General features: G+C 42.6%; 5 protein-coding genes, 1 long non-coding RNA gene and 1 pseudogene across 14 annotated transcripts; 3 read left to right on the top strand and 4 right to left on the bottom strand.

The window, feature by feature from the left end:
* Positions 1–15,903: 15,903 nt before the first annotated feature.
* On the bottom strand, positions 15,904–22,804 carry LOC115146519 (platelet-activating factor receptor-like). The gene is made up of 2 exons (XM_029688612.2): positions 22,503–22,804; positions 15,904–20,622 (listed from the first exon to the last, which is right to left on the bottom strand). The coding sequence occupies exon 2, from the start codon at positions 20,578–20,580 to the stop codon at positions 19,468–19,470; it is 1,113 nt and encodes a 370-aa protein (XP_029544472.1). The 5' UTR covers positions 20,581–20,622; positions 22,503–22,804; the 3' UTR covers positions 15,904–19,467.
* A 12,422-nt stretch (positions 22,805–35,226) lies between these two features.
* On the bottom strand, positions 35,227–71,874 carry LOC135561918 (uncharacterized). Its single transcript, XR_010459797.1, has 2 exons — positions 71,697–71,874; positions 35,227–35,893 (listed from the first exon to the last, which is right to left on the bottom strand). It is a non-coding gene; the product is annotated as an uncharacterized LOC135561918 (long non-coding RNA).
* A 12,048-nt stretch (positions 71,875–83,922) lies between these two features.
* Positions 83,923–155,163, top strand: LOC115146518 (leucine zipper protein 1-like). Its single transcript, XM_065004329.1, has 4 exons — positions 83,923–83,943; positions 135,574–138,788; positions 145,461–145,735; positions 151,098–155,163. Exons 2-3 carry the CDS (start codon positions 135,807–135,809, stop codon positions 145,692–145,694), a joined length of 3,216 nt encoding a protein of 1,071 aa, XP_064860401.1. The 5' UTR covers positions 83,923–83,943; positions 135,574–135,806; the 3' UTR covers positions 145,695–145,735; positions 151,098–155,163.
* Positions 155,164–159,733: 4,570 nt separating this feature from the next.
* On the bottom strand, positions 159,734–185,265 carry LOC115146423 (lysine-specific histone demethylase 1A-like). Of its 8 annotated transcripts, none has more exons than XM_029688478.2 (21): positions 185,110–185,188; positions 184,209–184,260; positions 183,346–183,645; positions 182,936–183,110; positions 182,687–182,820; positions 182,206–182,377; positions 179,398–179,504; positions 179,034–179,115; positions 178,112–178,206; positions 177,091–177,108; positions 176,567–176,709; positions 175,571–175,661; positions 175,300–175,434; positions 173,611–173,684; positions 171,087–171,198; positions 170,413–170,545; positions 170,149–170,336; positions 165,526–165,640; positions 163,497–163,624; positions 163,081–163,227; positions 159,734–160,840 (listed from the first exon to the last, which is right to left on the bottom strand). In XM_029688478.2, exons 2-21 carry the CDS (start codon positions 184,251–184,253, stop codon positions 160,655–160,657), a joined length of 2,580 nt encoding a protein of 859 aa, XP_029544338.1. In that variant the 5' UTR covers positions 184,254–184,260; positions 185,110–185,188; the 3' UTR covers positions 159,734–160,654. The 8 variants fall into 8 exon arrangements, with proteins under 8 accessions (XP_029544338.1, XP_029544339.1, XP_029544341.1 ...); XM_029688479.2 differs by having other exon boundaries at positions 182,936–183,107; XM_029688481.2 differs by having other exon boundaries at positions 182,942–183,107.
* Positions 185,266–185,572: 307 nt separating this feature from the next.
* Positions 185,573–197,059, top strand: LOC135561917 (cell cycle control protein 50A-like; annotated as a pseudogene).
* LOC115146422 (cell cycle control protein 50B-like) lies at positions 185,663–203,247 on the top strand. Of its 2 annotated transcripts, none has more exons than XM_029688477.2 (8): positions 185,663–185,745; positions 199,738–199,930; positions 200,308–200,415; positions 200,524–200,631; positions 200,728–200,818; positions 200,942–201,079; positions 201,508–201,714; positions 202,366–203,247. In XM_029688477.2, the coding sequence occupies exons 2-8, from the start codon at positions 199,742–199,744 to the stop codon at positions 202,542–202,544; spliced, it is 1,020 nt and encodes a 339-aa protein (XP_029544337.1). In that variant the 5' UTR covers positions 185,663–185,745; positions 199,738–199,741; the 3' UTR covers positions 202,545–203,247. The 2 variants fall into 2 exon arrangements, with proteins under 2 accessions (XP_029544337.1, XP_029544336.1); XM_029688476.2 differs by lacking the exon at positions 185,663–185,745 and adding an exon at positions 186,218–186,377.
* Positions 203,248–251,204: 47,957 nt separating this feature from the next.
* LOC115146683 (5-hydroxytryptamine receptor 1D-like) lies at positions 251,205–254,347 on the bottom strand. The gene has a single exon (XM_029688746.2). The coding sequence runs from the start codon at positions 253,382–253,384 to the stop codon at positions 252,224–252,226; it is 1,161 nt and encodes a 386-aa protein (XP_029544606.1). The 5' UTR covers positions 253,385–254,347; the 3' UTR covers positions 251,205–252,223.
* Positions 254,348–257,646: the final 3,299 nt, after the last annotated feature.

Below are 257,646 nucleotides of genomic sequence, written 5' to 3'. Positions count from 1 at the left end.
GTTCACCAACCCAAACCAACCCCATAGAGCCTCAGGACAGCACTCAGAAAATCTGGCTCAACCAAATCATCACAAAACAAAAATACAAATATATCACCTATTGGAAAGACACCACAAAAAATCTAATTAAACCTCAATGCTATTTGTTTCTTAACAGACAGTACATGGTGGCAGACTATCTGACCACTGTGACTGATAGATAACTGAGGAAAACACTGACTAGGTACAGACTCAGTGAGCACAGTCTGGCTATAGAGACCGGTCGTCACAGACAAACCTGGCTGCCCAGAGAGGACAAGTTGTGCTCACTCTGCTCCAGGGGAGAGGTAGAGACAGAGCTGCATTTCCTATTACACTGTGACAAATACTCAGACCTAAGAGAATATTTCTTTCCCAAAATTACAATTCAATACAAAGAATTTGAAACTATAAAAGATGAAGAAAAATCTAATATTTATTGTGTGAAAAGCCAAAATGTGCAGTTTTGGCAGCCAAATATGTGTCCTCCTGCCACAACCTGAGGGACAGCCAGTGAAAAGTGCAAAGTAATGTCGATAATATTTCCCATCTTGTTTTGTTTTGTCTTTCATACAACGTCATGTGTCTTCTCAGTCATGTTGACACTGGTCTACTACCATTGGTTTAATGTATTGTCGTTCTCATTAATATTGTTGTTGTAGTTGTTGTTAATGGTGATCCCATGTCCTACTAGTATTACTATTATTATTATTATTGTTGCTGTTGGTCCCACCATTTATTTATATATAAATATATATTTTTATTTTATGTTTATTTTTCGATATGTATACTTTGACAATGTAAGTAATAATGAACTTGCCATGTCAATAAAGTCAATTGAATTGAAATGAATTGAATTGAGAGAGATACAGAGGAGGAGAAAGGAAGAGAGCGAGCGAGAAAGTACAAAACACACCTAAACGAATCCAAATCCAAAAGGGATGGAGTTAAGAATGCTACTGGAGGGAAGAGCAGCCGTTGTACAAGGGTCCTGACCAATAGTGTTATTTTGTGGGGGGGGGGGGGGGGTTTGTTGCGCTGATCGTAACTTTTTTTGTACATAATATATACGCCATCGTTTTCTATGACCGAAAATATATTCTGGACATCAGAACAGCTACAATGCCTTCAGAAAGTCTCTGAGAGCTTTACACACCTGGATTGTACAATATTTTCCCATTATTATTTTCTAAATTCCTCCAGCTCTGTCAAATCAGTTGTTCATCATTACTAGACAACCATTTTCAAGTCTTGCCATAGATTTTCAAGTAGATTTAAGTCAAAACTGTAACTAGGCCACTCAGGAACATTCACTGTCTTCTTGGTAAGCAATTCCACTGTAGATTTGGCTTATATTTTAGGTTATTGTCCTGATAAAGGTGAATTAATCTTACAGTGTCTGCTGGAAAGCAGACTGAACCAGGTTTTACTCTAGATTTTTGCCTGTGCTTAGCTCCATTCCGATAATTTTTTATCCTGACAAACTCAGAGTCCTTAATGTTTACAACATACCCATAACATGATGCAGCCACCACTATGCTTGAAAATATGGAGTGGTACTCTGTGTTGTATTGGATTTTCCCCAAACATAACACTTCGTATTGAAGACAAAAAGTTATTTGCTTACCACATTTTTTGCAGTATTACTTCAGTGCCCTGTTGCAAACAGAATGCATGTTTTTGAATATTTTTATTCTGTACAGGCTTCCTTCTTTTCACTCTGTCAATTAGGTTAGTATTGTGGAGTAACTACAATATTGTTGATCCATCCTTAGGTTTCTCATATCACAGCCATTAAACTCTGTAACTGTTTTAAAGTCACCATTGGCCTTCCTCTCCGACAACTGAGTTAGGAAGGAGGTCTGTATATTTGTAGTGACTGGGTGTATTGATACACCATCCAAAGTGCAATTAATAAGGGATATGTAAGGGATATGTCTGCTTTTTTTACCCATCTACCAATAGGTGACCTTCTTTGTGAGACATTGGAAAATCTCCCTGGTCTTTGTGGTTAAATCTGTGTTTGGAATTCACTGCTCGACCTTAGAGATAATTGTATGTCTGGGGCACAGAGATGAGGTACTCATTCAAAAATCATGTTAAACACTGCTATTGCACACAGAGTCAATGCAACTTCTTAATAAGCACATTTTTACTCCTGAACTTTATTTAGGCAGGCCATAACAAAGGGTTCAATACTTATTGACTCAAGCTTAGCTTTTAATTTTGTATGAATTTGTAAACATTTAGAATTGAAGAAATTAATACACCCCTGATCACCCACACACACAGTTAACTTTCGTAGCAGACACATACAAAGAACATCATCACTTCACTCCTTGCATAATTCTTTCTCGCTTCTACACACTCTCCTCCTCTCACCTTTTCCCCTTCACTTGTGAAATTCAGTGCACAACACAACAGCTGTCTGTGACCAGGAGGAAAACAATCCAAGTTAAACATTCATACCATAACCGTTAACTGCTACCATTAACATTCATGCCATAACCGTTAACTGCTACCATTAACATTCATACCATAACCGTTAACTGCTACCATTAACATTCATACCATAACCGTTAACTGCTACCATTAACATTCATACCATAACCGTTAACTGCTACCATTAACATTCATACCATGACCGTTAACTGCCTCCATTAACATTCATACCATAACCGTTAACCGCTACCATTAACATTCATACCATAACCGTTAACTGCTACCATTAACATTCATGCCATAACCGTTAACTGCTACCATTAACATTCATACCATAACCGTTAACTGCCACCATTAACATTCATACCATAACCGTTAACTGCTACCATTAACATTCATGCCATAACCGCTAACCGCTACACACAGCCTACATCATTGTCAATGTCACCATATTATCTAACTTCATAGTCAACATAGCTACTAGAACTAACGTGTTAGTAAACCCGCTACAATCACACAGTACAGTGAACAGCATCAGTTTAGCAGTTACACCGGCAAGCCCTGGTGGGAATACATTAATAAAACTGAAAGCTTACCTTGACTTGGAAGAGTTCCAGTGTTGAATAGCTTTCGCCAGCTAGCTAACATAAATAGCATTCCTCCCTGTTTGAGCTGGGTGTTTGAGTAGGCTAGCTAAGTGAAACTGAAAGTGAACAAAATACAACGCAATAAAGCTAACACTCTCACTCTCTGCTGCTTCTCCTTCATTTTTGAATTAATTAATTTGTTCAAAAACTGTCCAACAATGGTCTTTCTCTCTCTTTGAGTCAACTAGTCAACACATGTTATGCTCTGCAGTGTTAGCTAGCTGTAGCTTATGCTTTCAGTACTAAATTCATTCCCTGATCCTTTGATTAGGTGGACAACAAGTCAGTTCATTCTGCAAGATAGGTTGGAGGACACTCTCCGGAAGTCGTCAGATTTACTGTGTAAGTCTATGTAAGGGGTTGAGAACCATGAGCCTCCTAGGTATTGTATTGAAGTCAATGTACACAGGGTAGGATGGTCAATAGCTGTCCTCTGCTTACGTCATGGTGCTACCCCAGAGTGCTGTTGAGGCTACTGTAGACCTTCATTGCAAAACAGTGTTTTAATCAGTTATTTGGTGATGTGAATCTACAGTATTTAGTATAGTTTTATCTAAAAAAGGATAACTTTTAAAATATTTTATTATTTACATTTGTATGAAATTCACTGAGTAGGATGGTGTTCCCCTTCCTCCTCTGAGGAGCCTCCACTGGTGTAGATGAAGGGGGGGGGGCAAGTTAACCCCTAGAGTCGATTGACAAACCGGTGCATCAATCTAACGGACATAATAAAACAATCCCCAACAACATCTGTCAGTTTAAGCTAGACGTGTTTTTTTGCATCAGATGCATCTCAATCTTCTGTGTCCGCCGATGTCGCACTTCTGCGTCTGCGGTGAAAGGTGACAGAGCTAGAGAGGTGTTATGTACCTGTAGGTAGGGATAAAAGTGACTAGGCAGGTGTTTGTCTGCGGTGAAAGGTGACAGAGCTAGAGAGGTGTTATGTACCTGTAGGTAGGGATAAAAGTGACTAGGCAGGTGTTTGTCTGCGGTGAAAGGTGACAGAGCTAGAGAGGTGTTATGTACCTGTAGGTAGGGATAAAAGTGACTAGGCAGGTGTTTGTCTGCGGTGAAAGGTGACAGAGCTAGAGAGGTGTTATGTACCTGTAGGTAGGGATAAAAGTGACTAGGCAGGTGTTTGTCTGCGGTGAAAGGTGACAGAGCTAGAGAGGTGTTATGTACCTGTAGGTAGGGATAAAAGTGACTAGGCAGGTGTTTGTCTGTGGTGAAAGGTGACAGAGCTAGAGAGGTGTTATGTACCTGTAGGTAGGGATAAAAGTGACTAGGCAGGTGTTTGTCTGCGGTGAAAGGTGACAGAGCTAGAGAGGTGTTATGTACCTGTAGGTAGGGATAAAAGTGACTAGAGAGGTGTTTGTCAGACCATGAGGCATCCCGAAAATCATTCTTCTCACAACAACGTCTGTGGCGTCTGAACGGTTTGACCTACAAACTATTATGGGAAGGGGAGACTCACAAACACAATAGTGTTGTCCGTTTTAGTCTACGATACTCACAAGCGTCACAGGACTCATCTGAAGGTAATCGGTGCTGGTTTAAACACATTTGAGTTTTGTGCCAAACCAAAAAAAGAGGATAAATATGTGTAAAAAACAAATGACTTCCTGATTTCTCCTAGATAATGGAAAAACACTTCAAGACCTTGTTTCTTATGATACATTTTTGACTCTCTTTTGCCATTTATGAATGCGTTATTCAATGCGTTTCTTTGGGCGTTTCTTAGTAATGGCCAAATGCAATCATTTTTTTAATACCTTAAAGGGTTCCTACATTTTTTTATCAAATAGATAAATAATCCATACTATGACCATCTTAAAACAAAATCCCGATGTCAACGTAGAACCCCCCCCTCCCAATAGCTTAGACTTTAAAGAATTAAAGAATTAAGCCTTGAAACAATTGAGACATGGCTTGTTTATGTGTACCATTCAGAGGGTGAATGAGCAAGATGAAAGATTTAAGTGTCTTTGAACGGGGGATATGATAGTAGGTGCCAGGCTCACCGGTTTGTGTGTGTAGGGGGGTTGCAACGCAATATTAAGAAATTGTTCCTAATGTTTGTTATACTCAGTGCAAATATGCACACACACACAAAACACACACACACACACTCATGTTGACGCCACACAAACTCACACACATGCATGCATATTGATGCTACACACACACACACACACACACACACACACAAACAGACACACTGTGACACTCTTCACACACACACACACAAACAGACACACTGTGACACTCTTCACACACACACACAAACAGACACACTGTGACACTCTTCACACACAATGCTACAACTCTGTTTATTATCTATCCTGATTGCCTAGTCACTTTTATCCCTACCTACAGGTACATAATACCTCAATTACCTCAACTACTTGGTATCCCTGCACATTGATTCGATACTGGTCATCTTTCAGAGTCTTTAACCCTCCTGTCGTGTTCGTGTCAAGTTGATTCATTCTGTGATTCCGGTCCAAAATGACCTCCCCATTATAGCTGATTATAAATCCATAATAATACATATATTATCACCTAATGTTGTGTTACATCTTTTTATCAATTTAAGTTATTGTGAACATTACAAGTTTTGAACTTCTATTTGCTATTTATGGCCTGTAGGCCTTGTTGACCTGAGCTCATACAACTCGTTTTTAAGTTTAAAAAAAAGCAGAATGTATTGATTATTTAGACTATAACAAATAGTCAGATGAAACATATTGTGCTTTGATCATAAACTACTTTGTGTCAAAGTTAAACAAGGACTCAAAGTTTAACAAGGACTCAAAGTTTAACAAGGACTCAAAGTTTAACAAGGTATCTCTCCTCCTCACCAGTGTCATGATCAAAGATATGATCAACAGCTTCACATACAGTATATTATTTGGTCATTGTGCTGCCACAGAATTAATTGTGAGAAAGGCCTCAAAAAATCTTTATATACCAGAGCTGCAAGAGTGTGTGTGTGTGTGTGTGTGTGTGTGTGTGTGTGTGTGTGTGTGTGTGTGTTCAAACACACATGCATGTGGGGGTCTGGGAGAGGAAGTGTGTCCATCTGATGAATGGGCATGTGCCTGAACTCAGTTTAATACACTAATTGTAGTCTCACCCATTCATTTCTAATGACTGAACACCACAGGTGTACAAAAGTTAAATTAAACACCCGAAATGTAATGAAAACCATCCAAAATATATTTTGTGTGTTCAGATGCTCTGTGTGGAAAAAGTCATGGAACCTTATGACAATCAGATGAAATTAACTGCAATTTTCCGAGAGAGAACTTGAAAATCGGTCAAATTTGACCTGAACACAGCAGGAGGGTTCAAGGGGAAATCAGCGATTCAAAACCAAACAGTTGAACATAGCTCATGAGGCATTTAGAAGTTATATTCTTGAAAAATCAATAATTTAAAAATAACAAAACGGATGTACCAATCATGTATTGGTCCCTATCTTTCCTGGCCTTTTATCCAGGTAATCACCATAATGCATTTTATTTTTGTAATAGCCAAATAACTATTGCACCCGCGGGTATAATGCTCGTAAAAAAAATGTATGCTTGAGAGATAGAACAGCTACTCAACTGTAAACGAATAATATCAAGCTCAAGGTGTACACAGTCATAGGAGCACCTGAGGGTGGTATTAGGAGCACCAGAGGGTGGTATTAGGAGCACTAGAGGGTGGTATTAGGAGCACCAGAGGGTGGTATTAGGAGCACCAGAGGGTGGTATTAGGAGCACCAGAGGGTGGTATTAGGAGCACCAGAGGGAGGTATTAGGAGCACCAGAGGGTGGTATTAGGAGCACCAGAGGGTGGTATTAGGAGCACCAGAGGGTGGTATTAGGAGTGGTATTAGGAGCACCAGAGGGTGGTATTAGGAGCACTAGAGGGTGGTATTAGGAGCACCAGAGGGTGGTATTAGGAGCACCAGAGGGTGGTATTAGGAGCACCAGAGGGTGGTATTAGGAGTGGTATTAGGAGCACCAGAGGGTGGTATTAGGAGCACTAGAGGGTGGTATTAGGAGCACCAGAGGGTGGTATTAGGAGCACCAGGGGGTGGTATTAGGAGCACCAGAGGGTGGTATTAGGAGCACCAGAGGGTGGTATTAGGAGCACCAGAGGGTGGTATTAGGAGTGGTATTAGGAGCACCAGAGGGTGGTATTAGGAGCACTAGAGGGTGGTATTAGGAGCACCAGGGGGTGGTATTAGGAGCACCAGAGGGTGGTATTAGGAGCACTAGAGGGTGGTATTAGGAGCACCAGAGGGTGGTATTAGGAGCACCAGAGGGTGGTATTAGGAGCACCAGAGGGTGGTATTAGGAGCACCACAATACGACACCAGTGATACACAATACGACACCAGAGAGACAGACAATACAATACCAGAGAGACACAATACGACACTAGAGACAGACAATACAATACCAGAGAGACACAATACGACACTAGAGACAGACAATACAATACCAGAGACAGACCGTATGATGCCAGAGAGACACAAAACATACTGAGCCTTTGTTAACCTTTGCAGTCTTTCCCTGGTGAACGTGAATAACTCAGAAGCCCATTCAGTGTCCGTATTGGACAGGTAGGAATCTCAGCCAATAGGAGATGTGTGTGCTCTTTATTCTGCCACTTATGGCTGATGGGGAAACTGTCTAAATAGATGAGGATAGGGCACCACCTAGTGGCCAAATCCATAAGATTCTAGAGCAGGGTGGTTAATTACCTGTGTTGTCTTAAGTTGTCCTTTGTAGAACACATCACTGTGGAGACATAGACATGGCTCTCTCAGAATGACTTGGTGGGCTTGGAAATACCCTACAGTCAATGGTTTAACTGAAAAGACATTCAAAAATGCCTAGTAAGACATCTAAAACAGAAAGATGAAGCCATTGAGAAGTTATCATTGCATGTAAGTCTTGTTCTTTAAGTTCAAGTAAGTAAGTAAGGCTTGTCTGAACCAGAATGGTCCATTTCCTGTTTCTGTAGCATGAGGCAGCTTGATGTACACCCCCTGAAAAGAATGTTAGTCTATCACATGACCTTAGGCCCAATCCAGTACCAAGCAGAGAGGTATCATGTCCCAAATGTAGACTTTGTCATGACAACTGGTAGTTGGACCACCAACCTTCCAAACACAGGGCAGACACTCTCACCACAAGGCCACTGGTCTGGTTTCTTCTTTTAGTTCCTACCCCTAAAGAGACATGCAGACATATTTTTGTGCATTCTTTCATAAATATTTAATCTTGAACATATTACTATGTACACTAAACAGGTCAAGAGGTTCCACTGAATGATGTGATCTGACCTACTCATGTCATGGGAGGGGACAGAGCTACCGGAGCAACGCAGAACACATCACGTTTCCATTTGCAGAGCTCACACAGTGGATGCATTCCCATGGAATTTATTTATCCATTCTTAGCTGCAGCATAAATAGAAGTTGCACTTAGGCCTATTTACAATGAGCTAGTTGAGTTTCCATGTGTTTATGAGGACCCATTCACATCAGCAGCATACCACCCTGCATACCACTGCTGGCTTGCTTCTGAAGTTAAGCAGGGTTGGTCCTGGTCACTTCCTGGATGGGAGACCAGATGCTGCTGGAAGTGGTTTTGGAGGGCCAGTAGGAGGCACTCTTTCCTCTGGTCTAAGAAAAAGTATCCCAATGTCCCAGGGCAGTGATTGGGGACACTGCCCTGTGTAGGTTGCGATCTTTCGGATGGGATGTTAAACAGGTTTCCTGACTCTCTGAGTTTCCTGACTCTCTGTCATAAACGATCGCATGGCAATTATTGCAGGGGTGGTGACACCCTGGTGTCCTTGCTAAATTCCCAATCTGCCCCTCAAACCATCACAGTCACATAATAATCCCCAGTTTACAATTGGCTCATTCATCCCACTCATCTCCCCTATTTAAATTCCACAGGTTGTTGCTGCAAATGAGAATGTATTCCCAGTCAACGTACCTGGTAAAATAATGGATAAAAATGTTTTTTTCACTGTTCCATGCTTGCGATAGGAACTACATATTAACAGGGAACCATCCCCATGACAACAGAACTAGTTACAGCCGGCTACTGGGACCATGGAGAGACAGTCAGAGACCTCTGGGTGAAATGTGTTGGCGGCTGACAGTGTGGTCCCCATAGCAACAGCCAGGACTGTTGTAGGTAGGAAGCAGGCAGCGTAACTTCAGTGGCACAGACAGAACAATTTAAACCTTGGAGGGAAGACAGTCTCACACACAAACACACACGTTTAAAAGTAATATTATTAAAGAATCAATAGCTATAAATATTTAATTTAAAAGTAAAAAAAAATGATCTACCAATTCTGGATTTCCCCTTCAAAAGGAAGCATGACAATGCAGATACAGGGGAGATAAGAATTACCATCTTTCAAATCTCTCACATAGGAAACATCTGCTTTTTTTATTTTCATAAAATCTCCAGTACAAGTGGCCCTGTACCATGTGGTAGGGGAAGAAGCACACCACGAACACCCCCACCACAGCGCAGCGTCTGCAGGACCCTTCACCCCCCGGGGCTTGGATGATTTGGAACCCCGAGTCTGGGTAGGGGACTGAGTGAGCAGGGCGCGGGAGATGAGCAGGTTACAGACTACTACGAGAAAGAAGACCAAGATGAAGCAACCCCCATGCTAGGTGCTCAAGACCAAGGCTTTTTAAAATTGATTATTGTTTAATGACCGGCTATTATTCAGCACCCAATTAGAAGGCTCCAACAGTGATAGAACAATCTGACTATATGTACCATATCAATTGTATCTAACCATCTAGTCTTGTGGCTTGGAACTGAGTTTATATAGCTATCGTGCTGTCATTTATAGAAGCTCCTGTTCCCTATACAACATCTGCTGATTACACTAGAAAAACAGGAAGAAACAGCAGTGATGAAATTGAAGTCGCAAGTCAGTCACAAGACCAAAGTGTAAGATACATTGTGAAATAAAATGTACAGTACATCTGAAATGTGAAAACAAAGAATCAATGGTCCAAAGATTCTTTAAAGCACTGATTATAGCTGGCGAAGTGGCCAGGACAAATCCCTACAGGAAGGAAATCTAGAGGGGAACCATACTCTGGGTGGGGCTGTGTGGTGGTGCATCTGTTCATGTGATGTGTCTGAATGAACATGAGGCTACATAGCAGAGTGCATGTTCTGCACTATGTGTTCATTGTTAGGTGTGGGTGTGATGGAATGAAGCATCCTGAGGATGTGGTTACTAACAACAGTATTAGCATTAGACACAATATCTACAATACCATGTCATCTAGAGATTTAAACCTTCAGCTGCTGCTGTTCGCTATGGAGCCGCTGGCTCACATTCTTGCACTTCACCATAGAAATGTGTGTGATGGCTGTCTCCCAGCATCCTTTGCCCCTCCCCACCTTTTTCAGATTGTCCTTGATGTACATGCGGAACTTCCTGGTGGCGAAGCAGTACACCACAGGGTCCAGGAGGCAGTTGAGCCCCATCAGCATCAAGGTGACCTGGTGGGCGTCGTTAAGCCACTGTCTGGTTCGCTGGCCCCAGTCCATTCTGCCCCAGCCCAGGTGGAAAGTTGTAAGTTCCTTGGTGTACATATCAACCAACAAACTGGTCTACGTACACGTAACAGCGCCACTTCAACCTCAGGAGGCTGAAAAAATGTGTCTCACTAACTTTTACAGGTGCACAAACGAGAGCATCCTGTCGGGCTGTATCACCGCCTGGTATGGCAACTGCACCGCCGACAAACGGAGGGTTCTCCAGAGGGTTGTCAGGTCTGCATAACACATCACTGGGGGCAAACTACTTGCCCTCCAGGACCCCTACAACACCCGATATCACAGGAAGGCAAAAATGATAATGAAGGACAATAACCACCCGAGCCACTACCTGTTCACCCCGCTTCCATCCAGAAGGCGAGGTCTATACAGGTGCATCAGAGCTGGGACAGAGAGATTGAAAAACAGCTTTAATCTCAAGGCCATCAGATTGTTAAACAGCCATCACTAGCACAGAGAGGCGGCTGCCTACCTACAGACTTGATATCATTGGCCACTTTAATAAATGGAACACTAGTCACTTTAATAATTCCACTTTAATAATGTTTACCTATCTCGCGTTACTCATCTCATATGTACAGTTGAAGTCGGAAGTTTACATACACATTAGCCAAATACATTTAAACTCCGTTTTTCACAATTCCAGACATTTAATACTAGTAAAAAATACCCATTATTAGGTCAGTTAGGATCACAACTTTATTTAAAGAATATGAAATATCAGAATAATAGTAGAGAGAATTTTATGTTTTAGCTTTAATTTCTTTCATCACATTCCCAGTGGGTCAGAAGTTTACATACACTCAATTAGTATTTGGTAGCATTGCCTTTAAATTTTTTACTTGGGTCAAACATTTCGGGTAGCCTCCCACAAGCTTACCACAATAAGTTGGGTGAATGTTGGCCAATTCCTCCTGACAGAGCTGGTGTAACTGAGTCAGGTTTGTTGGCCTCCTTGCTCGCAACACACTTTTTCAGTTATGCTCACAAATTGATTGGATTGAGGTCAGGGCTTTGTGATGGCCACTACAATACCTTGACTTTGTTGTCCTTAAGCCATTTTGCAACAACTTTGGAAGTATGCTTGGGGTCATTGTCCATTTGGAAGACCTATTTGCGACCAAGATTTAACTTCCTGACTGAGGTTTTGAGATGTTGCTTCAATATATCCATATCATTTTCCGACCTCATGATGCCACCTACACAAAATCGTCCCCACAACATGATGCTGCCACCCCCGTGCTTCACAGTTGGGATGGTGTTCTTCTGCTTGCAAGCCTCCCCCTTTTTCCTCCAAACATAAAGATGGTCATTATGGTCAAACAGTTCTATTTTTGTTTCATCAGACCAGAGGACATTTCTCCAAAAAGTATGATCTTTGTCCCCATGTGCAGTTGCAAACCGTAGTCTGGCTTTTTTATGGCGGATTCGGAGCAGTGGCTTCTTCCTTGCTGAGCGGCCTTTCAGGTTATGTCGATATAGGACTCATTTTACTGTAGATATAGATACTTTTGTACCTGTTTCCTCCAGCATCTTCACAAGGTCCTTTGCTATTGTTCTGGGATTGATTTGCACTTTTCGCACCAAAGTACGTTCATCTCTAGGAGACAGAACGCGTCTCCTTCCTGAGCGGTATGAAAGCTGCGTGGTCCCATGGTGTTTATACTTGCATACTATTGTTTGTACAGATTAATGTTTTACAAGGCGTTAGAAATTGCTCTGGATTAACCAGATTTATGGGGGTCTACAGTTTTTTTTCTGAGTTCTTGGCTGATTTCTCTTGATTTTCCTATGATGTCATGCAAAGCGGCACTGAGTTTGAAGGTAGGCCCTGAAATACACCCACAGGCCCAATTGACTCAAATTATGTCAACTAGCCTACAGAAGCTTCTAAAGCCATGACATCATTTTTGCGATTTTTACGAGCTGTTTAAAGGCAGTCAACTTAGTGTATATAAACTTATGACCCACTGGAATTGTGATACAGTGAATTATGAGTGAAGTAATTTGTCTTTAAAAAATTGTTGGAAAAATGACTTGTGCCATGCACAAAGCAGATGTCTTAACCGACTTGCAAAAACTATAGTTTGTTCACAAGAAATTTGTGGAGTGGTTGAAAAACAAGTTTTAATGACTCCAACCTAAGTGTATGTAAACTTCCGACTTCCACTGTATATACTGTATACTGTATCCTTTACTATCTATTGCATCTTAGCCGCTCTGTCACTGCTCATCCATATATTTCATACTTATATATTCTCATCCCATTCCTTTACTAGACTGTGTGTATTAGGTTTTGTTGTGGAATTGTTAGACATTACCTGTTAGATACTGCTGCACTGTCGGATCTAGAAGCATAAGCACTTCGCTACACTCACAATAACATCTGCTAACAATGTGTATATGACCAATAACATTTTATTTTATTTTATTTGACAATGTGAGAGGGACCACCCCAGTACATTATCTTTTCTTTTGGTACATTGTCACTATCACACCACCATTACCACACATCATCGTCATCAGCTCAGTTCTCTACTAATGGAACAAATCTCATTATCGTTCAGAATTTCCTCAAACTGAGCTGTTCCCCCATCTTGAGCTGAGAGAAAGTTAAATGTGTTGGACTCATATGAGAAATAAGGTGGATGTTGTGATTGATGAGTAGATTACCAGTCATGGGGAAGTAGACAATATAGACTGTGTGGGAGGGGCTTTGTTGCTGCTGCATTCAGGACAGAGATGTTGCTGTAAGCCTGGCAAAAGTACTGCCCACTCTTCTTTGCTATGCTTAGGGTCAGCTCTCACCCGATGCCCACCTCCTGCCAACCACCCTGCTCATCCAACCTGCTCCAGCTCCAGACAACAGAGGGGGGGTGGGAGGTGGCCTGACAGTACAGGATGACACTCTGCCCCTCCATGTGACTAGGTCCTTGGGTGTGGATGACACCAACACATTGGAGAGTCCCTCTAGGAAGATAGGAGGGGACATGATAAACTACTTTGTGTTACTCAAATAAACACAGATTACAGATCCAGACTAAACTCTTACGAAAAGGGTTCCAAAAGGGATCTTTGTCTGTCCCCATAGGATAACCCTTTTTGGGAACAGGAACAATGGTGGCCATCTTGAAGCATGTGGGTACAGCATACTGGGATAGAGATTGATTGAATATGTCTCTAAACACACCTGTATCCAGCTGGTGTGGCACTGTATTGTCCTCAGAATGTGCAAAGAAGTTGTTTAATTTGTCTGTGAGCAAGATATCAATGTCTGCGACGGGGCTGGTTATGTTTTTGTAATCCGTGATTGACTGCAGACCCTGCCATATACGTATCGTGTTTGAAAAGTTGAATTGCGACTCCACTTGGTCTATAAAGTGACACTTTGCTTGTTTAATTGCCTTACGGAGGGAATAACTACGCTGTTTGTATTCGGTCATGTTTCCAGTCGCCATGCCATGATTAAATGCGGTGGCACATGCTTTCAGTTTTGCAGGAAAGCTGCCATCAATCCATGGTGTCTGGTTCGGGAAGGTTTTAATAGTCACAGTGGGTACAACATCTCCTTATAAACTCGTTCACAGAGTCAGCATATACGTCAATGTTATTGTCTGAGGCTACCCGGAACATATCCCAGTCCACGTGATCGAAGCAATCTTGAAGCGTGTAATCCGATTGGTCAGACCAGCATTGGATAGACCTAGCACGGGCACTTCCTGTTTTAGTTTCTGCCTATAGGAGGGGAGCAACAATATGGAGACATGGTCAGATTTGCCAAAAGGAGGGGAGGGCCTTGTATGCGTTGCGGATGTTAGAGTAGCAGTGGTCGAAAGTGTTACTCGCTTGTGTACTGCAATCGATATGCTCATAGAATTTAGATTGCCTTGTTTTCAGATTAGCTTTGTTAAAATCCCCAGGTACAATAAATGCAGCCACGGGATATATGGTTTCCAGTTTGCATAAAGTCCAGTGAAGGTCCTCGATGGCCGTCTTGGTATCCGCTTGCGGGGGGATATACACGGCTGTGATGATAACCGAGGAGAGTTCTCCTGCGAGATAATACGGTCGGCATTTCATTGTGAGGAATTCTAGGTCAGGTGAACAAAAGGACTTGAGTTCTTGTATGTTGTTACAATTACACCATGAGCCGTTAATCATGAAACATACATCCCTGCCCTTCTTCTTACCAGGGAGATGTTTGTTCCTGTTGGTGTGATGCACTGAAAATCCTGTTGGTTGTACGAACTCCAACGGCATGTCCCCAGCTAGCCATGTCTCCGTGAAACAGAGTATGTTACAATCCCGGATATCTCTTTGGAAAGCAACTCTTGCCCCAATTTTGTCGACTTTGTTAACTTGGGACTGGACACTAGCGAGTAATATCCTCGGAAGCGGTGGGTGGTGTGCGCACATCTGAAGCCCCACTAGAAGACCGCTCCGGCACCCTCTCCTCTGACGGTGTTGTTTTGGGTCGGCCTCTGGAATCAATTCAAATGCCCTGGGAAGTGCAGACAGAGGATCCGCTTTGGGAAAGTTGTATTCCTGGTCGTAGTGCTGGTTGTGCTGGTTAGTTGACGTCTCTCTGATATCCAATAGTTCTTCCCGACTGTATGTAATAACACTTAAGGTTTTCTGGGCTAACAATGTAAGACATAATACATAAAAACAAAATACTGCACAGTTTCCTAAGGACTTGAGCTTAGCTGCCATCTGTATCGGCGCCATCTTATGTCAATATTCTTTAGTTAAATCCTCCTTTGCTCATTCTAAAACACTGTGGGGCAGTTTCCCAGACACAGATTAAACATAGTCCTGGACTTAAAAACTATTTCGACAGATACTCTATTGACCATGCTTTTTCATCCAGGACTATGTTTAATCTGTGTCAGAGAAACTGTCCTTAAGAGGGTTAGATTGTTTCATATTTAAAGAGAAGCTAGTCTTGATCTCTAAAAAGTAAAGAGGTTTGAAAAGTCTTATTTTTCTTGTTTGTCTGCATTCATCCACGCTGTATCACATCCGGCCATGATTGGGAGTCCAATAGGGCAGCACACAATTGGCCCATCGTTGTCCGGGTTTGGCCGGGGTAGGCCGTCATTGTAAATAAGAATTTGTTCTTAACTGACTTGCCTAGTTAAATAAAGGTTCAATTTAAAAACACATACAAAAAAAACGAGCTGATGTGATATTTCTCGGGAATCTTTTAATGGAAGCTTTGAATTAAAGAAATATTGTGAAACAAAAAACAGGCATTTCAACAACAATATACACTACCGTTCAAAAGTTTGGGGCCACATAGAAATGTCCTTGTTTTTGAAAGAAATTGATCAGAAACACAGTGTGGACAATGTTAATGTTGTAAATGACTATTGAGACTGGAAACGGTTGATGTTTAATGGAATATCTACATAGGTGTACAGAGGCCCATTATCAGCAACCGTCACTCCTGTGTTCAAATGCCACATTGTGTTAGCTAATCCAAGTTTATAATTTTCAAAGGATAATTGATCATTAGAATACCCTTTTGCAATTATGTTAGCACAGCTGAAAACTGTTGTCCTGATTAAAGAAGCAATAAAACGGGCCTTTTTTGGACTAGTTGGACACGCCTCACAAGTCCTCAACTGACAGCTTCATTAAATAGTACCCGTAAAACCCCAGTCTCAACGTCAACAATAAAGAGGTGACTCTGGGATGCTGGCCTTGTAGGCCAACATCAACTTGGATTAGCTGACACAACGTGCCGTTGGAACACAGGAGTGATGGCTGCTCATAATATGTAGATATTCCATAAAAAATCTGCCGTTTCCAGCTACAATAGTCATTTACAACATTACCAATGTCTACACTGTATTTCAAATCAACTTGATGTTATTTTAATGGATTAAAAATGAGCTTTTCTTTCAAAAACAACGACATTTCTAAGTGACCCCAAACTTTTGAACTGTAATGTATCTGTCAAATCATATTTACATTGAGAATGATGCAGTACAGCGTGTTAAACAATATGTTTTAAATGCATCAAAAACATAGAGTTACTGCAACATTTATACCAGAGGTCTATTAACTTCATAACCCTCACGTCTCTGTTACTACTTCAGTAGCTGGCGGTTGAGAAGTCATCAAGTTCATCACATGGTTACCAGCCTTTTAAAAAGGGCAGTGAAGTGTATTATTCCCTCATTCTGTGCAATAAGTAGCTGTAACAATAATATCACTAACATTTCAACTATCCACTAGCACTTAACCCTAATCTTAAACATAACCCTTATCCTAACCTTAACCCTTAAAACTTCTTAAGGACGTGGTCCCGAGGTGGGGACCACAATCAGCGGAAATGTTCAAGAGCGCCACCTATAGAGGTTGATAAACCTCAAACTTTCATTAAAATTTACATACAATATACTGAATTAAAGCTACACTCGTTGTGAATCTATCCACCAAGTCAGATTTGTAAAATGCTTTTCGGCGAAAGCATGAGAAGCTATTATCTGATACCATACACCCTCAAAATACTGCAACGTCACCTAACACGACAGATTTTGCGTTAGCCGTCGCAAACCAAAACGCTGAAATAAAATATAAAACATTCATTACCTTTGACGAGCTTCTTTCTTGGCACTCCTAGATGTCCCATAAACATCATTTAGGGTCTTTTTTCGATTAAATCGGTCCATATATAGCCTAGATATCAATCTAAGAATACTGTGTGATAAACGGAAAAAAATAGCGTTTCATAACGTAACGTCATTTTTTAAAATTCAAAAAGTCGACGATAAACTTTCACAAAACACTTCGAAATACTGTTCTAATGCAACTTTAGGTATTAGTACACGTTAATAAGTGATAAAATTCATCAGGAGGCGATGTAATTTCTTTAGCTGTCCGTGTAGAAAAACATGTCTGAAGAGAGGTCGACCAAAACATCCGGTCGGAGACTGGAGGGAATGAGTTCCCTTGAATCGGTTCGACCAAGAATCAAAGCTGAATCAAATGACAAGACTATAGACATCGTGTGGAAGCTGTAGGCACTGTAACCTCGGCCCTATTTAATTCGGTTCACTTTGAACAATTCCTTGAAGTCGCGGATAGATATATTTTTCAATTTTCAGTGATCAGTTTTCCCTGCACTTTTCGATGAAACGCACGTTCTGTAATAGTCACAGCCGTGATTTAAACAGTTTTAGAAATGGCTGAGTGTTTTCTATCCACACATACTAATCATATGCATATACTATATTCCTGGCATGAATAGCAGGGTGCTGAAATGTTGCGCGATTTTTAACAAAAAGCTGCGAAAAGCTGCTTGAATTCTCAACTTCCTTAACAGGTTTTAAGCTAACACTTATTCTAACCATAAGCGTAACCTTAGCAAGCAATTTCTTATCAACAGATAAGTTTATTCATAGTATGTACAGAATCTCTAGATGGGTTATCCAGACTGTCCAAATAAAAGTGTGACCGAAAGTACTTTTTGCCTCACAGTATTTCATTTGCAATCTTACAAAAATTGCAAAACGTATACAATTTCACATCGTACCACATGTGAGAGTAGGCTAAAATAATATGTAGGCTAAAATCAACGCAATCCTGCATAGCTCATTTGGCAATTACAGTTTCATTTCATTACAAACTTTACGGAGAGCCAGCATCCTAAAAAGCTCATTGTTATTAATATGTGTCCATATTAGGTGCTCAAGAACAAGGATTTTTTTTATTCCTTGCTCACGACCAGCTATTGTTCAGCACCCAATTTAGAAGACAACTCAACCAAATGTTAATCAATACTAGACGTTGAACTGACATCTGTGCCAATGCAATTCTTAGTTTCACAATTACAGTTTCAGTTCATTACAAAGCTTAGTTTATCACAACATGCATGAACTTGACGGACAGCCAGCATCCTGAAAACCTCATTTTTATGTGTGAATATATGTCCATATTAGGTGCTCAAGAACAATGATTTTTTTAAATGAATTGCTATTGTTCAGCACCCAAATTTAGAAGGCTCAAACAGTGGTAGGACAATCTGACTATATGCACCATATATATTCTATCTAACCATCTAGTCTAGTGGCTTGGGACTGAGTTTATAGAGCTATTGTTCAGCACCCAATTTAGAAGGCTCCAACAGTGGTAGGACTATTGTTGGTTAAGGGCTTGTAAGTAAGCAATTCACTGTAAGGTCTACCTACACCTGTTGCATTCTGTGCATGTGATATTTAAAATGTAATTTGATATCCATTTTATCTAAGGATCTAGTCTAGTGGCTTGGGACTGAGTTTGTAGAGATATTTTGCAATCTTTTATAGAAGCTCCTGTTCCCTATAAAACGTCTGCTTCTCTTCTCTGATTACACTGGAAGAACAGGAAGAAACGTGATTAAATTGAAGTCACAATAACAAAGTGTGAGATACAATGTACAGTACATCTGAAATGTGAAAACAAAGAATCAATGGTCCAAAGATTCTTTAAAGCACTGATTATAGCTGGCACAGTGGCCAGGACAAATCCCTATAGGAAGGAAATCTAGAGGGGAATCATACTCTGGGTGGGGCTGTGTGGTGGTGCATCTGTTCATGTGATGTGTCTGAATGAACACGAGGCTACATAGCAGAGTGCATGTTCTGCACTATGTGTTCATTGTTAGGTGTGGGTGTGATGGAATGAAGCATCCTGAGGATGTGGTTACTAACAACAGTATTAGCATTAGACACAATATCTACAATACCATGTCATCTAGAGATTTAAACCTTCAGCTGCTGCTGTTCGCTATGGAGCCGCTGGCTCACATTCTTGCACTCCACCATAGAAATGTGTGTGATGGCTGTTTCCGAGCATCCTTTGCCCCTCCCCACCTTTTTCAGATTGTCCTTGATGTACATGCGGAACTTCCTGGTGGCGAAGCAGTACACCACAGGGTCCAGGAGGCAGTTGAGCCCCATCAGCATCAAGGTGACCTGGTGGGCGTCGTTAAGCCACTGCCTGGTCCGCTGGCCCCAGTCCATTCTTCCCCAGCCCTCCTTGATATCCAGTACAGCCAGAGTCCAGGGACCCTGGACCACGTGGTGGGGGAGGAAGCACACCACAAACACCCCCACCACGGCACACAGCATCTGCAAGGCCTGGCCCTTCACCCCCCGGAGCTGGGATGAACTGGAGCCCCGAGTCTGGGTAGGGGACTGGGTGAGCAGGGCACGGGCGATGAGCAGGTTACAGATTACTACGAGGAAGAAGACCAAGATGAAGCACCCCACGATGATGAGGTGGGTGGTGGCCACAGTCCGCTTCTCGTCGTCAGTCTTGTTGTGGTAGCCCTCAAAGCAGCGCGACACGTTGCTGTCGTCCACCTGGATGCCCGTCTCCAAGAGGTACGGCACGGACATGGACAGAGTGAGCGCCCAGATGACCACCGTGATGGCCACCCCGCGGCGCCAATGGTCAGACGAGGCGGCATCCAGCGGGCGTGTGATGGCCCAGTAACGGTTGACGCTGATGGCGGCGAGGAAGAGGATGGAGCAGTAGGTGTTGATGAAGAAGAACGCCCCGGTGACGCGGCACAGGATGTCGCCGTAGCGCCAGTCACCGCGGTGGTGGTAGTAGCCAATCCAGAAGGGGAGGGCGCACACGAAGAGGAGGTCGGCAACAGTCAGGTTGGCCATGTAGATGCGGATCTCATTCATGGCCTTGGCGTTGCGCAGGCGCTGCAGCACGAACAGCACGTAACTGTTGGCTATCAGACCAAGGACGAACACAACACCGTAAAACACTGGGAAGAGGGTGTAACGGAACTCAGAGTCCAGAAAGGTTATTTTACCGACTGTCGATATGTTCACTGTCGTGTCCTCTTCCATCTCCATGGTCGACTCCACTGTTGGTTCTGCTAAAGCAAGCAACTCCCTCTGTGAGAAAAATATTTCATATTAGACTCATATTTCAAGAATCACTCTGTCATGTTCACTTTGGTACAACTGTAGTCAGTAGGAGGACTCTGGACATGTCTATTGTCACTGTCAGGTGAAATGAATAGCTATATCCCTATCCAGTCTGTGCAGTTGTTGATTCACTGAATCCATATTTGAGAGTTTCACAACTTACTGTAAAATCTAAATAAAATACAGTTGTATCTATAGAAACCATAAAACACACATCAACTATGACACATACAGGAAGTGTCTTACAACACTTGTGTCACCAGCCTTTTCTGGTCTGCTATTAAGCAGCAACACGTGCCGCATTCACATGCTTGTCAGACATTTCCGACATGGTAACTGTGCTTTGTTAATGATGATTGCTGGTTGATGACCATATTTCCAGTCACATCTAGACTAATGTCATTAGTATAGCAGACAATAACAAAAGGAGTGCCACTTTATATTAACAACAAATGAGGCTATAAATCTTTATAGAGATTTCATGAAGTCTTGATAAACCCTACTTGGTGGCTTTACATTGCATTTATTAGCAAAGTCATGTAAATGGTGCTACATAAGAGATGATATGATACAACATTCCCGGGGCTACCAATACATCAAATGTATGACTGTAAAACACACATGACTGTAAGTCACTTTGGATAAAAACGTCTGCTTAATGGCATATATTATATTATCTTATATATATATTTCTATATTATTATATGACATGATATCTTGACTGGTGCTTTGCCAAATGTTATATAACTATTTTGTCACCCTAGTGACATTCACTTAGGAATGGGAAGCCACTGAGACCAAGCGGAAAGGGAGATTGAACTGAATTTACCCTGGCCAGTTCCATAGTATGGGATTCACACATTCTGGATTAACTACATCACTAAAAATGGTCCTGGTTACAGTAAATTCCACACTATTTTCAAGAAAAAGGACAATAAAGACGTAATATGTGAAATATTCACACTCATTCATACTTGACATGAAAAAGAAGCCTGTTACAGCCCTAGATTAGAATAGGTTAGAATATAATAGATTTTTCCAGTGGGAACTTCCATTGTGTCATGTCTGATAAGATAAATAGAAAGAATACAGTATAGTAAACTTACAACAGCAACATTAACACATGACCAGTGGTGTAAAGTAACTAAGTAAAAATACTTTGAAGTACTAATTAAGTCATTTTGGGGGGGGGGGGGGGGGGGGTATCTGTACTTTAATTTACTATTTATAGTTTTTACAACTTTTAATCCACTACATTCCCGAAAGAAAATATGTACATTTTACTCACATACATTTTTTTCTGACACCCAAAATACTTGTTCCATTTCGAATGCTCAGGCAGGACAGCATTATGGAAAATTCATGCACATATCAATAATGCATTTTCATCTCTACTGCCTCTGACCTGACTGACTGGACATGCTCCTCTCTTCCTCTATTGTTCCCGCATATCGTTTTTCAATAGGAAAACGCTTTATAGCGTTTCTCTACAAACAATAGTGGGACCTTATTTTTCATAAAACATATCTACCGCTTCTTAGATGTGCTTTCAATGAGAATGACAGATCGGTAACTCTATAACTATGATCTATAAGTATGTGAATGTGTTTGGGTAGCCCAAGAATGTACATATTGCAGCTTTAACTCTCGCTCTAGTAGAGACTCATTACTAATGCAATGAAAGATGTTAGACATGTGTACATTTGTTTAAACTTTGAAACAATAAATATTTATAAACATTTTCACAGGTAGGCTAATAAAGAAATGCAAAACATATTTGACATTTCAAGCAAAAAGTTAATGTGGATCCTAGAATTTGCTAAATTTACTAAAAGATTTGCGCTTACCCGAGCGCGTGGCTCCTTCCTCGTTTCGTTCTGTATATCTTGAAACCAGCGTATGTTAGGCTACATCGTAAACATCTCTATAGCCCAATACATGTGCGCGAATATACATACTACAATAACGTTTCTAGAAACAATATGAACTCCTGAAATGAATCGACCATGAAGAACTGATGCGTGCGTCTGACAACTTGACAGACTCGTTGAGCTACCTGCTATGTGGGGTGATAAGAGACGTATTTAAGCCTAGGCAACAGAACCACAATGTGGCTGTTACCTAGCATTGAACGACTGACTGACATGACATGATACCAACACCTTACTAACATCTGAGTGACGCCTGTGTTAATGAATGCAATAATGTGCCTAGTTTATATATATATATATTAATTCAATCTCAAACATAAATGTTAGAAACGTACAATTTTTCCCATGCAAGCACACATTCCCGAAGTAGCCACTTTGAGCTATGGTGTAGCCTACGGCTTGTGTATTTCCTGTTATCGACAATGGCCTAGAAAAGATGATGTCCAATCTATAGGTAATTGTCTTTCTTTCAACACCTCATGGTATGGTATGTTATCTTATCTCGCTGAATACAGATCTAAATGTTGTTAACAGTTCCCAGTAGTACATCAGACAACCAATAAGAGTTGTGTCCATGGCTTTCAGTTGAAAAGAGGAGTTCATAGGCGCTATTTGGAATCCTTGGGATGTCCATTCAGTCGAACAGAGGATTTCATAGATTTTCCCAAAGGATCTGTGCTATTCGGGATCCTTGGGATGTCCCTACCTCTATCAAGTATAAATGTAAAATGGTTAACTTTCGTGTTAGTTTAGGACGTCCCAAGGAATCCGGAGAGCAGTGACCGTACATAGAGAGAGAGACTGGCATGGTATCTGAGAGCTCGGTGGCGACACAGACATTTGTTTGTTTTTTTTACAAACGGCAGAAGCGATTTTTGAGTGTACTTGCTATCTCTGGGAGTATGTTAATGACGGATTTTCAGCTGTTGAACTATGGTAATGTCGAACTCATTTCTAAATCTCTTTCTTTTAGTCACGATGTGAGGAGCCAGGGCAACCAATCAGCTTCACTGCAGCTGCTCAACCCACCACCCTCACTGTTCTCCCTCCACAAGTAACCACATCCTCTTCTCCACCACACTAAAATTGACTGTACATATACCCCTGTACCCATATCAGTCCAAGTAAAGACATGAGAAAATGGCAAAGGAGATAGTGATGAGAGAGAGCATACAGTATGAAAATAAAGACCACTTGGGATCTAAAATGAGTGTGGGGTGCCTTGTGTCTGTCTCCTTTTTGTCCATTTGAGGATATTGCAGTCACACCTGGTGGAGGTTCTTGGAACACTGCGATTTAAGGCTGAGCAGAGGTTGATGACAACCTTCAAAGGTGGTGGTGCTATGTTGCGTGTTATCTTGAATACCAGGCTCAAATGGTGTAAACTTAACAGGCTAAACTTGTTGAGTACACTCTTTGAGAAAGGGGTTCCAACAGGGTTCTTTGGCTGTCACCAGTGGGGAGAACTTTTTGGTTCCATGTAGAACCCTCTGTGGAATGGAGCCCAAAACGGTTCTACCTGGACACAGAAGGGGTTCTAACCAAAAAGGGTTCTCCTATGGGAACAGTGAAAGAATCCTGTTAGTTTTTAGCCCTGTTTTATCTGAGTGTAGGCCTACTGTATATTGTTCGTTTTTAGATAGCATCGTTTTATCTGAGTGTAGGCCTACTGTATATTGTTAGTTTTTAGATAGCATCGTTTTATCTGAGTGTAGGCCTACTGTATATTGTTCGTTTTTAGATAGCATCGTTTTATCTGAGTGTAGGCCTACTGTATATTGTTCGTTTTTAGATAGCATCGTTTTATCTGAGTGTAGGCCTACTGTATATTGTTAGTTTTTAGATAGCACTGTTTTATCTGAGTGTAGGCCTACTGTATATTGTTAGTTTTTAGATAGCATCGTTTTATCTGAGTGTAGGCCTACTGTATATTGTTGTTTTTTAGCATTTTTAGATAGGCCTACTGTATATTGTTAGTTTTTAGATAGCATCGTTTTATCTGAGTGTAGGCCTACTGTATATTGTTAGTTTTTAGATAGCATCGTTTTATCTGAGTGTAGGCCTACTGTATATTGTTAGTTTTTAGATAGCATCGTTTTATCTGAGTGTAGGCCTACTGTATATTGTTAGTTTTTAGATAGCACCGTTTTATCTGAGTGTAGGCCTACTGTATATTGTTCGTTTTTAGATAGCACTGTTTTATCTGAGTGTAGGCCTACTGTATATTGTTAGCACCGTTTTATCTGAGTGTAGGCCTACTGTATATTGCAGTGATGGTTACGTGGTTTTCTGTAAATAAACATACATTCTTTGGTGGTGGTGAGTTTACAAGCAGGCAAAGTCACCTTCTATGTGTGCTGAGGCATGTGTGACCACTCAACATTGACAGGACCAACAAAAAAGACATGCTTGGAGCTCCCGAGTGGTGCAGCGAGTGGTGCAGCGAGTGGTGCAGCGGTCAAAGTTTCAACTGTTTTAACTGCGGCTATGGAACCCTGACCTGTTCACCAGACGTGCTACCTGTCCCGGACCTGCTGTTTTCAACTCTCTGGAGACAGCAGGAGCAGTAGAGATACTCTGAATGATTGGCTATGAAAAGCCAACTGACATTTACACCTGAAGTGCTGACCTGTTGCACCCTCTACAACCACTGTGGTTATAATTATTTGACCCTACTAGTCATCTATGAACATTTGAACATCTTGGCCATGTTCTGTTATAATCTCCACCCAGCACAGCCAGAAGAGGACTGGCCACACCTCATAGCCTGGTTCCTCTCAAGGTTTCTTCCTAGGTTTTGGCCTTTCTAGGGAGTTTTTCCTAGCCACCGTGCTTCTACACCTGCATTGCTTGCTGTTTGGGGTTTTAGGCTGGGTTTCTGTACAGCACTTTGTGACATCTGCTGATGTAAGAAGAGCTTTATAAATACATTTTATTGATTGATTGATTGATCTCAGAACTAGAGGCTTCCCTACAGACTCTGGTTTGTTTCCAGGCTGTATCACAACCGGCTGTGATTGGGGGACCCATAGGGCAGCGCACAATTGGCCCGGCGTCATCCGGGTTAGGGTTTGGCTGGGGTAGGTCGTCATTTTAAATAAGAATTTGTCCTAAACTGACTTGCCTAGTTAAATAAAGGTTAAATAAAAAACATGCTACATTTATTGAGGCAAGCAGACCAGAGATGTCAATGTGGTACTCAAGCATATGACATGTGTATATGTGACACACACGTATGTATGGTCATATTTTTTATGTTTTATTTAGTTTATTCTGCCTCCCAGGTATTTGCATTTAATGTATGTACAGTTGAAGTCGGAAGTTTACTTACACCTTAGCCAAATACATTTAAACTCAGTTTTTCACAATTCCTGACACTTAATCCTAGTAAAACAAATCACTGTCTTAGGTCAGTTAGGATCACCGCGCTATTTTAAGAATGTGAAATGTCAGAATAATAGTAGAAAGAATGATTTATTTCAGCTTTTATTTAATTCATCACATTCCCAGTGGGTCAGACGTTTACGTACACACAATTAGTATTTGGTAGCACTGCGTTTAAATTGTTTCGGGTAGCCTTCCACAAGCTTCCCACAATAAGTTGGGTGAATTTTGGCACATTCCTCCTGACAGAGCTGGTGTAACTGAGTCAGGTTTGTAGGCCTCCTTGCTCGCACACGCTTTTCAGTTCTGCCCACAAATGTTCTATAGGATTGAGGTCAGGGCTTTGTGATGGCCACTCCAATACTTTGGTGTCCTTAAGCCATTTTGCCACAACTTTGGAAGTTTGCTTGGGGTCATTGTTAATTTGGAACACGCATCTGCGACCAAGCTTTAGCTTTAACTTCCTGATTGATGCCTTGAGATGTTGCTTCAATATATCCAAATATTTTCTTTCCTCCTCATGCCATCTATTTTGTGAAGTGCATCAGTCCCTCCTGCAGCAAAGCACCCCCACAACATGATGCTGCCACCCCTGTGCTTCACGATTGGGATGGTGTTCTTCGGCTTGCAAGCCTCCCCCTTTTTCCTCCAAACATAACAATGGTCATTATGGCCAAACAGTTCTATTTTTGTTTCATCAGAACAGAGGACATTTCTCCAAAAAGTACAAACCCTGTCCCCAAGTGCATTTGCAAACCATATTCTGGCTTTTTTATGGCGTTTTAGAGCGGTGGATTCTTCCTTGCTGAGCGGCCTTTCAGGTTATGTCGATATAGGACTCGTTTTACTGTGGATATAGATACTTTTGTACCTGTTTCTTCCAGCATCTTCACAAGGTCCTTTGCTGTTGTTTTGGGATTGATTTGCACTTTTTGCATCAAAGTACGTTCATCTCTAAGAGACAGAACGCGTCTCCTTCCTGAGCGGTATGACAGCTGCGGGGTCCCAGGGTGTTTATACTTGCATACTATTGTTTGTACAGATGAACGTGGTACCTTCAGGCGTTTGGAAATTGCTCCCAAGGATGAACCAGACTTTTTATGAGATCTTGGCTGATTGCTTTTGATTCTCCCATGATGTCAAGCAAAGAAGCAAAGAAGAGTTTGAAGGTTGGCATTGAAATACATCCACAGGTACACCTCCAATTGACTTAAATGATGTCAATTGGCCTATCAGAAGCTTCTAAAGCCGTAACATAATTTTCCGGAATTTTCCAAGCTGTTTAAAGCAACAGTCAACTTGTAAACTTGTAAACTTCTGACCCACTGGAATAATGATACAGTGAATGTTGCGACTCTAGGGGCAGTATTTTCATTTTTGGAAAAAAAACGTTCCCGTTTTAAACGGGATATTTTGTCAGGACAAGATGCTAGAATATGCATATAATTGACAGCTGTGGATAGAAAACACTCTAACGTTTCCAAAACTGTAAAGATATTGTCTGTTAGTAAAACAGAACTAATGTTGCAGGCAAAAGCCTGAGAAAAATCCAACCCGGAAGTGCCCCATATTTTGAAAGCGCTGCGTTCCAATGAGTCCCTATTGAGCTGGGAATGCCCTATCAACCAGCTTACGCTTTCTACGTATTCCCCAAGGTGTCTACAGCATTGTGACGTAGTTTTACGTATTTATGTTGAAGAATAGCCGTAGGCGGCTACATTGCGTAAGTGGTCACATGATGGCTCCCAGGGTGACTCTCGCGTAAAATACAGAGGTAGCCATTACTCCAATTATGGATTATGGATATTATGGAGCTAATTTGGAATATTTTTCGCCGTTTTCGTGACTGCAATTTCCGGGCGATTTCTCAGCCAAACGTGGAGAACAAACGGAGCTATTTCGCCTACAAAAATAATCTTTTGGGAAAAAAATGAACTTTGGCTATCTACCTGGGAGTCTCGTGAGTGAAAACATCCGAAGTTCATCAAAGGTAAACGATTTAATTTGATTGCTTTTCTGATTTTTGTGACAAGGTTGCCTGCTTCTAGCGAGGCATAATGCTATGCTAGTCTATGATAAACTTACACAAATGCGTGTCTAGCTTTGGCTGTAAAGCATATTTTGAAAATCTGAGATGACAGGGTGATTAACAAAAGGCTAAGCTGTGTTCCAATGTATTTCACTTGTGATTTTCATGAATAGGAAGATTTTCTAGGAAGATTTATGTCCATTGCGTTATGCTAATTAGTGTCAGGCGATGATTACGCTTCCGGACCTGGGATGGGGAGTCACAAGAAGATTTATAAGTGATATAATCTGTCTCTAAACAATTGTTGGAAAAATTACTTGTGTCATGCACAAATTAGATGTCCTAACCGACTTGCCAAAACTATAGTTTGCTAATAAGAAATGTGTGGAGTGGTTGAAAAAATAGTTTTAATGACTCCAACGTAAGTGTATGTAAACCTCCGACTTCAACTGTATATCATTACTGCCGCTAGGGGAGCTGTGTCATCAACGGAGTGTGTTAGTGATATCTTTGACATTCTTCTTCTTCATTCTTGGAGAATGACTATGGTGAGACATTTCTACATCTCCGTTTCTCCAGCTCTCAAGTGCAATACGACTCAAATTATTGAGGTAACATGGTTAATTACGTAGTCCATGAGTTTGATGATGTTTGAAGGCAGTTGAAGGGAGTGAAAAACTGGTTGCTATTTTCCCTATTGTAAGTTAATGGAGGTTGCAAATGGATTACATGAAAGAGAAGTGATTAACATGGCGTCCGAACCTTTTGTACTTTTTTTCAACATTTTATATCCAATTTGTTTTATTTTCTATGAACAAAGGCTCAGTTTACTTTAGGCAATATATGTAAATATGTGATGTCACAATAAAATGTGTTAATGTTAATATTTGTAAGAAAATAGCGTTTAATAGTTCGCTAACTTGATGCTAACCAAATGTAGCTTCACTAAGCGCTAGTTAGCGCTAGCCTAGTTGGTTTTAGTCCATGTCAGCTTACATGTTAGTGGTTAATAATGTAATGGTTGTAGCTTTGTTTCGCATAGGCGTCCAGTAATTTAGAGGGTTTTTTCTAAATTGACGCTGATAGTACAGTGAGTTATAGATCATGTGATTGTGTAGCTGGATGGTGACTCCACTTTTGGATGAATGGACCAAGGGGACTGCCATGGGCAAGTCCCTTGATGGGTACCAGGAATGGTGGAAGGACAATCTGAAGGTAATTATCTTTGCACACGACACATCAGTGTCCAGGCCTCTAGAGTACTCACCCTATCACCTGCTTTATGGAGGGGAGCCGCAGCAGTTTACTGACATAAACAATGCATTTGTATATAACATTATTGCATATACTGTAGTATAAAAAATAGAATTGCATTTATTTCTATTATCAATCAAGGTGAGACTGAACATGGTCAAGGCGCATGAGAAAAAGGAGAGCCACCGGAGAAGAATCAAGGGGACCAAGTGCATCGACTGACATCCGGGCGAATGACTTGACTTGGAAGAAGGACAAAAGGAAGGCGAGACCTGGGAAAGCTTGGTGTTCCTAGCTGGGGTCACCATCCGTTAAGGTGGTGACCCCAGTACCAACACTGGCCGAGGGGTTTCTCCAAATAGTCAATCTCAAGGCTAACCACTGGGTCACGTTAAATAACCGCCACTTCCAGCTGTATGAAAGACTATTGAGAGTAAATATTAGTTCATCATAGGCGAGCTGTAGCTCCGCCCATCGGTGATGTGGAGCAAAGCATGCTGAGCGACACTTAAAGTAACACGTGACGCGTAACACATTTAGACCTTTTTAAGGCCTTTTTAAGGCGTTCATGGTAAGATCATTCATAATAAACTTACACGCAAACTGACACATGACGTGTCAGTGACATGTTATGCGATGTGAACACCACATGAACACTACATCTACATAACCTGTATGTGTCACTTGATGTGAACGCATCAGTAGTTTGCCTTAGAAACAAACTTGTCTCCATTGACAGTCCATGTTAATTTATGGCGGTATTTTATGGCGCTAGGAAGGTGACATGGTGAGAGGTATCAGTAGCTTCACAAGGCTTAATTATGGCATGAATCACCCCCCATAAATCAAGAGGTTTGAACAAGCATCAACTTCAATGGAAAAACCCAAGTATTGTTCACGTGCAGTACGTGCACCCCTGGTGGTATTTAGAATTGAACAACTAAGGATCCTAAGTTACGGTGGATAGGGGTTGTTATCTTTAGAAAATAACAGAAAGGCCTGCACACTATTAGGCTTATACTACTACAGTAATTACCAGCTTTTAATAAGGAATCCTTAATTGGTGAAACTGCCACATCCATTTGGGGTATTGCAACAACAAATAACGTTGTCTTCCCTGTAGCGCACAGCATTGAGATTGCATGCATTGACAACAAGCTCAGTCCAATGATGCTGTGACACACCGCCCCAAACCATGACGGACCCTCCACCTCCAAATCGATCCTGCTCCAGAGTACAGGCCTCGGTGTAACGCTCATTCCTTCGACGATAAACGCAAATCCAACCATCACCCCTGGTGAGACAAAACCGTGATTCGTCAGTGAAGAACACTTTTTACCAGTCCTGTTTGGTCCAGCGGCGGTGGGTTTGTGCCCATAGGCGACGTTGTTGCTGGTGATGTCTGGTGAGGACCTGCCTTACAAGAGGCCTACAAGCCCTCAGTCCAGCCTATTGCGGACAGTCTGAGCACTGATAGAGTGATTGTGCGTTCCTGGTGTAACTCGGGCAGTTGTTGTTGCCATCCTGTACCTGTCCCGCAGGTGTGATGTTCGGATGTAACGATCCTGTGCAGGTGTTGTTACATGTGGTCTGCCACTGGGAGGACGATCAGCTGTCCGTCCTGTCTCCCTGTATCTCTGTCTTAAGTCTCTCACAGTACAGACATTGCAATTTATTGCCCTGGCCACATCTGCAGTCCTCATGCCTCCTTGCAGCATGCCTAAGGCACGTTCACGCAGATGAGCAGGGACCCTGGGAATCTTTCTTTTGGTGTTTAACAGAGTCAGTAGAAAGGCCTCTTTAGTGTCCTAACTTGTCATAACTGTGACCTTAATTGCCTACCGTCTGTAACAGGTGCAAGTTCATTCATCGTTTACGGTTCATTGAACAAGCATGGACTTTTATGAAATATCTTTGAAAGACAGGGTCCTGAAAAAGGGATGTTTATTTTTTTATATAGGGTTTATATAAGGTCACACACACAGTTGTCCTTAAGTGACTCACACAAGTCAACAAAGTCTGTTTTTTTTAACATCCATTGCAAATTAAAGTTCCTCAGTATTTGAAAAATCGTTCCAACACTCCCGGCCTCGATAATCACCAAGCCTCTGTGTGAACGAACAAAATATCATGACCTGATGATCCCCTATATACAGCTGTCTGTCCCAAGCTCACTTGCACAGGAAACTCTGAGGGTCTGGAATAGGCTAGTTGATACCATGTTGCAAGTTCACTAGGGACAGCTTCAGCCAAAACCAGTGATGATTTGATACAATGTTGCACTTCTCTAGCAATAGCTCAAGTGAAGACTGTGAGAGAAACATTTGGTTTTTACCTGCTTTGTTTAATATGGTGTGACTCTAGATAGAGATAACATGAGGAATAGAATAGACATGTTATTGTTTCTAATCATCTTTGCTTCTGAGAAACTTGGTCACGTGGCCAAAGACAAAGAGTCTTTGAGAGTGACTGCAGCTCTTCAGTCCCACCTGTTCTTATTGTATCTTTCAATGGAATAACTTTGTGGAGATATGAAGAGAACCGAGGCTGGCTTGAGAAAAGGGCATAACGGAACTGGCGTTATCACTTGTTTGTGCATTATGATCTCACACACCCGATAGTTTATGATGCCCTGCTCTACCGGGAGGGGTGGTACCAGCCATGACAAAGCATTTTTAGGTCTACTGTATAAGACTGCATTTTCGGTATTGTTGAACTCTCGGTCCTACACTCAAGAGTGTGTGGCCGACCAGCTTCATTATTGCAATTCTTATTAATAAAAATGACTGTTTGAAGAAATGACAATAAGTCTCTCTCACTTGTTAGAATTTCCATGACAAGACATATAGAAAGGGAGGCAGACAGGCGGAGTGGAGAGATGGTTGTGATTGAAACAGTGGCGACCCGTCATTCAGGGCAGTTGGGGCAGAGCCCCACCTGTTTTGAGCCCCATATTTTTTGCACAAAAATATATGTATATATTTATTTTTATTTTTTGGGGGAGGGGCTTGCCTGTTTTGCATGTTTTTTGGGCATTAATACATGTTACATATCAGTTTGTAAACAATGTAAAAAAATATATATGTATCATTGAATTTAAAAAGCAGCATATAAACAGGTAACTCCAAAATGCAGGTGTTTCAGCCTAGCTCAGTGCTTTCTGTGGTGTGGGGCAGGCCAGCAGAAAATAGGAGCATTGCACCGTGATTGTCTCAGCATTGCACCGTGATTGTCTCAGTGTTCTGTCACTCATGGCCCTCTATGTCAGGAGACATCAAGAAAGTGAGCCCTCCTGTGTCCTGCCATAGACTTAGATTAGAAGTCCCCTTCCAAGAAGTCTCAAGGTCATCGGCCACAACAATGACGTCAAATCACGTTATATGTACAGTAGCTTTGATTGGAAATTATGTCAACATCTTACTTACTCATAATCTTAGCTAGCAGTCATTATCATGATTCATGAATCAAGTCTACTGACAAATCCTTTTTAATCCTTATCATATTAAGAGAAATAATGAATAGAAAATACAGATAAAACGTATCGGTGCTCATCGGCCATTGGACATAAACATTACACAACAATTTGGAGATCGCAAATTCAACAATGAGTGGTTTGAAAGGACTCGGTAATAGTGGCTAACTGCAAGCATTGCAACTGGGAAAATACATTTTCAACGGTCATTCAACTTGGAATTGTAAATCCGGTATCTTTCTCTTTGATGACAAAATTTGCCCACGAAGGACTGCCGCGCCACTTTCCTGTTCAAACACATCACAACAACCGAGTCCAAAAATGTCTTATGCTGCTTCATAAATTACGTTTGTGGGCACCATTTGTCAACGTTATAGTGCATTTAATATTTTGTTTTGTGTTGTTTTGTGGCTTTGCTGGCATGCATCAAAACAAAAAATGGGTTTGCCCCACCAAGATTTACATGCTAAAATTGCCACTAGACTGAAAAAAAAACTGAATTTCAACCGGATATTTTCTACTGTTTTTATTTGTCGGGTTTAGGCCTAAGTATTTTTAATCAAGAATCATATCACCTCCACCCTACCTGTCACCTTAGACCCACTCCAATTTGCTTACCGCCCAATAGGTCCACAGACGACGCAATCGCCATCACACTGCTCACTGGCCTATCCCATCTGGACAAGAGGAATACCTATGTAAGAATGCTGTTCATCAACGACAGCTCAGCATTTAACACCATAGTACCCTCCAAACTCATCATTAAGCTTGAGATCCTGGGTCTCGACACCGCCCTGTGCAACTGGGTCCTGGACTTTCTGACGGGCCGCCCCCAGGTGATGAATATAGGAAACAACATCTCCACTCCGCTGATCCTCAACACTGGGGACCCATAAGGGTGAGTTCTCAGCCCTCTCCTGTACTCCCTGTTTACCCACGACTGCGTGGCCGTGCACGCCTCCCACTCAATCATCAGGTTTGCAGACGACAATACAGTGGTAGGCTTGATAACCAACAACGACGAGACAGCCTACAGGGAGTAGATGAGGGCCCTCGGAGTGTGGTGTCAGGAAAATAACCTCTCACTCCATGTCAGCAAAACAAAAGATATGATAGTGGACTTCAGGAAACAGCAAAGGGAGCACCCCCATCCACATCGACGGGACAGAAGTGGAGAAGGTGGAAGGTTTTAAGTCCCTCTGTGTACATATCACCGACAAACTGATATGGTCCACACACACAGACTGTGTCCACACACACAGACAGATTGTTAAACAGCCACCATTAGCACAGAGAGGCGGCTGCCTACCTACAGACTTGATATCATTGGCCACTTTAATAAATGGAACACTAGTCACTTTAATAATGCCACTTTAAGAATGTTTCCATATCTCCATATCTCGCACAAATGAAGCACTTGTATTACCTCTTCAGAACCCTGTCAGTCATTGTATCTAGAGCACTGTAAAGGAATTTCAGAGGGGTTACTTTTATTGAGCCCCATGTCGCAGTTCAGCTGGTGGATAGGCAGAATATAGCTTTAAGCCATTGATATTTGGCTGAATTATTCCCCAGAGAAGCAGAAGAATAATAGCCATTAACTTCTTGGATATAGGAGGCGCTATTTAAATTTTTGGATTAAAAACGTTCCAGTTTTAAACAAGATATTTTGTCACGAAAAGATGATCGACTATGCATATAATTGAAAGCTTTGGAAAGAAAACACTCTGACGTTTCCAAAACTGCAAAGATATTGTCTGTGAGTGCCACAGAACTGATGTTACAGAAAAAACCCAGATAAAAATCCAATCAGGAAGTGCCGCATTTTTTAAAACCGCCTCATGGCAATGACTCCTTATATAGCTGTGAAGGAGCTAGGAGTCAGCTTACATTTTCCACGTTTTCCCCAAGGTGTCTGCAGCATTGTGACGTATTTGTAGGCATATCGTTGGAAGATTGACCATAAGAGACTACATCTACCAGGTGGCCGCTTGGTGTCCTCCGTCGCAATTATTGCGTAATCTCCAGCTGCAGTATTTTTCCGTTTTCTTCTGATGAGAAGGCAACTGCCACCACTGATAGATTATCGAATAGATATGTGAAAAACACCTTGAGGATTGATTCTAAACAACGTTTGTCATGTTTCTGTCGATATTATGGAGCTAATTTGGAAAAAAGTTGTAAGTGACTGTATTTTCCGGTGTTTTTCTTAGCCAAACGTGATGAACAAAAAGGAGCTATTTCGTCAACACAAATAATATTTTTGGAAAAAATGAACATTTGCTTTCTAACTAAGAGTCTCGTCATTGAAAACATCCGAAGTTCTTCAAAGGTAAATTATTTTATTTGAATGCTTTTCTTGTTTTTGTGAAAATGTTGCCTGCTGAATGCTAGGCTTAATGCTATGCTAGGCTATCAATACTCTTACACAAATGCTTGTGTAGCTTTGGTTGAAAAGAATATTTTGAAAACCTGAGATGACAGTGTTGTTAACAAAAGGCTAAGCTTGTGTTTCAATATATTTATTTCATTTCATTTGCGATTTTCATGAATAGGAAATGTTGCGTTATGGTAATGAGCTTGAGGCTATGATTACGCTCCCGGATACGGGATTGCTCGTCGCTAGAGGTTAATGACCAATGGAACAAGAAAGATATTTGTTCTTGTAACATATACGATAGGAGTCAGGAAGCAGGTGCAGAAGGTAAGTTTAACAATGAGAAGTAAGCAGATAAACAAAACAGGAGACGCATACTGAATGTGAACAAAACCAATACTGCCTGAAGACTGAGACTACTGAGGGCTAAATAAATGGGAAGTAATCAAGGTAATGATGAAGTCCAGGTGTGCATAATGATGGGGAGCAGATGTGCGTAGTGATGGTTGCCAGTTGTGCGTAATGTGGGTTGCCAGGAGCGGTGGTTAGTCGACCGGTGACGTTGAGCGCCGGAGAGAGGGAACGGGAGTAGACTTGACAGTACACCCCCCAACACGTGGCTCCAGCAGCAGGACGATGTCGCCAGGAGGACAGCCCTGAGGGCGAGGATCAGGTCAGTCTGGACGGGGTAGATGAAAATCCCGGACAATGTTGGGGACCAGGATGTCGGCCACCGGAACCCAAAAGCACACCTCTGGACAGTACCCCTCCCAGTCCACCAGGTACTGAAGCTGACTCCCATGATGTCAGGAGAGAACCACCGGCATAAGGAGGGAAACATGAAAATAGGGTGAGCTCTGGTAGTTGGTAAGTTACCTCATTAACCCTCTGGAGGACCTTGAAGGGCCCCACAAACTGGGAGCTCAGCTTCCGGCAGGGCAGGCGGAGCAGGAGGTTCCTGGTAGAGAGACATATATTTTTTTATTTCACCTTTATTTCAGATAGGCCATTTGAGAACAAGTTCTCATTCACAACTGCGACCTGTCCAAGATAAAGCAAAGCAGTCCGACAAAAACAACACAGAGTTACACATGGGATAAACAAACGTACAGTCAACAACACAACAGAAAAAAGAAAAATATACAGTGTGTGCAAATATAGTAAGATTAGGGAAGTATGGCAATAAATAGGACATAGTAGCAAAATAATTACAACTAAGAATTAACACTGGAGTGATAGATGTGCAGATGATGATGTGCAAGTAGAGGTACTGGGGTGCAAAAGAGCAAAAAATAAATAGCAATATGGGATGAGGTAGTTGGGTGGGCTATTTACAGATGGGCTGTATACAGGTGCTGTGATCGGTAAGCTGCTCTGACAGCTGATGCTTAAAGTTAGTGAGGGAGATATGTCTCCAGCTTCAGTGATTTTTGCAATTTGTTTCAGTCATTGGCAGCAGAGAACTGGAAGGAAAGGCAGCCCAAGGAAGAGTTGGCTTTGGGGATGACCAGTGAAATATACCTGCTGGAGCGCGTGCTAAGGGTGGGTGTTGTTATCTTGACCAGTGAGCTGAGATAAGGCGGGGCTTTACCTAGCAAAGACTTATAGATGACCTGGAGCCAGTTGGTTTGGCAACGAATATGAAGCGAGGGCCAGCCAACGAGAGCATACAGATTGCAGTGGTGGGTAGAATATGGGGCTTTGGTGACAAAGCGGATGGCACTGTGATAGGCTACATCTAATTTTCTGAGTAAGATGTGATCACCAGGATAGAAAACGGGAACCTCACTGTGGTGGCGGTCTGCCTGATCCTTCTGGTGGTGCGCTGGAACCTCACATGGGTGGTGATCCACACCTCTTCTGTGCTTCGGAACAACTCGTTCACTGCAGGGGCCTCGGTCTGGCTCGGAGTCCACAGAGCCAGGGCCGGCTGATATACCAGGACTCACTGGAAGGGAGTCAGCCCGGTGGAGGAGTGACAAAGTGAGTTCTGGTTTATTCCACCCAGGGAAGAAACCAGGCCCACTCCCCATGCCGGTCCTGGGAGTGACTCCTTGGGAACCTTCCCAGCTCCTGGTTGGTCCTCTTCATCTGCCCATTGGACTGAGGTCGGTACCTGGATTTGAGGCTGACCTTGGCCCCCAGCTTCTCCACAGATTCTTTAAATCCTGCCATTTTATCCCTCTCTCTGGTCTACCTACCGCTCTCCAGGTCGCTGAGACGCTATTCTTGCAGGTCTTACTGCACTATGGCCTTCCCGGAGGACATTGTTTCCTGACCGTGGTCCCCAATTCACGCCGCAGGTCTGGAAAGCCTTTGTGGAGGAACTAGGGGCCAAGGTCAGCCTCAAGGTCAGCACCACAGGTCCCAAAGTGGTGTGGCGAAAAAAAGATTCTCGGGCCCGTAGTTTTTCCTGGTCTTGTAACATAACCGGGTAAAATTCCGGACCTTACACAGTATGACATGATTAATCTGTTGTAAAAAGGTTTAGTATGTGCTATGATGGGACCAGAGCTTTTCTAATCAGGTCACATGGTTAAAAAAAATAACTCCTGGAAAAACTCCTGGCCTTGGAGCAACCTTGTACTTGTTCATATGAAAGAGAAAGCAACAAGATTTTACAATAAAACTCACAGGGCTGAGCTTGCTTTATGCAGGTTTGCATAGTGTACCCACAGTCTATGTTCATTGATAATTCCAGTTAATAATTTTAGATTGAAAAAGTCTAGGTAGTCTTGTCAGCCCAAGTTTGAATATAAACCAAATATAAATATACAATGTTACCCATTTGTTTACCAGAGGGACAGGGCGCATAGTAGACTAGCTAGACTAGCCTGCTGTTGTTACAGTTGATCAGACTGAAAAATAGTCTTGTTTCCAAACAATACAGATCGCTAATGTTTAGATGTATTAGGCTGCTACATTTATGTAAGAGTTGTTGCTTGTGTCTGTCAAGAGTGGTGTTATCATGAGGTTAAATAAATACCAAAGGAAAGTGGAGGGCGCGCCTTGACCGTTGTATCCGCCCCGCATGACATGTGATTTCTTTGAATCTGATTGGTCATGACAGGCAATGAGCCTGCAACAGCACTCTGACGTGAAGGAGTGAGGCAAATCGAAAAACATAACTTTGCCACTTTTTTAAACGTTTTGCGTCAATATATTTTATTAAACTAGATCAAAAGTGCTGTGGCTGATTGAAAAGTGCTGTGTCAAATGCCGCCTCGCCAAACGTTTTAGGGCGGGCCTGATGAGAAGAAGCTGTGGTATGTTCTATAAAACTGTGGAAGAACATCACTCCTTAAAGCTACAGTCTGCAATTAAAAAACAACAAAGTGGCCGCCCTACCACTTATTTTGGTATACCGCTGAGGGATAGGGATAGGGAAAAGTAGGCTAACCCCTTTCAAATTAATGAACAGAGCACCAAAAATGTATCTACCAATCCCAGACTGTAGCTTTAATTGTGACAGTCTTATAATAAGGACATTCACCAGCTGATACAAGCTATATTCATATGGCTTCAGATCAAAACGACCTGATGTGATCCTCAAAGATGGAAATGTTGTCATTAAAGTAGGCCTAGCAACCTTACCCAGTCTGTTTGAGCTTTCCGTCAACGTCATTACATTTTGGTACTCCGGAAGTACATTAATTTCCAATGGAACGCTGCGTTTGCCTTGCAGCATTGTGTTGCATTCACTGCAGCCGAGGTGAGTAAGACATTTAAACGTGTTAACCCTCGCAAGGCTGCAGGCCCAGACGGCATCCCCAGCCGCGCCCTCAGAGCATGCGCAGACCAGCTGGCCGGTGTGTTTATGGACATATTCAATCAATCCCTATACCAGTCTGCTGTTCCCACATGCTTCAAGAGGGCCACCATTGTTCCTGTTCCCAAGAAAGCTAAGGTAACTGAGCTAAACGACTACCGCCCGTAGCACTCACTTCCGTCATCATGAAGTGCTTTGAGAGACTAGTCAAGGACCATATCACCTCCACCCTACCTGACACCCTAGACCCACTCCAATTTGCTTACCGCCCAAATAGGTCCACAGACGATGCAATCTCAACCACACTGCACACTGCCCTAACCCATCTGGACAAGAGGAATACCTATGTGAGAATGCTGTTCATCGACTACAGCTCGGCATTCAACACCATAGTACCCTCCAAGCTCGTCATCAAGCTCGAGACCCTGGGTCTCGACCCCGCCCTGTGCAACTGGGTACTGGACTTCCTGACGGGCCGCCCCCAGGTGGTGAGGGTAGGCAACAACATCTCCACCCCGCTGATCCTCAACACTGGGGCCCCACAAGGGTGCGTTCTGAACCCTCTCCTGTACTCCCTGTTCACCCACGACTGCGTGGCCACGCACGCCTCCAACTCAATCATCAAGTTTGCGGACGACACAACAGTGGTAGGCTTGATTACCAACAACGGCTAGACGGCCTACAGGGAGGAGGTGAGGGCCCTCGGAGTGTGGTGTCAGGAAAATAACCTCACACTCAATGTCAACAAAACTAAGGAGATGATTGTGGACTTCAGGAAACAGCAGAGGGAACACCCCCCTATCCACATCGATGGAACAGTAGTGGAGAGGGTAGCAAGTTTTAAGTTCCTCGGCATACACATCACAGACAAACTGAATTGGTCCACTCATACAGACAGCATCGTGAAGAAGGCGCAGCAGCGCCTCTTCAACCTCAGGAGGCTGAAGAAATTCGGCTTGTCACCAAAAGCACTCACAAACTTCTACAGATGCACAATCGAGAGCATCCTGGCGGGCTGTATCACCGCCTGGTACGGCAACTGCTCCGCCCACAACCGTAAGGCTCTCCAGAGGGTAGTGAGGTCTGCACAACGCATCACCGGGGGCAAACTACCTGCCCTCCAGGACACCTACACCACCCGATGTTACAGGAAGGCCATAAAGATCATCAAGGACAACAACCACCCGAGCCACTGCCTGTTCACCCCGCTATCATCCAGAAGGCGAGGTCAGTACAGGTGCATCAAAGCTGGGACCGAGAGACTGAAAAACAGCTTCTATCTCAAGGCCATCAGACTGTTAAACAGCCACCACTAACATTGAGTGGCTGCTGCCAACACACTGACACTGACACTGACACTGACTCAACTCCAGCCACTTTAATAATGGGAATTAATGGGAAATGATGTAAAATATATCACTAGCCACTTTAAACAATGCTACCTTATTTAATGTTACATACCCTACATTATTCATCTCATATGCATACGTATATACTGTACTCTATATCATCTACTGCATCCTTATGTAATACATGTATCACTAGCCACTTTAACTATGCCACTTTGTTTACATACTCATCTCATATGTATATACTGTACTCGATACCATCTACTGTATCTTGCCTATGCTGCTCTGTACCATCACTCATTCATATATCTTTATGTACATATTCTTTATCCTCTTACACTGTGTATAAGACAGTAGTTTGGAATTGGTAGTTAGATTACTTGTTGGTTATTACTGCATTGTCGGAACTAGAAGCACAAGCATTTCGCTACACTCGCATTAACATCTGCTAACCATGTGTATGTGACAAATAAAAATTTGATTTGATTTGATACTATGTTCTGTGTGGTGTGATTTATCCAACATGTGCATCAAATTGTTTTACGTAGACTTGACAGAAACAGTAGCAAAAGGTGATTGTGGAACTTCTGTTGCACACATATCCACAGAAAATGTTGGGTTACATAATGAAAAAAGTTTTACTGCATTTTTTTTTACACAGCATTGATGTATTGATGCTATCGGTCTGATCGAAGTGTTAGCCAACTCCTCTCTCTGGTTGTTAATTCTATTCATGGTATGATAACAAAAACAGTAGTACAGGATGAGGCTTGTATGCTGCAACCTGGACTCAGGGGTAGGCGTAACTATGAGACCAGGAATGGTATACTGCAACCTGGACTCAGGGGTAGGCGTAACTATGAGACCTGGCTGAAAAAAAAGATGCCTATTGTCGTGTCTTTGGCATCATTAAAACTGAAGACTTATTAATCAAATAACTCTCTGTAATTATTATTACGCGATTAAACTGATTAATCATGTAACTGCAATTAACTAGGAAGTCGGGGCACCAAGGAAAATCTTCAGATTACAAAGTTATAATTTTCCTAATATAACTTTCAGATATTTGAATAACTGATCACTTAGTCTTTGAATGAATGAATTATTATTTACCTCACGTTAGTCTCATTCCAAACGTCGTAGATTGTTGGTTATCTGCACAAACCCAGTCTTCACTATGAGTCATCCATACATCAATTGTCTTAAATCATTTATTTACTAACTAAGTAATTCACAGAAATGCATAAACAAACAGGTGATAGTTACAAGGAAATGATAACGGAGTTTCCCTAGTGGTATAAACCGGTATTGCGGCTTGGTGGACAGAAAGTGAAGTGGGGGTCGACTGAGATGAGACACTACAGAGTTGATAATTATAACAATTGAAATGCTAATCCTTTGCACATGAATGCTCACTCATTCGGGAATAATTGCAATCAATATATATATTTACGCTCAGTGTGTCGTCTGGATCTCTGTTGAAAAGTTTGTTTCTGTTGGAGAGTTTGTCCGCCCTCTCTCTGTCGTGGTTAGAATGGATAGTTCAGAGTGACATTCATTCATGTCGTTATAGAATTGATGTTTCGGTGGTTCTCGGTCTTCGCGTTCAATGATACCGAATTCCTAGCTGCAGACTAGTAATTAATATCAAAGACTTGTTCTATTCTATTGTGATCGATAGTCTAAGAGTTTAACCACGTGGTATGGTTGAAAAATTCAGCCATCTACTCAAACCTTAAGCTCAGTCTCCTCTCAAACCTTGGCCCTCTCGTTATTGAGGTAAGCTGGTCTCAACCTTAGTCCTCTCGTAATTGAGAGAAACATGGTCTGGTGATAGAAAACCCCGGTGGGGGTTTTATTCGGAAGAGCAGAAAAGGGTCTGTCCCAGGACGCCAGACCATAACTATGTTCATGGGCGGTTTAGTTAAACTCCAAAGGGAATTGGAGTTTCTTTCATTGTTAAACAGTCCAAAATCACATTACACAATTTCACAAACAGTATCATCCTCACTCATTCATCTAATACAACAATTAGATGTAAGCCTCATATATGAGGCTATTATATAAACAGCGTTATGGTATTATGGCCGTATTGTCTCCCATGAGTTTCACAAAATTGTACCAAATGGACCAGTAAGTAGCTGGATTCTTCACCAATCTTTTATACCTTCTCCAGAACATAAATGTTGTTGGGTTCTCCAGTTCTGTGAGGTGGAAGAAATTCCTTAATTCTCTCTATTAAACTCACCCTCTTTATATACTGTGGCCATGAGGAGATAATCTCCTCCAGGAATTTACAACCTGAGGTCGCAGCAGCCTGAGTGTAGGAGACAGAGAGAGGGGGATGGTGCTCGCTGTACCCAAAGAGGGCAACGTCATGACACTATGCTACAGGCGGTTATATTGGTCCGATAATACAGGACTAGTAAAGGCCCAGTGCACTACTTTTGTGAAGATAATAATTATTATAATAATTTACTTTTTTTATAATATATTTTTGTATTCATATTTTTCAGGGGGTGCTGCACCCCTACTTCCCACGGCTATGGTTAGGAGGGAGGTAGTGTCCAGACCACCCTCTCATGGACATTAATTAGATTAAGGAACAGTAGCAACAGACCAGGGCCTGGTTTCCCACAAGCATTTCTCTCTCTCTTTTTATTTCTTAAAATGTTACTCTCTAACCAAGGCTTGTTCTCTTTCTCTCTAACCAAGGCATGTTGTCTTTCTCTCTAACCAAGGCATGTTCTCTTTCTCTAACCAAGGCCTGTTCTCTTTCTCTCTAACCAAGGCATGTTGTCTTTCTCTCTAACCAAGGCTTGTTCTCTTTCTCTCTAACCAAGGCCTGTTCTCTTTCTCTCTAACCAAGGCATGTTGTCGTTCTCTCTGACCAAGGCATGTTGTCGTTCTCTCTAACCAAGGCATGTTGTCTTTCTCTCTAACCAAGGCATGTTGTCTTTCTCTCTAACCAAGGCATGTTGTCTTTCTCTCTAACCAAGGCATGTTGTCTTTCTCTCTAACCAAGGCATGTTGTCTTTCTCTCTAACCAAGGCATGTTGTCTTTCTCTCTAACCAAGGCCTGTTGTCTTTCTCTCTAACCAAGGCCTGTTCTCTTTCTCTCTAACCAAGGCATGTTGTCTTTCTCTCTAACCAAGGCATGTTGTCTTTCTCTCTAACCAAGGCCTGTTCTCTTTCTCTCTAACCAAGGCATGTTGTCTTTCTCTCTAACCAAGGCATGTTGTATTTCTCTCTATCCCGTATCTTCTTTATCATTCTATCCCTTTCTTTAATCTTTATTTTCCTCGTTCTCTCATTCCTCCTGTTTATCTCTGTATCTCTACATTTAGATCTCTGTGAATACTCCCATCTTCCTCCTCACATACTGAGAGGGAGATAGATAGGGCCGTTATGGACGAGCTTCCACCACTTCAGAGTCAGTCTATTCTCTCCTCCGTCCCCAGCCGATCTTCTTCTCTTCTCTATTTTCTCTCCTTTCTGCATTTCTGATGTCGGGCATAATAATTCTAAAAATAATAAAACCTTATCATGAAAATTGGGAGATACGAAAATTCATTAGCAGGCAGCTTGCTAATAACAAGAGAGGAGATGATAATTATAATAAAGGACACCTAATCAGTTGAACAACTGAATTGTGTCTTTCAAATTTAACACAACCCCTCTGACTCAGAGAGGTGCAGGGAGCAGCCATAATCAACCATCCACGTCTTTGGCCCCTGGGGAACAGAGAGTTAACTTCCTTGCTCAAGGGCAGAAAGACAGATTTAAACTTTTAAGTTCTCGGATTCGATCCAGCAACCTTTCGGTTACCAATGCGCTAACCACTAGACTACCTGCTGCCTGGTGGAGAGAGGAGAGAGAGGAGGGAGAGAACAGGGAATATTTCCAGAGGCTGGGCATGGCTTGTTGCCATGTGACCTCTGTGTCAAAGGATAAAAAAATGTCATTTTTACAAATGAATTAAAAACGAAAAGCTGAAATGTCTTCAAGTATTCAACACCTTTTCTTATAGATAAGTGGGTGGGGTTAAATCCTTCCTGTTTGGCCCTGTCCGGGGGTATCATCGGATGGGGCCACAGTGTCTCCTGACTCCTCCTGTCTCAGCCTCCAGTATTTATGCTGCAGTAGTTTATGTGTCGAGGGGCTGGGGTCAGTTTGTTATATCTGGAGTACTTCTCCTGTCTTATCCGGTGTCCTGTGTGAATTTAAGTATGCTCTCTCTAATTCTCTCTTTCTTTCTCTCTCGGAGGACCTGAGCCCTAGGACCATGCCTCAGGACTACCTGGCATGATGACATCTTGCTGTCCCCAGTGCACCTGGCCATGCTGCTGCTCCAGTTTCAACTGTTCTACCTGTTCTCCGGGCGTGCTATCTGTCCCAGACCTGCTGTTTTCAACTCTCTAGAGACAGCAGGAGCAGTAGAGATACTCTTAATGATCGGCTATGAAAAGCCAACTGACATTTACTCCTGAGGTGCTGATTTATGAACATTTGAACATATTGGTCATGTTCTGTTATAATCTCCACCCTGCACAGCCAGAAGAGGACTGGCCACCCCTCATAGCCTGGTTCCTCTCTAGTTTTCGGCCTTTCTAGGGAGTTTTTCCTAGCCACCGTGCTTCTACACCTGCATTGCTTGCTGTTTGGGGTTTTAGGCAGGGTTTCTGTACAGCACTTTGAGATATCAGCTGATGTAAGAAGGGCTATATAAATACATTTGATTTGATGAGTAAATATTTGCTAAACAAGTCACCTAATAAGTTGCATGGACTCACTCTGAGTACACTAATAGTGTTTCCCTTATCTCTCTACCCCACACATACAATTGTCTCTAACATCCCTAAGTCGAGTAATGTATTTCAAACACAGATTCAACCACTAAGACCAGGGAGGTTTCCCAATGCATAGGGTGAAAAAAGACCTGAGCATGGTGAAGTTATTAATTCAACTTTGGATGGTGTATCAATTCCCCCCTTCACTACAAAGATACAGGCGTCCTTCCTAACTCAATTGCCCGGAGAGGAAGGGAACTGCTCAGGGATTTCACCATTAGGCCAATGGTGACCTTAAAACAGTTGTAGTTACTCCACAATACTAGCCCAATTGACAGAGTGAAAAGGAAGCCTGTACGGAATAAAACATATTCCAAAACATGCATCCTGTTTGCAACAAGGCACTAAAGTAAATCTGGAAAAAAATTGGGGCCTGAATAAGAAGTGTTATGTTTGGGGCAAATCCAATACAGCCCATTACTGAGTACCACTCCTCCTATTTTCAAGCATAGTGGTGGCTGCATCGTGTTATGGGTATGCTTGCAATCATTAAGGACTTGGGAGTTATTCGGGATAAAAAAATAATGGACTGGAGCTAAGCACAGGCAAAATCCTAGAGGAAAACCTGGTTCAGTCTGCATTCCATTCTGCATAGACACTGATATCACAGTCATCGTTGCATGAAGAAGTGGACCAAAGCACAGCGTGGGAAGTGTTCATGATTTATTAATAGAACTGAACACTGAATAACAACAAAGAGAACAAACCCGAAACAGTTCTGTCTGGTACAGACACAAAAACAGAAAACAACTACCCACAAAACACAGGTGGGAAAAGGCTACCTAAGTATAGTTCTCAATCAGAGACAACGATAGACAGCTGCCTCTGATTGAGAACCACACCCGGCCAAACACACAGAAATAGAAAACATAGAATGCCCACCCCAACTTACGCCCTGACCAAACCAAAAGAGACATAAAAAGGATCTCTAAGGTCAGGGCGTGACAACTGAGAGATGAATTCCACTTTCAGCAGAACAATAACCTGAAACACAAGGGTAAATCTAAACTGGAGTTGCTTATCAAGAAGACAATGAATGCTCCTGAATGGCCGAGTTCCAGTTTTGACTAACATCTACTTGAAAATCTATGGGAAGACCTGAAAATGGATGTCTAGCAATGATCAACAACCAATTTGACAGAATTTGTTTTATTTTTAGAAAGAATAATGAGCAAATGTTGCACAATCCAGTTGTGGAAAGCTTTAATAGACTTACCCAGAAAGACACAGCTGTAATTGCTGCCAAAGGCGCTTCTACAAAGTATTGACTCAGGGGTGTAAATAATGATGTACAGTAAATTAGATATTTCTGTATTTTATTTTCAATAAATTAGCAAAATTTCGAAAAACATGTTTTCACTTGGTATTGTGTGTTAATTTTTTTTATGCATGTTGAATTCAGGCTGTAACAAAACATGTAGAATAAGTCAAGAGGTATGAATACTTTCTGAAGGCAGTGTATGTGTGTAGGGCAGCCCCCGAAGAGACTATTCTTATCAACTGCATGCAAGAATGTCCTCTGTGTTGTCTCAGGAATTCAGCATTCTATGTGTTGATCTTGCCAACCCTCATTGTCACGCCTCTGGGAAACGGAGGTTCTGTTGTTATTACAATATGTAGGTCTGATATCTGATTGGAGCTTAACTTTACAGTAATACTATAGGTCAACAACTCAGATTTTGAATCAAAACCACTCAACTTCGAGTTCCTAAGCAAATTTGCAGAATTTTTGTGTGTGTTATTTCTTCTTGCTTCTATATCCTAAGCATCTTTGCAGTATTTCGTTTTTGTGTGTGTGTTATTTCTGACATTATTAGCCCAGAACGCTTGTGTTATTACATACAGCCAGAAATAACTTTTGGATATCAGAGCAGCGGTAACTCACCAGCATTATAACCAGCAATACGACTTTCCTGAATTCGATCCTTTGTTCGTACCCCCCAGGGCAACTGAACTTATTCCAGAGGCTGCTCCAAAAGGCTGCCGGGCACACCGTCCACCACTTCAGAGTATATTACTGGCTAATGTTCAGTCTCTGGACAATAAAGTATATGAGCTCAGGGAGAAGATCTCCTTCCAGAGAGACATCAGGGACTGGAACATACTCTGTTTCACATAGACATGGCTCTCTCCGAATATACTGTCCCCGTTCATACAAGCAGCTGGGTTTTCAGTACATCGCACAGACAAGAACTCTCCGGAAAGAAGAAAGGCGTTTATATGATTAACCTCTCTAGGGTACGTGGGACGGTAGCGTCCCACCTGTCAACTGCCAGTGAAACTGGAGGGCGCCAAATTCAAAACAACAATCCCAAAATTAAAATTCCTCAAAACATGTATTTTACACCATTTTAAAGATACACTTGTTGTAAATCCAGCCATAGTGTCCGATTTCAAAAAGGCTTTACGACGAAAGCAAACCAAACTATTATTTTAGGTCAGAGCCAAGACACAGAAAAACACAGCCATTTTTCCAGCCAAAGAGAGGAGTCACAAAAAGCAGAAATATAGATAAAATGAATCACTAAACTTTGATGATCTTCATCAGATGACACTCATAGGACTTCATGTTACACAATACATGTATGTTTGGTTCGGTAAAGTTCATATTTAGTCATTGAACATAAGAATTTGTTCTTAATGACTTGCCTAGTAAAATAAAGGTAAAATAAAAAAATGAAATGAAACCAAGATGAAACCTCAAAACAGGAAATGAGCAGAATTTTTGAGGCTCTGTTTTTCCATCGTCTCCTTATATGGCTGTGAATGTGCCATGAACGAGCTTATGCTCTCTGCCGTTCGTCCAAGATGTCTGCAGCATTGTGACGTATTTGTAGGCATATCATTGGAAGATTGGCCATAAGAGACTACATTTGCCAGGGGTCCGCCCGGTGTCCTTTGTCTAAATTGGTGCGTAATTCTCAGCTGCACGCATTTTCCCATGCGATTCAGAGGGGAAAGCACACTTCCAGAACGATATATCATCGAAGAGATATGTAGAAAAACACCTTGAGGATTGATTCTAAACAACGTTTGCCATGTTTCAGTCGATATTATGGAGCTATTTTGGAAAAAGTTAGGCGTTTTTATAACTGAATTTTCGTTTTTTTTTGGTAGCCAAACATGACGCAGAAAACGGACCGATTTCTCCTGCACAAATAATCTTTCAGGAAAAACGGAACATTTGCTATCTAACTGAGAGTCTCCTCATTGAAAACATCCGAAGTTCTTCAAAGGTAAATGATTTTATTTGAATGGTTTTCTAGTTTTTGTGAAAATGTTGCCTGCTGAATGCTAACGCTAAATGCTATGCTAACGCTAAATGCTGCTACACAAATGCTTGTTTTGCTATGGTTGAGAAGCATATTTTTGAAAATCTGAGATGACAGTGTTGTTAACAAAAGGCTAAGCTTGAGAGCTAGCATATTTATTTCATTTCATTTGCAATTTTCATGAATAGTTAACATTGCGTTATGGTAATGGGCTTGAGGCTGTAGTCACGATCCCGGATCCGGGCTGGCTCGACGCAAGAAGTTAACAGGTCCAATACAGCAAATGAAAGATAAACATTTAGTTAATCTCCCCATCATGTCCGATTTCAAAAATGCTTTACAGCGAAAGCTCAACATGATTATGTTAGTTCAGAATCAAGTCACAAAAACACACACAGCCATTTTCCAGCCAAAGAGAGGAGTCACAAAAAGCAGAAATATAGATAAAATTAATCACTAACCTTTGATGATCTTCATCAGATGACACTCATGGGACATCATGTTACACAATACATGTATGTTTTGTTCGATAATGTGCATATTTATATCCAAAAATCTCAGTTTACATTGGCGCATTACGTGCAGTAATGTTTTGATTCCAAAACATCCGGAGATTTTGCAGAAATACTCATAATAAACTGATAAATTGATAAAAGATACAACTGTTATTCACAGAATTAACCTCTTGCTCCTACTGAGACGCTTGCGTCCCATCTAGAGCTCTGGAAATGCAAATGCGCTACGCTAAATGCTAATAGTATTAGTTAAAACTCAAACGTTCATTAAAATACACATGCAGGGTATTGAATTAAAGCTACACTCGTTGTGAATCCAGGCAACAAGTCAGATTTTTAAAATGCTTTTCGGCGAAAGCATGAGAAGCTATTATCTGATAGCATGTAACACCACAAAAGACCCGCAGGGGACGTAAACAAAATAATTAGCATATTCGGCGCTACACAAACCGCACAATAAAATAGAAAACATTCATTACCTTTGACCATTTTCTTTGTTGGCACTCCTAGATGTCCCATAATCACTATTGGGTCTTTTTTTCGATTAAATCGGTCCATATATAGCCTAGATATCGTTATATGTAGACTGTGTGATCAACGAAAAAAAACAGCGTTTCATAACGTAACGTCATTTTTTAAAATTCAAAAAGTCGACGATAAACTTTCACAAAACACTTCGAAATACTTTTGTAATGCAACTTTAGGTATTAGTACACGTTAATAAGCGATAAAATTCATCAGGAGGCGATGTAAAATCATTAGCTGTCGTCTTGAAAAAAAATTCAGGAGAGAGCTCTACCAAATTATCTGGGCGGAGACTGGAGGTAAGTGGTTCCCTTGATTCGGTTCAACCAAGAATCAAAGCTGAATCAAATGACAAGACTCTAGACAACGTGTGGAAGCTGTGGGCGTTGAAACCTCGGTCTTATGTAATTCGGTTCACTGTTAACAATTGCTGGAAGTGGCGCAAGGATATTTATTTCCATTTTCTGTGATCAGGTTTTCCTGCGCTTTCCGATGAAACGCACGTTATGTTATAGCCACAGTCGTGATTTAACCAGTTTTAGAAACGTCTGAGTGTTTTCTATCCACACATACTAAGCATATGCATATACTATATTCCTGGCATGAGTAGCAGGGCACTGAAATGTTGCGCGATTTTTAACAGAATGTTTGAAAAAGTAGAGGGTAGGAGTAACAGGTTAAAGATAGACTTCTCCTTAATGCAACTGCTGAGTCAGATTTCAATAAAACTTTACGGAAAAAGCATAATCTGAGAACGGCGCTCAGAACCCATAAGAGCCAGAGGATTATCCGCCATTTTGGAGTAAACAGAAGTTAGAAATTACACCATAAATATTCACTTACCTTTGATGATCTTCATCAGAAGGCACTCCCAGAAATCCCAGTTCGACAATAAATGACTGATTTGTTCCATAAAGTTCATCATTTATGTCCAAATAGGAACAAATAGGCAAAAACTCGAAAAGTTCCATTACAGTCCTTTAGAAACATGTCAAACGATGTATAGAATCAATCTTTAGGATGTTTTTAACATAAAACATCAATAATGTTCCAACAGGAGAACTCCTTTGTCTGAAGAAAAAGCACGGGAACGTAGGTAACTCTGTCGGGAGCGCGTCATGAGACCAAGGCACTCTGCCAGACCACTGACTCAAAGAGGTCTCATGATCCCCTCCTTTATAGTAGAATCGTCATCCAAGTTTCTAAAGATGGTTGACATCTAGTGGAAGCCGTAGGAAGTGGAACTTAATCTACTAATTGGCAAATGTTGCACAATCAATGTTTGGAAAGCTCTTAGAGACTTACCCAAAAAGACAAAGGTTATTCTACAAAGTATCACCCCAACGGTGGGAATACTTATGTAAATGAGATATTTCTGTATTACATTTTCAATAAATGTGCAAAAAAGATTAAAACGTGTTTTCACTTTGTAATTATGGGGTGTTGTGTGTAAATGTGTGAGGAAAAACATATATTTAATCAATTTTGAATTCAGGCTGTAACACAACAAAATGTGGAATAAGCAAAGGGGTATGAATCATTTCTATAGGGAATTGGGTGCAATTTGGGATGGAGCCTATATGTAACCTCTACCCCAGCCCAAGATAGAGTATACTCTTTCTGAAGGGGAACATGTCATTAGCGCTCAGTATTTCTGTTGTCACAGTAGATAACATGGAACCTAGCTAATAAAGTTCAGGGTGAGATTGAAGTTGGCCAAGCTTTGTGAGGTAAATGAAATGGCAACTCACAGAGGCGTCAAGAGATTAGAGTGAGTTGAGTTGTAGTGAGTTATTACTAAATCATTGAGAACAGACAGTAGAGATGTGGAGAAACAAAGCTGATTGGACAGATATAAACAGAAAGGTTATCTAAACCGTAGACATGCAACAATATTTTTCCAGTTCAACCCGAGGATGAAACTCTGTTAACAGATTTACAGTCAGGAGGAAGCTCAAAGTTCCTGTCCTTTTTGTTTCCCATTTTAAACTTCCCCCATCAGGACTTTAAGACAGAGTAAAGCACAACACCTTAAACATACAGGTCCAGAGTGTCATCGTATCAGTCGTCAACGTAAAAACTACAGCTACTAAACATGCAACTTCTTTTTCTTCTGCTCTGTTTGTTTGTTAAACCAGGTAAGACCTCTCATTATGTTCTACTGTATATTGGTTAATATTAAGTATGTAGTGTATTAGGGCTGAATCCTAACTGGAGATCTGCACCCGTAACTCAATGTTTTTTGCATTTACCATCCATTTACATAATTTACGCAAAAGTCGAAGTGCATGGATCTCAAATTAGGATTTGGACCTTTAATGATTACAGTCATCACAAATGAATCTGCCAACACTACCCATTAAAATATACATTGCGTAACCAGTTGGTGAGTACAGTGTAGTTAAGGCTAAAAGTGTCTATTTCGTATAGCAAGTGTTCCATTTACAAGCAGGGATTTTTAATTGCCTTCTCTAACCATTGTCTCTGTCTCTTTTGACAGCTTTTCTCCAGGAGAGCCAATGGGCCAAATTGATCTTCCAGATTGGAGCACCGGTCATGCCTGCTGGTCAGACCGTCAATATGTCTTGTATGGTATCATTTGTTGTGAACAAATACACCTGGTACCGTCTGAACCAGACTACATGGACAGCTATGAATATTAACAACAACTCTCTGACTCTAATTGTCACCACTAAGGACTCTGGAAAATACAAGTGTTCAGGTTATTACAATGGAACAAGGTACGACAGCAATGCAGTAAACCTGACTGTGGTAGGTACGTGACTGGAAGTTATTTTAAATCATAAAACTCCCGTTAATTTCATAGTTATCACGAAACAAATGGTTAATTGTCATGGCATGTTTGTGGATGCTAGAATAGGGGATTGTGTTTTTCAACTTTTTTCACCCACTAATTATATTCCCGTCCCAGGGGAACAAACACAGCCAACACCAAGGCAACGCCAAATAGCTTCCTGGACTTATGCGAGAAAACCCTACTCATGTAGAGACACAAAGATATGTCAGGGACTGCAGTTAATGCTGCCTGTTGGAAAATCAATAAGACGACAGAAGCATAGCAGGCAGGGAGAGTTAAGTAGTTCAGCCAGGCTGAATTATTTTGACTTGTTTTTCACCGGAGCAGAACCCAGCACAGTTATGTCAGTGTTTATAGTAACAGCCCCCCCCCCCCCCCCCCCCCCGGCTAGAATAATGACCCAGCAGCATTGTAGTCTGTCTGCTTCCACCCTTCAACACCCCCTCCCTCTATTCCATCCTACTACAATCTACTCCCCCTCTCACACTTTATTCTATCCTTCTACAATCTACTCCCCCTCTCCCACTCTATTCTATCCTTCTACAATCTACACCCCCTCTCCCACTCTATTACATCCTTCTACAATCTACACCCCCTCTCCCACTCTATTCTATCCTTCTACAATCTACTCCCTCTCTCCCACTCTATTCTATCCCTACAATCCACACCCCCTTCTCCCACTCTATTCTATCCTTCTACAATCTACACCCCCTCTCCCACTCTATTCTATCCTTCTACAATCTACTCCCCTCTCTCCCACTCTATTCTATCCTTCTACAATCTACACCCCCCTCTCCCACTCTATTCTATCCTTCTACAATCTACACCCCCCTCCCACTCTATTCTATCCTTCTACAATCTACTCCCCTCTCTCCCACTCTATTCTATCCTTCTACAATCCACACCCCCCTCTCCCACTCTATTCTATCCTTCTACAATCTACACCCCCCTCTCCCACTCTATTATATCCTTCTACAATCCTACCTGGAATCAAAAAGGGTTCTACCTGGAACCAAAATGGGTTCTCCTATGGGGACAGGCAAAGAACCCTTTCGAAACCTTTTTCTAAGAATTTAGTCTGGATCTGTAATCTGTGTTTATTTGAGTAACACAAAGTAGTTTATCATGTCCCCTCCTCTCTCTAGAGAGACTCTCCAATGTGTGGGTGTCATCCACACCCAAGGACTTGGTCACATGGAGGGGCAGAGTGTCACCCTGTACTGTCAGGCCACCTCCCACCCCCCCTCTGTCATCTGGAGATGGAGCAGGTTGGACGAGCAGGGTGGGTGGCAGGAGGTGGACATGGGGCGAGAGCTGACCCTGAGCATGGCAAGTGAGAGTGGGCAGTACATTTGCCAGGCTTACAGCAACATCTCTTCCCTGACGCAGCAGCAACAAAGCCTATCCCACACAGTCTATATCGTCTACTTCCCCATGACTGGTAATCTACTCATCAATCACAACATCCACCTTATTTCTCATATGAGTCCAACACATTTAGCTTCCTCTCAGCCCAAGATGGAGAACAGCTCAGTTTGAGGAAATGATGAACGATAATGAGATGTGTTCCATTAGTAGAGAACTGAGCTGATGACGATGATGTGTGGTAATGGTGGTGTGATAGTGACAATGTACCAAAAGAAAAGGTAATGTACTGAGATGGTGCTCTCACATTGCCATGTCATTATTCTGTTTTTATAACTTTGGATTGCATTTATCAACAGTTTTATGTTGTCGAACCCTGCTGTTCAATGTATGTATCAATATTTGATGCACAGTAGTACTTTATAGCATAGGTTTGTAAAGCTTAAGACTTTAGTGTAAGCCTGTGGCACATCAATGTCAATGCCGTTCATTTGACTGTTCCTCCTCTCCCCTTAGGCAGTGTGTATGCAGGAGTGGCAGGGTTGGTGCTGGTTCTCCTTGCCGGGGTCTTACTGACCTTGTTGCTGCTGTGGCTCTGGAGGCAGCGGGCCAAAGAGAAGGCCGGTCAAGAGACCTTGGCCACCAATAGTGCACCGGCCAAAGGTGAGTGACACTGTCAAGTGTACTACACTGTATCAACAGTTCTGCCAAGTCTTCAGCTATACTGCAGTTATAATTATAACATGTTGGCTACTGTAGTTACAGGAAGTCATGTGTAGGACTCTAGTAGGTTTCTGAAAAGCCTACAATGTTCATTCAGACATTGTGAGTGTTGGTTTGATGTACTGTGATGTATTTTCCATGTACTTCCAGGATATACTGGACCTGCAAAAGCACCAAAGTAAGAGCATGATGAACAAATTATATTTGTGTGTTTTACATTTGTCTTCCTGTGTATGAGATTATAATTAGCTGATCACTATGCGGATCACTATGCTGATCCCTATGTTGATCATGTGTCTGCTGTCACCACTAGGGGGAAGAGTCAGGCCCAGGCTGGGAATGAGGGAGAAGTCTACATGAACTGTGGTGAAACCAACCAAGCCTACAGCGACCTGTACCCCACCTACATGACAGGGGATGATGCCTACGCCACCTTGGGATGATTCCTCTTAAATCCTCCTTTGCTCATTGTAAAACACTGTGGGGCAGTTTCCCAGACACAGATTAAACATAGTCCTGGACTTAAAAACTATTTCAAGAGATACTCTATTGACCATGCTTTTTCATCCAGGACTGTGTTAAATCTATGTCAGAGGAACTGGCCTTAAGAGGGTTAGAGTTTGTTAAATATTTAAAGAGAAGCTAGACTTGATCTCTAAAAAGTAAAAAGAGGTTTGAAAAGTCTTATTTTTCTCATTTGTCTGCATTCATAGTGATATTTGTCAGAATGGAAGCTTTGAATAAAAAAACGAGCGTGAAACAAAAAAAGAGGCATTTCAATAACAATGTATCTGTTCGTTCATATTTACATTGAGAATGATGCAGTACAGTGTGTTAAACAATATGTTTTGAATGCATCACACACACAGAGTTACAGCAACACTTATACCAGAGGTCTATTAACTCCATAACCCTCACGTCTCTGTTAATACTTCAGTAGCTGGCGGCGTCATAAAAGGATTGTGAAGATTATTCTTTACAATAACAATAATCCCACTGGGCAAAAACTGGTTGAATCAATGTTGTTTCCACGTAATTTCAACAATTATTATTTTTTTATATATTTTTTTACATTTGTTGATTTCACATTGAATTCACGTTAGTTGACAACTCAACCGAATGTTAATCAATACTAGACGTTGAACTGACATCTGTGCCCAGGGGGATAGCGATGCTTCACATACTTAAAAAAGCTCCCAGTATGTGTCTTTGCTATGTTACAAAATTAAATTGCAAAACAAATACAGTTTCACATCTCACCACACATGAACATTTTGCAATTCCATAAGTGGTGAAGACCATGTAAGCTAAAATCAATGCAATTCTTAGTTTCACAATTACGGTTTCAGTTCATTACAAAGCTTAGTTTATCACAACATGCATGAACTTGACGGACAGCCAGCATCCTGAAAACCTCATTTTTATGTGTGAATATATGTCCATATTAGGTGCTCAAGAACAATGATTTTTTTAAATGAATTGCTATTGTTCAGCACCCAATTTAGAAGGCTCAAACAGTGGTAGGACAATCTGACTATATGCACCATATATATTCTATCTAACCATCTAGTCTAGTGGCTTCGGACTGAGTTTATAGAGCTATTGTTCAGCACCCAAATTAGAAGGCTCCAATAGTGGTAGGACTATTGTTGGTTAAGGGCTTGTAAGTAAGCAATTCACTGTAAGGTCTACCTACACCTGTTGCATTCTGTGCATGTGATATTTAAAATGTAATTTGATATCCATTTTATCTAAGGATCTAGTCTAGTGGCTTGGGACTGAGTTTGTAGAGATATTTTGCAATCTTTTATAGAAGCTCCTGTTCCCTATAAAACGTCTGCTTCTCTTCTCTGATTACACTGGAAGAACAGGAAGAAACGTGATTAAATTGAAGTCACAATAACAAAGTGTGAGATACAATGTACAGTACATCTGAAATGTGAAAACAAAGAATCAATGGTCCCAAAGATTCTTTAAAGCACTGATTATAGCTGGCACAGTGGCCAGGACAAATCCCTACAGGAAAGAAATGTAGAGGGGAACCATACTCTGGGTGGGGCTGTGTGGTGGTGCATCTGTTCATGTGATGTGTCTGAATGAACACGAGGCTACATAGCAGAGTGTATGTTCTGCACTATGTGTTCATTGTTAGGTGTGGGTGTGATGGAATGAAGCACCCTGAGGATGTGGTTACTAACAACAGTATTAGCATTAGACACAATATCTACAATACCATGTCATCTAGAGATTTAAACAGCACTTTCGTACGTTTTGCCAGCAGCTCTTCGCAAGCACAGCACTGTTTATGACTTCAAGCCTATCAGCCTAATGGCTGGTGTAACCGATGTGAAATGGCTAGCTAGTTAGCGGGGTGCGCGCTAATAGCGTTTCAAACGTCACTCGCTCTGAGACTTGGAGTAGTTATTCCCTTTGCTCTGCAAGGGCCGCGGCTTTTGTGGAGCGATGGGTAACGCTGCTTCGAGTGTGGCTGTTGTCGATGTGTTCCTGGTTCGAGCCCAGGTAGGGGCGAGGAGAGGGACAGAAGCTATACTGTTACACTGGCAATAATATAGTGCCTATAAGAACATCCAATAGTCAAAGGTATATGAAATACAAACGGTATAGAGAGAAATAGTCCTATAAATACTCTATTAACTACAACCTAAAACCTCTTACCTTGGAATATTGAAGTCTCATGTTAAAAGGAACCATTATTCACAGTCAGAATTCACTGCTTCAACTTCAATAGCCTACCTCTCCTAGATGGGAGAGAGGTTTCATGTGTGCCTAGTATGCGTGGTCTCAATGAAATACATGGGAAGAAAATCATGTGGCAGTTACAGTGTCTGTAAATAAATATTGATAATGAAAATAAATGGAGGGCGCTCAACTAACGTGAGTCGAAGTGCAATCAAAACATGTAATCATGATTGAAAAGGAAAATGCACAAAGCACACATACGTTAGGTTTCTATGTGACCACATGAGCTTAGGTTACTATGGTGAACACATCCGTTACAGGCTGACCACACTGCTCGCTTCGCTTGCGCGAGCGTTGCAAAATACATTTAGAAATCTATATTATTCAATTATTGCACCCACACTGCTCACGAGCGTCTGCGTTGCCAAGGGCTAGCGTTGTGCTTTCTCCCTGAGAGCTGCGCTCCAAAGCACCTCTCACTCACATGAAGAAGACAGGCTACAAGTGAAGACAGATACATCGGTCAACTGCTCTCGTCCTTATCCAATTCAGAGGTGCATATTGGAAGAACTGTCCACATTTACTTTTCGTCAGCCAACAAGATGAGTAGGCCTAACGAACAGCAGAAGCACTAGCCTATGTCAATCTACTATCCCCATATTACAAAAGTTGATCTATTCTATTCTGTGCGAGAAATAAATATTCCAAAATATAGTCCAGGACAGTTGTGGGATGCGATATATCTCAAATTAATACACTAATTGTTTTACACAATGTGGCTGTAGTTTAGCTTAAAATGTTGATAAACTATACGGCTATTTCTTCACATTATAAGCGCAGCAATGCGCACACTACAGTAGGATAGAAGCATGAATGTTCCATTAGCTGGAAAACACTATTTTCAAAAGTGACCGCAAATGCGATTATGGATGTAATGCTTTAATTATAAAGGTGCGTTTTTATGGTGAAAATGATCTTCCCCAAACGTGAAACTCATGCGCTGCTTATGCATGCCAGTTAGCCTCTATACGCCTTGTAAAGCAGATTAATGTGCTTAATTTTAAGAAGCTATTTGGCCACTTTAGTTGTGATACAAACCTTATCAAAACATATGCCCTATGGGCTAGGCTACATGAGGTGTGCGACTATGGTTCGAAAAAGTCACAAAAAAGGCATTGTTTCTTAAGCTGAGCATCATTGTCACGTTGTCGAAAGGAGCGGACCAAGGCACAGCATGCATATAGTTCCACATACTTTATTTCAAAGTGAAACTTAACTAAAACAACAAAGAAAAAACTAACGTCCAGTTGTTAGGTATTTTATGAATAATGACTAAACAATATCTACATTATAAATAGAACTATAACTAATGAAAATTATAATCTGTTTTATTATATCTGATTAATAATATTAATTCATAAGGGAGGGGTTGTGGAGCATGAGACAGGGGGTAATTAAATAAAATAAATACCATTTCAGACAGGTTGGAGAAGACTGGAATTGTGGGTTTTTAAGTAAGCAGAAAGGGTCGATAACCTATGGTTGAACCAACTCAACTTAGCTCTGGGATGTTTAGATAAGGCAGTGTGTGTTTTCTTAGGTTTTCCATTAGCTGGAACTGTCTGCTGAATGGTGATGGATGAAAACTTCTGAAGTTTTATCTTGATTTAACCTCTTGAACCTATGGGGGCGCTATTTCATTATTGGATTAAAAAACGTGCCCGTTTTAAGCGCAATATTTTGTCACAAAAAGATGCTCAACTATGCATATAATTGACAGCTTTGGAAAGAAAACACTCTGACGTTTCCAAAACTGCAAAGATATTATCTGTGAGTGCCACAGAACTGATGCTACAGGGAAACCAAGATGAAACTTCAAACAGGAAATGAGCAGACTTTTGGGGCTCTGTTTTCCATTGTCTCCTTATATGGCTGTGAATGCGCCAGGAATGAGCCTGCCCTTTCTGTCGTTTCCCCAAGATGTCTGCAGCATTGTGACGTATTTGTAGGCATATCATTGGAAGATTGGCCATAAGAGACTACATTTACCAGGTGTCTAAATTGGTGCGTAATCTTCAGCTGCAGGCATTTTCCCATGGGATTCAGAGGAGAAAGCACACTTCCACGAACGATATATCATCGAAGAGATATGTGAAAAACACCTTGAGGATTGATTCTAAACAACGTTTGCCATGTTTCAGTCGATATTATGGAGTTAATTTGGAAAATAGTTTGGCGTTTTGATGACTGAATTTTGGGGGGTTTTTTGGTAGCCAAACGTGATGTACCAAACGGAGCGATTTCTCCTATACAAATAATATTTTTGGACAAACTGAACATTTGCTATCTAACTGAGAGTTGCCTCATTGAAAACATCCAAAGTTCTTCAAAGGTAAATTATTTTATTTGAATGCTTTTCTTGTTTTTGTGAAAATGTTGCCTGCTGAATGCTAACGCTAAATGCTACGCTAGCTATCAATACTGTTACACAAATGCTTGTTTTGCTATGGTTGAGAAGCATATTTTGAAAATCTGAGATGACAGTGTTGTTAACAAAAGGCTAAGCTTGAGAGCTAGCAGATTTATTTCATTTAATTTGCGATTTTCATGAATAGTTAACGTTGTGTTATGCTAATGAGCTTGCGAATAGATTTACACTCCTGGATACAGGTTTTTTTCGTAGCTAAACGTGATGAACAAAAGGAGCGATTTCTCCTAAACAAATAATCTTTCAGGAAAAACTGAACATTTGCTATCTAACTGAGAGTCTCCTCATTGAAAACATCCGAAGTTCTTCAAAGGTAAATTATTTTATTTGAATGCTTTTCTGTTTTTTGTGAAAATGTTGCCTGCTGAATGCTAACGCTAAATGCTACGCTAGCTATCAATACTGTTACACAAATGCTTGTTTTGCTATGGTTGAGAAGCATATTTTGAAAATCTGAGATGACGGTGTTGTTAACAAAAGGCTAAGCTTGAGAGCTAGCAGATTCATTTCATTTCATTTGCGATTTTCATGAATAGTTAAGGTTGCGTTATGGTAATGGGCTTGAGGCTGTAGTCATTATCCCGGATCCGGGATGGCTCGACGCAAGAAGTTAACTGTGTGTCTGGTGTGAGAGAGCGAAGGGGTGGGAATAAACTTTTCAACTTTTGTTGGGTCCTGGTTGATAGGAGGAAGAACATTTTATGCCCTATGACGTCACATTTTGTATATAAACTGTTGTTCGTGGTTACATGGCAGCGCGCTCCGAGAATAAATACTATTATCTCATTTTGATAAGACTGGTCTCTATCTATTTATGCAAATAGGAATCTTACAAATTCTTATAAAATAGACTGAGCGATTTAATTAATAGGAATTATGAAATTCCAGCGACACCAGTACAGAGCGCACTTAGACACTAACTGAAAATAATATCCCACAACACAGGTGGGAACAATGGGCAAATTAAGTATGATCCCCAATTAGAGACAACGATAATCAGCTGCCTTTAAATGGGAACCATACTCACACCAACATAGAAATTAAAGACTAGAACACCCCCTAGTCACACCCACACCCTGACCTAAAACACCATAGTGTTAGGGGGTTCTATGGTCAGGGCGTGACAGTACCCCCAAGGTGCGGACTCCGACCGCAAAAACCTGAACCTAGATGGGGAGGGTTAGGGTGGGCAACTAGCGTCGGTGGCAGCTCCGGTGCGGGACGTAGCCCCTGCTTAGACCGCGGATCTGGCCCTGAAGCCGGGCTGACGCCGTGCCTGAACTGAACACCGGCACAGAGGAAGGCTTCCGGCCATGGAGCGTGACTGGACGCCGTGCCTGACTGCGCATCGGCGCAGCAAACTCCGGGCCGTTGACCGTCACTGGAGGCTCCGGGCCGTTGACCGTCACTGAAGGCTCCGGACCGTTGACCGTCACTTGAAGGCTCCGGACCGTTGACCGTCGCTGGAGGTTCCGGGCTGTAGACCGTCGCTGGAGGTTCCGGGCTGTGAACCTTCGCTGGAGGTTTCGGGCTGTGAACCTTCGCTGGAGGTTCCGGGCTGTGAACCTTCGCTGGAGGTTCCGGGCTGTGAACCTTCGCTGGAGGTTCCGGGCTGTGAATCTTCGCTGGAGGTTCCGGGCTGTGAACCTTCGCTGGTAGCTCTGGACTGTGAACCGTCAGACCAGTGACACGCTCCTCAGGGTGAGTGCGGGATGTACCGGGCTGGGGAGGTGCACTGGAGGCCTGGTGCGTGGAGCCGGCACTGGTGGCACCGGACTGATGACACGCTCTTCAGGGCGAGTGCGGGGAGCTGGCACAGGGCGTACCGGGCTGGGGAGGCGCACTGGAAGCCTGGTGCATGGGGCAGGCACAGGTTGCACCGGACTGGTGACACGCTCTTCAGGGAGAGTGCCGTTCAGAATACACCTAACTAACATCTCTCTCTGTTCACTCTCCTCCAACAGCTCCATCACCTCCCCGACGGTCTCTGGCTCTGTCCGTGGCTAGACCGACAGCTCCTTGTGCCCCCCACAAAAAAAAATATTGGGGTTTCTGTGGCAGCGGACTGAAGACACGCTCTTCAGCACGCCTATGCTGCAGCATACTCCTCACCATCACCTCTCTCCGGTAGCCCTCATTAAACTCCTCCATCATCTGCCAGACGGTCTCTGGCTCACACCTCTGCTCAGCCGACCGCCCCTTGTGCACCCCCCAAAAACAATCTTGGGGTTTCTGTGGCCGCGAATCCCTGCGTCATCGCTGTTCCCCTATACTCCTTTGCCACATTCGTTGACAGGAGCGGACCAAGGCGCAGCATGCGTATAGTTCCACATACTTTATTTCAAAGTGAAACTTAACAAAAACAACAAAGAATAAACGAACGTCCAGTACAGAGCGCACTTAGACACTAACTGAAAATAATATCCCACAACACAGGTGGGAACAATGGGCAACTTAAGTATGATCCCCAATTAGAGACAACGATAATCAGCTGCCTCTAATTGGGAACCATGCGAATACCAACATAGAAATAGAAACGCTAGAAACCCCCCTAGTCACGCTCTGACCTATACACCATAGAGAACCCAGATGGCTTGGAACGTGAAAATGATTCACAAGTGATAATATATAATTGGCTAATATTGTCACCCCTCAGACTATTCTTGATTTAATCTTGTCTTTACATTTACTAAATAATATATGTGTGACATTTGTTTTGATTTAGAATGGACCATTATCATGCACCTATCTCAAAACAGGGGCAACAGGTAAAAACACATGTTAAATATGCACTTAAATAGTGAATGGAGGACCCTTTTCCTGTGGTTTATTTTCATGCCAGTCAGGTAGGCTCTACTCCTGTTGTAAAGATAAACAATGTGCTTAATATTAGTAAAGTTGAGAAATAAATACAGTAGGCTCCCTCTCCGGCCTCTAGGTCACCAGGCTGCTCGTTATGGCGCACACCAGTCACCATTGTAATGTGCATCTGCGCATAACGACACTCACCTGGACTCCATCACCTCCTTGATTACCTGCTCTTTATACGTCACTCCCTTTGGTTTCTTCCCCAGGCGTCATTGTTTCTGTTTCTGAACTGTATTCACTCCCTGAACTTGCTTTCCGACTATCAGCGTACAACGTTACATAGGCCTAGCCTATAGAGAGCTTGAAGAGGCCATCACTCTGTTTTCTTGTGCAATTGCATAGCCTATAGAAATGTTGCGCAACATGAGATCTTGGGCTCTCATGAAGTGTTGGATTAGATGTTCGATTACATCTGAATTGATGTCAGAGTGATGAGTGGGACAATAGAGTGCTGAGTACCAGGCAGTTAGCAGGTTTGGTAGGCTACTAATGACCATCAGCAGCATCAGAGCTTGGATAAGCCTAATTACTGTGACTAAAGGGTCACATGGAATTTGACTGCCTTCATGACTCGTGACCGCCGGTGTGACGGTAATATGGTCACCTCAACAGCCTTAAGTGGGATGAAGAAATCGTCCCAGACAATACTTCTAATGTGCACCGTGACAGTGAAGCCGACGAACATTAGAGCTGTTTATTACTGTGTCAGTGTGAAAAGTAGATAATTAGCTGACACATCAATAACGTTACATTGACATACTGACTAATACAACTCACATTGCACTGAAAAAACATCAGAATATTACATTTACATTTACATTTAAGTCATTTAGCAGACGCTCTTATCCAGAGCGACTTACAAATTGGTGCATTCACCTTATGACATCCAGTGGAACAGTAGTGCATCTAAATCTTTTAAGGGGGGGGGGGGGTTGAGAGGGATTACTTTATCCTATCCTAGGTATTCCTTAAAGAGGTGGGGTTTCAGGTGTCTCCGGAAGGTGGTGATTGACTCCGCTGTCCTGGCGTCGTGAGGGAGTTTGTTCCACCATTGGGGGGCCAGAGCAGCGAACAGTTTTGACTGGGCTGAGCGGGAACTGTACTTCCTCAGTGGTAGGGAGGCGAGCAGGCCAGAGGTGGATGAACGCAGTGCCCTTGTTTGGGTGTAGGGCCTGATCAGAGCCTGGAGGTACTGAGGTGCCGTTCCCCTCACAGCTCCGTAGGCAAGCACCATGGTCTTGTAGCGGATGCGAGCTTCAACTGGAAGCCAGTGGAGAGAGCGGAGGAGCGGGGTGACGTGAGAGAACTTGGGAAGGTTGAACACCAGACGGGCTGCGGCGTTCTGGATGAGTTGTAGGGGTTTAATGGCACAGGCAGGGAGCCCAGCCAACAGCGAGTTGCAGTAATCCAGACGGGAGATGACGAGTGCCTGGATTAGGACCTGCGCCGCTTCCTGTGTGAGGCAGGGTCGTACTTGCGGATGTTTTAGAGCATGAACCTACAGGAACGGGCCACCGCCTTGATGTTAGTTGAGAACGACAGGGTGTTGTCCAGGATCACGCCAAGGTTCTTAGCGCTCTGGGAGGAGGACACAATGGAGTTGTCAACCGTGATGGCGAGATCATGGAACGGGCAGTCCTTCCCCGGGAGGAAGAGCAGCTCCGTCTTGCCGAGGTTCAGCTTGAGGTGGTGATCCGTCATCCACACTGATATGTCTGCCAGACATGCAGAGATGCGATTCCCCACCTGATCATCAGAAGGGGGAAAGGAGAAGATTAATTGTGTGTCGTCTGCATAGCAATGATAGGAGAGACCATGTGAGGTTATGACAGAGCCAAGTGACTTGGTGTATAGCGAGAATAGGAGAGGGCCTAGAACAGAGCCCTGGGGGACACCAGTGGTGAGAGCACGTGGTGTGGAGACGGTTCTCGCCATGCCACCTGGTAGGAGCGACCTGTCAGGTAGGACGCAATCCAAGCGTGGGCGCGCCGGAGATGCCCAACTCGGAGAGGGTGGAGAGGAGGATCTGATGGTTCACAGTATCGAAGGCAGCCGATAGGTCTAGAAGGATGAGAGCAGAGGAGAGAGAGTTAGCTTTAGCAGTGCGGAGCGCCTCCGTGATACAGAGAAGAGCAGTCTCAGTTGAATGACTAGTCTTGAAACCTGACTGATTTGGATCAAGAAGGTCATTCTGAGAGAGATAGCGGGAGAGCTGGCCAAGGACGGCACGTTCAAGAGTTTTGGAGAGAAAAGAAAGAAGGGATACTGGTCTGTAGTTGTTGACATCGGAGGGATCGAGTGTAGGTTTTTTTCAGAAGGGGGTGCAACTCTCGCTCTCTTGAAGACGGAAGGGACGTAGCCAGCGGTCAGGGATGAGTTGATGAGCGAGGTGAGGTAAGGGAGAAGGTCTCCGGAAATGGTCTGGAGAAGAAGGAGGGGATAGGGTCAAGCGGGCAGGTTGTTGGGCGGCCGGCCGTCACAAGACGCGAGATTTCATCTGGAGAGAGGGGGAGAAAGAGGTCAGAGCACAGGGTAGGGCAGTGTGAGCAGAACCAGCGGTGTCGTTTGACTTAGCAACGAGGATCGGATGTCGTCGACCTTCTTTTCAAAATGGTTGACGAAGTCATCTGCAGAGAGGGAGGAGGGGGGGAGGGGGAGGAGGATTCAGGAGGGAGGAGAAGGTTGCAAAGAGCTTCCTAGGGTTAGAGGCAGATGCTTGGAATTTAGAGTGGTAGAAAGTGGCTTTAGCAGCAGAGAGAGAAGAGGAAAATGTAGAGAGGAGGGAGTGAAAGGATGTCAGGTCCGCAGGGGAGGCGGAAGTTTTCCTCCATTTCCGCTCGGCTGCCCGGAGCCCTGTTCTGTGAGCTCGCAATGAGTCGTTGAGCCACGGAGCGGGAGGGGAGGACCGAGCCGGCCTGGAGGATAGGGGACATAGAGAGTCAAAGGATGCAGAAAGGGAGGAGAGGAGGGTTGAGGAGGCAGAATCAGGAGATAGGTTGGAGAAGGTTTGAGCAGAGGGAAGAGATGATAGGATGGAAGAGGAGAGAGTAGCGGGGGAGAGAGAGCGAAGGTTGGGACGGCGCGATACCATCCGAGTAGGGGCAGTGTGGGAAGTGTTGGATGAGAGCGAGAGGGAGAAGGATACAAGGTAGTGGTCGGAGACTTGGAGGGGAGTTGCAATGAGGTTAGTGGAAGAACAGCATCTAGTAAAGATGAGGTCGAGCGTATTTCCTGCCTTGTGAGTAGGGGGGAAGGTGAGAGGGTGAGGTCAAAAGAGGAGAGGAGTGGAAAGAAGGAGGCAGAGGAATGAGTCAAAGGTAGACGTGGGGAGGTTAAAGTCGCCCAGAACTGTGAGAGGTGAGCCGTCCTCAGGAAAGGAGCTTATCAAGGCATCAAGCTCATTGATGAACTCTCCGAGGGAACCTGGAGGGCGATAAATGATAAGGATGTTAAGCTTGAAAGGGCTGGTAACTGTGACAGCATGGAATTCAAAGGAGGCGATAGACAGATGGGTAAGGGGAGAAAGAGAGAATGACCACTTGGGAGAGATGAGGATCCCGGTGCCACCACCCCGCTGACCAGAAGCTCTCGGGGTGTGCGAGAACACGTGGGCAGACGAAGAGAGAGCAGTAGGAGTAGCAGTGTTGTCTGTGGTGATCCATGTTTCCGTCAGTGCCAAGAAGTCGAGGGACTGGAGGGAGGCATAGGCTGAGATGAACTCTGCCTTGTTGGCCGCAGATCGGCAGTTCCAGAGGCTACCGGAGACCTGGAACTCCACGTCTGTCGTGCGTGCTGGGACCACCAGATTAGGGTGGCCGCGGCCACGCGGTGTGGAGCGTTTGTATGGTCTGTGCAGAGAGGAGAGAACAGGGATAGACAGACACATAGTTGACAGGCTACACAAGAGGCTACGCTAATGCAAAGGAGATTGGAATGACAAGTGGACTACACGTCTCGAGTGTTCAGAAAGTTAAGCTTACGTAGCAAGAATCTTATTGACTAAAATGATTAAAATGATACAGTACTGCTGAAGTAGGCTAGCTGGCAGAGGCTGCGTTGTTGACTATGTAGGCTAGCTGGCAGTGTCTGCTTTGTTGACACTACACTAATCAAGTCGTTCCGTTGAGTGTAATGGTTTCTACTGTGCTACTGTGCTGCTATTCGGGGCTAGCTGGCTAGCTAGCAGTGTTGATTTACGTTACGTTGCGTTAAAAGAACGACAATAGCTGGCTAGCTAACCTAGGAAATCGCTCAAGACTACACAATTATCTTTGATACAAAGACGGCTATGTAGCTAGCTATGTAGCTAGCTACGATCAAACAAATCAAGCCGTTGTACTGTAATGAAATGAAAAATGTGATACTACCTGTGGAGCGAAGCGAAATGCGACCGGATTGTTGAGTGCGGAAGTTCTGTTACGTTAAGGACGACAAATAGCTGGCTAGCTAACCTCGGTAAATTAAGATAATCACTCTAAAACTACACACTCTAAACTACACAATTATCTTGGATACGAAGACAGCGAAGACAACTATGTAGCTAGCTAACACTACACTAATCAAGTCGTTCAGTTGAGTGTAAGTTGTGCTGCTAATCGGTAGACGGTGGACTAGCTAACGGTAGACGTTAGCTAGCTAGCTAGCTGCAGGGCGGTGTAGACTGCGTTAGGACGACGAAATACGATAATTACGCAATTATCTATGATACAAAGACGGCTATGTAGCTAGCTAAGAAGAAAAATTGCTAAGATTAGACAAATCAAACCGTTGTACTATAATGAAATGTAATGAAATGTAATACTACCTGCGGACCGAGTGCAGATGCGACCGCTCGCTCCAACCCGGAAGTTCTCGTATCAATCTTCAATCATTTTGCCGATGGTTTCATTGTTTAATTCAGGTCTAGTTTGATTGAGGAAAAAATAATAGATAATGTAAGCCAACTTTTGGCCAGCTCTCTCTCTAACAGTACGTCAACTAGCAAAAACTTTCATTTCATGAAATGGACATACACAAAATAGTCAAATTTGGTGAAGTGAAATTCTAAAAAATAACTTGATTCAAAGAATTATAAAAAATGGAGAAGTGGCGCATGCATATATATTCACCCCCTTTGCTATGAAGCCCCTAAATAATATCTGGTGCAAATTACCTTCAGAAGTCATATAATTCATTAAATAAATTATACCTGTGTGCAATATAAGTGTCACAACACCTGTTCTGAAAGGCCCAAGAGTCTGCAACACCACTAAGCAAGGGGCACCACCAAGCAAGCAGAAATATGAAGACCAAGGAGCTCACCAAACAGATCAGGGACAACGTTGTGGAGAGGTACAGATCAGGGTTGGGTTAAAAAAATATATCCAAAACTTTGAACATCCCATGGAGCACCATTAAATCGGTTATTTAAAAAATGAAAGAATATGGCAACACAACAAACCTGCCAAGAGAGGGCCACCTACCAAAACTCATGGACCAGGCAAGGAGAACATTAATCAGAGAGGCAACAAAGAGCTGCAAAGCTCCACAGCAGAGATTGGAGTATCTGTCCATAAGACCACTTTAAGCCGTACACTCCACAGAGCTGGACCAGAAAAGTGGCCAGAAAAAAAGCCTTTGCTTAAAGAAAATTACAAGCAAACACGTTTGGTGTTCGCCAAAAGGCATGTGGGAGACTCCCCAAACATATGGAAGAAGGTACTCTGGTCAGATTAGACAAAAACGTATCTTAAACTCTATGTCTGGTGCAAACCCAACACCTCCCATCACCCCGAGAACACCACCCCCACAGTGAAGCATGGTGGTGGCAGCATCATGCTGTGGGGATGTTTTTCATCGTCAGGGACTGGGAAACTGGTCAGAATTGAAGGATGGCGCTAAATACAGGGAAATTCTCGAGGGAAACTTGTTTCAGTCTTCCAGAGATTTGAGACTGGGACGGAGATTCACCTTCCAGCAGGACAATGGCCCTAAGCATACTGCTAAAGCAACACTCAAGTGGTTTAAGGGGAAACATTTAAATGTCTTGGAATGACCTAGTCAAAGCCCAGACCTCAATTCAATTGAGAATCTGTGGTATGAAATATTGCTGTACACCAGCAGAACCTATCCAACTTGAAGGACCTGGACAGTTTTGCCTTGAAGAATGGGCAAAAAAATCCCAGTGGCTAGATGTGCCAAGCTTATAATGACATACTCCAAGAGACTTGCAGCTGTAGTTGCTGCAAAAGGTGGCTCTACAAAGTATTGACTTTGGGAGGGGTGAATAGTTATGCACGCTCAAGAACAGTTTTTTTGTGTTATTTCTTGTTTGTTTCACAATGAAAAATATTTTGCATTTTCAAAGTGGTAGGCATGTTGTGTAAATCAAATGATACAAACCCCCCAAAAATCTATTTTAATTCCAGGTTGTAAGGCAACAAAATAGGAAAAATGCCAAAGGAGGTGAATACTTTCACAAGCCACAGTACTTCTGTCTTTTGGATGGTTGTCCTTTTGCATCACCTAACGTCTGTTGAGCTTCAATTGGCTGACAGATAACCTTACATTCTCCTGCAAAATGTCTTGATAAACTTAAGAATAAATGTTTCTGTGGACGATAGCAAGCTGTCCAGGACTTGAGGCAGCAAACCAGCCCCAAACCATAATGCTCCCTCCACCATAATTTACAGTTGGGTGGTTTTTATGTTGGTGTACTGTGCCTTTTTTTCTCCACACATAGTGTTGTGTGTTCCTTCCAAACAACACAACTTTAGTTGAATCTGTCCACATAATATTTTGCCAGTAGCGCTGGAACATCCAGGTGCTCTTTTGCAAACTTCAGATGTGCAGCAATGTTTTTTTTGGACAGCAGTGGCTTCTTCCATGATGTCTTCTCATGAACACCATTCTTGTTAAGTGTTTTACATATTGTAGACTCGTCAACAGAGATTTTAGCATCTTCCAGAGATTTTTGTAAGTCTTTAGCTGACACTCTATGATTCTTCTTAACCTCATTGAGCATTCTGCGCTGTGCTCTTGCAGTCATCTTTACAGGATGGCCACTCCTAGAGAGAGTAGCAGCAATGCTGAAATTTCTCAATTTATAGACAATTTGTGTTATCGTGGACTGACTTTTAGAGATACTTTTGTAACCCTTTCCAGCTTTATGCAAGGCAACCATTCTTAATTTTAAGTCTTCTGACATCTATTTAGTTTGAGGCATGGTTCACATCAGGCAATTCTTCTGGTGAATAGCAAACTCAAATAACTCAAATTTTGTGTGTGTTTTTTATGGGGCAGGGCAGCTCTAACCAAAATCTCCAACCTGGTCTCATTGATTGGACTCCAGGTTAGATGACTCCTGACTCCAATTAGCTTTTGGGGAAGTCATTAGTCTAGGGGTCCACATACTTTTTCCAACCTACACTGTGAATGTTTAAATTATATATTCAATATAGACAAGACAAATTAACGAATAACAAACAAATTATTGTAAGCACACTGTGTTTGTCTATTGTTGTGACTTAGATGAAGACCAGATCAAATTTTATGTTGAATTTATGCAGAAATCCAGGTAATTCCAAAGGGTTCACATACTGTTTCTTGCCAAAGAGTAGCCAGTGTCTGTTCATTTTACAACTTGGTGAAAGAGCGCAACGCATAAACTCATTCAAACTATCTGCACACTTCCAGTCAGATGCAAATGTGCTTTAATAGAAGCTAAACTGTCGGTCAGATTACCTTCATTAAAGACCCACTCCAGTTTCCATAGAACCTCTTTAATCACCTGATTTCCTCTGACATAGTACAAGTGGGGGGGGGGTCTTTCTCCGCTTTGCCCTGAATTGGTCCTCTATTGTTCCCACGAGGAAGGCGGGATGACAATTACATCAGAGAGCACCATCAGACCAACGCACTGAATTGGTCCTCTATTGTTCCCACAAGGAAGGCGGGATGACAATTATGTCAGAGAGCACCATCAGACCAACGCACTGAATCGGTCCTCTATTGTTCCCACAAGGAAGGCGGGATGACAATTACATCAGAGAGCACCATCAGACCAACGCACTGAATTGGTCCTCTATTGTTCCCACAAGGAAGGCGGGATGCCAATTACATCAGTGTGAACCATCAGACCAACGCACTGAATCGGTCCTCTATTGTTCCCACAAGGAAGGCGGGATGCCAATTACATCAGAGTGCACCATCAGACCAACGCACTGAATTGGTCCTCTATTGTTCCCACAAGGAAGGCGGGATGCCAATTACATCAGAGAGCACCATCAGACCAACGCACTGAATTGGCAAACACTTGCTTTTCACGATTGTGTCTAAAAGACACTATTTTGCTCAAAACATGTTTTTTAACCCTTCAGTGTGTGTACTTTACTGTAGTTATACTTGGATTCTCGTTTTTCAATAGGAAAAGTAAAACAATATGTTCCTTTTTTCCAGTTTAGCATTTAGCATCCAGCACCTTCACAAATCATTTTTTCTGCCAATTATGCCTACCTGGGGTGGCAGGTAGCCAAGTAGTTATGGCGTTGAGCCAGTAACCGAATGATTTCTGGATTGAATCCCTGAGCTGACAAGATAAAAACCTGTTGTTCTGCCCTGAACAAGGCAGTTAACCTACTGTTCCCGGGTAGGCAGTCATTGTAAATGATAATGTGTCATTATTAGTATTATTAGCAACAAAGCAGTTACCCCACCATTTTCTTTGGTAAACAGCTGAGGGATGTTGCTGGAAAAATGAAACCACTCTCAAATTCCTTGACGGAGCTATGGATGCATGGACTGACCATCCATGAGATCGCAATTATATTTGAACCATTTGTAAATGTTAGAAATACACTAGTGTCTTATTCCATTGTATACAAACAACGGAATAAAACATGTTTAGGCAATATTTTGGGTTCTGATGGGGTTGGAAAGTTGAACTAAACTCATTAGTTATTTATACATTTTTCAAGAATGAATGTGTAATATGTAATTCATAGGAAAGTCCATGCATGGATGTACCAATCCCAGATTTCCCTTTTAAGAACAGCTTGTTCAATGTTTACTGTATAATGTAATTTAGGTTTCTTGGCGTGAACTCTGGCTCTAGTAGAGACTCATTATTAGTGCAGTGAAAGATGTTAGACTTGTACATTTGTTTAAACATTTTAAACACGAAATACTTGTAAAATAACGAAAATGTTCACAGGTAGGCTAATAAAGAAAAGCTAAATATATTTTAAATCTAAATCAGAATGTTAACGCGCATTCTAGTCTGTGTAGAGCATATACTCTATTGAGCTACTTTTCCTGTAAAAAAAAAAATGAATACATACATTTTCTAAGAAAACAACAAGAAATGTGCTCTTACCTGGGCGCGTGGCTCCTTCCTCGATGCGTTCTGTATTTCTGTGTGTGTTCTAGATACACGCTATTAGGTTACCTTGAAACCAGCATATGTTAGGCTACATCGTAAACATCTCTATAGCCTAATACATGTGCGCGAATGTACATACTACAATAACGTAATCCACCATGAAGCACGGAGGCGCGCGTCTGACAACTCCGGCTGCGTGTACTAGACAGACGCAATGATTTACAGGATATCCTGCCCTACCCATTCAAAGAGGTGTGAATTTGTGTCAACTTGTGCACCACTGGTTGAACTTGGGAAGCCCATGAGCATAGACCTACTGTCACTGAAGTAAAGTAACTAAGTATACATATTTGAAGCAGTACTTACATCCATTTGGGGAGTTTCTGTACTTTACTATTTATATTTTTGACAACTTTTACTTCACTACATTCCTAAAGAAAGTACTGTATTCACATTGTTCTCCAATACATTTTCTCCGACACCCAAAAGTACTCATTACATTTTAAATGCTCAGATTGGACAGAAATATGGTCCAATTTACGCACCTCTCAATAAAACGTGTTTCATCCCTAATGCCTCTAATCTGGTGGATTTAGTGCAATTGGGTCAACTCAAAATGACAACTGACAGCTGCACCATCCCATCCAACTCAAGATGACAGCTGACAGCTGCCCCATCCCATCCAACTCAACATGATGACAACTGACAGCTGCACCATCCCATCCAACTCAACATGATGACAACTGACAGCTGCACCATCCCATCCAACTCAACATGACAACTGACAGCTGCACCATCCCATCCAACTCAACATGACAACTGACAGCTGCACCATCCCATCCAACTCAACATGACAACTGACAGCTGCACCATCCCATCCAACTCAACATGACAACTGACAGCTGCACCATCCCATCCAACTCAACATGACAACTGACAGCTGCACCATCCCATCCAACTCAACAGTCAGGAACCTTGGTGTTACATTTGACCACACTCTGTCATTTGAAAGCAACACCCTCTCTCACTGACCCCAGTGCTGAAACCCTCATTCACGTCTTGGTTTCATCACACCTGGACTACTTCAACGGCCTTCTCTACGGACTCCCCACCAAAACACTGGACAGACTTCAACATATTAAAAATTCAGCTGCGGGAGTCCTCACACACACCAGACCTTGGGCCCACATCACCCCCACTCTCATCAAACTCCACTGGCTCTCACTTCAATACAGGATCATCATCAAATAGCTCATGCTCACCTACAAAGCAATCAATGGACTGGCGCCCACATACCTTACTGACCCCCTGCACTCCTACACAAGAGTGGTGTAGTCCTATCCCTGAGCCACATTTCAGAACAAATAGCTTACTTGTTTCACTGGTCATTAATGGATGTTACTCTTCTCCTTCTCTGGGGAATAATTCAGTAAAATATCAACGGCTTAAAGCCACAGTCTGTGATTTGAAAAATAACAAAACGGACACCCCTCTATTTCTTTTGTACAGACATCATGTTTGTAAACAAATTATAGTGTTTAAAATATATGAATAGATTTATTTGTAGTTGCATTTAACTGATGAATTTATTTTGTTGTCTGCACTACAGACTGCTATATCAGTCCGGTAATACAGGATTAGTAAAGGCCCAGTGCACTACTTTTCTGGTCATTTTTTACATTCAGATTTTTCAGATGGTGCTGCAGTACCCCATCAGAACCCAGAATACACACTTGTTTTCTATATGTCATGGACTGTTAGTCCTTGTATCTAGAGCTCTGTATATGAATTTAAGAAGGGTTACTTTTACTTAGCCCCATTATTCAGTTCAGCTGTTTACCAAAATAAATAGAGGGGTGTTCGTTTTGTTCTTTTTCAAATCACAAACAGTCCATGACATATAGAAAACAAGTGTGTATTTGGGGTTCTGATGGGGTACTGCAGCACCACCTAAAAAATCAGAATGTACAAATTACCAGAAAAGTAGTGCACTGGGCCTTTACTAATCCTGTATTACCAGACTGATATAGCAGTCTGTAGTGCAGACAACAAAATACATTGATCAGTTAAATGCAACAACAAAACATTTCTGCAAATAAATCTATTCATATATTTTTGAAACATTATCATTTGTTTACAAGCATGATGGCTGTACTTTCAGATTGAATGTATCCAACTGGTATTTACAACTTCACCACCGGTAATTACCATCTTCCCACTTGGTTATGAATGCAGCATCAGGTACATTAAACGGGCAATGCAGGATTGGTACATACATTTGTTTACTTTTTAAATTGATGATAATTAGCCATGGATTCTTAGAGAACATAACTTATAAATGCATAATGAGCTTAGTTCTACTTTCCTCTGAGCAGATTGCCCTTTTAATATTTGTTTATGACCTCAGTAATGTTACTAACATTCCAAGAGTCCCTCAGGGCTCTACAGATGCACTTTGCAGCTGCCTTTCTCTGAACAAACGTTTGAATAAATTAGTCCATTGTGGTAATGACTGCCATTCCACATTATAACCACAGGGTGGCTCAAAAGATTTCGATACAAGCTCTGTGACTTCATCTTTTTTTAAACTTTCTCTCCCCAAATAAACTATATCTGAGTGAGCGTATGGTAGAGTGAGTTTGTGAGTACTAATGTAACCAGTGTGTGTGAGCGTTATACTACTTCTACCCAGAGGCTTGGGCTTTTGTGGTATAGTCCGTATTGTGCTTGGCTCTGCGTTATAGGAGTTAGGTTCGAGTCCCCGTTACAGCTCGAACTTTCTCCTGCTACACTATTGCCTGATTGGCACTGTAGAACCGACCTGAACTATACTGTGCTGGCTCAGATACTGTCTTTTCACCTTGTCCTCTTTTAGCATGGTTCCAGCAACGATGATGTATGCTTAACCAGGCCAGCCCAGTACAGCTCTGCTTTGAATGGCTCGTTTGGCCCTAAAGTCTGAATCAGGCTTATGACTGGGGTTATTGTTTCCCCATCCAGATCACAATAAATGCAGGCCAGATAACCTAAGACTAAGTGATAGCCATTTACATTTACTGCCTTCCCTGGTGCCTGCGGCTGCCTACAATGTAGTGCAGAGTCACAACAGAAATGATGAAGTGCTGTGTGTCCCGCTGTGTGAAGTCCTGTTTTATGATCCTTAAAACTGCCTGGATTTCTCTCTGTGGTTAATGTCATTCTCTTTGCACTTTCCCCTGTTTTCATATCAAAGTCTATGTTTAACTACATGGGTCCACACAGGCACCATATGTACCAATATACCCAGCATCGCGGTGCCCAACTGCCAACAACATCATTCCTGCGTTAAGGTTAAAGGTGCAATGCAGCCATTTTTATCTCAATATCATTTATGGGTAACAATTAAGAACCTTACTGTGACTGTTTTCAATTAAAATGGTCAAAAATAGCTTTTTAACAAAGAGCAATTTCTCAAGCAATAATTTAGCTAGGACAGTCTGGGAGTGGTCTGAGTGAGGGGCATAATTGGACGAGCCTAATGGGAGGGATATTTAACCAGACAACTATCTGTTATTGGCTTAATTTATACTGCCAGGTGATGTTACCAGGCAGGCCAAAACTCCATCCCACCTAAACAGGCAGACATTTCAGGTGGTCTTTTCAAGCAACTTTTACACTAAAAGGGAATTATCATCAGTTTGAACAATTTCACAGTATTATTCAAACCTCATAGTGTGGAAATATATATAAAACACAGGAAATCAAGTTTTTGACTGCACTGGGCCTTTACCGATTGTCTCTAACCACATTGCTGTTATTAAGGTTTGCACTGAACATGATAAAAAGACTTTGTGGTTATCCAGGCAGACATACTCAGAAGCCTAGACTGTATACAAGTGAAAGAGCAGTGCTTACTACGTCTTGAGAGTGAACATTGGGTGTGGAGCGACATTTTTGAAGGGAGTTAAGATGTGGCTTGGAGGGCTTAATGTTTTTGGTGTTTAGGTGGGAATAGAATTATCTACCAACACTAATGCTTTGAGGTCAGCTCTGTCTGATGATGGTATACATTGTTACATAGGTCAACCTATGGAATTCACCATCATCTCCCAACCTCCCAAACCCTTTGGACGAGTCGAGGGCGCCCCAACTGGGCCCAGGTGTGCAGCGCACCGGGAGAATGTTGGCAGGAGCCCAGAGGTTTTATGGGCTAGCGTGGAGACGGTCGGGAGACATTTGGGGTTACATTCCAGAGGGAGGCTATTGGAGGCACCTGGTGAACACCTTTTACGGTCGCTGCCGTTTCATCCACAGCCTTTCCTTACTGAAAGACATGAATGTCTAGCAATACATTGTATCTCCACGGCCCTCGACATAAGCACAGGCCCACTTAAAACGAAGGAAGAAAAAAAAGAAGATAAATGGATAGTACTTTGCTTTGCCTGGCAGTAGCACTGCTGGGCCTGGGATGAAACGTTTTTGGCAGGCTATATACTGTAGTTGCCAAGACAGATTTACCACAATGGAATGTGCTTCAGTAGTGATAGGGCATGCGAGGGCAAACTGTTAAAGACTGATGTGCCTTCATCTCCAGATAGAAGCTGACACTGAGGTTTACTGTACATACCTCAAGAGTAGCCAAGCTACATACCTACACATGTACAACCCCGGAGTCAGAGTTCGATCCCCGTCTTCCAACCTTCCCACAGTTTCTCCCGTAGAAACAGAATGAATAGAACGGGCGTCCCCATTCAAGTCAATGACTGCATAATGGGTGGACTGGGGGCCATTGCGATTGTACCCGTAGGAGCAAAGCAGGAAGTGTGTACAAATCAATGTGTGATGTGATTGGAGAATTCAACTCAACTGACATGACAAACAATACATTCCATTGCATGAGCCACACAGTTAATTAACATAATTTGAATCACCATTCTACATTACCATGGGAATTATTGCATAACATTACCAGCCAGCCATTGCGAGTGTACCCATGAGTTTATCAGTCAAATTGCCAGGGTTAGAGGTTCCAAGCCCGTTCTATTCATTCAATTTCTATGGTTACTCCCACTTGCTAATCTCCACCTTTGAGATCATAAAGCATCCAAATACGAGAAGGAGAGCAGAATTCCAATCTCCTTTATACTAAATAAGATAAATCAACGTGCCTTCAATATTCAATTCAACTCGTGGCCTATGTGAAATTATCAAAGCTTTAAAGTAAGGATATGATTTTACTCCATTGCTGTATTACAGTGCCTGTTGGAAAAATGTTGAGATTTCCTAACACAAATGCACGTTTTGCCTATGTAATGTAAATACATGAGCACATTTAAATCCTGAATATTAAACAGTGTTTGACTGCAAAGTACATTTGAATCCTTTTAATCCTCTGATGACAGGCGTACAGAGAGCAGAGTAACAGAATCATGTCCTCTTTCTACGATATCGCTTAACCTAGCCTGCAGGAATAACGCATCATCATGCAGTTATAGTATATTTTAGTATGACTTGTGCAACCCACGTACAGTACCCGTCAAAGGTTTGCACACGTACTCATTCAAGGGTTTTTCTTTATTTTTACTGTTTTCTATATTTTAGAATAATAGTGAAGATATCAAAACTATGAAATAATACATATGGAATCATGTATTAACCAAAAAGGTGTTAAACAAATTCTTCAAATAGCCACCTTTTGTCTTAATGACAGCTTTGCACACTCTTGGCATTCTCTCAATCAGCTTCATGAGGTAGTCAGAAGGAATGCATTTAATTTAATATGTGTGCCTTATTAAAAGTTCATTTGTGGAATTTCTTTCCTTCTCAATGCGTTTGAGCTGATCAGCTGTATTGTGACTAGGTAGGGATGGTATATAAAAGATTTGGTAAAAGTCCATATTATGGCAAGAACAGCTCAAATAAGCAAAGAGAAATGACAGTCGATCATTATTTCAAGACATGAAGGTCAGTCAACCCGGAACATTTCAAGAACTTTGAAAGAGACTTGCTTGGGCCAAAAAACACAAGCAATGGACATTAGACCGGTGGAAATCTGTCCTTAGGTCTGATGAGTGAAACTTTGAGATTTTACAACCGTCTTGTCTTTGTGAGACACAGAGTAGGTAAATGGATGATCTCCGCATGTGTTGTCCCATCATGAAGCATGGAGGAGGAGGAGGTGTGATGGTGTAGGGGTGCTTTGCTGGTGACACTGTCTGTGATATATTAAAGAATTCAAAGCACACTTAACCAGCATGGCTACCACAGCATAGTGCAGCGATACGCCATCCCATCTGGTTTTGCTTAGCAGGACTATCATTTGTTTATCAATAGGACAATGACCCAAAACACCTCCAGGCTGTGTAAGGAGAGTGATGGTGCTACATCAGATGACCTGGCCTCCATAATCACCCGTGCTCAATCCAATTGAAATGGTTTTGGATGAGTTGGCCACAGAGTGAAGGAAAAGCAGCCAACAAGTGCTCAGCATATGTGGGAACTCCTTCAAGACTGTTGGAAAAACATTCCTAATGAAGCTGGTTGAGATAATGCCAGAGTGTGCAAAGCTGTCATCAAGGTGACCAAGGTTGGGAGGTGACCAAGGTTGCTATTTTGAAAAATCTCAAATATAAAATATTTTGATTTGTTTAACACTTTTTTGGTTACTACATGATTCCATTTGTGCTATTTCATAGTTTTGATGTCTTTACTATTATTCTACATTGTAGAAAATCATAAAAATAAAGAAAAACCCTTGAATGAGCAGGTGTCCAAACTTTTGAATGGTACTGTGGTATACAGTGAATTCGGGAAAGTATTCAGACCCCTTCCCTTTTTCCACATTGTGTTACATTACAGCCTTATTCTAAAATGCATTAAATAAAAATTTCCCTCGTGAATCTGCACACAATACCCCCAAATGATGAAGCGGAATTTTTTTTTTTACAAAAATATTACAAATAAAAACAGAAATATTATTTAAATAAGTATTCAGACGCTATGCTATGGGTCTCTAAATTGAGCTCAGGTGCAACCTGTTTCCGTTGATCATCCTTGAAAAGTTTCTATAATATAACTTGACAGGAGTCTACCTGTGGTAAATTAATTTGATTGGACATGATTTGGAAAGGCACACACCTGTCTATCTATATAAGGTCCCACATACAGTTGACAGTGCATGTCAGAGCAAAAATCAAGCTATGAGGTCCGTAGAGCTCCGAAACAGGATTGTGTCGAGGCACAGATCTGGGGAAGTGTACCAGAAAATGTCTGCAGCATTGAAGGGCCCCAAGAACAAAGTGGCCTCCATCATTTTTAAATGGAAGAAGTTTGGAACCACCAAGACTCTTCCTAGAGCTGGCCGCCTGGCAAAACTGAGCAATTGGGGGGGTACAGCCTTGGTCAGGAAGGTGACCAAGAACCCGATGCGCACTGACAGAGCTCCAGAGTTACTCTGTGGGAGTTGGGAGAAACTTCCAGAAGGACAACCATCTCTGAACCTCTCCACCAATCAGGCCTTTATGGTAGAGTGACCAGATGGAAGCCACTCCTCTTTAACACTTAAAGGACTCAGACCATGAGTAAAATTCTCTGGTCTGATGAATTCTCTGGTCTGATGAAACCAAGATTGAACTCTTTGGGCTGAATGCCACGTTGATACATGGGGGTGGCAGAGACTAGTCAGGATCAAGGGAAAGATGAATGGAACAAAGTACAGAGAAATCCTTGATGAAAACTTGTTCCAGAGCGATCAGGACCTCAGACTGGCGCAAAGGTTTACCTTCCAACAGGACAACGACCAAAAACACACAGCCAAGACAACGCAGGACTGACTTCGGGACATGTCTCTGAATGTCCTTGAGCAGCTCAGCCAGAGCCTGGACTTGAACCAGATCGAACATCTCTGGAGAGACCAGAAAATCGCTGTGCAGCGAAGCTCCACATCCAACCTGACAGAGCTTGAGAGGATCTGCAGAGAAGAATGGGAGAAACTCCCTAAATACAGGTGTGCCAAGCTTGTAGCGTCATAGCCAAGAAGACTTGAGGATATAATCGCTGCTAAAGGTGCTTCAAGTACTGAGTAAAGGGTACTCATGAGTACTCATGCAAATGTGATTTCATTTTTTTAATATACATTTGCACAAGTGTATTTAAACCTGTTTTTGCTCTGTCATTATGTTGTATTGTGTGTAGATTTGATATCCATTTTAGAATAAGGCTGTAAAGTAACAGAATGTGGATAAGGTCAAGGGGTCTCAATACTTTCCGAATGCACTGTATAACTTGCATTTTAATGAGTAATTCTTCATCAGTTGACTTTTGATACATAGATATATATCATATCTTACAGCCTCATTATAAGACATTATAAAGGCTAATTCAGGCTTATAACAAGTTATAAAGCATTATACCAGCAGACTTTCAGTATTGTTACCAAGGTTTTTTTTTCTTCTACCTCTCTCCAGTCTTACTTTCACTCCCCCTCAGTCTCCCTCTCTCTCTCGCTCTTTTCTCTCAGTAATTTTCTTTCTCTCTATTACTGTTGTTCTGCTTTTCTTTCTCTCCACCTCTTCTCTCGTTTCTACTGGGCTGTCATGCTCCTTCCTTTAGCCTTCTCTGACTGTAGAGGACACCAGTCCCTACGGATTTTGATGGATATATGCCCTATCTGATGATTTTCTAAGTGCATCCTCTCTTTCCCTCTACACTCACATGCACATAAACACACATATGCACACACACACAGTCTTACACTTATATACCATAGACACACACTCATGAGCGAGCATACTCACATACACACACACACAAAAATGTATGAGGATTCTTTCCTGCAATGGTTGTCTGGGTATGCCTGGTGTTTCTCATCCAACAGTTTATAAGACATAAAATGGGATTTAATTTCTCTTTGATAATTTTTCATTCAAGGCCTTTTAACCTATTTGGTGTCTTCAGCATACACAGCTAAAGTATGAATGTTGCATTCACCTCCCCTTGTGTTAAACAATGTGATCACTCACAGCAATTTATACAATCTACTGAGAGCATCTCATTTATACGTGGTTGAATGCAGCTTGGATTATCTGTGAGATTCTATCAAGATGTGTTTTTATTACACAACCGTATAGTCACTGCAGCCTCGTACAAGGTCATGGATACGTGGGGACTGTGAATATGACATGTTTTCCACCCACGCTGTTTCACAGATCATAATGATGTCCAACCACTGGTTTTTAATTACACTAAGCTAGAATGAAGGACTTTGTTGTTTTCCTGTTCAGGTGAACAACAATTAGAAGGAGAAAATAAATAGTGCCCTTCCCTACTCTTCTTTGACCTCTGTTTGAAACTCATGTTTGAAACCCACGTTTGAAGCCCTTACATGAAAATGACTCAAGAAATAAAAACTCCCGATACACAATTTTTGATATACATCATGTCTAGTCTACATATCCAACTGATAATTCCTGTTGGCTGAAAAGTAGGATGTACTGCTGAAATAAGTCAATATTAAATGCAGACGGAAGGCGAAAACACTTTCCACAGATAAAATACTTGATCCACTTTATTTCCTGGTTAAGTTACAGTCACAACAACTGGACCTTAATTAGAACAAGGTGTCGCCATCTGGTGCTTTTGGTTAATAAATACCCAATCAAATGCTTGTGGTGGTCAATACTTGAGCCAAGACTATGGGCAGCGGGAGGAGTCAAATAGCACTTTGTGGTTAGGTACATTGTGATTGGCCCTATTGTCACATGATTACAGTGAGACACAGATGTACTTTGGCCTCTGCTGTGTGATGACAGTTGATTATATAAGTCTAATGGAGATGACAGTGTTGGGGAAGTTACTCTGAAAATATAGTTTACCAAGCTACCAACTACCTCACACTGGGAGAAGTTAAGCTACTAGGAGAAGTTAAATCTAATTAAATCAAGCTTTATTTATACAGCAAATTTCAGACATGGAATGCAACGCAATGTGCTTTACAGGAAGAAGATATATATATATATATATATATATATATATATATATATATATATATATATATAAATTTACATCCCAACAAACATAAGATAAAAAAACAAAAAAATGACACTGAAGCTACCATTAAGAAGCGTATAGTTTACTTAACTAAAGTTACTTTGAAAAGGTAGTTCACTACATCCAAGCTACTGTGTGATAAATGATCATATCTACATATGAAATGTCATAGACTACATATTGCAAGAATAGATCCCTCTGGTGTCAGATGTTAACGTAATGTGCGTCAATCTAAGTAACATCGTTTTAAAAATCCTATCAAAATCTGTCAGTTTAAGATAAAGATATATATGTTTTGTTGTTGCATGGGCTGCATCTCAATCCACCTATGGTGGTCTTTCTGCATCTGTGGGGGAAGATGACCGGACTACAGCATCGTTTGTCAGACCATGAGACATCCCGAAAATCGGTCTTCTCATGAAAACATCTGTATCGTCCACTCTATAGAAAGGGAAGATTCTCACAAACACCATTTTTTAAATGTGTACCTTTATTTAACTAGGCAAGTCAGTTAAGAACACATTCTTATGTACAATGATGGCCTAGGAACAGTGGGTTAACTGCCTTGTTCAGGGGCAGAACGACAGATCTTTACCTTGTCAGCTCGGGAATTCAACCTAGCAACCTTTCAGTTCCTGGCCCAATGCTCTAACAACTAGGCTACCTGCCACCCCACAATGGTATTCTCCATTTTTGCTCTACAACCCTCACAAGTGTTACACCCTCCTCTGAAGGTAACCAATACCAGTTTTAAAAATAGAATGAACGTCTGGAGGTGGTTTTGTGCCTAAACATGTTGAATTTGTTTTTAAAGATATATTTCTTGAGCTTTCTTATATCTCCTAGATATAGGACAGACACTTCAAGACCTTATTCCTTATGGTTTATTGCCATTGACACTTTTTTTGCCATTAATGAAGCTGATAAGCAATGCGTTTCTATGTGCTATAGTAGTAAAGGCCAGATTCAATATTTTATCTAATATATTTCTTTCTTTCTTTCATAAGCTAAATTATCCATAGTATAACCATCTTAAAACAATTCCATGTATCAAATTCGATCAATATTGATATCAATATCGACAATATATATATGTATGTATGTGTGTATATATATATTTAAAAAAAAACGTTATTGTTGAGCAAAATCCACAATCCACACACTCATGAACCATATGTCAGATTCACTCCAGATCTTGTATTTAGAGTCATGTACAATGTAGGAAATAGTAAAAAACCCTTGAATGAGTAGGTGTGTCCAAACTTTTGCCTGGTACTGTGTGTGTGTATATATATATGTGTGTGTGTGTGTGTGTTTTATTGTCACATGCACCAAATATGTGCAGTGAAATGTGTTGTTTTACAGGGTCACCCAAATTATTACGGTGCCCCTGGAGCAAATTAGGAGTAAGTGCCTTGCTCAAGGGCACATCAACAGGTATTCAAACCAGTGGCCTTCCGTTTACTGGCCTGACAGACTAACCTCTAGGCTACATGCTGCCCTGTACTGCAGCAACTCGCTGTGAGATATTAGCCAGTACAGGGGGACTTTATACATAGGGACCTAAGGGACCCTATTTATGGAAACAGCCTGTTCCTCTTCCCAAAAGCCCGATACAAATATTTGTATTCTTTCATAAAATAAATTGTTTTATTATATGATATACCATATTGTCCATTGACAAGCCAAATGCAGTCAAGTTTTTTCTGCAAAGTTTTCTGAAACGGCTGACTTCCTTAGGCTACATTCCCTTTACTCTTCTGACATTATTTTTTAGGTCATTGCAATGTGCGGAAGCCTAAGCTCTAATATTCAGAGGCTCAAGTCATTTTCTCTCTGAATTCGACGTGTTTCGTTCTATATCCATGGGCTAGACTTGAGGAGAGGCGGGACTGTACAGCGGGGAAGGGCGTTCTTGCTGAGGTCAGACCCAGACTCGTCACACAAGGGGTGGGTCTTCCGGCGAAAAGGAAAACCCACCTTTTTCATTGTTAGGGACAAGGTGGAATGTGTTGGTTTGATCCTACAGCTCAGGCGGGGAATAAGAGGGAAGAAACAACGAACGCGGTTAAGTAGGAAAAAAAGCCTTCTGCCGCTGGTGTACCAGAAATCTGTGAAATAACTTGTCTTTGGTTCAAACCTAGTCATCTAATCGGCACTAACCGAATGAATTTGGGGACTATCTACGCAGATACGCAGATTCTTTCATCGCAAGGTAGGTGATCTAGCTATTGTAAAACTACACATATTGCTACATGGAAACATTTAACTGTGCTAGGATGCTGTAACTTCCTGAGTTCGACACGGGCAGACTCCGAACTGCGGCAAGTTTTGACCCCTCCTCCCCCTGCTCTTCTGCTGGCGCAGCCAAAAGGAAGCCTCCACGAAACACCAGACTGCGGTTAAAAACCTGGGCCACGTTCAGTAGGAAAACGGGGTGGAATGTTGCAGAAATAAATATAACGACGAATAGAACTGACGTGATTCCATTATTAATCAAGTCAGACATGTTTGTCCATTGGTACATATTTCCATAGCCAGGTATTTGCCTATTACTGTCTGAACTTTCTACAACGTTGTGTCCTGCTGAGCGGGCCAGGTGGTTAAATTGTGTAACAGTTTGAAGTTTTCATCTTTCGTAGCTCTCTAGTTGACCGTTTCATAATATTACGAATTGCTAGGCTACTTTTGCGTTCAGTGGCGACGTAACTTTACCGCTATCAGGATGTGATGTTGGGGGTTTCTGAACAGGACATTTTTATGTTTTCCTCGAGAACAATGTATCCGGATCGAACGATTTCTTGAAATGAATTCGCAACACTATTAACCACTCACCTTAACACAAATCGAAAAAGTCCACTTTTTTTCTTAGTCAACTACACAGTCCACTGTCACCTTAAATATTTAGTAGCCTAAAGTAGGCCGCTTTTTTTTTACAGGTCAACTGTCAAGGTAAATAACGATTGCAATGTTCTGAGTAAGATGGCAGTAAAAACCCTTTCTATATTGATACTTGACAGATAATATTTTAGCTGGCTCCCAAGTAGTCTGTTGACACAGCCATGGGTAATGTTCTTCAACTGGATGTCTATGGATAAATCATCAAATGCATTTAGGTCAATGCTGAAATTGTGAAGACAGCAGGGAAATATCAGCCTGATACAATTGGAGATTGGCTTGATCGTTGGCAATATTTTTTGCAAAGATCCACTTGACATGGGAAGGGAGTTTCCCCAAAGGTAGTTATTTTTAATTTCACTGCAATATGGGAATTGGGCAGTGATACAGAAATCTGCACGTCTCATCAAAGTGAACACCTAATGGCTGAGAATCCTTTTAACACAGTACATCTGGATAGTCAAGCATTGATTTGCCCTCATGTTGGCGCGAGCAGGCTAGGTAGTGCTAGGTATCTACAGCCAATCCAGTAGGGTCTGGAAATTACAGTGAGCTTTGTTTGGTCAATAGCAACGTTGATGTCGCAGAGTATTTGCATAAAGTTCAGCTTTCCCCAATTTTGGTCCCACTCTATTCACGCTCCCCCACCCATGTTTGCGTCGCCCAATGGTCCCCCGCCCACTTTGCTTCAGATGTTGGCTCCGTTGTTTCATTGCCCCAGCGTTCTAGGTGGATTTCCGGTAAAACAGCTGAGATCCACAAATCACGTTGGGGGTGACGAAACAACCATTGGGCGTGAGCATGGGTGAGAGAAGTGAACCGGGTGGGACCAAAATTGGGGAAAGCTGAACTTTATGCAAATACTCTGTGACATTGCCTTGCTATTGACCAATCAACACTCACTGTAGTTTCCAACCCATACTGGATTAGCTGTTGAGGGCAACGCAAGTGTTACTATCCGAATTCACGCATGAAAGGGATCTCGGCTATAAGGGGGGGGGGGTGTAATGGCAGGGGTGTGTGACTCGGGTACCTGTGAAAGTTTGTTGCTGTATGTGTACATGGACCACATACATAGTCCACATATAACGAGTGTCAAAGCAATGAGATGTAATGCTGAGCCTGAACATCACATTTTATTGGTCACATGCTTGGTAAACAACAGGTGTAGACTAACAGTGAAATGCTGACTTACGGGCCCTTCCCAACAATACAGAGAGAGAAATAGAAAGATAACCGCCTGGTATAGAGGGATGGCAGGTAGCGCATCCCCAGTGACATACTGAGCCGTAGGCACTACCTTCTATAGCGCCTTGCTGTCGGATGCCAAGCAGTTGCAATACCAAGCGGTGACCCAGCCAGTCAAAATGCTCTCAATGGTGCAGCTGTAGGACTTTTGGGGGGGGTTTGAGGGCCCATGCCAAATCTTTTCAGCCTCCTGAAGAGGCGTTATCGTGCCTTCTTCATGACTGTGTTGGTGTGTGTGGGTGAACAGGAGCAATGCTCCTTCAGCAGCAGTAGTAGTAGCAGCAGTGGGGAGTAGTAGTCTGGCAGGTTGGACCGTGGGATATAAATGGAGCTAGGGAGAAAGATAGAGAGGGGATCTGTTTCAGACATGAAGGCAAATCACTGCTGGCTTTCCAGTAAGTCCCAGAGCCAGCTACTAACTCTGCTACTGCTTCCACCCCTTCTGATGGTGGAAACACAAGTACAAGATAGTTAGACTGCGAGATAGGGACAGATGCATGCATTGGAGATTCACTATTTGTGCATACAGGGGAATAATCTATCCATTTCTGCCTTAGTAGGATTCAGAAGTACATGGTCATTAATATTGTCGACACAAGCTGCTTCCAGCCAAGGAAAATGACATTTTACGCCATCGTGCCAAACCATTGAGAGGTTACAATGCCAAACAAAGCAATCTCCACACTTGAATTGCAATCCCTTCATATTCTGTCTGTGCGAACATTGGCCAAGTGGATGTGTTGGCCCAGTGGAGAGTACAAAAACTAGAGTGCTGTCCTATTCCACCTCCTATTTGGCCACTTCGTGCTAGTCTACTGTAGCAAACTTTATCTTCAACTTTGGCTGGTCACTTGGTAGGTCTCTGGTGTTTTTCCTTTGGGGTTATGTCACTCTTTACTGCTTGATAGTGTACATTACGTTGTCTGAAGACTATTTTCAGAGGATTGGAATTGGAAGCCTTCACGGGTCCAAAAAGTTGTGGTGCTTTCCCATCCGCAGTTAACCGGCGCTGAAGAAGTGAGAGGAAGAGGAGGTAAAGAGCAGTGACGCTCTAACAGGGGCCGCGCTTTGTGTGTCGGCTACTGTGAGCGAGTGACACGAGCAGGGAGGGAGAGGCCGCAACCAACCAAGCCGACTTGTGCTATAGTAGACTAATATCTGCCATAGCTAGGCTATTTATCATTCAATATGAGTACTAGTACCCGTCTTGACTGCATCAAACCGGGAGAAGCTAACTAGCTAGGCTAATTGAGGTCGCATGCTCTTTCTGGTCTTACACAGTTACGTTATAATGTGAATGGAGTTGTTTGTAACAGTCTACTTGTTGGCTCTCGGTCGTTGTACCCTGTCCTTCTCGTTTAACTTTTAATTCCGTCTTCCATTGATTAGATATCTCCTAACTTTTGCCCCACACGGAGGCCCTTTGACTGTAGCCTATTGCCGCTTTGATGACTTATGATTGGCCGACAACAAGCTACATGTGCCCCTCGTAAAAATGGCTCTCTCGCTCTCCCCCGCAGCAGTCATGTTTGGATCTACAGTATATAGGTCCTTCCAGACAAGTCAGTTAAAATTACACATACCCGTGACAATCATATCAGATCCGACCTGCTCGGTCCCAAATCGGATCTCGGGTATCTGGGTACAGGTGGATCTGTGAAAACCTCTAATTGGAATCGTGTAGACAATGTAGGAGTGCCTGTGAACTTAGCCATTCCAAATGGACTTTTTATGATCAAGAGTGAAAGCAAGCAAAGGCGCAGAGTTTGTTCAGTCGCCAAAGTAATAATTCCCCCCCCCCCCCCCCCCTCTTTTTACGACCTGAGTTTACACATGATTCATTTTCCACTTGAAGGAAGCATGCAATGAAATGGCATCTGCTGCCTTTGGCTGAAACCAATGTGTAATCATTATGGGTGTCCAATAAGTGTAAATATCAGAGTTACTAGCTGGACCTGAGTGGCTAAATGACCAGTCTGGAGATTAAATGGAGAATGTTGGTTTTTAAACTACCGGGCAGGTCAAGTGTTCCGGTGTTGGTGTATTTCATAGAACTGTAACGGTCTATAGCCCTAGATTATACATGTCTGAAAATACTTAGTCTTCCGGGATAGCAAAGTCAACGATGTAGAGAATGATGTTCCAGGTTTCTTTAATAAGGACCTTGTTGAAATAGCGCAGATGATTGCGTTTAGTGAAGCACACAGCCCACGTGTGATAATGAAATAATGGTCTGAGTATCCGGGACAGTGTCTCGTGTTGATGCTACGCAGGCCAGATGGACACTGCTGCCTGAGCGCCGGCAAAGGGTACGTACTATAGGAGAGTTCTAAATGCTTCTATGCAGTCTGCTAACACTAGCTTTGCCTTTTTGAGGTGTGTTTATTGGTGTTTTTTTCCCCCAATCCTGCCTTTAAGACCCTGCAAAGTGGTAGTGGTCCTCAAACCTTTCCCCACAGCCACGTTTTTATCAGTGGTGGGTGACGGTCTTGTCTCTGTGATTTCAGCTGGAGTTCAAACCAATTGTCCGCTGTCTGTACTTTCTTGCAGCACCACTGATCTGATATCAGTAAAGCGTTCCCAGTTCACACTGTTCGTGCTGTTCACTCACTCATTAAAGAACGGCCTTTGACCTACTGGAGGAGATCTGTTGTCACTCCAAAGACGTCAGCTAGGGCAAAACCAGGCTATATTTATCCCGTACAGAGCAACATTATATTCCTGTGTAGGGCAGGGTGCCTTTGGCAATGGCAAGACTTATTTAGAATTATTTTTTCTTACTACGTGTTCTTTTACCAAACAAACCTGGTTTTGTGTTATTTTAATGTTAAATTCCATTTCCACTACAACACAATGAACTAGCCTTTGGGCACTGAAACCCTAGCCCACATCCGCAAAATCTGGAGCGTCCATAGAGTCGTGCAAAAGACTTCGGGTATTTGTTCCCTTTCTCCAGGTGCACAGGAGTCATTTGAAGGGGACACAATTAAGCTATGGCTTAATAAATCTCTACTGTCACTGTTGTTATGCTGTAAGCATGGGTGGGCGTCTCCAGTAGAGCAGGCCACTGTATGGTAAAGCCCGGGGGTAAGTTCCACTTGGTGTTTGTCTGTGCATGTTTGGGGTTGGGTATGCCACAAGCGGACAGATAGTGTGTGTTGGCAGGAAGATGACGGGCACAGTTGAAGTGTCCAACATGATTGGGTCTTGAGTGGCTTTGCGTTGATCCTTTTTTTACCAGTGACTCGTTTTGGCCTCCTTAGTGTCAAAAGGGTGCAAAATGGGCAGCTCATTGTTGGATGCTTCGATTGGATCTGGCAATCGGAACGAAGAGTGGCGTTTCCTTGGTGGTCTTTGTACGTAATGTCTCAAAGGCTATATTTTTCTGTACCCAATTGTAATAGTAAATATTTTCTTGTTCTTGTGGGTGATGAGCAGTGGGCTGGCTGGCTCAGCTAAATAAACTCGTAGCATTAGCTGGATGTTGATACATTTACCTACACCTCTTTCTGAGGGGAAAGATATAAACACACTTGAGATAAAATTCCTGAGCCATGAAATATTTAATTTGTGTGAATTTTGTAGCCTTTGTTTCCAGACCTCAAGACAGTGCACTTGGGAAAGTCTCTCCATGGCTGCCACGTTTGTATTGTGAGTTGAAATGAGCTTGGAGGCTTTCGACAGATCCGTTAGAGTGTTAGAGGCTAGCATAGGAGGTGTGCCGGTGAAGGAATGTGTTGGAATATGAGCAATTGGTCAGAACAGAGACCATAAAAAAGACCATTCTGAATGATTTACCCATATGGTCCACTGTCTCTAAACCTATTGTCGCTTGCTCTTGTCTCTACCTCACTTGTCTCATACTGTTTAATATATGTATATTTATATTTAGAACATTCAGGTTTGTAATGCAAGCTTTATTAAGTCCTCCATTTTGGGCAGCACAAATAGGCTACAGAGGTGATTTAAACACATTGCTTCAGATTAGTGGTCGACCGATTAATCGGCATGGCCGATTTAATTAGGGACAATTTTCAAGTTTTCAAAACAATCGGTAATCTGCATTTTTGGACGCCCATTGCATTCCACGAGGAAACTGTGTGGCAGGCTGACCACCTGTTACGTGAGTGCAGCAATGGAGTCAAAGTAAGTGGCTAGCTAGCATTAAACTGGTGATATTACTAGGTTAACTAGCTTGTCCTGCAGTGCCTGTTAATTTATCATCGACTCAGTCTACTTCGCAAAACGGGGGATGATTTAACAAAAGCTCATTTGCAAAAAAAGCACAATTGTTGAACGAATGTAACTAACCATAAACATCAATGCCTTTCTTAAAATCAATACACAGAAGTATATTTTTTTAAACTTGAATATTTAGTTAAAAGAAATTCATGTTAACAGGCAATATTAACTAAAGAGATTGTGTCATTTATCTTGCGTTCATTGCACGCTGTCAGGGTATATGCAACAGTTTGGGCCGCCTGGCTTGTTGATAACTAATTTGCTAGAATTTTACATAATCATGACATAACATTGAAGGTTGTACAATGTAACAGCAATATTTAGACTTAGGGATGCCGCCCGTTCGATAAAATACGTAACGGTTCTGTATTTCACTGAAAGAATAAATGTTTTCTTTTCGAAATGATAGTTTCCGGATTTGACCATATTAATGACCATGACTGGTATTTCTGTGTTATTGTATTATTAAGTCTATGATTTGATAGAGCGGTCTACCCGTGCGATGGTAGGCGGCAGCAGGGACGTTAAGCATTCATTCAAACAGCACTTTCCTGCATTTGCTAGTAGCTCTTTGCTGTGCTTTGAGCATTGCACTGTTTATGACTTCAAGCCTATCAACTCCTGAGATTAGGCTGGCAATACTATATTGCCCATAAGAACATTCAATAGTCAAAGGTATATGAAATACAAATGGTATAGAGATAAATAGTCCTATAATTCCTATAATAACTACAACCTAAAACTTCTTACCTGGGAATATTGAAGACTCATGTTAAAAGGAACCACCAGCTTTCTCATGTTCTGAGCAAGGAACTTAAACGTTAGCTTTTTTTACATGGCAAATATTGCATTTTTACTTCTCCAACACTTTGTTTTTGCATTATTTAAACCAAATTGAACATGTTTCATTATTTATTTGAGACTGAATTGATTTTATTAATGTATTAAAATAAGTGTTCATTCAGTATTGTTGTAATTGTCATTATTACAAATATATATATTTTTAAATGTGTATATATATTTTTAAAAATCCGATACCAGTTAGTATCGGATTTTTTGGCCCCTCCAGTAATCGGCATCGGCGTTGAAAAATCATAGTCGGTCGACCTGTTAGTTTGAAACAATTCGGTTAGAATCACTATGTTTCAGAGATGAGTATCGAATCGTCTTGAAAAGGAAAGATGCACATCCCTACTGCTGAGCCATCCTCCATTTCCTTGTCTCAGAAACGGAGACTGATTTTGTCATTGCTGCAACACCAGAATATTAAAATGTTCCTGCTTAGTTGCATGATGACCTGTATTAGTTTTCTGGTTTTCTGCAGAGCCATCATAACATCCTGGTATGCATGATTCTTTGGACTGCGATTGGACCATAGAAAGAAAGTATTTTGTTAACTTCTCTTTCTCCTAGTCACCCACTAGAGAAAGCCAACATGATCATTATTGTACTCATGCCAAGAATTGTGTTGAAGGCGATAAGTTCTCTCATGTTTAATCAGTTGCCCCTCGCCACTTTGGATCAACATTTGGTTGGCACAAAGAAGCAGCTACTCCATGTTTTGAGTACTTTCTCCCACGGTAATGGACTGACTTGGATGGTTATCATGGACGTCCAGGCCCTGTTGTGACTTTGAACCCAGAAGGGTCCTGTACAGATACAGTAGGCTACACTGTGCCTATACAAAAAGGCTTCTCAAGAATGGCCCATGAAATGCAATCCTTTGAATAAAAGAAAAGGAGGTAAATGCTCAGAAATCATGTAAAGTCACTGCGGTTGAACTGGGACAGAGGGATGGACGGGGAAGTTAACAGGGAGAAAAAAGTGAAGAGATTTCTCCTTAATTCCTCAGCTACAGTTCTTTTGTGTGTCCCTTGAATCTTCTGGACAGGCCAATATTTCTCATCATGGGCTCCCAACGATTCTTATCTACGGCTTCTCGACGAGTCCCTCGGCTGTTCTCACATGAGTCCTCCCTCCTCTCCGGCCCGCTGTTCTCACATGAGTCCTCTACGGCCCGCTGTTCTCACATGAGTCCTCTACGGCCCGCTGTTCTCACATGAGTCCTCTACGGCCCGCTGTTCTCACATGAGTCCTCTACGGCCCGCTGTTCTCACATGAGTCCTCTACGGCCCGCTGTTCTCACATGAGTCCTCTACGGCCCGCTGTTCTCACATGAGTCCTCTACGGCCCGCTGTTCTCACATGAGTCCTCTACGTCCCGCTGTTCTCACATGAGTCCTCTACGGCCCGCTGTTCTCACATGAGTCCTCTACGTCCCGCTGTTCTCACATGAGTCCTCTACGGCCCGCTGTTCTCACATGAGTCCATAGGGTCCTCTCCGGCCCAGTTCCAGGGGTCCATAGGGTCCTCTCCGGCCCAGTTCCAGGGGTCCATAGGGTCCTCTCCGGCCCAGTTCCAGGGGTCCATAGGGTCCTCTCCGGCCCAGTTCCAGGGGTCCATAGGGTCCTCTCCGGCCCAGTTCCAGGGGTCCATAGGGTCCTCTCCGGCCCAGTTCCAGGGGTCCATAGGGTCCTCTCCGGCCCAGTTCCAGGGGTCCATAGGGTCCTCTCCGGCCCAGTTCCAGGGGTATTTTTGGAAGTTATTGAAAAGATATCTGAAGTGCTTACCCTTAAAAGGGATGTCAGGGTGGAAACTTGTGTTGTGTTTAACATTGTGTGTGGTACCAGTGTTGAAAACACCGTTAGTGGGCTGGAAAGAGTGGGAGTGGGGGGGGGGGGACACGTTCGGGAAAAGGGATAAATATTTGTCATTTTTCAGAATCCATTCCAGGGTGGTTCAAGGTGCATTTTTCATGTGGGAAAATGACTAGTGAGGAAGGTGAACATCGGACTCTAATTCGCAGGATATCTTATCTATCCACAGCAAATTCTTATTACAGGACTGTACCTGTCTACATTACATAACCTGTTTTTGAACGTGGCACAGTAGGCCTATCTCTGAAGTCAAAAGTATCTCAAAATCCTTTAACTTTTACCCCTGAGTATTCCATTTAAAATCCAGTCAATTCAGAAAAGTAAACCAAATTCCAATTCCACATTTTCCTCGTTGAAAAGCATTGAAAAAGAATTGGAGTTGAAATTTCATTGTACTTCCTGAATTGAAATGGAGCTGACATGCATTTTATAGCCATTTCTACTCGGACTGTTGTACTACTTTTGAGTATTGTAATGGGTTTTTCAACTCCTGTACCATGGTAGTTGAGCTAGACACATTTTCCTAAGCATCTTTTTCTTCACTCGCAGGATTTAAGATGGGCCTCTTATTTTCTGTTGCTTTTTCGGTCGAGACGGTCCTCTGTTTTTAGTTCTCTAGGCCTGTGGTTGGCAGATGGCCGGCTGGTCCAGCCTGGCCTCGCCAGCATACCACAAGCTACAGGAGTTCATCCCAAGGGCTCTTGTTGATGTTTGGTCTCCCAGAGCGATAGCTTGCTGCTGTTCTAGGAACTCTTGAGATGAGAAGACGTTGACAGCAAATGTGTGGTTGACAGACTTTGCCAGAGGTGTCTCTCGTACTCACACTTCAAAGTGTGTGAGGGGAGGATGGATGATGATGAATAGGGAGAGACATGGGTAAAAAGTGTGTGAGGGGAGGATGGATGATGATGAATAGGGAGAGACATGGGTAAAAATGTGTGTGAGGGGAGGATGGAGGATGATGAATAGGGAGAGACATGGGTAAAACGTGTGTGAGGGGAGGATGGATGATGATGAATAGGGAGAGACATGGGTAAAAACGTGTTATCTTCTGTTCTTGGCAGTTCTTAACTCGTAACTAGCCTTGCTGCTATGTTTTGTTTTACTTCTTAACCAGAGAGAAAGAGCGAGTGTTGGAGTGCGAAAGAGAGGGTATGGGGGAGGAACTGCAGGCTGCTTGTTAAACATGACCTCTAGAAGGATTGGGAGCTGTGATTAGCGTATTTGGTGTCAGTGAGAGGGCATCTAGGCAACAACCTGGAGCACCTAGCAACCAAAGCCACCTCATTTGTTCAGAGAGTGACAGCCCTGCCTGCTGTAGCCAATTATGCCATAAGAAATATAATCTAGTAATTTATTTTTGAAGTAAGCCAACATAAGCACATAAGACTACTGTAACTTAACTGTCCTGGGCCAGTATCCACAAAGCATCTCAGCAGGAGTGCTTATCTTGGATCTGTCCATATAATCTTATTCATCTAATAGGTTAAACTGATCCTTGATCAGCACTCCTACTCTGAGACTTTGTGAATACAGGCCCTGATCTTACACTAGGAGTGTGAACATTTTAAACGGTCAAATATTTGACTGAAATTGGGACGTTAAAGCGAAAAAATCCCTAACCAATTTTTTTTTATCACAGTGCAGTTATCACAAAACTACCACTAGAAGGAACTGATCATCATAAAGGGAAAAATGTAAATTGAACAAATACCTAACGCAACAATGCTGTAACGTTAGGAGGAGATATGGATCTTTCATATGATTTGTCACAGATGTAAAGCACTCCACCTCATCGTAGTTAAGTTTGAAAAATTGCGCTGAAAGTCAAGCTGTCAAACTGCCGTTAATAAGTGACAGGTGGCACGCTGTTTATCAGTGCCGTGCCCAACATCCTTAACTAGCTAGCTAAAATTCCATCCCTGTGTTTATCAGTAACACAGGCTACAACAAGCTAAATCAGCTGATTTACATCACTAGCGACCACTATACTTGCACATAATTTGTGCAGGAGTCAGGCCTGGAATTTTGTGATGTTAGGGGTAAGGCCATTTGGTCCCAATCTGGTGAGGTGCCCAATCTGCCAGCGCGCCAAGCCATTTAAATAGCCTATAAAAAAAAAACACTAGTTATTCTGTTAAGACATGTGTATGTAAATGTACATAAATAATTAGCTGACCTTTTATTGTTCTTTTGTTTTTTCCTCTTATGTTTGTTGTGTAGTAAATGTTTTTATTTTCATAGTTGAATGTTTTTTCCCTGTGAAGCACATTGCGCTGCAATCCATGTCTGAAATGTGCTGTATAAATAAAGCTTGATTTGACTTCAGTGTAGGTGATGGCCTGTGTGTATTGGCTACAGTCGGTCATGTCCAGACCTACGCTGACCGGAGGGAGGAGCCAAACCGCACCACAACATCACCCACCTTGCAATCTGAGCGGAGGCGGTCAACATTGTGAAACTATTTTACCATAAACGCAATTGTTTAAAATCTGGATGTTTTTATTTATTTATGATGCATGTCTTACCATGTTCCGACCATAGGATTGTTTTCTAAACACTTCCTCATATGCCAGTGAAACCAGCATTTCTCTCGTTAACTTAATTTTGTTTTACAGCAGCCAAAGACACAATCCTAGTCATATTAACAACCCATGCGGTGTGCTTTGGAGAACAGTGTTTGCCCGCTAATTGTAATTTGGAACATTCCTGCTTATAGCCTTACTGCAGTGTGCACATTGCTGTGCTTATAATGTGAAGAAATAGCCTTAATAGTTTATCAACATTTTAAGCTAAACTTTCTGATCTGTTGCATCAGCCTCATTGCTTTTATTAAACGGTGTTTTGATTTACTGTGGTTGTATTCATCTATCGCCCCACAACTGTCCCAGAGTCTGTTTTTGGAAGATTTATTTCTGGCACAGAATGACAAGCTGACCAATAGAATAGGTCAACTTTTGTAAAATTGGGGAAAGTAGAGCTAGCGCTTTTGCTGTTCGTTACTCATCTTGTTGTCTGACAAAGTAAATGTGGACAGTTCTTCTACCATCTCCAATATGCACCTTGGAATTCAACGTGCGCTGTTGCATCCCCGATGTCTGTCTTCACTAGTTGCCTACTTCGAAGTTGGGATTCCTGTGAAAAGGGCACGATCACGTGACAGTCACTGGCTAATAAGTATTGCGATATCTGAGAGAGCCATGTGAGTGAGAGGTGCTTTGGAGCAGGGCCATTTGGCCGCCTGGAGTAGGGAATTACAATTATTATATTCGGGCATGGTTTTTTGTTGTTGTGGGAATTACATCCACACTCTAGGGGGCATCGACTGCCACTCTAGGGGGCATCGACTGCCACTCTAGGGGGCATCGACTGCCATGGCAATTCGAGGCCTGGCAGATGTAGAATAAAAAAATAAACGTTTTTACAGATTTCTCAGTCTTTTTCTGCCCCAGTGCCTTTGTTTCGTAGAGCGAGTCAGGTCAGGGGCGTGGAAGACCATGTTTCATAGAGCGAGTCATGTACAAGACGGGGGCGCGGGAGACCATGTTTCATAGAGCGAGTCAGGAGCGCGGAAGACCATGTTTCATAGAGCGAGTCAGGAGCGCGGAAGACCATGTTTCATAGAGCGAGTCAAGTCAGGAGCGCGGAAGACCATGTTTCATAGAGCGAGTCAAGTCAGGAGCGCGGAAGACCATGTTTCATAGAGCGAGTCATGTAGGAGCGCGGAAGACCATGTTTCATAGAGCGAGTCATGTAGGAGCGCGGAAGACCATGTTTCATAGAGCGAGTCAGGAGCGCGGAAGACCATGTTTCATAGAGCGAGTCAGTCGGAAGACCATGTTTCATAGAGGAGTCATGTAGGAGCGCGGAAGACCATGTTTCATAGAGCGAGTCATGTAGGAGCGCGGAAGACCATGTTTCATAGAGCGAGTCATGTAGGAGCGCGGAAGACCATGTTTCATAGAGCGAGTCATGTAGGAGCGCGGAAGACCATGTTTCATAGAGCGAGTCATGTAGGAGCGCGGAAGACCATGTTTCATAGAGCGAGTCATGTAGGAGCGCGGAAGACCATGTTTCATAGAGCGAGTCATGTAGGAGCGCGGAAGACCATGTTTCGAGTCAGGAGCGCGGAAGACCAGCGAGTCAGGAGCGCGGAAGACCATGTTTCATAGAGCGAGTCAGGAGCGCGGAAGACCATGTTTCATAGAGCGAGTCATGTAGGAGCGCGGAAGACCATGTTTCATAGCGAGTCATGTAGGAGCGCGGAAGACCATGTTTCATAGAGCGAGTCATGTAGGAGCGCGGAAGACCATGTTTCATAGAGCGAGTCATGTAGGAGCGCGGAAGACCATGTTTCATAGAGCGAGTCATGTAGGAGCGCGGAAGACCATGTTTCATGTAGGAGCGCGGAAGACCATGTTTCATGTAGGAGCGCGGAAGACCATGTTTCATAGAGCGAGTCATGTAGGAGCGCGGAAGACCATGTTTCATGTAGGAGCGCGGAAGACCATGTTTCATAGAGCGAGTCATGTAGGAGCGCGGAAGACCATGTTTCATAGAGCGAGTCATGTAGGAGCGCGGAAGACCATGTTTCATAGAGCGAGTCATGTAGGAGCGCGGAAGACCATGTTTCATAGAGCGAGTCATGTAGGAGCGCGGGAGACCATGTTTCATAGAGCGAGTCATGTAGGAGCGCGGGAGACCATGTTTCATAGAGCGAGTCATGTAGGAGCGGGAGACCATGCGGGAGACCATGTTTCATAGAGCGAGTCATGTAGGAGACCATGTTTCGCGGAAGACCATGTTTCATAGAGCGAGTCATGTAGGAGCGCGGGAAGACCATGTTTCATAGAGCGAGTCATGTAGGAGCGCGGGAGACCATGTTTCATAGAGCGAGTCACGTAGGAGCGGGAGACCATGTTTCATAGAGCGAGTCAGAGACCATGTTTCATAGAGCGAGTCACGTAGGAGCGCGGGAGACCATGTTTCATAGAGCGAGTCACGTAGGAGCGCGGGAGACCATGTTTCATAGAGCGAGTCACGTAGGAGCGCGGGAGACCATGTTTCATAGAGCGAGTCACGTAGGAGCGCGGGAGACCATGTTTCATAGAGCGAGTCACGTAGGAGCGCGGGGACCATGACCATAGGAGCGCGGGAGACCATGTTTCATAGAGCGAGTCACGTAGGAGCGCGGGAGACCATGTTTCATAGAGCGAGTCACGTAGGAGCGCGGGAGACCATGTTTCATAGAGCGAGTCACGTAGGAGCGCGGGAGACCATGTTTCATAGAGACCATGTTTCATAGAGCGAGTCACGTAGGAGCGCGGGAGACCATGTTTCATAGAGCGAGTCACGTAGGAGCGCGGGAGACCATGTTTCATAGAGCGAGTCACGTAGGAGCGCGGGAGACCATGTTTCATAGAGCGAGTCACGTAGGAGCGCGGGAGACCATGTTTCATAGAGCGAGTCACGTAGGAGCGCGGGAGACCATGTTTCATAGAGCGAGTCACGTAGGAGCGCGGGAGACCATGTTTCATAGAGCGAGTCACGTAGGAGCGCGGGAGACCATGTTTCATAGAGCGAGTCACGTAGGAGCGCGGGAGACCATGTTTCATAGAGCGAGTCACGTAGGAGCGCGGGAGACCATGTTTCATAGAGCGAGTCACGTAGGAGCGCGGGAGACCATGTTTCATAGAGCGAGTCACGTAGGAGCGCGGGAGACCATGTTTCATAGAGCGAGTCACGTAGGAGCGCGGGAGACCATGTTTCATAGAGCGAGTCACGTAGGAGCGCGGGAGACCATGTTTCATAGAGCGAGTCACGTAGGAGCGCGGGAGACCATGTTTCATAGAGCGAGTCACGTAGGAGCGCGGAGACCATGTTTCATAGAGCGAGTCACGTAGGAGCGCGGGAGACCATGTTTCATAGAGCGAGTCACGTAGGAGCGCGGGAGACCATGTTTCATAGAGCGAGTCACGTAGGAGCGCGGGAGACCATGTTTCATAGAGCGAGTCACGTAGGAGCGCGGGAGACCATGTTTCATAGAGCGAGTCACGTACGAGACGGGAGACCATGTTTCATAGAGCGAGTCACGTACGAGACGGGAGACCATGTTTCATAGAGCGAGTCACGTACGAGACGGGAGACCATGTTTCATAGAGCGAGTCACGTACGAGACGGGAGACCATGTTTCATAGAGCGAGTCACGTACGAGACGGGGGAGACCATGTTTCATAGAGCGAGTCACGTACGAGACGGGGGAGACCATGTTTCATAGAGCGAGTCACGTACGAGACGGGGAGACCATGTTTCATAGAGCGAGTCACGTACGAGACGGGGGAGACCATGTTTCATAGAGCGAGTCACGTACGAGACGGGGGAGACCATGTTTCATCGAGCGAGTCACGTAAGAGATGGGGGAGACAATGTTTCATCGAGCGAGTCACGTAAGAGATGGGGGAGACAATGTTTCATCGACCGAGTCATGTAAGAGATGGGGGAGACAATGTTTCATCGACCAAGTCATGTACAAGACAGGGGCGCAGGAGACCGTGCCAGCGAATAGATTTAGAATTTTGGAATATTGATAAACTGCAGTTGGGATGTCAAGTGTGCATCGTCTGAATGCTAATTTTTGCCAAAACACTTGCAAACTAGAGGGATCACTATCGAACACAACAACAAGTGGCCACTCGATAAAGGACTTCAGGAGCCAGTTGTTCAGCAATGAGATTCAGCCTATTACTGTGGAAGATAGAACTTAATTCTCCCCTTAGTGGTCGTACGCAGTAGGACCACACTCTGCATTGTGATTTTTAAAGGAAAACTGTTTTTATTTTTTTTTAAATGGTTTTTAAACAGCATGGAAAATTTGTCCATTTTTCACATCCCTATCTTACAGCCACTCTCCCTCTTGTCCTCTCTGTTTTCAGCCCGAAGAGAGAGGGGGAGGGAGAGACCTGCTGGACTACATGTGAATGAGTCCTCACTGAGTGATGTCACTCGGACCCTGAGATAACAGTCTTAGCCTCTGTCTAGCCTTGATATCCATGAGTGGGGGCGTTGGAGTTTAATGACCCGTTGGCTCACATTGCTGTGGCAACCACCAGGCATGTTTTAAACATCCCGCTCTGGCCCCCTCTCTCGGTGTCTGACGGTTGACTATAACGCATGCGTGTGAAAGAGCGGGCGCGCTCCTGGATGGCTGCTTAGCCTTTCTGAATGACAGATAGCTCGCCTCCTCTCTGGTCTGCCCCCACAGATAGAGGGAGAGAACAAGAGGAAAGGGAGGGAGAATGGGGACGAGGAGGAGGGTGAGAAAGAGAGCGGGATGACGGACACCTGTATCAACATCTCTGCTGATTCAAAATACACCTTGTGTATTCTGCTATTCTGACTCTCCACTGTAAGTTGAGTCCCTGACTGAGTTCCTAAAAATACATTTTTTTTTTTTTTTTTATGCCCAAGGTCTGGACCTTGGTGTTCTCATGTGTAGTTATGGCCCTGCAGGCAGGTACTGTGGTTTGTGTGCTGGTTGCCTGGAAGTGAGTGTGGGGCAGTAAGTAACAACACTGAGAAAGCACAATTCCATGGTAACAGAGTGATGCTGAGACACAAACCAATGATTGCTAAGTTAAACAAAGCATACAACTTTATGCACAAGGACTACTTTTAACAATTTCCCCCGAAAAAGGAAGTGTGTTTTTAAACAATCCCCTTAACATTCCTATGGTCAATACACTGTAAGACATGCCTCATAAATAAATAAAAACATCCAGATTTTAAACAATTGCGTTTATGGTTACAAAAATGTACAAAAACACATTTACTTGAACAGAGCATATGCAATGTTTGGTAACAGAATGACGGCACCAACAGCACCAAACTTTACGTCTGCACTTGTTCTTCAAGTAGATGTGTTTTTGTAGAATCTTTGGTGGAAATGTACCTTTGCAAACATCGGTATTTGTTTGATATGTACAGTACCAGTCAGAGGTTTGGACACACCTACTCATTCAAGGATTTTTCTTTACTTTTACTATTTTATTCATTGTAGAATAATAGTGAAGACATCAAAACTATGAAATAATGCAATATGGAATCATGTAGTAACCAAAAAAGTGTTAAACTGTTGGAAAAGCATTCCAGGTGAAGCTGGATGAGAGAATAACACGAGTGTGCAAAGCTGTCATCAAGGCAAAGTAGGCTACTTTGAAGAATATCAAATATTAAATGTATTTTGATTATTTTGACGTCTTCACTATTATTCTACAATATAGAACATAGTAAAAATAAAGAAAAACCCTTGAATGAGTAGAGGTGTCCAAACGTTTGACTGTTGCTGAGACTGATTTTTCACTTTAAACATGTACAGTATCACTCCATGACCATGAAATTGCCCGCAGCATCTTCAAAGATTGAATAGGATCTTCCCTCTTTCTTCCTGTCATTTGTAATAGTCCCACTCCAAAACCACACATTTTTATTCTAGTCTGGATATGAATGGTCTAAAACTAGCTTTGAGTGATTGTGTCAATTATGTTTACTGTTGCCTCTGGCCGTGGTTCTGTAATTCTATGTGGATAATTACTATGGGCCTGTATTTCTGTCGATCCTTCTGCACTGTACTGTAGAGCATACATGTGGAATCACTGCTCTCCTCTGCCATCTCTCTCCTCTCCTGCGTCCTAAGCCTAGGATCTAAACAGGCGGCTTTCAAAACAAAATTCCTTCTGGATTATTTTTCTTGTGATCAGAAAATATACATGTTCTCTGGGTGACGAATGTTTAGACGCTAGGCTTCCCTTTCCTCCCCCCTCTAGAGTCTACTCTATTTTCTTCTGATGCAAACAAAAAAAGTGACTACTATTTTACTTTCCATAATCATATGTGCTAACATGTCTGGATGGAAGCTATCGTCGGTGTTATCTTTCTGCCCGATCCATCGCAAACTCCATCAGCTCTTTGAAAAATGGGCAGTGCGCGAGTGGGTTGGGTGTCTCTCTCTCGCGCCCCCCCGCCCCCAGCCAGCTGGTTGCTTTTGGAACTCCTCATGCTAGCAGTCTCGTGACGCAAAATAGCTGTAAAAATAGAAATGTTTGAAGAATTTTGAAGCCTCGTTTCAAGTCGCTAGGTCCCGTCTGACTGCTGTATCCAGGCGCTGGGAGGATAGAAATAGGGCCATCCTCACTGTTTGATCCGTTCTCTCTAACCTCTCTGGTTGGAGTGCCGTATTGTCTTTGGCCTGGTCTAGCGAAGGAGTCTGCTGAGGAGACACACACGGCCAATGTGTGGCATCATCGTCCTGCCATCTGGAAGGCCCTCATGCAGCCTCATTTATACCCATCCTTCCCTTATTTTTCCATGCCCATCGGTAGGTCACTCACCCACATCACAGCACATATGCTGTTTTATGGTTCCATGTTAAGCTTCCAATGTCCTACTTAACCCAGAGTTAAGTGTGAAATCTCTGTTTATAGGGCTGGTTGCCCGGATACAGATTAAGCATTTATCCTGGACTAAAAAGGACATTTAACTGGAGAATCCCATCGAGTTGCGAGAGCGATTGTGTGTTTTCTTCAGTCGTCTTGCTAGTAGGTTTGAAATGCTTACCAATCACCGTTTTCCCTGTATAGTAGGCAACTTTCAACCTGTCACAAGGTGATTTACTCTGTCGTTATGTAAGCATTTCGTTACATGTATATCATGTCCCATATGACTAATAAAACTTGGAACCTTTTATTGGACCTGCATACAGCCATAATAGGATAAGTAAGGCACTTCCTTGTCTGGCGTTCCTGCCTCTCACTCCCTCCCTGCCTGCCTCGGTGACATGGGCCTTCCTTTGTCCTGAGTAATAAGGCTACAGGAAGACCTGGCTACTGCGGCAGCTCGCTCCACAGGAATCCTTAACACTCCTAGACCTGACTAGCTCATTTGTGTTCTGAAATACTCTGCATTTTTTATTTTATTTTTTATGATCCAACATTCTGGCCTTTTTAATGATTTTCTTCTCGTGTGTCTGGATATATTTGTCTAGCTAAGCTGGCTCTCCTCCACTTTGCTGTGAACTGAACAATGCCCTGTCATGGTTCTACACGTTGGGTTCAGTTACTTGATTGAGACACAGTTTGCTCTTTCTCATTTTCTGACTGGCATGCAGCTTCACTCAGCATCCTCGGGTCCTTCCCTCCCCACTGACAGACATCAGCCATTTTACCGTGTTGGTGCTCTTGATGACTTTGATAAACATGGCTCTAAGTGCCAGATGTGAGTTTTCCCCTCCCTGATCAAACAAGGGCACAACAGTGACTGTGGTGGTGCCAAGGGCCAAGAAATCCTTCGCCCACCCACTTGGACCGACCAACTCATTGTAATTCTCCCTTTTTCACAATCTCCCTTCATTTCCCTTTCTCCTTCCCTCATGCTGGTCTGAGGATGGGTGTGGATAGGTGGGCCCCAGCGTCGGCCATGAAGAATGCAGTTAAAGTCCTGTTTTATCTGCTCTCCCTCCGAGCTGGAGGTCTAAGAAGCATCTGGCCCCTCCGACATGCCAAACACAAAAGACCTGAATGGGCAGCAGACCTTATAAGGAAGCAATACGAATCAATTCAAGTCCAAGAAATACCTTTTTTTTTTTACCCAAGTGAGTCACCTTATTGTGTGGGTTGGCCTGGGGAATGTTCTGTAACTATTTTAAAATGACGAGGAGCAGCAATAGTAGGAAGGTAGTATTACTGCTTTTTGTGATAACGATGACAATTGCCAAGTAACTGTACATTGTTTTGCTGCTTTTACTCCCTTCCATTCTGGGGTGTACAGTGTAGAACGAAAGCCGCTTGAAAAAGGGGGGGGGGGAAGACTTCTAGGTATACTTCAGGATTTTGGCAATGAGATCCATACTGGACGCAGATATAACAAATGGTACCCACGAGTTCATCTGACTCTGGGGAAGTAGATACAATCCTGAAGTATCCCTTAACCTCTTCCCTCTACTCGGGACGCTTGCGTCCCAACTAGAGCTCTGGAAATGCAAATGCGCTACGCTAAATGCTAATAGTATTAGTTAAAACTCAAAAGTTCATTAAAATACACATGCAGGGTATCGAATTAAAGCTACACTCGTTGTGAATCCAGGCAACAAGTCAGATTTTTAAAATGCTTTTCGGCGAAAGCATGAGAAGCTATTATCTGATAGCATGCAACACCCCAAAAGACCCACAGGGGACGTAAACAAAATAATTAGCATTTCGGCGTTACACAAACCGCACAATAAAATAGAAAACATTCATTACCTTTCACCATCTTCTTTGTTGGCACTCCTAGATGTCCCATAAACACTATTTGGGTCTTTATTTCGATTAAATCGGTCCATATAAAGCCTAGATATCGTTATATGTAGACTGTGTGATAAACGAAAAAAACATCGTTTCAAAACGTAACGTCATTTTTTAAAATTCAAAAAGTCGACGATAAACTTTCACAAAACACTTCGAAATACGTTTGTAATGCAACTTTAGGTATTAGTAAACGTTAATAAGCGATAAAATTCATCAGGAGGCGATGTAAAGATCATTAGCTGTCCGTCTGGAAAAATGTCCAGCTAGAAACTCAACGAAAATATCCGGTCCTAGACCAGAGGAGATACGGTGTCCTGTATGTGTTTGACCAAGAAAAAACTCGAAGGGAAATGACAAGACTCTAGACACCGTGTGGAAGCTGTAGGTACTGCAACCTCAGTCAATTAATTGTGGTTCACGTTTATCAATGGGTTCAAGTAGCGCATGGATATATTTTCCCATTTTCAGTGATCAGTTTTTCCTGTGCTTTTCGATGTAAATGCCGTTCTGGTAAAGCCACAGCAGTGATTTAACCAGTTTTTTAAACGTCTGAGTGTTTTTTATCCACACAGACTAAGCAAATGCATATACTATATTCCTGGCATGAGTAGCAGGGCGCTGAAATGTTGCGCGATTTTTAACAGAATGTTCAAAAAAGTAGAGGGTAGAAGCAACAGGTTAAAGATGTCCTCCTGCTATTTTTGAGCTTTTACTTTTGAAAAGCAATATCCCAAGTATAAAATAATAATAAAATACAATAAAGTACACACACTAAAGGGTAAAAAGCATATGCTTTGAGGAACTGCAAACTTCAAGGAGTGAGTCTAATGGGAATCTGTGATGTCCCCCCCCCCCCCTTGCTTCAGGAAGAATAGAGGAACAATGAAGAACAAAAGAGGAAAGCCTCCCCACTTGTGCTTTGTCATGACTGACTTATAAAAAAAAAAGTAAAGCGGGTGTTAAATGAGGTGAAAAGGAGACTGGAGTGCCACGTTAAGGTTGCTTTTCATCTTGGGATAAAATATTATAATACATCAAATCAGTTTATTGGTCGCATACACAGATTTGCAGATGTTATCGCGGGTGCAGCGAAATTCTTGTTTTTCTAGCTTTAGCAGTGCAGTAACACCTAGCAATAACACCCCTCATCAATCTACATGCAATATCCCATAATGAGAAAGGAAAAACAGTTTTTTAAAGACTTATTTAAAATAAAAACTGATCACATTTACATAAGTCTTTACTCAGTACTTTGTTGAAGCACCTTTGGGCTGCGATTACAGCCTCGAGTCTTCTTGGGTATGATGCTACAAGCTTGACACACCTGTATTTGGGGAGTTTCTCCCGTTCTTCTCTACAGATCCTCTCAGGCTCTGTCAAGTTGGATGGGGAACGTCTCTGCACAACTATTTTCAGGTCTCTCCAGAGATGTTCAATCGGGTTCAAGTCTGGGCTCTGGCTGGTTTGCCACAACAAATACATTTGTTTTCATCTATTCCATTTCAGTCAACCAAGACTACAGCAGCCAATGAAAGCCATGTTCTATCCCATGCTTCCCACACCTGTTGTTGGCGGTTCTCCCAAGTGATGTTTGCGAGTAGTTTCGTTCATTAGCGAGGGGGAAATGAACTGAGTTGAAGGAAATGAAGTCCCAGAAATGCAAGAACAATTACTGCCAAAGAAAGATGGTGTGTCTGTTGTTTGGGCTTTATGTTGGTTTTAAACATAGTGATATCGAGCAGAGTGAGGCGGTGTACAAAAACTATAACAACCACTTGCAGTAACACAAGCAACTTATTCTACCATTTGAAACACAGACATGTAAATACAGCATGATGAAAGCATGGCGAATAAAAATGTGGCCAACAAATGATGAGCAAAGCCCATGCAACAATCCATTACGGAATCGTTTGCACACACAACTCCCTATGCAACACACTCACCGACGAAATTAAATAACATGGCCCTAAATTCAAGTTTTATTTATTTCACCTTTATTTAACCAGGTAGGGTAGGCAAGTTGAGAACAAGTTCTCATATACAATTGCGACCTGGCCAAGATAAAGCAAAGCAGTTTGACACATACAACAACGCAGAGTTACACATGGAGTAAAACAAACACAGTCAATAATACTGTAGAAAAATGAGTCTATATACAATGTGAGCAAATGAGGTGAGATTAGTTGAACAAAGTAGGTTCCAAATATGCTCCTCTTTTCACCACACTGTCTGTGTAAAGGGACCGTTTCAGGTCATCAGTGATTTGCACGCTGAGAAACTTTTCACCCTCTCCACTGGGGCCCCATTGATGTGGATGTGGGCACGCTGTCTACTGTAGTCCACGATTTGGCTCTTTCATTTTGTTGACGTTGAGTGAGAGGTTATTTTGTTGGGACCACTCCAAGGCACTCACCACCTCCCTGTAGACTGTCTTCGTTGTTGGTAATTAGGCCTACCACTGTTGTCAGCAAACTTGATGATTAAGTTGGAGATGTGCGTGGCACCACAGTCATGGGTGAACAAGGAGTATAGGAGGGGACTGAGCACGCACCCTTGTGGGTCCCCCATGTTGAGATCAGCGTTGGGGAGGTGTTGCTTACCTTCCTCTTGGGGTCATCCCATCAGGAAGTCCTGGACCCAGTTGCACAGCGAGATGTTCAGGCCCTGAGCTTAGTGATGAGCTTGGAGGGCACTATGGTGTTGATGGCTGAGCTGTAGTCAATGAACATCATTCTTTCATAGGTATTTCTCTTGTCCAGGTGGGATTGTGCAATGGTGATTGCGTCGTCCATGGATCTGTTGGGGCTGTTTGAAAATTGTAGTGGGTCTAGGGTGTCGGGTAAGGTGGTAATATGGTCCTTTAATTAGCCTCTCAAAGCACTTCAAGGTTACAAAAGTGAATGCTATGGGGCGATAGTCATTTAGTTCAGTAACCTTCGCTTTCTTGGTTACAGGAACGATGGTAGACACCTTGATGCAAGTGGGGACAACCGACTGGGATAGTGGGAAATTTTAATATGTCCTCAAACACTCCAGCCAGCTGGTCTGCGCATGCTCTGAGGACACTGCTTGGGATGCTGTCTGGCCTGGCAGCCAGAAGGTGTTTAGATTGTCTGTCTGGAAGTGAGGCGTCAATTTCCACGAAGTGGCTGGCTTTCCCTTTGTATTCTGTCTACATTCCCTACAAGTTGTTCAGGTTTTGAGTGAAATAAAGGATCTTGCGGGCTCCTTCTGGCGGGGCGTACGGCTGCTCTATCAACACGGTACAACATTCCTGTGCACCATCCCTATCTGATGGAATGTGAATACGAGTGGGTGGTATGCACTTAAGGTTTGTTGTCTGAAATTGAAAAATCTATTTGGTGTTCTATTCTTTTCTTTGTTGTTTTCTGCTTCCCTCCCTTCGCCCCTCCACCCTTCACCCCCCCCCCTCCCCTTCCCGGTTTCGTACCTCTCTGGGCATCCTGTTCAGCATGTTTAATTTGGGCATTCCTTTCCTTTGCTCGCAGACAAAACAATCCAAGAACTCTCAGGGCGAACCACAGCCCCCTCCTTATCCACTTCCCTGCTAATCACTCACAGGAAATGGGCTCCCATGCAAACTAGCTCCAGCGCAGAAAGAACCCTGCATGTATTTTAATGCCCTGAAATGTTGCGGTAAGGAAATTGAACGTGAGCTCTCCCCCCGCTCACTTGCTCTCCCCCTTGCTCTCTCCTTTGCTCTCTCCTTTGCTCTCTCCTTTGCTCTCTCCCTTGCTCTCTCCCTTGCTCTCTCCCTTGCTCTCTCCCTTGCTCTCTCCCTTGCTCTCTCCCTTGCTCTCTCCTTTGCTCTCTCTCCCTTGCTCTCTCCCTTGCTCTCTCCTTTGCTCTCTCCTTTGCTCTCTCCTTTGCTCTCTCCTTTGCTCTCTCCTTTGCTCTCTCCTTTGCTCTCTCCTTTGCTCTCTCTCTTTGCTCTCTCCCTTGCTCTCTCCTTTGCTCTCTCCTTTGCTCTCTCTCCTTTGCTCTCTCTCCTTTGCTCTCTCTCCTTTGCTCTCTCTCCTTTGCTCTCTCTCCTTTGCTCTCTCTCCCTTGCTCTCTCCTTTGCTCTCTCCTTTGCTCTCTCTCCTTTGCTCTCTCTCCTTTGCTCTCTCTCCTTTGCTCTCTCTCCTTTGCTCTCTCTCCCTTGCTCTCTCCCTTGCTCTCTCCCTTGCTCTCTCCTTTGCTCTCTCCTTTGCTCTCTCCTTTGCTCTCTCTCCTTTGCTCTCTCTCCTTTGCTCTCTCTCCTTTGCTCTCTCCTTTGCTCTCTCTCCTTTGCTCTCTCTCCTTTGCTCTCTCTCCTTTGCTCTCTCCTTTGCTCTCTCCTTTGCTCTCTCCTTTGCTCTCTCCTTTGCTCTCTCTCCTTTGCTCTCTCCCTTGCTCTCTCCCTTGCTCTCTCCCTTGCTCTCTCCTTTGCTCTCTCCCTTGCTCTCTCCTTTGCTCTCTCCTTTGCTCTCTCTCCTTTGCTCTCTCTCCTTTGCTCTCTCCTTTGCTCTCCTTTGCTCTCTCCCTTGCTCTCTCCTTTGCTCTCTCCTTTGCTCTCTCTCCTTTGCTCTCTCTCCTTTGCTCTCTCTCCTTTGCTCTCTCTCCTTTGCTCTCTCTCCTTTGCTCTCTCTCCTTTGCGCTCTCTCCTTTGCGCTCTCTCCTTTGCTCTCTCTCCTTTGCTCTCTCTCCTTTGCATAGCTGTCTGGCTTTCAATCTTTTCTTTATATACATTTCCCCCCCATATTGTTTTGCCTGATCTAGCCTTTTTCTTCATCTATTTCTTTCATAATTGTAGCTCAAACCTCTGCTTCACAGGTTCAATCCTCTGTCTTTCTGCTATCCTGTATCCTATCACTGTTACCATCACTCCATGCCAGAGGCCATCCATAACATTCCCCGACTGGCATGTAGAACGCAACTTCTGTTAAATCTGTCATGGGCTGATTTAATTTGGACTCCAGAGATCTGCCCTTTACCAGTAAGAACAAGAGGGTACTAATCCAGAAAGATTTGATCACATGATATCAACAAATATGTCTCCTGGTTTAAGCTAAAACTGTTCAGTGTCAGATGACCGATGAACTAGGAGAGGTCATTTTATAATGGCCACCCACAAACTACATGAGGTATATTCGTTGTTACGTGTTAATTCTTTGATATGTGATTTGCTGCTCTGTACTCGGGAACACAGTACGACGAGATTAGAAACCAGCTCGCTGTGCCAGCTTGCTCTGAAGGAGGTAGGGGTAGCAGGGTTTGCACGTTCGGTAGTTATTGGTACCAGCCGTGACAATATTTGGGTCAAATCTCTACCCAAAGGACTCACGCCAGGTGGGTCAGAGGGTTTGGCTGATTTGATGTGCACGGGGAAGTGTGTGTGTGTGTGGGAAAGACGAGGTGCTTAGAAATATACACACCGGTAGAGGGCTTTATCAGCCTGGATTTGACTCGTGTTGATAAGTTCTTCATGGCGGCTCAATGTTGTTTATTAAAGGTCCCAAACTGGGGTGCTGCTAGCTCTGTACACCGTGCTGCTAGCTCTGTACACCGTGCTGCTAGCTCTGTACATCGTGCTGCTAGCTCTGTACACCGCGCTGCTAGCTCTGTTCATCGCGCTGCTAGCTCTGTACACCGCGCTGCTAGCTCTGTACACCGCGCTGCTAGCTCTGTACATCGCGCTGCTAGCTCTGTACATCGCGCTGCTAGCTCTGTACATCGCGCTGCTAGCTCTGTACACCGCGCTGCTAGCTCTGTACACCGTGCTGTACTTTGCCCCCTTGTGTAATCATAGAAAGGGAACATTTTTAAAGAAATGTGGTGAACTTTCTGAAGCTGTCTTTCCGCTAGTGGTCGTAGTTTAAATTGTAAACAGCATGATAATAGTCCCTGCTATTCAACTGACCTAGAGGATCCATGTCTATGAGTGTAAAGGTAGCAAGGCCTGTTGAGCCCCACAACTTGGAGTCAACGTTGAGACAACGCTGTGTGGTCATTTGTGTGTTTGCTGGGCTCCTTGTGACAAACTGACCTGATGCATTACCTTCCAGTTAAACAGAATGTCCAGTATGCAGAGCCATTATTCAGCAGATCTGTTTGTTTATTCAATGACTACTGTGTGACAGCTCATGAATGTACCATGAGCTGCCCAATACGAATTCAAGGATAAACCCTTAGCAACATCCTTGTAGCGAAGGGTGTACTGGAATAGTCCTACTGTAGGCACGGTGGGGGTATACATTAAATAAGTATGTCTGCAGTTACCAGTGTACTGTAGCGGGGGGGGGGGTCCTCCTGTTATTTCAGGCTCTCTTTCGTCTGTCTGTGATAACTTGTGTTCCTTCAATCTTTCCTTTCTTCTCACTGACATATTTTCCTTTTTTACGTCACTATAGGGATGTTTCCCCCTCTTCCCCACTTGAAAATCCATACCAGATATATAGTCTTAACGGTGGATTCTTTGTGCTTAATGAAACACATGGAATGCTACTGCACAAAACCGCTTCATGTGTCAGAAGAAAGAAACAAAATATCTCCTGGTCTTCTGTGGCAACCCGTGTTTGAGAGGAGAAGTAGTGCTCGACGTAGGGCCAGAATGGAATGAATGGAGCACTGTTGTTGGGCCAGGCCAGCCAAAAAACGATTGTCTGGTCATGCATGAGACAATTGCTGAGCAACGAAATGTGGTACATATCTGACCGACTTCTCAGTCCTCGGACCACCTCTAGTCAAAGGCTACATTGACAGACCGCACAATGCTGATAATTTGCCCAGATCAATTGGGCTACCTGTGTAAACACAGGTAAGATGCCTTCGTATGAGCGGTTCTTTTTACAGTGATCCCATTGTCAGTTGACTACCAAGCACAACAATGGTGAAATGATGCTATGAATCATTACTATGGTAGAATGTGAGAAAGTCATATTATGGTTTGCCCTGTGTGTGTTCTCCCTCAGGTTATAGGGCTTGTGGATAGAGCTCCATGGTGAAACCACCTGGAGACAGAGGCCTTGTTTACCAGCTTCTTAGCACACAAATAAGCAGCAGGTAAATTGTCTGTGTCAAGACTGTACACTTCAGATTACAGTATCTACATCCTAGTTCCTGTATTTGTTCAGTGTGTGTGTGTGTGTTTGTCAAGACTGTCTTTCCATACCCTTACCGGATCTACATCTGTAGAGATTGTGTTTTTGTGTGCGCACTGTGCCCAAATGTTTGTGTATTGGCACTCCTGTGCCCAAATGTTTGTGTATTGGCACTCCTGTGCCCATATGTGTGCGGCAAATTACTTTTTTTAGTCCAGCTGCTCAGTTGGAAGAGTTGGAAGAGGAAACGCAGTGTGAATTTGGTAGGAAGGTTCCGGATTCCAAGGCCGGTTCTTACCTCTGAACCCTTTGTAAGCCTGTTTCCTGGCGGGCTTGGACAGTGTTGCACTAAAGCCGGCGTTGTGCTTCCTTCCCTATACCCTTAGGTCAGCGAGGAGCGGCACACACACAGTGCAGGGTTTCCAGGTCAAATACACACAGCCCAAAGACCACTCAGAACCCACAAGGCCTGAAAACTGTTGCAACAGTTATCCAAACCTTTTCTCATAACGTTATCGAGCTAATTTAGAAGCAAAATTCGGTTTTCCATCAATTTATTGCGAGCTATAATAAATAAATCCCTTTTGTCCTTGTACATAACTCTAGATGAATCCCTTTTGTCCTTGTACATAACTCTAGATGAATCCCTTGTGCCCTTGTACATAACTCTAGATGAATCCCTTTTGCCCTTGTACATAACTCTAGATGAATCCCTTTTGCCCTTGTACATAACTCTAGATGAATCCCTTTTGTCCTTGTACATAACTCTAGATGAATCCCTTTTGTCCTTGTACATAACTCTAGATGAATCCCTTTTGTCCTTGTACATAACTCTAGATGAATCCCTTTTGTCCTTGTACATAACTCTAGATGAATCCCTTTTGTCCTTGTACATAACTCTAGATGAATCCCTTTTGTCCTTGTACATAACTCTAGATGAATCCCTTTTGTCCTTGTACATAACTCTAGATGAATCCCTTTTGTCCTTGTACATAACTCTAGATGAATCCCTTGTGCCCTTGTACATAACTCTAGATGAATCCCTTTTGTCCTTGTACATAACTCTAGATGAATCCCTTTTGCCCTTGTACATAACTCTAGATGAATCCCTTGTGCCCTTGTACATAACTCTAGATGAATCCCTTTTGTCCTTGTACATAACTCTAGATGAATCCCTTTTGCCCTTGTACATAACTCTAGATGAATCCCTTTTGCCCTTGTACATAACTCTAGATGAATCCCTTGTGCCCTTGTACATAACTCTAGATGAATCCCTTGTGCCCTTGTACATAACTCTAGATGAATCCCTTGTGCCCTTGTACATAACTCTAGATGAATCCCTTGTGCCCTTGTACATAACTAGATGAATCCCTTGTGCCCTTGTACATAACTCTAGATGAATCCCTTGTGCCCTTGTACATAACTCTAGATGAATCCCTTGTGCCCTTGTACATAACTCTAGATGAATCCCTTTTGCCCTTGTACATAACTCTAGATGAATCCCTTGTGCCCTTGTACATAACTCTAGATGAATCCCTTGTGCCCTTGTACATAACTCTAGATGAATCCCTTTTGTCCTTGTACATAACTCTAGATGAATCCCTTTTGTCCTTGTACATAACTCTAGATGAAACCCTTGTGCCCTTGTACATAACTCTAGATGAATCCCTTTTGTCCTTGTACATAACTCTAGATGAATCCCTTTTGCCCTTGTACATAACTCTAGATGAATCCCTTGTGCCCTTGTACATAACTCTAGATGAATCCCTTGTGCCCTTGTACATAACTCTAGATGAATCCCTTGTGCCCTTGTACATAACTCTAGATGAATCCCTTGTGCCCTTGTACATAACTCTAGATGAATCCCTTGTGCCCTTGTACATAACTCTAGATGAATCCCTTGTGCCCTTGTACATAACTCTAGATGAATCCCTTGTGCCCTTGTACATAACTCTAGATGAATCCCTTTTGCCCTTGTACATAACTCTAGATGAATCCCTTGTGCCCTTGTACATAACTCTAGATGAATCCCTTGTGCCCTTGTACATAACTCTAGATGAATCCCTTTTGTCCTTGTACATAACTCTAGATGAATCCCTTTTGTCCTTGTACATAACTCTAGATAAATCCCTTTTGTCCTTGTACATAACTCTAGATGAATCACTTTTGTCCTTGTACATAACTCTAGATAAATCCCTTTTGTCCTTGTAGATAAATCCCTTTTGTCCTTGTACATAACTCTAGATGAATCCCTTTTGTCCTTGTACATAACTCTAGATAAATCCCTTTTGTCCTTGTACATAACTCTAGATGAATCCCTTTTGTCCTTGTACATAACTCTAGATGAATCCCTTTTGTCCTTGTACATAACTCTAGATGAATCCCTTTTGTCCTTGTACATAACTCTAGATAAATCCCTTTTGTCCTTGTACATAACTCTAGATGAATCCCTTTTGTCCTTGTACATAACTCTAGATGAATCCCTTTTGTCCTTGTACATAACTCTAGATGAATCCCTTTTGTCCTTGTACATAAATCCCTTTTGTCCTTGTACATAACTCTAGATGAATCCCTTTTGCCCTTGTACATAACTCTAGATGAATCCCTTGTGCCCTTGTACATAACTCTAGATGAATCCCTTTTGTCCTTGTACATAACTCTAGATGAATCCCTTGTGCCCTTGTACATAACTCTAGATGAATCCCTTTTGTCCTTGTACATAACTCTAGATGAATCCCTTTTGCCCTTGTACATAACTCTAGATGAATCCCTTGTGCCCTTGTACATAACTCTAGATGAATCCCTTTTGTCCTTGTACATAACTCTAGATGAATCCCTTTTGCCCTTGTACATAACTCTAGATGAATCCCTTTTGTCCTTGTACATAACTCTAGATAAATCCCTTTTGTCCTTGTAGATAAATCCCTTTTGTCCTTGTACATAACTCTAGATGAATCCCTTTTGTCCTTGTACATAACTCTAGATGAATCCCTTTTGCCCTTGTACATAACTCTAGATGAATCCCTTTTGCCCTTGTACATAACTCTAGATGAATCCCTTTTGTCCTTGTACATAACTCTAGATGAATCCCTTTTGTCCTTGTACATAACTCTAGATGAATCCCTTTTGCCCTTGTACATAACTCTAGATGAATCCCTTTTGTCCTTGTACATAACTCTAGATGAATCCCTTTTGTCCTTGTACATAACTCTAGATGAATCCCTTTTGTCCTTGTACATAACTCTAGATGAATCCCTTTTGCCCTTGTACATAACTCTAGATGAATCCCTTGTGCCCTTGTACATAACTCTAGATGAATCCCTTTTGCCCTTGTACATAACTCTAGATGAATCCCTTTTGTCCTTGTACATAACTCTAGATGAATCCCTTTGCCCTTGTACATAACTCTAGATGAATCCCTTGTGCCCTTGTACATAACTCTAGATGAATCCCTTTTGCCCTTGTACATAACTCTAGATGAATCCCTTTTGCCCTTGTACATAACTCTAGATGAATCCCTTTTGCCCTTGTACATAACTCTAGATGAATCCCTTGTGCCCTTGTACATAACTCTAGATGAATCCCTTTTGTCCTTGTACATAACTCTAGATAAATCCCTTTTGTCCTTGTAGATAAATCCTTGTACATAACTTTGTCCTTGTACATAACTCTAGATGAATCCCTTTTGTCCTTGTACATAACTCTAGATGAATCCCTTTTTGCCCTTGTACATAACTCTAGATGAATCCCTTTTGTCCTTGTACATAACTCTAGATGAATCCCTTTTGTCCTTGTACATAACTCTAGGTGAATCCCTTTTGTCCTTGTACATAACTCTAGATGAATCCCTTTTGTCCTTGTACATAACTCTAGATGAATCCCTTTTTGCCCTTGTACATAACTCTAGATGAATCCCTTTTGTCCTTGTACATAACTCTAGATGAATCCCTTTTGTCCTTGTACATAACTCTAGGTGAATCCCTTTTGTCCTTGTACATAACTCTAGATGAATCCCTTTTGCCCTTGTACATAACTCTAGATGAATCCCTTGTGCCCTTGTACATAACTCTAGATGAATCCCTTTTGCCCTTGTACATAACTCTAGATGAATCCCTTTTGTCCTTGTACATAACTCTAGATGAATCCCTTTTGCCCTTGTACATAACTCTAGATGAATCCCTTGTGCCCTTGTACATAACTCTAGATGAATCCCTTTTGCCCTTGTACATAACTCTAGATGAATCCCTTGTGCCCTTGTACATAACTCTAGATGAATCCCTTTTGTCCTTGTACATAACTCTAGATGAATCCCTTTTGCCCTTGTACATAACTCTAGATAAATCCAACAGGAGGGTTTGTGATGAAAGTTGGACAGAGGATCTCAATCTCTGTGCAAGAAACACTTGGACGAACTTAGAAAAACTACTGTTAGGAGGCTATTTTGTGGCAATTTTGCCGTTATGTGCCAGATGTTAAGACTACAAAGTACAAACTGCTATAAATGGCCTATTTGCGAGATTGACTTTTAATAGACTACTAAATCTGGGTTTATGATTGTAATTAAACGTTGCCATGGTTTGCTTAGCTAGATGCAGGTAGCCTATGTATATTATTTTATTTGTTTATTTAAAAAATACAACTGCTAATGCTATGTATGTTTTTTTTCTTCTGAAAAATAGTGGCCTATATCTAATTTCAGATAGCTTACAGTAGCCTAGGCAAGATATAGTAGGTAAGCTGAATGATTAGGCAGCTTGCTTAGTTCAAATTGGTAGACTAATTTATCGAGGTAAGAAGTGCTTGTGTTTCCCAATAGCCTGCTGGAATAGGCTACTGAGGATGGATGTAATTTTAGTCACTGAATTATATATTAATAATATGTACAGTACCATTTTTCAAGGCTTTTTCTTAATTTGTTTTACTGTTTTCTACATTTTAGAATTATAGTGACGACATCAAAGCTAGGAAATAACACATGGAGTCATGTAGTAACAGAAAAGTGTTAAACAAATCAAAATATTTTAAATGTGAGATTCTTCAAAATAGCCATAATTTGCCTTGATTACAGCTTTTCACACTCTTGGCATTCTCTCAACCAGATTCATGAGGTAGTCACCTGGAATGCAGTTTGATTTCATTTGTGGAATTTCTTTCCTCTTTAATGCTTTTGAGCCAATCAGTTGTGACAAGGTAGGGGTGGTACACAGAAAATAGACCTATTTGGTAAAATACCAAGTCCATATTATGGCAAGAACAGCTCAAATAAGCAAAAAGGAATGACAGTCCCTTACTTTAAGACATGAAGGTCAGTCAATATGGAACATTTCAAGACCTTTGTAAGTTTCTTCAAGGGCAGTTACAAAAACCATCAAGGGCTATGATGTAACTGGCTCGCATGAGGACCGCCACAGGAAAGGAAGACCCAGAGTTACCTCTGCCTCTGATAAGTTCATTAGAGTTAACTGCACCTCAGATTGCAGCACAAATAAATGTTTTAACAAGTTCAAGTAACAGACACATCAACTGTTCAGAGGAGACTGTGTGAATCAGGCCTTCATGGTCGAATTGCTGCAAAGAAACCACTGCTAAACGACACGAATAAGAAAAATACTTGCTTGGGCCAAGAAACACGAACCACTAAAATTAGACCGGTGGAAATCTGTCCTTTTGGTCTGAGTCCAAATTTGAGATGTTTGGTTCCAACCGCTGTGTCTTTGTGAGATGCAGAGTAGGTGAACAGATGATCTCTGCATGTTCCCACCGTGAAGCTTGGAGGAGGAGTTGTGGGGGTGCTTTGCTGTCTGATTAATTTAGTATTCAAGGCACACTTAACCAGCATGGCTACCACAGCATTCTGCAGCGATTACGCCATCCCATCTGGTTTGTGCTTAGTGGGAGTGTCATTTGTTTTTCAACAGGACAATGACCCAACACCTCCAGGCTGTGTAAGGGCTATTTGACCAAGAAGGAGAGTGATGGATTGCTGCATCAGATGACCTGGCCTCCACAATCACCCAACCTCAACCCAATTTAAATGGTTTGGGATGAGTTGGACCACATAGTGAAGGAAAAGCAGCCAACAAGTGCTCAGCATATGTGGGAACTCCTTCAAGACTGTTGGAAAAGCATTCCAGGTGAAGCTGGTTGAGAGAATGCCAAGCGTTTGCAAAGCTGTCAAGGCAAAGGGTGACTACTTTGAGGAATCTCCAAAATAAAATATATTTTGATTTGTTTCACTTTTTTGTTGTTGGTTACTACATTATTCCATATGTGTTATTTCATGGTTTTGATGTCTTCACTGTTATTCTACAATGTAGAAAATGGCAACCCTGGTGCAGTGGCACACAGACGCTCACACACGGAGTGCCAGCTCACACGGTTGCCCTCAATAACACCCTCCCAGTAATGTTCTCTCTCCGTAAAACTTACTCAGTACTGGGAAAAGCCACAGAAAATGTGTCACGGACTGTCCAAGTCAACTCAGGCTGCGGGCACCGTCAGCTTCAGCATGCTAATAACTTTGGATAGTATCTTTGAACACTTATCTATGGAGAGTGGTACATTTAAGCAATTTGGAAAGAGGGGGTGTGGTATATGGCTAATATAGCACGGATTAGGACTGATAAAAATACCCGTGATTTACTGTCTGATATACCACTGCTGTCAGCATTCAGGCCTCGACCCACCTGGTTTATAAAATCAAGTATCCAAAGGAGACTGTTTAAACCCGTAGAGGCTTGATTAATTGCTCCTCCCATTCAGTTGTATTCTTTCTTCGGGTGTAAATTAGAACATGGTCAATGTGGGTTGTTGTCACGGTAAAGGAGGTAGACTGTATTGTTGTAAATACTTTATATACAGAAGTTTGAGAAGAGACCATATGAATATGCTGTATCATATCTCCCAGTGGTAGTGCCTAGAGCTACTGTATCCATTCCAAACATACAGCTACTGTCACTCTGTGACAGTAATGAGTCAGTCAACAACCCAGACGTATTTATGGGTCTTTCTGTCTCTGTAGACTCAAGTAGCAGGCACATACACTGTAAGATGAATCCTCCACCTTCTCACTCTGTATAGTTCCATCCCTGTCCTCCGCTTATCTCCATGGGTTTATTCCTTTGTGTCTTTTTTAAATACTGCTGCATTATAAGGTAAGAGAAAGGGGAGGGGGAATAAGGCACCAGTCTCTACTCTGTGACAAAGCTACACCGGGCGGTGTGATGTCTATTCCTCTGACTGCAGGCTGGATGTACCTCCATCCACCACCCAACCTCTTCTGTTTATCCTAAACAACATTACATTACTCCCACTCTGTTTCTCTCTCTCTCCTCTTATCACTTCTACTGCCTCACTTTCTCCATTTCTCTCTTTTTTTATTTCTCTCCCACCCCCACTCTGTGTCTCTAGCCTGTGATGATGATGATGATGATGATAAGTGCTGGAAAGTGCTGCATTGTTCCGGTCTGGTAAAGCCCTACTCATCATTCTGTGGGCTCTCTCCCCATCACTTTGTAGCTCTTTCTCTCTCTCTCTCATACCCCGTCTCTCTCATACCCCGTCTCTCTCATACCCCGTCTCTCCTACTTAGTTACTCATCCCTCTCTCAGCCTCTCACACAAGAGACGCAGTGAATCTGAAGCTCCCACAGTGCCGTCTTGCAGCCGCTGTGGGTATCTAATGCCAACACTCTCGCTGCCAGGCTGTGCCAACCGGAGAGGGCTGGCATCCAGATGGACTGACGGGAGGGAGGGAGAGAGGATGCCCGAGGGCATCTGTTCTGGCTGTTGCTGACACACGAGAGCACACTCAGACACTTATGTTCCATAAGAATTCAATCTGGACATTGGTCCCAATCGCCATCTCACTGGGCTCCTACTAGCAGGGGTGGGAAATTCCAGTCCCCGGGGGTCTGATTGGTGTCACAGTTTTGCCCCAGCTAACACACCTGACTCCAATAATCACCTAATCATGATCTTCAGTTTAGAATGGAATTTGATTTAATCAGCCGTGTTTTGTTAGGTATGGAGGAAGTGTGCCACCAATCAGGAAGTGTGCCACTGGTGGAGTGCTGTTGGGCCTTGGTGCCAGTGTGCATACCCTCCCGGTTTTATCTGACCTTGAAAGTGGATGGTAGTTAATAGAGGAGAGAGCAGAGATCATTCTTGGATATGGAAAACCAATGGACCGGCTCAGTTTAAGGAATGTATTTATTTGACAGGGACAGTGGACATTCATCAACAGCATTTGTCTTCGCATTAAGTCCAGGATACTAAGTACCAGTTAGTATTGTTATAGCCCACTTAATTATTTTTTATTTTTTTACATTTACAATTGGTTTGGAGTTAATGTTTTATGTGAAAATGCTTGTGTATTTCATTATAGTGGATGTATGCTCATTCTTGTAAGAGACGTGTAATTTTGGAGCTGTGAGTTAGTATCTAGTCTGATTCTATGAGACCTAATGGTATGGAGCTGTGAGTTAGTATCTAGTCTGATTTCTATGAGACCTAATGGTATGGATGAGTTTCAGTGCATGCTGTAGCTTGGAGCTTGGCATGTTCATGTATGTGTGTTAATGGTTGTTGGGCAGTCTGTGTGGGGGTAGAGACTGAGTCATAGTTCTAGAGTCTGTGGGGGTAGAGACTGAGTCATCGTTCTAGAGTCTGTTCTACTCCTCACAGACTCTAGAGACTGAGTTATACAGTAGTTCTAGAGAAGGGGGAGAGAGAGGGGAAGTGCTCCCGATTGCTTGCTGCTGACCAAAGTAAACAGTAGGTTGGAGTGGGACACAGTGTCTCTCTGTGTGTGTGTGTGTGTGTGTGTGTGTTCACGAACAATCATGTGCATGTATTAGAATGTGCATTATATACAGTCTGTTCCTAGCATCTGTACAATGTGCTCAGACAAGTAGCCAAATGTGAGTGACGCAGGACAGGAACATGCTCGGTCTCCCTCCCTCTGCCCATCTGTTCCCACTCAGTGAACCTGCCTGTTGCCTAAGCTCTTCTCTTTTATCTGCCCAAGGCTGCCTGTTTCTGATGACATCATTACTTAGTGAAGGGGAGGGGCGGGACTCACAATGGCTGGCCCATGTCTTTCACAACGGCTGGCCCTTGTCTTTCACAACAGGACTTCCCTCTGATCAACACACTCACGCACCTACATTCCCAACACGTAAATAACCTTTTATTTAACTAGGCAAGTAAGTTCAGAACAAATTCTTATATATAAAGACGGCCAAACCCGGATGACGCTGAGCCCTGTGGGCGAGTAATAAAAAGGTATCTTTATTACTCTGATCATCCTCATTTGTTACAAAGGCTACACACACAAAGGAGCCCTTCTCTAATGAATCATCAACTATAATAGGAATCGTCATCACACTTCTTCCTTCTCGTAATCGATGACCACGTTTACGTGCACACACATTTTCCATTATTATTCAGGATACTCAAGTATTCTGTTTGAGTTGAGGCGTGAACATCCTGTCCTGTTTACAATAACCTGAAAAGGCTTGTATCCCGGTTATGAGAGATCCGGATAAGATGCCTGGGATATGCTGATCTTTAGACGGGATGCTGTGGCAGGTAAACATCCCGTTTACTGTTGTTTTCTACGGTCTGCTCAGGCTCGGTTTCCCATATCATGAGTGTTGTATGACGTTTTTATCTGAATGTCAAACAAATCACATCAGAAAGTAGGCTACCGGCGCAGTTCCATCCACATTAGTTCCAGAATTCATTTTCTTGATACTCCATACTGGAACACATAGCCTACTGGCTACTTTCACCTGTTAACTTTCTGCTTATAATTTCTCACATTTGTTTGTCAACTATAGTTACATACATGCAGCTTCTCTTCGGTCATACCTTGTTGTCCCAGAAGACTAAACAATGTAGTGCTCACCAGAATGTCTTACGTTGATAGAATGAATTAGCAATGTAGTTACAACTATTAAAGTTGTCTGTGTTATTTAGAGACCGGGGAGAGAACTCAAACTGTTTGACCAGTTTTAAGGAAATTAAAAGCTGAGAATTATGAAACGTTTCTGAAAAGACGACTTCGTCTTGGGTGTATATTTTATGTGGTTGAAATACTGTCTGCTCAGCATCTTGCGTCAGTGTCAAAGATAACACATTACACTAGGATTGGGTGGTATTCAGAGTTTCATATCATACCGTTTTTCTCTCATCTTGGGATTTACTATGTTACCGGTTTAGTACACAAGGGGTGTAAAAAAAAACAGAAACAAGGCCCCTTGTGTGTCGATTTACCAGAATGCTAACAAAATTAGCACAAGTAAAAGCACATTTTTATGGAAACTGCTAGCTAAAACACACAAATGAAAATAAACAAATAGCAAAGACAGGCATTCCAGCTCATGAAGTTATACATATACAGTACCAGTCAAACGTTTGGATACACCTACTCATTCAAGGGTTTTTCTTTTTACTATTTTCTACATTGTAGAATAATAGTGAAGACCATCAACACTTTGAAATGACACATATGAAATCATGTAGTAACCAAAAAAGTGTTAAATAAAAATCTAATTCATATTTTAGATTATTCAAAGTAGCCACCCTTTTGCCTTGATGACAGCTGTGCACACTCTTGACATTCTCTCAACCAGCTTCACCTGTAATGCTTTTCTAACAGCCTTGATGCTGTTCCCACATATGCTGAGCACTTGTTGGCTGCTTTTCCTTCAATCTGTGGTCCAACTCATCCCAAACCATCTCAATTGGGTTGAGGTCGGATGATTGTGGAGGCCAGGGCATCTGATGCCGCAATCCATCACTATCCTTCTTGGTCAAATAGTCCTTACACAGCCTGGAGGTGTGTTGGATCATTGTCCTGTTAAAAAAACAAATGATAGCGCAAATGAAATGGGATGGCGTATCGCTGCAGAATGCTGTGGTAGCCATGCTGGTTAAGTGTGCCTTGAATTCTAAATAAATCACAGTGTCACCAGCAAAGCACCATCACACCTCCTCAACCACGCTTCATGGTGGGAACCACACATCCGTTCACCTACTCTGCGTCTCACAAAGCCATGGCGATTGGAACCAAAAATCTCAGTTGGACTCATCAGACGAAAGGACAGATTTCCACCGGTCTAGTGTCCATTGCTCGTGTTTCTTGGCCCAAGCAAGTCTCTTCTTATTATTGGTGTCCTTTTATTAATGGTTTCTTTGCAGTAATTTGACCATGAAGGCCTGATTCACTCTGTCTCCTCCGAACTGTTGATGTGTATGTTACTTGAACTCTGAATCATTTATTTGTGTTGCAATTTCTGAGGCTGGTAACTCTAATGAACGTATCCTCTGCAGCAGAGGTAACTCTGGGTCTTCCTTTCCTGTGGTGATCCTCATGAGAGCCAATATCATCACAGTGCTTGATGGTTTTTGCGACTGCACTTGAAGAAACTTACAAAGTTCTTGAAATGTTCCTAATTGGCTGACCTTCATGTCTTAAATTAATGATGCTGTCGTTTCTCTTTGGTTATTTGAGCTGTTCTTGCCATAATATGGACGTAGCCCTATTTGGTAAAAGACCATCTTCTGTATACCACCCCTACCTTGTCTCAACACAACTGATTTGGCTTAAACGCATTAAGAAGGAAATTCCACAAATGAACTTTTAACAAGGCACACCTGTTAATTGAAATGCATTCCAGGTGACTACCTTGTGAAGCTGGTTGAGAGAATGTCAAGTGTGCAAAGCTGTCATCAAGATAAATGGTGGCTACTTTGAAGAATATCAAATTTAAAATGTATTTTGGTTTGTTTAGCGCTTTTTCGTTACTACATGATTCCATATGTGTTGATGTCTTCATTGTAGAATATCAATGTAGGAAATGGTAAAAATAAAGAAAAACCCTTGAATGAGTCTGTGTCCAAACTTTTAACTGGTACTGTATATACAGTGCAGAAAGTATTCAGACCCCTTCACTTTTTCTTTATTTTGTTACATTACAGCCTTATTCTAACATTTATTTTTTTTTTTTTTTTTGTCCTCAATCGACACCCAATACCCCCTAATGACAAAGCAAAAACAGGGTTTGTTTTAGACATTTTTGCAAATGTTTTAAAACAAACTTGTGAAATTTACATAAGCATTCAGACTTTTTACTCAGTACTTTGTGGAAGCACCTGAGGCAGTGATTACAGCCTCGAGTCTTTTTGGGTATGACGTTACAAGCTTGGCACACCTGTATTTGGGGAGATTCTCCCATTCTTCTCTGCAGATCCTCTCAAGTTCTGTCACGTTTGATGGGGAGCGTCGCTGCACCGGTATTTTCAGGTCTCTCCAGAGATGTTCAATCGGGTTCAAGTCTGGGCTCTGACTGGGCCACTCAAGAACATTGAATACCGAAGCCACTCCTGCTTTGTCTTGGCTGTGTGCTTAGGGTCGTTGTCCTGTTGGAAGGTGAACCTTCACCCCAGTCTGAGGTCCTGAGTGCTCTGGAGCAGGTTTTTATCAAGGATCACTCTGTACTTTGCTCTGTCCATCTTTCCCTCTCCTGCCTAGTCTCCCAGTTCCTGCCGCTGAAAAACATTTCCACAACACCATGCTGCCACCACCATGCTTCACCATTGGGATGGTATTTGCCAAGTGATGAGCGGTGCCAGGTTTCCTCCAGATGTGATGCTTGGCATTCAGGCCAGAGTTCAATCTTGGTTTTGTCAGACCAGAGAATCTTGTTTCTCATGGTCTGAGTCCTTTAGGTACCTTTTTGACAAACTCAAAGCGGGCTATCTTGTGCCTTTTTTACTGAGTAATGGCTTCCGTCTTACGACTCTACCATAAAGGCCTGAGTGGTGAAGTGCTTCAGAGATGGTTTTCTTTCTGGAAGGTTCTCTCATCTCCACAGAGGAACTCTGGAGCTCTGGCAGAGTAACCATCGGGTTCTTGGTCACCTCCCTGACCAAGGCCCTTCTCTCCCCGATTGCTCAGTTTGGCTGGGCGGCCAGCTCTAGGAAGAGTCTTGGTGGTTCTAAACGTCTTCCATTGAAGAATGATGGAGAACACTGTGTACTTGGTACCCTTCCCCACATCTGTACCTCGACACGTGGATTCCAAGTTGTGGAAACATCTCAAGGATGATCAACGGAAACGGGATGCACCTGAACTAAATTTCAAGTCTCATAGCAAAGGGTCTGAATACTTATGTGAATAAGGTATTTCTGTTAATTATTATTATTTTTATTATTTGTAAAAATTCTAAATACCAGTTTTCGCTTTGTCATTATGGGGTATCATGTGTACATAAGTAGTTTAATTCATTTTAGAACAAGGCTGTAATGTAACAGTGTGTGTTTGTGTGGGGTTCTTAATACTTTCCAAATGCATTGTACAGTAGGTAGGAGCTTATTAATGCTATTTTTGGTGAGTTTGGACATTTACAAGCAAAATGTAAATGAGACATTGTGCAAATGAACAACATGTTGACGCATGCTTCTCTTAAGGAAGAACAGTACCGACTCTGGAGCAGCACGTGTACACGCTGTGTCTGTTTGGAGTCTGACTCTATGGCCAACAGGCCTGCCTGCTTTGCTCAAGGGGGGGCTTTAGCCTACAGATAAAGCTCTTTGGATGAGTTAACTTCTTAAACATGGCAGAAAGTTAATATAATGCCCCATCACCTTATTAATTCAGCCACTTACTTAACTAGCAAGTTACATTGCAAGTTAATTTACTTGTGTGGCTGCTAGCCAAAGAGCATTGCACTTCTATTTTCAGCTGAACATGCTGCACTAATGTATTTTCTGTGTAGGAAAACTATATTTGCATGTTCCTGATCACTCTATTGAATACAATTCTTGACATTCAATATAAAATGTAACCGGAGTCAATACACAACTGGACACACCTGCTCCTGCTTTCTCACGTTGTGTCATTTATAAACAAACATGAGACTGGCTCAGCCATTTGGGGAACTACAGTAAGCTTCATAATGGAAAATGTGACATGTGAAGTGAGGAACACGATCCGCGTTGTCTCCTAACATTGCACAAGTTGCAGGTATAGCGGCAGGGTAGCCTAGTGGTTAGAGCGTTGGACTAGTAACCGGAAGGTTGCAAGTTCAAACCCCCGAGCTGACAAAGTACAAATCTGTCGTTCTGCCCCTGAACAGACAGTTAACCCACTGTTCCTAAGCTGTCATTGAAAATAAGAATTTGTTCTTAACTGACTTGCCTAGTTAAATAAAGGTCAATACATTTAAAAAAAAAAAAAAAGAAAAGTAGATACAAATATAAAAATGTATTGGAAAACTTAAAAAAAAAAAATGTTCAGCCTTTTTGACATTTAAAAAAACAAACATCCCGTGGCTATTTCCAAATACCCCGGTATACAGTATAGAACCCAAGCCTACATTACACACACATTTGTATTTTTTCAAGAGCTGCTGAAAGAAAGAAATCATGTTTTTCCACTCCTGTTCACAAGACAAAATTAACGTCTGTATAATTCTACTGCGAGAAATACATAATTCTGCAGGAGTTCATATTACACGATGCTACAAGGTGAAAGGTTATAGGCCTACAGTCTGGCCAGATTTCGGTTACTATTCCATTTAACCCATATGAACGTCCATGAGGAATATTATGTTTTCATGGATACAGGGAAACTCGTGAGCAGGATATCAAAGATTCATGTAAACATCGTTTCCTGAAATAACACCTTTAAGCGGGATATGAGCTACTATCCAGAATACTGTGCACATGTAAACGTGGTCAATGCGTCTGTCCATAACTCCAACCTGAGGACAAGGGCCTAGGAATTGTGTGGTGTTTAAATTGTCTTTCACTGGCCCTTCAACCCCAGACAGTGTTAGAGTTGTAGAGTTGGGCACTAAACGCCATGTCACCCTGCACAGCACTGTGAATAAGTCTAGGGTTCATTCAGATTTAAGCACGGACCCTTACTGCACCCCAGACAAAGTGTGCTGGTACGTACAGTTTGTCCTATCCCACATACTAATTAAGTGTTTACTTTGTTAATATTACACTAAAGGGCCGACGCTGAAGTCACTCACTTCAGTTGCTGTTCGTTTTTAAGCCCAATTCCACCGGACAGTTTAACAGGAGGAGTGGTGGTCGTGTCAGTGGTATTCATATCCTCCCCCTCCCCACTTGATCAAGATCAGATCTCCATATCTCTTCCCAGTGTTTTCCCTAAGGACATGGAGTAGCCCGCCAAATAGTCTACTCTTTCAATTTAGTTTATTGTGGCACAAACCTAAGAAAAAAGGTTGTGTTCTGTCAAGGTAACATTGATTCCCTGTTGAAACTATATATAGAATTGCAAGAAAAAAGTTTTAGAAATGCAAACATTTTCATTAGCTTTAATAAACTTCCATCTGTTTTTATTTTATTGTTTTGGAGCGGATGATGCGCTCCACTACCTATTGATCAGCAGACAAAAACCAGCAGTAGCCTACCAGTATGCAAATTAGGGAGCCAAATGAACTGCTCTCTCACCGATGCGGTTGCCGACATTGACCTCACAGTTCAACCCATGTCGAGTCACTTTAGCGGTCACTGGCAAGTCGTGACCGGAGCTTAGGAAAATACAAACGAGATTTTGGTTGTTCCGATGCGATACCATGGATATATAAGTACGTTGTAAGATTTATGAATGACAAAGGGAAAGGAGATTGACTTTATTCCGTCATTTCGACACCTTTTATGAACTAAACACTTGCTGTTCGGTCGTCAGGCTGTTTACTGTGCTTTGACTATGCGCCCCAACTCCTTTACTGGCTATATGAAACACGTGAATGAAAATAAATGAATGTGCCACACAACAAAAATTATATGGATTTCAACTCATCGTTACCACTTACATTACAAAGAATCATCATGCGCTCCGCCGTGAAAATACATCTTACTGCAGCCAACCACAGCACACACAAATAACATAGGTACCTGGAGGCGGGACAGGCGGTTGACTGACAAACCAGCAGTTTCCTTGTCTTTGCTTGTTTTTAGACTGACAGGTGCCTTTCCTATCAATAGATCACGAGAAGATTCATATCTTAGCGGGAGAAAGCTACACAGACTTCTCACTAGCGTATTGACACTTTGAAATGAAAACAAGCCTAGGAAAAGGCGCTTAGAGAGAACAATACTTTCTTCCTCTATGGTCTTCACTGCCAGAGGGCTAGCTAGCAACAGGATATTGTTTCTGTTCAGTTGCCAGCCGTGCTGCTAGGGACTCTGAGTTATATTGGTGCTGTTTTAAAGTCATGTCCCTGATCAGGTAGTACATTTCAGAGGGACAGAATAATCTCTAGCATGAAAGCTGACGTGGCTCTTGTTATAAGTCCCGCTTAAACCCCTCTCCAAAGCTCCCCTGAAGATACTCTCTGTTTTCATCTCTTTCTTGCTTTCTCTCTTGCTCCATTTCTTACCTGCCTCTATCGCTCACTCTCCTGCTTTTACTCACTGTCTGTCTCTGTGAGTGATATTCTGCTGGCAGATGGAGGCAGGGTCTGGGTGTATCGGTGCCAGGGCCTTGGCCATAGACATGGAACACAGCAGGGAGGCTGCATACCCACATTTATGTGGGACCCAGAAAAGGCTCTGTTTTGCTGGGGAGGTTTTGGAGGGGAGTGATGAGCCTGGGGCAAATACATTTCATAACCATGTAAGGACTTCACCAGGCTGTTTTTGTGTATTTTTTTTATTTATTTGACCTTTATTTAGCCAGGTAGGCCAGTTGAGAAGTTCTCATTTACAACTGAAACCTGGCCAAGATAAAGCAAAGCAGTGTGAGAAAAACAACAGAGTTACACATGTAACAAACAGACGTACAGTCAATAACACAATAGAGAAAGTCTATATACAGTGTGTGCAAATGTAGTAAGGAGGTAAGGCAATAAATAGGCCATAGTGGCGAAGTAATTACAATTTGCTGAGTGGAACTGTGAAAGACCCAAGTCAAACAACACAAGACCACCGCAGAACGTTCTTGTTTGTCTCTCTTGTTCGGTCTCTGTCACCGCTCTCTTGCTTTTACAAATGATTCTTCACACACTGGCTCACACACAGTGATGCGCGTGCACACACACATTGTCGCTATTTTGATTCTGCATTGGTCTGTAGCACGGACGGACCTGTGACTATGTGAAAGGCGAATTTATATTGTACTTTTTTCCCCTGAGAAGGCAAAGCGAATACTGAAACTAGGGCTGGCACAATTGTGTAATCGCATAAACAATAATTATGGACTATAACCGGGAACTTAAAAAACAATCCTTTTAATGTATTTGTTTTCGAGGAAGAGGGATTGAACTTTATATTCAAGTAGATATAGTTTACCCATTAGCAGTTTTTCACTTCTATATGAAGTGGGTCAATTTGGTAATCATTTTATGGGCAAGTGGTTAAAACCATTCATTTTTGAGACCGGTGTGTCGGATTCATTAGGTATGTCATAGCTAGTTTTCAAATATGCATTATCATACAAGCTCAAAACATGTTTTTACAATTAATAACCTTGGCTATTTGTATGACAATGAATCATTACCTAAAATTCCATAATCATTACAGCCCTAACTGCAACATTGCAGTTTAACGATTGCTGACATTGCGCAATCAATATTGTTAAGGGACGTGTCCAGTCTTGTCCCCGCTACAGGCTGTTATCAAGTCTTTATGTTACCAGGAAGGAAAGAAGTAAACATGGTTGATTTGTCATTGATTTTCAGGTCCATCAAGTTTGTTTTATTCTGTCTGTTGGTCCGTCCTTTAGTTAACCTGGCATATAACCAGGGACAGAAAAACACAGTGAAGTGTTTGGCTCATTCACAGAAACATTTAGGATTTCCAATAGGGTACGAGAAAGCCACAAAGACTTGGCAGAAAGATTGCAATTAAACACCTAAGTTGCTATTGATGTCAACGCAGAAAGGGGCATCTGCTTAGTTGCTATGTGGTCAGACTAAATTTACTTAAGTATCAACAAATTCTTGAGCGACGTTTTATTTACACTGTATTACACCACATTTCATTACTAAGCAGTCATTTCTCCCATTTCTCAAGAAGGAAAGCAAAGAACATGTATTTCGTTTTTGTTGTCAAATTTCAGTTCCCTTTTATGAACTCCTACTACAGGCTTTCAGTTTAAGAGTCCTGAGTCGTGGCTCTATTGAAATGTCAAACTTCCTTTCATTTATTTAAAAATGTTGCCACAAAAAAAGAAAGCAAGGAAAAGTGACATGACAGGAAACGATAGAACCGAACATTATACGATGGTTTTCTTTCTTGGGGGGAAAAAAAAAATGCAGCACAAGCATCAGGTTGCCGCCATCTTGTGGCTTCCACTGGCCTGCCAGTATCCAGCAGTACAACTGAGGACAGCCAAGAGTCCCGCAGTTTGAGTCCTCAGTGTCTAAGCTAATAATATTACAGACAAAGACACACACAGACCATCTAAAGATGAGGTCGAAGCCACTCATTGGCTAGGGGCACCGAGCCGACGGTTATTAACAAATGTTTACGAGGAATAAGAACCCGAGGCTAGACTTCCAAATAAGGTTGCAAAATTCAAGGAACTTTCAATAAATTCCCTGGTTTGCATGAAATCCTGGTTGGAGGATTTCCGGAATCAGAAGGGAGTAAGCAGGGACCCTCCAACCAGGATTTCTAGAAAACCAAGGAATGTATTGAAAATTCCCAGAATTCTGCAACCCTACCTCCGAAGTAACATCAAGTACTGGAGAAAGTTGTCCTTTTTTTTCTCTCTTTCTATTCTTCCCTCTTTCATGGAGGGAACAGAATGTACTGGGAGCTGCAGGCAGGAAGAGTGGCTAAGGCCCTAATGATATGGTGCATGATTGTAACCTTGGTACAGCACAGCGGCCCACTTTAGTTCACCGGTGGCTGGGAGTGCTTTCACTTCCAAAATGCTTCGGCGTCGTTGGCAGCAGTACCCGATCTGGCCCCTCTCGTCTCTCACTACTCCTCTCACGTTTTATTTCTGTCCCTTTCCTGGACTTTATGACGCTCTCTTGCTCCTCCATTTTCTGTTTCTTGTGTGTTTTCTACTCCCCACTTCTATCTTTTATAATATCTTTGTCCGGTTCTCTCACTGGCTTCTTTTCACCTTTTTGCTGCCTCCTTGTGAAATCTTCAGTGAATCTTGTCCTCTGCCACTCTGTAGGCACCGATCCTTACAGAGCCCCCCCTCCTACCCACCACACCGTAGACAACCCTGTATCCCTCTGACCTGGACCCTTTCAACCAGGGAATTTCAAGGCTTTTATTTTACCCAGAAGTTTCAAGTTTAGTCGTACTTTTGGTCATGTAGTGTATGTGGAACATCTCATTTCAAAGTCATGGGCATTAATATGGATGTATCAGGGAAGGGTGGATTGGGGGTGTTTTATTTGAGCAGTATTAGCATAAGTAAATAAGCAGCTGTTGTGTGGGGTGGGGTTGGGTGGGGTTGTGTGTGTGTGTGTGGGGTGGGTTTGTGTGGGGTTGTGTGTGAGGGTGCTAAGGTGTGGAGAGTAGGCAGGTCAGCTGTAATACAAGTCCATATTCAACATCCGTCTATGTCAAATCAAATTTTATTTGTCACATACACATGGTTAGCAGATGGTAATGCGAGTGTAGAGAAATGCTTGTGCTTCTAGTTCCGACAATGCAGTAATAACCAACAAGTAATCTAACCTAACAATTCCACAACTACTACCTTATACACACAAGTGTAAAGGGATAAAGAATATGTACATAAAGATATATGAATGAGTGATGGTACAGAACGGCATAGGCAAGATGCAGTAGATGGTATTGAGTACAGTATATCCATATGAGATGAGTAATGTAGGGTATGTAAACATATAAAAGTGGCATTGTTTAAAGTGTCTAGTGATACATTTTTTTACATCAATTTCCATTATTAAAGTGGCTGGAGTTGAGTCAGTATGGTGGCAGCAGCCACTCAATGTTAGTGGTGGCTGTTTAACAGTCTGATGGCCTTGAGATAGAAGCTGTTTTTCAGTCTCTCGGTCCCTGCTTTGATGCACCTGTACTGACCTCGCCTTCTGGATGATAGCGGGGTGAACAGGCAGTGGCTCGGGTGGTTGTTGTCTTTGATGATCTGTATGGCCTTCCTGTGACATCGGGTGGTGTAGGTGTCCTGGAGGGCAGGTAGTTTGCCCCCGGTGATGCGTTGTGCAGACCTCACTACCCTCTGGAGAGCCTTACGGTTGTGGGTGTAGCAGTTGCCGTACCAGGCGGTGATACAGCCCGACAGGATGCTCTCGGTTTGTGCATCTGTAGAAGTTTGAGTGCTTTTGGTGACAAGCCGAATTTCTTCAGCCTCCTGAGGTTGAAGAGGCGCTGCTGCGCCTTCTTCACGATGCTGTCTGTGTGGGTGGACCAGTTCAGTTTGTCCGTGATGTGTTCGCAGAGGAACTTAAAACTTACTAACCTCTCCACTACTGTCCTGTCGATGTGGATAGGGGGGTGCTCCCTCTGCTGTTTCCTGAAGTCCACAATCATCTCCTTTGTTTTGTTGACGTTGAGTGTGAGGTTATTTTCCTGACACCACACTCCGAGGGCCCTCACCACCTCCCTGTAGGCCTTCTCGTCGTTCGTCGTTGTTGGTAATCAAGCCTACCACTGTTGTGTCGTCCGCAAACTTGATGATTGAGGCGTGCATGGCCACGCAGTCGTGGGTGAACAGGGAGTACAGGAGAGGGCTCAGAACACACCCTTGTGGGGCCCCAGTGCTGAGGACGTCGGGAGATAACGCGGAAACCGGTTACTAGGGACAGCAGTGAACGCCGTTACCGTCAAGTAGGCTTTGGTTTTGCTTGGGCGTTGTGGAGGGATGGTGCATGGGCGTAAGCGTCCGCCTCTCATTTCAAAGGTAGCATGTTCAAATCCAGCAATAGATAGGCATTATAACAACAAAATCAACTATCTCAAACCTTAACCCTTAACCATTTTGGAGTTAACTCCGAATTTTTAAGGTTAGGCATTAATGCCCAGACAACCTTAAACATCCAAAGTTAATGTCTGAACTTAAACACTTTGAAATTTGACCTTCTGAGAAACATGGATGAACATCTAATTTTGACGTGAAACTGAGAGAGCTTGTAGTGGAGAGTCAGTGCAGATGGTCAGTCCAGTTCAAGTGTTCAGCAGTCTTGTAGATGCCAACAGGCTCGGAGACCATTTCTGTCAGACCTCATGCTCCAATACCATCTGCCCGACCGGTAAGGGAGTGAACAAATAAAAATACAGATTTGGTCACACATATTTAGCAGAGGTTATTGCGTGTGTAGCAAAATGCTCGTGGCTGGGTTGTGTAGGCTCCTTGATGATCTTGTATTGGTTGGAAAATGGCCCTAGTGATGTACTGGGCCATCTTCACCACACGCTGAAGGGCCTTTTGGCAGTTGCTCGGTGCCCCCTTCCCCCTAGCTCCCATGCCGCGGCCTTATTCATCTCAATGACAGTAATTAGAGTTAAAAAGGAGGTGAGATGATAAGTAATGTACTTCCCCTCCAGATTTTAGGAAATGGAGGGAGCCTAAGTGGGAGCTGAGTTAAGGTGACCTATTTTCAACTTTTTCCTCTGTTGTTCACGGTGCAGAGTACAGTAGAGAAGCAACGCAAGGTCTGGACATGTTTTTCTAGAAGGGTTGTGAGAATGGATGCACTTGTCGATACATTGACCGGAAATGACTTGGTGGGACCTCTCAATCAAACGCCCGGCACAGTAAGTATGCTCGTTCTGTCTGTCCCTCACAGGCTCACATCCCTCTTGCTGCAATGCTTTCGTTGGTTCTGAACAGACATATTTGTGAGAAATGTGCTCCGGAAAACGGGCATTTGTCGCTGACCCCTCCAGGTTTTTCATAATCGACAAAACAAATGAAATGGCATGGCATGTTCCTTTGTCTCACCACCACCTCCTTCCGAACCGGTTCTTGCCCAAACAACTCCACACCTGTGGCATTGTGCCATGATAATGAAGACACATTTTTGTGATCACATTCGAGCAACCATTCAGAATCCTTGGCATTTGGTACAGGCATCTAGAGAAGCCAACATATGAAAGGGTGCAGCTTCTCTCGTTCCTTGTGGGTACCCAGGGGTGTGCAGTCTTGTGGTTTCACGTTGTGCCTGAGAGACTCATTCCTTTGCCTCTCCACTGGACTGGCATGATGCAGCTAATGAGGTCATGGCTTTGATGAGCGCAGGTATGTTGATTGCCTTGGCAGAGGTCGTCGTGCCAGAGTCGTTTTGCACTGCTGGTTCTGAAGTCTTTTGTTGGCATGGTTGGCATGCGTGTCTAAGAGGGGAGGCAGGGACCGACCTGGCACCGCGATTGGGGTGCCAAGGTGGGAGTCGGGCCCCTGGGGCCATTTGGACCAGGCCTGGACTGAGATCGGAGTTTCATCTGTCCTGACCCAATAGACTTGACTTTGAGAGATGCTCAAGAGGGAAGGGCATAAGTGAATACCAGACTTAACAGGCAATGTTACATGAGAGAGTAAATAGTTTTATTTCTTAAGGTGTTTTGGCACAGGACAGGCAGTTCTCGGAACCCTTGCTAATACGTTGTGCCTTATTTTCCATTTGAAAGCTAAAATATTTTTATGGACTCCCAACAATCCCTAAAAGATTACAAAACCACCAGACCTCATGAAAGAGGAGAATTAAACCTCTGTAGCGAAATGCTTTGATTTTAAAATGTGATGTGTTATGGAATAATCATTGCCATATTTACACTATGGGAATGTTGAACAAGCTGTTTAATGAAATGTTCAGTGGTTGTGGAGCATTACACAAAATGAAAGAAAAATTGGTCTCTGTTGAAATGGGCCTTTTTAAAAACGTTTTACAGTAGGCCAACATTCAAAAGACAGATGTACGGATTCAAGTTAGGCCTAAGAGTGTTACTCCTAAGGGTTATTGTAGTGTGAGGACTAGTTTGTTGGATAAATGGCATTCACGGGTCTTCGTCATTGACCTTGTGGGATTCACAAACTCAATCCCTCTAGTATTCATTTTCCTGTACTACCAAGTTCAGCCCTCTTATTTTGATGTATCACTTTCCTTCTCCTGGCTCCCTTACTGTTAGGAACAGCTGTGCTTTTAGAAAGGCTAATCGAATCGGGAGGAGGGGCGCAAAGGAAAGGTATGGATGTGGGTTCTGTGGGGTCGATAAGGGATTGTGTGCGCAGATGACGTCTGCTCCTGGTTCAATTTTCCCAGTGGGGGAGGGGAGAGATGGTTTTAGACAAGCACCTTAGTCATGCATTGGAGGAAAGCATCAACGATAAGATTTATAGAAGACGTGCTGCCCGACAAGCTGGTTCTTTGTGTTAATGTCTTGCATTAACATCATCAGAGAGGGTTACCATTACCAGGTGCCTGTTCAGTCCTCCAGGGGGTTAGCAGGTGTTCAGTAGCTTTGTGTAGGTGGGGATTCTTTCATATAAACAGTGCTGTTGTAAATGGTAATAGGTTGAGGACTAATGTCCCCATTTTATAGTTTGAACATCCAATAGAAAAGGATGCCTGCTGATATTCCTGGTCTGACTGTGAAATATGGACTGTTTTTATCTTTGTTGTCCTAATCATGAGTGGTGTGTAGCAATGCCCTATGGCCGTTGCTGTCAGCAGAAACGCCAGGGAGAAATCCATGCTGGGACATTGGAGGCAGCAGGATGCAACAAGGAGGGAGTAGCGTTCTTTTGAATTGCAGTTGGAGCATATTTTTTAACTTCCATGGTCTGTCAGTTTGGTTGTTGTGATCTTGTTAATCTTCAGTCTAGGTTACTGTGTACATTTGACGATATGAGCACCTGCATGCGTGTACGTGCAGAATTACGTTGCTGCTCTTCTCACCCATCTGCTGGCCCTTTGCGTTACGGTGTGTATTTGCCTGGGCCCAGCTCTTCTCATGGTTTGTGTTGTAGTAATCAGGCGGAACTGTGAAATCAATTACAGGCAAACCAGCCCTCTCCCTGTCTCTCTCGCACTCCCTGTTTCTCTCTCTCTCTCCCTATTGCTCTTTCTAACCTCTCTCTCTCTCTCTGAGCTACACGCTTTCACCCTACTCAGGCCTCTTTACATCTCAGCAAACTGGACTTAATTATGTTCGTGTGTGATGCCTGCTAATGAATGTGGGAAAATTAGGGAATTTCTTGTTACGTGTTGTTTCTCAAGTTACATTCAGTTTTGCTAATACTCTGAATCACTTTGATGACATTGGGGTCAGTGAGTAATAATTCGATACTGTGGTGAATTCTGTTATAACTCTGGTCCTTTTTTTCTCTTTCAGATGATCGACACCCATGTTAACCATCAAGCTGAGGGAAGTTGAAGGAATAAGACCCAACCAAAGGAAAAGGGAGAAGACATTGTGGGGAAAGGATTAAGGACTGGACACAACCCGACATTACAAGCTTGTGACATTTTAACCAGAGAAGGACTGCCATACAAATGTGGACCTCCCAAAAAGTGTTCAAATAATTTCCCCTTTGCATCAAGAGGACAACAACTATAATCTCTGAGATGTCTGAAAACAAAGACATAACGAGTCGCCACTTGCAGCACAAGCTGCAGAGCCTGGGACGACGGCTGGACGAGCTTGAGGAGGCTACCAACAAGCTCCAGAAGTCAGAAGATGAGCTGCTCGATCTGCAGGACAAGATTATACAGGCAGAGGGCAGCAACTCCTCCATGTTGGGCGATGTTGAAGGACTGCGCAAGCGCCTGCTAAAGATTGAAGGCAAGGACGAGGAGGTGTGCAAGGCAGAGGACCTCTGCCGTATGGTGCGGGAGAAACTGGAGGAGGAGGAGAGCTTGACCCAGGACCTCAAGTCTGAGATTGAGTGCCTGCAGAGGAGAATGGCTGAGCTGGAGAAGTTGGAAGAGGCCTTCAGCAAGAGCAAGTCGGACTGCAGCCAGCTGTGCCTCAGTCTCAACGAGGAGAAGAATCTGACCCGGAAGCTGTCCTCAGAGATGGAGGCCCTCAAGGACCGTGTGAAGGAAGTGGACACGTCAGAGGTAAGGCTGGACCGGGCAGAGATGTTCCTGGCAGGGGAGCTGGAGAAGCTCAAGGGCCTCACTCAGAATTTTTTGAGTGAGAGGAAGAGACTCCTGGAGAAGCAAAAGGAGGATGAGAAGCTTATACTAAAACTGACAGAAAAGCTGGAGCGTCAGAACAGGATTGGCCCGGTAGATCCCAGACGAATTGAAGACGACCTCTCATCCGGCCTGACCGGCAAGCTGGGGCGCAAGAAGAGCCTGGATTACCTGAAACTGGGAGACGAGTTTGGGATAAGGAACAAGTCAGAGAATGAGAAGAACAGACTTGATGGCCAGGAAGACAACAAAGTCAAGGAACTCACCCAGGAAGTGGAGAGGCTGAAGAACCGGCTGAAGCAGCTGGAGCTGGTGGAGGAGGATCTTAAGAACACCGAGTCCAAGAATGGAGAGCTGCAGGAGAAGTTCCAACAGGAGAGATCCCGTAGCCGAGCGCTCAACGATCAGGTGGAGCAGCTTAGAATTCAGCTGTGTGGTGGCAGCAGTCATGGCAATGGAGGACCTAGCAGTCCAGCAAAGGTCCTTGAGAATGGCAAGGCAGAGAATGAGGAGATCAATGTCCGTGGTGGGTTCAGGCAGGTCAAGCCCAAGTATAGGCCTGCTGCAGAGCCAGTCACCCCCAAGTACAAGAGCAGAGAGCTGTCCCCGCAGCACAAGATGGAGACCAAGCTGAGGAGCAAAGAACTGAGCAACTCTGAGGAAAGTTCTCCAAAGTCTGTCAGGAGGGCACTCAGTCCTGCACACAAGAGCAGGAGGACACCCAAGACTGGAACGTCAACTGCCTCTGACAATGGAGTGAAAGAAATAGGCAGAGGGGTAGAGGAGAAAACAACAAGAGGAGCAGCCCATACTCCTGTCGGCACATCTTTGAGTGACCGCAAGAAGCTCTCTGTTCTTAGTCGCTACCCTCCAGCAGCTAATGACCAGAAGCCATGGAAGATATCTCAGAAACCAAGTGAGAGTGAAAGCAAAAAATGCCAAGTTGATACGTTTTCTAGATTGTATGTCGGTAGTGACAGTGAGTCGAACAATTCTGATGTGGTGCCTGAAAGCTCAAGCAAGAGCAACAGTGTCTCCCCACTTGAAAAGGATGCATTTGCGTCGGACCTGGAGTCTGTGGACCAGGTTCAAGAGGCTCTTCCAGTGTCAAACCTCTCCAAAGCCAATGGGTCGTACATTGCCTACAAGTCCCATGTGTCCCCAATGTTCAGTGATCATGGCTCTGAGGGCCACTCCTCGGCCTCTGAGACTGAATCACCTGGGTCCAGGCCCTCGGAACCAGAACCTGTACCTGAGGTGACTGCACTGAGTAGCAGAACCTCCACCACTCCCAAGTGCTCCAGATACTCTCGCATACAGGACTCTCAGTCAGAGGGCTCCTCCACCAGGAGCTCGATTGACGAGGAGCAGCACAGGCTGTTGGTGGCAGAAGGAGAATCCCTGGAGCCCACTCACACCCCATCAGGTATAGAGCTCCGCAGGGTCTGCAGCCCACGGGAAGCACTGAGGTCAAAGGCAGTCATCAAACCAGCCATCGTGGAAATTGATAGGAAGGAAGTCATGATATCCGGTGGGGCAGAGCCCTTGACCTCCTCCAATGGCAAGCCCAAAATTTCCACAAAACCAGTCCTGACCAGTAGCATCACTATCTACCCCAACGATCCCAACTCTTCCAGGACCAGCAGCCGCAGCAGCAGTGTATCCAGCGAGCCACCAGTCAAGGAACGCCACACGTCCACCAGCAACATTGTCATCGGCCCCAGTGAGCACAGGGGAAGTATCTCCATCCCCTATGAGATCTCCATCCCCAAGAGAGAGATCACACCCTGGCCGTCCATGGATGGCCCTGACGAATCAGGGGTGCTAGGGATGGCCTGTGCAGAGACACACCTACTCCCCCGAAGCAACTTCAGCCTCCAGTCACCGGAGACCACCTCCGACTTCAACAACGACACAGAGTCGGGTTTCGAGAGCAGCAGTAGCAGCACTACCACCGTCACCAGCTGGAGGAGCCAACACCATGGCCACCACACCTCCCAGGACGACAGCCTCCCAGAGATGAGAAACGTGACGGTGCGAAGCACCTGGAAGAACAGGGGGGCAGCATCTGTGGACGAGCCTGGCCGGGGAGCCAGGATGTATGGGATGGGCTCTGAGGACGAGGCAGAGTCGGCCACCACGTGGAGGGCTTACCGCGCCACCACCATTCTGGACACGGAGGAGACGGTAAACGCCACAAGGGCTGCTACATCACGGACAGCCAAGCCTTCTCCAGCAGAGCTGTATATGCGCAGGATCAACAACAGTGTGGTGACCACCAGGGACATCGCAGAGCCAGTGTGCCGGAGCAAAAGCTCCCTGTCGCCCACTGAAGGAGGTCTGCGGATGAGTATCCCCCACGAGCCTGTCAGCTCTCAGAAGCTTGTTCCCTGGCGGACACAACCCATGGTGAGGACAACTTCTGTACTCTTTACAAACCTGTTTTTAAGAGAACTAGTGTTCTTATACTTCCACCATTTGCTTACAATAGCTCTTGAGCCTGTTGCATATCTGGTCATTGAGTCTAGGCAAGGAAATGTTCCGAGATATTTGTCTCTATTTATATGATTAGAATGTCTTTGCAGTGATGCTGAACATATATTTTCAGAAGGTTTACGTTGGATGTCTAAGCTTGGTCTTGACACATTACATCTGGAACTTTGACATGAGGACAGATCATTTGTAAGCCTCCAACAAGTTTGTTGTTGTTATTTCTAAGGAGTAAGAGGGGGATGTTTGCTCTGTCTTTACTGGAACTAAATCTCTGAACATGTTGGGCACCAAACGTCCTTGAGTCTTGGCTCCGAGTGCATACCTACATTTAAAAGTACTCTCTTTACTTGTACTTTGCCAATGGCAATACAGCATATACAGGTGTGCTTACATAGCTAATCTTTTGAAAATATACTCCAGAAAACACCAACTGTAGCTTTCTGGTGTGTCCACTTTGAATGAGTGTTCAGATGCAATTTTTTTCACTGACGCCAGGCCTGAAACATAAGCTTAGCACAGCAGTTATCTGAACCTGATTCCTCATGCCGAAGTAAGCACAAAGAGAAAAGGGTAGGACAAAAAAAGAGAGGGAGCATGAAAATGAAAAGACCTAAACAGGAAAAAGGTTAGAAAAAACTCAAGGGAAGGAAATAGCTTGCTTGTGTTTTTTGTGCCTGATCTTACCAACTGTGCCCTGCCAAGCTGTGCCCCTGCCAAGCTGTGCCCTGTCCTATTCCTGACATAATTGAAGATGAGCATTGTTCAAAGGCTCACCTCCATGTATCTCGTCTCCATTTGACTCCGTTTGACTCCATTTCCCACAATGCACTGCAGACGACTGTTTTTCAAAGCTTTCTTCATTGGAATTCAATTAAGTCTCTGGTGTCAGATTTTCAGATTCATATTTTAAGCATGACTTGTAGTCTGGTGGATTTATGTGTGAGAAGTCCTCGTGTCAGCTGTTTTGACAAAGACGCTTGGTCATTCATCTGTCTGACACCTCTTTTATTAAAGCACAGATGAGATACGAGCTTGTTCAAACTAACTGGTAGACAGTGAGTCAGTCTGACATGTACTGGGACAGCGAGATAAGAATGTATTTGACGTGAAGAAAAATATGCATTCTTATGTGAATTTTGAGAATGCAGAAAGGTGGAAGATTTAATCGCATTGGTGACTTTAAAAAAAAAAAATATCAATGTGAATGTACCATGCTGAGTACCATGCATACGTGAGTCTACCCATCAATGGTTAGCTCTGTCCACACTTCACACTCCCCCCACTACATAGAATAATAAGCTTTTAGTTTCACATGCAGTTGAAATGCATGTCTAGAACTGTCTGAATACTCTCGAGGCAAAAGGGCCTCATCATTCCTCTCTTATCCACAGCCACTTAGTGGGGAGATTTACAACTCTAGGCGTGTTAAAGATTATACAGGGCATCAAATAGAAGAGGTAAAAATGACTTGTCCAATAGTGTGCTGTTTGTCAAGTGGCTACGCTAACATTAGCAATCCTAGAGAACTGGCTACAATAACATCTCAATTTGTCACGCTGACAAACTAGCCTAGTGGATGGGAATCTAGTGTTTTCCTGCAGATAAACTGGACATAACCAGAGATGAAGATTGATGTTACCAGTCACCCCTATCATCCATCAGCCACATTCATATTGATCTTCCTTGGTGCATATCCTATGAAGGGGGGGGAAAGCAAGCTTATTGATGAAGTTGTCATTGAAATCGTCTTTCTGGGCTGTTTTGTGTCATTCTTAACTGCTTCATAAACTGAACTTGAGTTAGTATGAGTTATCTAATACAAGCAATAAGCAGGATTGTGTAGATCTGATGGGTCATCACACAACAGCGATGCTTGTTGTTGTCGTAGCTACTGAACTGTACTTTTCTGGGGTCCAGCTTATTAGGAGGGGATTAGGGGTCGCAAGTGACCTGCCTGGTCAGGGGTCAAGGGGGTCAGGATTCCCTGTTTTAACAAATCTGCAGATGGGCCATTGTCACTCTGGGTTATCTGGTTGGCCGCTGGGGTTCGGTTTGATACTGTGCAACACACCCAGCTCCACTCAGTCAGAACAAACAAAGAGGGCTCCAGCCCCAAGCCCTCCACCAAGCCTTTCATCTCCAGCCAAGCGAGCCATTAAAAAAATAACATGACGGCAACATGGCACTTAGATCTATAATTACAGTCATTCTGCCTTATAAAGCCCCTCCCCCTCCTAACCATCATTATAAACTGTGTGGTTGGAGCCCTGAATCGCTAAAGCTGTCGTATGTCAGCCAGTATACCCCGGGTATGACAAAACATATTTTTTTGTACTGCTCTAATTACGTTGGTAACCAGTTTATAATGGCAATTAGGATCCTCGGGGGGGGGGGGGGGGTTGTGATATATGGCCAATATACCACGGCTAAGGGCTGTTCTGAGGTATGACGCATCGCAGAGCATCACTACAGACACCCTGGTTCAGTGGTCTAAGACAATGCATCTCAGTGCTAGAGGCGTCACTACAGACCCTGGTTCAGTGGACTAAGACACTGCATCTCAGTGCTAGAAACACCCTGGTCTCAGTGCTACAGACACCCTGGTTCAGCAGTCTATGACACTGCTAGAGGCGTCACTACAGACACCCTGGTTCGAATCCAGGCTGTATCACAACCGGCCGTGAGTGAGAGTCCCATAGGGCAGCGCACAATTACCCCAGCGTCGTCCTGGTTTGGCCGGAGTAGGCAGTCATTGTAAATAAGAATTTGTTCCTAACTGACTTGTCTAGTTAAATATTGGTTAAATAAAAAAAAATACATTTAAAAAAAGGACATAAATGACAGAAAAAGGTTAAATAGAAAGTCCAAGGTTTAGCAGAGAAAGCCTCAGATATCACAATTAAGTCTCCGCCTCTCCAGGTTACTCATAGTTCCTTATTGCTTAAATATCCTTCATTATATCATCTTGACGCCTAACCTTTCTGATGAACGGCCTAATTTGTTTTTCTTTCTGTGTGTGTTTCAGTCACTCATTGTTGCCTTGCCCATGGCATCCTCCTGCAGGCAATGGGATTAGAAGTAAACCGAGCTTATTTCCAAGATGTTTCTCTGTGAACTTCACTACAGGCAGTCGTCCTCTCATTCCCAGTTGTGTATTTCCTATTCGTTAGTAAAGGGCTTGAGACAATCAATACCACATTCTTGTCAAATGGTAGTGCTTTTACAGTTATGATTAGTCATGGACAGTGATTGCAGTGTCAAAGTTCAACTGTTAGTGAGATGGGCATTAATAAGCACCACATGGGGCGGCAGGGTAGCCTAGTGGTTAGAGCGTTGGACTAGTAACCGGAAGGTTGCGAGTTCAAACCCCCGAGCTGACAAGGTACAAATCTGTCGTTCTGCCCCTGAACAGGCAGTTAACCCACTGTTCCCAGGCCGTCATTGAAAATAAGAATTTGTTCTTAACTGACTTGCCTGGTTAAATAAAGGTAAAATAAATAAAAATAAATAAACATCTTTCTCATTGTTTGTCTGTACACAGTTCTGCTGAGTTTATTTTCATGTTTACAGGGACAGTGCACATTTAATCAACGTTTCAATAAAAGTGCTGGTTTGCCATGTCAATCGGTGTTTGACAACAACAGTGTATGGCAGGTTTGTCTATCATGAAGCCTCTATCTCCCATCATTGATCAGCCAAAGTTTTTGCACCCACATTTTTCTATTAGTTTTCGATTATAGAAATTGAATTTGACTCCTTAACCTCTCTGTCTGTTATTACCCTAATTAAGTTAGCCAGGCTAGCCCCACACAATCAATAGTCACTTCAGAGAAGACACAGCACTTGATGTCCTTGGGTACCTAGGATGACTTTCTATCAGTAAATAGCTTATTGATTGGATATTCATCCCATTATAACAGGAGTACTCCGGTACTATTTTTGGCGGTCCGGTCACACACATTTCCTAGGTGGTAAAAGTCCGGATGGATATTGTCATTTATCAGTGTAGTAATACAACCCCACCTGTTCACAATACTCTTGTTGGCAGAGAGAACATTTTGCTGTTATAAAGCAAATTTCCTGCAATTCTACACATTTTGCAATGGGTTTTAACGGTCCTTTCCCTGCAAATCTACAAAATGTTCCATGTCTTGTGTGTTTATGATTTCATGGGTGGTAGCCCGACTGAGTTTCCAACCATTTTTATTTTTGGTAGTTGGGACTTGCGGCCCGTTTGGATCCAGTTCTGGGTCCAGATCTGGACCGCTGTCCACCAGTTGAGTATGGAGGTCATATAGAATTTATATGATTGTCATTTGTTTGACCCCCTCATCGTAGAGGGACATCTCTTCATCCATTGAAATGTCCGTCATGACCGCAGTATAGCATCAGATTATAATGGTCTCTGTGGTTTTCATGTTGACTGTCTGCACACAACCTCACTAACCCTCCATTCTTACCTTCAGGTACAGCACAGAACATCAGTGTTGTTTTTTCAGCCCATTGTAAAACTTAGAAACCTCAGATGGGTATGTGAATGGGCTGTGAACTTATGGTTGGCTGTGGACCATTGGTCGATCTGGCTGATCGAGATACAAAAACATCCTTTGTGCAAGTCAGTAAAACCCAGTGGCAACAAAGTGAAACGCAGGGCCCTTGTGGTCATTCTGGTTGGTTTTCGACCCCGACTTTTACCTAAAAGCCTGGAAAAACAATCTGTACTGGAGTTGAACTTGGAAGATTCCACGGACAAGAGCTGGTAGGTGGTTAAAACGTCAGACGGAGGAGATGCCAATGGCCTGTAAGAAAGGTTTTGAGGAATGGTTTCCACAAGGTATGTTAGAGCTATTAAATTCTTTCCTGGACAAGGCGCTCGAAAACATTCATGTTAATAACCAGCTTGAATTAAGGCTTCTCTGAAACATATTACCTTGGGTGCAATGAGCATTGTCTCCTTGTAGCCGAGCTTTGGCTCAGTTCGCTTTTAACAGGGAACACAAGTCATGGACTTTTAAAAAACAACCAAGACAAGACATAATTCATGTGGAAACAGTGGTTGTTCTGCAAGGCATGTAACAGTCCAGTTGTGTTGTCCTCGAAGGCAAACTATTTCTATGATGGTTGGCCTTTTGATTCCGTGCTGTATTTTAAGACAAACATGTTGTCATGAGAGACTACTTCCTAAAGGGTTGTTTTTAGAACTGAGTGAATTTGAGGCTTTGTCAAGTCTGTTTTAACTCAAGAAAGCCAATGTACTATTTTCCGTAACACAAACGGGATTAGCAAAGATTTGCACAAGGAGAAACTTTTTCACCTAATCTCAAAACAAAAAGTGGGTCTGGATTTGATGTATTGTTTTTTTTTTTTTTTTTAACTTTCTAAAAATATCAGTCCCCAATCATAAGATATTTGAGTGAAGCGTGAACAAAGCAGGTTTGTGAGGGCTTCAGCACTTGGCGTTCCTAGGACATTTCCTCTGCTCATGTGGCAGATCAAATTGCCTAACAACGTTTCAAATGTGACATTCATCCAGCAGAAATATTTTCTGAAATTAAGATTTAGTAATGTCCCTAGTACCTCACACAGGGAATGAACTTGGAGAATGTTCCTTCTGGTATTTTTGCACACATTGCTTGTTTAGGTCACTGAACTGGAAGACTAGACTTCAGTGTAGGTCCACCCTACCTGGAAACTTTTTCATACACTTTTGTTAGAATAAGGAGTCATGTCAACTATCCGCATCCACAGGAAAAATGTCAAGATGGCTCAGAAAATAATGCCGTGGTTTGGTTTACATTTGGTGTTCCATTATACATTTGGTGTTTATGAAGCCTAATTTACAAACGATTACACTCTAAGTACAGCGGGACCCAACTATTCGGTGGTAATGCTGTAACAATGCAGAATGTACTCTGGTCATTTCCTCCCTTTGGGGTGAATAGAACAGGAAGTTGCCATGTTTGGCCTGCCCTGCCAGTTTGGCAGCCCCTCGCGTTGTAGCGGGCTTCCTGTCTGCCTGCCCGTCGTCCCTGGGAAATGCAGAGCGGCCATTAAGGGTAACTGCCCGTCGTCCCTGGGAAATGCAGAGCGGCCATTAAGGGTAACTGCCCGTCGTCCCTGGGAAATGCAGAGCGGCCATTAAGGGTAACTGCCCGTCGTCCCTGGGAAATGCAGAGCGGCCATTAAGGGTAACTGCCCGTCGTCCCTGGGAAATGCAGAGCGGCCATTAAGGGTAATTGGCAACGTTCTGCAGCGGCAGGAAGGATGGGATTCCAGCCAACTGTTACTAGTTTCAGGACTGCAGTCTTTTTAAACGGAAATCATAGGCCTTCGCTTTCAGACGTTTACTGTCATCTATCACTTTCCTAGAACAATGTCATTTGAGGTTGCGTGAAAGTACGCAAGTAGGTTTTATAGGGGGCTCATTTGCTAGTTGAGCCCCATGTAAATGATATCACTGGGGTAACTTGTTTTTTTCTCCCGATGTTTAGAGGCCATATCCACAGTCGCCTTGGCTTGCTAAGATTTCCCTTCTCACAGGCTGTTAAGTTAATGATCTAAGTGTTGTTTCTGTTTCGCTGTGACTAGGCCGCTGACGACACGGACCCCAACCCTGGGTCGTGGAGGACGAGGCCGGCGCCCGGTGACCTAGATCCCTATGAGAGCGAGAGGAGCTCCAGGACAGATGTAGGGTCCAGCAGAGGGATGAGGACCACAGCTTCCAGACCAGCGCTCTTGTCCAATAGGGGTCATGCTGGCCTGGCGGAGGGAAGGACCGGGCGCGGCAATCGACCGTGGAACAATCGTCAGACCGATGACTAAACCGGCCAACCATCTTAGTCTCTCTACTTCATAATATCCAGGTAGGATATGTCAAAGCAAAGTCCCAGGAACCTGCTGTCTGGCCTAGCATTGCTTATTGATAAGAGTATGTTTAATGTCTGATGAGGTTGATATATATTGTCTGATAAAGTTTATATAGTAGGGGTGTAATGATACATGTACTCGTCCCAAACCGTTCTGCTGGGTTCGGTCTGCACTATGAACCCGACTGACTGAATGAATGAGATGTATATATATCAGCAAAAAAATTAATTCCCTTTTTCAGGACCCTCTTTTTCAAAGATCATTTGTAAAAATCCAAATAACTTCACAGATCTTTATTGTAAAGGGTTTAAACACTAATGAATAACCCATAAACAATTAATGAACATGCACCTGTGGAACAGTTAAGACACTAACAGCTTACAGATGGTAGGCAATTAAGGTCACAGTTATGAAAACTTAGGACACTAAAGAGTCCTTTCTACGACTCTGAAAAACACCAAAAGAAAGACGCCCAGTGTCCCTGCTCATCTGTGTGAATGTGCCTTTGGCATGCTGCAAGGAGGCATGAGGACTGCAGATGTGGCCAGGGCAATAAATTGCAATGTCCGTACTGTGAGATGCCTAAGACGGTGCTACAGGGAGACAGGACGGACAGCTGATCGTTCTCGCAGTGGCAGACTGTGTAACAATACCTGCACAGGATCGATACATCCGAACATCACACCTGCGGCACATGTTCAGCATGGCAACAACAACTGCCTGAGGTACACCAGGAACGCACAATCCCTCTATCAGTGCTCAGACTGTCCGCAATGGGCTAAGAGAGGCTGGACTGAGGGCTTGTAGGCCTGTTGTAAGGCAGGTCCTCACCAGACATCACCGGCAACAACGTCGCCTATGGGCACAAACCCACCGTCGCAGGACTGGCAAAAAGTGCTCTTCACTTACGAATTGCGGTTTTGTCTCACCAGGGGTGAGGGTCGGATTTGCGTTTATCGTCGACGGAATGAGCGTTACACCGAGGCCTGTATTCTGGAGCGGGAACGAGGTGGAGGGTCCGTCATGGTCTGGGGCGTTGTCACAGCATCCTCGGACTGTAATGACAACAAGCTATCTCAATGCTGTGCGTTACAGGAAAGACATCCTCCTCCCTCATGTTCCCTTCCTGCAGGCTCATCCTGACATGACCCTCCAGCATGACAATGCCACCAGCCATACTGATCATTCTGTGTGTGATTCCCTGCAAGACAGGAATGTCAGTGTTCTGCCATAGCCAGCGAAGAACCCAGATCTCAATCCCATTGAGCACATCTGGGACCTGTTGGATCGGCAGGTGAGGGCTAGGGCCATTCCCCTCCCAGAGTGGGGTAACATCTCACAGCAAGAACTGGCAAATCTGGTGCAGTCCACGAGGAGGAGATGCACTGTAGTACTTAATGCAGCTGGTGGCCACACCAGATACTGACTGTTATTTTGACCCCCCATTTGTTCAAGGACACATTCAATTTCTGTTAGTCTGCGGATCCTGTTCGATTTGTCTCCGTTGTTGAATCTTATGTTCATACAAATATTTACACATGTTAAGTTTTCTGAAAATAAACTCAGTTGACAGTGAGAGGACATTTGTTTTATATATTTTTTTATATGTATACAGACACTACCTTTCAAAAGTTTGGGGTCACTTTGAAATGTCCTGGTTTTTTAAATTAAAGCACATTTTTCATCCATTAAAATAACATCAAATTGATCAGAAATACAGTGTAGACATTAATGTTGTAAATGACTATTGTAGCTGGAAACGGCAGATTGTTTATGGAATATCTACATAGGCGTACGGAGGCCCATTATCAGCAACCATCACTCTTGTGTTCCAATGGCACGTTGTGTTAGCTAACACAAGTTTATCATTTTAAAAGGCTAATTGATCATTAGAAAACCCTTTTGCTATTGTTAGCACAAATGAAAACTGGCCTTCTTTAGACTAGTTGAGTATCTGGAGCATCAGCATTTGTAGGTTCGATTACAGGCTCAAAATGACCAGAAACCAAAAACATTCAGAAGGGCCAGTATCCCGGAGTTGCCTCTTCACTGTTGTCGTTGAGACTGGTGTTCTGCGGGTACTATTTAATGAAGCTGCCAGTTGAGGACTTGTGAGGCGTCTGTTTCTCAAACTACATACTCCAATGTACTTGTCCTCTTGCTCAGTTGTGCACTGGGGCCTCCCACTCCTCTTTCTATTCAGGTTAGAGCCAGTTTGCGCTGTTCTGTGAAGGGAGTAGTACACAGCGCTGTACGAGATCTTCAGTTTCTTGGCAATTTCTCGCATGGAATAGCCTTCATTTCTAAGAACAAGAACAGACTGATGCGTTTCAGAAGAAAGTGATTTGTTTCTGGCCATTTTGAGCCTGTAATCGAACCCACAAATGCTGATGCTCCAGATACTCAACTAGTCTAAAGAAGGCCAATTTTAGTACTTCTTTAATCAGGACAACAGTTTAATTTTAACGGACACAAAATGTGCTTATCTTTCAAATACAAGGACATTTCTAAGTGACCCCAAACTTTTTAGTGTGTGTATTTGAGATTCTTCAAAGTAGCCGCCCTTTGCTTTGATGACAGCGTTGTACACTCTTGGCATTCCCTCAACCAGCTTCACCTGGAATGTTTTTCCAACAGTCTTGAAGGAGTTCCAACATATGCTGAGCACTTGTTGGCTGCTTTCCTTCACTCTGCAGTCCAACTCATCCCAATCCATCTCAATTGGGTTGAGGTCGGGTGATTGTGGAGTCCAGGTCATCTGATGCAGAACTCATTACTCTCCTTGTTCAAATAGTCCTTTCACAGCCTGGAGGTGTGTTGGGTCATTGTCCTGTTGAAAAACAAATTATAGTCCCGCTGAGCGCAAATCTGATGGGAAGGCGTATCGCTGTAGAATGATGTAGCCTGCTGGTTAAGTGTGCCATGAATTATAAATAAATCACTGACAGTGTCACCACCACACACACACACCACCTCCTCCATGCTTCACGGTAGGAACCACACATGCAAAGATCATCCGGTCACCTACTGTGTCTCACAAAGGCACACCTGTTAATTGAAATGCATTCCAGGTGACTACCTCATGAAGCTGGTTGAGATAATTCCAAGTGTGCAAAGCTGTCATCAAGGCAAAGGTTGGCTACTTTGAAAAATCTAAAATACATTTTGATTTGTTTAACACTTTTTTTGCTTACTGCATGATTCCATATGTGTTCTACAATGTAGAAAATAGTAAAAATAAGGAAAAACCCATTCTTTTGACTGGTTGTGTGTGTGGAATAGAAACACTAGGCCTGTAGACTATGCCAACACTGCCTCTTGAGTAAATCTGAGCTGAATTTTGTTTTTCAGGCTTTTCCGTTAAAACAACTACAGCCTTAATTGGCGCATTTCAGACTGTCATTTTGTGAGACGCAGTCAGGAACTAGTTCTGTACTATAGCAAGTGGTGGGGTCGATAAACCAGGAAGATTCTCCATCGTTTAAATCTCCAGCTCGGGAACATTTTGGCTTCCCAGTAGATTACAACGGTGATGGACAGAGAGTACATGTCTCCACTGCTCAACCAGAATAGCCTATGCAGCTGCCAACACCTCAGACACGTTGACACATTTACGTCGACTGGAGCAAGACGTAAACGCTTCAAGCAGCCCTTCACAGCTGATTCTGACCGGACCAAATAAATTACAAGAGCTATAGGTATGTTTATAGTCGCGGATATGCGTCCATTCTCAGTGGTTGAGAATAGGGTGTTTCAGCAGCTAGTGAAAGTGCTCGGGACACGTTACGAACTTCCCCCTCTCGGCACCCATTTCAGTAAACAGGTAGTACGCGCTCTATATAAGCAAGCTAAATCAGCTGAAGTTGTCAGTGAATTGACCAGTGCATCCTGTGTAGCGCTTACTACAGATGGATGGAGCTCCAGGGTTACAGACAGCCCATCACATTACCCTGGAGCACGAAATGAGAAGTATCTTGCTAAAGATGCCCCCTTTATGAGAGTCAGTGCACATATTGTTCTCTTTGTAAGGAAACATAATAGCATAGACATATAAAATGTCTGAACCATGTTCACATGTTGATTTCACATGCATATTGAACTTTATTTTAGTGAGTATAATCGTGTTTTTCCATTTAAAATAATACCAAGTGTCGGTACTCCTGTCGGTGCTCTCATCGGGCATTATATAACTCATGATCATATATGAAGTTAGGAATACCAACCCTTTGGATTTTCTTAAATAAACTCAAATTAACTACAGTGACTATTGGCATTTCATTTTCCTGCTCTACCGTAACAGAACCGTAACCCCAAAACCGCAATAAGTACAGAACCACGACCCCAAAACCGCAATAAGTACAGAACCACGACCCCAAAACCGCAAAATGTACCGAGCCGTGTGTGTGTGTTAAATTGACTAGACAACTCATCTTCTCATCTCACTGAAGCTCTTAAACATGACTATTACAACAGGAAGGGTCATCTTCTCATCTCACTGAAGCTCTGTAATAGCCATGACTATTACAACAGGAAGGGTCGTCTTCTCATCTCACTGAAGCTCTGTAATCGCCATGACTATTACAACAGGAAGGGTCGTCTTCTCATCTCACTGAAGCTCTGTAATCGCCATGACTATTACAACAGGAAGGGTTGTCTTCTCATCTCACTGAAGCTCTGTAATAGCCATGACTATTACAACAGGAAGGATCATCTTCTCATCTTCTCTGTAATCTCACTACAACAGGAAGCTCTCACTAAGCTCTGCCATGACTATTACAACAGGAAGGGTTGTCTTCTCATCTCACTGAAGCTCTGTAATAGCCATGACTATTACAACAGGAAGGATCATCTTCTCATCTCACTGAAGGTCTGTAATAGCCATGACTATTACAACAGGAAGGGTTGTCTTCTCATCTCACTGAAGCTCTGTAATAGCCATGACTATTACAACAGGAAGGATCATCTTCTCATCTCACTGAAGCTCTGTAATAGCCATGACTATTACAACAGGAAGGGTCGTCTTCTCATCTCACTGAAGCTCTGTAATAGCCATGACTATTACAACAGGAAGGATCATCTTATCTCACTGAAGCTCTGTAATCGCCATGACTACTACAACAGGAAGGGTCGTCTTCTCATCTCACTGAAGCTCTGTAATCGCCATGACTACTACTGTATTTCTATGGTGGGAATCTTTTTAGAACTCGGCCAGAGGATAAAAATTTGATTCCAGACTGAGCCACTGGACTGCTTGACTGCATTCGTTATTTTAATCAAAGGATGTGTTAGTTTAATTACTCCTACTCTGATGATGCCAGCCCTCTCTGAGTGTATGACTTGTGCTCTCTTTTCTTCCAGAGCTCTCCACCCCCCCAAACTGCACAACAAGGAGGAATGTACTGCGTCCCACATCTCTAATCCCCCCCTCAGCAACAGCAGTGGCAGGCAAGTTCCTGCCAAGTCCCTGTCCAGCAACAACCCCATGCTTCTGAGTCTAAAAACAAGATGGCCACCTGTAAAACCTTCCACCACAACGTCCATGTATAAACCCTGGATGACTAACTGGGTGCTGTATTGAAGCCACCGCGCAGCCATCTTGATTTTTCGAAGCTATGGAAATGCATTTATTAATGTCTACATACGTTTTTGACATTCTATTACAGACACCTTTGGCAATACTTTTAAAATATATTATGTGAGCTAAACATAAAAATAAAAAACGTGATGAAAAAATATCCCTTTAAGTATTTTTTTGTAGAGTACTAATGTTTACTCTCCCCACTACAACAACAAAATACTTAAATACATGTAATTTTGACCTTAAAACATTGCATTGAAATACTCTAGAATACATTCCTATGGAGGGCTGCTCATTCTAGGGAGTGCCAATATGGCCGACCGGTGGTTTCAAAGCCTCTCAGTGGTTTATACAGAGTGTCAGCAATCCAGGGTTTATATACTTCATTGATCTGCACAGACCACTTCAGTTGTATTATAATATGCCCATATACAGTGTCGCGATGGAGTGGTCCTCACCACCCTCTTCCGCTTCTTCTCCTACCTGATGTATTATAATGTATTGCTCCGACTTGACAAGGGAGAGACGCTCACTCGGGTGACTGGGTCTAGAGGTGTGTGTGTGGGGGGGCGAGAGAAGAGGGGAGTGACACAGGAAGGAAGGATTTGTTGTCTTTCAGAATGGACCGTTACAAGACCTCACTTTGGAACTTCTCAGCGGCGCTCCCCCAAGCTGCACCAAGATGTGACCAAAAACAGGGAGCGAATTACTTCTATTTCTTTTATTTTTAAATGTCTTCTGATCTCGGAAATGTGTATATATGTTTTTTTGCTTAATTTGGTGAGCTTTTGTCCATGTGTTTGCTTCATACTGACAACCATAGCAGTTTTTGCAGGGTTTTATTTTGCACATCGTACACATACACCTATATCTATTTTTAACCTACAAACATGACTATCATCCCAGAGAATGCATAATGTGGGCCTAAAAGAGGGTTGACTGTAGGGCTTTGGGGAGTTTGCATGTTTCAACATAATGTATAAGAGGAGCATTTTGGAGTCATGTGCCTCCAGTTTCCCAGCATGTTGTCTGCTTCACGGACAACAAAGACAAGGACCCTGTCATAGACATGTTCTTTATTTTCTTATAGGCTGCAAACTCAATATCCTCTTCAACATCTGTCCCTATGCAATAAGGAAGATAATAGCCAAGTACTTTGATCAACAACCTTCAATTGTGCTTCATTTGGTTCCTCAGTAATTCGCTCCCTGTTGCCCTCCACCGTCTCTTCCCCCTGCTCAACTGGACTTTAGAATGTGTCTATTGTGACACACAGCAGAAAGGAAGGTCCACCCCCTTTTGTCTGCACTCAATGAATGATGGATTGCACTTATTTAAGCTTGGGGGACATGCATTTGTCATCTGGAACAGGACTACTATTCCTATGGTGCTCTGCTTCAGCGCACTCTCCTCCAACTGTAACTGATGCCCTGGATCTAGCAGTAAAATGTGCTGCGCTGCTGTGAACAGCCAATCAGACATAAAAATTCTCCAATCACCAAAAGGAACAATCAGTCCAGATACACGCGACTGTGTTTGCGGTGCGATTCGTCTCAACTTTTCCCTGTTTCTGTAGAAGTGTATTTTGTTGTAATATTTAAACTGGACTTTTCATTGTTGGATTAGGGAGGTTTCTCTGTCACTCTGGACAGAAACAGAGATCATTAGGTTGCCATAGAAACACAAGTAGTCTGGCAGGTGGTGAGACCTGATGTACTCATACAGGCAATACTCTGTAAACTCTGAACTACAAACTCTGGTAGGAAGTTTCCCCTTGATACTGGTCAGTCATTGTCATTTAGCATTGCCTGTGTAGTAGCAGCCGACCAGCCGTTTCACTGTTAGCTTTCATATTTATTTGTTATTTACCACAAAATGCATAACTATTTTTGTCATTGTGAATGTTGTAATTTGGTGATGGGGACCTACCATTTACAGTCCTTTAGATTTCAGTGTATTGATTATGGGAAATGGAAGAAGTCAATTACACACAAAGAATGCAAATATAATCACCCCTAACCCAGAAATCACCACGTTGTATTCCTCTAACCTTGTGGAAATGTGAGGTGCAATTCCCCTCCTGCTGGCTACACATTACTAAGCTGTTGAGCCTAGGCTGTGTGAATTACTCCCTAGTATTTCCGTCAAGGTTGGTCTAAAGATTGTGTGGACAAGTATAATGAATGCAGTCATTACACATTTGCAAAGATTTTCACATTTGTAGAGAATATTTTATAGAAGACCATTGTGGTTTCAATTGAAGAAAAATCTACTGACGAGTAAAAGACCCCCAATCTTTTGAATTGAATCATTTTTTTGTCCCCCCCCAAAAAAAATCTTCAAAGGACCCATTAAAATAATGTTCGCTGCCCAAAATGTTCTGATCTTTCTATTTGCCGGTCAGAAGTGCTCCAGCTCGGCATCATAAAGCATTAGTGTTGCCATGTGGCCCCTTACATGGCTACTGGCCCATCCTGTGAACATGTGTTCAGTGCAAACACACACACCGCTTAATGTTGTTCAGAAGCCTGGTGCTGATGTGCCAAGGGCTACGTGATGACTTATCCACTTCAGAAGGCTTCTGTTGTTGACCAGTCCTCGGTTACCAGGATGACAACTGCCAGAAGGCCACTCGTTCCAAATCTGTATTTCCGACCTCATCCCTTCTTTCCTGCAGTGGTTCCAGTTTCCCTCCTTCCTTCCTCCCTCCTCCTTCTTCTTCTTCCTTCCCCTCCAAGAATGCCTTGATTCTTAACGACCGTGATAAGTATTGCTAGGTCTGAGAGCCGTTTTACAGTCTGCCAAAGCTTGCCGGCAGACACTGATATACAGCCCCCGGGTAGCCGAAAGGTCAAAGGTCAAGGCTGGAGCTAATCGCGTCTTTCCCTTGGACTTTGGGGGTTATACTGTGAGGAAAGCAAAATGATTTGGCAGCGGCCAGCACTAACCCGAAATGGAGGCAGTTGATGAGTGCCAGTCAGAACTGGCTCGCGCCGATGTGTAAACCAAAATCCACGTGCTGGTTGTCCATCATAGCCAAAGGGTTTATGTGTGATGCTCATATAAGTGTCTGTGCAGACTCTTGTTTCGATTCACTCACTGGGGACAGTTTGATAGTCTGCAGTTGGCTAGTGAACTCCAGCCCATCTTAATGAGATGCGGATTTCAGAGGCCCGTGTCAAAGTTGAGCCCAGGAACATTACAGGCTGTCATTCCCATTAGACCTACATCACCATGGGTCGGCTATCATCATATTTCAGTGATCCTATGATGCAAGGCCAGCACCCTTGTCTGCTCCGATATTCAAGAGTGATCGCTGCTGTAGGGAGATTGACCTTCTCCGATCATACCTAATCTGACAGAGGGAGACTAGGATTAGACAGGAAAAACCTCAGCCAATTTTTGAGATGAGAACTAAACTCTTAACAATCCTCATTATGTAACTTCTGGTGTATAAACATCTTTTCCCCTCTCTTACACGGTAGCGTAGAATGTAGTTAGTGGAGCGGGACCAGAGAGCAGAAATGGCTCTTTGGAGTGACTTGCCATTCGTCCTGTAAGGCCTCTTGTAAGGCGAGGGTTCATGGTGTCTTTGGACATCAGAAACGGTAATCTGCACTTAACCAGCACTTAAATTAAGACCCTACATAAGACCCGACATAAGTAAGACCCCCGACATAAGTAAGACCCTACGTAAGACCCTACATAAGACAGACCCTACATAAGACCCTACATAAGTAAGACCCTACATAAGACCCTACATAAGTAAGTCCCTACATAAGACCCTACATAAGTAAGTCCCTACATAAGACCCTACATAAGTAAGTCCCTACATAAGAGTCCCTACATAAATAAGACCCTACATAAGACCCGACATAAGACCCTACATAAGCAAGACCCTACATAAGTCCCTACATAAATAAGACCCTACATAAGACCCGACATAAGTAAGACCCTACATAAGCAAGACCCTACATAAGTCCCTACATACATAAGACCCTACATAAGTCCCTACATAAATAAGACCCGACATAAGACCCGACATAAGTCCCTACATAAGTAAGACCCTACATAAGTAAGACCCTACATAAGTAAGCCTCCTTTTAGCCGCCCTTTTGTCAAACATTGCATTTGCGTTTATCCCTGAGAATTGTATTCCACTCTTTGATTTCTTTTCTTCGCTGAATGTATGGTCATCAAAGATGTTTATATATATATATATATTAAATGTGTGTTTCTGCACCGGCCAAATTGAAAAAGTTGCTTGGAGCAATTGCGAAACAACTTGTCTGATAATGTGAGGAGTTGTGGACTGTCACGTTTATTGTACAGATTATTATAAAGTCCTTTTTTTTTACAATTGATTTCCTGAGCACTTATGTGTCTCTGCCTTCTAAAACTGTGCCATAATCATTCCATATCATGTCCAGTTTACAGTCTGAGACAGCGTCAGTGTTTTCCAAGATGGAGACCCTGTCTCTTCAACTATTTGTGCTGAAATAAGGGGAAATATTACATTTGAGGGTTTCTTTTGTTTTCAACTCGTGTATTTTTTTGTTTCAGTTTTGTAAAACAAAAGATGTCTTATTTTGGAAGCTGTTGTATCGGATAGATTTTATTTAAGAAAATCTTGTAATTTTGTAAAGTGGGCCTTATTGAAATATATGTAGGATTTTGTTGTTGCTAGATATGCATCTTTCTCATTAATGCACTCCTGGAGAGTACTTCCTGTTTTGTTTTGTTTTAATGTGAGAGATGTCATGATCTCGAGCTATGACATGAGATGGCAAGCCAACAGAGACTTGTCATAGTCTCTGTCGATTTGAGAGTAATGTACGTTTTATCAAGAGCGTGTCTGCTCTGTCCACGCAGTCTGAAGTCATTCTCCATGTGGCGTCCTGGTATTAGTGGTTCAGGAATCAGTCATTCTAACAGGTTCTCTGTTTTCTCTCTCATGCATTCAGGGTTTATTCATCTTGTGTGCTGTATGTAAGTGCTGCCAAAGAAAGAGATGTTCAGGCCTCGAGACACACACACCTACACACACACTCCAACATGAACAACTGGATATTCTCCACACACACCTACTCACACTCCCACATAGACACACAGAGGAATTTCGTCCTGTACGATCAAGTTGGAAATCATGTATTTTATATTGCAGTGTGTTTAGAAATGACTCTTAAGCGGCTGGAGGGAACCTATGGTCATATCAAAGAGAGAAACATTTGTAATGAAATCAGATCAAAAGGGTTATTGTGGATGTCGCTGCTCTGAGCTTCAGAGATACACGGCAAACTGTGCGGGATGCTTTTCCTGTCCTAGGGTAATATACGTTTGTGCATGTTTAATCTTACCGCATTCTGCATGTAGGTCTCTCGAAGCTGCCAACTGTACAGTGGATTATGTATTCCAATAAAATAAAATAAACTACCTGTTTGTAACCATGTTTTTGTGTCTATCTTGACTATACTTTTGTTATGGGAAAGTGGAAAACCCAACCAACTCATTTTAGTTTAACGATTTGACAGCACCTTACCCCTGTGTGTGTGTCTGTGTGTGTGTGAGAAACACTTCCATTGCTTTATACCACCTGCAATTGGCTTGTCTAGAGAGAGGCGTTTGACTGTGCAAGATAAGCAAACTAGCAGATAAATTAGGCAAATGCATCAGGAGATGGTGAAACTTGTGGAATGCCTAGTCAGCACCCACCTCTCCACCAGCTCCACCAGGTAGTGAAAAGGCTAAGCTTGTTCCCTGACAGTCTTACGGCCAGCAGGTCTAGTAAAAGGGTTATAGAGTTGTTCTGGAGACTTGGATTAGTAACGGCAGTTGCCCAAATGAAGGGTTGGCCCAGTTCACACAGTGCATTTGATAGCATGCATATTTGTGATAGCATGTTGTGATAGCATGTTGTGATAGCATATTTGTGATAGCATGTTGTGATAGCATATTGTGATAGCATATTTGTGATAGCATGTTGTGATAGCATGCATATTTTTTACGAGTTTGTCTAAAAATGGTTTTTAAACGGTTGTGAAGACACCCAGCACATCATTTGTACAAACTGAGTGTGAATTATCCCATTAATTGAATTCTGGAAATGTGCTAAATGGCTTTAGTTTAGGTCACAGTGCAGAAAAGGTTTAGGGAACCACTGTGGAGGTTGAATCAGATCATAATCACCAGGTCGTCTGCTGGATAGGGACTTCACTGTGAACCACTGAGCATGGTACACAGGGCCCATCTGGAGTAGGTCCCATCTGGAGTGGGACCCATCTGGAGTGGGTGACCTAAATGTGTGTCAAGAATACAAATGAATCATCCTCTATGCAAAATTGTAATCTATGCAAGTTCGTATGGTGTGAAAGAACTGTTTCAACATCCAACTTTTTAATATATAAACCTAGGAATATTTACTCAATTGGTAGAGCATGGAGCTTGCAGCGCCAGGGTTGTGGGTTCGATTCCCACATCCAACAAATATGAAAATGTATGCAATCATTACTGTAAGTTGCTCTGGATAAGAGCATCTGCTAACGGACTAAAATGTAAGACAGAAAAACAGGATGCGGATGTCTGTGCAGTACTTTCCTGTATACAGACAGATGTGATTTATGTTTCAAAGTGGTTCTAGAACAGTAAGGAACACAAGCTTACATGACTCGCTACCTGTTAGGGCCTGCATTTTGACACTTTATGTGCCCATAGATTATTTTCCATTAATTCTGTCATCCTGACTTTGGTCAGAGTACCTCGTCTACGAGTTGATTCTTGGAACTGCTGTCACATCTTGTGACTGGCATCTGCTTTTCTTTGTTCTTTTTTTTTTTTGTGTGTGTGTGTGTGTACACATTTTCACCCCACCTGTGACGTCTGTACAGGCTGCAGTGTGAGTCACAAGGCTGTTGGAGGAGATGCGTTCAGACAAGCCTCAGCCTTGTGTAACTAACCTCGACCAGCAGGGAGACATACACCTGCCAATAGGAGAGCAAAGTGGTGTTTGAGAACTCCAATGGAAACGGTTGTGTGTGTGTATAATAATGTAAAGCCCACTAGCCACCAACTTCTACCCTGGCCCCATGGTGAACCACACATGGAAATAACCCAGTGCCAACCTTGATGAGAGCTATTTCAATATATTTCCCAACCAAAGTTACTATAGTTAAGTCAAACCTCCCTACAGTGGTCGAGGGGCCCTCATGCCCAGGGAAAATCTCACTAATAATATAGGGGTACTGGTACTAAACTATGTTCCCAAACCACCTAGTGCAATTTCTCCTTTGGTCCATCAGACCCCCACAATGCCGTTGGTTGCCAAAGCCTTGCCCGGCCACCACACACATGCTCCAGGGAGCAGGCCAATGGTCAGAGGACTGGGAGAATCAGTGCTACATAGAGGCCACCCAGATCAGACATGTGCGGCGATATCCCAATTATCTCTCTTTCTTCCCAGTATGCACTTGTTCACTACCCTTTACTGATTTGAAAGGAAATGACTGCTATAAAATCAGGCAGGTCACCCATGATACAAATCAGGATTCAACATGGAAACCCAACGTGGTCTCAGAGCATTCTGTATGTAAATCCGAGATACTCCATTTAGCATGTTACATTTTGTACGGTATGTATTCATTTGTGGATGTACAGTTGGAGTCAACTTCATTTTCAAACACTTCACAAATTTGTTAACTATAGTTTTAGCAAGTCGGTTAGGACATCTACTGTGCATGACAAGTCATTTTCCCAACAATTATTTATAGCACTTGTTATTAAATGTCCGGAATTGTGAAAAACTGAGTTAATGTATTTGGCTAAGGTGTATGTAAACTTCCGACGTCAACTGTACGTACAGAACGTTACGGATTTGCAAAAAGTTAAATATGTTAAATTCCAAATTGTGGAAACTCCCACTAGCCCATGCCTCCACTAAACCAATGAATTTGTTGGAAGTAGCCAAGCGAGAGATTTATTCCACCCAAAATATGTCTGAGATAAGCCCTTTTTTGGTATGGAGGTCTATTTGATCAAATAGAAGTTTCCAGGCTGTTACAAGTGAATGCATGTGGCATCCTGGCAACTTTGAGACAAACAATTTACACGTGTGAACTACAGGCACAACTATCTGCCCTCTCATTGGCTAGAATGGTCCCACCTGCTCTTGCCTTCCTTGAATAATTGACATCTATTTCCATGGTTAGAGCAGTCACCTCGACTAGCTTGTCAATTTAATAGATCATATTTGAAAGTGTGTACACTTCAGGAAATGATTGGGAAGCAACCTCTGTGTGTGGACACAGGATGCAAGTCATTGACCATCTCCTCCACTCATAATTGCCTGGGTTGTGTTCACTAGGCATGAAATGGAAGAAGTGAAACAGGGAGGTACCATCTGAACCTGTTCAATAACAAACCATTTTTTGGGACACACATGCATTTATTAGATTTGTATACCCAAATGTTGAAAACATATCAAAAGGGTATGCAACGCCGACAATAAAATACACCAAGACAAGCTGCTAAATACAATAAGTAACAAAAACATTCACAACATAAGTCATAGTATTTACCTTTTCCTCCACTACTCCTCTATGCATCATACCCTACACGGTACAGATCCTATTCAGTAGGAGGCATACAACTAACATTATCCTTAAAACAATCAATACAATGCACTGTAGGCTACAACATCGTAGCAGCTAGAATATGTTTAATAGAAAAATACATCAGGAGTGAAACAGTGCTAATGCTAGCTAGGGATGGATCAGCGAGTGATTGGCTGTCCTTTGTGGCTTATTGGCTGCTGATCCTTCTCTTCAGCCCCTCCATCCATTTAATGTTAGGGAGGTGGACCAGTAACAGGAAGGTCGCTGGTTCAAGTCCCGGGCTGGGCGACGATAAAGTGGACCAGGGTTAGCATTACACCTAGTGTAGTGTCTTCCTACTGGAATAAGACTGGGAACCAGATCTGTCCTCCCAAAGAGGCTTTCATTACCTTCAACAACCAGATCTTAGCATGAGCCTGTTCAAACAGCACTATGGTTAACTAGTGGTGCTGGAAGGGACACGAAACCAGCTGAGAGTTCCATTGGAGGTTCCACTTAACTGCATTGACTGTCGAGGGATGAGGGGGAACGATGCAGGATAAGAGATGTGCCCGAGACATGACTGGTGCTGGCTCGGTCCTTTGGGAATGTGCAGTTTGTTTGTCCAGTAACATCGATGGTGGTTAAACATTAACACAAAATGACAGGCAATTTTTTTTTTTTTTTACACCTTAGCGGGAGTCACCGACATCACTTGAACATAGAAGGACACTGGTAAAAGGGGCAGGGTTCTAGACACTGGGGGAGGGCTGAGGGGCGGCAGTCGGCGTGGCTTGTCGGGGGAGGGTGTACATGGCGCCCAGGAACTGGTCGGCGATGCGTCCTGCCTCTCGCAGGCCGCTGAGCAAAGCGCCGTGCACCGTGGCCGGGTAGTTGCGGATCGTGTGCTCGCCGGCGAAGAACAGACGTGGGACGGGCTGCGAACGAAGGGGGGGGGGGTGACAAACATATCAACCAACACAGAAATATGAGTGTTCCCATGTCAGAACGACTTGGGTTTGCTAAGGAGGATGAGATTTTGTAAATATGCTCTGGTGGTTCCGGGTATGTTTTTTAAATATAAACTTGCGCTAATATCCAGTGTTCTGATGATGTAATAGATTGGGCTTTACACTCTTTATTCATAAGGACAACATGCATGTATGCAAAATAATGTCGGGTTCGGGCCTTTGCCACTCCATTCACTATATACGAATCAAAAGTGGGATGCCAGTACAGAAATAAGTAGTGGAGTGTGTTATTAGGGGTTCAGCAGTGATGGTGACACCTTATCATATTTGATCTGGTTCATTATTATTATACTTATTTCTCAGGTCCGCCATTTTGAGAAAAACGCTACTCTTCTGGCAACAGATTCTTGCGTTTGAAGATCCATAGATGTAATATACCAAAGTTGGTGCCGATTGGTCCAGTGGTTCTGGATAAGAATACTTTGATTGAAAGTAGTCAACCTCATTGAAAATGATCAAAAATACATAAAATCGAATTCTGATATTTGGCAAGCGTGGTAAACATTACATAAGTAACTCGTCCTAGGGCAAAGTTAAATTTTTCCTGATCGTGGCACAGTGGGCACATGACTGAACCCTGGCATTGCTGCTTGCAGCTATATTTATATATGTAGTGTTCACAGCTTCTTTGGTATAGGGGGCAGCATTTTCACTTTTGGATGAAAAGCGTGCCCAGAGTAAACTACCTCCTAAGTCCCAGATACTAATATATGCATATTATTAGTAGATTTGGATAGAAAACACTCCTGAAGTTTCTAAAACTGTTTGAATGATGTCTGTGAGTATAACATAACTCATATAGCAGGTGAAAACCTGAGAAAAATCCAACCAGGAAGTGGGAAATCTGAGGTTTGTAGTTTTTCAAAGCTTGGCCTATCGAATACAGTGTCTATGGGGTCAAATTGCACTTCCTAAGGCTTCCACTAGATGTCAACCGTCGTTTGAGGCTTCTACTATAAAGGAGGGGGGGGATGAGGGCTCTTTGAGTCAGTGGTCTGGCAGAGAGTTAGCTCTCGTTCGATGGCTTTTCTACAGACAATGGAATTCTCCGGTTGGAACATTATTGAACATTTATGATAAAAACATCCTAAAGATTGATTCTATACAACGTTTGATATGTTTCTACGACCAGTAATCTTAACTTTTTGGAATTTTCGTCCGATATTTCCGCTGGAAGTTGCACGCGCGTTTCGATTTGTTTACCAAACACCCTAACAAAAGGAGGTATATGGACATAAATTATGAACTTTATCGAACAAATAAAAAATTGATTGTGGAACTGGGATTCCTGGGAGTGCATTCTGATGAAGATCATCAAAGGTAAGTGAATATTTATAATGCTATTTCTGACTAATGTTGACTGCGCAACATGGCAGATATTTATTTTGGATGGTTTGGGCTCTGAGCTCCGTACTCAGATTATTGCATGGTATGTTTTTAAAAATCTGACACAGCGGTTGCATTAAGGAGAAGTGTATCTAAAGTTCCATGCATAACACTTGTATTTTCATCAACATTTATGATGAGTATTTGTGTAAATTGACGTGGCTCTGAAAAATCACCGCATATTTTGGAAGCAAAACATTACTGAACATAACACGCCAATGTAAAATTAGATTTTTGATATAAATATGCACTTTATCGAACAAAACATACATGTATTGTCTAACATGAAGTCCTATGAGTGTCATCTGATGAAGATCATCAAAGGTTAGTGATTCATTTTATCTCTGTGCTTTTTGTGACTTCTCTCTTTGGCTGGGTTTTTCTGTGACTTGGTGGTGACCTAACATAATCGTTTGTGGAGCTTTCGCTGTAAAGCATTTTTGAAATCAGACACTGTGGCTGGATTAACGAGAATTTTATCTTTAAAATGGTGCCTAATACTTGTATGTTTGAGTAATTTGATTTATGTTGATTTGTATTTGGCGCCCTGCAATTTCATTGGCTGTTGGCGAGGGGTTCCCTGTTCCCAGACAGGTTAATCACAAAGCAGAGTACTGCACAGAGGTAGCCTATTCCTGGACCTGAAAGCACTTTGAATGGAGATTTTCCACTGAGTGTACTTATTGACCCAGGACTGGGCTTAATGTGTCTGGGAAACTGTCTCGTAATGTATCGTATGTGTTAGTAGTCCCATGTGTTACCTGTGACGCTCCGGGGATGGCGGGACCGGGGGTGATGGGCTGGGCCATGAGGTCATAGTCGTTACCGGAGGAACCGGCCGCCACGTACGAGTAGGAGCCCCGTGCCCAGGGGTCGGCACGCCAACGCGTCACCACCGTTTCCTTGGGCTGCCGTGATATCAAAGAAAAGACACAGTTTCCATACCGATATTAGATTCCAGTAAACATGGTTGGGAAACACTAGACAGTTCCAACACGAATAACTACATATGAACCATTTTTTCATGATGTATTTGACTGGTGGTTGGAAAGGACTCAACTATAGAAATGGATATTATGATTCAAGTTTACGTTACGTTACGTGGTGGGAGGACCGGTGGCGGCCATATTGAGTGTTATTCTATTTTTATGTACAAAACAAGCAAATTCACACATACCTGAGGTACAGCGCTGCTTCCGAAGATACCTTTGAGGATGGCAAGGCAGCGTCCGACAATGACGTCGTCGCTGATGTTCTCCATGATGCCGGCCGCCTCCCCGGCCATCAGCGCCAGCAGTATGGGGGCTGGGGGGGGGGGGGGGGACACATGGGTCAATTTCGCAGTAACACTGTCATAAAGGCAGTTGTGTAAAGTAACTACGTAAAAATACTTTAAAGTACTACTTAAGTCATTTTGTGGGGTATCTGTACTGTATTTTATTTAACTAGGCAAGTCAGTTAAGAACAAATTCTTATTTACAATGATGGCCTAGGAACAGTGGGTTAACTGCCTTGTTCAGGGGCAGAACAACAGATCTTTACCTTGTCAGCTTGGGGATTCAATCTAGCAACCTTTCAGTTACTGTCCCAACACTCTAACCATTAGGCGACGTGCTGCCACAACTTTTACTCCCCTACATTCCTAAAGAAAATCTGTACTTTAAACATTTTCCCTGACACCCAAAAGTACTTGTTACATTTCAAATGCTCATGCAGGACAGCTATATGGTCCAATTCACGAACCTATCAATATATCGCTATGACAGACATACTAAACACAAATACTGCGTTGGTAAATTATGTCAGTGTTAGTGTGCCCCTGGCTGTCTGTAAATAACACGCAGCTAGACAAGTGTACCATGTGGTTTGCTTAATATGAGGAATTTGATGGATGGTATTTACTTTTATTCAAGTATGACATTTAAGTAATTTTCCCACCACTGTACTTAAGTACATTTAAAACCAGATACTTTGTCTTTTAATGCGTGACTTTCACTTTTACTTGAGTAAAAGTAAAGATGACAATTGAGTAATTATTCCACCACTGAAAATGTAATATTAATTTAGAGAAGGAAATTCTGTCAAAAAGACAATGTGTGACTATATCCAAATATCAACATCTCTAACTCAGTTGCTTATAAACCTATCCTCTCCTTTATCTGCCACGGGAGAAGACTTGACAATTGAAAACCACGTGGTGGAAGAAGCTTATCATCAGCCTGGCTTTCACCTGATCAGTGCAATGAAGGAGATCAAAACAGACTAGTTCACTGTGCTCACCTTTAGGGCTGGGTGGTATACTGTATTTTACATGGACTGGTTTGAGTTTTTACTTTACCTTCTATAATGGTATTTCAATGTTTGGTTTGTTAAATGTGATATGCAGTGTGTAATGTCCATTTTTATAGTTGACTTTGCTACTGGAGTCATCTCTCTCTCTCTCCATGCCGCTTTCCATAGATTTAGCGCCGCCCCCTGACACTCAAGGAGCACATTTGTTTTTCCTTGAGCACGAGACACTTGCATTCCGTCTGTATGGTCAATGCAGCACATGCAACAATGTTGATGACAACGATGCTGTTTTCACTTTGCTTCTTAATATAATTACACTATCAGTTTGTCTTGTCTTAGTAAGTTGGGCCTAAACCTTGTTAGCCGCTAATACTAGTCGCTAGGTAGCTAATAAATGTACTGAGTCAGAGCAAACATAACTAGCGATACAGCCTGATAATACCAGTGCATGTTTTTTGTGCAACAGTATCTTCTAAATCAAAGACGAATATGTGAAGCAAGAATGTTAGCTACATGAAGTTGCTCAGAGAAAACATTCAATGTAGCCAAAGATTAGAGTCCCCTAGGAAACACTTGTCAACACTTAGGTTCCTACCCTGTCACAATAACTCCTCCCTGGCATGTTCATTTGTTGTCAAGTCAAACACTGTATTCAAAGTGCCCACTATTATATTCTAAATTTAGAATTTGAATAATCATTCAATTTCAAATGATTCCAAGTGTTTTGCTCTAAATCACAATGCAATTGCAACATTTGGTAAAAAAATAAGGCCTAGATTGTTTGCCTATATCTAGCAGCACTACGTGTCAGTGTGGAAATTCTCAAATGAGTGCAGGAAATTGTGAACTTATTATTATTAAAAACATAACTATTTTGAAATTATATTTTGTCCATATCACCCAACCCTACTCACCTTTGTAAAGGTTCCAGAAGAGGAAGAGTTCTCCCCTGCTGGCTGTAGTGCTGCCCACATGGCCAAATAGGTTCACACTGGGGTCCCAGAACACACGGTCAAAACACAGCACCACCTGGTGACGGGAGGAACATACATCAGCATGAGTGACTCAATACACCCCACAGATACCAGTCTATTCAGGACAGTTTCCCAGACACAGTTAGGAGTTGAGCAATGAGTCAATAAATTGGGCAGGGAGCCAGAGATTGAGGGAAATTCTGAGCTTTAGGCCTTTCTGATGACACTAGTGATCAGAACGAAACCAGAAGTGTCAGAAATCAGAATTTAACTGTTTTATAAGGAGACACCAAAGGGAAAGTTGGAACCGGACCAAATGTGAAGTCTGAGCAACTGCATTTCAACATCGTTCTGACCCACAGTATTAAACGCAACTGAATTATATAAATCTCTATTGTTCCAACTGCCTGTCCTATATTTGTGAGAAGTTGTTTAAGACCCATTTCACACACAATAATCTTTTCATATGCAAACACTGTCATTAGAAGCAGATTGCTCCATTCAAGTGATCCAGAGACGGAGCTCCCTCTGGTGGCCACGAGGTGCCACAAACAGGTCTCATTGCATAATAATGCCGCATTTTCTGCTGCAGCCGAATTAGCAGATTGAAACTCTGCAGTAGATGATGCACATCAGGGCTCAGGAAGAAAAGAAGAGGAGCGAGAGAGAGTGGGGGAGGACTCTTATCTGATCACTAACAGATTTCCAAAACACTCACTCACCCGCACACATTCCTCTCTCCCTGAATTGCTATAAAGCAGGATAAATAGCTGTGTTGGGGAGAGAGGTAACCTTGTACTTTTTATTTTATTTTAAATGGAAGCCATAAAGAGTTGGTTACAATTCCAATTTCATCCTTCAGAAAATGTAGAACAAATAAAAGAGCAAATAATATGGCTAAATACAAATGTATAAGGGAGGTATCATGTTTAAGAACGCCATCGTAAATAAGGACTGAAAGTGTTACACCAGCAATTCAAGGTGTATGGAGGTGTATAACCAACTCATCGCAGCTCTGGCACAAAAATGGAAGAGGCAATTGCTCAAAGTAATGAATTGGTTTTGTCTGCCTCCAATGAAAAACCATCCATGGCTTAAAATGACGAGTATAAATCCTAAAATGTATCAGTTAAGGTCGATAGGTTTGACAACTACGCTGCATAAAATCCATGACAGTTGGGAACAAGTCTAAAGGTCCCAATACCATGGCTACGGGTTAATGAACTGATTTACAAGTGACGCATCGAGCCGTTCTTTTCAATTTAAACTATTGTAGAAAATTCTCGCCACAAAAGGAATGCTTAATATATGGAGCTTTGGACAGTCGGCTCTGTGCAGACTGCCATGAGGGAACAGAATCAATAGATCATCTCTTTTGGTACTGCTTTTGGCATCAGGTCAAGGAGTGGTTGTTAAGTCATAATGTCTGTGTTCACATGGACCTATAAACAGTACTGTTAGGAGATCCGGAAAACTATAATCAATCAATGGGAAATATGATTATACTCTTAGGTAAAGTGTTTATTTTAAGAGGCAATCTCTGTAGAAATGGTCCAAATAGAGGTTCAAGACCCTCGTAAGACATCAGTAAAATAGAAGGATGTGTTGCAAAAGTAAAATGGTAATGTACTGGGAAAGATGGGTTTGTCTGAACTAAGACCGGAGTGATTCATTGATGAGCCGATACACTTGGAGTCCAGTCCAATTTTTTTTTTTAAACGGTATATATATTTACACACACACACACACACACAGTCAAAAGATTGGACATCTACTCATTCCAGGGTTTTTCTTCTTATTTATTTTTTTTACTATTTTCTATATTGTAGAATAATAATAAATAATAATGAAACCCTAAACTATGAAATAACATTTGAGATTCTTCAAAGTAGCCACCCTTTGCACACACTTGGCATTTTCTCAACCAGCTTCATGAGGTAGTCACCTGGAATGCATTTCAATTAACAAGTGTGCCTTGTTAAAAGTACATTTGTGGAATTTCTTTCCTTCTTAATGCGTTTGAGCCAATCAGTTGTGTTGTGACAAGGTTGGTGTGGTATACAGAAAATAGCCCTATTTGGTAAAAGACCAATTCCATATTATGGCAAGAACAGCTCAAATAAGCAAAGAGAAACAGTCCATCCTTATGTTAAGACATGAAGGACAGTCAATCTGGGAAACTTTGAAAGTTTCTTCATGTGCAGTCGCAAAAAGCGCTATGATGAAACTGGCTCTCATGAGGACCGCCACAGGAAGACCCAGAGTTACCTCTGCTGCAGAGGATACGTTAATTAGAGTTACCAGCCTCAGAAATTGCAGCTCAAAATAAATGCTTCAGATTTCAAGTCACAGACACATCTCAACATCAACTGTTCAGAGGAGACTGTGTGAATCAGACCTTCATGGTCGAATTACTGCAAAGAAACCACTACTAAAAGGACACAAATAAGAAGAGGAGGCTTGCTTGGACCACGAAATGACGAGTCCAAATGTGAGATTTTTGGTTCCAACCGCCGTGTCTTTGTGAGACACAGAATAGGTGAACGGATGATCTCCACATGTGTGGTTCCCACCGTGAAGCATAGAGGAGGTGATGTGATGGTGCTTTGCTGGTGACATTGTCTGGCACACTTAACCAGCATGGTTACCACAGCATTCTACAGCGATACACCATCCCATCTGGTTTACGCTTAGTGTAAGGGCTATTTGACCAAGAAGGTGAGTGATGAAGTGTTGCATCAGATGACCTGGCCTCCACAATCACTCAACCTTAACTCAATTAAGATGGTTTGGGATGAGTTGGACCGCAGAGTAAAGGAAAAGCAGCCAACAAGTGCTTAGCATATGTGGGAACTCCTTCAATACTGTTGGAAAAGCATTCCAGGTGAAGCTGATTGAGAGAATGCAAAGGGTGGCTACTTTGAAAAATCTCAAATATAACATATTTTGATTTGTTTAACCCTTTTTTAGTTATTACGTTATTTCATAGTTTTGTTGTCTTCACTATTATTCTACAATGTAGAAAATATTAAAAATAAAGAAAAACCCTGGAGTAGGTGTGTCGTTTGACTGGTACTGTATATCCACAGTGCCTTCAGAAAGTATTCACATCCCTTGACTTGTTCTACATTTTGTTGTGTTACAGCCTGAATACCCCATAATGTCAAAATTACATTGTGTTAAGATTCTTTTTTTTAGATACACTGAACAAAAATATAAACACAACATGTAAAGTATTGGTCCCATGTTTAATGAGCTGAAATAAAACATCTTAGATTTTCCATACGCATAAAAGGCTCATTTCTATCAAATTTTGTGCACAAATTTGTTTATATCCCTGTTAGGGATAATTTCTCCATTGCCAAAATAATTCCTACACCTGACAGGTGTGGCTGATTAAACAGCATGATCATTATATAGGTGCACCTTGTGCTGGGGGCATTAAAATGTCCAGTTGTGTCACACGACGCCACAGAAGTCTTAAGTTGAGGGAGCATGCTGTGATGAAACATTTTATGTTTGTGCTTTTCTAATAACCAATTCAACTGTGTTCTTGCAAGTGACTGATTGATCGTGCCTTGGAGGGAATCCTCACTATCAGTATCTGCAATCTGGCAATACGCCCAGAACATTGTTTGAGAACGAAAGGGATATTTCAGTTTCAAGGTCTCAGCTTGGAGAGAGGTATTGTGAGGAGTCACATGCATAAACAAAACATTAATGATGAATAAGCTAAATCATGCAAATATAACTCGTCTTATATACTGCTTACACAGACACCTAACGGGACTGCCCTGGCAGAGCTCACTTCAGACAGGTACTTTATGCATCTCCAGCATGCTGTTAATAAAGAATGATTCATTTAAGGTTGACTTTGAGTGTCCCTGTGTAGAATTTCCACGACAACGTCATTGTAAATTCTCAAAAATCTATTTAAATGACAGGTTGTAATGCCACAAAATATGGAAAAACACCAAGGTGGGGTGAATACTTATGCAAGGCACTGTATATATTTCATTTCCGGTTTTCAACAAGTCCTCCAACCAGGGGAGAGTGGTGCAGGGCATAATAATAAAAACCTTGTTCTCTGTCCAAAACCCCCAGGCTGAATAATGCTTGATACAATGTAATAAAGATGCTCATGCAAATTGATAGGGTGACTGAATGAGTGAAATACATGTCTTAACAGCGGGAGAGATTATCAGAATTTTACTTCACTTCCTGGTAGTTTAGTGTCAAGTGAGCCAAGAGGCTTTTTATCTGTACACACGTCCATTTTAACAGCAGCTGGCTTCTCACTGAAGGTCAAGTTCCTTCTTCAAGGACACAGCAGCAAGACTGCAAAATGAGTCTTCCATCCATCTCAGTCCAGATGGGTAGAAACACCGAAAATAACAGACACACACCAAGACAACAGAGACACAAGATGTCACAGCACCCCAGTGAGGGATTTTCAGTACCTTGTTTTAGCAGCAAGACTCCCAAAGGACTTGTACCTCAATACAAACACCAAACATAACAGACGCAAAGTGTTACAACGCCAATTGGAGGGGTGTCCTGTACCTTGTTGAGGTTTCCAAAGCCCATCCTCTGGATAGCTGCGGTCTTCCACTCGGGCAGGGGGGGGACAAACTGCACGGCGGGGGGCTGTTGTTTCATGACTCCCAGGGGTAGGGTGCACAGCACCGCGTCACACTTGTATATGAACGTCTGGGTGGTGGAGCGCGTGTTGACTGCTATCACCTCACAGCCTGGAGATATACACATGGTTAGTCTAGTTTAACACACATAAACAAACAGAGACTCACACACATCCTGTAAACTTACCGGAGGCTGTGTACCGGACCTGCCGTACTGCAGTGTTCAGTTTGATGTCCAGGCCCTCGGCCAGAGCCACAGGGACACAGGAGTAGCCGTTCCTCACTGTCAGGTGGCTGCCTGTGAACTCAAAGTCGTCGTCCTGGACAGGAGAGGGAGGGAGAAAAAACAAAATGTGGGTTATATATGGTTTACAGGGACTAGAAAACATTCAAACAGGCTCAATGTCAGTTATGTGTGGTTTATGGAGACTAGTCTGGTGGTTTGAATGGCCTAGATTCAACTGGACCTGGTGTCTAATAGCAGTTTATAGTAAGTGCATACTGATGTCATCATCTGATCTAGTGTGGATGTGCTTACTAGGAGAGAAGTGCCAGGACAAGACAGATTGGTTTAGTGGAAGGGCAAGAAGAAATCTTAAAGGTAGACTCAGCAAGATGACGTTGCAATGAGCAGCACCGTAGATAATGAGATGCGCGTGATTCAATCCTTTGCTCTCACACAGTCACACAGTATCTGCGCTTCACGCTGCTACAACCTGGTAGCTACTGGGGCAAAAGAGCTGACAAGTTTAGCCTCGAGCTTCAACGCTCTTAGCTGTTGCCAAAATTCACCCGATATTGTGTTTACTTTTAGTATGCAACTCATCTCGCTAAGTCAACCTTTAATGAGTGAGAGTGTACCTGGTCCCAGTGCTTGAGCGAGAGGGTGGAGAGGGGTGTGGCATTGGCGAACTCCAGGTTGGCAAAGTGCCAGTCGAGGATCTGTCTGTCCCGGGACGACAGGTACACGTCACTGTAGAGAGAATATCAGAGGGTTAGATAAAGAAAGGATGGATGCGAACACATCTAGCCCTCTCCCAGACCAGTCTGTAGCCCGCTCCCAGACCCGCCTGTAGCCCTCTCCCAGACCCGTCTGTAGCCCGCTCCCAGACCAGTCTGTAGCCCGCTCCCAGACCCGTCTGTAGCCCGCTCCCAGACCCGTCTGTAGCCCGCTCCCAGACCCGTCTGTAGCCCGCTCCCAGACCCGTCTGTAGCCCGCTCCCAGACCCGTCTGTAGCCCGCTCCCAGACCCGTCTGTAGCCCGCTCCCAGACCCGTCTGTAGCCCTCTCCCAGACCCGTCTGAAGCCCTGACCCGTCTGAAGCCCTCTCCCTGACCCGTCTGTAGCCCGCTCCCAGAGGCCGCTCCCAGACCCGTCTGTAGCCCTCTCCCAGACCCGTCTGTAGCCCTCTCCCAGACCCGTCTGAAGCCCTCTCCCAGACCCAGTCTGAGCCCTCTCCCAGACCCCTCTCCCTGACCCGTCTGTAGCCCGCTCCCAGACCCGTCTGTAGCCCGCTCCCAGACCCGTCTGTAGCCCGCTCCCAGACCCGTCTGTAGCCCTCTCCCAGACCCGTCTGAAGCCCGCTCCCAGACCCGTCTGTAGCCCTCTCCCAGACCCGTCTGTAGCCCTCTCCCAGACCCGTCTGTAGCCCTCTCCCAGACCCGTCTGTAGCCCGCTCCCAGACCAGTCTGTAGCCCGCTCCCAGACCCGTCTGTAGCCCGCTCCCAGACCCGCCTGTAGCCCGCTCCCAGACCCGCCTAGCCCTCTCCCAGACCCTCTCCCAGACCCGTCTGTAGCCCGCTCCCAGTAGCCCTCTCCCAGACCCGTCTGTCCCAGACCCCTCTCCCAGACCAGTCTGTAGCCCGCTCCCAGACCCGTCTGCTCCCAGACCCGTCTAGCCCGCTCCCAGACCCGTCTGTAGCCCGCTCCCAGACCCGCCTGTAGCCCGCTCCCAGACCCGCCTGCTCCCAGACCCTCTCCCAGACCCAGTCTGTAGCCCGCTCCCAGACCCGTCTGTAGCCCGCTCCCAGACCTGTAGCCCGCTCCCAGACCTGTAGCCCGCTCCCAGACCCGTCTGTAGCCCGCTCCCAGACCCGTAGCCCGCTCCCAGACCCGCTCCCAGACCCGTCTGTAGCCCGCTCCCCACCCGACCCAGTCTGTAGCCCTCTCCCAGACCCGTCTGTAGCCCCTCCCAGACCCCAGCCCTCTCCCAGACCCGTCTGTAGCCCTCTCCCAGACCCGTCTGTAGCCCTCTCCCAGACCCGTCTGTAGCCCTCTCCCAGACCCGTCTGTAGCCCTCTCCCAGACCCGTCTGTAGCCCGCTCCCAGACCCGTCTGTAGCACTCTCCCAGACCCGTCTGTAGCCCTCTCCCAGACCCGTCTGTTGCCCTCTCCCAGATCCGTCTGTAGCCCGCTCCCAGATCAGTCTGTAGCCCGCTCCCTGATCCAATGTCATTGTAAAGCCAAACATTGGCATGACAATTCCATAAAGAGCTGGCAAGAGAGCAGAAACAACCTGGCACCCAGGCTAGAGCACACCCACACTTAAACCTCTACGGAATCGGTGTCCCTAAACCGGGACGGTTGAGCTAACATGCGCTAATGTGATTAGCATGACATTGTAAGTAACAGCAAACCTTCCAGGACATAGACATGTCTTATATGGGCAGAAAGCATACATTTTTGTTAATCTAACTGCACTGTCCAATTTACAGTAGCTATTACCGTTGAAAAACACCAGGCTATTGTTTGAGGAGAGTGCACAACAACAAAACACGTATCACGGCAACTGGTTTGATACATTCACCTCTGAAGGTAAATAATGTACTACATTCAGTAATCTTGCTCTGATTTGTCATCCTGAGGGTCCCAGAGATAAAATGTGACAGTTTTGTTTGATAAAATCTATTTTTATATTCAAATGTAGGAACTGGGTTCTCCAGTTTGAACCCCAGCTGTCTCTGGCTCCACACCCACCGCCCGGCCATCTAGATGTGATGGTTTGTGTATAAGCTAATGATCCGTCATGTATGACATTCCTGGCAGTGTGTAAACTTAAATGTTGTATTACCATATCATTTTTGTATGATCTCTATAGTTATGTACTTGAAATTGACCAATTCGGCACATTTGGGCAGACTTGATACAAAATATTGTCAGGTTTTGCAATGCTTCACTGGATCAATCTGAAACTTTGCACACACTGCTAAATTGAGCCTAAACTGCAATATTATATTATGGCCTTCTGTGTTTCAAATATGATGGACCAAAAAAATTGAAAACGGGTCCGATCCTTAAGAGGCCTTAAGAATACGCTAGAGTTCAGGGGTTAAGAAATAGGGCCACAACAGGCCTTTACACTGGAGTTCAGGGGTTAAACGTTTACCTGGGTGGGTTGGCCTCTAGCTCCTGGAGCTTCTCCTCCAGTTTGACCTGCGACTCCACCAGCTCATCATACTCCTACAGGAGACAGGGGACAGCAAGGTATAAACACTGTGGGACATACAGAGGTGTGTGTGTACTGTACGCTAAGTGATATTAAGGGAAACAGCGGGGTGTATGTTCTGCGCTGCATACACCCCCAAAGGAGGTTCTAAGTCAAGTAGGAAGGACAGCAGCTTAGTCAGTTAAATGGGCTGACTCACCCTATCCAAATTTCACCACTTACCCCTGCAGCCACCAGCTGGCTAACACGGCCTAAAAAATATGCCCAACTAAAACGAAAACCCCACAACCTTCTGCCCAAGGCTTCCCCGACCATGACCTAGCCTCTATGTGTGTATCAAACACGCTCTCAGTGTGTGTGTGTGGACCATTTCCAACCAGACAGACCAGCCTGAGTCACGCCTTAGAAGTGGCTTTTTCAGGAGGCAGTCGACCGAGGCAGTCGACATGTTCAGACAGCAGCTGTGTTTAAACTTGCCTCCTGAATGTACACGTCTGAGGTGAAGCTTTATCTGTGGCTTTAATGACACACCAGACAAGGCATTAGACCAGTCAAACACATGCTGCTGAAACGGTCTGTTTTGCTCAGAGCTAATGCCATTGTCACAACTTATAGCATGTTTTCGTCTCTATCCTAACATTCTATTGAAGTCTAATTCTCACTTAGTCGTGTGTTGATGTCAATAGGAGGCTGAATGAAAGTTGGACTTAGGTGAAAGTTAGGTATCAAGTACACTTCTTTGTCCTTGGCTTAATGGCCCAAATCCAATCTCTCCATTTGTTACATTAACATTATTTCTGTTAAAGCTCTTAGGCTGCGTTTAAACAGGCAGTCCGACTCAGATTCTTTTCCCACTAATTGGTCTATTGGGCAAACGATCTGAATTAGGCTGCCGGTGTAAACGCAGCCATAGTGTGACAGGCAGCAGTCTATAGTCATTAGTCTCTATATTCTCCTTGCAAATCAGTTTACTCAAATGAAGAAAATACTTGAATGGAGGAGATCCTTGCTACATAACAACCACAACAATTACAATGGAAAGTCTTTATGAGTTGATGGAAAGTAATTCAAGAGTGAGTGGTAGAGAGACTGGGCCTTTACTGTAGCTGCAGGCCATTCTGCTAGTCAAGCTGCTATTTGGAGTTCCAGTCCACAGAAAACATACTCTGATAATCACATGAAAGTGGCTTAAAATAGGTGTGATTCAAAACGCATACGTTCATAACGCCTTTAATTGAATCAAATTGTGTCTGGAGCCTAGAAATAGATGATTGCTCCTGCTAACAACTCCAGCTGTTAGATTTATAGCTTATCCACGTGGTGTGTGAGTCGAGAAAGTACCACACCACAGAGGAATGGAATTAGTTTGTTTTGGAAAAACAAATAAGTAAACAGGACAGTAATCAAAGTAATGTGTCATTAACTGCTTGCAGCCTGAAGTCATTTGTATGGAACAAGTCGATTGAGGTGATGAAGATTTCAATCGCATTTTGTTCCTATCCACTTCAAAAACCACCATTATCAATCATCCCTTTATCCATTTTCATCTATCCTTCCTCTGTACCTCTACTCTGCCTCTACTGTAGGGTGGTGTGACTGAGAATGTGAGTGGTTGACTTGTGGTCTCACCTTGCAGAGTGCGGTCAGGTCGCGGTGCTTGCTCTTGACCAGGAACTCAGCGGTGATGTCTCTTGGGGGCTTGACCTCGCTGGCCTCCTTGTGCTGCTGATGCAGCTCTTTGACCCTCTCCTTGGTACCCACCATCTGAGGACATGAGGGAAAGCGAGAAAGGTAGATATACAAAAGAGGAGAAGAAATATTAAAAGGAGGGACAAAGTACATCTACAAGCAAGCTACTCTTGTTGTTATTTTGACCTGAGATAGTGGCTCTCATGGTCACCTTGTTCAACAGCTCCTTGAGATCCTCTTGGGTCTTGACTATCTTCTTCCAGTGTTCTATCTGCTCATCTTTCACATGTTTCTCCTGCAACCTATTGGATGATACCAGACAAAGAACACCTCAGCCTATTGGACGTTACCAGACAAACAAACACCGCAGCCTATTGGACGTTACCAGACAAACGAACACCGCAGCCTATTGAACGTTACCAGACAAACGAACACCGCAGCCTATTGGACGTTACCAGACAAACGAACACCGCAGCCTATTGGACGTTACCAGACAAACGAACACCGCAGCCTATTGGACGTTACCAGACAAACGAACACCGCAGCCTATTGGCGTTACCAGGCGTTACCAGACAAACGAACACCGCAGCCTATTGGACGTTACCAGACAAACGAACACCGCAGCCTATTGGACGTTACCAGACAAACGAACACCGCAGCCTATTGGACGTTATCAGACAAAGAACACCTCAGCCTATTGGACGTTACCAGACAAACGAACACCTCAGCCTATTGGACGTTACCAGACAAACGAACACCTCAGCCTATTGGACGTTACCAGACAAACGAACACCTCAGCCTATTGGACGTTACCAGATAAACGAACACCTCAGCCTATTGGACGTTACCAGACAAACAAACACCTCAGCCTATTGGACGTTACCAGACAAACGAACACCTCAGCCTATTGGACGTTACCAGACAAACGAACACCTCAGCCTATTGGACGTTACCAGACAAACGAACACCTCAGCCTATTGGACGTTACCAGACAAACGAACACCTCAGCCTATTGGACGTTACCAGACAAACGAACACATCAGTGATAATAATGCTTAAACTTGAACTGCTTCGCACGTGTGGTGAAATTAGTGAGGAAAACTCCCAATTTCTAACACGTATGGACCCAGAACTAAATCATGCAGCTCACCAAATTGCCAAAGATTTTATTTCTGGGTTAATTGAGATGACCTGGCCAAAGACTTACTGAATGACCACCTCCAGGGCCTGTCCCAGAGACACAGGCTTGTTGTTAAGGAAGTTGAAGTCCAGCTGGTGGCTGAGGTAGGAGGTGGCCTCCAGCAGACGGTTAAACTCCTGCTCCACCATCTCATCCTTCTCCTTGGGCACCTGGGGGAGCAGTCATTCATACAATGACATGTTAAGAATCACCCATAGGATTACAACATTTGATACTAACAATTTGATGTCAATCATGAACATGAAGTCAGCAGGGAGGGCAATCCAATTCAGAAAGCAATCCTTATTTTCTCTGCAAAAAGAAATTGACCTAAAGGAAGTATCGTTTACCATTAAGGTATCGGATTGGAAGGGGAAAAAATAGCTGACTACAAACATACTACAGCCACCTGAACCATAGACGCACTCAAGAACAGACCCAGTTCTATTACGGTCTACTACACAGTTGCTTCATTGGGAACTGACAGCAGATTTGACATTAATTATTAACAATAGATGAACAACGTTATCATGTAGTAAAACAATACATACACTTGTGCATCGTTCGCCCTTTAGCAGTCAGCCAGGAGATGAACCAGGAGGTGAACAAGGGAGGGATTGAGGCCAGGGGTCAAAGAAATAACAAATTAGATAAACAAAACACAAACTTAACATTGAACAGATTTACATACACTTGAAAATGACAATTAGCGTCCCCTGCAGGAAAGGAAAACAGTTGCACGTGGTGTGAGAAGCAACCTTACGCATGTCTACCACCTGTGTGAACTTTGTCATATTCATTAGGTACAAAACAGAAGAAAATGGACTGAAACAGGGAGGGACTACCTCAACATGTCTAATAAGAAAGGCTTATTTAAATTGTCTTTGGTGTTTTGCCCTAATGAATACAACCCTGGCCTGAAAATAACCCCAAACATCGTACCGCTGCATGACAGAGAGGAGGGAGAAAATAATAATTCAGAAAGGACACTGCTGTTTATTTCCAGTCTAACAGTATTACATTGGGAGAGTCCGGTCTCAACCTGGAGAGGGCTGAGCTATTGGGCAATGCTAGGCTAAGCGCTAACTGAATCCACCCTGTTAAGCGGCTAACTGAATCCACACTGCAGACAAAGTGAAGGGCCCTGCTAACACAGCACATAGTTGTGTCCTGAATAAAATCTAAACATCTTCAGCGCAAATAACAAATGGAGCAAGTTAACATAGGGGAACGAGAACCAAATAGTGATGTACCCAAATAGTGATGTGGACAATAGCAGTAGGTTCCAATGGTAATAGGTTCCAATGGTAATAGGTTCCAATGGTAATAGGTTCCAATGGTAGAAAGTTGGATCTGGAGTAAGCAGACATTTAAACTGCTGAAACCGAGCACGCTTGCACGAGACACCAACACGCCAATGTAGGCCTCATAGAACATTACACCAAAATGAATTGTCATATCTACACACAGGCATTCCACTCCAACTGCAGTTCATTGGCATCAACGGGGAGCGTGGCCTAAACCTCGTAATGCAAAGTAAGTTCACTAAATAGTTAGCGATGCAGCACTCACAGCTTGACCGTTGGCTTCATACAGAGGACACTTCTGTTTAATCTTGGCCAGCTCCATGTTGACCTGCTTACTGACCACTGCCATGGGATTCCCTCCTAGAACACACCAGATAGAACATCAGGACATGGGCCTACACAACCATAGAACCATCACATAGCCTCCATTTCAACTACAAGGCATGTCACTGTTTACTAGCCTGGCAGATCACTTGATGATAACTATTGTGTACATATTATGAACACACAACAAACTGAATACGAACAAACGTGTTATCTATTAAAACACATCTTAGGAATCTCATCGTCCTGATATTCAATAGTCGTTTTTGTATCGTTTTTAAGAAACTGGAGAAAAGTGGTGAAAAGTATTGTTTTTGCCTCTCCTGTCCTATTTATTCAGACTGCATTTGATTAGACAACATTGAAATGGTCAACACCACCCTCTGCTGGTGAGAAGCTGTCCTAACAGGAAAACTGACAAATTCAAAGTAGAGGTATCATGAAGTCAATAGATACTTCAGAGTAAATTGTTCCTTGATAATAGGTGAGAGGAATTTGAGGCGAATTGGAAATGACTGTTTAAAGTGAGTTTCAATCATCTACATCCTCACCTGTACATGTATGTAATTGTTTGTGTCAATTTGTTTTGCACGTCTCTGGTTCATCCTTACTAGGGTTGCAAATCTCCGTTAAATTTCCCAGAATTTCTAAAAATCACAGTTGGAGGATTTCCTGCTTATTCCCCACTGATTCTGGGGATCTTCCCATCTGGATTTCCTGCTTATTCCCCACTGATTCTGGGGATCATCTAATCTGGATTTCCTGCTTATTCCCCACTGATTCTGGGGATCTTCCCATCTGGATTTCTGGAAAACATGGTCTTTTTGGGAGAGTTAGCAGAATTTTGTAACTGTAATCCTTACCCAGTCCTGTCACCACCATGGCCCCCAGATCAGCCACATAGTTGCCCTTCCGGAAGGTGGCCACTCTCCCCCCAACGCGGTCCTGAGGAGACAATAACCATATGACACAACTACCATAGTGAAGAGGAACACCTTAACCATTAGCTGTTATACCAGGTCAAAACAGGACACAAGGCTGAAAATAATATATTACCGGTCAGTTCAGTGTATTAGCTAATGGGTTGTGGTTGTGTTCAATTAGCACAAAACAGAAGAAATCCATCAGAGGCGGAGTGAAACAAACTTTCTGAGCTTGTCCAATAATAATGATTTGTTTTTCTACGGTTATTGAGCTCTGTTGACAAGCAATGTGCTGTTGACCCACCCTGGCCTCCAGTACGGTCACGTCCATGCCGAAGCTCTGCAGCTGCCGCGCGGCTGCCAGCCCAGACACACCCCCTCCGATGATGATCACCTTCCCAGTCTTCTTCGCTGCAGGGACACAGGAGAACCAGAGTGGTTGGCAATCACATCATAGTGATGTGGGATGAAATCGATAGTTGCATATCGCACTATTATTTTTGACCGATATTAAATGGATGCTTTGGCTCCAAGTATCCATTTTTTTTGTTGCTAGGTAGCGTTAGTTAGCGCTAGCCGTCTGTACCTGAGCCAAAACGGGTATTCCTCATCCCATCGCTTGTTCTCCATGTTCTTTTTAAATAGTGAGTCAACATGTTTTCAGCATTTTTATTTCCCTGACTGATCAAAACTCATTATAATACCATCTTGTCTCTCTGCAACAGACGTATAGTGAGCAATACGTTTTGAAAATTAAATCGCAATAAAATTAGTATTGAATCGCAACACATATAGAATGCTGAGAATTGCAATACATATTGTATCAGCGTCTATGTATCGTGATAAAATCGTATCGATAGGTCCTTGTCAATTTCCATCCCTATCACATAAGTTATTTTGACACACACATTGCTAAACAAATATACTTAATTTCATGAGGCATTTTTATCTTGTTACAATATCCCTGTTACACCTAGAGAGTTTGCCATAGTCTGATGCTATTCCATCTGGAACTCTCATGTTGTTTAGAGGTGTAACCAGACCTCACCTTCTTGACCTACCCTCCCTTAATCCAGTTGACTCTCCAATAGGGAAATGTGTTTCTCCTTGCTCCCTCAGAACAACAGATCTATATGTGCTTTATTTCAAAGGGATATTTTATCCATTCCTTACGTCACAACTTACTGGAATACATTTGTCAATAATATCTGTTGGGGAAAAGTATGTTTATTACCACACAAATACCCGCTTGTTAACAAGGTCAAAGAGGTCTCTTTCAGAATGATCCATAATATTACCCATCCAGAAACAGTTTTGCATTTATTTTGGCATTGTCTACGTGTAAAAAAAAATATGGAAAAACATTCATAGTTTTATAATTGTTAATATTCTTGATGACTTTTGTTCGTTATGGGAGAACGTGCTGCTCCGTTTCCTTTACTATAATAAGGATAAAGAAAAACTATTTTACCTCAAATCTAATTGCAATAATGGACACTGCTACACTGCTTTGCTTTATCTTGGCCAGTTTGCAGTTGTAAATGAGAACTTGTTCTCAACTAGCCTACCTGGTTAAATAAAGGTGAAATAAAATACAAATATTCATAAATGTCAATTAAAAAAAATAACTATTTTGTGTTTTCTATAATGAATTTAAGCAGTACATTAAGACCATTCTACAATCTTCTAATAAGAAAGCTGTTAAAACAATCAATGTGTGTTTCTTTTAAGGTCTTTGTATAATCTGTAATTTGTCGTACCCTGTAGCATATGTTGACTTTTCTGTAATAAAATAAAAAATAAAAAAATATACAAAAAGTAAAAAACAAAGTCAATCTCTCTTTTGGACCTTCAGTCTTAAAAGGGGCAGCGTCCTATTTTCAGATCTTCTCAAAATTACATACTTCACAAACAAAAACAAGGTAATTAATACAAAGCTAATCTAATGAATCGACTAATGACTTGCATTGCTAAATTATTAGACAGCTTTTAAATACATTTCATAATAACCAAATGTAGCCTATTAATAGCTGAATATAGAGAGAAAACATGCCAACCTATAGGCCCTGCATGATCCCAATGCATTTAACAACTACACTATGTCCGGGCCTGTAGACATTTTTGGCCAACTGGACCAACCAGGCCAGTGAGGAAAAAAAGTTAACATTGGATTCTGGCATGTTTCATATGTAGCCATGAAGTGCTATATACTGTGCTTCGATTGACAAACAGCAAGCTTGACTCGTTTTATTAAAAAAAGTGTTGAACTGACTGAATGAAGTCGATCTCATACAACCTTCCCATTCATAAATCTTACAATGCAGTTATATATCCACTGTATCGCATTGGGACAACTAAAGATCTTGTTTGTATTTTCCATATAAAGTGCATCAGGACTTGCCAGACAGTGACGTTAAAGTGAGGGACTAGTCAGTATCCTACTGAATTGAATCGGTAAGAGAGCTGTTCATTTGGCTCCCTCATTTGCATACCGGTAGGCTTTTTGGCGATTATCTACAGATAAATTATGAAAACATTAGATGCAGATGGTGAATCCTCCTTACTGCAGAAACAATAGGTAGGCTAGTGGAGAAAGAACCTCACTCTGGTCCAAAATATTATAAAAGAAAACAGATTTAATTGTTTTAAAACCTAATGATACATATATGGAATTTTCAGATATTGATGCAGGGTCTACTGATTTAAATCAAAGTGCTGACAATGGAGTAATCAACTGCTGCTTTCTGTGTAGCAAAGCTTATGTTAAACACCTTCTTCATTCTTTAATCATCCCTGTATTGCAGATAGCTGAGAAAATGAACATTTGATAGTTGCTGATTGAAAATACAATCTAGCATTAGGATGTACCAGAGGACACCAAAATAAAGCTTGTTCAGCAAAAATCTCTTAACCCCTGATGTCTTAACCCCCCCTGAGCGGCTACTTTCTCTTTTGTCGGGCTACTCCACGTGCTTGTGGAAAACATTGTATATGCATGCCTAAATACCTATAAGTACTACTGGTGTGTTTAATATGCACATATTTAAATGAGTGTAGGCATTGTACATAAAGTTTATGTATCACGCAGATAGTGGAAAGCTAATATACTCACTTGGTAAAGGCTTGACTCTCTTGTAGATGCCAAAGTTGATGAGGCCGTGTCTCTCCAGGTAACTGTGTATCCTGTGCACCAGCACTGTATCACTGTTGTATGGCGCTTCAAGTTGCTGTGCTGTGGCTTCGAAGGTCAGCTGGATTTTCGGGTTATCGAGCCAAAGTTGGAGCTAGAATGGAGAATTCGCCACTACTTCAGACCAAAGCTCAAAATGTACAATATTCTCCAGAATGAAGCAAGTCGTGTTAATGCAGTGCGCGTGTGCATATGGGGCAGCAGGTAGCCTAGTGGTTAGAGCGTTGGACTAGTAATCGAAAGGTTGCAAGATCAAATCCCCGAGCTGACAAGGTGAAAATCTGTCGCTCTGCCCCTGAACAAGGCAGTTAACCCACTGTTCCTAGGCCATCGTTGAAAATAAGAATTTGTTCTTAACTGACTTGCCTAGTTAAATAAAAATGTAAATAAATACAATTCTCACCGTGCGGTTGCGGATGTACAGGAACACTTTCTGTGTCTGCTGGGGCCCGCTGATGATGTCCGGGAAGCAGGCGGCCTCCTGGGAGGTCATGCGGTCATGTGGGAGGCGGCTCTGGAACGCAGCTCCCTCCACGCCTGAAAAACCACCAACACACACTCACTACCTGCCCTTACACATACACACACACCTTTCGCTGCCCAATGTTACATTCACGCTCGCAGACACACACTTTCGCACAGTCCGACTCACACTCACCAGAAGGCTCCTCAGGCTCGCTGTCCGGCTCCTCCTCCACAGGCGGAGCCGGCGGTGGGATCACCTGCTTTCTCTCTTTCTCTGCCTTGGCGTTGCGCTCCTCCTCAGAGTAGTATTCGTCCTCAGACAGATTGGCCAGGCTTTCGTCCATCTCGCGGTACTCCACCTGCAACAATGGGCACAATAAACGCTCCATTAAAACCATGTTCCGGCTCACCTGAGATGAGGTCAAAGGTCAAGCTCCCTGTGATCCTCTGGTGTTGTTCACCACTAATTAGATGGCCATACAAAGATTGCTGTATTCTCAATAGTCATTCATTGTGCTCCTGGTCTAGGCATGTGCTTGTAGTGACTTATTCTATTTCTCTCTAAGATAGGGGGGACAGGAGTAATAGGTTTTTTACTTTTGATCGCTTGCGACGGCTTGTCCTGCGGCCCTCGGCCGTGTCCGGGTCCACACCCCCGAGGCCGGGAGGGTGGGGCAGCGGGGGTCCGCCAGGCTCCCCGCTTGGGGAGGCCCGCTCTTTCTTCTTGATCTCCATGGGGCCTGGTGCTGAAGCAGGGGCCCCAGCCTGGGCAGTAGCCTGGGCTTCAGGGGCCCGTTCAGCTCCCCCTGCCGCCGAGGAGGAGGAAGATGCGGAAGAAGAGGTACCTGCATCCGACTTCTTACTCGACAGCATAATGGAGGAAGACAGAGGTCTCTCCTGGAAAGTGGAACCACAAAAATAGGCATGAGACAAATCCATTCGGTGCCCTAGAGTTACCGTTGGTGATGTGATGCTCTAGGATGGCAAGTGTTTTAGTTTTTTTACAACGTTGATCCATTGTGGTGTGATCAAAAATAATAAACGGCTATGAAGTTGCATATTAGCTGCATTTCGCAAATGAAAATGACTATGACTTGCTGTTCACAAATGTTTTAATTAGATAATTTTGTAGTTTACCAGCTCAACGAACATTTCCCAGTCTAACTGAATGTTACATTTTTATTCCAGGTTTTATAACTTTATTTGTCTGATTAAATGCATTCACATTCTCACTTTCTACATGGATAATATCCATATCATGATGAAAAAAATATGGAAAAGTGTTCTGAACAACTCCATAACAGCTAGCTAAATACATTTATATCATTTGTATTGTTGGAGCTTTAAATGCACCTGCTAGTCACGGGAATTGTAACGTTAGCGTGCCTAAGAACTGCACTACTAGCTAGATGCGTTGACAGATATGCATGATGACAAATGTAAGAGGACGCCACAATAACCTTGTCTTGTTTTACCCATTTCTCCGGGCACCTGGTAATATCCATTCAAACACTAAGAAATAAAGACAGAATCAGAAATATGGTCATGAACAACAGAAATTGAGAAATAGTTAGCTAAATCCACCCAGCCAGCCAATCAGTCCTGGGCCCGGTTCCCCAAAGGCATCTTAAGGCTAAGTTCATCCTTAGAAGGTTCTATCTAGCTAACGATGAACTTAGCCTTAATAAGTTAAGATCTCCAGTTGTATTAGCTAGCTAGGAGTTAGCAATTTAGCTAGCTAGCCATGTATCTAGCTAGCTATTTTTAGGTAGATAACTACTTCAGGTATTGTAATTGTATTTTAAACATGCAGAGAAAAACAACCGTTGGTATTAGTAGTTAGGCCAGCTAGCTATCTAACATGACTTGGTTCAACCATTCGCCTTTTTCGTAACTAAAAAAACATGTCGACGTACAGCAGCCAGTCAGTCGAGCTAGCAAGCCATTTGTATGCCTACGGTTAGCAAGCTAACCATCTTATAAAACCCAGTCTGACATTATTACTACCTAGCTAGCTTCTCTGACTTAACAAGGTCGATATTCCGGGTGTTGTATGTTGTACTACCCTCATCGGATTCACAAACGAATCGATGTATGTAGATAACTAACTAGTTAGCTAACGTTAGCAGGCTAACAATGAGTCTCAGCAGATGAACTGGGTCTGTATGAGCTAGTTAGCAACTAGCTCATATAGCAACTAGCTAACGTTACCCGTGTCCGTGAAAACATTGCACTCCAATGACATGTTAGTAACGCTAGCTACGCTATAAAATAATATCTCATTTCACTATTCATGCGATACTGGGCCGTGAGATGAAAAGTAAAACAGAACTAGCTATATGCATAATATTATCATTTTACCTCTAGATCTTCGCAATTTGTCAACACAAAGACAACTCGTCCTCTCCCGTTGAATGATATGACCCGCCCCTCACTATCATCATATTGGTTAAGGAGGAGAACGTCTAAAAGCTCGTGAACGCAATGATTGGTTTTGGACATTGTCAATTACCAAGGAAGAGACGATGTTTTTCAATAACGCCGAAAACTAACATGAATTTCATATTCTGTAGGCTACTAGTGCATTTGTTTTCAGAGTTAATTAAAATAATGAATTAATTGAAGTCCATGTAAATTCCATAGAGAAAGAAACTCACACTATGTGCACATAGGGTAGGTCACCAACAAAAAAATGGAGCAAATACATCCCTTTTAGTATCACTTGATCTATGCTTCTCAAGCAAAAGCATTCCATGAAATCATTACTCAAGCTAGAGTAACCGAGGGCATCCTTTCGGGCTGTATCACCGCCTGGTACGGCAACTGCACCGCCCTCAACCGCAAGGCTCTCCAGAGGGTGGTGCGGTCTGCGCAACGTATCACCGGGGGTAAACTACCTGCCCTCCATGACACCTACAGCACCCGATGTCACAGCAAGATCATCAAGGACAACAACCACCCGAGCCACTGCCTGTTTACACCGCTACCATCCAGAAGGTGAGGTCAGTACAGGTGCATCAAAGCTTGGACCGAGAGACTGAAAAACAGCTTCTATCTCAAGGCCGTCAGACTGCTTAAACAGCAATCACCAACTCAGAGAGGCTGAGTGATTGAGACCCAATATCACTGGGCACTTTAATAAATGGCACTTTAAATAATGCCACTTTAATAATGTTTACATATCTTACATTACCCATATCACATGTATATACTGTATTCTATACCATCTATTGCACCTCAGCCATCGCTCATCCATATGAATATGTACATATTCTCATTCACCCCTTTCAATTTGTGTGTATTACGTAGTTGTTGGGGAATTGTTAAGATTGCTTGTTAGATATTACTGCACTGTCGGAACTAAAAGCACAAGCATTTCGCTCCACTCGCATTAACTTCTGCTGACCATGTGTATGTGACCAATAACATTTTATTTGAAATGACGTCACTGTGAGGAACACCATTGAGGCAGGAAGAGAAAGGAAAAGGGAAGGAACCGTCAGTCAGGTAAAGGTGTTAGCGGTAGGCAGCGCCCTGTTTATTTCCTATTGACTTTACGCTACATATTTAGGATATTCCTCAAACGAATCTGGAAATAAAGATAAAGATTTCCGTCTTCGTTAAAACGGGTAAGTAAGCTAGTTTGCAGTTATTTACTTTCCAACTTATCAGAGTGAAGAATGGGGTGGTTCATTGTCTCTTGAACAAACGTAGGCGACAGGCACGCGGAAATATTACAAATATTCTTAAATTCTGCCAGTGGAGAATGCCTTGTTGGCCAAATGCTAGTCACTAATGTGATACCACACTCGGAATACTAACCTGTATTTAATTTAACAAAATAAGAAATGCTCTCATTTTACCTCAATCGTCCCTTTTGAAAAGACAACTAGTATTCATAAGTGCAATCATTCAGTTGTCCATACACCATTTCTCCACACTAGAAGTAAAACAAAAATACAGTTGACATAAACATAACAATGCTCATTATTTCTATCAGCTGTTTGAGGCAAATCATCATACTTGGAATTATATAAAAGCCAATATCAAAGAAGCTGTACTGGTATTTAAAGGTAGCCTCAGCGATATGTGATGGAGGAAGTAAACAGCATAGTGGTTCATGCCCCATTCAAAACAACTGGGAACTCTTACATTTCTAACTTCAGTGTGTTCAGGACAAATTGGAATGAGAAGGGGGTGAGAAACGAGCTCCAAATGGGAAAAATATTTTTTTTATGGTCATCCAACTCAGAATTCCATATCGAGAACTTGGGCCTCTTTCTAAAGCTCTAACTTAACAACTTGAAGATCACTGACGTCATGATTTGACCTCATTTCCCCCCCCCCCAGTTGTCTTGTAAGCACCATCAATTTCTAAAGGCTTCCCATCGGTGGCGGCCACTGATTGGCTGAATACACTGGGTGAGAGGTGGTTGGAGTTGTCATTAAAGCAGCATGATTGAATTATGATGCACATTTTTTTAACTACCTGTAGTTTCTTTGAAAATGTATAAAGTGATCTGTGTATTTAAACAACCAGTATAAATACACCTGTTTCACTTTTGCAGGTCAAAAACCGAATCACCACTGCTGCACATGCTGCCACTGTTTTGAACAGATTAGATTATACCAAAGATGGTACAGTGGGAAGATGGGCATAAACTGCTTCTCCAGTAGAACGTTGGTTAGCTAAACTCATTAGCAGAAACATTGTCAATGGGTCTTAACGGTTGCCAAACCTGCGCATGTGCAGGCTGTCAAATCAGTCAGTTTGGCACTTTCACGACGTTAAAGTAATAACATGTTCAACTACTTAAGACATTGGCTCGAATCTAGGTTGTGCCTTTTTTAGATTTTACAGAACATTTAAATAAAGACTAATTGTTCACTTCTCTCATTGACTTCTCAAACCCTGGTCTGTTTTGCAAGCATTCCCGGAAGTTTGAGATGTTCCGGCCTCTGGGTTTAGAAACTCGAATGAGCAGCCAGCTCACAAACGAACGAGTGCACCAGGGCAAATGCAACAAGCAGCATGCAGATGCAATAAGTGAAAACACATGATCTAACTGGGGATAGTTAGCTAACATAATGTCACAAAGCATGATCTAACTGGGGATAGCTAGCTAACATAATGTCACAAAGCATGATCTAACTGGGGATAGCTAGCTAACATAATGTCACAAAGCATGATCTAACTGGGGATAGCTAGCTAACATAATGTCACAAAGCATGATCTAACTGGGGATAGCTAGCTAACATAATGTCACAAAGCATGTTGCACTAGCCAGTTAACTTTCATTCTGAAAGAATACACCCGGTTTGATACACCTGGTTTTATGCTGTTTAGTGTACACATGTCGCCCTGTCAGTAGAACCTGATGATGAAAAACATGGGAGGACGAGACAAATGGCCATGTTGTTTTTGTTCCCCCAGGTCTGTGATGAGAAGGTTCTAGCTAGTAGTGTATCCCTCTGTCCTGTGACTCTTTTTGGGTGTAGTTGTCCAGTTTATCAGGTCCCAGGCTCTCATAACTTATTATTTGTTTACAAGCTTATTACAATTAGCGTTATACGCCATCTGTACCTGATATAGCGGATCTCACGTGAGGAAGTAAGCCATCTGGTGCGAGAGACTCATTGGGAGGAGGAGACTAAAGCAGACCAAGAAGTTCTGACTGAACATTTGAGATCCCAGGATGGTCCATTTGACTTTGTGCTGTTATAATTTATGCTATGAAATTCTGCGACGTCATTGGTGCAGTTCCCCTTCATAGCAAATAGCTGGCAAAGCAATCCAAGCAATGTTCTCATGGCCTATGCGCCCTCTGAGGAGGCACTGCCTGGCTGTCACTGAGGCGCAGAGTGATAACTGAACATCTTGTTTTGAACCATATTTTTTTAAACAAGAAAATGTACACATTTACCTGGCTTTTTTTGATGTCATGGCTTTAGAAGTTTCTGATAGGCTAATTGACATAATTTGAGTCAATTGGATGTGTACTTGTGGATGTATTTCAAGGCCTACCTTCAAAATCAGTGCCTCTTTGCTTGACATCATGGGAAAATCTAAATAAATCAGCCAAGACTTAAGGACAACAAAGTCAAGGTATTGGAGTGGCCATCACAAAGCCCTGACCTCAACCCTATAGAATATGTGTGTGCAGAACTGAAAAAGCATGTGCGAGCAAGGAGGCCTACAAACCTGAGTTACACCAGCTCTGTCAGGAGGAATGGGCCAAAATTCCTCCAACTTATTGTGGGAAGCTTGTGGAAGGCTACCTGAAATGTTTGACCGAAGTTAAACAATTTCACAGCAATGCTACCAAATACTAATTGAGTGTATTTAAACTTCTGCCCTACTGGGAATGTGTTGAAGGAAATAATAAATAAATCATTTTCTCTACTATTATTCTGACATTTCACGTTCTTAAAATAAAGTGGTGATCCTAACTGACCTAAGACAGTTAATTTTTACTAGGATTAAATGTCAGGAATTGTGAAACTGAGTTTAAATGTATTTGGTTAAGTTGTATGTAAACTTTCGACTTCAACAGTGTGTATGGAACTTTTTTTACCAATCACAAGTGGGGCACCATTAAACATTTTGGGCGGGCTAATGGGCGGGCTGCCGCTGGATCCCAATCCGAAACAGTAATGAACAGGTTTTTTTGGTCGTTTTTGGGGGGGCTGTTCGTGCACACACCACTTTTTCTCGAGGCAAGCCGAAGTTCGTAGCTGAAGTCTACTCCCCTTCATTTGACAACAGTAGGGCTGCTTCAATGAAGTGTTTGTCATTCAACGAGGATGACTCGTTTCATGCAAATCTTCACTTGAGAAATACTGCACCAAGCATCTTAGTTAGATTTAAAATTATGCAACTAAGATCTCTGCAAAAACTTGATTCTTAGATTAATTCGCACTTTTGATGAAGTGGCTACGACGTCTCAAGATGGACGCAGTACTATTGCAACTTTTTTTTCTTGTTTTTCAAGCGAAGGTATTTTAAGTGAGTATGTGAGCTCACTCATTGGGTTCGCCTGGCGGAGTTTGGCTAGGTGCCAGCTGAACATTTACAGCGTTGAAGCACAAGGCTCAACTTCTCCAACGTTTTGGTTCCCTGGCTACCAGCGGGAGGTGAACCCATGCACCTGCGAAGATACTGTGTGAGAGCGAAGTCTTGCATCTCGCTCATCTCAATGGGAGCGTTCGAGGTGAGCACTTTTGTCAAGACGTTACCCAACGTTGGTCACCACCTTTGTTTTGCATTATGGGTATAAAAAGGATCCGACTTGGAACTGCATGACCTCAACAACCATGTGATCAAAGGTCATGAACTTTCGACTGCAGTCGACTAGAGTTTTCTGCAGTTGCTCCTCACCAACTGCAACTTGAAGTCGTAGCCAAAGCATTGTGGGAGATGAACTTCTGGATTTTTTGGAAGCAAAAAGCAGAGATGGCGCCATACCGGATGGCCACCGTTTTGCAAGCGCCAACCCAACTTTACTATTTTTGTGATTCTTTTGTAGTTTATTTTCACAATGTATCCGCTTCCATTTCTTACAACCTTTTGAACATCAAGTCAGCAGTTACTTGCCTTAATTCCATCTTTAACCTCGACCCATCTGCCCTGGGCTCCTTGTGTAATTCCGACCCAATTTTCGGGCTACTCAAGAGGAAATGCAGGCATTAGAGGCAAGGGATGGGGGAGATCCTGGTGAGATTAAGGCGAAGGCAAGACCGGGCCACCTCTTCCCTCCAGTCTACTGGCCAATCCATTGCTATTAAGATCACTGATTTGCTACCAACGGCACCCTCGACTGCAATATCCCCCCCATGGCTAACCTTAATGAGCAAGTACCCCAAACACCAGTCTTGGGGTCAATATCAAGTGTATTTGACTGCTTGACATTGTGTTTACCCAGTAACTTATGTGAACTGACATGTATTGTCTAATGTGACCACACCGCCCATGTCACAAAAATACATTTACACATACATGTTATTTAATCTTTGCACCCACACTGCTCGCACGCGTCAAAGGGCGTCTGCGTATCCAGACGCTAAAATAAAACTTGGTTCTATTTGTGATGCTTGACGCTCTGCAAGTCCCGCCTCTCCAATCTTCTCATTGGTTTTGAGGAGCATATACCCACTTGGGTGATTGAAAGATGAACTGAGGTCCACTCTCCAGTCCAGTTGGTAGTGGTAATGCACCTTTTTAAAGTTTGTTGTCAACCGCCATGTAAAGTCTGAAGAAGAAGCCTGAAGGAGACCGCAATGGGAGATTGCAAATCTGAAAATATTGCAGAAGCAGACAATGAAGTGGATTCTGAATCCAATGGTGGTAGAATCAAGGAGAATTGGAGTATTGTCCAAAAGAATGGAAAACTGAGAAAATATATTGTACAGTGATGAAAGTGACCCTTCATATCTAGTAGGATTATGGTTTGTTAATGAGGAGTAGCTGAGCAAAGTACCAATTTTGAAGAATCCATTTGAGTTATCCAGACATGGGGCAGAGAGTGCTGGGTAAAGCGAAGGCTGTGATGATTATAAGAGGCTTGCTTGTTTCGATTTTTTTTTTGTGCTTCTGCGGATCAGAAGGAATGTGCGTTGTATCTCACACTATTTTGATACGTTTGAAGTGTCGTGTGTGTGTGTGAGTCTTTGGAACAGGGCACCCTTCAAGGGGGCTATATCTGGCGTCTCGTGGGAAGTCAATTCTGAAGAGATTAAAAATATTCCTGGAGTGCTTGATGCACATCAGTTGAATCGTATGGTGAAAAAGGGAAGTCTCTGTTCTTTTTGAGTCTCCCTACTTGCAGTTGGTATATAAACTACAGAGTCAGAGCATTTGTCCCAAGACCAATGCAGTGTGATCATAGTAAAGCTTTTGGTCATGTTTCAAGTGTTTGCAGAAGGGAGAAGCCGAGATGTCCAAGTTGTGGAAAAGATTATGTGTTGAAAATGTGACATATTGCAATTGTGGTGGGAACCATGAAGCTACACCTTTCGATTGCCTGACAAGGATAAAAGAGAATGAGGTGGCCAAAGTCAGGGCTGTCCAGAACATTTCATATGCAGCAGCTGTTAAAAGGGTTGAGATTTTGAATGGTGCTCCTGAAGAGTCCATGGTGGTGGATAGGCCTTCGCTGCAGGGGTTGCCTTTCACCAGCAGGACTCTGGCATTTTAAAGGTTAAGAAGGTGGCCTTCATAGCTATCGGGTTAAAGGGCACTGCCAAGGTGGAGAAAAGGTCCAGGAGGATAGAAATTGTGGCTGCGGCAGAGTGGTTCCTTGGACTGAAAGATATCTCTGCGGAGGAGTTACATGGAATATTGTCACAAGCCAGACCACCCTCAGGCCCTAGAGTCTGAGAAGGGAGATATGGACATTTGAAAGAAGGAAGAAGTGAGAGTTGTGTTTTGTTGTCAAAGTACTATTCTTATTTGAGTGGACTACGTTAGTTTCCCGATCACATACGGATTTTCTTTTCACCTTGTTTTGGGTTTTCAACCCGTCCAGTTGGTGGCAGCAGTACACAGTTTATTTGGGTTGTAGTCCGCCATAAAACCCACAGAAGAAGAAAAAGCCTGAAGGAGGAGAGATTACTAGAAACCAACTCAGTTTACCCTTTTATCTGTCTATTTAATTGTCGGAGGAAAGGACTTGCATTTCAAGTAAAATAACAACCCAATGTTTATATCCCAGGACAAATTAGCTAGCAACAGCAAGCTTGCTGGCTAAATTGGCAAAAATGTTTAATGATTTTCGACCGGTCCCCAAATGAATATAATTGGTTGAGTTAATTTTGATAATTCAATGTGCGTTTCCTGATCGCGTCTGGAGTGGGTGGACAAAATCAACGTGCGTGCGATGGCGCACGGACATGAGCGGTGTGGTCAACATGTAATCCCTTTCTGTACAGTGAGTGTGTTGTCCTTCATGTGATTGAATCAAATTCTGCAAACTGACAACAATATGAAGGTTGAGAATTAAAGAAATGCACTGGAGGTTGTAGTGAAGCTGACATGAAATCAGTTAACATACAGTAAGAATCTTTGTACTCCGTTTAATCACAATCTGTTACAATTCCATGTTGCACAATTAATAATGTACAAGGGCATGACGTAATGGCAACAACAGAGCATATGCTGGAAAAAACACCTACAGTGCCTTGCGAAAGTATTCGCCCCCCTTGAACTTTGCGACCTTTTGCCACATTTCAGGCTTCAAACATAAAGATATAAAACTGTATTTTTTGTGAAGAATCAACAACAAGTGGGACACAATCATGAAGTGGAACAACATTTATTGGATATTTCAAACTTTTTTCACGAAAAATTGGGCATGCAAAATTATTCAGCCCCTTTACTTTCAGTGCAGCAAACTCTCTCCAGAAGTTCAGTGAGGATCTCTGAATGATCCAATGTTGACCTAAATGACTAATGATAAATACAATCCACCTGTGTGTAACAAAGTCTCCGTATAAATGCACCTGCACTGTGATAGTCTCAGAGGTCCGTTAAAAGCGCAGAGAGCATCATGAAGAACAAGGAACACACCAGGCAGGTCCGAGAAACTGTTGTGAAGAAGTTTAAAGCCGGATTTGGATACAAAAAGATTTCCCAAGCTTTAAACATCCCAAGGAGCACTGTGCAAGCGATAATATTGAAAGGGAAGGAGTATCAGACCACTGCAAATCTACCAAGACCTGGCCGTCCCTCTAAACTTTCAGCTCATACAAGGAGAAGACTGATCAGAGATGCAGCCAAGAGGCCCATGATCACTCTGGATGAACTGCAGAGATCTACAGCTGAGTTGGGACACTCTGTCCATAGGACAACAATCAGTCGTATATTGCACAAATCTGGCCTTTATGGAAGAGTGGCAAGAAGAAAGCAATTTCTTAAAGATCCATAAAAAGTGTCATTTAAAGTTTGCCACAAGCCACCTGGGAGACACACCAAACATGTGGAAGAAGGTGCTCTGGTCAGATGAAACCAAAATTGAACTTTTTGGCAACAATGCAAAACGTTATGTTTGGCGTAAAAGCAACACAGCTCATCACCTGAACACACCATCCCCACTGTCAAACATGGTGGTGGCAGCATCATGGTTTGGGCCTGCTTTTCTTCAGCAGGGACAGGGAAGATGGTTAAAATTGATGGGAAGATGGATGGAGCCAAATACAGGACCATTCTGGAAGGAAACCTGATGGAGTCTGCAAAAGACCTGAGACTGGGACGGAGATTTGTCTTCCAACAAGACAATGATCCAAAACATAAAGCAAAATCTACAATGGAATGTTTCAAAAATAAACATATCCAGGTGTAAGAATGGCCAAGTCAAAGTCCAGACCTGAATCCAATCGAGAATCTGTGGAAAGAACTGAAAACTGCTGTTCACAAATGCTCTCCATCCAACCTCACTGAGCTCGAGCTGTTTTGCAAGGAGGAATGGGAAAACATTTCAGTCTCGCGATGTGCAAAACTGATAGAGACACCCCAAGCGACTTACAGCTGTAATCGCAGCAAAAGGTAGCGCTACAAAGTATTAACTTAAGGGGGGCTGAATAATTTTGCACGCCCAATTTTTCAGTTTTTGATTTGTTAAAAAAGTTTGAAATATCCAATAAATGTCGTTCCACTTCATGATTGTGTCCCACTTGTTGTTGATTCTTCACAAAAAAATACAGTTTTATATCTGTGTTTAAAGCCTGAAATGTGGCAAAAGGTCGCACATTTCAAGGGGGCCGAATACTTTCGCAAGGCACTGTATGTTCTCATTCTAGTAGCCTATGCACTCACTAACTGGTTATATTTTGGGAAGACCATCACAAAAATACAAAACAAGTCTTGTGAATGTTAGAGCTTGGGCTGGTATCTAATTTCCTTACCAGAATATTCATTCTTTGGACCATGTTGATCATGTTCGGCTTCGTGTTGGAGAAGTGGAATTCCGATTGTATCCACTTCATCGGCAATAACAAAGGCAACTACAATGTCTGCCATAGTGGCGTTTCCTAGAAACGGCAGAAGGTAACCGACTTGCTGACGGTGAACATGTGCCTCCCCTGACTTTACTCCTCGACATCCGTCTACAGTCGACTACTTTTAAGTTTACCACTCAAATGCGCCCATCCTCTGCTGTGCTGCTCCTGGCAATGTCATTTTGCTGAGTCTACCTTTTTAACTTTACAGTTGTTTTACTTATTTTGCCAAAGGTTAGGTTTATCATAGTTGGATTATAATGGTGCTGGGACAGTTTGATTTAAAAAAAGCTTTAAGTAAAGTTAAATATCTGTCACATGATTGCATGAAACACAGGGCCCTAATCATGTCAGTGCAACTGCATAGTATTATTTTAGTTTTTCCTTAGGAATTCCTGCATGGAGAAACTCTGAGGCCTACATATGTTTCAAGTCAATTAAAATTGAAGGTAGTCAATTCAGGAAGTAAACTTCAAAAACAATTCAAAATGTGATCTGCATCTATTTTCAATTACTTCTCAATAAACTGAGTAGAAGCTATAGTATTTATTTCAAATGCTTTTGAATATTACACTTAAATCACTTCCTGAATTTATTGCCTTCAATTTGAATTGACCCCAGCCCTGATCCGCTGGGCCACAGCTCCCTGAATTTAAAAAAGTCCCTCCCTATTGTTTCTTACTAACAGAATCATGATGAAAGAAGAGCTAGAAGCGACCAACCGGCCAGACAACACAGCCTTCACCCAGCAGAGACTCCTGCTTGGCAGCCCATGCTGTCGGCTGGTATCGTAATCCCTGGGTTTGTGGTCATTGGCCTGGCATTCATTGGCATAGGTGTTGCCCTCTTCATCACCTCACAGAACATCACAGTGTTGGAGGTAAGAGTATGACTGACAAGGGCATCACTGGTCAAAAGTGACTCCTCGTTTCAGGATTTATGATACCCATTTATTGTCCATTTGCATAAAATGTCATATTGTCCAGTTGTATGTTCTCAATTTAGTTATGAACTTCATCAGAGTAGCTCAATTTTTACTAGTTCAAATTAGACATGGCCTGTAACTCTTTAGGTACTTGTGTGCATCTTCTTCTTGAATGTTACTCTTGCGATCTGTTCAAGCTTGTTTACTAGCTCATTCGGTCACACAGGATGAAGATGATGGTTTCTGGCACACAACATAATGGAGGTGTGAGTTGTGGTTTTATGTTGATAGGTGCTGATCAATATTTAATGCAATGCTTCATGTTAATGCAGAAAGATTACACCGGAATAGAGACCACCTCAGACTGCTACAAGTGCTCCAACCCCAGTGACAAGAACTGTACGTGCAAACTGGAGTTCTCCCTCTCCAATCTGTTTGAGGTAACGTGACATTCGTACCCCTTCGCTTATTTAAGTTATCACAGTAATGTGAGGTCTGCTCATTACATGTAGCAAAGAGCTGGTTCTAACTCACTTTTTGTTCTTCAGGGTCCTGTGTTTTTCTACTATGGTCTGTCCAACTACTTTCAGAGCCAACGCTCATATGGGGCTTCAAAAGATGAATACCAGCTCTCAGGGGATCTGGACTACTTTAAGGTGGGAAGAGATGTGAATGTGTGACATGATCTATGAACAGCCTCACATGTTGTGACTGACGACCTATCACCAACTGTTTTCCCCTCTTTGTTGCAGACACCTATTTCTGCATGCTCTCCCTATCAGTATGATGCCAACCAAAATCAATTGTGCCCTGTGGATCATTAGCAAACAGCATGTTCAATGGTACAAGCCCATCATTCATTAATCAGAACTCTAGTAGACTGTTTTATTACCACGCTGCACTTGGGTAAATATTCTGTTCAACGTTGTCCAGTAATTAAATCTCTGCGTTGTTTTTCAAAGACACCTTTAAGCTCTATCAGATCGTGAACGGTACCAAGAAGCTTGTTCCCTTTGATGGAAAAGGAATAGCATGGTGGACTGACTACAACATCAAATATAGGAACCCCTCTGTTACGCCTCTAAAGAACGCATTCAATGGTAATGAGCTCCATCCAGAGACCATGACATTAATGTATACAGTGACATCCTGAGATGCCTAATCAATAATACCCTACATCCACATGTCTTAACACACTGACCTAGGAGTTTTTAAACGTTGTTTCCTTTGAACATGCTATATAAATAAAGGCATTTATAATTCATTCTATGAAGAGGCCTCGGTCATCCTTTCTTTTTGATGACCAATTTATCTCTTTAACCAAAGAGCGCCTTCTATCTACCAAAATCTGACTTGTGTACCTCCGCACCTTCTGTCTACCAAAAACCAACTATTGTGTACCTTAGCAGCTTCTGTTTACAAAAACCAGCTACTGTGTACCTTAGCAAGAATCTTTGTACTCCGTTTAATCACAATCTGTTACAATTCCATGTTGCACAATTAATAATGTACAAGGGCATGACGTAATGGCAACAACAGAGCATATGCTGGAAAAAACACCTACAGTGCCTTGCGAAAGTATTCGCCCCCCTTGAACTTTGCGACCTTTTGCCACATTTCAGGCTTCAAACATAAAGATATAAAACTGTATTTTTTTGTGAAGAATCAACAACAAGTGGGACACAATCATGAAGTGGAACAACATTTATTGGATATTTCAAACTTTTTTCACGAAAAATTGGGCATGCAAAATTATTCAGCCCCTTTACTTTCAGTGCAGCAAACTCTCTCCAGAAGTTCAGTGAGGATCTCTGAATGATCCAATGTTGACCTAAATGACTAATGATAAATACAATCCACCTGTGTGTAACAAAGTCTCCGTATAAATGCACCTGCACTGTGATAGTCTCAGAGGTCCGTTAAAAGCGCAGAGAGCATCATGAAGAACAAGGAACACACCAGGCAGGTCCGAGAAACTGTTGTGAAGAAGTTTAAAGCGGATTTGGATACAAAAGATTTCCCAAGCTTTAAACATCCCAAGGAGCACTGTGCAAGCGATAATATTGAAAGGAAGGAGTATCAGACCACTGCAAATCTACCAAGACCTGGCCGTCCCTCTAAACTTTCAGCTCATACAAGGAGAAGACTGATCAGAGATGCAGCCAAGAGGCCCATGATCACTCTGGATGAACTGCAGAGATCTACAGCTGAGTTGGGACACTCTGTCCATAGGACAACAATCAGTCGTATATTGCACAAATCTGGCCTTTATGGAAGAGTGGCAAGAAGAAAGCAATTTCTTAAAGATCCATAAAAAGTGTCATTTAAAGTTTGCCACAAGCCACCTGGGAGACACACCAAACATGTGGAAGAAGGTGCTCTGGTCAGATGAAACCAAAATTGAACTTTTTGGCAACAATGCAAAACGTTATGTTTGGCGTAAAAGCAACACAGCTCATCACCCTGAACACACCATCCCCACTGTCAAACATGGTGGTGGCAGCATCATGGTTTGGGCCTGCTTTTCTTCAGCAGGGACAGGGAAGATGGTTAAAATTGATGGGAAGATGGATGGAGCCAAATACAGGACCATTCTGGAAGGAAACCTGATGGAGTCTGCAAAAGACCTGAGACTGGGACGGAGATTTGTCTTCCAACAAGACAATGATCCAAAACATAAAGCAAAATCTACAATGGAATGTTTCAAAAATAAACATATCCAGGTGTAAGAATGGCCAAGTCAAAGTCCAGACCTGAATCCAATCGAGAATCTGTGGAAAGAACTGAAAACTGCTGTTCACAAATGCTCTCCATCCAACCTCACTGAGCTCGAGCTGTTTTGCAAGGAGGAATGGGAAAACATTTCAGTCTCGCGATGTGCAAAACTGATAGAGACACCCCAAGCGACTTACAGCTGTAATCGCAGCAAAAGGTAGCGCTACAAAGTATTAACTTAAGGGGGCTGAATAATTTTGCACGCCCAATTTTTCAGTTTTTGATTTGTTAAAAAAGTTTGAAATATCCAATAAATGTCGTTCCACTTCATGATTGTGTCCCACTTGTTGTTGATTCTTCACAAAAAAATACAGTTTTATATCTGTGTTTAAAGCCTGAAATGTGGCAAAAGGTCGCACATTTCAAGGGGGCCGAATACTTTCGCAAGGCACTGTATGTTCTCATTCTAGTAGCCTATGCACTCACTAACTGGTTATATTTTGGGAAGACCATCACAAAAATACAAAACAAGTCTTGTGAATGTTAGAGCTTGGGCTGGTATCTAATTTCCTTACCAGAATATTCATTCTTTGGACCATGTTGATCATGTTCGGCTTCGTGTTGGAGAAGTGGAATTCCGATTGTATCCACTTCATCGGCAATAACAAAGGCAACTACAATGTCTGCCATAGTGGCGTTTCCTAGAAACGGCAGAAGGTAACCGACTTGCTGACGGTGAACATGTGCCTCCCTGACTTTACTCCCTCGACATCCGTCTACAGTCGACTACTTTTAAGTTTACCACTCAAATGCGCCCATCCTCTGCTGTGCTGCTCCTGGCAATGTCATTTTGCTGAGTCTACCTTTTTAACTTTACAGTTGTTTTACTTATTTTGCCAAAGGTTAGGTTTATCATAGTTGGATTATAATGGTGCTGGGACAGTTTGATTTAAAAAAAGCTTTAAGTAAAGTTAAATATCTGTCACATGATTGCATGAAACACAGGGCCCTAATCATGTCAGTGCAACTGCATAGTATTATTTTAGTTTTTCCTTAGGAATTCCTGCATGGAGAAACTCTGAGGCCTACATATGTTTCAAGTCAATTAAAATTGAAGGTAGTCAATTCAGGAAGTAAACTTCAAAAACAATTCAAAATGTGATCTGCATCTATTTTCAATTACTTCTCAATAAACTGAGTAGAAGCTATAGTATTTATTTCAAATGCTTTTGAATATTACACTTAAATCACTTCCTGAATTTATTGCCTTCAATTTGAATTGACCCCAGCCCTGATCCGCTGGGCCACAGCTCCCTGAATTTAAAAAAAAGTCCCTCCCTATTGTTTCTTACTAACAGAATCATGATGAAAGAAGAGCTAGAAACGACCAACCGGCCAGACAACACAGCCTTCACCCAGCAGAGACTCCCTGCTTGGCAGCCCATGCTGTCGGCTGGTATCGTAATCCCTGGGTTTGTGGTCATTGGCCTGGCATTCATTGGCATAGGTGTTGCCCTCTTCATCACCTCACAGAACATCACAGTGTTGGAGGTAAGAGTATGACTGACAAGGGCATCACTGGTCAAAAGTGACTCCTCGTTTCAGGATTTATGATACCCATTTATTGTCCATTTGCATAAAATGTCATATTGTCCAGTTGTATGTTCTCAATTTAGTTATGAACTTCATCAGAGTAGCTCAATTTTTACTAGTTCAAATTAGACATGGCCTGTAACTCTTTAGGTACTTGTGTGCATCTTCTTCTTGAATGTTACTCTTGCGATCTGTTCAAGCTTGTTTACTAGCTCATTCGGTCACACAGGATGAAGATGATGGTTTCTGGCACACAACATAATGGAGGTGTGAGTTGTGGTTTTATGTTGATAGGTGCTGATCAATATTTAATGCAATGCTTCATGTTAATGCAGAAAGATTACACCGGAATAGAGACCACCTCAGACTGCTACAAGTGCTCCAACCCCAGTGACAAGAACTGTACGTGCAAACTGGAGTTCTCCCTCTCCAATCTGTTTGAGGTAACGTGACATTCGTACCCCTTCGCTTATTTAAGTTATCACAGTAATGTGAGGTCTGCTCATTACATGTAGCAAAGAGCTGGTTCTAACTCACTTTTTGTTCTTCAGGGTCCTGTGTTTTTCTACTATGGTCTGTCCAACTACTTTCAGAGCCAACGCTCATATGGGGCTTCAAAAGATGAATACCAGCTCTCAGGGGATCTGGACTACTTTAAGGTGGGAAGAGATGTGAATGTGTGACATGATCTATGAACAGCCTCACATGTTGTGACTGACGACCTATCACCAACTGTTTTCCCCTCTTTGTTGCAGACACCTATTTCTGCATGCTCTCCCTATCAGTATGATGCCAACCAAAATCCAATTGTGCCCTGTGGATCATTAGCAAACAGCATGTTCAATGGTACAAGCCCATCATTCATTAATCAGAACTCTAGTAGACTGTTTTATTACCACGCTGCACTTGGAGTAAATATTCTGTTCAACGTTGTCCAGTAATTAAATCTCTGCGTTGTTTTTTTCAAAGACACCTTTAAGCTCTATCAGATCGTGAACGGTACCAAGAAGCTTGTTCCCTTTGATGGAAAAGGAATAGCATGGTGGACTGACTACAACATCAAATATAGGAACCCCTCTGTTACGCCTCTAAAGAACGCATTCAATGGTAATGAGCTCCATCCAGAGACCATGACATTAATGTATACAGTGACATCCTGAGATGCCTAATCAATAATACCCTACATCCACATGTCTTAACACACTGACCTAGGAGTTTTTAAACGTTGTTTCCTTTGAACATGCTATATAAATAAAGGCATTTATAATTCATTCTATGAAGAGGCCTCGGTCATCCTTTCTTTTTGATGACCAATTTATCTCTTTAACCAAAGAGCGCCTTCTATCTACCAAAATCTGACTTGTGTACCTCCGCACCTTCTGTCTACCAAAAACCAACTATTGTGTACCTTAGCAGCTTCTGTTTACAAAAACCAGCTACTGTGTACCTTAGCAACGCTTCCCTTCCTGCATTTTTTTCTACACTGACCTAGAAGTTGGACGTTACATCGACTTTCATTTGCTTTCCTCACGTAGGTACTGTGAAGCCATCCTTTTGGTCCAAGCCGGCTTATGAGCTGGACACCTCTGACCCATCCAACAACGGCTTCGTGAACCAGGACTTCCTGGTGTGGATGAGAAGGGCTGCCCTGCCAGACTTCAGGAAGCTGTATCGACGAATCACAGAGGGTGACTACGCCAGGGGCCTACCTGCAGGGAACTACTCCCTTGAAATCGCCTACAGTATCTTTCACTACAATATGTATAGGTCTATGGAAATGTCTATAAGTCAGTGGGCATGTGTGAAAGGGTGCAGGCTTAAGTCCTTATGAAGTGTTTGTTTTGCCTGAAGACAATAGAACTGAGCAGTTCTGTAATTACATACGGAATGACCGATGATTCAAGCATCACAATGTCATATTACGTAATTCAATGACCACTCCTGTAAATTGATGAGCGCTTATTTAATTCTAATCCAATTGGCATTTCCACTCACTCATTCACCAGAGTGAGTGGAAATGAGAACATAAACTGCATGTTGATTCTATTACTCCAGCTAAATGCAAGCAACTGTAATAATACTTTTTTTTACTCTGCTTGGAGTGAGTTGTATTTCACTCCCATGGGGCTAGTGTCTCGTGTTACAACAGTTTGTTGCTCAATGGTTTACACCTGCATTTCAGCTCAACTGGTCTTACCAGTTGGGTGGGACTCTGCTTTTCAAACAGAGGAGAATGGCAGACATGACGTGGTAGTTTTTCGGCCTTGGAGAAAGCATATGCTAGGGAAAGAGTAAATCTTTCTATATAAATATTACCAACAGTGTCTAATTTGTATGGTCACTCTCACATGGCACTCTATGTCCTGTTCGACCTTAACACACTCCTCCTCCAGACTATCCCGTGTTGAGCTTCGGTGGGAGGAAGAAGGTGGTCTTCAGCAACGTGTCCTGGATGGGCGGAAAGAACCAGTTCCTGGGCATCGCTTACCTGGTGGTTGGATCTTTGTGTGTTGTCATGTCGATGGTTATGCTCATTGTGTATGCTAAGTTCAAGTTCCCTGAGGATGATTAATGTTCCGGCTCCATTTGACCTTTTAGAGGTTAGTCATTATCTGGGTAAATTTAATCACTTTAAAGTACTTGATTATACTGCCATGTCTGTCCAATATTGAATCTCGTTGAGAGAATTAGGATTTACTGGGAGAGTTGATAGAAGGCTCTTTGCATAGTTCATTAAGGGTTTTAGTTAAGAGGTGAGTGAGGTCAAGTTGGACATTTTAAAGTTTTAAAAGCTATGTAATTTGATACTCTGGGAAAGCTGCATTTGAATCTTCTTGTATAGTTTAAGACCTTAGGATGAAAAAGCCATTGATAAAAACCTATTTTTGTTGCGTTACGTCACATTGGTAACTGCAGCTTTTATCATGGGTCAGAAAAGACCAGTCTGTTCATACTGTTTGTTATAGATTTCTGAAAAGTAGAGGATCATTTACGAACATGGAGTGATTGTTATTTTTAGACAGGACATGAAAGCCATAGAATTGTATTGCCATTTGTTATTGGATAACATTTCTGAATTGATGTATCTGAAATGTTTTGCTGTAACATTTTCTAATGGGAATATATCTCAGGGTTGTATATACTGCACAAAACGAACATCCTCTTTTAAAAATGTTTTTATTGCAGTATGTTTCTTGTAATGCAATTTAGAAAATTCCTTGGTGAATTTTAATTTGTTTTCTCTGAAATAATAAATGTACAACTTGAGGAATGAACTGATAGCTCTCTGCCATCCCTTTGTTGAGTTGACATGGAATTAAGGTTGCATCATCAATGATTGTCAAAGAAGGCTCTGACAGTTCCATGGTATTGTCACAATTACAGCTCTGAGTAGAATGTTGCCAAAGATTCTATGCTCAGTTTGACACATTATACATGTCTAATGCCTAATGCCTGTCTCAGCTTCACTGTGTGTGGTTTAATCTGGTGAAGATGGTCTTTTCTATATGGCCCTTTTCCAGTCCCCCACCCCCCAAAAATTATATTTTCCCCAGCCTGCCGGCATGGGCAACGGTTGGGATAGATATAACTCCAGAGGAACTTGCTGCATTTTTCCGACCCAGTACCAGTGGGATTAGCCAAGTTTTCAGTGCAATAGAACCTGCGCTCCCGTACCTGCTGGTGATCTTCTTGCCATTTTTTGCCTTTAATATTCTTCACAAAATATACAAGAGGAAGCTGATCAAGACATTACTGGTAAGTAACATTATCATCCACGTTCACATCAGGGCAACATTTTAGATTTTTTTGAGAAGCATCACTAGATATGGAAGTCTGCTTCTTCTATATTGGTACTTGTCCAGGTTAAGTCTCAAAAAAGCTGGTAAACAGACATTTCTGCCCCAAAACATTGAGGAATACTAAGGATTTAACTTATCAAAATGGTGGTTAAAAAGAATCCAGGAGGGGGGGGGTCATCTCTGAAATGTGTTTTTCCTGCAGAAGTCGGATATGCTTAACACATCTGCCATGCTGTCAGAGCATCTCCAACAGCTGAAGGGCGTGGAGGTGAGGCTGCTAGCCCTGGAGAAGAAGCTTCAGGTGGTGGAACGTAGGAGTTGGGGGAAAGCACCTCGAAATAACAGGGGCCGAGAACTAACCCGCTGTGACGCTGTGGAGTCTTCCTCATGTTGCTGCTCATCAGGAGAGAGTGAAGACGAGGGCAACCAATCAGGAGCTTTGACAACCAGAACCGCGGAGCGCTGACAACGAGACAGGACTTGGAGTCTGTTCTGTTCTTGAACCTAAAATATAACTAAGTTCTGAACAAAATGTTGCCTTCTTGTGTGTTGATACACCTCTGTACTGTGTTTGTTTTAAGAAAACTATTAGTGTTAGAATAATTAGAAAATGGTATAATTCATTATTTAAGATGCATTGTGCTTGTGACACTTGATTTGATGAGCACACCAGGGTGCTATTTTCACAAATGATTAATTTCCAAAGTTGGTATAGTTGTCATTTGGCTGTCATGATGCAATCACGGCACAGATGATGTAATAATGGGGCTGCTGAGCTATTCTGAGGTTGCACTGGCTCAGGTCCTCATTCGTTACTCAGATACGATTGGATTCACATCTCTGGCCTCCAAAGATAAGAACCCAGAGCTCTTTTTTTGAACTACTTCATTATCTGAAGATGGTCTGTGTTGGTATTGGCGTGGGGCACTGCAAACACCCAACCTGGTCAAGGGTTGGGATGGAGATCACACCCGATGAACTGAGAAAGGTAGTGGAGAGCAAGGAGTATGACACCTCCTTCTTGGACATGGCCCTGCACAATGTTGGCTGCATGATCCTGGCTTTCTGCATGGCCTTTCTGGTCGTCTCCATGATTTACCTGTGGATCAGCAGGAAGAAGAGCTCTGGACAGGTTGGTGAATAGTTACTCTTCGTCAATTTGTGAATCCAGTTACATCATTTTTGGTGGTCTACATTGAAAATATGCACCTCCGTGTACTTAGCTACATAGCTAGCTTACGTTGCTTAGATAGCTTACAAAGAGGCCTGCTGGGACAGGTTGGTGAAAAGTCCTGAAATCATACTGCTCTCTATGTATTTCTATTTTACTGTTTTTTGAAGGACACATTTTTGTTTTTTGAATGTATGTCTGCCAACATTTCTGTCAGGGCGAAGCAGGATTCCTCCAGTGCAAAGGCAGCATGCAGAAACTGCGCCAGGGATTTGAGTTGCAGGAGCAGGTCCTGCTCAAGATGGATGGCATGGAGCAGCGTATGGTTTCCCTGGAGGGATTCCTCAGATCCATTTGGAGGAGGAGATCCAGAGGCGATGGCAAACAGGAGGCCGCTGACAAGTACAGAGATGTCCCGGGCTTCTCTGACCGCTCCGACTAATACCTGATTAACCGCTCAACACCCAAAGACCCGGTTTATGGAGACTGTTTTATGTCTACTGATTTTGGGATTCTGTTTTATGGACAGTTTTAGTGCATTTGGTAAAATAAGCATTTTAAAAACATTTAAAAATGATTTAAAAATAAAATGTGTGAAATTGCATCAGAATTGTTTACCTTTTATTTAAGGTTCATAGAATATGATTCTAAACCAAGGATATATGCTTGATATAATATATAATTTAAAAAATTGAAATGGGAAATTAGGTAAAGCAAGATATATAAATCACATCAAAAAGGCCTAAGGATTTTGAGGATTACTGGAAATTGTTTGACTTTGGCTACATTATCCAGCATTTGACAGTTTGATTTCCAAATCAATAGTGACATATAATTTAGAAAAAACGGGTGGAAATTGTAAATAAGTACTTTATTTGACCAATCGCTGTTATTATTATAATTTAATACGTGTGATGTTCCCATACGAGATATGACTACATTTTAATTAAATGAATACTTTGGCATATTTGTGATGAGATGAAATGACACTCCCACATTGGAGGACAGGTCAACTATTTACGTCAAAATGATCTCACGAAATGATGGCGGTTCTGTTCCATCACTGTTCACGTTGATTAAGATATTTTTTTCCTACCGTAATCTGGGACTTTACTAAATATAATTCTAATTTTTGAAAGAGTCAAGTAATAGCAAGGGAACCAATTCTCCATACATAGGCCCGCCTACCTGTCAGAAACACTAAAGAAAAGCACCTGTATCGAAGCACCCATTCTACTATCTTTGACCATGGTTTTCTCAAAGTGGAATAAAAAAATGTACATGTCTTTTGCCTCTCGTTTACATTAGCGAATCAATCAATTCGTTATTTGTATCTAAACGTGCAAACACTGCATTGAAGGTGAACGGAAAGGCTCTGGAGCAACGAACCGCCCTTGGTGTCTCTGCCTGGCCGGTTCCCCTCTTTCCACTGGGATTCTCTGCCTCTAACCCTATTACAGGGGCTGAGTCACTGGCTTACTGGTGCTCTTTCATGCCGTCCCTAGGAGGGGTGCGTCACTTGAGTGGGTTGAGTCACTGATGTGATCTTCCTTTCCGGGTTGGCGCCACCCCTTGGGTGAGATCTTTGTGGGCCTTGGCGGAGATCTTTGTGGGCTATACTCGGCCTTGTCTCAGGATGGTAAGTTGGTGGTTGAAGATATCCCTCTAGTGGTGTGGGGGCTGTGCTTTGGCAAAGTGGGTGGGGTTATATCCTTCCTGTTTGGCCCTGTCCGGGGGTATCATCGGATGGGGCCACAGTGTCTCCTGACCCCTCCTGTCTCAGCCTCCAGTATTTATGCTGCAGTCGTTTATGTGTCGGGGGGCTAGGGTCAGTTTGTTATATCTGGAGTACTTCTCCTGTCCTATCCGGTATCCTGTGTGAATTTAAGTATGCTCTCTCTAATTCTCTCTTTCTTTCTCTCTCTCGGAGGACCTGAGCCCTAGGACCATGCCTCAGGACTACCTGGCATGATGACTCCTTGTTGTCCCCAGTCCACCTGACCGTGCTGCTGCTCCAGTTTCAACTGTTCTGCCTGTGGCTATGGAATCCTGACCTGTTCACCGGACGTTGAGGAAAAACCTATTAAAATAAGAGGAAAGACCTATTATTTGACCATGCTTGTCATTTATGAACATTTGAACATCTTGGCCATGTTCTGTTATAATCTCCACCCGGCACAGCCAGAAGAGGACTGGCCACCCCTCATAGCCTGGTTCCTCTCTAGGTTTCTTCCTAAATTTTGGCCTTTCTAGGGAGTTTTTCCTAGCCAACGTGCTTGGAAAAACACCTGCATTGCTTGCTGTTTGGGGTTTTAGGCTGGGTTTCTGTACAGCACTTTGAGATATCAGCTGATGTACGAAGGGCTATATAAATACATTTGATTTGATTTGACGTGTGTGCCTCTGCCATACATACATTTCTGAACGTAGGCTGCGCTACATCCTATGCTGAAATTTTGCTCTGAAGACTGCAATTGTTATACTTGTCCAGTAGATGGCACTGTCGCACACCTTTCTCTCTAACATCAAATCAAATTTTATTGGTCACACACATTTTTAGCAGATGTTATTGCAGGTGTAGCGAAATGCTTATGTTCCTAGCTCCAACAGTGCAGTAATATCTAACAATTCACAACAATACACACAAATCTAAAGTAAAAGAATGGAGTTAAGAAATATATAAATATTAGGACGAGCAATGTGAGTGGCATTGACTAAAATACAGTAGAATAGAATACAGTATAAACATATGAGATGAGTAAAGCAGTATGTAAAAAATTATTAAAGTGACTAGCGTTCCATTATTAAAGTGACCAGTGATTCCATGTCTATGGACATAGGGCAGCAGCCTCTAAGATGCAGGGTTGAGTAACTGGGTGGTAGCCGGCTGGTGATGGCTATTTAACAGTCTGATGGCCTTGAGATAGAAGCTGTTTTTCAGTCTCTCGGTCCCAGCTTGATGTACCTGTACTGACCTCGTCTTCTGGATGGTAGCGGAGTGAACAGGCCGTGGCTCAGGTGATTGATGTCCTTGATGATCTTTTTGTCCTTCCTGTAACATCGGGTTCTGTAGGTGTCCTGGAGGGCAGGCAGTGTGCCTCTGGTGATGGGTTTGGCAGACTGCACCACCCTCTGGAGAGCCCTGCGGTGGCGGGCGGTGCGGTTGCCATACCAGCCAGTGATACAGCCAGACAGGATGTTCTCAATTGTGCATCTGTAAAAGTTTGTGAGGGTCTTAGTGGCCAAGCCAAATTTCTTCAGCCTCCTGAGGTTGAAGAGACGCTGTTGCGCCTTCTTCACCACACTTTCTGTGTGGGTGGACCATTTCAGAACGTCGGTGAAGTGTACGCCGAGGAACTTGCAGGCATAGACATCATAAGGGACGGTTATTGTGGATCAATTGGGAAGTGGCTGCATAATTTGTGAGTAACAAAACATCTGCCCTACATTGAAATGATGCACTGCAGTGCATCTCCATATTCTATAGATTGCACTGTAATCTCCTGAGTTTGTTGCATGTAGTTTAGGCTTTTCTTGTAGTTTGTCAAAAAGCAGTTGGTCCATGTCAATGCCGTATATTATAAACTAGATTTTGTTGACTTGCCTTTGATTTGATACAACAGGGGGATTGATATCCATATTTAATATAAACCATGATTTTCCAGTAACCTATCCAATTAATTCCCTGGCAGTATGCCTGTGTAGCCTAACTCAACGTCTTTGAAGGAGATAGTGACAAGCACACCATGGAGTAGCTTGTCAATTGTTCATCTGGGAAACCACTTTAAATGATGTTGTTGAATGCTAATTTGCATATTTCCTCCACATGAGATTATGCTATTTATATACCTAACTAGAATTTGCTTTACTTTCTCACATGACAGTGTAAGAGGCAGTAGCGATGCCTGCTGGGGAAGCCAAGCCAGGGAAAAAAAGCCAAATTACAACCTGTGTGTTGTGATAATTGCGTTATTTGCTCTATAATCTGTTATATCAATATGGCAAGGCATAATGAACTATAGGCCTAAGGCCGAGACAATAAGAAGACACCGTGGCTGAATAAATTCAACCACACCTTTGTTTCATCACAAAACCGGAGAGCAACATCTGTCTGGCAAAGCCCCCAAAGTATTTTAAATAAAATAATAGCCAATTACAATTTTATCTAGCTAGCTAGCCACCAGAGGACAAAGACACAATGGGATACAATTCAAGTTTTTTCTGTAAATTACGTTCTGCTTTTGATGTGATGTGATTGGTGTGAAGCCAAATCCTAACTGGTTTCCCTTTACATTTTTTTTGGGTGCGCCACGACCATTTACAGTTGAGCACGCTCAGTATAGCACGCTCACTTGAGCTCAACGCTGATTGGCTATTATTTTATTTTTTAAATTATCAAGGGAGTGCAAATGCTCGCTGGCTTCCCTTGCATTCATTGCTGTGGGCGGCAACAATACCATACTCTTTTTGACCATACAGCATCAGATAGAAAGGCTACAGAGAAAGAGGGGTGCTGTTTTGCTTGCCGGAATCTTTCTCCGGTGAGATAAATTCAAGCTCTTGCAAAAAAAATTAAAAATTATGAAACAGAGACGAAAGATACCACATTTTTGTAATTGTATTTTTTATTTTATTTTATTTTGGAGGGAGGGGGGGGCTTCCCTTGGTATCCATGAGTACATGCCAGTGGTGAGAGGGAGAGGGAAAAAATGAAAATGTCTGAAATAACACATGGCCTACCTGTGCTCACGTCATGTCTATCCAGCCTGCTTGTGATCATGACGAAAAGGAGAAGTGTGGAGAAGATGAGGAAATAATAAATCCATGCTGAGTGCGTTAATCAAAGTCCATCATCTTGAAGCAGGGCCGGACCCCTCATTAGACAGGACTAGGCGGCCACCTAGGGTGGCAGATTAGTGAGGGCGGCATTTTCTGAGCTAAACAGTGCCCACTTTGTCAAAGGCAGGGGCGCAAAATATTTTGCTTCTTCATTCCCAGCGCACCTCTCCAGGGTGCTGTTGGAGAGACACATCGCTGCGGCACTCCAACGTTTAAAAAAATGATCTAACATAAATCATGTAGCAGATACAGTCTATGGTAGAAAGAGTAGGTCATGGCCTTTTCTGTAGCCTTACAGGCTGGAGATAAAATGTATGACATTGTAGTGAGATTGACCCTTTTTAAACATCATGCACATTTCTCAGATCAAATAGCCTTAACTAAATGATGCCCAATCAAATAAAAAATGCGCTGACATGTTAACGAACACCATATCCTAAAAACAGGACAGATCAAAGTAAAATTAACAATATGGACAATCAGGCTACTTACAACTGCTGTTTAACCTATGGGCTAAAATGTCATGATCAGTGGTTTCAAGTTTGTATCCATCAGCCGATCATAGCGAAAAAGAAAATACTTATGCATTTCCTGCTGTGTAAACAAATTGATTATCATTTAACATAAACTCAGGATAACTCCTGATAAAGTTGGATAGCTGATATTCCGAGCTTAAATTTGATACTGTGAGATTTCAAAACTTTTAAAACCATCACTAGAGAGATCAATGAATTCAGCAAAGAGCTGCTGTTTTTATAAGTAAGTTAATGTTTAAGTTGTTTTTCAGCACTTTGTTCAACACTTTTATAAGCCATAAAATGCTAGTTCTCCCTACTTCCACTCACGCTACAACCAGCACTGCAGCTGCAATGAATGATTCTAGCAAGGTGTTTCCATAAGCTTGTGTTGTTATTAATAGTGGCTTGTGTCTTTTTTAATATCGAGGAATAGAGCCAGTTTCATCATATCACATGATGGTTTTTGCGACTGCACTCGAAGAATCTTAGAAAGTTCTTGAAATGTTCCGTATTGACTGACCTTCATGTCTTAAAGTAACGATGGACTGTCGTTTGTCTTTGCCTATTTGAGCTGTTATTTCCATAATAATAGCCTATTTTTCCCAAATAGGGCTATCTTCTGTAAACTAATCCTATCTTGTCACAACACAACTGATTGGCTGTAGCCTTACAGTGCATTTCCACATAACACAATGGGGGATTTGAAACAATGGAGCCCAATTCATTTTCAGTGGAGGGAAGTGAAGTGGGTGGGGGGGATCATTGGGCGACGCGAGCATGGGTGAGGGAGCGTGAACAGAGCGGCACCAAAGTTGGGGAAAGCTGAACTTTATGCAAATACTAAGCAATATTATGAAGCGATTGACCAATCGAAGCTCCATATAGCTTCCACTACTGGATTTGCTGTTGATACCTAGCACTACGTAGCCTACTTGCTACCTTGCTAGCACCCACATTAGGGTGAAGCTAGCGTGGCTATCTGAATTATTGTGTTATGTGTCAGCGTGAGCCCATTTTCCCTGCCTATAGTGCCGAGCCTCATCATCTGTGTGGTGTTATTACTCTGCGATACGGCTCCCTTCATTTCCTGTTTCTCCAGCCGTGTGAAGGCAGAACGGCAGCGTTATTGAAAGGGAAGGGTAAAGGAGCAGAAGCCGTCTCCTGTCACAGCTGATTGTAAGACATATTGCACTGTCATTGTGTCGCACACACACACACACACACACACACGCACACACACACACACACACTGGGCGCAATATGTCATATCTTTTCAAAATAAATGAAATAAAGCAATCGATGGTGAAGCATGACGATGATGCAGAGGCCAGTCTGTATTCCTCACACCGCAAAAATATCAATCAACAATTTGGTCATGTCAATTTGTCCAACGTACACCCCCACAAAGACGCAGGGTCATCATTATTAGAGTGAAAGTAGTTCCTCTCTTGCACCATACGTTCATGAGTACTGACTTTTCATCAAGCAACATGTTCTTTTTCCTGGGCTAATTATTATTTGTGTTGATGTTGGACAAGTTCACACAGTAATACCTGGTAACCCTACTGTTGTACATCACAGTATTATTGATGTGGTGGGAGTTGTCATAACAACAGCTGCTTTATCGTTAGCGAGCTGTCAGGCAAGCTGGGCCCCAGAAGAAAGTTTGTTTACTGTTCAGAGAACCAGAATAGAGAAAGGGAAAAATAGAGGGAGAGTGAGCGAGATGCTGTGTTGGTCCAGATGTTTTTCAGGAATGAAGCGATTGAAGCGGGGTGAGGCTGAGTTGTTTGTCAGGTGGAAGCTTGATAGAGTGAGAAATAGAGTCAGCTCAGCGCCATCGACTCTTGATCGCAGCGACGCAGAGTACGTTCCCCACACCCCTTTATTTCCACGCCAGCACAAATGAGCAATTTCTTTACCGTTTAGATTTAGTTTGAGTCATTTCATGGCTTACTGTATCATTTGGGATATCATTTGTCATTGGGAAAAGTAATTTTTAAAAAGCTGAATCTTAATATCTTAATTAAGCTTTCAGCAGCGGGATCTTTGTTGTTGGATGACTGAGTATATTGGCCAAACCAGTGACCTATACTGTGGACCTGTAAAACCACTGAATAGATAGGAAGTATTGGAAAAAGCGGTAGCCTAATGTTGATACTATCTGTGATTTGACCTTTTCATACCGTCATACTAACAAATAGACTATCTGTTGCTATTATTAGGTGGATTTAGCGGTAACTGCTTTCACTAATTGAGACTAGTACGCACTGCACATATTTCAAACATAGCCAACTACAGCATGTAAACTATCAACAGCTGACAATATTTCTTATGTTATTGAAGTCATAAATCTTCCAGACAGAACTGGGTCAAGCCTAACAGTACAGTTTGATGACCATGAGAGAGAAGACAAGATACCAAGGGCATCTCAACACATCCCTTAATTTTTTTCTCCCTTTTAAACCTCCTATAGTTGATGTCCTCGCCCTGTGGAAACCTAATTTGCATAGTAAAAAAAATCACCTCTAAAGATGTGTCAGTTTAAGCTATAAATACACTACATGACCAAACGCATGTGGACACCTGCTTGTTGAACATCTCATTCCAAACTCATGGGTATTTCAACTAGATTTTGGAACATTGCTGCGGGGACTTGCTTCCATTCAGCCAAAAGAGCATTAGTGAGGTCGGGCACTGATGTTGGGCGATTAGGCCTGGCTCGCGGTCGGCGTTCCAATTCATCCAAAAGGTTTTCGATGGGGTTGAGGTCAGGGCTCTGTGCAGGCCAGTCAAGTTCTTCCACAACGATCTTGACAAACCATTTCTGTATGGACCTCGCTTTGTGCATTGGCTAATGTTGTACAAATGGCCTGGGTTTAGACAACTGTTGATTTGATTAAAAGAGAGAAGGGTATAAGGAGGGTAATTCAGGAATATGCTTGTTGGTTATTTCTTTGAGTTAAGTGATTGATCGATAATCCATACTTTTCTCTGAGTAAAGAAAATGTCCAGCCACGTGACACACACACACACACACACACACACACACAGAAAGGTATTTCTCATGGAGGCGTATTCTTAACCATCAGACTGTGTAGCTTCTAGAGATGGGGGGGGGAATCGATTCAGAAAATTAATCTATTATTTTTGACTATATTATATAGATTCTATGACTCTAAGTATCGATGCTCTAAATAATAATACGAATATATATATCTTTTTTGCCAGGTAGTTAACGTTAGCCAGCGCTAGTCGGCTGCAGCTGTGTCAAAACATTTGTATTTCTCCTCCTATAACTTGACCTCAATCTTCTTTTTAAATGGTGAGTCAACATGTTTTCAGCACCTGTATTTCCATGACTGATCAAAATGTGCTTTTATTATGGCTTTCTCTCGTCCCTCTGCAGCAGATATATATATATATATATATATATATATAATGAGCAATATGTTTGGAACATTGAATCGCAATAAAATCGCAGTATCGAATCGCAACACATATAATTGTGATAAATGATAATATACATGGAATCACAACATATATAATTGTGATAAATGATAATATGTATGGAATCACAACATATATAATTGTAATAAATGATAATATACATGGAATCACAACATATATAATTGTGATAAATGATAATATATATGGAATCACAACATATATAATTGTAATAAATGATAATATGTATGGAATCACAACACATATAATTGTAATAAATGATAATATGTATGGAATCGCAACATATATAATTGTGATAAATCGAGATACATACTGTATGGAATGACATACAGTGCATTTGGAAAGTATTCTGACCCCCTGACTTTTTCCCATTTTGTTACATTACAGCCGTATTCTAAAATGGTTTACATTGTTTTCCCCATCATTGATCTACACACAATATCCCATCATGACAAAGCGAAAAAAAAATTTTTTTTTGCAAATGTATAAAACCTTTTTTTTTAAAGAATACCTTAAATATATTTAGACTCTTTGCTATGAGAGAAATTGAGCTCAGGTGCATCTTGTTTCCATTGATCATCCTTGAGATGTTTCTACATCTTGATTGGAGTCCACCTGTGCTAAATGCAATTGATTGGTGATGATTTGGAAAGGAACACACCTGTCTATACAAGGTCCCACAGTTGACAGTGCACGTCAGAGCAAAAACCAAAGCGATGAGGTCAAAGAAATTGTCCGTAGAACGCAGAGACAGGATTGTGTCGAGGCACATATCTGGGGAAGTGTAGCAAAAAATGTCTGCAGCATTGACGGTCCCCAAGAACCAAGTAGCCTCCATCATTCTTAAATGGAAGAATTTTGGAACCACCAAGACTCTTCCTAGAGCTGACTGCCCGGCCAAACTAAGCAATGGGGGAGAAGGGCCTTGGTCAGGGAGGTGGCCAAGAACCTGATGGTCACCATGACAGAGCTCCAGAGTTCCTCTGTGGAGATGGGAGAACCTTCAAGAAGGACCACCATCTCTGCAGCATTCCAGCAATCTGGCCTTTATGGTAGAGTGGCCAGACGGAAGCCACTCTGCAGTAAAAGGCACACGACAGCCCACTTAGAGTTTTCCAAAAGGCACCTAAAGGACTCTCAGACCATGAGAAACAAGATTCTCTGTCCTGATGAAACCAATATTTAACTATTTGACCTGAATGCCAAGCATCACATCTGGAGGAAACCTGACATCATCCCTACAGTGAAGCATGTTGATGGCAGCATCATGCCGTGGGGATGTTTTTCAGTGGCAGGGACTGGGAGACTAGTCGGGATCAAGAGAAAGATAAACGGAGCAAAGTAAAGAGAGATCCTCCAGAGCGCTCAGGACCTCAGACTGGGGACGAAGATTCACCTTCCAACGGTACAATGATCCCAAGCATACAGCCATGACAATGCAGGAGTGGCTTAGGGACAAGTCAATTCAATTCAATTCAAGGGCTTTATTGGCATGGGAAACATGTGTTAACATTGCCAAAGCAAGTGAGGTAGACAACATACAAAGTGAATATATATAAAGTGAAAAACAACAAAAATTAACAGTAAACATTACACATACAGAAGTTTCAAAACAGTAAAGACATTACAAATGTCATATTATATATATATATACAATGTACAAATAGTTAAAGGACACAAGATAAAATGAATAAGCATAAATATGGGTTGTATTTACAATGGTGTTTGTTCTTCACTGGTTGCCCTTTTCTTGTGGCAACAGGTCACAAATATTGCTGCTGTGATGGCACACTGTGGAATTTCACCCAAAAGATATGGGAGTTTTTCAAAATTGGATTTGTTTTCGAATTCTTTGTGGATCTGTGTAATCTGGGGGAAATATGTCTCTCTAATATGGTCATACATTGGGCAGGAGGTTAGGAAGTGCAGCTCAGTTTCCACCTCATTTTGTGGGCAGTGAGCACATAGCCTGTCTTCTCTTGAGAGCCATGTCTGCCTACGGCGGCCTTTCTCAATAGCAAGGCTATGCTCACTGAGTCTGTACATAGTCAAAGCTTTCCTTAATTTTGGGTCAGTCACAGTGGTCAGGTATTCTGCCGCTGTGTACTCTCTGTGTAGGGCCAAATAGCATTCTAGTTTGCTCTGTCTTTTTGTTAATTCTTTCCAATGTGTTAAGTAATTATCTTTTTGTTTTCTCATGATTTGGTTGGGTCTAATTGTGCTGTTGTCCTGGGGCTCTGTAGGGTGTGTTTGTGTTTGTGAACAGAGCCCCAGGACCAGCTTGCTTATGGGACTCTTCTCCAGGTTCATCTCTCTGTAGGTGATGGCTTTGTTATGGAAGGTTTGTGAATCGCTTCCTTTTAGGTGGTTGTAGAATTTAACGGCTCTTTTCTGGATTTTGATAATTAGTGGGTATCGGCCTAATTCTGCTCTGCATGCATTATTTGGTGTTTTACGTTGTACACGGAGGATATTTTTGCAGAATTCTGCGTGCAGAGTCTCAATTTGGTGTTTGTCCCATTTTGTGAAGTCTTGGTTGGTGAGCGGACCCCAGACCTCACAACCATAAAGGGCAATGGGCTCTATGACTGATTCAAGTATTTTTAGCCAAATCCTAATTGGTATGTTGAAATTTATGTTTCTTTTGATGGCATAGAATGCCCTTCTTGCCTTGTCTCTCAGATCGTTCACAGCTTTGTGGAAGTTACCTGTGGCGCTGATGTTTAGGCCAAGGTATGTATAGTTTTTGTGTGCTCTAGGGCAACAGTGTCTAGATGGAATTTGTATTTGTGGTCCTGGTGACTGGACCTTTTTGGAACACCATTATTTTGGTCTCACTGAGATTTACTGTCAGGGCCCAGGTCTGACAGAATCTGTGCATAAGATCTAGGTGCTGCTGTAGGCCCTCCTTGGTTGGTGACAGAAGCACCAGATCATCAGCAAACAGCAGACATTTGACTTCAGATTCTAGCAGGGGAGGCCGGGTGCTGCAGACTTTTCTAGTGCCCGTGCCAATTCGTTGATATATATGTTGAAGAGGGTGGGGCTTAAGCTGCATCCCTGTCTAATTACGACCCTGTGTGAAGAAATGTGTGTGTTTTTGCCAATTTTAACCGCACACTTGTTGTTTGTGTACATGGATTTTATAATGTCGTATGTTTTACCCCCAACACCACTTTCCATCAGTTTGTATAGCAGACCCTCATGCCAGATTGAGTCGAAGGCTTTTTTGAAATCAACAAAGCATGAGAATACTTTGCCTTTGTTTTGGTTTGTTTGGTTGTCAATTAGGGTGTGCAGGGTGAATACATGGTCTGTTGTACGGTAATTTGGTAAAAAGCCAATTTGACATTTGCTCAGTACATTGTTTTCATTGAGGAAATGTACGAGTCTGCTGTTAATAATAATGCAGAGGATTTTCCCAAGGTTACTGTTTACACATATTCCACGGTAGTTATTGGGGTCAAATTTGTCTCCACTTTTGTGGATTGGGGTGATCAGTCCTTGGTTCCAAATATTGGGGAAGATGCCAGAGCTAAGTCAAGTCTCTGAATGTCTTTGAGTGGCCCAGCCAGAGCCCGGACTCTCCAGGAAAGACCTGAAAATAGCTGTGCAGTGACGGTTCTCATCCACCCATACAGAGCATGAGAGGATCTGCAGAGAAGAATGGGAGAAACTCCCCAAATACAGGTGTTGCCAAGCTTGCAGCATCATATCCAAGAAGATTCAAGGCTGTAATCGCTGCCAAAGGTGCCTCAATAAAGTACTGAGTAAAGGGTCTGAATTTTCTGTTTTGTGTTTTTTTTAAATACATTTGCAAATGTTTTTGCTTTGTCATTATGGGGCATTGTGTGTAGAATGATGAGGGAACATTTTGACTTAATCCATTTTAGAATAAGGCTGTAACATAACAAAACGTAGAACAATTCAAAGGGTCTGAACACTTTCCGAATGTACTGTAATTGGGATAAATCATAATACATACACTGAGTAAACCAAACTTTAGGAACTCCTTTGCCCTCAGAACAGCCTCAACGTGGACTCTACAACGTGTCGAAAGATGTTCCACAGGGATATTGGCCCATGTTAACTCTAATGCTTTCCACAGTTGTGTCAAGTTGGCTGGATGTCCTTTGGGTGGTGGACCATTCTTGGTACACACTGGAAACTGTTTAGTGTGCAGTTCTTGACACAAACCGATGCGCCTGGCACCTACTACCATACCCCGTTCAAAGGCACTTAAATCTTGCCCATTCACCCTCATCCTATGTCATGGAAAGAGCATATTTGTATATTTCAGTGCAAAACTTTTGAAAAGGTCGAATTAGCTCTTTGTTTTTATTCTGTGTTTAAGTTGGAGCTGGCCGGAAGTTCCCAAAATATATATTAAAAAAAGATGAATGTGCTTTAGCTCAGTTCATTTCAATGTCAGAGGTCGCTGAAGGTTTATGCCGACTGACTAGACGGGGGCACAGTCTAGTAAAGGCAATCCATGGTCAATCTTTCTAGCCTGCTATGCTATTTAAAACCAACTCCATACCAATCAGGGAAACTATTCAGTTCTGAAATGGAGACTAATGACCCCACTGATGTACAGCACCTATATGTTTAATAGATGTACAGCACCTATATGTTTAATAGATGTACAGCACCTATATGTTTAATAGATGTACAGCACCTATATGTTTAATAGATGTACAGCACCTATATGTTTAATAGATGTACAGCACCGTTTAATAGATGTTTAATAGATGTACAGCACCTATATGTTTAATACGTTTAATAGATGTACAGCACCTATATGTTTAATAGATGTACAGCACCTATATGTTTAATAGATGTACAGCACCTATATGTTTAATAGATGTACAGCACCTATATGTTTAATAGATGTACAGCACCTATATTTTATAGATGTTTATATGTTTAATAGATGTACAGCACCTATATGTTTAATAGATGTACAGCACCTATATGTTTAATAGATGTACAGCACCTATATGTTTAATAGATGTACAGCACCTATATGTTTAATAGATGTACAGCACCTATACGTTTAATAGATGTACAGCACCTATATGTTTAATAGATGTACAGCACCTATACGTTTAATAGATGTACAGCACCTATATGTTTAATAGATGTACAGCACCTATACGTTTAATAGATGTACAGCACCTATATGTTTAATAGATGTACAGCACCTATATAGATTTAATAGATGTACAGCACCTATATGTTTAATAGATGTACAGCACCTATATGTTTAATAGATGTACAGCACCTATATGTTTAATAGATGTACAGCACCTATATGTTTAATAGATGTACAGCACCTATATGTTTAATAGATGTACAGCACCTATATGTTTAATAGATGTACAGCACCTATATGTTTTAATAGATGTACAGCACCTATATGTTTAATAGATGTACAGCACCTATATGTTTAATAGATGTACAGTTTAATAGATGTACAGCACCTATATGTTTAATAGATGTACAGCACCTATACAGTTTAATATAGATGTACAGCACCTATATGTTTAATAGATGTACAGCACCTATATGTTTAATAGATGTACAGCACCTATATGTTTAATAGATGTACAGCACCTATATGTTTAATAGATGTACAGCACCTATATGTTTAATAGATGTACAGCACCTATATGTTTAATAGATGTAGCACCTATATGTTTAATAGATGTACAGCACCTATACGTTTAATAGATGTACAGCACCTATATGTTTAATAGATGTACAGCACCTATATGTTTAATAGATGTACAGCACCTATATGTTTAATAGATGTACAGCACCTATATGTTTAATAGATGTACAGCACCTATATGTTTTTAATAGATGTACAGCACCTATATGTTTTAATAGATGTACAGCACCTATATGTTTAATAGATGTACAGCACCTATATGTTTAATAGATGTACAGCACCTATATGTTTATGTACAGCATGTTTAATAGATGTACAGCACCTATATGTTTAATAGATGTACAGCACCTATATGTTTAATAGATGTACAGCACCTATATGTTTAATAGATGTACAGCACCTATATGTTTAATAGATGTACAGCACCTATATGTTTAATAGATGTACAGCACCTATGTTTAATAGATGTACAGCACCTTATGTTTAATAGATGTACAGCACCTATATGTTTAATAGATGTACAGCACCTATATGTTTAATAGATGTACAGCACCTATATGTTTAATAGATGTACAGATGTACAGCACCTATATGTTTAATAGATGTACAGCACCTATATGTTTAATAGATGTACAGCACCTATATGTTTAATAGATGTACAGCACCTATATGTTTAATAGATGTACAGCACCTATATGTTTAATAGATGTACAGCACCTATATGTTTAATAGATGTACAGCACCTATATGTTTAATAGATGTACTATATGTTTAATAGAGCACCTATATGTTTAATAGATGTACAGCACCTATATGTTTAATAGATGTACAGCACCTATATGTTTAATAGATGTACAGCACCTATATGTTTAATAGATGTACAGCACCTATATGTTTAATAGATGTACAGCACCTATATGTTTAATAGATGTACAGCACCTATATGTTTAATAGATGTACAGCACCTATACGTTTAATAGATGTACAGCACCTATATGTTTAATAGATGTACAGCACCTATACCTTCAATAAACTCCGTCCTCACCTTTTACTCTTGTCCTGTCCATTTTATTCAATGTAATATTCTGTCAGGGACCATTCAACCCAACCATTGTGTCTTTTTATTATAAAGGGGAATTAATCAAACATCTTTGGAGAGAAACTCTCTATTCTCTGATGAAGTCGGTAATGAACTGTGGCTGAAAGAAACAAACGTCATGATTTCGTTCAATAAGACAAAAAAGAAAGTGGAAAACAATTGACCGAGGCTTTATTATTAGTTAAACTCAACCAGAAGACATATCTTCTCTTAAGCTTTGGACCCACTGTGAGGACGAACAGCTCAGCGGGGGTGACCGTCCTATCGTTTGCTGTTGCTGCAGTGTGTTATAGCAACCACTTGCTGGGTGTCAGCGGGCAGTGGCTATTGTCACGTACTCAACCCGTAGAAACATCTAAAAATGAACAGAAAATAACAGACAATGTTCTGTTCATAGACACTCTTTTGCACTTGGCCGGCCATCATTCTGGTGTGTTTACTCTGTAAGACATTTCATCTTTAAGAAATTGCTTTTGTGTCTCTATTTCATAGTCTTCACAATAACAATGCTTCAGTGCCATTGTTTGAGATGCAGATTGTGACTACTGCCTCTAAGCATGAGATGATTTAGGATTTATATTCGGATCCCCATTAGCTGTTGAAGGAGCAGCAGCTATTCTTCCCGGGGTCCACACAAAACATACAGAACTCTAAGGGACAAGAACAGCAACACAAACGAAATGTTTTGCCTTTGATATTCTTATGTACCGCTGACTCACTGAGTCCTCCGGTGTTTGTGCCTCTCAATGCTCTCTCAACCAGATGTTCTGTCATTGAGAGTTCCAGTCAGACCATATGTGGTGAAAAGCCTGTCCCAGTTCCACTCTCCACTAGCATCTTCCCATTGTGCTGATAACAGTATGTTCATCTGGCGTTTGTGACAACTCAGTATTCACCACACAGCTGCCACTGCCTTACAAGCCTCTCCCGTTTTTATTAAAAACTCTCCCTGGTGTTCAATGATCTCTGTCTGAGGTTGATCAGGGACCAGAATAGATACTGGAAATAAAGGGAGGAGAGAAGAGGTCTTTTAAAAAAAGGCTTTTCGTTTCGGTCAAATTTATACACCACATGACTTGTATTGTTCTATTATTGACGACGTCTTCTTGTTGGAGCTAGCTGGATCAACCCGCTTTTCATTGTTTAGCCAGACTCTCCATAATCTCATTGTTTGCTATGTATATATATTTCCCAGGGTTACATTGTAATGTTGTCAGAGAGGTTTAATGCGTGCCTCTTACGTCAAGTTTTCTGTTACTGGAATACAATGCCCATGGACTTGAGAAGCTGCACTGACTCTTGTACTTTTCCCTTTGAATTGAAAACATGGCTCAAATCTATCCAAACCTGTACAGTTATCTGTGGTTCCTCATATGTTAGATGACAGTTGATGATAGTGTCGTTGTTGTTAGAAAGATATATTATTGGATGTAATGTATTGGTATGTTGTATTGTTTTAGTGAGTATGTGTATTGTTGTTGTGTAATTGTCCTTAGCCGTCCTGAGACTACGGGTGCAAATGAGTTTTTGGCTAAACCCCGGCACATTTACATGGATGTTGCATTATTGTAATATTGATGTTGATTAATGTGCATTGTCGCCTGTTAATAAATAAATCAAATAAATGTTTGGCTATGTGGATATCCTTGGTGTTTATCAGCTCTATTATTACCCAACACTGCCAGCCTAAAGCACTTTCAACATCTGGTTTGATTGACAGAGCGATATGTGTTGTAGACAAGGTGCTGGGACTGACACCTCACATATTAGTGCTGGGCATGGCAATTTCTCTGCTGCAGTGATGCCAGATGTGCAGTAGAGGGTCAAAACACACGTAAAGACTGTTTACGCACCTTTTGCGGGGGAAAAAATGCTTTGAAAGCAAATGGAACCTCAGAATTGACCCATCTTTGTTTTACCACTACATCACTGAATGATGCATATCTTACATTGTATTACAAAGCACCCTGTTATGTCATCCAACAAGGTTATGAAAAAAATATATATATTTTGGGGGATTAAAGCTACTGTTTCGCTTACCCAATATATCTTGTGAGCCTTACATTCCTTTTTTGGGTTGGCTACTACAGCATGAGAACATTTTCCATAATAGATTTGACCAGCCACCATTTTCAGTATTTCAACTAAGGATATTCTGCTTATTTGACACTGCTGATAATACAGCCTTTCCCTGAGGGTTATTGTAAGGATCTGTGTGTGTCGACCTGTCACAAACATTCACAGAGGAGCTAACCACACACAATGAAACTACCACTAGTCAGTCAGAAAGCCCAGCTAGCCTTGGAATATTTTTGGTTTCATATTGGTTGTAAGAACAAAGCCATACGCTTCATGACTGTTTTTTAAACGTGAACATTTAGCCTTTCCTGGGAACGTTTATTTTTTTTATGTTGCAGGGAGGTTCTGAGAACGTTTTATTCTGGTTCCTTAAATGTTTTCCTGGAAGGTTTTATTCACGCTCTGAGAACGGAAATTATGTTATCATGAGGTTTTTGAATAACTTCCACTGAATGTTTCAATAATATTTTTAATCACACTGCTAGCTTATTTTGGGTTCACTTTTTTGAACTCCAAGCACAGATAGGACACAGAAATTAATTTCGTTAGGCCTTAATCATGCAAACACATTCACTTTTTATTGTACGACTACATCTGTTTCCATGGAATTAGTCCACTGCGCCACCAGGATGCATGCCATGTTTTTTACGCATACAACACTTTCCAGAGGAGGAAAGAGAGAAGAGAGGGATTAAAAAAAGCCTGTTTTGAGAGGGATGAGAGGGATGAGAGGGATGAGAGGGATGAGAGGAGTCCATCGACTGGAGGAGGTATGACTGACACCTCCAAAGACAACCACTCCACTTGAAGATATCAAAGACTACCACGCCACTTGAAGATATCAAAGACTACCACTCCACGTGAAGATATCAAAGACTACCACTCCACGTGAAGATATCAAAGACTACCACGCCACTTGAAGATATCAAAGACTACCACTCCACGTGAAGATATCCAAGACTACCACTCCACGTGAAGACATCAAAGACTACCACGCCACTTGAAGATATCAAAGACTACCACTCCACGTGAAGATATCCAAGACTACCACTCCACGTGAAGACATCAAAGACTACCACGCCACTTGAAGATATCAAAGACTACCACGCCACTTGAAGATATCCAAGACTACCACTCCACTGAAGATATCAAAGACTAAGACTTGAAGATATCAAAGACTGAAGACATCAAAGACTACCACCACTTGAAGATATCAAAGACTACCACTCCACTTGAAGATATCAAAGACTACCACGCCACTTGAAGATATCCAAGACTACCACTCCACTTGAAGACATCAAAGACTACCACGCCACTTGAAGATATCAAAGACTACCACGCCACTTGAAGACATCAAAGACTACCACTCCACTTGAAGATATCAAAGACTACCACGCCACTTGAAGATATCCAAGACTACCACTCCACTTGAAGATATCAAAGACAAAGACTACCACTCCCACTTGAAGACATCAAAGACTATCCAAGACTACCACTCCACTTGAAGATATCAAAGACTACCACGCCACTTGAAGATATCCAAGACTACCACTCCACTTGAAGATATCAAAGACTACCACGCCACTTGAAGATATCCAAGACTACCACTCCACTTGAAGATATCAAAGACTACCACGCCACTTGAAGATATCCAAAGACTACCACTCCACTTGAAGATATCAAAGACTACCTTGAAGATATCAAAGACTACCACCACTTGAAGATATCCAAGACTACCACCTCCACTTGAAGACATCAAAGACTACCACCACTTGAAGACATCAAAGCCACTTGAAGATATCAAAGACTACCACGCCACTTGAAGACATCAAAGACATCAAAGACTACCACTCCACTTGAAGATATCAAAGACTACCACGCCACTTGAAGATATCCAAGACTACCACTCCACTTGAAGATCAAAGACTCAAAGACTATCAAAGACACGCCACTTGAAGATATCCAAGACTACCACTCCACTTGAAGATATCAAAGACTACCACGCCACTTGAAGATATCCAAGACTACCACTCCACTTGAAGACATCAAAGACTACTTGAAGACATCAAAGACTACCACTCACTTGAAGATATACTCTTGAAGATATCCAAGACTACCACTCTTGAAGATATCAAAGACTTGAAGATATCCAAAGACTCAAAGACACGCCACTTGAAGATATCCAAGACTACCACTCCACTTGAAGACATCAAAGACTACCACGCCACTTGAAGATATCAAAGACTACCACTCCACTTGAAGATATCAAAGACTACCACGCCACTTGAAGATATCCAAGACTACCAAAAACTACCACGCCACTTGAAGATATCCAAGATATCACTTGAAGACTACCACGCCACTTGAAGATATCCAAGACTACCACTCCACGTGAAGATATCAAAGACTACCACGCCACTTGAAGATATCCAAGACTACCACTCCACGTGAAGATATCAAAGACTACCACGCCACTTGAAGATATCAAAGACTACCACGCCACTTGGCACACAATGGTTGAATCAACATTGTTTTCATGCCATTTCAATGAAATGACGTGGAACCAACGTGGAATAAACATTTAATTGACGTCTGTGCCTAGTGGGACTTCCATGCCACTCTTTCCTGTCTGTGGAGTTGTGACTGTGTTTCATGTCAATGTCTGCCTGCGTGAGAGAGAGAATTTGTTTGTTTGAGGATACCCCTCTTTTTTTAAATGAGAAAAGCAGATTATGCTGGTGGCCTTTAGAGGAAAACCTCAATCTTCCCTTGGAGTGTTCACCAAGGCTTTGATACGCCACATATCATTTGTGATAAAGTCCTGTGAGAGAAGGGCCAATGGATGCCTTTTGAATTCAAGGCTCCTATAGTCCTCTGATCCCTCTAATACACTTCCTCTTCCCTTCCTGTCTCGGGTTTCCCTGACACATTCATTCAGTCTCTCTCTCTCTCTCTCTCTCTCTCTCTCTCATCCCACGTTCCTCTTTACCCGTGTGGACATTTCAGACTAAAACATTAACCTGCGGTTTTCCTAATCTGGGAAGTACAGCTGGCTGGAGAGAGGTTGAAGCAAAGGCCAGATAAATAAAATAAATAAAAGCTCTGAATGTGTGTTGAACCAGAGATAGTCCAACTTCACCTATAAGCATACCTTGGTTGCCGCTACGTCTGGAGAATGTTCATGTCATGTTTGTTATAAGGATCGGACCAAGGCGCAGCGTGGTATGCGTACATTCTTATTTATTAAAAGAATGAACACTGAACAAAATAACAAAACGTGACGCTATACAAACGAGTGCTGACAGGCAACTACACATAGACAAGATCCCACGATCCATATGATCCCCAATCAGAGACAACGATAAACAGCTGTCTCTGATTGAGAACCATATCAGGCCAACTCTAGACATACAAAGACCCTAGACAATACAAAAACGAGTGTAACCACCCTCGTCACACCCTGACCTAACCAAAATATAAAGAAAACAGAGATAACTAAGGTCAGGGTGTGACAGTACCCCCCCCCCGCAAGGTGCGGCCGCAAACCTGAACCTATAGGGGAGGGTCCGGGAGGGCATATACCCTCGGTGGCGGCTCCGGTTCTGGAGCCCCCCATCTTTACGCTGATCCCTCCACCTTAGTAGAACCAGACTGCGGATCATCGCCAGAGGCTCTGGACTGCGGATCATCGCCGGAGTCCCCGGACTGGGAACCGTTGCCGGAGACCCCGGACTGGGGACCGTCGCCAGAGGTTCCGGACTGTGGACCGTCTCAGGAGGTTCCGGACTGTGGACCGTCTCAGGAGGTTCCGGACTCTGGACTGTTTCAGGAGGTTTCGGACTGTGAAACGTTGCCGGAAGCTTTGGACTGGGAACTGTCTCCGGAAGCTCTGGAGTGGGAACTGTCTCCGGAAGCTCTGGAGTGGGAACTGTCTCCGGAAGCTCTGGAGTGGGAACTGTCGCCGGAAGCTCTGGACTGGGAACTGTCGCCGGAAGCTCTGGACTGGGAACTGAAGCCGGAAGCTCTAGACTGGGAACTGTAGCCGGAAGCTCTGGACTGTGGAAGCTCACTGGAGGACTGATGCGTGGGACCGGTACATGTGGTCCATGTGGCACCGGGCTGAATAGGAAGTGTCAGGAAATAACATGCTACAATTTGTTAATGGAATATCATCATTTCACTATCATATAACCACATACTGCTGCAGGGGCATCATGCACCATATAATTTTGAGGGGGCACAAAGTACATTAGATTGGCTGGGGGGTGTTCCCCTGTCTGTCAATTGGAGAATTTAGAGTTTTTCAAACACCTGAAACAGCTTTTTTTCTGCAATCCAGAGCCATAATCATTATGCTTAATTCCATGTTTATTTTTATTTTTATCTAAGCATACCTCTTGAGCTGTCTGTATCCTCCTGACTAGTGGTTATTTTTTTAAAGACACAAAGTATCCTTCTCTGCATCTCAGCAAAAATCTGGGTTAAAGATTGAAAATTCAGTACATTTAGTAATTGCGTGTTTTTTGTAGTCTACCAACCTTACCAGCTGGCATGCCACCTAAGATTGTTCTACTTGAGTAAAAGTAAAGATACCTTAATGGAAAAGGACTTATGTAAAAGTGAAAGTCACCCAAAAAAATACTACTTGAGGAAAAGTCTTAAAGTATTTAGTATTAAATGTACTTAAGTACAGTGGTGGAAAAAGTACTAAATTGTCATACTTGAGTAAAAGTAAATCAAATTAAACATATAAATCAAACCAGACATAATTTACAAAAACTTTATTTGTGTTTATTTAATAATAATAATAATACATTTTATTTTAAGTGCTTTTCACAACACCCAAAGTCACATTACACACACAATCAAATCAGCAGGATACAAAGTAATACAATCTAATTTTAAATAAGTATATAAAAGAACACTAAAGATGAAGACAGACTGACCATGGAGAACACTAAGCATGATGACAGACTGACCATAGAGAATACTAAACATGATGACAGACTGACCATGGAGAACACTAAACATGATGACAGACTGACCATGGAGAACACTAAACATGATGACAGACTGACCAAGGAGAACAGTTAACATGATGACAGACTGACCATGGAGAACACTAAACATGATGACAGACTGACCATGGGGAACAGTTAACATGATGACAGACTGACCAAGGAGAATACTAAACATTATGACAGACTAGCCATGGAGAACACTAAACATGATGACAGACTGACCAAGGAGAATACTAAACATGATGACAGACTGACCATGGAGAACACTAAACATGATGACAGACTGACATTGGAGAACACTAAACATGATGACAGACTGACCAAGGAGAATACTAAACATGATGACAGACTGACCATGGAGAACACTAAACATGATGACAGACTGACCATGGAGAACACTAAACATGATGACAGACTGACCATGGAGAACACTAAACATGATGACAGACTGACCATGGAGAACACTAAACATGATGACAGACTGACCAGGAGAACAGTTAACATGATGACAGACTGATTATGACACTAGGAGAACACTAAACATGATGACAGACTGACCAAGGAGAATACTAAACATGATGACAGACTGACCAAGGAGAACACTAAACATGATGACAGACTGACATTGGAGAACACTAAACATGATGACAGAACACTAAACATGATGACAGACCTGACTAAACATGATGACAGACTGAACACTAAACATGATGACAGACTGACCATGGAGAACACTAAACATGATGACAGACTGACCATGGAGAACACTAAACATGATGACAGACTGACCAAGGAGAACAGTTAACATGATGACAGACTGACATTGGAGAACACTAAACATGATGACAGTCTGACCATTGAGAACACTAAACATGATGACAGACTGACCAAGGAGAATACTAAACATGATGACAGACTGACCATGGAGAACACTAAACATGATGACAGACTGACCAAGGAGAACAGTTAACATGATGACAGACTGACCATGGAGAACACTAAACATGATGACAGACTAACCAGGAAGTGAACTAGACAGAGGTTAAAGCTAAGACAACAGAGAATCTGTGTAAGCCTGTGTGAAGAGGTGTGTCTTTCGTGTGGACTAGAATATCTGTATGGATTGTGAGGTTCTGACATGGAGAGGGAGGGAGTTCCAGAGTTGGGGAGCTGCACTGCTAAAAGCCCCGTCTCCCATGGAGTGGAGGCTGGTGAGAGGGAGGGTGAGGAGGCCAGTGTCAGAGGAGCGCAGTGAACAGGTGGGAGTGTAGGAGGTCAGTTTCAGAGGAGCGCAGTGAACAGGTGGGAGTGTAGGAGGCCAGTGTCAGAGGAGCACAGTGAACAGGTGGGAGTGTAGGGTTGCAGGAGGTTAGTAAGGTATGTGGGCGCCAGTCCATTGAGTGCTTTGTAGTTAAGCATGAACAATTTACAAGCATTTCACTACACCCACAATAACATATGCTAAACACATGTATGTGACCAATAACATTTGATTTAAAGATTATCCTGTATTGAACTGAGAGCCAGTGGAGTTTGATGAGGGTGGGGGTGATGTGGTCCCAAGGTCTATTATTGCTGTTCTATCTGAGCATTTAAAGTACTTTTGGGTGTCAGTGAAAATGTATGCAGTAGTGTTGCGTGGGTAAAATCACTGTCGAGTGAGTAAAACATCCATATTCCAACCTCTGTTGTGATAATTGTGTTGTTTGCTCTATAACCCATTCGTTCATACACCACCATGACATACAATAAGGCTGTGACAACAAAAATACAACTATCACACAGTGGCAGAATAAATTAAACTACACATACATTTGTTTCATCACAAAACCAGACAGCAACATCTATCTGGTGAAGTCCACAAAGCAAATATTGCATGTAACAAACAGTTATATGACCTGCAGCATGGTTAAGCAAGTTCATGTTTTCGACAGTTTACGAATCAACTACTAATTTAGAACCAAATCAAATCAAATCAAATCAAATTTTATTTGTCACATACACATGGTTAGCAGATGTTAATGCGAGTGTAGCGAAATGCTTGTGCTTCTAGTTCCGACAATGCAGTGATAACCAACAAGTAATCTAACTAACAATTCCAAAACTACTGTCTTATACACAGTGTAAGGGGATAAAGAATATGTACATAAGGATATATGAATGAGTGATGGTACAGAGCAGCATACAGTAGATGGTATCGAGTACAGTATATACATATGAGATGAGTATGTAGACAAAGTAAACAAAGTGGCATAGTTAAAGTGGCTAGTGACATAAGAATGCAGTCGATGATCTAGAGTACAGTATATACATATGCATATGAGATGAATAATGTAGGGTAAGTAACATTATATAAGGTAGCATTGTTTAAAGTGGCTAGTGATATATTTACATCATTTCCCATCAATTCCCATTATTAAAGTGGCTGGAGTTAGGTCAGTGTCAATGACAGTGTGTTGGCAGCAGCCACTCAATGTTAGTGATTGCTGTTTAACAGTCTGATGGCCTTGAGATAGAAGCTGTTTTTCAGTCTCTCGGTCCCAGCTTTGATGCACCTGTACTGACCTCGCCTTCTGGATGATAGCGGGGTGAACAGGCAGTGGTTCGGGTGGTTGATGTCCTTGATGATCTTTATGGCCTTCCTGTAACATCGGGTGGTGTAGGTGTCCTGGAGGGCAGGTAGTTTGCCCCGGTGATGCGTTGTGCAGACCTCACTACCCTCTGGAGAGCCTTACGGTTGAGGCGGAGCAGTTGCCGTACCAGGCGGTGATACAGCCCGCCAGGATGCTCTCGATTGTGCATCTGTAGAAGTTTGTGAGTGCTTTTGGTGACAAGCCGAATTTCTTCAGCCTCCTGAGGTTGAAGAGGCGCTGCTGCGCCTTCTTCACGACGCTGTCAGTGTGAGTGGACCAATTCAGTTTGTCTGTGATGTGTATGCCGAGGAACTTAAAACTTGCTACCCTCTCCACTACTGATCCATCGATGTGGATAGGGGGGTGTTCCCTCTGCTGTTTCCTGAAGTCCACAATCATCTCCTTAGTTTTGTTGACGTTGAGTGTGAGGTTATTTTCCTGACACCACACTCCGAGGGCCCTCACCTCCTCCCTGTAGGCCGTCTCGTCGTTGTTGGTTTTGCCTACCACTGTTGTGTGCGTGTGTGATTGAGTTGGTGCGTGCATGGCCACGTGTGTTCTGTGTGTGTTTTTGTGTGTGTGTGTGTGTGTGTGTGTGTGTGTGTGTGTGTGTGTGTGTGTGTGTGTGTGTGTGTGTGTGTGTGTGTGTGTGTTGTGTGAGTGTGTGTGTAAGTATGTAAGTAAAACGAAAAACTGTTGACTCACCCTTTTCTAAAACAATTCCATTTTTTATTTCACCTTTATTTTACCAGGTAAGCTAGTTGAGAACCAGTTCTCATTTACAACTGCGACTTGGCCAAGATAAAGCAAAGCAGTGAGACACAAACAACAACACAGAGATACACATGGAATAAACAAGCATACAGTCAATAACACCATAGAAAAAAAAGAAAGTCTATATACAGTGTGTGCAAATGGCGTGAGGAGGTAGGGCAATAGATAGGCCATAGTAGCAAAGTATTTACAATTTAGAAAATTAACATTGGAGTGATAGATGAGCAGATGATGATGTGCAAGTAGAAATACTGGTGTGCAAAAGAGCAGAAAGTAAATATGGGAATGAGGTAGGTAGATTGGGTGGGATATTTACAGATGGGCTATGTACAGCTGCAGGGATCGGTTAGCTGCTCAGGTAGCTGATGTTTAAAGTTAGTAAGGGAAATATAAGTCTCCAGCTTCAGCAATTTTTGCAATTCATTCCAGTCATTGGCAGCAGAGAACTGGAAGAAAAGGCGGCCAAAGGAGGTGTTGGCTTTGGGGATAACCAGTGAGATATACCTGCTGGAGCGCGTGCTACGGGTGGGTGTTGTTATCGTGACCAGTGAGCTGAAGGCAGAGCTTTACCTAACATCGAGCCAGTGGGTCTGGCGACGAATATGTAGCGAGGGCCAGCCGACTAGAGCATACAGGTCGCAGTGGTGGGTGGTATAAGGGGCTTTGGTAACAAAACGGATGGCACTGTGATAGACTGCATCCAGTTTGCTGAGTAGAGTATTGGAAGCTATTTTGTAAATGACAGAACCGAAGTCGAGGATCGCTAGAATAGTCTGTTTTAAGAGGGTATGTTTGGCTGCGTGAGTGAAGGAGGCTTTGTTGCGAAATAGGAAGCCGATTCTACATTTAATTTTTGATTGGAGATGTTTAATATGAGTCTGGAAGGAGAGTTTACAGTCTAGCCAGACACCTAGGTATTTGTAGTTGTCCACATATTCTAAGTCAGAACTGTCCAGAGTAGTGATGCTAGTCTGGTGGGTGCGAGCAGCGAACGGTTGAAAAACATGCATTTGGTTTTACTAGCGTTTAAGAGCAGTTGGAGGCCACGGAATGAGTGTTGTATGGCATTGACGCTCATTTGGAGGTTAGTTAACACAGTGTCCAAAGAAAGGCCAGATGTATACAGAATGGTGTCATCTGTGTAGAGTTGGATCAGGGAATCACCAGCAGCAAGAGAGATATCATTGATATATACAGAGAAAAGAGTCGGCCCATAAAGACTGCCAGAGGTCCGGACAACAGGCCCTCCGATTTGACACATTGAACTCTGTCTGAGAAGTAGTTGGTGAACCAGGCGAGGCAGTCATTTGAGAAACCAAGGCTGTTGAGTCTGCCAATAAGAATACAGTGATTGACAGAGTCGAAAGCCTTGGCCAGGTCGGTGAAGACAGCTACACAGTACTGTCTTTTATCGATGGTGGTTATGATAACGTTTAGTACCTTGAGCGTGGCTGAGATGCACCCGTGATCAGCTCGGAATCCAGGTTGCACAGCGGAGAAGATACGGTGGGATTCGAAATGGTCGGTGATCTGTTTGTTAATTTGGCATTCAAAGACTTTAGAAAGGCAGGGCAGGATGGATATAGTTCTGTAACAGTTTGGGTCTAGAGTGTCACCCCCTTTGAAGAGGGGGATGACCGCGGCAGCTTTCCAATCTTTAGGGATCTCAGACGATACGAAAGAGAGGTTGAACAGACTGGTAATAGGGGTTACAACAAAGAGAGGGTCCAGATTGTCTAGCCCAGGTGATTTGTATGGGTCCAGGTTTTGCAGCTCTTTCAGAACATCTAGTTGAATGCCAATTGAATGCCAATGCCATCCTCCTCTCTTCATGTTGACTAAATGGTCTTTGGCTCTGTCATACTTTTAGTTTTTGTTGTCATAGGCTACCTAGCTAAAATGTCTGCTAGCCTAAGTTCCTCTCATGGGCAACAATGAATCAGGTAAGTTAGCTAGCTAGTTAACATGAGCCTACTAACCTACATGTTGAACTTCAATCATCTCAGGCCAGTGGCACAACATATGCATTTCTGGTTAGATCAGAATCACTGTCATAATCATTGGCCTGTCCAGAGAATGAAGTCAAAACCACAAGTCCAAATACCCATCTCCATCCAAGCTAGCTACTGCAGGACATCAACACAAGCTGATTGGCTAATTATATAGTTTTTTTAATCAATGAGGCCAAATGCTTGCTGGCATCTATCAAATGCTACGGCGGCAACATGCATGTCCTACTCTTTTGGTACTCTTTTGGTCCAGACAGCATCAGATACATGGGCTACACATACAGAGACTGAGGGAATGGTATCTATGGTGAGATTCAGCCACATGTGAATTGTTGGGAAATTATGAAAACACAGAGACGGATGAAACAATTTTTTTATTGGTCAAATATTTGGGGAAGCCACTGAATGTATGGGAGTAAAGATTATTATTATTAATTTGTTTGTATTCTTTGGGAATGTCGTGGAGCAAAAGTTAAAGTTGTCATAAAAATATACTGTATAAAAATAGTAAAATACAGCTACTCCAAAAAAATGACTTAATTAAGTAGTACATCAAAGTACTTTTACTTAGTTACTTTACACAACTGGTTACATAGTATTGAAGTCAGGGAATGGAAGGTGGAAGGATGGATCAAGGACTTACGTCGATGGCATTGATAGAGGAGGAACTTCAGGCATGGATGGTCATGCAGAATGGAACTGGTCAGAGTCAGTGAGCAGTCAGTGCTCTGCAGCGCACTCTGCTGACCCCAACGTCAGTGCTCCGGTCATTATAGCCTGATGGTTAGCTAACTAGCTGTCAAGTTACTCCTCACCACTAAGTCTGTGGGGATGCTACTGCTGTCACAGACGCAGTAAGCTCCCCACAGATAATTAACAGTCAAGATTATCTTCACTAGAACAAGCCAATTCTGTATGCAGTCCTATACTTCAGGCTTCTCATGAAGCCGCCCACTGGGCACACACTGGTTGAATCAATGTTGTTTCCACATCATTTCAATTCAATTCAGTCAAAACCAATGTCAAATAGAGGTTGAATTGACATCTGTCCCCAGTGGACAGTGTTGTGGCGTTCAAATCCAAACAGTTCAAACTGTTACGGCTCTCGTTGGTGGAATGACCAGACCAAGGTGCAGCGTGGTAGGCGTACATCGTTCTTTTTATTGATGACACCAAAAGCAAAATAACAACGACAAAAACGAAAGTGCACAGTTCTGTAAGGCAAAATAAACTATACAGAAAACAAGATCCCACAAAACCCAAAATGAAAATGACAACTTATATATGATCTCCAATCAGAGACAACGATAGACAGCTGTCTCTGATTGGGAACCATACTCAGCCAAAAACACAAAGAATTAGAAAACATAGATTTTCCCACACGAGTCACACCCTGACCTAACCAAACATAGAGAATAATAAGGATCTCTAAGATCAGGGCGTGACACAAACAGTCCAAACAGTCCATAGCTGCTAGCTAGCTGAGCCAAGCAAGACAACATCAGTCTTGAATCACTGTCGAGATGACCCATTACAACAAATTCAAAAGAGCAATCAAAAACAAAAACACTTATAAACAACAAAATCGTAATAAATATGCAAAAAAATATTGGAGCGATCTGCCATTATCCTCCATGTTACACGGAACCCAAACCGGCTGCGTGCATGCGCCATCGCGCGCTATCATGCATAAATACATTTTGTCCCCCTACACCAAACGCGATTCCGACACGCAGGTTAAAATATCAAAACAATCTGAACCAATTACATTAATTTGGGGACTGGTCGAAAAGCATTAAACATGTATGGCAATTTAGCTAGTTAGCTTGCACCTGCTAGCTAATTTGTCCTATTTAGCTAGCTTGCTGTTGCTAGCTAATTTGTCCTGGGATATAAACATTGTGTTGTTATTTTACCTGAAATGCACAAGGTCTTCTACTCCGACAATTAATCCACACATAAAACAGCCAACTGAATCGTTTCTAGTCATCTCTCCTCCTTCCAGGCTTTTTCATCTTTGAACTTATATGGTGATTGGCATCTACACTTTTACCACGACAACAGGCAAAACATTTCGTCTTTCTATCACCCACGTGGGTATAACCAATGAGGAGATGGCACGTGAGTACCTGCTTCTATAAACCAATGAGGAGATGGGAGAGGCAGGACAGATGCAGCGCAATCTGCATCAGAAATAGGAATGACTTCTATTTTAGCCCTTGGCATCGCAGACGCTCCTTGGCGCGCGACAGTGTGTGTGCAATAATTGAATAACATGGATTTCTACATTTATTTTGCGAGGCACGTGCACGCGACGTGTCCGGTCTGGTCAGCATGTTATAGTACTGCGCCATTACTTTCTTTGTGTGTTGTTTTTAAGAGGTTGATTTTTACAGATTTGTTAGACTCGCCATACACACGTAATTTGTCCTTATTATATTGACTCATATAGTTAAAAACACCCAGTTAATGGTGATTTTCAGGCGTGCTGTAAACCAAACCCTTTATTGCATTTTCTATGTTAATTAGTCCCACGGTTAGTTTAAAGCATCACAGCAATTATGGAAATGACCACTAAGCACTTAATGCCTGCCCATGGCTTTATAACCACGATTAGAAATAGATCTGATTTCAGCATCAACAGCTGGGAATTATAGAATTGTGGTTAAACATGGGGGATGTTTAGACCCAGGGATATGGATCATTTTAGGTTCTCTTAGGTTTAGTTTGTTGAGAAAGAGTTCCAATATCCCAGTGATCGCTTTGATATTTTCATTAAAAAATCAGCATCTCAGCAAAAGCCATGCACATGGTTTAAACCTCAAAGCCATCTGTGAAAAAATATCCATAGAGACGTCCTAACCAATAGAGAAGAGAGGGCACCTGGAGTTATAAAGCATTCAGTAGCTCTGTTGGCACTGGTCAGGGGTCATGGGTTCAGGCAGGTGGGAATATATCTACCCAGCAGGCTTAGAGTCACTGGCCATCTAGTCCCTGCTCCCCAACCTACTTCTACTATTCATCATCTTCCTCCTCTGTCATGGTGTAGCCCCAACCCAACTCCCTTCTCCACAGACATTGCATAATCCCTTCACTAACGTGAGCTGGAACTGGAAGTGAGTTTGGATTCGATCCATTTTCTTCCTGTTCCGGCTTTAACATTCCATGCTTTAATTAATGGAATTATGAGAGAGTTACAAAGTATGACTCAATAGCTCCAGCAGTGCTGACGCGGAGATGTACAACATTGGCCCCATAACATTTTCTTTATTTTTAACATTTTTTAACTACATGATTCCATATGTGTTATTTCATAGTTTTGATGTCTTCACTATTATTCTACAATGTAGAAAATAGTAAAAAATAAAGAAAAATCGTTGAATGAGTAGATGTGTCCAAACTTTTGACTGGTACTGTTTAAATACTGAACAAGAATATCAACGCAAAATGAAACAATTTCAATGATTTTACTGAGTCACAGTTCATAGATGGAAATTAGTCAATTGAAATCAATTGATTAGGCCCTAATCTATGGATTTCACATGACTGGGCAGGGGTGCACACATGTTTAGGCCTGGCAGGGCACCCAGTGGTGAGCCAGGCCCAGCCAATCAGAATTATTTTTTCCCTGCAAAAGGGCTTTATTACAGACAGAAATACTCCTCAGTTTCATCAGCTGTCCGGGTGGCTGGTCTCAGAAGATCCCGCAGGTGAAGAAGCCAGATATGGAGACCCTGGGATAGTATGGTTAAACATGGTTACACACAACCTCTACGGGACCAGTGTATGTCGTGTGTGTGTGTGTGTGTGTGTGTGTGTGTGTGTGTGTGTGTGTGTGTGTGTGTGTGTGTGTGTGTGTGTGCGTGTGTGTGTGTGTGTGTGTGTGTGTGTGTGTGTGTGTGTGTGTGTGTGTGTGTGTGTGTGTGTGTGTGTGTGTGTGTGTGTGTGTGTGTGTGTGTGTGTGTGCGTGCGTGTGTCCCCCCACCGCGGGACGCTTGAGCTAAAGTATTAGCATGAGGTGAGGTTGTAAGTAACAAAAGCATTTCCTTAAATTCTAGTTAATCTAACTGCACTGTCCAATTGTTATTATTATGTTTTACCTTTATTTAACTAGGCAAGTCAGTTAAGAACAAATTCTTATTTTCAATGATGGCTTTGGGACAGTGGGTTAACTGCCTTGCTCAGGGGCATAATGACAGATTTTTACCTTGTCAGCGCGGGGATTTTATCTTGCAACCTTACAGTTACTAGTCCAACACTCTAACCACCTGCTGCCCAATTTACAGTAGCTAGTACAGTGAAATAATACCATGCTATTGTTTGAGGAGAGTGCACAATTATGATCTTGAAAATGTATTAATAAACCAATTAGGCACATTTGGGCAGTCTTGATACAACATTTTTAACAGATATGCAACGGCTGCCATCAAGTGGCTAAATTGCCTGTGCTGGAATAATACATTATGGCCTTTCTCTTGGATTTCAAAGATGATGGTGCAAACAAAAAAAAATGTTTTTTTCTTTGTATTATGTTTTACCAGATCTAATTTGTTATATTCTCCTACATTTCCACAAACTTCAAAGGGTTTCCTTTCAAATGCTATCACGAATATGCATATCCTTGCTTCAGGTCCTGAGCTACAGGCAGTTAGATTTGGGTATGTCATTTGAAGCGAAAATTTATAAAAAAGGGTCAGATCCTTAAGAGGTTTTAAGGCCGGTTGGACGTACTGCCAAATTCTCTAAAATTACATTGTAGAGCTTAGCTTATATAGAGAAATGAACATTCAATTCTATGGCAACAGCTCTGGTGGACAATCCTGCAGTCAGCGTGCCAAATGCACACTCCCTCAAAACATGAGACATCTGTGGCATTGTCTTGTGTGACAAAACTGCACATTTTAGAGTGGCCCTTATTGCCCCCCAGCACAAGGTGCACCTGTGTAATGAGCATGCTGTATTACTCAGATCGAGGTAGGATCTTTACCAAGAGAATGACTCATTTTCAGTAGAAAGTTGGATATGGCTTAGAATTATTATCTGATTTTCTAATTTAATTTAATTGAAATCAGCTTTTATTACAGGATAAGAGTGCATATGTCTTTGAAGAATGGTGCTGGAATGTACTGCGGACGTTTTACGGGCTCCTGAACAATTCTGCTATTTTGTGTGTTTTTTTGCGCGGATCTTTACTTTTTTGGACATAATGTTTCCATCATCGTTTCCTATGAGCAATAAAATCTTCTGGACATCAGAACCGCAACTACTAACCTCAATTTGGATTAGGATTTATACTTCAATGAGTCAGTGAGTCAGCACAGGACATGCTGCTCTCCCCAGACCAGGCCCTAATCCCTGACACTCGGAAGAGAAAGACAACACCGATATAGAGGCCGACGTGCGGGTACCCTGATGAAACTACGTCAGCGAGTAAATCCTTTGCCTCTACCCTCTGTTCTATTGGCGAATGTACAATCACTGGAGAACAAACTGGATTAGCTCTGTTCGAGACTATCCCACCAATGGGACCTGAAGAACTGTAATAACCTATATTTCTCTGAAACTTGACTGTTTTTTTATGCATCGGCAGGACAGAACGGCAGCGTCGGGTAAGCTATAACCATGAAATGTTTTGAAAGGCTGGTCATGGCACACATCAACACCATCATCCCAGACACCCTGGTGCCACACCGATTCACATGCCGCCCCAACAGATCCACAGATGACGCAATCTCTATTGCACCACACACTGACTTTTTCCACTTGGACAAAAGGAACACCTACATAAGAATACTGTTCATTGACTACAGCTCAGCGTTCAACACCATAGTGACCTCACACGACTCCAACACCATCATTAAGTCCACCGAGGACACAACGGTGGTAAACCTGATCACCGACCACGATGAGACAGTCTATAGGCAGGAGTTCAGAGACCTGGCCAGAACAACAACCTTTCCCTCTACATCAGCAAAACAAAGGAGCTGATTGTGGACTACAGGAAACGGAGGGCCGAGCACACCCCCATCGATGGGGCTATAGTGGAGTGGGTCGGGAGCATCCAGTTCCTTGGTGTCCACATCACTAAGGATCTATCGTTGTCATAACACACCAACACATTCGTGAAAGGGGCACAACAATGCATCTTCCCCCTCAGAGAACTGAAAAGATTTTGCAGAAAGTTCTACAGCTGCACCATTGAGAGCATCTTGACTGACCTCTTGGTATGGCAACTGCTTGGTATCCGACCGCTACAGAGGGTAGTGCTGACGGCCCAGTAAAACACTGGGGCCGACCTCCCTGCCACCCAGGACCTCTATACCAGGCGGTGTCAGAGGAAGTATGGAATCAGCTTCTACCCCCAAGCCATAAGACTACTAAATAGTTATTCCAGGTAGCTATTTGGTCAACTATTGGATCCTTTTCTACTAACTGTTTTGACTCACATACCCCAGGATGTGAGGGGAAGGCTGTGAACTGTTACTGTTTATTATCTGTCACTTTATGTCTAGTTCCATGTACATATCTACCTCAATTACCTTGTTTCACTGCACATTCACTCTCTACTGGTGCCCCTGGTACATAGATCATTACTCATTGTGTATCTCAGTGGTTCCCAAACTGTTTGGCCGGGGAATTTTGTTATGGGCCTGCGCTACAGACAGCTATATCAGTCCGCTAATACAGGAATAGTCAAGGTCCAGTGCACTACTTCAGTGAACAAAAAAAATGTTGTCAATTATTTTGTTTTATTTTTAATTAATATATACTGTTTATAGTAATACAAAATTTAAAAAAATAATAATAAATTGTTCACTGAAGTAGTGCACTGGGCCTTTACTAGTTGTCACGACTTCCGCCGAAGTCGGTCTCTGTCCTTGTTTGGACGGTGGTCGACGTCACCGACCTTCTAGCCATTGCCAATCCACTTTTCATTTTCCATTGGTTTTGTCTTGTCTTCCATCACACCTGGTTCCAATTCCATCAATTACATGTTGTGTATTTAACTCTCTGTCCCCCCCATGTCCTTGTCCGTAATTGTTTGTTGTAATGCTTGTGTACGTTATTGCTGGTGTGTACTGGGTTTGTTTGACCCGGTTTTTGTATTGACTCGGTTTAAGGTGGTTTATCGTTATTAAACTAAACCGTTGTAAATAGGTTTCCGCTCTCCTGCGCCTGACTTCTCTGCCGCCAGTAGCCTCGCATTACACTAGTCCTGCATTAGCGCACTGATAACCCTGGATTGTGTCCAAATGTGTGGACTGGTACTGTGTTTAAAATGTCAATGATTTTAGGGTTTGCGACAGCACCCTCAGCACCTCTACTTCCTGCTGCTTCCTGCAGCACCTCTACTTCCTGCTGCTTCCTGCAGCACCTCTACTTCCTGCTGCTTCCTGCAGCAACTCTACTTCCTGCTGCTTCCTGCAGCACCTCTACTTCCTGCTGCTTCCTGCAGCACCTCTACTTCCTGCTGCTTCCTGCAGCACCTCTACTTCCTGCTGCTTCCTACAGCACCTCTACTTCCTGCTGCTTCCTGCAGCACCTCTACTTCCTGCTGCTTCCTGCAGCACCTCTACTTCCTGCTGCTTCCTGCAGCACCTCTACTTCCCGCTGCTTCCTGCAGCATCTCTACTTCCTGCTGCTTCCTGCAGCACCTCTACTTCCTGCTGCTTCCTGCAGCACCTCTACTTCCTGCTGCTTCCTACAGCACCTCTACTTCCTGCTGCTTCCTGCAGCACCTCTACTTCCTGCTGCTTCCTGCAGCAGCTCTACTTCCTGCTGCTTGCTGCAGCACCTCTACTTCCTGCTGCTTCCTGCAGCAGCTCTACTTCCTGCTGCTTCCTGCAGCACCTCTACTTCCTGCTGCTTGCTGCAGCACCTCTACTTCCTGCTGCTAATTCCACACCTGTTTTTTACAAGGCATGTGAAGAACAAAATGTGATTGGATATGAAAGTGCCTGGCAAGAGGAAAAATACAAATGTTTGGGGAAAAGTTCAGCAAAAGGGAGTGATTGCAGCTTTGATAAAGCCTATGATCAGCCTATGATAAAGCCTATGATCAGCCTATGATCAGCCTATGATAAAGCCTATGATCAGTCTATGATTAGCCTATGATAAAGCCTATGATCAGCCTATGATCAGTCTATGACCAGCCTATGATCAGTCTATGACCAGCCTATTATCAGCCTATGATAAAGCCTATGATCAGCCTATGATCAGCCTATGATAAAGCCTATGATAAAGCCTATGATAAAGCCTATGATCAGTCTATGACCAGCCTATGACCAGCCTATGACCAGCCTATGATCAGCCTATGATAAAGCCTATGATAAAGCCTATGATAAAGCCTATGATCAGTCTATGACCAGCCTATGATCAGTCTATGACCAGCCTATGACCAGCCTATGATCAGCCTATGATCAGTCTATGACCAGCCTATGACCAGCCTATGACCAGCCTATGATCAGCCTATGCTTTTTCATATAAATCCATTATTTGCCACATCATTGCCTTTAATTACATGTTCCCTCATCTGTGAAATGGAACTTAGCCGTTGACCATCATTTTGACAGCCTGTCTGAATTGGGAATCATATTCTCATTTATTCTTCATGATTTAGACTGTAATTTGGTCATTAATGCCTCATGCTTTCTTCACTTATTTAAACTATAGTATCTTTTTCATGTGGGTTAGACTTAATTTAGTCAGAAGTGTACGTTGAGTGATAGATTAAGTTTTAATGTTACGTACACAAGTACAGTGAAATGTCTTTCTTGCAAGCTCTAAACCCAACAACACAGTAATCAATAACAATGTAATACTAAAAAATAACAAGTTAGAACAAAAGCATAAACAAATCTGAAATAAGAAGAACACGATAAAGTAAGTAAGGATAGGATATACAGAGTCAGGTCTAGTACCATAACTATAATGTGCAGGGATACTGGAGTGACAGAGATAGATATGTATTGGGGTAAGGTGACTAGGCATCAAGTTATATAATAAGCAGAGTAACAGCAGCATATATGATGATTGTATGTGACTGGGTGTAAGTGTGTGTAGAGTCAGTATAAATGTATATGCATATTATGTGTGTGTGAGCAAATAATGGAGTGAGTGTTTGTGTGTGTTGAAGTGTCAGTGTCAGTGTGCGTGAGTGTGTAGGGTGTGCATAGAGTAGGGTGTGCATTGTGAGTGTAGCCATTTCTAAGCTATTTAGTAGTCTTATTGCTTGGGGATAGAAGTTGTTCAGGAGCCTGTTGGTGTCAGACTTGATGCACCGGTACCGCTTGTCATGCGGAAGCAGAGAGAACAGTCTATGGCTTAGGCGGCTGGAGTCTTTAATGATTTTCCACGTTCATCGTTGCTTAGCGTTCATCGTTGCTTAGCATTTAATCCCTTCCCTCTACTCCCTTGCCGTTGGCTCTGGTCTTTGTGTTAGCAGCTAGATAGTTATGAAGGTTAGCGGCTAAGAGTCTCTGCTATGGGGACAGCAGTTGTGCATCTGCAAAGGAATAAACCAGCTACTTTTTTAATTGAACTGTAAAGGCCAAAATGCTACATCCACCTAAAACGTTACCATTGTGAGGCTGTGTCTCGGAAGATTTAATGGTTCTGGTCTTCACCTGAATGAGGGCAGAACACCCTGCTATGCTGACAACTCTGCCAAAGCTCACACAGACCGTTGAGACTTTGGGATTTGGGGATTTTATTTTTTATATCTTTATCTCTCCACCTTCACCTCAATATCCCCCTCTCTCTTTCTCCCGTGCTCTCGCTTTTCTCTCTTTTCTCTCTTATCTCTCTCTCTCTTATCTCTCTCTCTCTCTTTCGCCCGTGCTCTCTCTCTCTCTCTCTCACCCTCTCTCTCTTTCTTTCTTTCTTTCTTTCTTTCTTTCTTTCTTTCTTTCTTTCTTTCTTTCTTTCTTTCTTTCTTTCTCTCTCTCTCTCTTTCTCCCGTGCTCTCGCTCACTCTGTTTCTCTTTCGCTCTCTCTCTCTCTCTCTCTCTCTCTCTCTCTCTCTCTCTCTCTCTCTCTCTCACCCTCTCTCTTTCTTTCTTTCTTTCTCTCTCTCTCTCTTTCTCCCGTGCTCTCGCTCACTCTGTTTCTCTTTCGCTCTCTCTCTCTCTCTCTCTCTCTCTCTCTCTCTCTCTCTCTCTCTCTCACCCTCTCTCTCTCTTTCTTTCTTTCTTTCTCTCTTTCTCTCTCTTTCTCTTTTCATTAAATTATACATAATTCATATCTCCTTCATTATAAGGCCCTTCCCTTTGGCTGTGGTAAGTGTCAGTTGTAATCATAGTAATGACAAAGTAAAAGAAAGAGAGATGGAAAACTTTCTCCGTAACGTCTGATGAATAAAGATGTGCTTTTAGGGAATCATTTTGAAAGAATAATGGCTTGGCTGTGAGCATGGAAAATGGGTGCAAATCAACCCAAAAAGTTTAACAAATGGGCAACCATTGTTGAAGTCTACCTTGGTTCTTTAGTCTTACCATGTCAAAACAATGCTATTGCTGGGAAGAAGCTCTCTCTAAGAAATATTGCTAGTGCTCGTTCCAAGCAAGAGACAACACAACTGTGTGTTTTTATTTAGATTCAAAGTGCATGTCTCATCACTGAAAATATGACTTTCAGGCAATGTCCCTTTGGGAAATTAATGGTAGACGTAATGTGACGAGGTTATCAGATCCCACTGTCAATTTCAAAATGCTAAATAGAAAATATATTGCATCTATTGCCTTAGAAGAACAGGATATAAAACATGTCAATAAAAAGGGAAAAGGGACTCTTCAAACTGCATTCTATGCTCCCGTGTGAATTTTGAAATGCTTGAAACGTTTTCTAATAAATTCACATGGGACCATAGAAATCAATGTGTCCCTTTGTTTCATCTCGTTCAAATTGGCTCGCATAACACACCAATAATTGTTGTCATGGATGCACAAAATGCATTTGACAGAATCTAATGGCGCTTTCTGTTCCGAAATCGTTAAGAGAAACCAGTTCAAAAGTGTTTGGACACCCCTTCAAATGAGTGGATTCGGTTATTTCAGCCACATCCGTTGCTAACAGGTGTATAAAATCGAGCACACAGCCATACGATCAACATAGACAAACATTGGCAGTAGAATGGTTTTACTGAACTGCTCAGTGTCTCACTTTCTGCCCTGCTATTGCTGCCCCGGTCAACTGTAAGTGCAACTATTGTGAAGTGTAAATGTCTAGGAGCAACAATGGCTCAGTTGTGAAGTGGTAGGCCACACAAGCGCACAGAACTGGACTGCCGAGTGCTGAAGCGCATAAAAATGATCTCTCTGTCCTCAGTTGCAACCCTCACCGGCGAGTTTCAAACGGCCTCTGTTTGTTGGGAGCTTCATGAAATGGGTTTCCATGGCTGAGCAGCGGCACACAAGCCTAAGATCACCATGCACAATGCCAAGCGTCGGCTGGAGTGGTGTAAAGCTCGCCACCATCGGACTCTGGAGCAGTGGAAACGTGTTCTCTGGAGTGATGAATTACAGAGTGGGGAGACCCTCATCAGATACAGTAAGTCTATCATTATAGGGATTGTCTACTGACTGAATGGGATCAGGATAGGACATTTTCAGCACATGTTTTGTGACTTTTTATAAGAATTTATATGAGCAGGGACCATTGACCACTTTTGGATGTGTTTTAAATTATTCTGTTGAACTTCTCCCATGGCCATCGGTGTCTTGGTGGCCATCTCCCATGACCATCGGTGTCACATATTCAACATTGAGGTTATGGGACCTTTCTGTTCACAACCGGTGGCTTTAATTTCAGGGATTGTGTACATATTCAACATTGAGGTTATGGGACCTTTCTGTTCACAACCGGTGGCTTTAATTTCAGGGATTGTGTACAGATGGGCAGATCTGGATTATAGATGTGGATTATACAGTAGGTCAGATCATTTATAAATAAACAGAGAACAGGTCTGTCTGTCTGTCTGCCTTCCTGTGCCTGCCTGCCTGTCTGTCTGCCAGTTTTCTCTTCCCATTGCCGTAGAAACCCTATCCGAAGTAAGTTGTTACAATTCCGTATTATGTTTTTGGGTACTTTTGCTTAGACTAGGTGGTGAATCTGAGCTAAAAATACCAACTTTATGACTTTCGACTTGTCCGTTCAAATCATAGATACTGAAATATAAACTGACACGTTAAAAGAAAATATGCAAACGAACAGTGACAAGTACATGTGTCTTAGGCTCATACATGTTTTAAACAAATGTCTTTATGGAATCTTCTTCCCAACTTCCTTTCTACTCCAAACACAATATATGATGGTTTGGCCAAGATGAGAAAACCTTTTGGCTATGTACTGTATACACACTGATGTGTGTAGAAAAAGGAACAACGTAATCTAAAGATTTTTTTTAAAAAACGGAACGTTACTTATTCATTGACATTTGGGTCTTACACAATACACCTGGATTTTGGGTATCTCGATCTAATTTGACTGTTGACTGCTAATAGGGGCGACAGGTAGCCTAGTGGTTAGAGCGCTGGGGCAATAATTGAAAGGTTGCTAGATTGAATCGCCAAGCTAACAAGGTAAAAAATCTGTCATTCTGCCCCTGAACAAGGCAGTTAACCCATTGTTCCTAGGTCGTCATTGTAAATAAGAATTTGTTCTTAACTGACTTGCCTAGTTAAATAAAGGTAATAAAATAATCTCAGGTAAGACCAAGCTACTCTCCGACTGAAAGAACAAACTGTGTATTTGTATGTGACAGTAATATGCACTCTGTTTCGAGTGATTGCATAATTCTTATTTCCTCTTACACTTGCAACCTCCTTTTGGACACCAAGGAGCATTAGACAGTCTTATCTCCACGTGTGTGTTCGCCTGAGGAATTTGATAACGGAGCCCCCCTTAAAGCACTGTTGCTAATTGGGATTTTAGACAGGTTTAAAAGCCATTGTGATAAACCATGAGCTCTTCATACCAAACTAATTTCTGAGCTCATGAACCGGGCCAGTTTTGATAATGAGCTTTCTGCTCTCCCACTCTAAGGCAGTTATAGGCTAGTACATGGACTTGAAAAGCAAAGCCGCCATCTTGACTCCCGTGAACACTGACAAACCATGACAGGGGATGCAGACCATGTTCGAGAATGGCATTGCATTCGTAGGCAGCATGGACGCCAGGTAGATTAGCTTTAATGTGATCTCTGGGTTCATGTTGAGTTTACAGTGAGGAATTTCATCCTAACATCATCAGGAAATGTGTGTAGGCAGATGGCAAGGACACACTTAAGATCACCCAGAAATAGACTTTGATTCGTAGAAGACAATTGTAATTTCTCAAATTAAATCACATTTTATTTGTCACATGCTCTGAATACAACAGATGTAGTAGACCTTACAGTGAAATGCTTACTATCAAGCCCTTTTAACTAACAATGCACATTTAAGAAAAATACCTAAAAACATAACTAAAAACAACAATAGCGAGGCTATATACAGGGGGTAACGGTACAGAGTCAATGTGCGGGGGCACGGGTTAGTCGAGGTAATTGAGGTAATATATACATGTAGGTATAGTTATTAAAGTGACTTATGCGTAGATAATAACAGAGAGTAGCAGCAGCGTAAAAGGGGGGGCAATGCAAATAGTCTGGGTAGCCATTTGACTAGATGTTCAGTAGTCTTATGGCTTAGTGGTAGAAGCTGTTTAGATGCCTCTTGAGCCTAGACTTGGCGCTCTGGTACAGCTTGCGGTAGTTTGTTGGTGATGTGGACACCAAGGAACTTGAAGCTCTCAACCTGCTCCACTACAGCCCTGTTGATGAGAATGTGGGTGTTCTCGGGACTCCTTTTCCTGTAGTCCACAATCATCTCCTTTGTCTTGATCACGTTGAGGGAGAGGTTGTTGTCCTGGCACTACACGGCCAGGTCTCTGACCTCCTCCCTTTATGCTGTCTTGTCATTGTTGGTGATCAGTCCTACCACTGTTGTGTCATTGGTAAACTTAATGATGGTGTTGTAGTCGTGCCTGGCCGTGCAGTCATGAGTGACCAATCAGTACAGGAGGGGACTATGGGGCCCCCGTGTTGAGGATCAGCGTGGCGGATGTGTTGTTACCTACACTTACCACCTGGGGGCGACCCGTCAGGAAGTCCAGGATCCAGTTGCAGAGGGAGGTGTTTAGTCCCACAGTCCTTAGCTTAGTGATGAGCTTTGAGGGCACCATGGTAATGAACACTGATCTGTAGTCAATGAATAGCATTCTCACATAGGTGTTCCTTTTGTCCGGGTGTGAAAGGGCAGTGTAGAGATTGCATCATCTGTGGATCTGTTGGGGCGGTATGCAAATTGGAGTGGGTCTAGGGTTTCTGGGATAATGGTTTTGATGTGAGCCATGACCAGCCTTTCAAAGCATTTCATGGCTACAGATGTGAGTGCTACGGGTCGGTAGTCATTTAGGCAGGTCATCTTAGTGTTCTTGGGTACAGGGACTATGGTGGTCTGCTTAAAACATGTTGGTATAACAGACACAGACAGGGGGAGGTTGAAAATGTCAGTGAAGACACTTGCCAGTTGGTCAGCGCATGCTAGGAGTACACGTCCTGGTAATCCGTCTGGCCCTGCGGCCTTGTGAATGTTGAGAACTTGTTCTCAACTGGCCTACCCGGTTAAATAAAGGTGAAATAAAAATGTTTTAAATAAATGTTGACCTGTTTAAAGGTCTTACTCACGGAGTAAGTTGTTGTCCTGCGGAGAGCGTGATCACACAGTCATCCGGAACAGCTGATGCTCTCATGCAATAGGAGCGCCGCCTCTGGATGTGCGCTTTCCTGTTTGCTTATGGCTGTATACAGCTCATTGAGTGCGTCCTTAGTGCCAGCATTGTCTATGGTGGTATGTAGACAGCTACGATCCTCACAAGGCACCTCAATCTCCGTCTGTAAATGACTGGGATGAGGGCCTGTTTGGGTGTCTAGAGTAAATCCCTAACGTCCGATTCATTAAAGAGAAAAACTTTGTCCAGTTCGAGGTGAGTAATCACTGTTCTGATATCCATAAGCTCTTTTCGGTCATAAGCAATGGTAGCAGAAACATGATGTACAAAATAAGCTACAAACAATGTGAAAAAAAACAACTAAATAGCACAGTTGGTTAAGAGCCCATAAAACGGCAGCCATCTTCTCCGGCGCCTTCTTCTTCTTGAGAAACTATTGATAGACATTCGGTACAATGCCACCCTAGCTGCGTGAAGTAGGGGTGCTGAGGGTGCTGCAGAATCCCCCGAAAAATCATAATAAAAAAATGAAATATTAATTTAAAAAATATATTGTCTTAACAAAAATTGTGAACTGGGCCTTTATTAGTCTTGTATTAGCTGACCGATATAGCCATCTGTAGCTTTGGGGAAACATTGTTCACATAGGCAGTTATTGTAGCACAACTATTGCAGGTCTGTTCTAGTAGTTCCACTGTGTCTGTGAGCTCTCCTAACCTTTTCTTTGACATATCCTCCACATTAGTGATAAACCCATGGAAAGGCATTGAGAATGTGACATCTGTAACGTATCACCTAGCATAAGTCTCTCTGCAGTTTCCTTAAAGATGGATATCATATGAACTATGATGTTGATATGATGTTTCCCATGAAGAGTGAATTATGTCATTTAAACTATTCTGACATTTATAGACTCTAATCTATAACATTAAGAATGGCCTATCCAGTAATTCACGTTAAAAAGACAAGATACAGATTTTCTCTCTCATTCATGGCATTTGTGACTTGCATGTTTGAGATATCTTCTTGATGGGATATTTACGTTGCTTTAAGACAACGCTATTCATATGAGCTGATATAGTCCAGGCCAAACTTTCTCCTGAGGCTAATTTTGCTTGTTTGTGGGGCTGTCAGGGTTGTTCCCTCTCCCACCTCGCAGTCTGTTAACACGAGCCATGAAGTAACATCCTCCACCCAGGGACCTTTTGGTTTTATGTCAGAGAAGAACCAATGCTATTCGAAACCATCACCCTCGTCTCAGAATAGAAGGTGGCAACTTATTTGGCCTTCTTAGTTATCTTTCCACATCCCCTTTAATTAACAGGGACAGGTTTGGAACCCCTTGTGATTGCCGGAAGGGGGAAATCAATTGCTGGACAGCTAATCAGGGCATGTTTAATGCTGTGGGTTTTGTGATTGAGTTCCATTCATTTGTCTTCACTCTGAGACACGTGAACCACCTTGACATCCTGCAGCAACCTTCATTTAGCTCTGGGCTGCAAGGAGGTAATCAAGCGGCTGTTCTAACTGGACTCGAACAACACAATTAGTGTGACCCTCTCAAGGTCAGATAATTACCTTGGTAATTCATTATTTTATGCTAATCGATATACAATTGGTTTATTGGCTTTGTAGTTTTGCTGTTGGCAGGTTTAATTCCATCAATTGACTTTTTTTTTTTTTATAGCAGGTCAACATAAATAGCCAGACATGTAGCAGTTGTGTCATTCTCCAACATTAACAAAAATAAATTGACCGTAAATAATGAATTGTCAGTAAGTGGTCACCCACATCTGGTCCAGTCTTCCTCATGGTTGGGTCTTGGTCAATCATGACGGTCTGAGTATCCCCTTTTGACACTTGTGACACTCGTGGTCAAACCATGTAAGAAGCACATAGGTATCATGAAGCAAGGTACATTTTTTGGGAGAGAAGCTTGGCGGGAAAGCATGAAGAATTGATGGCACAGATGGAGGTGCGTTAGGTCTGACTACAGTAGGCTCTGCTCTGATGCGTGTGCAGGGCTGTAGCAGCTAAAGTGCTTTATCTAAAGGTGCTTCCAAACAACATATCTGCACACCATGTACTTTCCCGAAATGAGCACATATAGATTCTCACAGCAAAGTTAGGAACACATAATATTGTGTAACCATACCATTTGCAGCACAGTCTTACATTTTTGTCATTTTAGCAGATGCTCTTATCCAGAGCAATGAGTGCATACATTTTTGTACCAGTCCACCATGGGAATTGAACCCACAACCCTGGTGTGGCAAGTGCCAATCTCTAGCAACAGAGCTTCTAGGGTTTTCTTTCTCGCTCACAATCTAAATGAACATTTTGCCACCTGACAAATAAGATTGAATTCCACTCTCTATGTGACACCTCTCAGTATGATTCTAACTTTCTGACACGGTTCGCTTTATCACCTCGTTTCTGACCTTTTCCACCCCACGTGAGCATGTCATGACTCTGACAGTGTTGTTTAGGGGCATGGCAAGTTTCAGTCATAATAAACACAAACCAGGGTGTCAGGAAAAGATGTGAAAGATACGGCAAGGCTGACAAAGGTCACTTGACCTAAGCTGTCACCAGTTACCCCGTGTACTATACTAGTAGTACCATTTTCTCTTATGGGGAAGGACAGATCAATATTTGAATTGTGTTGCTTAGGCCTATTTTTTTGTAGGAGCCAAATTGGAGGAATGATGATAAACTCTTTCCCTCACTGATGTTTTTAACACCACAGAAACAGTAGCCGTACACATGACCAAGCCTCAATGGAAACAATCCTGTCATATTTGTAATCCTCTTCAGTAAGGCATTTGACAAATGTGTTCTAGACAGCCTGTATGTTGAATCAATGATTCCTTATGACAACTTCACAATAGCTCATGCAGATGAATATGTTGACTGGAAAGAGGCCATAATTCATTTGTAGGTTCAATCCGAAGGTAAATGTTGTGTTCTACACAGAGAAGTCAGCCTCTTAGAGCAGTTTGTTTTTGTACTTTTCTTTCCCAGGGACTCCCTCATCATATCTTAGCAAAAAAAAAATAGTCACCAGGTCAGTTGATAATGGCAAGTAGAAGTAATCAACATTTTAAAATTAATACATTTTGTAGAACGTTTCATAATTTTGACCTTCCCACAGTTGGAGAGACAATTTTGCAGTTGTAAAGCAGTTTTGGGCTATTTTTCCATTGAGCTGAGAGAAAATATTGCAGTTTGAATATATTTTCTAGTTCTACACAGTTTGGCATGAAGCTGAGAGACCATCTTGGAGTTTAAAGCAAATTTCCTGCAATTCTATGCATTTTGTCATCGCTAATGCGGTGTTCCTATGCTCAAACATTATAACTAAATCAATGGGCCTGTGTACTGAATGATTGGTTTTGGGAATGTTTGATTCTCTGTGACTGTCTCGCTTTTGTTAGTTAGATTGTTAGTTCTCAAAGATAGTATTTTTTTTTAAATGTACACAGTGTACAAAACATTAGGAACACCTTCCTAATATTGAGTTGCACCCCCTATTGCCTTCAAAACAGCCTCAATTCGCTGGGGGCATGGAATCTGCAAGGCTTTCCATAGGGATGCTGGCACATGTTGACTCCAATGTTTCCCACATTTGTGTCAAGTTGGCTGGATGTCCTTTGGTTGGTGGACTATTCTTGATACACACGGGAAACTGTTGAGCGTGAAAAACCCAGCAGCATTACAGTTCTTGACACACTCAATACGGACCCAATACGCACACACCCTCACACCTAGAGCAAAGTGACACCTCCTCCACACAGAAACAAACGCATACACATAAAGAGCGTACGACTTCATCTTTATATATTTCTCTATTGTACTGTACCACAGACGTGTTATGGACGATGAGCCTCTGTAATGTGACATTTCTGTGACAACATGCTATGGCTTTTCCAGTACGATGGGGGTTTATAATCCGCTTCTCAGTTATAATCCATGGATCAATCCCCTCATGTCTACCATCCAAAGGAGATCCCAGTCTCATACTGCCTAGTCTCATTCATTTGTCTCAATAAGTCTGTTCTTTTGGGGTCTGTAATATACAAACCCAAACCCTCATTTATAATTAGTTTTGTAGTCTGAATATGTTTTACTCTCTCTTCTTTTAGAAATTCATGCATACATCTGTATTAAGGAAATATCTGAAAGAGCTGTGGCACCTCATAAGCCGGTCAATGAAGTTCCAATGTACAGAAACATGTACAGAGACCAAACACAATGAGCATGTGTGTTTACAACATGAACTAATGCAACAGTACAGTGTTTCTATGAATAGGCCCTATATCATACTGGTATTTACTAAGTAAGGCAAGAGAATAGGTTATGGATTTAAATTTTGAATGTTCAATCCTCGCATTCCCTCAGTAGCATCTCTTGAACTTGATGAGTTTGTGGAAGGCCAGTTTGAACTCGTCATTGAAGGCGGTGTAGATGACGGGATTGATGAGCGAGTTCAGGTAGCCAAGCCAGGTGAACACGTCGAAGAGCACTGGGTGGAACCAGCATTCTTTGCAGATGGCCAGTACCAGGGTACCCACAAAGAAAGGCAGCCAGCACACGATGAAGGCTCCCAGGATGATGCCCAGCGTCTTGGTGGCCTTCTTCTCCCGGGCGGCGCACAGACGCTTCCTCTCCAGCACACTGTCTGCCAGCTTCACCTTCACGCTATTGAAGAGAGGCGACCCACCTCTGCCTCCTCCTCCACCCCCGCTGGTTCCCCCTCCAGGTTGCAGGTGGCTTTCCTGGTTGGAGGCAGAAGAATTGATGGAGCAGAGGGAGGAGCCAGCTGACGTCTGGATGAGATGGGCCGTGGTGAAACGCTTGCCGGACGACACCGGAGTTTTGAAGATGCGCGAGCGGGCGGCCACGTAGATCCGGCCATAGAGGATGATCAGCAGCACGGTGGGCACGTAGAAGGCCCCAAAGGTGGAGTAGAGCGTGTAGGAGATCTGGTCCGTGTTTACCAGGCACTCCATCACTTCCTCGTTGGCCTTGGCCTGCCTCCAGAAGAGCGGCGGTATGGAGATAGAGATGGAGATCACCCACACCACCGCTATCATCAGGCCCGCTCGACGCATCGTCCGGCGCTTGGAGTACTCCAGGGCATCAGTGATGGCCCAGTAGCGGTCCAGTGCGATGACACACAGGTGCAGGATGGAGGCGGTGCAAAAGGTGATATCTGATGACAGCCAGATGTCGCAGACGATCTGCCCCAGGGACCAGGTCTTACTCACCGTGTACACGATGCTGATAGGCATGACCAGGATGGACACCAGCAGGTCTGTCACGGCTAGCGAACCGATCAGAAAATTGGCTGGCGTGTGCAGCTTCCGGGTCAGGAAGATGGTGGCAATAACAAAGGCGTTGGACAGTACGGTGGCCAGGGTGATGATGGCCAGGATGGCCGACAGGGAGATCTGCAGACCTAGGAGAATGGCCTCGTCCCAGTGTGCCTCTGAAGTTTTGGGGCTCTCTGTGGCGTTGGTGAAGATTGAATCAACGGAGCTATTATCCTGATCCATCTCGCCGTTCCCCTGTAAACCTTTGTTCCAGGTCTAGATGAGGCACATCACCTCAATCGATCAGAGCTTACGCTTCACGTTGTCTTCTCCGCATGGTAAAGAAGACTGCATCGATGGATGTCACTTTTGGTTGTCACACGTATCCATGGGACGTGATGGATCCGTTATCCCTTATTTCAGTCTTGAAGACACACTGGGTTATTTGCTTATCTCCGTTTTGATCTTCTCAAAAGTGATGATTGCTATTTAGTTTCATATTATAGATTTTGGTTATACTCGTACCTTTCAATGCACAACTGTTGGCATTATTAATTCAGTAGACACACTAATATTGGTTTGATGCTGAAGTCCGGCGGAGGGACGGCAGACGCTGATTTGTATTCTGCTCTGGTCTCATCAAACCTCTGCTTTCTCGCTCGCCCAAGCTCTTATCTCCACTCCAGCCAGGCCGAGCACAACACCCCAGACCACGGCTCCCTATCAACTGCTGCTTTCATGGTCTCATCCTCTTCAATAACCCTCAGTGAGTCCACACTCAGAGATGATAGTAATACACAGGGATGGCTCGCTCTGTCCTAGTTTAAAGCTGAACCAGGGGTTATTTAATTTGGTTTCAGAGTCAAAGCCTGGGCGGTCCAGCCATGTTGATGTTGAGAGTGAGCTAGAATGTTAACATGATCCACATCAGGTGGGGAGTCCTTTTCAACCGGTCCAGTCATGGACAACAAGTCAATATCCCTTCTTCATGCCATATGTTTTTGTCTCTGCCTTAGAAATTCGCAACTCAATGAGATAAAGGCCAAGGCGTTTGCAGACTCCCAGTGAGACGAAGCACAGCATGTGTTGTATTGATTTCCAGTGTGTGTTAACTTTTTTCCTGTCAAAGCTTTGTTGGTCAGTTAAGCATTCAGGTTTGAGGTCCAGAGGGGAATGGTACTGCACAGCTTATTCCAGGCTTCTATTACAGCATGACAACCTAAGAAGAGGAAAGAGAGAGACAGAAATTGTGTGCATTAGAAATACATACGAGTCACCTTTTCAAACCGCCAACAATCCCACCTACGAAAAGTATCCTACATGCAGTGATACACGTAAGAATGAACAAAGCGTGACCTCGACATCTCTGCAATCTCATGCCATGAGACATATTTCTACCACCTACATCCCTAAACCCTCATTTCTTTGGAGCGGGGCTGTAATGTGAAGGGCATCTTGTATATGCCTATATCATAATGAAATGCAAATTGATGGACCTGTAGCACATTTCTGATTATCGTTTCAAAAGAACCACTGATTGCTCTTACAGGCACAGGATGGGGACAGGTTATGGTATACATGATATGATACGTGGAACGCACTACACCTATACAGTAGTATACGAACGATGATCACTCTGCTCAATACTGGGGCATCACAGGCATCGTACCTAAGGTAATGGTAATGTGCCGGCCATGTCCACAACTACCAGTTATTAGAAAATGTGTTATTGAGGGAGAGGAGCAGCAAATATCATACTGCTCTCAGTACACCTGCCCGAAGTACCTTACATTGCAAAACGTAATTATTGGCACACATAAAGTCACAAGGTTAATCCATTATTCTCTGTAATGAGGATCTATATGGCAAGACATTGGCTGAGGGAACCACAAAAAACCACAAAAAAGCTATTAAGACTCCTCACTCCCTCAACAATCTTTGCTTTGAATGAGGGAACCCCAGAAGGAGAAAGCACTCAGCAGGACACAAAATCATCCTGCTGTGGTAATTCCTGGGGGAAAAATGGAGAGTTTGTTTACTTCTGGATATCATTTTGACATTTAACAACAGATATGCCAAGTCCTTAGATTGTTTTGCATATCCAAGAGCATTTTAATACATGGATTATTTGATTCAAATTATAAATTTAATATAAATGAAATAGCCACTGCCACTGACACGGGGCAACATGCCACTAAGTGCCTGTCTCATAAAGGCTCCAATAGTGGGAACCACTAGGAAGCATGAGGGATTAGAACTGACAGGTTGATGACATGACACCATTTAATCCGGGTCTCTCAGGTGAACACAACCCGTCAGACCCTATACATGCTGATCATTGAAAACATGGTGAGGTCATACAATAAGTTTTGTAGTGATTACTATGTTGTTGATGTAAAGAATATTTGTTGGTCTGTGGTGGGTAATGAGGAGCAACCAGACGCTGTACTTGGCACATTTATGAAATTCCTTATTCCAGTTACAAATAAGCACACACCCATTAAGAAAATTACTGTAAAAACTGTTAAATCCCTGTAGATTGATGAGGAATTGAAAAATTCTTTAGTTTAGAGGGATGAGGCAAAAGGAACGTCAAATAATTCTGGCTGCACAACCGATTGGCAAACGTACTGCATATTGAGAAATCATGTGACTAAACTGAATAAAAATAATAAGAAACTACGCTATGAAACAAAGATAAATGAGATAAAGAATGATAGTAAAAAGCTTTGGAGCACCTTCAATTACATTTTGTGCAAAAAGGCTAACTCAGCTCCATCATTCATTGAATCAGATGGCTCCTTCATCACAAAACCCACTGATATTGCCAATTACTTTAATGATTTTTTTAAATGGAAAGATTAGCAAATTTAGGCATGACATGCCAGCAACAAACGCTGAGACTACACATCCAAGTACAAGTGATCAAATTAATTCCGTAAAGTGAGTGTGGAAGAAGTGGAAAAATGATTGTTGTCTATCAACAATGACAAGCCCCCGGGATTTGACAACTTGGATGGAAAACTACTAAGGATAATAGCGGACGATATTGCCACTCCTGTTTTCCATATCTTCAATCTAAGCCCACTAGAAAGTGTGTGCCCTCAGGCCTGGAGGGAAGCAAAAGTAATTCCGCTATCCAAGAATAGTAAGCTCCCATTACTGGCCCAAATCGCCGACCAATCAGCCTGTTATCAACCTTAAGTAAACTTTTGGAGAAAAAAAATGTTTTAACAGATACAATGTTATTTTACTGTAAACAAATTAACAACAGACTTTCAGCATGCTTATAGGGGAGGACATTCAACAAGCACAGCACTTACACAAATGACTAATGATTGGCTGAGAGAAATGTATGATTTACAGACTTCAATGCGACTTTTGACATTATTGATCATATTCTGCTGATGGAAAAACATATGTATTATGGCTTTACACCCACTGCTATATTGTCTGTCTAACTGTCTACAGAGGATGTTCTTTAATGGAAGCCTCTCCAACATTATCCAGGTAGAATCTGGAATTCCCCAGGGCAACTGTCTAGGCCCCTTACTTTTTTCAATCTTTACTAATGACATGCCACTGGCCTTCAGTAAAGCCAGTGTGGCTATGTATGTGGATGACTCAACACTATACATGTCAACTACTACCGCAAATTAAATCACTGTAACACTTAACAAAGAGCTGCAGTTAGTTTCAGAATGGGTGGCAAGGAATAACTTAGTCCTAAATATTTCAAAAACCAAAAGCATTGTATTTGGGACAAATCATTCACTAAACCATAAACCTCTACTAAATCTGATAATTAATAATGTGGAAATTGAGCAAGTTGAGGTGACTAAAATGCTTGGAGTAACATTGTAAACTGTCATGATCAAAACATGTTGATACAGCAGTAGCTAAGATGGGGAGAAGTCTGTCCATAATAAAGCGCTGCTCTGCCTTTGTACAATACTATCAACAAGGCAGGTCGTACAGGCTCTTGTTTTGTCACACCTGGACTACTGTTCAGTCTTGTGGTCAAGTGCCACAAAGAGGAACCTCAGAAAATTACAATTGGCTCAGAACAGGGCAGCATGGCTGGCCCTTAAATGTACACGGAGAGCTAACATTAATAATATGCATGTACATCTCTCATGGCTCAAAGTTGAGGAGAGATAAACTTCATCATTACTTGTTTTTGTAAAAAAGTGTTGACATGCTTAATGCACTGAGGTGTCTGTTTTACTACTAGCACTAAGCTCAGACACCCATATGTACCCCACAAGACATGCCACCAAAGGTCTCCTCTCAATCCTCAAGTCAAGAAAATACTATTGGAGGCGCACAGTATACTACATAGAGCCATGTCTACATCAAACTCTTTCCACATCAGGTAACTGATGCAAGCAGTAGAATCGCATTTTAAAAAACAGATTAAAAAACACCTTATGGAACAGTAGGGACTGTAAAGAGTCACACATGATAAGACACACACTCTACACACGTAGACATGGAAGTTGTAT

This window comes from Oncorhynchus nerka, linkage group LG18 (assembly GCF_034236695.1).
Source record: "Oncorhynchus nerka isolate Pitt River linkage group LG18, Oner_Uvic_2.0, whole genome shotgun sequence".
Taxonomy (NCBI): Eukaryota; Metazoa; Chordata; class Actinopteri; order Salmoniformes; family Salmonidae; genus Oncorhynchus; species Oncorhynchus nerka.
The sequence above is the reverse complement of the archived record's forward strand: the minus strand, read 5'-3'. Positions and strand labels throughout refer to the sequence as shown.

Excerpts from the sequence above, each read along its gene's own strand:
- LOC115146519 (XM_029688612.2), bottom strand. The coding sequence starts at position 20,580 with ATGGAGATGGAAGAGGACACGACAGTGAACATATCGACAGTCGGTAAA.
- LOC115146518 (XM_065004329.1), top strand. The coding sequence starts at position 135,807 with ATGTCTGAAAACAAAGACATAACGAGTCGCCACTTGCAGCACAAGCTG. Across the intron at positions 138,789-145,460 it reads CCTGGCGGACACAACCCATG|GCCGCTGACGACACGGACCC; the intron begins GTGAGGACAACT and ends CGCTGTGACTAG.
- LOC115146423 (XM_029688483.2), bottom strand. The coding sequence starts at position 185,250 with ATGTCCAAAACCAATCATTGCGTTCACGAGCTTTTAGACGTTCTCCTC. Across the intron at positions 179,116-179,397 it reads TGACCGTACTGGAGGCCAGG|GACCGCGTTGGGGGGAGAGT; the intron begins GTGGGTCAACAG and ends TTGTCTCCTCAG. Across the intron at positions 163,228-163,496 it reads GAAGCAGCGCTGTACCTCAG|CCCAAGGAAACGGTGGTGAC; the intron begins GTATGTGTGAAT and ends ATATCACGGCAG.
- LOC115146422 (XM_029688477.2), top strand. The coding sequence starts at position 199,742 with ATGATGAAAGAAGAGCTAGAAACGACCAACCGGCCAGACAACACAGCC. Across the intron at positions 199,931-200,307 it reads AGAACATCACAGTGTTGGAG|AAAGATTACACCGGAATAGA; the intron begins GTAAGAGTATGA and ends ATGTTAATGCAG. Across the intron at positions 200,632-200,727 it reads GGGATCTGGACTACTTTAAG|ACACCTATTTCTGCATGCTC; the intron begins GTGGGAAGAGAT and ends TCTTTGTTGCAG.
- LOC115146683 (XM_029688746.2), bottom strand. The coding sequence starts at position 253,384 with ATGGATCAGGATAATAGCTCCGTTGATTCAATCTTCACCAACGCCACA.